At 44.0% G+C, this 236437-nt stretch overlaps 5 protein-coding genes and 2 long non-coding RNA genes across 22 annotated transcripts; 4 read left to right on the top strand and 3 right to left on the bottom strand.

The window, feature by feature from the left end:
• Window positions 1-10907: 10907 nt before the first annotated feature.
• Window positions 10908-73721, bottom strand: LOC140457204 (uncharacterized). 11 transcript variants are annotated; one of them, XM_072551272.1, is made up of 3 exons: window positions 73653-73721; window positions 39511-39745; window positions 10908-12199 (listed from the first exon to the last, which is right to left on the bottom strand). In XM_072551272.1, the coding sequence occupies exons 2-3, from the start codon at window positions 39708-39710 to the stop codon at window positions 11047-11049; spliced, it is 1353 nt and encodes a 450-aa protein (XP_072407373.1). In that variant the 5' UTR covers window positions 39711-39745; window positions 73653-73721; the 3' UTR covers window positions 10908-11046. The 11 variants fall into 11 exon arrangements, 9 of the variants coding, with proteins under 9 accessions (XP_072407373.1, XP_072407372.1, XP_072407374.1 ...); XM_072551271.1 differs by lacking the exon at window positions 73653-73721 and adding an exon at window positions 50508-50577; XM_072551273.1 differs by lacking the exon at window positions 73653-73721 and adding an exon at window positions 13296-13485 and having other exon boundaries at window positions 39511-39605.
• On the top strand, window positions 29782-162075 carry LOC140457217 (uncharacterized). 4 transcript variants are annotated; one of them, XM_072551319.1, is made up of 3 exons: window positions 146056-146149; window positions 159748-159933; window positions 160842-162075. In XM_072551319.1, exon 3 carries the CDS (start codon window positions 160961-160963, stop codon window positions 161924-161926), a length of 966 nt encoding a protein of 321 aa, XP_072407420.1. In that variant the 5' UTR covers window positions 146056-146149; window positions 159748-159933; window positions 160842-160960; the 3' UTR covers window positions 161927-162075. The 4 variants fall into 4 exon arrangements, with proteins under 4 accessions (XP_072407421.1, XP_072407420.1, XP_072407419.1 ...); XM_072551318.1 differs by having other exon boundaries at window positions 146065-146196; XM_072551317.1 differs by lacking the exon at window positions 146056-146149 and adding an exon at window positions 159417-159576.
• Window positions 63197-118373, bottom strand: LOC140457168 (uncharacterized). Its single transcript, XM_072551229.1, has 5 exons — window positions 118307-118373; window positions 111417-117291; window positions 108336-109390; window positions 73653-79592; window positions 63197-67547 (listed from the first exon to the last, which is right to left on the bottom strand). The coding sequence occupies exons 3-4, from the start codon at window positions 109376-109378 to the stop codon at window positions 78800-78802; spliced, it is 1836 nt and encodes a 611-aa protein (XP_072407330.1). The 5' UTR covers window positions 109379-109390; window positions 111417-117291; window positions 118307-118373; the 3' UTR covers window positions 63197-67547; window positions 73653-78799.
• On the bottom strand, window positions 126510-159316 carry LOC140457233 (uncharacterized). 3 transcript variants are annotated; one of them, XR_011953336.1, is made up of 5 exons: window positions 159221-159310; window positions 146512-146597; window positions 141659-141783; window positions 139948-140208; window positions 126510-126833 (listed from the first exon to the last, which is right to left on the bottom strand). It is a non-coding gene; the product is annotated as an uncharacterized lncRNA (long non-coding RNA). The 3 variants fall into 3 exon arrangements; XR_011953337.1 differs by lacking the exon at window positions 126510-126833 and adding an exon at window positions 126841-127617; XR_011953335.1 differs by lacking the exons at window positions 126510-126833; window positions 146512-146597 and having other exon boundaries at window positions 140052-140208; window positions 159221-159316.
• LOC140457210 (uncharacterized) lies at window positions 137365-140244 on the top strand. The gene is made up of 3 exons (XM_072551299.1): window positions 137365-137470; window positions 137570-137662; window positions 139112-140244. The coding sequence occupies exons 2-3, from the start codon at window positions 137600-137602 to the stop codon at window positions 140108-140110; spliced, it is 1062 nt and encodes a 353-aa protein (XP_072407400.1). The 5' UTR covers window positions 137365-137470; window positions 137570-137599; the 3' UTR covers window positions 140111-140244.
• A 22745-nt stretch (window positions 162076-184820) lies between the features above and the next one.
• Window positions 184821-195111, top strand: LOC140457234 (uncharacterized). The gene is made up of 2 exons (XR_011953338.1): window positions 184821-184883; window positions 190853-195111. It is a non-coding gene; the product is annotated as an uncharacterized lncRNA (long non-coding RNA).
• A 17955-nt stretch (window positions 195112-213066) lies between these two features.
• LOC140457167 (probable G-protein coupled receptor 139) lies at window positions 213067-227968 on the top strand. Its single transcript, XM_072551228.1, has 3 exons — window positions 213067-213105; window positions 219381-219456; window positions 227058-227968. The coding sequence occupies exons 1-3, from the start codon at window positions 213067-213069 to the stop codon at window positions 227966-227968; spliced, it is 1026 nt and encodes a 341-aa protein (XP_072407329.1).
• The last annotated feature ends 8469 nt before the right edge of the window (window positions 227969-236437 follow it).

The raw sequence follows: 236437 nt of genomic DNA, 5'->3' as shown, positions 1-236437 counted from the left end.
AGGTACAATGGAATTTTTACACAAGTTTGAAAAAATAGTTCAATCTGAAACTAGAGTATTAAATCTAAACAGACACTTATGAAAGTATGGCTAATGTGGATTGGAAAAAAAATTATTACACAGTTTCACAGCAGATAAACAATGAATATTTTTAAAAGAAAGTTCAACAAAAATCACCAATGTGATCTGATGGAAGTCCCAAAACCAATATTTACTATTAAGGTACATTAGCAAATGAGAAATCAATGATTTTGACCAAGTTAATTTTTAGAACTGATTTTGTCCAACATTGTTCAGTGCAAATTATATCTCTGAATAAGTTTTTCCTTTTTTCATGTTTCAGCTGTTTGCTAGCATTTTGTTTTTAAACTGCAGTAAATCCTAGCTGATTGAATGAATGTCTTTCAATGACATGAGATATTTTCGATTTTGAAAATGATTATAGGTCAAGTTAACACAGGGAGCAGAAAATACTCCAAATTTGCAAATCTTAAATAATAAAAATGGAGAATATTGAAATACTCAGCATATCAGGCAGTAGTTGAGTTATTTCCCCACAGAGACCTAAGAAAACTTGGAGAAGTAGTGATATGTTGGGAGGTATCCATATTACAGAGGAGGTGGTGCTGGATGTCTTAAAATGCATAAAGGTGGATAAATCCCTGGACCTGATCAGGTGTATCCTAGACCTTTGTGGGAAGCTGGGGAAGAGATTTCTGGATCCCTTGCTGAGATATTTTTATCATTGATAGCCACAGGTGAGGTACTGAAAGTTTGGGAGAAGATTTGTAGCTCGGGTGCTCGTTGTTGTGGTTCTGTTCGCCGAGCTGGGAATTTGTCTTGCAAACGTTTCGTCCCCTGTCTAGGTGACATCCTCAGTGTTTGGGAGCCTCCTGTGAAGCGCTTCTGTGATCTTTCCTCCGGCATTTATAGTGGTTTGAATCTTCCGGTTGTCAGTTCCAGCTGTCCGCTGCAGTGGTCAGTATATTGGGTCCAGGTCGATGTGCTGATTGATTGAATCTATGGATGAGTGCCATGCCTCTAGGAATTCCCTGGCTGTTCTCTGTTTGGCTTGTCCTATAATGGTAGTGTTGTCCCAGTCGAATTCATGTTGCTTGTCGTCCGTGTGTGTGGCTACTAAGGATAGCTGGTCGTGTCATTTCGTGGCTAGTTGGTGTTCATGTATACGGATCGTTAACTGTCTTCCTGTTTGTCCGATGTAGTGTTTTGTGCAGCAAAACTAATGTAATGTACAAAATCCCATGCAAGGACTGCACAAAACACTACATAGGACAAACGGGAAGACAGTTAACGATCCGTATACACGGACACCAACTAGCCACGAAACGACACGACCAGCTATCCTTAGTAGCCACACACACAGACGACAAGCAACATGAATTCGACTGGGACAACACTACCATTATAGGGCAAGCCAAACAGAGAACAGCCAGGGAATTCCTAGAATCTGTGGATGAGTGCCATGCCTCTATCAACAAACACATCGACCTGGACCCAATATACCGGCCACTACAGCGGACAGCTCGAACTGACAATCGGAAGCGGCAGAGACAGGCCACTATAAATGCCGGAAGAAACAGCACAGAAGCACTTCACAGGAGGCTCCCAAGCACTGAGGATGTCACCTAGACAGGGGACGAAACGTTTGCAAGACAAATTCCCAGCTCGGCGAACAGAACCACAACAATGAGGTACTGAAAGACTGCAGGGTGGCTAATGGGTGCCATTATTTAAGAAAGGTGGTAAGAAAAAGCCAAGGAACTAAAGACTGATGAGCCTGACATCAGTGATGGGTAAGTTGTTGGAAGGGAATCTGAGGGACAGGATTTACATGTATTTGGAAGGGCAAGAACTGATTAGGGATAGTCAACATGGCTTTGTGCACGGGAAATCATGTCTCATCAATTTGAGTATTTTTAAGAAGTGGCAAAGAAGATTTATGAAGGCAGAGTGGTGGACATTATCTATATGGACTTCAGCAAGGTGTTCAACAAGGTTCAACATGGTGTACTGGGGTGAGCAAGGTTGGATCATATGGAATCCAGGGAGAGCTAGCCATTTGGATATAAAATTGGCTTCAGTGTAGGATACAGAAGGTGGTAGTTGATGGTTGTCTTTTGAACAGGAGGCATGTGATCAATGGTGTGCTACAAGGACCCGTGCTTGGTCCACTGCTTTTTGTTAACTATATAAATAATTTAAATGTGAATACAGGAGGAATGGTTAGTAAGTTTGCAGATGATACTAAAATTGGTGATGTAGTGGACAGTGAAGAAGGTCTTCTCAGAGTACAATGGGACCTTGATCAGATGGGCCGATGAGTGGCAGATGGAGTTTAAGATTTGTGAGGTGCTGCATTTTGGTAAGTCCTACCAGGGCAGGACTTATACACACAATGATACAGTCTTGGGGAGTGTTGCACCCCAAAGTCTCTTTGTTCAGCATGTTCATAGTTTCTTGAAGGTGGAGTCACAGGTAGACAGGGTGGTGGAGAAGGTAAGCTTACCTTTTATTGGTCAGTGCATTGAGTATAAGAGTTGGGATGTCATATTGTGGCTGTAAGGACATTAGTTAGGCTGCTTTTGGAATACTGCATTCAATTCTGGTCTCCTGCTATAGGAAGGATGTGAAACTTGAAAGGGTGCAAAAAAGATTTACAAGGATGTCGCCAGGATTGGAGAGTTTGAGCTATAGGGAGAGGCTGAATTGGACCTATTTTCCCTGGAGCATTGGAGGCTGAGGGGGTGACCTAAAAGAGGTTTATAAAATCATATGGGGCATGATAGGTGAATAGTCAAGGTCTTTTTTTCCCAGGGGAGGGGAGTCCAAAACTAGAGAGTGGTTCCCGTGTGGAATGAACTGCCAGATGAAGTAGTGAATGCAGGTACAGTTATAACAGTTAAAAAGCATTTGGATAAGCACATGAATAGGAAACATTTGGTGAGATATGGACCAAACAGAAGCAAAAAAGTGGCACTGGAATCACAGTCGGATTGACTCATTAGACCGAAGGGTCTGTTTCCATGCTGTATAATAGGCATAATGCAGACAGAAGCAATAAATGGGTTCTTCTCAGGATGGCATGCTAATGAAGTACAACAAGGATTGGTACATGAGCCCCAGCTCTTCACTATCTATGTTAATTATTTGGATGTGCCTCTCCCACATCTTGGTAGTCAGCAATATTTTGCATGTAAACGAATCAACTGGAAAACATGGGTGATTTATTGGTATTGCTTAAGAGATGAAAATTACCACAGATGGTTTGGTGGTGGAAATATTGTTCGGTTGTAAGTGATTAGCATTTCTAGATATATAAGAACGAAAGATGAATGAAGGGAATGGAGGGCTGTTGTGGTGGAGTGGTAGTGTCCCTACTTCCGAGCCAAAAGACCAAGTCCTAGCAGCTCCAAAGGAATGTCATAATATCCCTTAACAGGGATATGAGGAAAATACCTGGATGTGAATTGTAATGCAAACTTAGTGGGAATGTGAGCATGAAAGGCTTCAAGGCAACTTAAGATAGGCTAATTGGACAACAGCGCAGCACGGCAATGTGGAGGTGTGTGAGATTGTCCACTTTGGTAGGAGGAACAAAAGAGCACAGTGGCTGGAATGATGGCACAGTGGTAAGCACTGTTGCCTCACAGCACCAGTGACCTGAGTTTGACTCTACACTCGTGCCGGTCTATGTGGAGTATGCACATTCTCCCCCTGTCTGTGTGGGAGTCCTCCCACAGTCTAAAGATATGTAGGTTAGGTGGATTAGCAATTGGAAATGCAGGGTTACAGGGCTGAAAGGGGGGGGGGGGGGGGTGGTGCGGCTGGGGATTAGTTGGTCTGGGTGGGATGCTCTTCGGAGGATTGGTGTGACTCGGATAGCCTGCTTCCACGCGGTAGGGAGATTAGAGATTTGGTAAGTGTTGAAGTCCAAAGCGACCACTGGAAGGTGCAGATGCAGCAGAGCAAGCAAGGAAATGGAATATTGGTCTTTAAGGCAAGAGGATGTGAGTACAGCAGCTAAGAATTAAGATTCCTACAGTGTGGAAACAGGTCCTTCGGCCCAACAAGTCCACACTGACCCTCCGAAGAGTAACCTACCCAGACCCATTCCCTTATCTGAAATTTACTCTTGAATAATGAACCTAACCTACACATCCCTGCACACTATGAGCAATTTAGCATGGCCAATTCACCCTAACCTACACATCCCTGCACACTATGAGCAATTTAGCATGGCCAATTCACCCTAACCTACACATCCCTTCACACTATGAGCAATTTAGCATGGCCAATTCACTCTAACCTACACATCTTTGGACTGTGGGAGGAAACCAGATCACCCAGAGGGAATCCATGCAGACATGGGGAGAATGTGCAAACTCCACATAAACAGTCACCCAAGGATGGAATCAAATTGGGAACACTGGCGCTGTGAGGCAGCAGTGCTAACCACTGAGCCACCGTGCTGCAGGAGTTTCAAATTGAGTAGAATACTCATGAGGGACTCTTGTGACACTGACACTATCCCTACCTTTTGAGCTAGAAGACCTGAGCCTAGACCCACCTGTTCCAGGGTAATAAAATCTCTAAACAGGTTGCTTAAAAAATATCTGGAACACTGGTGTGACTGTACCTGGATAATTGTTTGCAGATCTGGTCTCCTTGCCTTAGGAACGTTGTACTTGCCATTGAAGGAGTGCAGCGATGGTTCACCAATTCAGACAGCTTTCCCCACAATTCTACCTGGCCCCACCCTTCTCTCTTTCTCTCCAACACCCCAGGCCCCTACTCCCACTTGGGAGAACAGGCTTCAACTAGCCACACAATCACCAGAGATGATAGGCAGCCTGTCTCAAGGATGTTAGAGGAAATCCCAGCAACTTCAGGAACAGATTGGTAAGGGACAGCAAGGAGCAGAGGCAGCTGTTCAGATTGTCTCAATCTTAGCCAGAAAGAAACTCCATGAGCTATTTGCACTTGTTGTTGAAGGGGAGTCAGGGATAGTCTCGGGTCTGTGATCTGAATTAGTTTAGACAGATTTGAATAGATTTGGGGTTATGAAAAATCCCAGCAGATTTAAACACTTGCAGGTTTTTGTCCGAGATCTTTAAATAAAATGTAGGTGAGACAATTTGTTTAATTTCGGTGACTTGTGGTTGATTTAAATTAAAAGTGAGAGAAATGGTTCTTAAAATTGCTAAAGAGGTTCTGGGATTTGAAGATGATTCTCAAATTTGCCAAGAAAGTTTAGAAGGAAAGAAAAAGGTCATACTTTTAGAATTAGCAAATAAGTTAGATTTGGATTTAAACAAGAACAAAAGTAATTTGTAAGGAAATTACACAAACATTTAGGTGTGTCAGTGAAACAGACAAGTGCAGTAGAGGTAGAAAAAACTTAACTCCAATTTCCTCAATTGTAATTTAGAAGATTAAACGTAGGGAGAGAAAGGGAAAGAGAGAGAGAGATGGTTCTTAGCTGAGCAAAGAGAGAGAGAATTTGAACTTGAAGTTAACAGGATGGAGATTTAAAAACAGTAGTGATATATATAAATATGTCAAAACTCTGTCACATTTTAATGAGAAAGATGTTGAAGCCTTCTTTATTTCATATGAAAAATTGGCTAGGCAGATGGAGTGGTCCAAGGATTTATGGGTAATGCTAGTTCAAGTTAAATTGGTAGGCAGAGTTAGTGAGGTATTTGCTGTATTGTCAGATGAGGGGTCAAGAGATTATGAAGAGGTTAAACAGACTGTTTTAAGCGCTTATAAATTGGTACCAGAAGCATATAGGCAGTGGTTCAGAAACACAAAGAAGGAACCAGGCCAGAGTTATACTGAAAGAATTAAACATAGTCAATTTGATCGATGTTTGCGTGATTTGAAAATAGATAGGACATTTGAGGCTCTAAGAGAGATTATTCTGCTGGAGGAGTTTAAAAACTCACTTCCAGAGATGGTAAGAATTCATGTAGAGGAACAGAAAGTTCAGGAAGTGAGAAGGATAGCAGAATTCACAGATGAGTACATGCTGTGCATAAAACAAGCTTCCGGCCAGATTTCATCCTGTGAGGGATGAAAGTTGGAAGAAGGGGCGATCCTACACTACTAAACCAAGAGTAGAGAACACTGGTAAGGTTTTGCCACAGGATAGAAAAGAAGCCCAAGAGGGTGGAAAGGAGGTGAAAGGCCTCAAGTGTTTCCACTGTGGTAAAGTGGGACACGTAAGGACACAGTGCTGGTCATTAAAGAAAGGCACTGTGGGAAAAGATGTGGTAAAAGAAGCTAAGCTAGTGGCGTTAGTGAAGGTAGTAAAGGAGACCCCCAAGAAGAGCTGAGGAGCTGCAGGACAGTACACAGTCTAGGCAGGGGCTGGGTATGGAGTTAGTACCTGATCTCGACAAAGAATTCACCTCTGTGGGTAAAGTTTATTCAGAAAGAACAGGGATAGGACAAGAAGTTATTATTTTGAGAGATACAGGATCTAATCAGTCACTGATAGTATGGGATGAGTGAATATGCACGCTTTCTGATCTGTTACCCGACAGTGTGGCAGTTTGTGGGATACTTGGACAGAAATTTGGCGTTTCCTTCTGTAAGGTCAGGTTGGAGTGCCAACTTAAGACTGGGAAAGTTACATTGTCAATCACTCCCAAAGTGTCAGTTCCAGGAATTCAGTTTGTTCTTGGGAATAATTTGGCAGGATCCAAGGTGGGAGTGACACCCCTTGTTATGGAGAAGCCCAAGGAAGACCAGGGGGAGGAGTTAAAACAGAAATATCCTGATATTTTCCCAGACTGTGTGGTAACCAGATCCCAATATCATAAGTCACTGCATGAAGTGAAAAGTAAAGAGAGAAATGAAGGAGTTGAGGTTCAGTTAGCAGACACCCAGTTTGATGGAATGGTGCAGGGAAAACCTGAACAGGTAGAGGGTCAGACAGAAGTGTTTGGTCCTAGAAGGCCAACAAACTTGCAACAGCAAGATAAAATATATATATGTGGATGCGTGCTCTGAAAAGGAGGCAGAGAATATTTCGGAGGGTTATTATTTGAAAGACAGAATCCTAAAATGGAAATGGAGACCATGGCAGGTTAGTGCAGAGGAGAACTGGGTCGAAGTGCACCAGACTGTATTGCCGGTAGCAAACAGACAGGAGGTGTTATGGGTAGCACATGAGCTACCTGTAGGTCACCTAGGGGTACAAAAGGCTCTGGCTAAGGTACAAAAACATTTTTATTGTCTGGAATGCACAAGGATGTGTTTAACTTTTGTCATATGTGTCATACATGGCAAATGGTAGGTAAGCCACAGGCGGGAATAAAACCAGCCCCTTTGTTGCCAATTCCCACATTTGAAGAACTTTTCATGTGAGTTAAAATTGATTGTGTGGGTCCTGTCCCGAGAACTAAAAGCACAGTGGCTCAGTGGTCAGCGCTGCTGCCTCACAGCACCAGGCACCCAGGTTTGATTCCAGCCTTGGGCGACTGTGTGGAGTTTGCACATTTTCCCTGTGTCTGTGTGAGTTTCCTCCGGGTGCTCTGGTTTCCTCCCACGGTCCAAAGATGTGCAGGCCAGGTGAATTGGTCATGCTAAATTGCCCATAGTGTTAGGTGCATTAGTCAAGGGTGAATATGGGGAATGGGTCTGGGTGGGTTACTCTTTGGAGGGTCGGTGTGGACTAGTTGGGCCAAAGGGCCTGTTTCCACACTGTAGGGAATCTAATCTAATCTAAAAGTGGGAACCAGTGCTTGTTAACCTTAGTGGATGTGTCTACCAGATTTCCGGAGGCAATTTCATTACGGAGTATCAAGGCAAAAGGGTAGTAGAGGTGTTAGTAGCTTTCTTCACACAGTGTGGGCTACCCAGAGAGATTCAGTTGGACCAAGGGTCAAATTTTACTGCTAGGCTGATAAGGAGGTTATGGATAGCTTAGATATACAGTACTTTAAATCCAGTGCGTATCAACCCAGGGAGCTTTCGAAAGGTGGCATCAGACCTTGAAGACCGTGTTGAGAGTATACTATCGGGATTACCTGAATGATTGGGCTAAACATTTGTAGTATTTGCCATTAGAGATGCCACAAATGAATCTACTCAGTTTACTCCCTTTGAGTTAATATTCAGCCATGAAGTGAGGGGCCCTTTGAAATTATTTAAAGAAAAATTGACAGGACCAAAGTCAGAGATCTCACAATTAGATTATGTATCAGAGGTGAGGGAGAGATTAAATTGAGTAGGTGAGTTAGCTAAACAGCACTGAAAGAGGGCACAGTGTAGAATGAAGAAAGTGGCAGATAGAAATTCTGAGATTTGGATGTTTTCTCAAGGGGTTACCAATGATAGGAGACCCGTTCAAAGCCAGGTTTAGTGGTCCCTATCAAACTGAGAAAAAGTTGAGTCAGGTGAACTATTTAGTAAAGATGCCAGATAGAAAAGAAAGGTATTGGGTATGTCATGTGGACATGTTGAAACTGTATTATACAGGAGAGAAAGAACTGGAGAAACAGGTGTTAGTTACTGCCCCACAGAGTGAGGAATCAAATCCAGAGGATATGGATTTTGAGGTGTCTCACATAGATTAAAAAATGAAGAAGTCCTTGAGGAATGGGATAGATTAGTAAGCTACCTGTCTCAGGAGCATAGAACAGAGTTGAAAGATTTGTTTCTACAGTACAAGGACATATGTAAGAATCAGGTGGGGAGGACTAATGCTATTGTACATGAAGTAGACATAGGGAATACCGTTCTGATAAAACATTACCCCTATCAGCTTAATCCTGTCAAAGCCACACAGGTCCATATGGAGGTGGAGGCCATACGCATGGAGGACATCATCGAACAAGCTAGAGCACATGGAGTTCGCTGATCAGCTGAGTTCCCAAACCCGATGGGACTCAACGATTCTGCGTGGATTATCGGAAGATCAACGCCGTTGCAAAATCGGACTCATAACCAATTCCTGGATTGGAGGACTGCATTGAGGAAGTTGGACAAGCCAGTTACGTCACCAAATTGGATTTAATGCGTGGTTACTGTCAGGTAAATGACAGGTGAATGAAATTTCTGCGTTTAATCAAAATGGGCTCTATCAGATGCCCTTTGGAATGAAGAACACACCCGCCACATTCCAAAGACTCATGAACAGAGTTGTGGTTGGGTTAACAAACTGCGCAGTCTATTTGGACAATGTAGTGATCTTTAGTAAGTGCTGGAAAGATCACGTGGTACAGTTGGCAGAACTCTTTAAACAACTATGAGAAGCAAAACTGGTGATAAACTTAAATAAAACTGAATTTGTGAAAATAGAGGTGACGTTCTTGGGACATAACATCGGTCATGGAAGGTTGACCCCAAGGAATGCAAAGACTAAAGCCATCGAGGAATTTCCATGACGAACGTAGAATAAAGAGGTGCTTCGACTCTTAGGACTCAAAGGATTCTATCGGAAGTTTGTTCCAAACTTCAGCAGTGTCGTGGCACCGTTAACCTATTTGCTGAAGAAGAACACAAAGTTTCGGTGGACAGAACAATGCCAGGAGGCATTCGACCATTTGAAATCGATATTAACCACCAAACCAGTTTTAGCTAAACCAAACTTTTCAAAACCTTTTCAAGTTGTCATCGATGTTAGTGGCACAGGAATTTGAGCTGTACTCCTACAGGAAAATGAGGATGGGATTGAACTGCCCGCTGATTACTTTTCGAAGAAGATTAACATCCACCAGAGGAAATACTCCACAATCAAAAAGGAACTAATTGAGTTTGGTACTGGCCTTACAGAATTTTAATGTGTCTGTCAAGAACAACGTGTCGGACACAGCGTGTACACTGACCACAATCCGCTTACGTTCTTAGAACGTTTTAAAATAAGAATATGAGACTATTTCGTTGGAGTCTTATGTTACAGACTTTTAATTTTAAAATCATACATGTTGTGGGTCAGAAGAATGTAATTGCAGATGCATTATCGTGGATTTAACTGATAAAACATTAAATAAAAAAACTTATCTAAATTCTATGTTTATATAGGTATATGGGAAGAAGTTAAGGTGAAATTATATGAAAGTTTTCAGTATGTTAGGGTTTAAAAGGTTAAAAAAAAGCCATCATTCATTCTGATGGTTCATTTTTTCTTAAGGGGGGAGGTTTTATGAAGATGTGGGTATACCTTCAAGAGAGTTAAAAGTAACACAACTACCAGACCCAGCACCAAGTGTACTCAAAAATGGTAACAATGTAACACTGGGTCAAACAACTTGATGAGTTTGTTGCTTGGAGACAAAAACAAATTTGAATTTGGCCAATCAATTTAAATTAAACCCGAAACATAACAAACCCCAATCAAGTTTGAATTGAGTATATTGGCTTTTAAGATTGTCAATGATACAATTTGATGTTCTGGAGTATAACACTGGGGAAAATTGAGGACTAGGGAGGAGAACTGCCATGGCCCAGCATATAAACAGACTGCCTGAAAACAGGTTTCTCTTAAAAGTACCTTTTCGATCAGTAGCTTGTGACGCAGAAATTCAAAACAAGAAGAAAAGACACAGTCAGTTCTGAAGACAAGAGCTTACAGCTGCCTGGTTTTGAGATAAGAAGTGTTGTTTTGTAAATCTTAATTGGGAGTTTTATCAGACTAGTATAGAAGGGAGGGTAACAGGTTAGAGAAAAAAATTGTAAATAATGGTTAGTTAATTATTCTCTGTTATACTTTAAGAAATAAAGTTATTAATTTTTACTTTAAATAGTTTTTGGTCACTCGATTTTTACCGATTACTGCATGGGATAAATCTTTTCTGTGCTGCTAGTTTTAAATTAAGCAGAAGGGTTTACCGGTGTCGTAACAAAATTGCATTAGAGAAATTAAGAAAACTGTATACTTTTTATGTGTAAGACAAAGGTTATTTATTTAATTTACACAGTATTACCACCCAGATTGGGTTGAGTTTATTTGCCTCAGGAGAATTAGAGCCCACTAAACATAGTTCAGGCCTGGATGTGATTAAGAGCAAACTTCAATCACTGTGGTTCCTCGTGAATTCGCTGGTGTGTCAGCAAGTTGGATGAACGAGCAAATCTCTTCCCACACTTGATGCAGATGAATGGCCGTTCCCCAGTGTGAACTCGCTGGTGTGTCAGCAGGTTAGATGACTGACTGAATCCCTTCCCACAGTCAGGGCAGGTGAATGGCCTCTCCCCTGTGTGAACGCGCTGGTGATTTAGCAACGTGGAAGAGGTGGTGAATCCCTTGCCGCACTCCGAGCATGAGAATGGCCTCTCCCCCGTGTGAACCCGCTGGTGGGCCAGTAGATTGGATAACTGACTGAAGCCCTTCCCACACTGGGAGCAGGTGAACGGCCTCTCCCCCGTGTGAATGCGCTGGTGATTCAGGAGGGTGGAGGAGGTTGTGAATCCCTTCCCACACTTGGAGCAGGTGAATGGTCTCTCCCCATTGTGAACTCGCTGGTGTATCAGCAGGGTAGACGACCGAATGAAACCCTTACCACACTCGGTGCAGGTGAACGGTCTCTCCCCAGTGTGAACTCGCTGGTGTGTCAACAGATGAGATGACTCAGTGAATCCCTTCCCACACTTGGGGCAGGTGAACGGCCTCTCCCCAGTGTGAATTCGCTGGTGTCTCAGCAGGGTCGATAGCTGAGTAAATCCCTGCCCACACTCGGGGCAAGTGAATGGTCTCTCTCCGGTGTGAATTCGCTGATGCGTTAGAAGGTGAGACGACTGGGAGAATCCCTTCCCACACTCTGTGCAGGTGAACGGCCTCTTCCCAGTGTGAACTCGCTGGTGTCTCAGCAGATCAGACGATTGAGTGAACCCCTTCCCACAGTCGGGGCAGGTGAATGGTCTCTCCCCAGTGTGACTGCGCCAGTGAGTTTCCAGGTCAGATGGGCAATTGAATCCCTTCCCACAGTCCCCACATTTCCATGGTTTTTCCCTGTAGTGACCACACTGGTGTTTGGACAGGTCAGATGACTGACTGAAGCCTCGTCCACACACAGAGCATGCGTACAGTTTCTTTCCACTGTCAATGCTACTTTCTCCTTCCATGTTCAAAGGCCGACGATATTCATCTGATGAACTGAGCCCATCTGTCAGGTCTCGAGCGGATGTTTGGTTTGAGCTTTCCATTTGTAAGCCCTCCCTTTCAAATTCTCTGGAAAATGAATTTAGAGCAGGAAACAGTGAGCATAAAGGCTGCTGGATTATCAACAAAAATCAACTGGATCAGTAACATCCTTCAGCCAGGGAACATGCTGGTATCCATGGAGACAAATATGATGGATGAACAGAAACAGGAAATGGACTTCACCAGCTCAACTAGATCTTTGACAGAATCTCCCAAACCCACAACCCACATTGGCCATTTGGGCAAAAGCAGCGGGTGCGCAGGAAAAAATCATCACTTATACAAGAAATATAAGTGGGGTCACACCGGAGACAGTCTGTTCACATGCGCCACGCACCTAATGGTAGGGCCTTGGGTAGCATTGTAGAACAGAGGGACCTACGGGTTCAGGTACGTAATTCTTTGAAGTTTGCCTCACGTATAGACAAAGTGGTTAAAATGACATTTCACACACTTGCCTCCATTGTTCAGCTTCTCAAATATAGGAGTTGGGAAGTCATGTTGAGGTTGTACTGGACATTGGTGAAGCCTCTTCTGGAATACGGTGTTCAGTTCTAGTGCCCAATTAAAGGAAGGATATTAATAAGCTGGAGAGGGTTCAGAAGAGACTTATCAGATGTTGTTGTGTGTGGAAGGTTTGAGTTGTAAAGAAAGGCTGGATAGGCAGAGACATTTTTCACTGGAGCTTAGGAGGTTGAAAGGCGACCTTTATAGAGGTTTATAAAATCACGAGGGGTTATAGATAAGGTTAATGGTAGGTGTCCTTTCCCTAGGATGGGGGATATGAAGTGTAGAGGGCACATTTTTAAGTTGAAAGGAGGAAGATTTAAAAAAGGCATGAGCAATTTTTGTTTTTTTTCCACAGAGGATAGCTCGTGTGTGGGAGTGGTGGATGTGGACACAGTTACAATGTTAAAAGACACTTATCTAAGTTCATGAATTGGAAAGGTTTGGAGGTATATGGGCCAAACTCAGGAGTTGGTATAGTTTAGTTTGGAATCATGTTTGACATGAATTGGTTGGACCTAAGGGTCTGTTTCCATGCTGCATGGTTCTAATCTCCCAAACTCGCACCGGTCAGAAGGTCAAGAGCTACTGGTACACAGATAAAAACATCACTTACACGAGAAACATAAGTGGGTTCACACTGAAGAGAGACTGTTCACATGCACCATGCATCTGAGAAGGGATTTGATCCATCGTCTGATCTGCTGAAAAAGCAGAGAGCTCACCAGTGTCTGCTAGGCTTGGACTCTGCTGTTAAAGACATCCAGGACTGAGCCACTTCCAATCTTGACAGTTGGGGTTTATTTCTGCTGATATATAAAAAAAACCCTGTAACTGGAATAGAGTTTAATATCCTGGCAATCAGTTTGCTTGATTTTGTACCCCTTACATTCCAAAATAAAAAAAAACTTTCTGGGATGCTGTTTCTAAGATTTTCAGAGATTAACTCCGATATGTTTTGCTGTTTAGATGTGGTCTCCTCTATATTAAGAACAGCAAAAAAACTTATGGTACAATCTCCAATCAGACTGCAAGCTGACTCCTAAGCTTCTAGTCACTTGTGATATTTGTCCTCCACCTCACTCTCACTCTGACCTCTGTCTCTTGCACTGTTCCAGTGAAGCTCAATGGGAGCTTGGAGGACAGCAACCCATCTTCCAGTTCAGTGTTTTACAACTTTACAGGCTTAGCAGTTTCTGCACCAACTGAAAATTGATAGGATCTGGAATATGCAACTTAAAAAAGATGATGGAAGTTGACTCGAAAAGGAATTTTGGAAGAGAGTTGACAGATTTCTGAGCCTGCGGCACCTACTGTATTACAACCAGCAGCTGGGTGTGCGTGACTATACAAAGTTGATCTTTCAAAGAGACAGCAAAAGCCAAAAGGATCCCTCTGTGCTGCACATTTCTGCAAATTTAGCTCCTCAAGCTAGTTTCAACATGAAATGACATCAGGGATCTGTGACCAAACTCTATGATACTGCCTTTGCCCCATGTAGAATCATACAGAATGGAACCAGATCCTTCGGTCCAACCAGCCTATGCTGACCATAATCCCAAACTGAACTAATCTCACCTTCCAGCGCTTGGCCCCTATCCCCCCCAAATATCTGTTACTCAAGTGCTTATCCAGCAGATTGGGAACGCAATTTACAAAATATATTGCATTTGAAGCCTCCAGAGATACTGAAACAAAAGTAGGAAACATATGGTAGGTCAGAAGATTGCATAGGTTGTTGAAAACAGCAAAGCTACTCAAGGGAAAAAGGATAAATCAGAGTATGAAAGAAAGGCACTGATGTCATGGTATTGCCATTGGACTGGTCTTGGTCAACTTCCACTACAGCAAGTTATTTAAAAATATTTGGAACAGAGAGCTAGTCACATAGAAGACTAATTAACTGTCATAAACTAATCTTGTTTCCCCTGTTTCCTTTAGGGAAGGAAGTCTGACCCCTGCAGCCACACAAACTGATTCGGAATGTTGTTGTGTTTAACAGTTGGGATGTTTTGCTGCAGTTGTGGAGAGTCCTGGTAAGACCACAGCTGGAGTATAATACAGTACCAGACTTCTTATTTAAAAAAAGATATTATAATTTTAGAAGCAGTTCACAGAAGATTCACTCAGTTGATTTCAAAGTTGAGGGGGTACCTCCTGAGAAACATTTGTACTAGTTATACCAGTATACAGCAGAGTTTCAAGAATGAGGTGACTTTATCGTAAGATCCTGAGTAGATTTGACAGGGTGGATGAGGAGGAAACATTTCCAATTGTGTGTGTGTATATATATATATATATATGTCGGGGGGAGTCTTTAGAAACATTCATAATTTTAAAATAAGTGGTCTCCTTTTAGGACGCAGTTTCCTTTGCTCTCAGGCTGCCATGAGTCTCCTACGCTCCCAGTGAAAAAGGTCCCGCCTACCCAGCCTCTCCTTCTAATGCAAACCGTCCATTCCCAGCAACATTCTGGTCAATTTCTTCTGAACCTCTCCAGCTTCACAATATCCTTCCAAGAGCAAGGCAATCAGAACTGGACACAGTACTCCAAATGAGGCTTCACCAATGTCCCATACAACCTCAAGATATCGTCTCAACTCCTATACTTAAACAACTGAGCAACAAATGCAAGGTGGCTAAATACCCTCATAACCACCCTGTCTATATGTGAGTGCAAACTTCAAAGAATTCTGTACCTGGACCCAGAGTGCAGCAGGACCTTGATCAGATGGGCCGAAGAGTAGCAGATGGAGTTTAATTTACATAAATGTGAAGTACTACATTTTGGGAAGGCAAATCAGGGCACTTAATGGTGAGGTCCTGGGGTGTGTTGCTGATCATTGAGACCTTGAATTGCAGGTTCACAGTTCCCTTAAAGTGGAGTAGCAGGTAAACAAGATAGTGGAGAAGGCATTTAGTCTGCTTGCCTTTATTGGCCAGTGCATTGGGCTTAGGAGTTCAGAGGTCATGTAAATCATTAAACTCTCCACTTCTGGTACCCACAATATTCTGAGTGTTACTACACATGTGCTAAAACAAATGAGTTCTTGCTCAAACCTTAAATGTTTCTCCCCCAATCCTGTACAGGACATTGCTTAGGCCACTTTTGGAATACTGTATTCAATTCTGGTCTCCCTGCCACAGGAAGGATATTGTGAAACTGGAAAGGGTTCAGAAAAGACTTACAAGGATGTTGCCAGTGTTGGAGGGTTTAAACTATAGCAGGAGGCTGAATAGGCTGGGGCTATTTTCTCTGGAGTGTAGGAAGCTGAGGGATGACCTTATAGAAGTTTATGAAGTTATGGGCATGGATAGGGTGAATAGCCAAAGTCTTTTCTCTAGGGTAGGGGAGTCCAAACCTAGAGGGCATAGGTTAAGGGTGAGAGGGGAAAGATATAAAGAGGCAACCTAAGGGGCAACCTTTTCACGCAGAGGGTGATGAGTGTATGGAATGAGCTGTCAGAGGAAGTGGAGGAGACCGGTACACTTACAACATTTAACAGGCATCTTGGTGGGTATATGAATAGGAAAGGTTAAGAGGGATATGGACCAAATTCTGGCAGATGGTATTAGATTAATTCAAGATATTTGGGTGGCCTGGATAAGTTGAACGAAAGAGTCTGTGTCCATGCTGGACAGTCTATGACTACCCAAGAGCCTATTTTGAATTGTATAATTTCTGCCCTCGTTTGTTTTACCAAAATGCAATACCTCGTGTTTATTTATTCATTACTTTTGCTCCTAATTTTTACGTTTGAATGAAGGTCCTTGTGCAGAAGCTGAGAATTATCAGAATGGAACCAGGAAATGGAAGTGCAGGAACATGTTTAGTTTGTTCTCTCTGAAGCAAAGTGATTGAGGGGAGATTTAGTAAATCATCCCTGCTGATTACACTTGCAGGAAGTGCACCCATCTCCAGCTCCTCCAAGACCGTGTTAGGGAACTGGAGCTGGAGTTGGATGAACTTCGGATCATTCGGGAGGCAGAGGGGGTCATAGATCGGAGCTATAGGGAAGTAGTAACTCCAAAGATGGCAGATAGATGGGTGACAGTGAGGGGGACTGGGAGGAAGCAGCCAGTGCAGGGACCCCCTGTGGTCGTTCCCCTCAAGAACAAGTATACCGTTTTGGATACTTGTGGGGGGGACGACTTACCAGGGGTAAGTAACGGGGCTCAGGCCTCTGGCACGGAGCCTGTCCCCGCTACTCAGAAGGGAAGGGTGGAGAAGAGCAGAGCAATAATAATTGGGGACTCGATAGTTCGGGGCACAGATAGGCGGTTTTGTGGGAACGAGAGAGACTCACGTTTGGTATGTTGCCTCCCAGGTGCAAGGGTACGTGATGTCTCTGATCGTGTTTTCCGGGTCCTTAAGGGGGAGGGGGAGCAGCCTGAAGTCGTGGTCCATATTGGCACCAATGACATAGGTAGGAGTGCTGAGGATGTTAGACAGGCTTTTAGGGAGCTAGGTTGGAAGCTCAGAGTTAGAACGAACAGAGTTGTTGTCTCTGGTTTGTTACCCGTGCCACGTGATAGAGAGTCGAGGAATAGGGAGAGAGAAGAGTTAAATGCGTGGCTACAGGGATGGTGCAGGAGGGAGGGATTTCGGTATTTGGATAACTGGGGTTCTTTCTGGGGAAGGTGGGACCTCTATAGACAGGATGGTCTGCACCTGAACCTGAGGGGCACCAGTATCCTTGGGGGGAGGTTTGCTAGTGCTCTTGGGGGGGGTTTAAACTAACTCTGCAGGGGCATGGGAACCCAGACTGTAACTTTAGGGTGCAGGACCTGGAGTGTAGGGAGGGTAGGAATATGGTATCAATCTTAAAGGATCGTGCCTGTAAACAGAAGAGTGGCTTGAAGTGTGTATACTTTAATGCCAGAAGTATACGAAATAAGGTAGGTGAACTCGCAGCGTGGGTTGGTACCTGGGAACTTCGATGTTGTGGCTATTACGGAGACATGGCTAGATCAGGGACAGGATTGGCTGTTGCAGGTTCCAGGGTTTAAATGTTTTAGTAGGGTCAGAGGTGGGGGTAAAAGAGGGGGGGGTGTGGCTTTGCTTGTCAAAGATAGTATTACAGCGGTGGAAAGGAAGATGGATGAAGATTTGCCATCTGAGGTAGTTTGGGTTGAGGTTAGGAATAGGAGAGGTGAGGTCACCCTGTTAGGAGTCTTTTACAGGCCTCCTAATAGTCCTAGAATCGTTGAAGAAAGGATTGCGAAGATGATTCAGGAGAAGAGTGACAGTAATAGGGTGATTGTTATGGGAGACTTTAACTTTCCTGATATTGATTGGGAAAGCTATAGCTCAAGTTCGTTAGATGGGTCAGTGTTTGTGCAATGTGTGCAGGAGAGTTTCCTGACACAATATGTAGATAAGCCAACAAGAGGTGAGGCCATACTGGATTTGGTTCTGGGTAACGAACCAGGCCAGGTATTAGAACTAGAGGTAGGTGAGCACTTTGGGGACAGTGACCACAATTCGGTGATTTTTACTCTAGTGATGGAGAGGGATAAGTGTGTACTACAGGGCAAGAGTTATAGCTGGGGGCAGGGAAATTATGATGCGTTGAGGCATGACTTAGGATGTGTGGATTGGAAAAGTAGATTCCAAGGCAAGAGCGTAATTGATATGTGGAACTTGTTCAAGGAGCAACTATTGAGTGTCCTTGATAAGTACGTACCTATCAGGCAGGGAGGAAAGGGTCGTGTGAAGGAGCCGTGGTTTAATAAGGAGTTGGAATCCCTTGTTAAATGGAAGAGGGCGGCCTTTGTAAAGATGAGGCGTGAAGGTTCAATAGGGGCGATTGAGAGTTATAAGGTAGCCCGGAAGGACCTGAAGAGAGAGCTAAGAGCAGCAAGGAGGGGACATGAAAGGTCCTTAGTTGGTAGGATTAGGGAAAACCCTAAGGCTTTCTATAGGTATGTTAGGAATAAAAGAATGACTAGGGAAGGAATAGGTCCAATCAAGGATAGTAATGGGAAGTTGCGTGTGGAGGCTGAAGAGATTGGGGAGGTGCTGAATGAATACTTTTCGTCAGTATTCACTCAGGAACAGGACATTGTTGTCGATATGAATACTGAGGCACGAATAAGTAGAATGGATGGCTTTGAGATATGTAGAGAAGAGGTGTTGGAAATTCTGGCAAGGGTGAAAATAGATAAGTCCCCTGGGCCTGATTGCATTTATCCTAGGATTCTCTGGGAAGCAAGGGAGGAGATTGCAGAGCCATTGGCCTTGATTTTTGTGTCCTCTTTGTCTACAGGAGTAGTGCCAGAGGACTGGAGGCTAGCAAACGTGGTTCCCTTGTTCAAGAAGGGGAGTAGGGATAATCCTAGTAACTATAGGCCAGTGAGTCTCACTTCTGTTGTGGGCAAAGTCTTAGAGAGAATTATAAGGGATAGGATTTATGCACATCTGGATAAGAATGATGTGATCAAGGATAGTCAGCATGGTTTTGTGAAGGGCAGGTCGTGCCTCACAAACCTTATTGAATTCTTTGAGAAGGTGACGAAGGAGGTAGATGAGGGGAAAGCGGTAGATGTAGTATATATGGATTTTAGTAAGGCGTTTGATAAGGTCCCCCATGGTAGGCTACTGCAGAAAATACAGAGATATGGCATTGAGGGTGAGTTGGAGGTTTGGATTAGGAATTGGCTCTCTGGAAGAAGACAGAGGGTAGTAGTTGATGGCAAAGATTCATCTTGGAGTGCCGTCACTAGTGGTGTTCCGCAAGGATCTGTTTTGGGACCATTGCTGTTTGTCATTTTTATAAATGACCTGGAGGAAGGGTTAGAAGGTTGGGTGAGCAAGTTTGCGGATGATACGAAAGTCGGAGGAGTTGTAGACAGTGAGGAAGGATATGGCAGGTTACAGCGGGATATAGAGAAGCTGCAGAGCTGGGCAGAAAGGTGGCAAATGGAGTTCAATGTAGCTAAGTGTGAAGTGATTCACTTTGGTAAGAGTAATAAAAACATGGATTACTGGGCTAATGGTAGACTACTTGGTAGTGTGGAAGAGCAGAGGGATCTTGGTGTCCATGTACACAGATCTCTGAAAGTTGCCACCCAGGTAAATAGTGCAGTGAAGAAGGCATATGGCGTACTGGCTTTTATTGGTAGAGGAATTGAGTTCCGGAGTCCTGAGGTCATGCTGCAGTTGTATAAGACTCTGGTGCGGCCGCTTCTGGAATATTGTGTGCAGTTTTGGTCGCCATACTATAGGAAGGATGTGGAGGCACTGGAACGGGTGCAGAGGAGGTTTACCAGGATGTTGCCTGGTATGGTAGGAAGATCCTATGAGGAAAGGCTGAGGCACTTGGGGTTGTTTTCTTTGGAGAAAAGAAGGTTTAGGGGTGATTTGATAGAGGTGTACAAGATGATTAGGGGGTTAGATAGGGTTGACAGTGAGAACCTTTTTCCGCGTATGGAGTCAGCTATTACAAGGGGGCATAGCTTTAAATTAAGGGGGGGTAGATATAGGACTGATGTTAGGGGTAGGTTCTTCACTCAGCGAGTCGTAAGATCATGGAATGCCCTGCCAGTAGCAGTAGTGGACTCTCCCTCTTTATGGGTATTTAAGCGGGCATTGGATAGGTATATGGAGGATAGTGGGTTAGTGTAGGTTAGGTGGGCTTTGATCGGCGCAACATCGAGGGCCGAAGGGCCTGTACTGCGCTGTATTGTTCTATGTTCTATGTTCTATGTTCTAAAGATAAACGTGATTTTGAGAGGTTTAGACCAAATAGGACGAGAAAAGTAGTTACCATCAGGTGATGATTCAAGGATTGGGGGAGAAATATTTAAGGTTTGAGCAAGAACTCATTTTTTTTAGCACATGTGTAGTAACACTCAGAATATTGTGGGTACCAGAAGTGGAGAGTTTAATGATTTAGAAAGGAAATTTGGCAGGCACTTGAGGGAACTAAAATTGCAGAGCTTTGTGGAGAGAACAGGGAAATGAGACAGATAGTGTTGCTCTCTAGTGAGCTGGAATGAATGCAATAGGCTGAATGACCTGCCATAGTAAACCGAAGACTGAATTGTGCAGCCTCTGCTCATAACGTACCCCCAAGATCTAGGTATATGGTCTGTTCTACTACAACGCAGCAGATGCAATCTCGTGCGACATTGTGTTAGAGAATCACGCAATAGAAATAACGGGATATATGGTGAGATGTTAAAGGGTTAATATGTTTGGCTAACATGTAAGAAAGTGGATATCCGGTGGGGGGGAAGAAAAGGGTGTTTTTGTCTTGCAGGCAGGATGTGACAATCTAATCATACTCTCTAAATGTTGTAGTTTAAGGAATAACCTAATCTCACACTGTTTTAAAGAATAACTTAACCACACATTGTTTTTGGGTGACATTTGACAATGGGGGAGGGGCAGGGGGTTGCGTGCATAACTGACTGTGATGTAAAACCCTGTATAATGGGAGGACAGTTCCCTTGTTCAGAAAGCCTCGCTTGACACACTCCACAAACATCACGAAGAGTGTTAAGTCATCCTCCAAAAATTTGTAGGTGCTGAAATAAATGGTGGCTGTTCACAATAGTTGGCGTATTGCAGTTGCATCAAGCAGGGAACCTAACATTGGGAAAATCAGAGTTAGAGTGAACCACCGAAAGTGTAAGTAAAAATTGAAACAAAAGTAGTAGTTAGCCTAACACAAATGATAGCACAGCATAAGTAAATATTAAAATCGTATATTTTAATGAAATAATACAATAAATCCAGCACAAAGGGATTTCAGAGATTGCTGAGTTACAGTACTGTATTAAGAGAGGGGCAGAGAGTAATCAGCAGTATCATCATTACTTTCAGGTACAGGGTTACGACAAAAAAAAATTTAGTCCAGAAGTGGATGGTTGTGGTTCACTGTCCTCAGAGGTTGTCTTAAAAAAGGCATCTAGTTTTTGCTGTTTTGTCATGTGTCTTCTATTGTGAAGGAGCTGTTCATAGGGTGCCAGACAAGATTTTATGCCATGAACTGCTATCCTACTGCATTCTGCATTGTAGTCATTGCCTTCTAAGAAGAGCTGTAACAGCTTCTCAACTTCCCTCCGAAACAAAAGGGAAGTGGAAAGTTCTCGTGGTGCTGCATCCTGGACTTCACTGTCTCCATCTCAAGCTTCAATTTCTCCTGCAGCAACAAGTTGTTGGAGATCAGTCTCCGTTTCTTCAAATCCAACTTGCTTTGCAAGAGCGACACAATGTTCTTTGAACTGTCAGAGGAGCTTCCAGCAATTAACGCCTTTAAAATCATGAAGAAAATCTGGGAGAGGCCTGTGCCAGAATGCATGCAAGCAGTCCTTACTAACATCCCAGTGATGTCCATAAGACATAGGAGCAGAAATTAGGCCATTCAGCCAATCAAATCTGCTCCGGTATTCAATCATGGCTGATCGGTTCTTGATTGCTAAGGGATCAAAGGTTACAGGGAGAAAGCAGGAAGATGAAAAACCTCTGTCTCTGTTTTAAACATACTCAATGATCTGGCTTCCACAGCCTCCTGTGGCAATGAATTCCACAGATCCACCACTCTCTGCTGAAAAACGTTTCTCCTTCTCTCCATTCTGAAAGGTCTTCCCTTTACTCTTAAAGCTGTGCCCTCAAGCCCCCGTCTCTCCTACCAATGGAAACATCTTCCCAATGTCTACTCTGTCCAGGTCATTCAGTATTCTGTAAGTTTCAATCAGATCCCCCGCTTCAAATCTTCTAAACTCCATTGAGTATAATCCCAGAGTCCTCATATGTTAAGCCTTTCATTCCAGGGATCATTCTCGTGAATCTCCTCTGGACCCAATCCACGGCCAATTTATATTTCCTGAGCTATTGGGCCCAAACTTGCTCACAGTATTGTAAATACAGTCTGACCAGAGTTTTATAAAGCCTTAGAAGTACATCCTTGCTCTTATGTTCTAGTCCTCTTAAGATGAATGACAACATTGTATTTGCCTTCCAAACCACCAACTCAACCTGCAAGTTTACCATAACAGAAACCTGCACAAGGACTCCCAAGTCTGTTTGCACTTCAGATTTCTGAATTTTCTCCCCATTTCAAAAATAGTTCATGCCTCTATTCTTCCTACCAAAGTGTATGCCCTCACACTTTCCCACATTGTATTTCATCTGCCACTTCTTTGCCTACTCTCCTAACCTGTCGAAATCTTTCAGCAGCCTTCCTGCCTCCTCAATAGTGCCTGCCCCTCCACCTATCTTTGTATCATCCGCAAACCTAACCAGAATGCCCTCAGTTCCTTCATCCAGATCATTAAGTGTATAAAGTGAAAAGTTATGGTTCCAATACTGACCCTTGTGGAACATCACAAGTCACTGGCTTCCATTCTGAGAAGAACCCTTTTATCCCCTCTCTCTGCCTTCTGCCAGACAGCCAATCTTCTAACCATGCTAGTACCTTGTCTCTAACACTATGGGCCCTTATGTTACTCAGCAGCCACCTGTGCAGCACCTTATCAAAGGTCTTCTGTCAATAGCATTCTTAAACATTCCTAAAAACATCAACAATAAGGTCAAAAAAAATTGCCCCATCATCCAACCTCTTTTGCTTGACCTGAAGTAAACACAGAGTGGACTTAAGGTAATCAGGGGTGGAATTGCATAATAGCCAATGGGAATTAACGTTTTAAAAAGCCGTTCCCCAATCTACCGATCGCCTTACAGCCAAATCGCATTGATGAAATGTGCGGTATAGGAGAATGAGGCGTAATTAGGGCAAATCTGTGCTGCTGTCCCAGGGACGTTCACACAGTACTGGTCTGAGGTAACAGATGAGCCCCTCAGTGACTGCTTGGAGTCCATGGACTGGTCTATAATCAAGAACTCAGCCACCAATCTAAAGGAGTACACCACTACCGTCAGATACTTCATCAGTAAGGTCTGCGTTCCAAACAAATTCATCCCGGTGTTCCCAACTGGAAACCACGGATGAGCCAGGAGATCCACTCCCTGCTGAAATCTAGGGCTCAGGCATTCAAGTCGGGTGACCCTGTCCTTTACAGAAAATCTAGGTACGATCTTTGCAAAGCCACCAGGAATGCCAAGAAACAATACCAGATTAAACTGGAGTCGCAGACTAGCCACAGCACCACACGTCAACTGTGGCAAGGTTTAATGATATAATGGGCTACAAAGGGGGGGGGTTGAGTAGAATCGCTGACAATAGTGCTTCCCTCCCCAATGAGTTCAATGCATTCAATGCTCATTTGGAACAGAAGGTGATTGAAATGATGTCACCTGCCCTGACAGCCTCGAGTGCACTTGTACCCACAGTCACCACCGCAGACTTCAGATTGACCTTTTTGAGAGTGAACCCTCGGAAGCAATTGGCCTCGATGTCCCCAGTCATGCACTCAGATCCTGCGCGGACCAACTGGTGGGAGTATTCACAGACATCTTTAATCTCTCCCTACTCCGATAGGAGGTTCCCACCTGATTCAAGAAGACCATGATCATCCCCATGCCAAAGAGAAATCAGGCAATGTGCCTTAATGAGTACTGCCCGGTGGCTCTTTATGAAGTGCTTCGAGAGGTTAGTAATGGCATCAATTGCAGTCTCCCAGATTGCCTTGGTCCATTACAAATCGTCTACCACCACAATAGATCCATGGCAGACGCCATCACCCTGGCCCTATACTCATCTCTGGAACACCTGGATAACAAGGATACCTCGGAGGAGAAAGTGAGGACTGCGGATGCTGGAGATCAGAGCTGAAAAGGTGTTGCTGGAAAAGCGCAGCAGGTCAGGCAGCATCCAAGGAGCAGGAGAATTGATGTTTCAGGCATGAGCCCTTCTTCCTGAGGACACCTACATCAGATTCCTGTTTATTGACTTTAGCTCCACTTTTAAACACCATAATTCCAAACAAACTCATCTCCAAACTCCGAGACCTGGAACTCTGTTCCCCATGCTGTAGCTGGATCCTTGACTTGTTAACCCGCAGACCACAATCAGTTAGGATAAGGAACAAGACCTCCTCCACGATAATCCTCAACACCAGGTGCCCCTCAAGGCTGCATACTCAGCACCTTACTGTACATATTTATACACTTATGACTGTTTGGCCAAATTCAGCTCAAACTCCACTGACAAATTTGTTGATGACACCACTATAGTAGATTAGATTACTTACAGTGTAGAAACAGGCCCTTCAGCCTAACAAGTCCACACCGACCCTCCGAAGAGCAACCCACCCAGGCCCATTCCGCAGCAGAGTTTTACATGATCTTCAAAATGACAGGGTGGTTGATTGTGCAAAACCAACCATGAGGTGTGTTAGGATTGTTTATGTTGAGAGATGACAAGAGTTTCAGCAGAAGATGAACTGAGACTAGGGGACACTTTGCAATAGGACTGGAGGTGGAAAAGATGGTCTTGGAAAAGATGGTCTTGGCGATGACTGGAATATGTGGTTAAAGCTTACAGAGTCATACAGCACTGGTTCTGTCCAACCAGTCCATGCAGACCATAATCCCAAACTAAACTAGTTTCACCTGCCTGTGTTTGGCTCATGCCCCTCCAATTATTTCCTATTCATATACCTATTGCAGATGTTTTAAATGTTATAACTGTACCTGCATCCACTACTGCCTCTGGCAGTTCATTCCACACACTATCCACTCTGCAAAAAAGACATGGAGGCAATTATTTTAAAAAAAATCTTTCTCCCCTTACCTTAAAAGTATGGCCCCTATTGAAATCCCCCATCCTAGGGAAAAGACACCTGTCATTCACATTTTTAATACCCCTCATGATTTTATAAACCTCTATGGGGTCATCCCTCAGCCTCCCACACTCCACTGAAAAAAGTCCCAGCCAATCCAGCCTTCCTTATAACTGAAACCCTCTATTTCCAACAACAGACTGGCAAATCTCTTCTGAACTCTCTCCTGGTTAATAATATCCTTCCTATAACATGGAGACCAGAACTAGATACAGTATTCCAAAAGAGGCCTCACCAATGTCCTGTACAACCTCAATATAACATCCCAATACCTATATTCAAAGGTCTGAGCAATGAAGGTAAGCATGCTAAATGCCTTCTTAACTACCGTGTCTACCTGTGACACAAACTTCAAAAAACTAGGTACCTGAACTCGAGTTGAAATGCTGTGCACTCTGGTTCAATTTCAGACAAGGGTGGATGGAGCTGGTGGTGGGGAATCGGAGTCTGTAGTGGGGTGTAAAGTAGATTGCTTCAGTTTACCCAATATTTAAATGAAGTATATTTCTAGTATTGGAGATGAAGGAAATGTCCAATACTGGATGGGAGACAAGTCAGAACAGTCTATGACTTGTTGGGAGACTTAGAGGAATGGTCTTCATAGATGCGGTTATCTAATCTTTCTAATGTCATGGAGGTTGAGGATTTGGGAGAGGATGAAAAGTTTTTGGCAGAGTTGTACATCTAAAAAATCCCTCACCTTCATGTCTCTCCCACTTCTCTCTCTCTCTCTCTGTTTATGCCACCATACTCTTATGTAGATCCAAATTGGGTGGTAAGTTCACTTCACTGAAAGACCAGTTAGATTTTTTTTAAAATCGATTTAGCACTTTACGATCACTGTTTCCTTTGTGACGGCTCCACAAATTACCAGATTCATTCAGCTCCATTTCACAACCTGCCTTTGTGTTTCTGTGAGTTTGCTCATTCATTTTGTCTGTTTTAAATCAATTTTACAGAATATTTAGAAGAGAATTTGCAGTTGGGAATCAATTATCAGGGCCTGAATAAAACTGGATTTTAAGCGTGGAAGGAAACATCACAGTTTACAGGTGGAGTCACACAGGGAAGAAACTGGAAACGTGGACACTGTGAGGATGAATTCAGTTACCCATCTGAGCTGGAAAGCCATCGACACATTCACACTGGGGATAGGCCATCCATCTGCTCAGTGTGGAAAGGGATTCACTCAGTTATCCCATCTGTTGACCCATCACGGGTGAGAGACCATTCACCTACTGTCAGTGTGGAAAAGGATTTACTTGTTCATCTCAACTGCTGACTCTGGGAAGTATTATAAAAGCTCCTGTGAACTGATGTGGCATAGATGTGCTCACACTGACGAGAGACCTTTTTAAATGATCAGACTGTGGGAAGTGCTATAAAAGTTCCAGCAATCTGATGCACCATCAACTTGTTCACACTGACGAGAAACTGTTCAGGTGCTCTCAATGTGGGACAGGGTTCAAAAGATCATCTCAACTCACCATGCACCAGCCAACTCATATTGGGGAAAGGCCGTTCATCTGCTCAGTGTGGCAAGGGATTCATTCAGTTATCTGACCTCTCAATACACAGGCGAATTCACACTGGGGAGAGACCTTTTCAGTGCTTGGACTGTGGGAAGTGTTATTAAAGCTACGGAGAATTGATGCTCCAATGATGTGCTCACACCGGGGAGAGACTCTTTCAATGCCTAACCTGCGAGAAATGTTTTAAGAGTTCCAGCGACCTGATGTCCCATCAATGTGTTCACACTGATGAGAGACCTTTTAAATGCCAAGACTGTGGGAACAGCTATAAAAGTTCTGGCGAACTGATGTGACATCAACATGTTCACACTGCTGAAAGACCGTTCAGATGCTGTCACTGTGGGACTGGGTTTAGACTATCTTCGCAACTGATTGTACACCAGCAAATTCACACTGGGGAGAGGCCGTTCACTTGCTCAGTGTGTGGGAAGGGATTCACTCTATCGTCAAATTTGCTCATGCACCAACGAGTTCATACTAGAGAAAGACCTTTCAAATGCACAGATTGTGGGAAGTGCTATAAAAGTTCCAGCGAACTAATGCATCATCAACACACACTCACTCTCAAGAGACCTTTTAAATGCTCAGACTGTGGGAAATGCTTTAAAAAGTCTGGGGACCTGATGTAACATCAGCGTGTTCACACCACTGAGACACCGTTCAGGTGCTCTCACTGCAGTACTGGGTTCAGGCAATTATCTCATCTCACTACACACCAGAGAACTCTCACTGGGGAGAGGCCGTTCACCAACTTGCAATGTAGGAAGGGATTTAGTCAGAAATCCAACCTGCTGAGATACCAGCAAGTTCACAAGTTACAGCGATTGCATTCTGCTGCTCGTCACATCCAGGACTGAACCAAACACACAGTGGACTATTTATAATGACAGACTGGCAGTCCAATTCTCAAGATTAATGTTTTTGTGAGCAGTCTAATGAATCGGCTTTCAATTAGTCTTTTGCGTCCTTCAATGATAAATGCAGTGAGTGCAGGGAGCTGCTTCCTTAGACAATGTGATTAGCTGCCTCTGCAGTTTGCCTCCTTTCTGAGACCCCACCGGGCCAAACAGTTGCTGAAGATAGAATCTTGGCCGAGCCCTGAACCCGCACCTTTCTGCAGTGTTCTCCACTCTCCCGTCATGCTCAGTGACAGCTCATCTCATCCAAAAGTCCCACCTTCCAGTCCCTTGACCTTCTTCCCGCTAAACCTCCAACTTCAGCATGTTAATTGATATTATTAGCTTGTCTTTTTGAAATAAGTTTTATTTATAACTGGTGAACTCTGATTATTAGGAAGACTATCAGGAGAAGCAAGGTTTTATTGGTTGCAAGATTAATCATATTTGTAAAGCTTTGGTCAGTGGGCTAAAGAGTGGCAAATGGAGTTTAATTTGGATAAATGTGAGATATTACATTTTTGTAAAACAAGCAGGGGAAGGACTTGTACAATTAAAAGCAGTGTCTTGGGGTTCATGCACATAATTCTTTGAAGCTTTAAACCAAAAATTGGCCGTGTAGTGGAAAGTGTAGAGAATAGCTGTAAGTCCAAAATAATAAAGATGTGTTGGTGGAGTGGGCAGGAAAATGGCAGATGGAGTACAACTCTAAGTGTGAGGTAATGCATTTTGGGAGTCAAACAGTAAAAGAGAATTCAGGAGCAGGAATATACTGAGAGGGGTAGATGAAGTGAGAGATCCTGGTGTGCAAGTGCACAGATCCCTAAAGGTAGAGTTAAGTTAGATAACGTTGAAAGAAGGCACATGGTATGCTAGCATTCATTGGGAGCAAGTGAACGGCCTCTCCCCAGGTGCAGAATACAAAAGTGGGGATATAACAATGAAACTGTAGAAGACACTGGTGAGGCAACAACTGGAGTATTGTGTGCAGTTCTGATCACATTACAAGAAAGACTTAATTGCTCTGGAGAGAGTGCAGAGAAGATTTACTCGAATCTTGACACAGCTGGAAAACTGTAGCTATGAGGAGAGATTGGGGATGTTTTTTTCTTGGAACAGAGAAAGCTAGGATTGAGATATACAAAATTGTGTCAAAATAGAGTACACAGGAAGAACCTGTTTCCCATGGCAGATAGTTCAAAAACCAGTGATCACAGATTCAAGCTCAGTGACAGAACAATTAGAGGGGATGTGTTAAAAAGCTTTATTTTTTGAAACAAATCTGTCTGGAATTCACTGCCTGAGTTGGTGGAGGCAGATACTTTTTAAAAAAAAAGTTTTAACAGGGCTATGGGCTGTGTGCAGGAAGATAGGATTCAAAAGGGCATCTCAGTTGGCATGGACATAATGGGCCAAACAGACCCCCTTCTATGTTGTATTATTTCTATTGTTTCTATGGTACAGCAGTATGTTTCCAGTCCAATGATAGTTTTTGAAAATGAGATAGGCCAAATACATTAAAGGACTGATTCCTGATGAAGAGCTCTTGTCCAAAACATTGATTCTCCTGCTCCTCGGATGCTGCCTGGCCTGCTGTGCTTTTCCAGCACCCCACTCTCAAATCGATTAAGTGTCAATGGGGAACATTTAAGAGATTGTGATCATTGTACCATAGGTTTAGGATGACAGTTGAAAAGTATAATGAACAATCTAGTGTATGAATAACTAACAGGTGGAATGGGGAAGGAATAGTTTAAATTGGTGTCAGAGGTTCACAGGAAACCCAGCAGCTGAACAGTGAGCTACCTTTTTAAAGAAGAGTGTGTTTGTTTGGGCACAGTCAAGGTATGAAAAAATGCGTTGCTGGAAAAGCGCAGCAGGTCAGGCAGCATCAAAGGAGCAGGAGAATTGACGTTTCGGGCATAAGCCCTTCTTCAGGAATGAGGAGGGTGTGCCAAGCAGGCTAAGATAAAAGGTAGGGAGGAGGTACTTGGGGTACAGGCATTGGAAATATGATAGGTGGAAGGAGGTTACAGTGAGGGTGATAGGCCGGAGAGGGGGTGGGGGCGGAGAGGTCAGGAAGAAGATTGCAGGTCAAGGCAGTGCTGAGTCCGAGGGTTGGGACTGAGAAAAGGTGGGGGTGGGGGGGTGGTGGGGGGGGGGGGGGAAGGGAAATGAGGAAGCTGGAGAAATCTGCATTCCTCGCTTGTGGTTGGAGGGTTCCTTCATCATTTCCGCCACCTCCAAACAGACCCCACCACCAAGGATATATTTCCCTCCCCACCCCTATCAGCGTTCCGGTAAGACCACTCCCTCCGCAACTCCCCCGTTAGATCCACACCCCCCCACCAACCCAACCTCCACTCCCGGCACCTTCCCCTGCAACCGCAAGAAATGTAAAACTTGCGCCCACACCTCCCCCCTTACTTCCCTCCAAGGTCCCAAGGGATCCTTCCATATCCGTCAGAAATTCACCTGCATATGCTGCACCCGATGTGGCCTCCTATACATTGGGGAGACAGGCCACCTACTTGCGGAACGTTTCAGAGAACACCTCTGGGACACCCGGACCAACCAACCCAACCGCCCCGTGGCTCAACACTTTAACTCCCCCTCCCACTCCACCAAGGGCATGCAGGTCCTTGGCCTCCTCCATCGCCAGACCATGACAACACAACGCCTGGAGGAAGAGCGCCTCATCTTCCACCTAGGAACCTTCCAACCACAGGGGATGAATGCAGATTTCTCCAGCTTCCTCATTTCCCCTCCCCCCACCTTTTCTCAGTCCCAACCCTCGAACTCAGCACCACCTTCTTGACCTGCAATCTTCTTCCCGACCACTCCGCCCCCACCCCCTCTCCGGCCTATCACCCTCACCTTAACCTCCTTCCACCTATCGCATTCCCAACACCCCTCCCCCCAAGTCCCTCCTCCCTACCTTTTACTTTCGCCTGCTTGGCACACCCTCCTCATTCCTGAAGAAGGGCTTATGCCCGAAACGTCAATTCTCCTGCTCCTTTGATGCTGCCTGACCTGCTGCGCTTTTCCAGCAACACATTTTTCAGCTCTGATCTCCAGCATATACAGTCCTCACTTTCTCATAGTCAAGGTATATTTCCTTCAGAGGGAAAAGTATGGCAAACAACTCTAGCGTTCCCTGGATGAAATTTAAAAGGAAGAAATTATGACAACGAAAGGAAACCATGCTTACGATGGATATCAGGTCAAAAATATAATTGTATTTTCAGCCTGGTTTTCAATGTTCAGAGATGTGAAACCTGACATAAGAGGCACCAAGAAGGAGTATGAAGCGAGTCTGGTGAATAACATAAAAGAATTTCTATAGACACAGGACGTTTTAAGGAAATTCATTCCAGGATGAGGCCAGCATTTCGTGCCCATCCCTAATTGCCCAGTCAACTATATTGTTGTGGATTTGAAATCACATATAGGCCAGATCAAGTAAGGATGGCAGTTTCCTTCCCTGCATTTTTCTAACAATTGACAACAGTTTCCTGCTCATCAACAGACTCTTAATTCCAGATTTAATGGTGAAATGAGGAATGGGCTGGTTTGGAGCCAAAAAAGGAGGATTTATATATGGAGGTACTTGGCATAGCTGAATTAGAGTCATAGAGATGTACAGCATGGAAACAGACCCTTCGGTCCAACCGTCCATACCAATCAGATATCCCAACCCAATCTAGTCCCACCTGCCAGCACTCAAACCAATTCCCTCCAAACCCTTTCTATTCAGATACCCATCCAAATCCCCTTTAAATGTTGCAATTGTACCAGCCTCCACCACTTCCTCTGGCAGCTCATTCCACATAGGCACCACCCTCTGCGTGAAAAAGCTGTCCCTTAGGTCGCTTTTATATCTTTCTCTTCTCGTCCTAAACCTATACCCTCTAGTTCTGGACTCCCCCCACCCCAGGGAAAAGACTTTGTCTATTTATCCTATCCATGCCCCTCCATTTTGTAAACCTCTATAAGATCACCCCTCAGCCTCCAATGCTCCAGGGAAAACAGCCCCAGACTGTTCAGCCTCTCCCTATAGCTCAAATCCTCCAACCCTGGTAACATGCTTGTAAATCTTTTCTGAACCCTTTCAAGTTTCACAACATCTTTCCAATAGGAAGGAGACCAGAACTGCATGCAATATTCTAAAAGTGGCTGAACCAATATCCTGTACAGTCATAACATGACTTCCCAACTCCTATACTCTATACTCTGACTAATAAAGGAAGGCATACCAAACCCCTCCTTCACTATCCTAAACACATACTTTTATATCTATCTTTAATAAGGAGGAAGAAGCTACCCAGCTGAGAAATGATAGTTAGAATAGTTAAAATTGATAAGAGGGAGCTATTCGATGGGCTGTGTGTGCTGAAAGTGGCTAAGACACCAGGACCAGATGAGAATACTGAGGGAAGTGAGAACAGAAATTGCAGATGCAATGATCATACTTTTTCAGCCTTTCTTAGTCTTTCAGGTGGTGCTAGAAGATTGATTAGGAACAAAATAAACACCCACAAGGACACATGTAGATTAATTGAGTTCAGCCAACATGAATTTATTAAAGGACCATGTCTTTCACTATCTTACCAGATTGTTTTGGTGAGATCACAGTTATCATTATCAGGACAATGCTGATGGAAGGTAGTGTAGAACCAAACAAGGCATTGATGAATTGGCAGATGACATTCAATGCAACAAAGTATGAGGTGATATATTTTGGTAGGAAGAATATGGACAGAGGACAAAACAAAGGGTACTACTGTGAAGGAGCAGAAAGGCATGGATATACATGTACAAAAGTCATTAAAGGTGGGAGAACATATTGTGAGGGCAGTTAATAAAACATAGTTATCCTACACTTTAATAGGGGCGTAGAGTACAAGAGCAAGGAGGTTCTGTTGAAAAAGACACAAGCTTTTCCTCAGATGGAGTACTGCATCCAGTTCGGGACACATGAAGACATTGGAGAGATTGCAGAAGAGGTTTAGAAGAATGAATGGTTCCAGTGATGATAAATTTAAGTAATGAAGATAGATTGGAGGTGTTGGAGCTGCTTTCCTTGGAGAAGAGAAAGCTATGGCAACTACTCTGCCCAGGAGCATAAGAGACTACAGGGAGTTGTGAATACAGCCTAGTCCATCATGCAAGCTAACCTTCCATCCATTGACTCCGTCTATACTTCTTACTGCCTTGGGAAGGCAGCCATCATTAAAGACCCCTCTCACCCCGGTTATAACTCTTCAGTCAGGAAGAAGATACAAAAGCCTAAACACGTTCCAACAGACTTAGGAACATCATCTTCCTCGCTGTTATCAGGCTTCTGAAATGGATCCCTCAAACTCTAAATCTAATGTTGATCTTGCTGTTTGTGCACCTTCTCTGCAGCCATAACATTGTATTCCTCGCTCTGTTCTCTGACCCTAATACATTTTGTATGGTATGATCAGCCTGTAATGCACACAAAACAAACTTTTTCACTGTTCCCAAGTACAAGTGACATTAATAAATCGAATCAAAATAATGAAATGACTGAGCACATTAAAAGGGAGAAAACTGTCCCACTCATGAAATTTACAAAGACAGGACACAGATTTAAAGTAATTAGTAACATAAAAATAGGAGTGTCTGGCCTTTCAAGTGTGTTTGCATTCAATATGATCTAGTTGATCATCCAACTACCCTGTTCCTCCTTTTATCCCATACCCTTTCATCTCTTTAATCTAGGGATCAAGGTGAATGTAGTCCGAACCGATCCAGTCTCTCTTTGTACATCAGTTCCACAATCACAGGAATCAGACTAGTAACTCTCTGTGGGAGAAAGTGAGGACTGAAGATCAGAGTTGAAAAGTGTGGCGCTGGAAAAGTACAGTCATTCAGACAGCATCCAAGGAGGTGGGGAAGCTATGTTTCGGGCAAAGTCCTTCATCAGGAATGTGGGGGTGGAGGAAGGGAGCTGAGAGATAAGTAGGAGTGTGGTGGTGAGGCTGGTGGGGGAAGGTGATGGTGATAGGTCAGAGGGGAGGGTGGAGTGGATAGGTGATAAATCTGTACCACAGCCTCTAGCCAGGACATCCTTCCTCAGATAAGGCAATCAAAACTGCACATACTACTCCAGCTTTAATCTCATCAGCACCCGGTAAAATTCCAGTAAGACATCCCCGTTCCTGTACTCAAAACCTCTCACTAAAGGCCAACATACCATTTGTCTTCTTCACCACTTGCCTGCTTACTTTAAGCAATTGGTATGCAAGTACACCCAGGTTTCGTTGCACCTCCCTCTTGCCCAGTCTGTCATTCAGATAATTGTCTGCTTGCCTGGTTTTGCTATCAAAGTGGATAACCTCATTCATCCATATTATACCTCATTACTGTCCATCTGCCCACTCACATAATTGCCCACGTCATAGTTCACCTGCTCACCCAGCTTAGTGTCATGAATTGGTAAAAAGACAGTCAGGTGATAGAAGGAAAAGGTGTTTCACGGTGAGAATGGTTGAGATCAGCAATGTGCTACCTGATGGTATGGTGAAGTCAGGTTTAATCAGAAGGCAGGAGAATGGCATTAAGGGAAATAGTTGTTCACAAAACACAGCCTGAAGGGCCAACGGCTTCCTTCTGGACCATAAGACATAGGAGCAGAAATAGGCCATTCAGCCCACAGAGTCTGTTCAGCTGTTTATTGGCTGATTTGATAACCTCCAACTACATTTTCCTACTTTCTCCCCATAACCCTCAAAATTCCTTACTTATTAAAAATGTGTATCTTAAAATGTACTCCATGATCCAGCCTCAACAGATCTCTGTGGTAAAGAATTTTAAAACATTTGCTACTCCCTGGAGAGAAGTCAATTCTCCTCACATCTGTCTTAAATGCTGACCCTTTACTGAGATTTTGCTCACTGGTGTTGAAACCTTCCACAAGGAGTAACCATCACCTATCCATATCTGTCCTCTCAAGTCCCCTAAGAACCTTGTGTGTTTCAATAATGTCACCTCTCATTCTTCTAAACTCCAATCAGTACAGGCTCAAATGTACTCAACCTCTCTAACCTATACATCAAACAAATGAACATTCTCTGGACTACCTTTACAGCACTATATCATTTCTTAGATAGGGGACAATAACTGTATTCCAGGTGTGAATGAGTAGAAATATCCTCCAATACAAACTAGTATTCCAGTTTTCCACACTGTAAATTTCTGTGATTCAGTATTAACTGTTACCCCACTTTCAGCTTTTAATCTCACCTTTAGATCAATTGTCATCATGTGCTGGAAAAAAAAGCCCTTGACCCCACCATACTTTCAAACTGCAGACCCATCTCCAACCTTCCGTTCCTCTCCAAAGCTCATAGAATCCCTACAGTGTGGAAACAGGCCATTAGGCCCAACAAGTCCACACCAACTCTCCGAAGATCACCTCACCCAGACTCACTCCCCCAACCTTGTTCCTGTAACACTGCACCTCCCATGGCAAAGCCACCTCACCTGCACATTCCAAGACACTGTGGGCAAGTTAGCATGGCCAATCCACCTAACCTGCACACCTTTGGACCGTGGGAGGAAACCGGAGCACCCAGAGGAAACCTACGCAGACATGGGGAGAATGTGCACACTCCACACAGCCAAGATGTCCAAGGCTGGAACTGAACTCGCATCCCTGGCACTGTGCTGCCTTTGTTTACTCTTGCATACCCTAACCTGATCTATCCTCGGCCCTCCTATTCTCAACTACGTGCAGTTATTGCATGTACACTGACAAGACCCTGTTCTACCACACTACCATCTCTCTTCATTCTTCCACTATTGCTAAATTTTCAGTGAATATTCAGTACTGAATGCGTGGAAACATCTTTGAATCACAAATTTAGAAGACCATCGTTTTCTGTTGCTACAATAAATTCTGTTGTCCAGAGTCCATCCCTCTCCTGAACTGAAACTGAACACACTGTTCACAACCTTGGTGTCATACCCACACCATCACTAATACCACACATTTAGATTTCTGTAACATTGCCTGCCTTTCCGCCCCCATCGTCTGCTGCTAAAACCCGCATCATGTTACTACTACCTTCAGACTTGACGATTCCAATACATTGCTGAGCATAAAGTCATAAAGATGTACAGCACGGAAACAGATCCTTCGGTCCAACTAGTCCATGCCGACCTGCTATCCTAACCTAATCTAGTCCCATTTGCTAGCACTTGGCCCATATCCCTCTAAATCCTTCCTATTCCTATATCCATCCAGATTCCTTTTTAAATGCTGCAATTGTACTAGCCTCCACCACTTCCCCTGGTAGCTTATTCCATACACGCACCACCTTCTGTGAAAACTTTGCCCCTTCGGTCACTTCCATATTTATCCCTCTCACCCTAAACCTATGGCCTCTAGTTCTGGACTCCCCCACCCCAGGGAAAAGACTTGTCTGTTTATCCTATCCCTGCCCCTCATGATTTTATAAACCTCGATAAGTCACCCCTCAGCCTCTGACACTCCAGGGAAAACAGCCCCAGCCTATTCAGTCTCTCCCTTTGGCTCAAATCTTCCAATCCTGGCAACATCCTTGTAAATCTCTTCTGAACCCTTTCAGGTTTCACAACATTGTTCCAATAGGAAGGAGACCAGAATTGCACGCAATATTCCAAAAGTGGCCTAACCAATGTCCTGTACAGCCGCAACATGACCTCCCAAGCCCTATACTCAATACTCTGACCAATAAAGGAAAGCATACCAAACACCTTCTTCACTATCCTATCTACTTGCGACTCTACTTTCAAGGAGCTATGAACCTGCATTCCAAGGTCTCTGTTCAGCAAAACTCCCTTGGACTTTACCATTGAGTGTATAAGTCCTGCTAAGATTTGCTTTTCCAAAATGCACACCTCATATTTATCTAAATTAAACTCCATCTGCCACTCCTCAGCCCACTGGCCCATCTGATCAAGATCCCATTGTAACCTGAGGTAACCCTCTTCGCTGTCCACTACACCTCCAATTTTGGTGTCACCCGCAAACTTACTAACTATACCTCGTATGTTCGCATCCAAATCATTTATATAAGTGACAAAACGTAGTGGACCTAGCATCCTTGTGGCAATGGTCACAGGCCTCCAGTCTGAAAAAAACCCTCCACCACCACCCTGTGTCTTCTACCTTCAGACTAGTTCTGTATCCAAATGGCTAGTTCTCCCTGTATTTCGTGAGATCTAACCTTGCTAACCAGTCTCCCATTGGAAGCTTGTTGAATGCCTTGGTGAAGTCCCTATAGATTATGTCCACCGTTTTGCCCTCATCAATCCTCTTAGTTACTTCTTCAAAAACCTCAATCAAGTTCTTGCGACATGATTTCCCATGCACGAAGCAGTCCTTGCCTTTTCAAATACATGTGAATCCTGTCCCTCAGGATTCCCTCCAACAACTTGCCCACGACCGATATCAGGCTCACCAGTTTCTCGTTCCCTGGCTTTTCCTTACCATCTTTAATAGTGGCACTGCAGCCACCACTGTGACTACCGACGATACAAACATCTCAACCAGTTATCTTATCTTATCCAGTTTTATGCATTTTAAGACATTCAGCACCTCCTCCTCTGTAATATGGACATTTCTCAGGATGTCACCATTTATTTCCCCACATTCCATATCTCCCATGTCCTTCTCCACAGTAAACACTGATGCAAAATACTTGTTTAGTATCTCCCCCATCTCCTGTGGTTCCACACAAAGGCTGCCTTGCTGATCTTTGAGAGGCCTGATTCTCTCCCGAGTTACCCTTTTGTCCTTAATGTATTTATAAAAAGCCTTTGATTATCCTTAACCCTATTTGTCAAAGCTATCTCATGTCCCCTTTTTGCCCTCCTGATTTCTCTCTTAAGTATACTCCTACTGCCTTTATACACTTCTAAGGATTCACTCGATCGATCCTGTCTATACCTTACATATGCTTACAACTTTTTCTTAACCAAAATCTCAATTTCTCTAGTCATCCAGCATTCCCTACATCTACCAGCCCTTGCTTTCACCCTTACAGGAATATAATGTCTCTGGACGTTTGATTTCTAATTTCTGAAGGCTTCCCATTTTTCAGCCATCCCTTTACCAGCGAACATCTGCCGCCAATCAGCTTTTGAAAGTTCTTGCTTAATACTGTCAAAATGAGCCTTCCTCCAATTTAGAATTTCAACTTTTAGATCTGGTCTATCCTTTTCCATCACTATTTTAAAACTAATAGAATTATGGTCACTGGCCCCAAAGTGCTACCCCACTGATAACTCAGTCACCTGCCCTGCCTTATTTCCCAAGAGTAGGTCAAGTTTTGCACCTTCTCTAGTAGGTACATCAACATATTAAATCAGAAAATGTTCTTGTACACACTTAACAGATTCTTCTCCATCTAAGCATTTAACATTATGGCAATACCAGTCTATGTTTGGAAAGTTAAAATTTCCTACCATAACCACCCTATTATTCTTACAGATAACTGAAATCTCCTTACAAATTTGTTTCTCAATTTCCTGCTGATTATTAGGGGGTCTATAATAACAATCCCAATAAGGCAATCATCCCTTTCTTATTTCTCAGTTCAACCCAAATAATTTCCAGGAATATCCTCCCTAAGTACAGCAGTAATGCTATCCCTTATCAAAAATTCCACAGACCCCTTGCTTTTTTGCCCCCATTTCTATCCTTCTTGTAGCATTTGTATCCTGGAACATTAAGCTGCCAGTCTGGTCCATCCCTGAGCCACATTTCTGTAATTTCTATGAAATCCCAGCCCATGTTCCGAACCATGCCGAGTTCTTCGGCTTTCCCTGTTACGGCTCTTGCATTGAAGTAAATGCAGTTTAGTTGATCAGTCCTATCTTGTTCTCTGCTTTGTCCCTGTCAGCCCCAACTGTTTGCAGTCCCTTACATTCACCTCATCCCCACACAGAAATGTGAGATCACCCAAAACTATGCTGCCATCATAATTTCTCATGTTAAATTGTGTTCATCTGTCATCCCTGTGCTCACTGACTACATTAGCATATGGTTAAGATAATTTACAACAATCAAACTTGCTTTGTCAAACATAAGGTGGACGAGCTGGTGTTGGGCTGGGGTGGACAAATTTTTAAAATTACACAACACCAGGTTATAGTCGGCAACATTCCAACTGTTGGAATGTAACCTGGTGTGGTGTGATTTTTAACTTTATCAAACATCATCTTATGTCTCCCTATCTCCAGTGTATAACTCTTCCTCACCCAACCTGCTCTGAAAAGAGTTGGTAAAAGCCCGTCCAGAACAGAAATTTAAAAGTGACAAACATTTCTCTTGGTTTGATTTGGCTGTGTGTAAAATCATTCTTCCTCACTTTGTGGCAAAAGGGAGATTGCACATGCGCGGTGCTGCACCTAGCCCCATATAAAGATGGCCGTTGCACACACGTCTCACTAAATCCTGTCCCCCAACAAAGATGGCGACAGAGGCTTGTTTTCGCCCCCCCAAGAGACCCGCAGCCAACTCCCGATTTCTTTCGAATATGGAACCTGCAGTCTCTAATTCGGGTTTAGAGGACTTCCAGGCGCTCGTGAAACCTCCGGATTCACAATAGCTTCATTACTATACTCGTTAATCTCTCACCTCACCGCTTCGCCCTTCCAAAGCTTCGCGCTGTCAACCCTTCTCGATGACGGGAGCACTGCGCCTGCACGGCCCTCCTGGATCATGTGATTTTGTACGGGTTCCGATTGGTTGGAGGACCAACCGTGCGGACTTGGTCCTCCAAACCCGCCCCTTATTTCTATTGGTCTGGATTCACTGTCAATCACGAACGCTGCCATGTTGTCAAGAGTCGATGGGCAATTGGGACCTGGAACTAGGAAGAGAAACTGTCAATTTCAAGTTCGACCTGGACATAGGAATGTTTTGCGAGCTTCATTAAAGTAGGGTTCTCATTCGGAAAAGTAAATCATTTACTTTGAGAGATGTTTTACTGGGGTAATCGCAGCAGGTTGACATTAGGTAATGATGCTTATTTGAAGAGTCAGCTCCGCTGTGATAGGACAATAGCCTCTTGAGCACTTGTGTAATTCTGAGTTTGTACGAACCCTCTCTCATACTATCCCAGTAATGTAAGCATGGGAGAAATAATGAAGCATGTCTAACACAGAGATAATAGGATGCATATAACTGAATTGAATTAGCTTTCCTGTTAAATGAACTCAGGTGAGTACACAGGAAAGTTCATTGAGCCTCTAACAGGACTGTAGATGCTGGAAATCAGAGTCTAGGTTAGAGTGGGGTTGGAAAAGCACAGCAGGTCAGGCAGCATCCGAGGAGCAGGAAAATCAATGTTTCAGGCAAAAGCCTGCCACTAACAGTGCCATTTTAAGCTCAAAGGTATCCTGGGTAAAAGTTAAATTTGTGTTAAACACATTGATCATATTAAATTTCTGATACAGATTAGATCCTTTTGCCACGACCTCCCATTCACCTGTCTCCAGTCTAACCTCTAAGAGCAAGTACACGGAGCTGATAAAATTCTTTGTCAGTATGATTGGGACTATCCAATCAGTTGCCACTGCCACATTCCTTTCTTCCACTAGTCCACTGAGCCAAATTGCCTCCAAATTCTTTTGTGTCTGCTTTGAGTTTGTATCTTTCTCTTTCCCTAATTGCTGTCCTGCATTTCAGACCTCATCTTGTTCATGAGACCCATCTCCCTATCCATCAACCATATTCTTGTTAAACTACTGGGCATCCGACCTTCCCACGTTAGCTGATGTTGCTAACGGTGCTCCATCCTCTGGTTCTAGCATTCTTGTCTTTAAATCCATTGTCATCTCACATCCTGAAGAAAACCCACTTGTAATCATATCATCCTCAGATAGATGATTCATTAGCTGGCAAAAAAATCAGCACATGCATAAATTGGTCTTTGGCAGGAGTGGAGTCTCACAAATATCTGTGCTGCAATCTCAACTTTTTAAAAATTATATCAATTACTTAAATGAGGGAAGCAATAGCATGTTAGCTAAATTTGCCGATGACAGTTTCCTACCTGTGGTGCTATGTTGTGACGTAAGGGAGTTTTTTAATTCACAGGATATGGACATTGGCTGAGATTGTCCATCCCTGGCTGCCCTTGAAACGGTGGTTCTTGACAGTGGTCCTAGATTCTTGTTTGTGCAAGCAAGTCCAGGGTTATTGAGGGTGGATGGCAATGTGGAATGCAAAAAGCAATAGCTCAACAATGACCTTACTGAATGGCTTAAGTGACCAAATGGTCTATTTCAGTTACCATTTTCAGTGTTCATATGTAGGGTGGGATGCATTCCACAGAGTATGTTTCTGCGAAAATTATGTAGAAAAGCAAGGGTTTTAGAGGGAATTGTAACAACTGCTAGGGCATCTCTCTCCTTGCCGTCACAGGGAAGATCTTCACTAGGGTCATGTTTAAAAGACTCAATCCATTTGCAGCCTCAGTGTATTGAGAAGCACAGCATGGTTTCTGTGCTGGCAGATTGACAATGTCCAGGATTTTCCCTGTACACCATCTACATGGAAAGTTTACAGTTAGTATTCAATGTCAAATTCTGCTGGTTTCCAAAGAAATGTTCAAAATATACTAAAATACTGTATTTGATTCCCACAGATAAGATTTAGCTTGATGTTACCATGAAAAGATGAGAAACTCCATCCTCTTTAACTCTTTCCAATCTAGGGAGGTCTGTGCAGCTTTTGTTTCCCAGTCGAAGCAAACCTTCTTAATTTTAGAATCACCGATGACTATAACACCCTTTTTGGACATTTATGAATCCCAGACTTTACAATTTTCCAAGAGAGTAAGAAAACATGTGGGAACTGAAATAATCAAGAGTAATTATTTCATCTCTGAATCTGAAGGTTGAGCATTCAAATCCACAACCACGACCATGAACATAACATCTAGGGTGATATTGTGATGCAGTAGTTAGTGAGTACTGCACTATCGGAGGTCCTGTCTTTCAGAGGAGATGTTCAACTATAGCCCCATCAGCTATGTTGGCTGTTAAAGTTCTCGTGAGGTGAAGGGCGAGGGAGTTGCCACTGGTGAACTAGAAAGCTGATGAAGAGTCACCAAACTCAAAAGTTAACTGTTTTCTCCCCAGAGATGCTGAGTCTTGCCAGCAATTTCTGTTTTTCTTTCACCAAGATGTTGCACTTTAGCTATGGAAAGAGACTGGATGAGCTAGTTTATGAAGCTTGTGAAGGGTTTATGCCTGAAACGTCGATTCTTCTGCACTTATTACTGATGAAGGGTTTATGCCCAAAACATCGATTCTCCTGCTCCTCAGATGCTGCCTGACCTGCTGTTTTTTTTCCAGTGCCACACTTTTTCACTCTGGATGAGTTAGTCGTTTTCTTTGGAGCAGAGAAGGATGAAGAGGACCTGATAGAGATGTTTAACGTTATGAGGGCATAGACAGGGTGAATTGAAAGCAATTGTTCCCCTTAACTGAAGGGTCAATAACAAGGTGGCTTAATTTTAAAGTGGAAGGCAGAAGGTTTAGAGGGGACTTTTCACACAGATGATGGTGGAGGTTTGGAATGCACAACCTGGGAGGATAGCCTCACACTCTTTATAACATTCAAGGCTATGGGCCTAGTGCAGGAAAGTTGGACTACTACAGCCTTGGTGATACAGACTTGATGCGTCAAAGGGCCTCTTCTGTACTGTATGATTCTATGAACTGCTCAATATTTATCCCTCAACAAACATCATTGAGCAGATTGTCTGGTGAGAATCACATTTCAATTTGTGGGAACGACATTTCCAACACTGCAAATGTTTTCACTGTTATAAAGAATGTCATTTGATGTAAAACACTATGGGGCATCCTGAAGATGTAACAAGCACTATATAAATACAAGTCATAGTGATGTACAGCACGGAAAAAGTTCCTTTGGTCCAACTCAAACATGCCAACTAGATTTCCTAAATTCATCTAGTTCCATTTGCCAACATGTGGCCTGTATCCCTCTAAACTCTTCCTATTCTTGTACCCATCCAGGTGCCTTTTAAATATCGTAATTGTAACAGCCTCCACCACCTCCTCTAGCAGCTCATTCCATATGGGCACCACCCTCTGCATGAAGACGTTGCCCCTTAGGCCTTTTTAAATCTTTCCCCTCTTACCTTAAACCTATGCCCTCTAGTTTTGGATTCCCTCACCCTGGGGAAAAAAAACCTTGTCTATTTACCCTACCCATGGCCCTCATGATTTTATAAACTTTATAAATGACCCCTCAGTCTCTGACACTCCAGGTAAAATACTCCAGCCTATTCAGCCTCTTCCAATAGCTCAAACCCTCCATCCCTTCTAGAGTTTAACTTGATCGTTCAACAGAAGAAAAAAATTTAACCACTTTGAACTCAGCACTCCTGCTCCATCCCGACTACAAGAGAGATCTTTCAGTTGAGTTGTTCCTTTCCAGTTCCGAATGAGGACAAGATGAACTGAGAAAAGACCCAACAATACAACAACTTCATATTGAGTATAAAGGAAGATGGTTGTAGTTGTGGGAGCTCAGTCATCTCCGCTCCAAGTTATCACTGCATGGAGTACCTCAGAATAGTGTCCTAGGACGGATCATCTTGAGCTGCTTCATCAATGACCATACCTCCAGCATTCAGTCAAACGTGGAGACTTTTGCCAATGATTGCACAATATGCAGCGCTGTTCATGACTCCACAGATACTGCAGCAGTACATATTCATATGTGACAAAATCTGAACAATGGCCAGGCTTGGGGAGACAATTGGCAAGTATTGTTTGCAGGATAGGTGATGGTCTCGTGTATTATTGTTGGACTGTTAATCTAGTGACACGGGTAATGTTCTGGGGACCTGGGTTTGAATCGTTAATGGCAGATAGTGGAATTTGAATTCAATAAAAATTTGGGATTAAGAGGCTAATGATGACCATGAATCTGTTGTTGGTTTTTGGAAAAACCCAAGCGGTCTATTGTGTTTAGGGACTCTCTAGTCAGAGGCACAGACAGATATTTCTGTGGCCAGCAGCGAAATATCAGAATGATGTGTTGCTCAGAGAGGGTGCAGAGTGTTCTCAAAGGGGACAGGGACCAGCAGGAGATCATTGTACACATTGAACCAATGACATAGGAAGGGAAAAGGATAAGATTCTGAAGGGACAATATAGAAAGTTAGGCAGGAATTTAAAAAGGAGGGTAATAATACCTGGATTACTCCTAGTGCTACGAGCTAGTGAGGGTAGGAATACGAGGATAGAGCAGATGAATGCGTGGCTGAGAAGCTGGTGTATGGGAGAAACTTTTCTGGGTTAGAAGTGACCTGTACCAGAAGGGAATGCACCTGAATTGGAAGGGATTAATATACTGGCAGCAAGGTTTGCTTAAACTGCTTGGGAGGATTTAAACTAGTAAGGTGGGGGAGTGGGACCCAGGGAGATAGTGAGGAAAGAGATCAATCTGAGACTGGTACAGTTGAGAACAGAGGCAACTCAAACTGTCAGGGTAGGCAGGAACAAGGTAGGACTAATAAATTAAACTGCATTTATTTCAATGCAAGGGGCCTAACAGGGAAGGCAGATGAACTCAGGGCATGGTTAGGAACATGGGACTGGGATATCATAGCAATTACAGAAACATGGCTCAGGGATGGGCAGGACTGGCAGCTTAATGTTCCAGGATACAAATGCTACAGGAAGGATAGAAAGGAAGGCAAGGGAGGAGGAGGAGTGGCATTTTTGGTAAGGGATAGCATTACAGCTGTGCTGAGGGAGGATATTCCCGGAAATACATCCAGGGAAGTTATTTGGGTGGAACTGAGAAATAAGAAAGGGATGATAACCTTATTGGGATTGTATTATAGATGCCCTAATAGTCAGCAGGAAATTGAGAAACAAATTTGTAAAGAGATTTCAGTTATCTGTAAGAATAATAGGGTGATTATAGTAGGGGATTTTAACTTTCCAAACATAGACTGGGACTGCCATGGTGTTAAGGGTTTAGATGGAGAGGAATTTGTTAAGTCTGTACAAGAGCATTTTCTGATTTGGTATGTGGATGTACCTGCTAGAGAAGGCGCCAAACCTGACCTCTTAGGAAATAAGGCAGGGCAGGTGACTGAAATGTCCATGGGGGAGCAGTTTGGGGCCAGTGACCATAATTCTATTCGTTTTAAAATAGTGATGGAAAAGATCAGATCTAAAACTTTAAAAGTTCTAAATTGGAAGAAGTCTAATTTTGACAGTATTAGGCAAGAACTTTCAAATACTGATTGGGGGCAGATGTTCGAAGGTAAAGAGATGGCTGGAAAATGGGAAGCCTTCAGAAATGAGATAACGAGAGTCCAGAGTCAGTATATTCCTGTTCGGGTGAAGGGAATGCTGGATGTCTAGAGAAATTGAGGATTTAGTTAAGAATTCCTCATATTACAGATGAGGAAGTGCTGGATGTCTTAAAACACATAAACATGGATAAATCCCCAGGACCTGATCAATTGTAACCTCAAACTCTGTGGGAAGCTAGGGAAGTGATTGCTGGGCCCCTTGCTGAGATATTTGTACTATTAATAGTCACAGGTGAAGTCTCAGGGTTGGCTAACATGGTGCCACTGTTTAAGAAAGGTCGTAAGGACAAGCCAGGGAATTATCGACCAGTGAGTCTGATGTTGGTGGTGGGCAAGTTGTTGGAGGGAATCCTGAGGTACAGGATTTACATGTATTTGAAAAGGCAAGGACTGATTAGGGATGGTCAACATGGTTTTGTGTGTGGGAAATCATGACTCACGAACTTGATTGAGTTTTTTGAAGAAGTAACAGAGGATTGATGAGGGCAGAATGGTGGACATGGTCTATATGGACTTCAGTAAGGCATTTGCAAGGTTCCCCATGGGAGACTGATTAGCAAGGTTAGATCTCAGAATACAGGGAGAACTAGCCATTTGGATACAGAATTGGCTCAAAGGTAGAAGAGAGAGGATGGTGGTGGAGGGTTGTTTATCAGACTGGAGGCCTGTGACCAGTGGAGTGCCACAAGGATTGGTGCTGGATCCACTACTTTTTGTCATTTATATAAATGATTTGGATGTGAACAAAGAAGGTAAGTTTGCAGATGACACCAAAATTGGAGGTGTGGTGGACAAAGAAGAAGGTTATCTCAGATTATAATGGGATCTTAATCAGATGGGCCAGTGGGCTGAGGAGTGACAGATGGAGTTTAATTTTGATAAATGTGAGGTGTTGCGTTTTGGGAAAGCAAATCTTATTCATGTAATACTAAGATCCTAGGAGTGTTGCTGAACAAAGACACCTTAGAGTGCAGGTTCATAGCTCCTTGAAAGTAGAATTGCAAGTAGATAGGATAATGAAGAAGGCGTTTGGTATGCTTTCCTTTATTGGTCAGAGTATTGATTATAGGAGTTGGGAAGTCATGTTGCGGTTGTACAGGACATTGGTTAGATCACTTTTGGAATATTGTGTGCAATTCTGGTCTCCTTCCTATCGGAAGGATATTGTGTAACTTGAAAGGTTTCAGAAATGATTTACAAGGATTTTGCCAGGATCGGTGGATTTGAGCAATAGGGAGAGGTTGACTAAGCCTGTGGCTGTTTTCCCTGGAGTGTCGGAGGGTTGGTGGTGACCTTATAGAGGTTTATATAATCATGAAGGGCATGGATAGGGTAAAAAGACAAGGTATTTTCCTTAGGTGGGGGAGTCCAGAACTAGAGAGCATAGGTTTAGGGTGAGAGGGAAAAGATATAAAAGAGACCTAAGTGGCAACTTTTTCATACAGAGGGTGGTGCATGTATGGAATGAGCTGCCAGAGGAAATGGTGGAGACTAGTACAAGTGCAGCATTTAAAAGGCATCTGGGTGGGTATATGAATAGGAAGGGTTTGGAGGGATATGGGCCAGGTGCTGGCAGATGGGACTAGATTGGGTTAGGATATCTGATCGGCATGGACGGGTTGGACCGAAGAGTCTGTTTCCATGCTCTACATCTCTATGACTCTAAGTGGATTTTAAAAAACTTTGTGTCCTCTAATTTGGAGAAGGCAAGAAATTTAGCAGTGTGCTTGACAAAAAGCTCATTTATTTAACCTATAATCCAGCATATTAAACTCCAGCCCAGTTATGGAGATGATTAACATAAACTGAAACAGCTGCCAAGTGTCAAAATGAATATAGTTCAGTCTGGATGTGACTAATAGCAGCAAAAACAGCAGAATCCAATCCCTGGAATCACTTGTGGACTTGCTGCAATTTCTATAGAATGAAATAGTGAGTGAATCCCTCCCACACACACAGTTGACAAACGGATCACTCCACAATGTGAACTTGCTGTTCTCTCAGCCAGAGGGATGGGTGAATGAATCCCTTCCCACACTTACAGTAAGGGAATGCTTCCCTCCAGTGTGAACCCGCCGGTGAGTCAGCAGATTCTGTTTGCTTTTAAAACTCTTCTCACAGTCCAAACACTGAAAAGGTCTCATGTCAGAGTGAACGCGTTGATGTGAAGTGAGGTGGGTGAGCTGAGTGAATCCCTTCCCACAGTTCGAACAAGTAAACGGTTTGGCCCCAGTGTGAACTCGCTGGTGTGCCAGCAGGCTGGATGACTGAGTGAATCTCTTCCCACATTGTGAGCAGGTGAATGGCCTCTCCCCGCTGTGAACTCGCTGGTGAGTTAGCAGATCCATTTTAGTTTTAAAGCTTTTCTCACACTCAGAACATTGAAAAGATCTTGTCTCAGAGTGAACACGTTGGTGTGATGTGAGGTGGGTGAGTTGAGTGAATTGCTTCCCACATATGGAACAGATGAATGGCCGCTCACCAGAGTGAATTCTCCGATGTTTGCATAAGCTGGAAGACTGAGTGAATTCCTTGCCACACTCTGAACAGATGAATGGTCTCTCCCCAGTGTGAACCCGCTGGTGATCAAACAGATTGCATAACTGAGTGAACCCAATCCCACATTCGGAACAGATGAATGGTTTCTCCCCAGTGTGAACTCGCTGGTGTGTCAGCAGACTGGACAGCTGAGTGAATCTTTTCCCACATTCAGGGCAGATGAATGGCCTCTCTCCAGTGTGAACCCGCTGGTGTGTCAATAGATTCTTCTTGCTTTTAAAGCTCTTGTCACAGGCAGGACATTGAAAAGGTCTCATGTCAGAGTGCACAACTTTGTGTGAGGTGAGGTGGGTGAGTTGAGTGAATTCCTTTCCACACTCCGAGCAGGTGAACGGCCGCTCCCCAGTGTGAGTTTTCTGGTGCTTGTGTAAGCTGGATGACTGAGTGAATCCCTTCCCACAATCAGAGCAGGTGAACGGCCTCTCTCCGGTGTGACAGCGTCGATGAATTTCCAGCACAGATGGAGATCTGAATCCCTTCCCACAATCCCCACATTTCCACGGTTTCTCCATGGTGCTGAGTATCGTTGTGACTCTGTAGGTCAGATGATCAGTTAAAACCTTGAACACAGAACACATGTAAGGTTTCTCCCTGCCGTGAATGGTGCATTGCTTTTGCAGGCCGAGTAACTGGATAAAATTCTTTCCACACAGTCAGCGCACTGGAATATCTGCTTTCAGGTGTGTGTGTGTGTGTTTTGGTGCCTTTTCCAGTCACACTGATGTTTTTAGATTAGATTAGATTCCCTACAGTGTGGAAACAGGCCCTTCGGCCCAACAAGTCCACACCGACCCGCCGAAGCGCAACCCACCCATACCCCTACATTTAACCCTTACCTAACACTACGGGCAATTTAGCATGGCCAATTCACCTGACCTGCACATCTTTGGACTGTAGGAGGAAACCGGAGCACCCGGAGGAAACCCACGCAGACACGGGGAGAACGTGCAAACTCCACACAGTCAGTCGCCTGAGGCGGGAATTGAACGCGGGTGTCAGGCGCTGTGAGGCAGCAGTGCTAACCACTGTGCCACCATGCCGTGGGCAGCACGGTGTATTTACCCACAAACAGAACAGACAAGCATGTCTCCCTCCATATTCAAAAGCAAATGATAATCAGTGATTTGAATGGCACAGTCACATGTTGATCTGATGTCTGATTTGAGTGTCTGCCTGCAGAAGGAGTTGACAGTGTCAGTATCACTATCAGGCCTAGACAGAAATTCACAACTGACCACTCTAATTATCATGAACTGCCTTTCCCTTCTTGTTCCAATAAACGTGTGGTTCAATCAAACTAAAATAAGCCAATCTCAGCAACTAATCACGAAATAGGAAAATTAAACATTACCAGCTGAACTAGAATTTGTTCCCAATATCCATGAGACACTCTGACTCCCTCCACCCAAGGTGCCCTCCAGCTGTGGAAGGAGCATACCAGTGAACTCTATACACTTCTGACTCCAGGGGCACCTGGCCATGAGATGAATCATGGAAAACAGACCACCAGCCAGAGCAATCCCAAACTACACCCCACTCTCCCAGCACTCACCTACTTTGGCAAACACTGATCCTGGATTTACAAATGGCTGGGTGAACCATGACCAAGAGCGTGGTCTGGGAGAAGAAACTCTAATGTAACCCAGTCCTCTCCACATTTTACTGCTCCTCGAATGCTGCCTGAACTGCTGGGCTCTTCCAGCACCACTAATCCAGAATCTGGTGTCCAGCATCAGCTGTCATTGTTTTTACCCCCCTCCACATCAGCCGGGGACGAGGTGTCGCCAAGCGTTGAGCAGCAGCTCCTTTGAGCAACAGGACAGGGACTTCGGCTTCTCAAACTGAAAGAAAATATGGGCCCAGGGACAATCCATTTTTTGGGGGGAAATTTTTCAATTAAATTGAAAGAAAGATTGCTAAAACAAAATCTAACGACCGTCTACAAGTATTTTTTAAAAACTATCCATGAATGGAAAATAATCAATCAAGTAGGTTTATTCTTTGCTTGCGTATAACAGAGCGCTAGAATGTGCATTGTATTGCTTCATTTGTAGTCAAAAAGAACAGACAAGCATGTCTCCCTCCATATTCAAAAGCAAATGATAATCAGTGATTTGAATGGCACAGTCACATGTTGATCTGATGTCTGATTTGAGTGTCTGCCTGTAGAAGGAGTTGACAGTGTCAGTACCACTATCAGGCCTAGACAGAAATTCACAACTGACCACTCTGAACCTTGCAGATCCACAGCATTGAATTTCAAATATGTTATCGCAGGTGTTAAATACCTAACCAAAAGATGAAAATTACTAAAGGAAACATTGCTTATTAGAAAAAAAAATTGAATTTTTTTGCATATTTTAATACTTTTTTAAACATGCCTGCGCTGACTGGAAAAACCAAAGGCAGCACTGTGAAAAAAAAATCCCTCACCAAGATGGCAGGCGGCCGGTGACCAGGGTCGTTCCTTTACCAAGATGACGGCCGGTTGCCTGGGTAACCCGGCCTCATCCCGGGAGGAAGCCGCCCCCATTCCCTCTCATAAGATGGCGGTCAGTGAGACCGCTTCCCCTGGGGCCTGTGCCCGCTCGCAGGATAAACGCAGGGCCTATTGCGCTTACTTGGGCAGTCAGGTCCCCCGACCCCCCGCCATCCAGTAATTGATAAATCTGCCAGGCCGCAGCGCCGCGGTTTCCATTCCTACCATGTAACCTCCCGCCGCCCGAAATGTCCGCTCCACCTCGAGCTGGCCCCGTGGCGGATACTGAGCATGCTCCGAGCACATGCCATTCCTGCCCCTGCGCCTGCGCTCTGGGTACCAGAACAATAGCAAGGGAGGGAATAGATGAAAAAGCCAGCATTGACCTCATACGCTCAGTCACAGAGGGAGGTACAACGAGCGTAATCCTAAACTGGTCAATGTTTTACAAACCTTTCCTCTCTGGAATGAATCTAGTGAACTTCCTCTGATCTGCCTCCAATGCAATTATATCCTTGGGGATCAAAACTATACACAGTACTCCAGCTGCAGTATCAGAAATGCCCTATACAGCTGCAACAACAGGGGCGGTGCAGTGGCTCAGTGGTTAGCATTGCTGCCCTTACAGGAGTTTGCACATTCTCCCCATGCCTGTGTGGGTTTCTGCCGAGTGCTCCAGTTTCCTCCCACAATCCAAAGACGTGCAGCTTAGGTGAATTGGCCATGCTAAATTGCCTATAGTGTTCAGGGATGTGTAGGATAGGGGCATTAGTCAGGGGTAAATGTAGAGGAATAGGCGAATGGGTCTGGGTGGGTTACACTTCGGAGGGTCAGTGTGAACTTGTTGGGCTGAAGGGCATGTTACCACACTGTAGGGATTGTATAATTCTACTTTTGCACTGAAGCATTTTGAAGTTTCTCTCCAACAAATTAAATAAATGTGATTTCCTTCTGACAAAAACATGTTTCATGTGTCTGATTAGCTTGATTTATCCAAATGCCTTATCATTATGCCTTAGGGATAGCTTCTAACATATTTCCTGTGACAGATGTAATATTAGCTGGCCTGTAGTTTCCTACTTTCTGCCTCGCTTTTTGAATGAAGAAGGTACATTAGTTATATTCCATTTTAACGGTACCTTCCTCAAATATCATGAGTTTTAGAAAAGTATAACTCATGTATCAACTATCTCACCAGTTACTTCTTTTAAGACCCTAGGATGAAATCCGTCAGGATCTGCTGATTTATCGACTACTGTTCCAATGATTTACAGAGTATTGCTTCTACGGTAATTGTAATTTTCCTGAACTCTTTACCCCCCTCCTCCCCACCCCCTTTCAACTCCTGATTACTGGGACGTTACTTGAATCCTGTCTTGTGAAGACCAGTGCAAACTATCTAAATAAAAGCAAATTACTGCAGATGCTGGAATCTGAAACCAAAAGAGAAAATGCTGGAAAATCTCAGCAGGTCTGGCAGCATCTGCAAGGAGAGAAAAGAGCTGACGTTTCGAGTCTAACTGACCCTTTGTCAAAGCTTTGACAAAGGGTCAGTTAGACTCGAAATGTCAGCTTTTTTATCTCCTTACAGATGCTGCCAGACCTGCTGAGATTTTCCAGCATTTTCTCTTTGGAGTGCAAACTATCTGTTCAATTTCACTGCCATTTCTTTGTCCTCCATTACTAAGTTCAAGACTTATTTTCTACAGGACCAATACTTACTTTGTTAATTCTCCTTTCTGAAGAAACTTTTCCTCATTGTTTTTATAATTTTTTGCTAACTTTTGTAACCTGATTTCTTCCCTAGGTTTTAATAATGTTTTGCTTTCTTTCTTAAGATTTTTTATATTCTGTCCAATCTTCTGACCTTTCATCTATCTTTATACAATTGCATATTTTCTTCTACTTTGATTCTATCTTTAACTTTTTTATTTAACCACAGGTGATGGGTCTGTCCCTTAGAATTTTCTGTGCATATTCTGTGCTTTCTGGAACATACCTTTAAATACGTACCATTGCATCTTTATTGATCTAAGCCAAAACTTAAATTTCCAGTTCACTTTCACTAGCTCTGCTTTCAAAGACTCATAATTGCCCTTGCTTAAATTCAAAAATAATAGTCTTGTACCCACACTTTTTACCCTTAAACTGTAGGTAATATTCAACCATACTATGGTTACTGCTATCCAGAGGTGTTTTCACTATGAGGTCTGTTGCAAATCCTATCTCCTTGGTCGAAACCAGGTATAGTTTAACCTGATGTCTGGTTAGTGATATACAATGCTAATCTAAGAAATTGATCTGACAACATTTAATGAATTCCTCACCTGTTTTATATGTTTCCATCTGAATGTTCCAGTCTATATTTACATTAATGTACCCCATAATAATTGTTGCTCCCATTATTTCTTCTTTGAAACCTTGTCCTACCATGTAGTTATTGTGAGGGGACAGTACACAACTCCCATAAGTTACCTCTTGCCTTTATCATTCCTCACATCTATCCAGACTGCTTCTATAACCTGGTTTCCTGAATTTAGGTCATCCCTCTCTATTGTGCTCGTTTACCTTTTTCTTTAAAGAGACACTCCTTCAAGCATTCTCAGCTCCCTATCCTTCTGAAATATCATATATTCTTCAGAAGCTCTTGAGATCCCAATCCATGTCACCATGCAGCCACAACCCAGTAACAGCTGATTTTAATCTTTAATTTGTACTACTAATTCATCTGTTTGTTTCAAATGCTATACGCATTCAAGTACAATACCTTAAGTGTTGTCCTTTATTCATTTTATAACCTCTAGCCTTATCTGCTGATTTGCTCTTGTCATTATAGATAATTCTTGTCATTATCTATTTACGATTTCCCACATTAATTCCTTCCTCTATTACTTTCTTCCCTATTCTTTTGAACAGGGAAAGCTTCCCAAATATGGGTCTTTGACTCCACTAATTTATTTAAAATGCAATCAAGTTCCAAGATTCCAGACCCCAAGCCCCAGAGGGATAAAAGCCAGTCCAAATCAGACTTGCTAACACTTGATTCACAACCCTGTGAAATGGAATCACTTGATGACCCTAAAAATTGGCCAACTGTTTCTAGTCAGACTTTACAAATGACTAATCATGGACATCAAGTTTGTGACTTAAAACAAAAACTAACAATTTATTATCAATAATGTTTCTCTAAAGAACCCAAATGAACATCAAGGCAATCTAATTAATATCCATAATCTAAGTTTCTTTCATCACCAACTACTACTTTCACAAAGACAAACATTTAGGAATTTAGGAATATATTTTTAAAAAGAATCATAATTCGCCAGTTTGATAACCATATCAACAATGCCAAGCTTTCACAAAATCTATTAGGTTATAATACAGGCACATAAGATGTCTTGTTTGAATTCTGAAGTCACCAGTCAATACAAACAGCTTGTGCAAACTTCCAGAGGCTTTTCCTGATTTTTTACAGACTGGGATTCTTTTCTCAGGACTTTGAAAAAGTCAATAACTGGAGAATTAACTGAAGAGAGCAAAAAAGAAATTGCAGCTTCCAAAGCAAGACTGCCTCCTGCTGAAAAACAAATCAAAATCCAGACCCCCTTTGGCTTTTCTCAGTGGTTGGCTGGCCAGCACTGGTCCTCCCTTGATTGAATAATTCAACATCCCTGGGGCATATCAATATCTTGGTACTGGTCTATCTACAGTATTCTGAAAGCAGTGTGTTCATTATCTTTCCAGGCCAGTTCCCAACACAAACACCGGTCTTGCGTTCTCTCCTTTAAAATAAAACAATTTGCTGTTCAAAACCAATTCTTAACTATAGTTCCAAACCAAAAATGAGAAATAAAGAAAAGTAATTATGGTTTCAACATGTGCAACCTCATCTCAACTTCATGATGCACTTCTACCTCAGGAAAATATCCTGAGCAGAGTTATCAAACAGTATTGCAGAGTCACAAAAAGGAAAAATAGGGCATAAGCATGATTAAAAGATAAATTTTAAGGGACATCTTAAGAAGGACATAGAGAGGTAGACAAGTAAAGTTCTTTAAGAAGGGAATTACACTGCAACATGATTTCAGCAGCTGGAAGTACAGCTACGAATGGTGTAGTTAAAATATTGGTCGTGCAAGAGGTCAGTGTTAGGACAGATATCTTAGAGGGCTGGGAGCTGGAGGATTTCACAAACACTGGAAGTGAGAAGGACCATACAGAAATTGAAAACAGTGATGATAACATTAAATATGAGATGTTGTTAGGAGACTTGAAGAGCACTAGGGTGATATGCGAATAGGACAGAATATTGAAGGTCTGTCCCGTCAATTCCTTTTCTTGTCTCCCCTTTTTCTCTCTTCTGTCTTTTTTCCTCTTTGGCCAGTGGTCCATGGCATAGTGGGGACAGTGGCCAATGGGCCTGCAGCAGTGCGGGGACAGCAGTGGCACAGAGCGGGGATGGCAGCCTGAGGGGCAGCAGCAAATCAGGGGCAGTCAGTGGCCCAGAGCAGAGCACAGCGGGAATGGCAGCCTGCATCCTGAAGCGAAGGTAGCTTTTGGTTGGGCAATAGTGGGGCCCGGTCAGACCACATGAAAGTGTTTATAGAAAGAGTGTAATGTGTATCTCTCTAGCCTTATTTCTTATTTTCCTAATTTATCTTATACTATGCATATGTGTAATGTAGTATAACCTTTTTTCTTTATTTTCTCTATTTTTTTGTGCCGAGGTACTTTACAGCCAAGATGATGCTATGTGCCATGTTGTTTCACTATACTCATGTTGTTTTGTAACTTCAGTACACAATAAACCTAATTCTAATATTATCTGTGTTAGGATTTGGGCAACAGATCTTTCAATGAGCTCAAGAAACTGGTGGGTCAAATATGGGAGGTGGCCAGGAATGCATGGCGATGGCCCAGTCAACAGGGAACAAAGGGGTCCAGAGTCTCCATGTTTTAAATTCTTATCTGTGTTTTTCTCCAAGGATGTGGTCACCCCTCCGGTCCCACAGTACTTTGAGATCTCTGTGCTCATAGAATTCAAGCCTCTGGAGCTTTCCTGATTTTAATCCCTACACCATAGGTGGCTGTTCTTTCAGACTCGACAGTGTGGTGCTGGAAAAGCACAGCAGGTCAGGCAGCATCCGAGGAGCAGGAGAATCAATGTTTCGGACATCAGGAATCTATTTTGTTCCTGATGAAGGGCTTATGCCCGAAACATTGATTCTCCTGCTCCTCGGATGCTGCCTGACCTGCTGTGCTTTTCCAGCAATACACTCTTAACTCTGATCTCCAGTATCTGCAGTCCTCACTTTCTCCTGGCTGTTCTTTCAGCCCAAATTGTGGAATTTTTCTCCTTAACCTTCCCACCTCACTTTCCTTTAAGGTACTCATTAAAACTTCCCTGCATGACCAACCATTTAGTCTGCTTACGTATATTCTTACATGGCTCATTGTCCAACATTGCTTTGTAAAATTCCTGTGAAAGCCTTCAGGCTATTATGTTCCATTAAAATTGCGATAGAAATACAAATTAGTTCTGTTGAGTTTGATGTATACTTCTGTTCCATCATCATCATGCTGAAAATCACAGCGTCACACGCCAGAGGTGAGGTGAGAGTGACAGCCCTTGACATCAAGGCTGCATTCAACAGAGTGTGGCATCAAGGAGCCCTGGCAAAACTATAATCAATGGGTTTCAGAGAGCAAACTCTTTGATGGTTAGAGTCACATATAGGAAGATGGTCGTGGTTGTTGCAGGTCAATCATCTCAGTCCCAGGGCATCTCTGCAGGAGTTATTTAGGGTACTTTCTTAGGCCCAACCATCTTTAGCTGCTTCATCAATGACCTTCCCTCCATCATAAGACCAGAAGTGGGGATGTTTGCTGATGACTGCAAAAATATTTGTATTGTCTGTAAACATGGGTGAGGTGCTGAATGACTGGAGTGTGATTAATGTTGTGCCTTTGTTTAAGAAGAGATTCAAGGAAATCAATGAACTATAGGCCTGTGAGTCTGACTTTGGTGATGGTTCTTGAAAATCATAGAATCTCTACAATGTGGAAACAGGCCCTTCAGTCCAACAAGTCCACACCTACCCGCCAAAGAGTACCCACTCAGACCCATTCCCCATCCTATTATTCTATATTTACTCCTAATCAATGTACCTAACCTACACATTTTTGGATTGTGGGAGGAAACCCACAGGGACAATGTGAAAACTCCACACAGACAGTCATGCTAGGCTGGAATCAAATCCAGGTCTCTCGCGCTGTGAGACAGCAATGCTAACCACTGAACCACCGTGCTGCCCCAGATGTTGCTAGAAGTGATTCTGAAACATAAGATTTATATGCATGTGGAGATGTAAGGAATGATTAGGGATAGTATGCATTGGTCCATGTAAGGGAAATCATGTCTCACAAATTTGATTGAGGTTTTTGAGGAAGAAACTACAAAGATTGACGAGGGCAGAGTGGTGGACATTGTTTACTTGGATTTTAGTAAAGCCTTTGACAAGGTTCTGCTTGATAGATTAATTAGTAAAGTTAGATCATGTGGGATTGATGGTGAACTTGTTAATCGAATACAAAATTGGTTAAATGACAGGAGATGGAGAGTGACGGTGGAGGGTTGTTTTACTGATGGGAAACCAGCAACGAGCCATGTACTGCAGGGATCAGTGCTGGGTCCATTTTTATTTGTCATTTATATAAATGATTTAGATGAGAATATAGAAGACATGGTTAGTAAGTTTGCGGACGACACCAGGATTGGGGGTATAGTGGACAGTGAAGAAGATTAGTGAGTTTTGAGAAGAAGATTATTTAAGATTACAAAGAAATTGTGATCAGATGGGTCTATGGGCTGAAGAGTGGGAGGTGGAGTTTAATTTGGATGTATGTGAGATATTATGTTTTGGTAATACAAATAAAGACAAGGTGCTTCAGTGGTTAGCACTGCTGCCTCACATCACTAGGGTACCAGGTTCAATTCCAGCCTCGGGCGACTGTCTGTGTGGAGTTTGCACATTCTCCCCGTGTCTGCATAGGTTTCCTCCGGGTGCTCCAGTTTTCTCCCACAGTCCAAAAAAAGTGCAGGTCAGGTGAATTGGCCATACTAAATTGCCCATAGTGTTAGGTGCATTAGTCAGAGGGAACATGGTGGCACAGTGGTTAGCACTGCTGCCTCATGGTGCCAGAGATCCAGGTTCAATTCCCGCCTCAGTTGACTCTCTGTGTGGAGTTTGCACATTCTCCCTGTGTCTGTGTGGGTTTCCTCCAGGTGCTCCGGTTTCCTCCCACAGTCCAAAAATGTGCAGGTTAGGTGAATTAGCAATGCTAAATTGCCCGTAGTGTTAGGTGAAGGGGTAAATATAGGGGAATGGGTCTGGACGGATTGCGCTTTAGGGGTTGGTGTGGACTTGTTGGGCCGAAGGGCCTGCTTCCACACTGTAAGTAATCTAATCACGTCTGGGAATGGGTTACTCTTCGGAGGGTTGGTGTGGACTGGTTGGGTCGAAGGGCCTGTTTCACACTGTAGGGAATCTTAAAAGACTTATACAATTAAAAGTACGGCTTGGGAAATGCTGCAGAACAGAGACACCTAGTGGTTCAGGTACATAATTGTTTGTATGACAGATGGATAAAGTGGTCAAGAAGGCATTTAGCATACTTGCCTTCATTGCTCAGACCTATGAATATAGGAGTTGAGGTTGTAAAGGGTGTTGGTGAGGTCTCTTCTGGAGTACTGTTTCCAGTTCTGGTTGTCCTGTTATGGGAAGGATATTAATATGGAGAGGGTTTAGAAGAGATTTACCAGGATGTTGCCAGGAAAGGACGGTTTGAGTGAGGCTGGATCGACTGGGACTTTTTTCACCTGTGTGTAGGAGATTGAGGGGTGACCTTATTGAGGTTTATAAAATAATGAGGGGTATGGATAAGGTGAATGGCAGGGGACATATTTTTAAGGTGAGAGGAGAAAGATTTTAAGAAGATGGGTACGTGTATGGAATGAGCTGCCAGAGGAGGTGGTGGAGGCTGGTACAATTGCAACATTTAAAAGGCATTTTGGGGGGGGATCTAAGATGGCGGCGATCTGAGAAGATCACACTGCAGAGCTTCGCATCGCAGCAGGAGCAGGACGGTCCTTTACCCACCCAACCCAGGTCATCAGGATTTCTTGGGGCGTTGGAAAGATTGTGGAGCCCCAAGAAACATTTAAAAATTGACTTACCTGTATTTTCAACTGTCCAGAAATGCCTAAAAAGGGAGGAGGAGCATCTGAGGCCGGGCCTGCAGCTCAGCCTCAGAGCTGATTACTCTCCAGGACCTGGTGAACCAGCTCTCAAACTCTTGCAAGGATGTTGGGGAAACAGATTGAAGAGAAGCTGGCTCCAGTCACTCTCATGCTGCAGAAGCATGAGCAGCAGCTGGGAGGCCTGGAGAAGAGGACGGATGAGGTGGAGCACAGGGTCACTGTGGTGGAAGCTGATGCCAGTTCATTCAAGGAAGAGATCCAAGCCCTGAAGACGCAGGTTCGTAATTTGCATGACCAAGTGGATGATCTTGAAAACAGGGGCAGGAGAAAAAACATTCGGATCATCGGTCTGCCTGAGGGTAAGGAAGGTGAGCGGCCTGCGGAATTTGTTGAAGATTGGCTTCCGAAATTCCCTGACTTGGAGACTGGCATGAGAGGATTGAAGATAGAGAGGGCTCACCAGGTCGCAGCACAGAGGTCGGGTCTGGGTCAATGCACTCGTCCTTTCCTGGTGCAGTTCCATCATTACCGGGATAAGGAGAGAGTCATGGAGGCTTCCAGACTCCAGGGGAAGGATCCAAAGGCCCTAATTTACGAGGGCTCTAAGATCATGTTTTTCCAGGACTTTTCAGCAGCGGTGATCCAGAAACGAAAATCGTATGATGGTGTCAAGAGAAGATTGAAGGAGCCAGGGATTCAATACTCTCTGAGATATCCGGCAGTGCTTCAGGTCACCTTAGATGGATCCATGCATCCCTTTGACAGATCGGAGAAGGCAAGAGACTTTGTGGACAAACTAACCTAATTTAAACAATTGTAGTATGTATAAATATTGTTGCTTGGGTATGTGTTTATCATTCTGTAAAAGAAATGGAGGAAGTCTGGTTGGAGCTTTGTTTTTCCCCTTTTTTTTCCTTTATTGATAATAATTTGGTTCAAGCTATGTCTGGCGGTGGATAAGATGTACATTTTAAATTTCTAAGTTAGGACATACCAAAGGATGGGTGGGGTATTTATTCCCCTTTTTTTTATAAAAGAATGTTTTTTATTCATATTAATATTCTATAGGGTGTTTATTCTTTTTAGCTTGTGCTTGCTCTGGCTGGGAGAAGTGAAGGTGGTTGAGATGGTTAGATGCCTATTTATGGGCAGTTCAGGACAGGTAGTTGCCCCCTCCGGGCAGGGGGTGAGTTCCCCTACTCAGCGCTATTGGCGCTTTATATGTTGGTTTGTTTTCTGGTTTTTGTTGTTTTTTTATTTTTAATAATTTTGTATGTTTGTTAAATGTAGTGGTTTTAGTTTATGTTGTTTTTATATTTGGTGGACCAGGCAACACTAAGACTCAGCAATTTGTGGTTTGGGTTCCTCCTCTCTGGAATTTAAACGTAATTGCAGAAGATTATGGCTAATGATTTGATTAAATGGTGTACCTGGAATATCAAGGGAAGTCACTCACCAATTAAGAGGAAGAAGGTACTCTTGAGTCTTAGAAAAGAGAAGGTGGATATTGCTTTGTTACAGGAGACACATTTGGATGACAAGGAGCATCTGAAATTACAGCAGAATGGCCTTGACCGAGTTTAATTTTCATCATTTAATACCAGAGTGGCTATATTGGTAAGGAAAAATCTCTCATTTAAATTGGTGGAATGTGTTAAAGACACACACGGGAGGTTTGTAATACTCAAAGCCTTGATAAGTGGGGAAGAATATGGCATTTTAAATGTTTATTGTCCCCCAGCTCATCCTCTTAAATTCTTGGTAGATGCTTTTTCTAAACTGATAAGTCTCAAGTCTCAGCACATCATTATAGGGGGAGATTTTAACTGCCTCATGTACCCCACAGTAGACAGGTTGCCTAAAGGTCCCTCGATACCCTCTGCACAAACTAAACAGTTATTGGGTTTGTGTTGGGAATTAGGATTGGTGGACGTCTGGAGGTGTCTCCACCCTACAGGTAGGGATTTCACGTTTTTCTCCAATCTGCACAGATGTCACACGAGGATTGATTTTTTTCCTGACCCCTGCGGTAACCCTGGATCTGGTGGCATCCTGTACGTTTGGTAGTATTGCCATCTCTGATCATGGTCTAGTGTTCCTCATGGTTAAAATTAAGGATGTTACAGTGGATTCAAGGTACTAGCAAATGTACCCTTTATTCTCATGGACAGTACGTTTGTGGAGTATTTCTCTAGGGAATTTCGGGCATTCCTAGACATCAACATAGGCTCGGTTGATAGCTCATCTGTTCTCTGGGAAACTGCCAAAGCTTATGCCAGAGGGTTAGTTATTTCATATTCCACAAGTAGGAAGCGGCAGAAGGGTGAGCAGCAACGTATCCTTGAAGCACGGTTGAAGGCAGCCGAGAAGGCCTATTTTGACAGACCTTCGTTGGCCAAACGACAGAGGATTACGGCAATGCAATCTACACTAAATTCCGTGCTCACGCAGACGGCAAAGAAGGAGCTGGCTTTTGCAAAACAAAGGTTATACGAGCATGGTGACAAGCCAGGCAAATACTTAGCATACCTTGCCAGAAAGCAATTAGGGAAGGGTCTGGGAACCTAACATGTGATTCTAAAAAGATTAATGTGGCGTTCCAGAGATTCTACTCTAAGTTATATCAGTCTGAGAATTGTGAGGAGGGGCAGGCCAAAATGGAATCCTTTTTTAAGAGATCTGAAGCTCCCAGGTGTGACACCCGAACAACAGTCCTTTCTCAATGCCCCATTATCAGAGCAAGAAGTGCAGGAAGCTGTGAGGCAGCTTCAGGGTGGAAAGGCGTCCGGTCCTGATGGACTTCCCAGTGAATTCTATAAGGAATTTATAAGTATACTGTCAGGCCCTGTCAAGGTTATGGTGAAAGCTAAGGAAAGTAGACTTGAGGAGTGTCAGATCAGCCTGATCCCATTAAATGAAGGCTCAAGAGGTTGAATGGCCTTCTCCTATTCCTATTTCTTACAACGCATATCCCAGGAAGGGATAAGACAATGAAAAATATTCAGAGGGGGATGATCCTGACCGTTGGGGCAGCACGGAGCACCAGGGACCCGGGTTCGATTCCCACCTCGAGCGACTGTCTGTGTGGAGTTTGCACATTCTCCCTGTGTCTGCAAGGGTTTGCTCCAGTTTCCAAACATGTGCAGGTCAGGTGAATTGGCTATGCTAAATCAGGGGTAAATATAGGGTAGGGTCTGGGTGGGTTACTCCTTGCAGGGTCGGTGTGGACTTGGGCTGAAGGGCATGTTTCCATACAGTAGGGAATCCAGAAGAAAAAAATTATTCTATGATCTCCCCTGCCATGGAACTTCAACACTGACCCTGCTAAAGATTTTATACTCAGTGTGTGGTTTCCTGGATGGACTGTAAGAAAACAGGATTTCAGAATCCTGACTAATATTTGACAAGGAACCAGAGGACTCCTCACTTAAGAACCATCTACAGTTTTACCTGTCATGCAGATCTAGAAGTGAATGAAACCTGACTCCCCGAAATGTCGTGACACTGACCCGTCTGGATCAAACACAGAGAAAGCTGGAGAGACTCAGTCGGTCTGGCATCAGCTGTTGAGAGAGCAACAGAGTCAATGCTTTTCAAATCTGTATGACTCTTTGTCAGAACTCCTCCTGGACCCTAAGTGGAACTCTTCCTCTGTCTGCAGATGCTGTCAGATCTGCTAATTTATCTACTGTTCTGTGTTTGTTTCAGAATTCCAGCATCTGAGCTACTTGTTTGGAGGCAGACACCAGGACAATGTAATCCAACAATAAGTTATACTCACAAGGATGGTTGCATGGTTTGAGAAGTTGGGAGAGACTCTGTGGATTCGGCTGATATTACTGACGTCATGGGAAGGTCTGATGAGATATCCTTGTGTTGACTGAGGTCACATTCAGCATCACATATTAAAATATAGATACAGGTATTCAATATTTACTGGCTGGAAATGAGCTCTCCAGTCTAAGCTCACTGTCCTGCTTGGTCTGTAGCCCCAGGGTCATAGCACCTCAGTTGCAGAGCAGAGTATTTGTTAAATATGTTGAGGGTTTCTGCCTCTATGACCCTTTAAGACAACAAGTTCCAGACCACCCACCACGCTCCAGGTGAAAAACCTCCACCCTCATTCCTCTCTAATCCTGTCAACAATTACTTTAAACTCATAACTCTGGTTATTAATTTGTGAATGAAATAGGCCCTTCCTATCCACTCTGTCTGGATCCCAATCCCCTCAACTTCTTCAATCCCACAGAAAACAAATGCAGCCGATCCAATCTTTCCTCATCACTAAAGTTCACCAGTTCTGTTGATTATCCAGATAAATATCTGCTGTGCTCTCTGAAGTGTCATGACATACTGCCTGTAATGCAGTGACCAGAGCTGTGACCCAAACTGTTTTTTTTAGCTTGAGTGACTGCTCTGTCCAAATAACAGAAACTGACAGCTGGAACGCAGTCACATATGCAAGATATTTACCAATGATTCAAGGGTTTCTTAGAGGAGTGACTATCTTCTAGAGGATTTAGATAACAGACTGTCTCTTTTGAATATTGAGCTGGACGGCTGGGTCATGATGTGTTTCTTTGTTCACCTTATTCACTCAAAATACTGAATCTAATGATTTCAGACACGAGGTAATCAAACTTCCAATAACCAATTGTATTTTAGTGACTTTATTAACAGCACTTCAATAATAGAGGACCATTACTCGAATGGAGAACAGGGATAATACCAAGGATTCAGAGCTCTCAGCTCGAACAATACAGACAGAGGATAGTTAACACATCCTGAAAACAGGGATGGTAATGTGAATTTACAGCCCTCAGCTTACTATAATGGAAGGTACATAGCCCATGCAGAAAACGGAGATAACACTAGGGATTTAAAGTTCTCAGCACATCAATGATACAGACAGATAACAGGGATAATACAACAAATTCAAAGCTTTGGGTTCTGTACTAATATGGAAGGAAAACAGTTCACCTAACCTGAGAAGGGGGAATAACACCATGGATTCAAGAGTTCTCTTCTCCCAAGGTATGAGCTAACAAGCTGCAGCCACACTCAAAACATTTATCTTTAATTTGTTCACTACATCTGCACGGTGGCTCAGTGGTTAGCACTGCTGCCTCACAGCAATCCCAGGTTCAATTCCAGCCTCGGGCGACTGTCTGTATGGAGTTTGCGCATTCTCCCCGTGTCTGTGTGGGTTTCCTCTGGGTGCTCCGGTTTCCTCCCAAAGTCCAAAGGTAGGCAGGTCTGGTGAATTGGCCATGCTAAATTGCCCGTAGTGTTAGGTGTATTAGTCAGAGGGGAATGGGTCTGAGTAGGTTACTCTTTGGAGGGTCGGTGTGAACTCGTTGGGCTGTTTACACACTGTAGAGAGTCTAAAAAATCTAATCTAATCTAAATTTGATCCTGTGCGAACCAAAAGCACAAGAAGAGCTGTGCACTGTTGAGGGTAAGCACAAGGCTCTGTTCCTCCACAGGAAAGACCAGCTCTTTCCACATCTCCTTTCCACACAAGTGCAGCTGACAGTGAGCAAGGATGTCAGCCTCATTGATGCACACCCATGTGTCAGAACAGCAAAGGTCTTACTGTGCCAAGAGTGTTCAGGCAGTTTCCATTACAGGCAAAACACGGAGAAGCCATGTTCATTTATGCAGTGCCTATCAAACCTTTTAGGATGTCCCAAAGTGCTTCACAGCAAAGAAGTACTTTTGCAGTGAAATCACTGTTGGGAATCACAACAATTGGTCCATAGCAATTTTTAAAAGTTCATGCACAGGAACGAGAGCATCACTGGTTAGGCCAGAATTTACTGTCCACTCCGAACTGCCCAGGGCAGGTAAGAGTTAACCACAATGCTGTGCACTAGACCAGCTTAAGGATGGCAGTTTCCTTCCCTAAAATACATTAGTGAACCAGTTGTTTCTCCTTCCTGACAATTCAGAGAATTCCCACAGTGTGGAAGCAGACAATCCAGCCCATGGAATTCACACCAACCCTCCAAACAGCATCGCAGCCAGACTGGACCTATCACTGTAACCCTGCGTTTCCCATTAGCTAATCCACCTAGCCTGCACATCTGTGGACACTATGGGCGATTTAGCATGGCCAACCCTCCTAACCTGCACATCTTTCGACTGTGGAAGGAAACGTTATATGGGGAGAAAGTCTGTGTGGAGTTTGCACAGTTGCCAGAGGTTGGAATTGAACCTGGGTTCTGCAAGGCAGCAGTACTAACCACTGAGCATTGACAATGGTTTCACGGTCAACATCAGACTCTTAATTCCAAATTGTTTTTATTGAATTCAAAGTTCACCATCTGCCATTTTGGGTCCCCAGAACATTTCCGAGGTTTCTGGATTAATAGTCTGGGAATCAGGCCATCGCCAGATGACCAGAGCCATCAAATCCTTGTTGGGATAGCATATCAGGAAGAATCCGTTGATTTCCTTCAGAATCACGGCCATTGTATTTGTTACGTCCAACTGAACAACCAGACAGGGTTGAAACATAGTACCTCTGATAGGGAGACATGCCCTAGGGTCTGCACTGAAACATGAACCTGGATTGTTCTATGAAGTGGAAAATCAACCGCACCTTTTGGTTTCAAGGTGAAGTTGTTACCCAGTGACTGACAGCTACTGCAGCACTGCCTTGTCATCTACAGTGTTTCATTAAACAGAATCCTTACAGTATGGAAGCAGGCCATTCAGCCCAAGTCCTCACCGACCCTCTGAAGAATATGCCACCCAGACCCCCCTCCCCCAACCTGATTCCTGTAACCCAGCATATCCTACAGCTAATGCACGTAACTTGCATATCCTTGGACATTACGATTTAGTGTGGCCAGTCCACCTAACCTGCACAACTTTCAGCTGAGTGGCTTGAAATTTAAACCTGGTCTGTAGTATGCTGTTTTACTCAAATTCCGAAGGAGCGAGAGATACTGTGGGACACACATTAAGTCCTGTGGCTGATTGTGATGAAAAGCCTGGGTTTGGTCTTTAATAATCCCAGTGAGTTACTGATACCTTTCCTGAACCCCAAAGCTGGGGACATTTTCTGGAAAGTATGAGAAGCTGGGGCTTGTTCCTGAGAGCAAACGAGAACAGAGATAATGCAAATCTGGGAAGGAGAGAAGGTTTAGTCCTGGATGTGACCCTTAGCCAAACAAAGAAGAAAATCCAACGTTGCTGGTGACTTACGAACAACACTCGTGTCTCAGCAGGTGGTGCAAACAAGAAACCCCTTTGGCACAGACCGAGCAGCTGAACGGCTTCTCCCCGTATGAATTCGCTGGTGCCTCCGCAGGCTGCCTGAGTGAGTAAATGCCTTCCCACAAACATGAACGACTTCTCCCAAGTGTGAATTTGCACCTGTAGAGTCAGTTCAGATGATTTCTTGAATCCTGCCCTTCAGTACAAGCACCTGAACGGTCTCTTTTCAGTGTGAATGCCATGGTGAGAGATCAAATCCTCAAAAGGTTTTACAGCATTTCCCACAGTCCAGGCATTTGAAAGGTCTCTCCTCAGTGCGAATTTGCTAGTGTCTTACCAGTTGAGTCGACTGCATGAAACTCTTCCTGCACTCGGCACAGGTGAACAGCTTCTCCTAGCTGTGAGCTCGCCAGTGTGTCAGCAGGCTGGCTGACTGAGTAAACCTCTTCCTACACCCAGTGCAGATGAATGGCCTCTCCCCAGTACAGGTATGCCAGTGTTTCACCACATCAGTAAACAAATCGCTTCCCATACTCAGAGCAGAGGAGTAGTCTCTACTCAGTGTGAACACGCTGGTGTGTCAGCAGGTCACCGTTCCTTTTAAAGGTCTTATCACATTCAGAACATATCAAACTTTCCTTATTGGAGTGACTACATCGGTGTTCGATGCATTGAGAATCTCCCTTGTGACGCATACAGCAGGATAATGGTTTCTCCCCAGTGTGAATATACTTCTTTGCAGCTCCTGTTGAAGCAAGTCTCTTGCCACACACCAAGCAGGTGAATAGTTTCTCCCCAGTGTGAATCGCCGGTGTTGCAGTAGATGGGAAGATCGAGTGAATCCCTTCCCACACTTGGAGCAGGTGAATGGTTTCTCCCCAGTGTGAATCCACTGGTGTGTCACTAAATGATTTCTGACGCTTTGAGCAACTGAATGGCCTCCCCACAGTGAGAGTTTGTTGGTGTGTCACAAGGTGTAATGACCGAATGAATCCCATTCCACACATGGAGCAGAAAAATGGTCTCTCCCCAGTGTGAATGCCCTAGTGCTTCAGAGGGTGGATTGAATGGGTGAATGTCTTCCAGCACAAGGAGCAACTGAAAGGCCTCTCCCTGCTGTCTGAGCGCTCATGGCTCAGCACCTCACTACATCTTTTAAAGACCTTCTTGCACTCAGGTAAGTTATCTTACTGAAGTGAACCAGTTTGTGGTCAACTAAATGGTAGGACTGAAGGACTGAGTGAATGTCTTCCCACAGTGGAAGCAGCTGAATGGCCTGTCCTTGCTGCGAACTTACTGGTGCTCAGTGAGATGACCTGACTTGCTAAAACTCTCCCCACAGTGAAGACAGCTGAATGGTCTCTCGTGGGTGTGGGGGAGCTGGTGCTCCCTGAGGCAGAAGGACTTCTTGAATCTCTTCCCACAATGGGAACAACTAAATGGTCTCCCATTAGCACGAAATTGCAGCTCCGGGACCACTTCTTTGACTGTTTCACAGCTGTACTCTGAAGCAGAACGCTGAAGAAATCCCTCATCATCGTGATCGTGTTGGTGTGCCCGCAGATTGGACGAACAGGTAAATTGCTTCCCACACTCTGAGCAGGTGAACAGCCTTTCACTATTGCAAGTGTTTCCCAGCTGTGCAAATCCCTTCCAATAGTCAAAGCAGATGAATGCCCTCTCAACAGCTTCCAACAGAGATGATCAGAATCTGATGTACCGAGAGACCATCTCGGTGAGAGGTCTAGCTTGATTTTCCTGACTATGAATCTGCTAATGGCCTGTAAAAGGAATTAACAAAGAATAATATAAAATATAGAATTCGCAATGGTCCATTCTGTCTGTACTGGAGATTCTGCTGCACATGAGTCGTCTATTTGGCTGACATCATTTCAGCTTATATTTCTCACCCAGTTTTTTTCCCTGACATTCCCATCATTTTTCTTTTAAATACTAAGGATGAGCAATAAATGTTGGCCTATTCACAACATCCACATTCCATGAGTGAATTTAAAAAAAAATTAACATTATCACATCTTTTCATTGCAAAGTCCACATTCTACTAAATAGAATACTAGCTCTGAAGGAGAGTCATACTAGACTGTCTCTCTCTTGCCACAGATGCTACCAGCCCTGCTGGGTCTCTCAAGCAACTTTAGGTTTTTATTCCCCATTCTACCAAGAGAATGAGAAAAGAAATATTCTGAATTATTCTATGACTAATAGAATTCGCAGACCACAAAGTGGAAAACTTGCGTAACCGATGCAGAATTTTAAAGCTGTATTGCAGAGGGAACAATCGTTTCCCTTGGCTTGTGTACATTTCTTGCGTCTAAGTCACCTGTAAAATCCAAAGCCTATCCCGGTCAGTCCACAAGAAGCAATCTGATCCAGAAACAGAAATTGCTGGAAAAGCTCAAAAGGTCTGGCAGCACCTGTGGACTGAAATCAAGAGTTGACGTTTCGGGTCGAGTGATCCTTCCCCAGAATTGTGTCAGTTCTGAGGAAGGGTCACGAGACCTGATACATTAACTCCGATTTCTCTCCACAGATCTGCCCAACCTGCTGAGCTTTTCCAGCAGCTTTTCTGCTTTAGTTTCTCATTTACCACACCCACTGTTTTTTTTAAACAGTTTTTGAAAGAAAGCTCAGGATGGATTTGTATGTGCTCTTCAGCATATTTTCCCTCAACAAAAAAGATTACTTCAGCACAAGTGCCCTTCCATACACTACCGTCAATTAAGATGCCGGCTGTCCACATCGACCTAATAAAATGAGAACATGTTTTTCCTCCCTGTCATGCAGACAGCCCTTCACCACACCACCTCTACTCCCTGTTCCATTGCTCTCAACCACAACCCCCCAGTGCAATAAAGACTGAGTCCTCCTTGTCCTTGCCTACCAGTCTCTGCATCAAATGCATCATCCTTTAATACTTCCACCAACTCCAACTACATCCCACCACCAAGGACATCTTCCCCTCCCCACCCCACTCTACCTTCCGCAAAGGCTGCTCCCTTTGACAATACTTGGTTTTTGCCACTCTCCCAACTCAATCCCCCAGCTACCTTCCCACACCTTTCAGACACTCACCCCCCCCCCCCCCCCGCCTCTGCGCCTGCGTATCGTGAGCGCAGGGTCACTCACGTGCTCCCAGGGCCTGCGCACCTGGGTGATTGATGGCGGACCCGACCCAATAGGAAGAAAGAACGGTGCTGATGGAACAAAGCTTGGCAGTTCTTCCTTCAGCCAATCAGAGTGAATGAGAGGGCTGGACTGAATCCGGATGAGGGGCGTGAATCCTTCCAGTGCAGATTCAGAGTGTAAGAGAACAACTCACAGTAGACCATCCCTTGCACTATGTGTGTGAAAGGGATGTGCCTTAATTAGGTTCAAAGAGACTCGATTTAAAAATAAAACTGGTTTATCTTATTAAAATTTATCACGGATGGGAAAAATTTGGCTCAGTGCATTACTCCAAGAAGCCTTAACACAATCAGTGTGAGAGTATTTAAGAACTGATTCCCTTGCAGCAATTCCATTGGTGGAAGTTTTAAAGTGGAAGCTGTAGTGTTATTGAAGGATAATGTACACACAATGGATTTGTGACTGGAGGATAATGGTCAGAAGATGGGAAAGGGTCTGGAAAATATCAGATCCTTTGTATTGTTTTAGGAGAAATGTAGTCTGTTTGGGTAGATGTCAGATTTTATACAGCATTGATCAGACTCTGGCTTCATTCTTCAGTGAAAAATCTTGACATTGTAGCGAGAGCGCAAGCGAGGAAACTTTATTACACATTACTCTACAGTATAGAACTTACACCCATGACAATGAAGGATCTATAGCACACATATCAAGGTAGTTAGAATTACACATAGACATACATTATTAACTGAAAGGACTGACCATGTATATTTTTGTCTCTAAGCCAGGAGTTCAAGTGAAGGACTAAATATAAAGATGTCATTAAATCTCTCAGGGAGATGAGATAGCAATTTACAAACCATGAGAAAATGACCATTGTACAGACTCCCGAAAGAATCGCTACATAATTTGCAAGATTCTTTAATGGGTCAATGTGTTCCATTTTAATAAATAACAAGAGTGAGTGGATGTAATTAATTTTGTAAGCCCTAAAGTCAAAAAGGATGAATACACAAAAGCTCTGGGAGTTTGACCTGGTCCAACTTTGACCAGACCAACTGGATTAGAATGACGTGTTCATTACTTTTTCACACCAGTTCTTGAGTCTCAAGTAGTCTTTTGAACTTGTGTAATGGGTTACGTAAATTAAATTTAAAACATCTCACCAGTACCTTACTGTTGTTTAGTTTGAGCTTGTTTAAAGAGATCTTCCACATATTTCTGTAAAATTACAATGCACATTCAGCCTTTAAGAGGCAACAAAGATAAATGATCAAACCTGTACCTATTATCAGAAATGTTTCTGAAGCATGTGTGCAGCCTCTCTCCACTTTTCTTTCAGATTTTTTGAGTAATGGTGTTAATTGAATTCTTTTGAATATAGATAGACACACAATACATACTTTGGGGTTATTTATATATGGGTGCTTATTTATTGCCCATCCTTAACTGCCCAGAAGATATTTAAGAGTCACCCATATTTGCAGTGGGTCTATTCACTTGTAGGCCAGATCATACAAGAATGACAGATTTGCTTCCCTAAAGGCCACAAGTGAGCCAGATGGGTTTTTACAACTATTGGCAAAGATTACATGGTCATTATTAGGCTCGTTCTTTATTCTGAATGTTTCACGGAATTCAAATTTCACCATCTGCCACAATGGAATTCACCTACATCCCAAAAGCACTGGCCTGGGGTTCTGGATTGCTAATAGATTGAAATTATTACGATGCCATCACCTCCACAAATGTGGTTTAAACACAGTGATATGTTGAATGTTTAAAAAACTGAGTAAATTCCTTCCCAAACACTGAGCAGTGAACAGCCCCTTCCCAGTGAGAGCTCACTATGGACATTAGACAATCCATTCTGATGTTAAAGGTCTTCTCACAGTTCAAATATGTAAAAGGTCTCTCATCACTAAGACCAAGCTGATGTTGAGGAAAAAAATATTTGTATGTGAAGACAGGAGGAATAGTTAGTAAGTTTGCAGATAACACCAAAATTGGAGGTGAAGTGGACAGCGAAGGTAATTACCTCAAGAGTACAATGGGCTCTTGATCAGATGGACCAGTGGGCCTGGGAGCGGCAGATGGAGTTTAATATAGATAAATGTGAGGTGCTGCATTTTGGAAAGACAAATCAGGGCAAGACTTATACACTTAATGGTAAGGTCTTGGAGAGTGTTGCTGAACAAAGATCTTGGAGTGCACATTCTTAGTTCCTTGAAAGTAGAGTCGCAGTTAGAGAGAATAATGAAGAAAGCGTTTGGTATGCTTTCCTTCATTGGCATTGAGTATAAGAGTTGGGAGGTCATGTTGCAGCTGTAACATGAGGCCACTTTTGGAATATTGTGTGCAATTCTGGTTTCCTTCCTATCCAAAGGACATTGTGAAACTTGAAAGGGTTCAGCAAAGATTTATAAATATGTAGCCAGGGTTGGAGGGTTTGAGCTATAGGGAGAGGCTGAATCGGCTGGACTATTATCCCTGCAGTGGAGACTGAAGGGTGACCTTGTAGAGGTTTATAAAATCACGAGGGGCACGGATAAGGTAAATAGACAAGGTCTTTTTCCTGGGTTGGGGGAGTCCAGAACTGGAGGGCATAGGTTTAAGGTAAGAGGGGAAATATTGAAGAGAGACCTAAGGGGCAACCTTTTCACGCAGAGGGTGGTGAGTGTATGGAATGAGCTGCCAGAGGAAGTGATGGAGGCTGGTACAATTACAACCATTTAAAAGGCATCTGGAGGAGTATGTGAATAGGAAGTGCGGAGAGAGATATAGGCCAAGTGCTGGCAAATGGGACTAGATTAATTTAGGATATCTGGTTGGCATGGACGAGTTGGACCGAAGGGTCTGTTTCCGTGTTGTATTGGTGACGGAATTAATCCCTTTCTTCACATGGAGCAGGTGAATGGCTTCTCCTCAGTATGAACATTCGGTATGTTAACAAGTTAGATGTTGCTTGGAAGCCTCTATGAAACAACAAGATACAATGAGATGTCATCCCATATGGTGAACCCACTGGTGTGCCCGCCTGAGTTAAGTAACAGAATCCGTCCCCACACATACACAGATGGTAAACAGTCTCTCCCCTTCATGAATGCACTGAAGAAATTCCAGCTGGGACAGAAAAGCAAATCCCTTAGCAAAATCCTTATGTTCGTGGAAGCAGGCCATTTGGCCCATTGAGCCCACACTATCCCTCCAAATGCACCGAACACTTTGGGCAATTTAGCACAGCCAATTCACCTGACCTGCACATTTTTGGACTGTGGGAGGAAACTGGAGCACCCGGAGGAAACCCGCACAGAAAGAGGGAGAATGTGCAAACTCCACACAAACACCATGTAGAACACCACTACCTGCAAGCTCCCCTCCAAGCCACTCACCATCCTGAGTGGAAAATAAACTTGCCATTCCTTCAGAATTGCTGGATCAAAAACCTGGAAATTCTTCCCTAATAGCATTTTGGATGTGCCTGCATGCCAAGGTCTGCAGCAGTTCACCACCACCTACTGAAGAACAACCAGTGATGGGTAACAAATGCTGAGCCAGCTAGAGACACTGAAATTGTATTAAATAAGAAATAAATAGGGGCAGGACAGCAGTTAGTACTGCTGCCTCTCAGCGCCAGGGACCCAGGTTCAATTCCAGCCTCAGGCTGTGTGGAGTTTGCACATCCCCAGTGTGTCTGTGTGGGTTTCCTCCAGGTGCTCCGGTTCCCTCCCATTTTCCAAAGATGTGCAGCCATGCTAAATTGCCCATGTCCGGGATTTGAAACATGCTGCTTTCACTGCCTTTACTGACCATGTCCCCTCTGCAATTGCCACTGAGCACACCACCTCTGCCAACCACATCACTCCCTGCGACTGCTGACGTCACTTCGGCTGACACCGTTCACATGATTGCTGATGTCAGTGCCAATCACATGATCGTTTTCTCACACACACCCCCACCCAGAGACAATCTCCACCTCCGCTCCAACTCAACATGAGGCCCCAGTCCCAAGCCCTGCTGGGTATTTACCACACCTCCCAGACCTCCCCCTCACTGAGGGCAAATGGTCAGTCCTCAAAAGGACTAACCTCTATTCCACTGTGCCCACATATCAACACATTCTGCACACTTCCAGATGCTGAACACTTTTTCCGCTGACTCCAACTCTGTGCCTAGTTCTTTGAATGTGAATCCCACCCACTCTCCGAAGACCCCTTCTCCCGCCTCCAACACACTCCATCCTCCTGTACACCCAGTCCTGGCCTCCTACCCCCTCCCTTGACCTCTTCATCTCCAAATGCCATTGTGACATCAACTGCCTGAATCTCTCCACATGTCTCACCCACTCCAACCTCTCCCCCTTGCAACGGGCAGCCCTCTGCTCCAACCCCAACCTCACCATCAAACCAGCTGACAAGGGAGGCACGCTGCTCCTTGGATGCTGCCTGAACTACTGTGCTCTTCCAGCACCACATTGTTAGACTCTGACTCTCCAGCATCTACAATCCTCACTTTCTCCTTTGTAAAGTACACCTAGCAGTGGCAAACACGCATGCGCACTGTGGCATCTTGCCCAAAAGATGGCTGCCGCAGATGCGCATCGCTTCTGAGGGAACGCGTCCCTTCTCCCACGCGCTGTCCGCGGCCCCGCCCTGTGCAAAAAAACAGTAGCAGGAACGATTTATGATATAAAGTTAGAGGTCTCATATTATTTAGGAAGAGTTCCTACGTTAACTCACCCAATTAGATATATCTCACGCACACTTTCCGAGCAAAGTCCCTCCCACCGCTTCACGACCGGCGCTTCAGCCCAACACTGCGCATGCACCACCCTCTGGGTGATTGATGGTGACTTCCAACCAATAGGAAGAGGGGGCGGTCAGGCTCACCCTGGGAGAGGTTGGTCCTACAACCAATAGGAGCGAACGGAATCGGACTCCCCCCTCATTGGCTGAAAGTCTCCCTTATTTGGAAACCAGACATTCCAGCTGAAACCCGAATCGTTCTGTTTATGATTTGGAGATGCTGGTGTTTACAAAGTAAAAAAATCACACAACACCAGGTTATAGTCCAACAGGTTCAATTGGAAGCACTAGCTTTCGGAGCGACGCTTTTTCATCAGGTGATAGTGGAGGGCTCAATCCTAACACAGAATTTATAGCAAAAATTTGCAGTGTGATGTAACTGAAATTATACATTGAAGAATTGATTGTCTGTTAAGCCATTCATCTGTAAATCACAAGACCCTTTTGTTTTAAAAGTTGCATTCTCGGGTTAGCTGTTAACAATGGTGATAGCTAGACAATATGTTGAAGGTGTTAGCCCCCTGTGTTCTCTGTCTATGACCTGGTGTTTAGATTGATTCCAATCTAAAAAGTGAGATAACAGAGTTTTACATAAATTCATGCAGTTTTTGAGCTCAGAGTTCTACATGAATGTATGTAGTTTTTGAAAGCTAGTGCTTCCAATTAAACCTGTTGGACTATAACCTGGTGTTGTGTGATTTTTAACGTTCTGTTTATGGTTTTAAACAAATGGAATCCTGTGGAACTGGAGCAAACATTTCAACATTAATTATCAGAATGAGGGAAACGTAATTGATGTGTTTCAATCGTGTAACTCACTTAGGAATATAGGAAGAGGAGTAGGCTTTTCAGCCCATCAAGCCTGTTACACAATTCAATGTGGTCATAGCTGATCGTGGCCTAATTCCATAAACTTGCCTTTGGCTCATATCCTCAATACTTCTGCTTAACAAAAGAAAACCTCTCAGATTTAAAATTATCAGCCGATCCTGCTTTCATTGCCATATGTGGACTAGAATTCCAAACATCTACCACCCTTTCTCACTTGAGGGGTAACTGGTCAGAAATTCTTTTGTTGTTACATGTTATTTTACAAATTTACAATTTGCTTGATTATAAGTCTTGAAAAAAACATTCCATAAAATCAGAAGGACTATGACTCAGAAAGGTGACACAAAGGGGAATAAGTTCTACACATTTTCAGTCACTGTACTAACTTCTTTGCTCTCCACTCACCTACAACAGACAGTAATGGCCCCAAAGGTGCAGATTAACAGATACTCATTGCTTTAAACAGCCGTGAACTCCAGCAAGGCAAACGATTCTGTAACCAACTGAGGAAATGCAGGACAGGCTGCAAAATCATTTCTTGACAGAAGAAGAACAAAAACTGAGGCCCAGTGTGAATCTGGTGAAACCCCTCCTTTCTTATTCAGTTGGAAAAGCAGAGGTATGAAAAAGACCGAGGCAGCAAAATGACTTACAATTAGAATGCAGCCTACTCTCTGAAGCATAAGCAAGGGGTTGTTTTAATTGGGGTAAATTCAGAGACTAATTACATGGGTAAAATTGCTCCAAGACTTGTTTTCATTTCCTCCATGTAAGTTGCTGCGATCTATTTGCTGCAGTAACTCTTTAGGTCCTCTAATCCACTCCAGAATTCAGCAAATCCTGTAGTCTTGAGTGGAAGAATTTTGTTTTTAAAAAAGAACTGGTGTCTCCAACTGCAAGAAACAACACAGGAGGGCTCACCGTATACTGAAATTCACTAAGTAAAAGAAAAATCAGAGGCTGAACCCAAACAGCCACACACCAAATTTTAATTCACAATGCATATATCATTCAGCGACTGCTGAAAAACAGATCAGCATCAGATGCTACCTGATCTGCTGAGTTTCTCCAGCAATTTCTGTTTTTGTTTCAGATTTTCTATCATAGTCATTCTGTCAAAGCTGCCAATGCTGATCGCCCATCATTGTAGACAGCTGCAGTCAATTACACAAAATCACTGCTGCTGGAGACATCACCATTTAGATGCAAAGGCTTCATGACCTTTCATGAGAACTGGGAGACATTAGTAATACAATAAGTGATAATCTGAAAAAAGTTAGAAAATAAGCTTTAAAAATGCTGCAAGCACAATAGAGTTTATGGAGTATGGCTAGACAGAAAGAGACAGGTGAACTCACTGCCAAAAGATACGGAAAGAGAAATTGCTGGAAAATCCTTAGTAGGTCTGTGTGCGTGTGCAGGAAAGAAGGCAGGATTAACACTTTTGGTCCAGTGACTTCTCCAACTTCTTCAGAATTTACCTGTTTCTCACTCAATCTAGTCTACGGTATTCACTATTCACCATGTGGTCTCCTCTGCACTGGGGAGATCTAATACAGACTGAGCAACCACTTTGCAGAACACCTACATTCTGGTTTGTAAAAATGGCCCTGAGCTTCTAATTGCCTACCACCTCAACACGCCACCATGTGCCTGGGTCTGTGGAGTGCTTCAGCAAGGTTCAACGCAAGTTGGAGGAACAGCATCTCATCTTCCACTTGCAGACCTTGTAGCTGTCATGACTTAATTTCAAGTTTAATAGTTTTAGAGCTTGATCACCTTCTTCTATGTCTATGACCCACCTCCATACCTGAAGTCCTGTCATAAGATGGGTTGCTTTCAGAACAGCCAATGCATTTTCACTCACTCATAGTCCATATTATCATCTATTTAGCTTATCTCCTTCACTGGCTTACTAATAGCAATCACTTTATCTGCTTTACATTTCCCCTCTCTCTCTCTCTGGGCTCTGTCTCCACTATCTGTGCACACTTCCCAACACCACATCTTCCAACCCCCACCACTACCCAAGTCATCAGCATATATTCCAACTTTTCTCGCTGCTTCTAGTTGTGGTGGCGGGTCACTGGATTTGAAACATTAAGTTTGTTTTCCCAGTACATGCTGCCTGACCTGCTGAGCTTCTCCAGCAATTTCTGTGTTTGTTTGTTGTGTATGAAGGAAGATTGGGATATGGATAATGAGATGCTAAGCATATAAAAATAAATCAACTCTCTGAAAGCTTCACAGTTTAGCTTCAGTCTAGTAACTGAGATAGATCTCCCCTTGCATTGCTTGAACAAATCAACTGTAAAAACTTATAATCAGGCTCTAGCAGTGGAATATTTAAAATCAAGACAACACATCATCTCCAAACAGTTGAGTAACTGCTGCTATAACTGTTTGTACAGGGGATTTATCCCAAGTCCTGACTTTGTAGACGACTGTGCAATGTTGAATATAAAGTTTTTTTAATCCTAAGAAATCTCCATCATGTCACGTTTGAGACTGTTGGGAATGGATTTCAATTCTGGGTGGATTTGTAGTTCAACATCAGAGATTGGTGAGAACATAAGAATTGAAGAGCAAGGGGTGGGAACAAGCATCTCAGCCCCTCGAGCCTGAACCATTATTTAATACAATTGTGGCTGATCCCAGCTCAGCCCCACTTTCACTTCCTTGCCCACTCTCCGTTATTCTCCAACTCATTACTAATTAAAAATCTGTCTATCTCCTCCTTAATATTATCAAATGTCACAGCTTCCACCACACCTTGGGTGAACAAATTCTACAGATTCACAATGCTTTGAGAGAAGTGATTCCTCCTCATCTCTGTTTTAAATCTGCTAACCTTTTCTTTAAAATTGTGATAATTCTAGATTGCCCCACAAAAGGAAACACCTTCTCTGTGTCAATCCCCTTTAGCATCTTATATACCTCAATTAGATCTCCTCTCATTCTCTTGAGATTATAGGCCGAAACTGCTCAATCTCTCCTCATAAAAAGCGATTTTATTTCTGGAATGAATCATGTGAACAATCAATGAATCATCCAACAATCAACAATGGTTTTCAGTAGACTGTTAATTCCAGTTTCTTTTTTTACATCGAATTCAAATTCCACCATGTGTGGAATCTGGATCTAAGTCCCCGGAACATTAGCTGAATTTATGGATTAATCCAATGACAATGCCACTCAGCCAACACCACCCCCCCCTACTGGTGGCATGGAGACAATGTCAGTGGAGCCCTTGGTCAATATTTTGTGATCCGTGTGTTCAAATCCCACATCTGCAGATTGTGAAATTTGAATTCAATCAAACAATCTGGAATTAAAAGCGACCTAAATGGGAATCATTATTAATCATACTGTCAACTGCCGTGAAAAACTATCTTTTTCACTTATGTCCTTTAGGAAAGAAAATCTGCCATTCTTATCTGGTCTGGCCTGCATGTGACTCCAGACCTGCAGCAATGTGGTTGATTCTTAACTGCCCTGTGAAATGCAGAGGCAACGTCTTGATGGTATTATCATTAGACTGTTAATCCAAAGACACAGGTAATGTCCTGGGGACTAGGGTTCAAATCCCACCACAGATGGTGGAATTTGATTCAATAAAAATCTGGAATTAAGAGTAGAATGATGACCATGAAGCCATTGTTGATTGTCATTAAAAGCCCACTAATGCCCTATAGGGAGGGAAACTGCCAGCCTAACCTGGTCTCACCTACACGTGACTCCAGATCCACAGCAATATGGTTTACTCTTAACTGCTCTCTGGGCAATTAGGGATAGGCAATAAATGCAGGCCTAACAGAGACACCCTCAATCCAGGAAGGAACAAAAAAAAAGCTGAGAGTGTCAAGGCTATTCAGAATGAGTAACAAATGCTGGCCTAACCAGAAATGTCCACATCTCATACAAAAATAATCAAATAAATACATTGCTTCTGTCCCAGGATTTACAGAAATTTGGGAAATCACAAGCAGTGCATTCACCTCCATCTGTCCATGATCGTTGGAAGCTAGGTACAGGACATTTGCCAGCTTTCTATCCTAAAAGTGGAGTAGTCAATAAGAGGGCAATTGTTCTCTTTATTCTGGAGAGTTGGCATATGATATTAGAGACAAATATGATTTATTGGACAACAAGCCCCAAGTACAGGAAGTTAGAATACTGCGAAAACAAACATAGTCTCGTCTCAGACTGTACAAACAGCAGCAAAAGCAGGAGAATCCTAATTCCTGGAGTCACTTGTGGACTTGCTGGTGTCTCAGCAGGTGGGATGACTGAGTGAATTCCTTTCCACACTGGCAGCAGGGGAACGGTTTCTCTCCAGTGTGAATGCGCTGATGTCTTTGCAGTGTGGATAAACGACTGAATCCCTTCCCACACAAGCAGCAGGAGAATGGTCTCTCCCCACTGTGAACAGCCTGGTGTGTGAGATGCTGGGACGACGTGGTGAATCCCTTCCCGCACATGGAGCAGACAAATGGCTTCTCCCCAGTGTGAACCCGCTTGTGCTCCGTCAGGTGGGATGAACAAGTAAATCCCTTTCCACACTCAGAGCAGACGAACGGTCTCTCTCCAGTATGAACACGCAGATGTTCAGTCAGATTAGATGAACACCTGAACCTCTTCCCACACTGTGAGCAAGTGAATGGTCTTTCTCCTGTGTGCACACGTAGGTGCTTTGAGAGTTGAGATGAAGTCCTGAACCTCTTGCTGCATTTGCCACAGACGAACGGCCTCTCCTCCGTGTGAAGTCGCTGATGTTGAATTAAACACCCAGAGCTCTTAAAGCGTCTCCCACACTCAGAACATTTAAAGGGCTTCTCATCAGTGTGAATTCGCTGGTGTGACACTAGGCTAGATGGCTGAGTGAATCCCTTCCCACACAGAGAGCAGATGAACGGTCTCTCCCCAGTGTGAGTACGTCGATGAGTTTCCAGGTGAGATGGGCAGCTGAATCCCTTCCCACAGTTCCCACACTTCCACGGTTTCTCCATGGCATGGGTGCGCTTGTGACTTTTCAGATTGGATAGTCAGTTGGATCGTCCTCCACATACAGGCATCTCCTTGCATTGAATGATGCAATGTTTCTTACACACTGTGCAACTGGTTAAAGCTTTTACCACAGTCACTTCACCGGAGCATGCTCACTCAGTACGTTTTCAGTCACACTGATGTTTGAAACCTTTTCCCAAACAAAAATACCTTTTCTTCCACATTCAAAGGATAATGATATTCTGGTCCTGATGTTTCAAATAACTGTCAAATATGGATGTATAGTTTATCCTCCTCTTCTAACACCCTACAAAAGGAGATTAGAAAAGCCATTACTGTCAGTCCAAGATAGGAATTTGTAACAAGCAATTCTAGTTCGTGTGGATTAATTTTCCTTTCTTGTTTGCCTGAAGTTGTAAATCCCTGGCCTCCACATTCTTCCTCTTGCCTGGGCTGAAGTCATAATCCATCACGACTTCTTTCCTCCATAAGACGATAACAGGTAAGAGGAGAAATAGGCCATTCAACTCATCAAGTCTGCTTTGCCATTTAGATTAGATGGATTAGATTCCCTACAGTGTGAAAACAGGACCTTCAGCCCAACAAGTCCACACCGACCCTCCGAAGAGCAACCCACCCAGACCTATTCCCCTACATTCACCCCTGTCTAATGCACCCTAACACTACTGGCAATTTAGCACAGCCAATTCACCTAACCTGCATATCTTTGGACTGTGGGAGCACCCACAGGAATCTCACACAGACATGGGGAGAACGTGCAAACTTCACACACAGTTGCCCATGGCAGAAATTGAACCCAGTCCCCAGTGCTAATCACTGAACCACCGTGCCGCCCATTTAGTAACACCACATCTGATTTGATAATCCTAAACTCTCTTTTCCTGCCTTTGCCCCTTAATACTGGATTCCCTTAACAATTCAAAATTTGGGGATGGATAATGGATAAGAGATATCTTATGCAATGCTTTTTAAAAATATCATTATAATGTTCTGGAGGTGGGTGGTGGGAGGGTTTGGCAATCTGGCACATCAGAATAGCTAAACTCAAGGTGATGTTTCTCATCGCCATTGGCAGTAGTCTGGGATTCTTGACAGGCTGGGAGGACCTAAACTCTGATGAAAGGTTAACATCAATCTGAAATATTAACTCTGTCTCTCTTTCCATGAATCTGCTTCTAGTTTTATCCCTCATTCTACACAGGCTGGGTTCAGTTCTCTCGCATTAGTGCAGAGTGAGAATGAAATGAATGAGTAGCAAGATGGTGTGAAACTTGAAAGGGTTCAGAAAAGATTTACAAGGATGTTGCCAGGGTTGGAGGATTTGAGCTACAGGGAGAGGCTGAACAGGCTGGGGCTGTTTTCTCTGGAGCGTCGGAGGCTGAGGGGTGACCTTATAGAGGTTTACAAAATTATGAGGGGCATGGATAGGATAAATAGACAAAGTCTTTTCCCTGGGGTCGGGGAGTCCAGAACTAGAGGGCATAGGTTTAGGGTGAGATATAAAAGAGACCTAAGGGACAACATTTTCACGCAGTGGGTGGTACATGTATGGTATGAGCTGCCAGAGGAAGTGGTGGAGGCTGGTACAATTGCAAGTTTTAAGAGGCATTTGGATGGGGATATGAATAGGAAGGGTTTGGAGGGATATGGGCCGGGTGCTGGCAGGTGGGACTAGATTGGGTTGGGATATCTGGTTGGCATGGATGGGTTGGACCGAAGGGTCTGTTTCCATGCTGTACATCTCTATGACTCTATAACCCACTTTCTCTACTGGTCACAGGGACCCAGAGGTCTGTTTGCATTCTTTTGCATCCACAAGTTGGCCATATTGTTGACCTGTTCCCACCGAATGAAAATGAGTGCTGTTAATTTAGACCTGTTGTCATGAAGAAAGCAGCCCCAGAGCGTAAATGTGGTACCTGCAGGTTCTTAGTTGGAGTTTGCGGGCTACACTATTGTTTCTGAAGCCTGTCCACCCATCTCCTCGGACTTGCTGCCTGAGTAGAGATCAGAAGCCTCATCAGAGCTCCAAATGTAACCTTATTTATTGCCCCTTCACCTACACCCTCTTATGTAACTGGTAAAAGGTTAATCTAACGATTCTATCCATTTTACATTCTCTAGTGACACCATTAATAAAAGATAAAGTTAAGAGAGTCTCACAAACACTGGGGCAGATGGTTTATGGAATTATAAAGATGTTAATATCCTTTAACCTCCCTGGGATGTTAACATAGAACAATACAGCACAGGAACAGGTGTTTCAGCCCATGATGTTGTGCCAAACGTGATTAACCTAATCCCTTTTGTCAGCTCACAGTCCATATCATTCTATTCCTTGCTTATTCATCTTCTTATCTAAAATTCCTTAAACACCCCCAATGTATCTGCCTCTATGACAACCCCTGACAGTGCAATCCAGATTCCTACCACTCTCTGTACAAAAAAACCTGTGCCTCACAACCTCCTATGAACTTCCTCCCCTGACATGTCCTCTCATATTAGATTTATATATTTTTAGATTAGATTTAGATGTTATTATTACATGTACTCAAGTAAGAAGAACAGGAGTATAATCAAAAGTATATACTGTCACCACACAAGGTGCCATCTTAAGTAAGAGAAATAGAGTCAAAATGTTAAGCATTACTTCATAGAATAAGTAGAAAAATAAATAATAGTTAACATTGAAGTCTTTCTTAATTTAAACTAGGAAAATAAAGGGATCAGTGAAAAGTTCACAGTGATGTGAAGAAGCCCCACGTTCCTGTCGATAGAAGAGGCAGTGTCCAGCGAAAAAGAATGACTATTCATGCTGATGGATGGAGTGTCAAGTGAGTGAGCTGCTTTATCTTGGATGGTCTCAAATCACGAGTGTTGTTTGAGTTGCACCCACCCAGGCAACTTCTGACTTACATCTTGTAGATGGTGGGCAGTCTTTGAGAAGTCAAGAAGTGAATTATTTCCCACAGAATTCATAGTCTCTGACCTATTCGTGTAGCAATACTTGGCTGGTCCACTTCAGTATCTGGTCAATTGTAAGCCCTAGGATATTGAAAATGATGGTGAATGTGATTGAACTTCGATAGTTTGATCCTCCTTTGGTGAAGGTGGCTATTGGCTGGAAATTTATGGTGAAGATGGTACTTACCATTTGTCACACTCAGTCAAATATTCTCTTGATGCTAGGAGCAGTCAATCTCTCAGCTCTCCTCTTGATGTCAATGCTTTTATCCATCTTTGAACCATGTTCAGAATGAGATCAAAAGCTCTGTTTCGGTGGAACCCAAACTGCGTATCAGTGAGCTGGTTATTCATTTGCAAATGCCACTTTAAAGCACTGTCAGAGACCCCATGTGCAACTTTCTTGCCATACAGTAAGGGTGGTAACTGGTCAGTTGGATTTGTTCTGCTTTTTGTGGACATAACATACCTGGTCAATTTTCTAGAAGGTGGATACCCATGAGCAGTTAAACATAGCAATAAATGTTGGCATTGTGAGTGACATGCACATTCCGTAATGACTGCTAAAGAACAGTTCTGCAGCCTATTTCCAGGAATTCCCCATTGTTAATGAACATCAGCAGAATAAAACAAATTACACAAACCAAAGCAGACTCAAAAATGTTGTCTTAATCACAACTCACTGGAAAAATTAAGTCAGTCACTCATCTATGTTTGGATTCCGTTGTTGTTGCTGTCAATTTCCCACCAATTCCAAATACCATTCTGCCTAATGGATAATGAAGAGTCTGTACACTTGGTTTTCTGTATAACATGTGTGTTATTGATTGCCTGTCCCTTACGTTACTTCCCGCGGAGAGTTCTCCACTTAGTAGCAAAACAGGTGGCAGTGTGTAAAACGGATGCTCAATGGTGGCGTAAATACCCGGCATACAATGCGATAGAGCCGCTCATCTGTCTACATTATAGGAAAGCGGTGCACATGCGCACTACGGAACAGCGTTTGGAGCATGCGTAGGGCGATTGACGGTGACGTGTGAGCGATGTTTGTTGGGTCTGAGGCCGATAAAGATGCGGATTCGCGGAGGGAGCCACGGAGTCGGTGGCTGGGCGGGGAGGGTTCCTAAATACTTGGGGAACGCCTGACTCCTTGAATACGAACCTGCAGGTCTCGTGTTTTCCGATCCGAGTCTTTGACCAAGCAAACGCCCGATGAACGGCAGCCATCTTTGTTCAGCGAGAACAGAACGCATGCGCAAGTCTTCTGGGGACGTGAGGGGTGGGTGGGGCCTCGCAGCTTGTTTCTCAACCAGGTCCTAGTGCTTGGCATTGAACCTCACGCACCAAATCAGGATTGTGTTCGGCTTGGATGGGAACTGGCAGGTGGGCTGAATGTTCCCGAACATTTGCTACTCTTGTTAGGATAGTTGGTTTTTTGGTTCTTTTGGTTTCACTTGACCACGTGTGTTGGAAATGAGGGAAAAGAATGTTCCACAGAAGGTGGAAGGAACATTCTGTTCTTCTATCATGGATTAATATTGACACTAATACTCTTCCTTTTACAGGATATTAGAAAAGCATGATGTACAGACAGGAAACTCAAATTGAGCGTAGCTACAGGATCAGAGCTACAACTAGAGACAGAGCTACTCGATTCCTCAGGGCCTGAATATCACCTGTCCTTGAATGTGGAAAGAGAAATGTTTTTCTGGTCTTGTTGCGTGGGAAGTGGTTTCTCATATCACTGTGACTGGGAAAACGCAGAGATGCTCACAGCCGAGTGAGTGTGCCCCAGTGTGCTGATTGTGGAAATCCTGAAGCAACGTTATATTCACAGCAGGAAGACATTAGTACAGGTGTTCTGTGTGGTCCAGCCTTCAACAGATCATCCAACGTGAAGCAACACTGACGCTATGGAGAAACCATGGAAATGTGCAGACTGTGGGAAGGGATTCAGTTCTCCGTCCCAGCTGGAAGCTCATCGGCGCAGTCACACTGGAGAGAGGCCGTTTATATGTTCTGAGTGTGGAAGGGGATTCACACTGTCATCCAGCCTTCAGTTACACCGGCGGGTTCACACCGATGAGAGGCCTTTTAAATGCTTTGACTGTGGGAACTGCTTTAAAATCTCACCAGATTTAATTAAACATCAGCTTGTTCACAGTGATGAGAGACCGTTTGGTTGCTCTCGCTGTGAGAAGAGATTCAGACAATCATCTCACCTCATTCAACACCAAAGAGTTCACACTGGGGAGAGGCCGTACATCTGTTCCATGTGTGGGAAGGGCTTCACTTCGTCGTCCAACCTGGTAACACACCAACGGGTTCACACAGGGGAGAAGGTGTTCATTTGCTCCGAGTGTGGTAAGGGGTTTTCTCAGTCATCCAATCTGCGGTCCCACCAGCGGGTTCACACTGGGGAGAGGCCATTCATCTGCTCTGTGTGTGGGAGGAGATTTGCTCGTTCAGCTCACTTGCTGACACACCAGCGAGTTCACAATTGACTACTAGGATTGGTATCTGCTGTGAATCACAACCCTCGTTTGTTTCAGTTGTAGTGAATAATTTGCGTAACTGGGCTGGTGTTCAGTGTTCTCGACTTTGGGCAAGTCAGTCAGTTTTGCTGGAAACAAGACAGTGTGTTGTTGAAAATGAGAGAGGAACAGGAGTGGACCATACCATTCCGCCATTCAGTATAATCCTGGTTAATCATCAGACCTTTTCGCCTGTTCCTATATCCCTCAATTTCCTGGCAAACCAATACTCTGTTTACCTTAGTTATAAATGTATTCAGTGATGGAACCAGAAGGAGGAAATGAACACTTAACTGATGAGGAGGCCCTATGGCCCATCATGTGTGTGCCAGCCCAATCTCACTTTCCAGCTCCTGCCCTGTGACCTTATACAAGTCAAGTGTAAATCCAGCACTTTTCAAATATGAGGAAGCCTTCTGCTTCTCCTGCCCAATCAGGCAGTGATTGGGCATACAAGTCCCTATATAGTGAAAACATTTCTCAAATCTCTCTTATTCCAATTACATTAAATTCGCCATCTATTAGTTGTTCATCTCTCTGCTCAAGAAGGATGAATGGACAGGAAAAACTGATGTCAGATCCTATTGGTTGTATTCACCTCCGTCAAATCTCCCCAGAGTATTCTCAGTCCAAATTAAAGAGCTGAACCCATCATTCTCCTCAAACTCTGTAGTACTGGCGAACCTCTTAATAACACTCCGCTGACCACTTTCCTGTGATCACATTATAACTGGAACATGGTGATTGGAACTGGATGCTGTCATCTAATATGGTCTGAAGATGGCTATGACTGAATAGAATCATTAGGATCCCTACAGTGTGGAAGTAGGCCATTCAGTCCATCAAGGCCCACACTGATCCTCTGAAGAGCATCCCACCCAAACCCACCGCCCTACCCTATTCCTGTAACCCTGCTTTTCCCATGGCCAATCCATCTAACTTGCACATTTTTGTACTTTGTGGAGGGGAAGGAAGGACCCAAACACCTGGAGAAGACCCACGCAGACACTAGGAGAATGTGCAAACTTCACACAGAGTCACTAGAGTGTGGAATCAAATCCATGTCCCTAGGCTGTGAAGCAGCAGTGCGAACAATTGACTTAGAATGAGGAACCAATGATGTGTGTATATATATATATATATATATATATATGTGTGTTTAATAATTGTATAAATATAGGAAGCTAACAATCAAGAGGGTGTGAGTTTTATGGAGTGTGGCTAACTGAAATAAAGCTCTCAAAAGTATCAACTTGAAGTCTGTTTAAGGATAGTGTCTTTTTGATGTATAAAATCGATAACAGAAAATGGTTGAGTCAAAATGTAAACATTTAAAGATAAGATTACCTATACCTCCCTTCTGAAAATGAACCTTTTGACTAGTAGAAGCATATAGTTACAATTTGGAGTTGAGTTACTTTTAGAATCAGAGTCACACAGCACAGAAACAGAGCTTTCAGTCCAATTAGTCCACACTACCATGTTCCCAAACTAAAATCATCCCATTTGCCTGCATTTGGTCGATATCCCTCCAAACCTCTCCTATTCATGTACTTATTCCAAATGTCTTTTAAATGCTGTAACTGTAACCATGTCCACCACTCTTTAAAAAAGTTGCGCCCTTTTTAAAGCTTCTTCCTCTCACCTTAAAAATTCCCCTCCGGTTTTGAACTCAGCCACCCAAGGGAAAAGACCTTAGCTATTCTCCTTATCTATACCCCTCAATTTTATAAACCTCTAATGTCACCCTCAACATCCTATGCTCCAGTGAAAAATGACCCAGCCTATTTTTATAATTTAAACTTCCATCCCCAGTATTATGAAGCAGAGGTAGTCATCCCTCTGATAATTAAAACTGGAACACCCAGAAAAGATCACCTCACCTCAGAATAATATAAGTGTGAAAAGTTGGTATAACCTACCTCTTACCCTGAATCTGTTACAAAGGGGTGGTTAAATGAAATGGAATCCTTTCACCCACTCTAACTAACAATTTATTTATCTAACTCCAAAAGTGAACAAATTAAACAGAACTTATTAAAACAGAATAAATCTCTCTGACTATTATCTAATTCCTTACTGAACTAAATTCCAGCAAGTATGCTGTTTCAATGACACAATCCCACTTATACCAATTAACAAGAACAATAAGTTAAAACTTGGTCTCTACATGTAGAATGAATCCTCCAGACTGCTCCTCTTCCTCTCCACTGATTCTGCTGTTGCGGATGTTTTTGTTATAATTCTTCTCTTCTGAACACCTCTCTCTGTTGAATTCTTCATGTCTAAAATGCCTTCTCAGTCATTTTCTCGTGTCAAGAATATTCAGTAAAGGAGCCATGTACATTTATAGATAGATTGTGCTTTTTTTTAAAGAGAGGGCATGGAACTTTCTTGTAGGAGTCTGGAAGTTCTTTCTCCGATAGCAATTTGCTCTCTCTTCCCTTCAGAGAGTAGTTGGCTCTTCCTGTCTTTCCAATCCCTCTATTAGATACCCCTCATGCCACATCAAATTCTTATAATATGATTGGTTTCAGATTGTCAACCCATCAGATTTGAATTTAATTGGTCATTAGTCTCCAAGAGCGCCTCTAAATTAATTGGCTGAATTTAAACTGTTGTCTGGGTAAAAATGCTGCTTGGGCTTGCTAACTGAATGGCTTTTTGATATGTTAAATTGAACATCTACAGCTGCTTACCTATAGACGTTCATTTTTAAATCTTGAAGCACTTTATCTGAAAGGGATGACACCATGCATTCCCCCATTTTACAATTTGAGCATTTTTACACACCAACTTTGTGACACCAGTAACGTTCTTTAAATCTTTCCTGAACCCTCTCCAATTTAACAATATCCTTCCTATAGCAGGCTGACCAGAATTGCACACAGTCTTCAGGAAGACCTCACCAATGTCCTGTACAACTTCAACATGACGTCCCAACTATTGTACTCAAAGGTCTGAGCAGTGAAAACAAGTGTGCTAAATGCCTTCTTAACCACCCTGTCGATCTATGACGGAAATTTGTAAGAATTATGTATCTGTACCTCTAGGCCTCTGTTCTACAACACTAGCCAGCACTCTACCGTTAATTGTATCAGTCATGTACTTGTTTGTTTTACTAAGATGCATTTGGTTACTACTTCAATGTTGGAGGAGTCATGAATGGTGCTGAACATTGTGCGATCATGGGTGAACATCCCCACTTCTGACCTTACAATGGAGAGAAGGTCATTGATGAGGCAGCTGAAAATGGTTGGGCTGAGGACACTAACCTGAGGAGAGGACTCTTTGGGTGCAATGGTAGTCTCCCTACCTCTCAGCCAGGAGGAACAGCATCTAGTCCCATCTGCTCCAGGGCTGTGTCATAACATGTCATAGAGTCATTGAGATGTCTCCAAATAGGTTAATTTGAAAATATCTACCCTGAGGAATTTCTTTAGAAATGTCCTGAAAGTGTGTGAGCAAGTTGTTGGAGGGAATCCTGAGGGACAGGATTTACATGTATTTGGAAAGGCAAGGACTGATTAGTGAGAGTCAACATGGCTTTGTGTGTGGGAAATCATGTCTAATGAACTTGATTGAGTTTTTTGAAGAAGTAACAAAGAGGATTGATGAGGGCAGAGCAATGGACCTGATCTAAATGGACTTCGGTAAGGTGTTCAACCAGGTTCCCCATGAGGGACTGGTTAGCAAGGTTAGATCACATAGAATACAGGGCGAACTAGCCATTTGGATACAGAACTGGCTCGTAGGTAGAAGACAGAGGATGGTGTGGAGGGTTGTTTTTCAGACTGGAGGCAAGGATCGGTGCTGGATCCACTACGTTTCATCATTTGTATAAATGATTTGGATGCGAACACAGGAGGAATTGTTTGTAAGTTTCAGATGGAGGTGTGGACAGCGAAGAAGGTTACCTCAGATTACAATGGCATCTTGGGCCAATGGGCTGAGGAGTTGCAGATGGAGTTTAATTTAAATAAATACGAGGTGCTGCATTTTGGAAAAGTAAATCGGAGCAGGACTTATACACTTTATGGTAAGGTCCTGGGGAGCGTTGCTGAACAAAGAGACCTTGGAGTGCAGGTTCATAGTTCCTTGAAAGTTGAATCGCAGGTAGATAGGATAGTGAAGAAGGCATTTGGTATGCTTTACTTTATTGGTCAGAGTATTGAGTACAGGAGGTGGGAGGTCATGTTATAGCTGCACAGGACACTGGTTTGGCCACTTTTGGAATATTGTGTGCAATTCTGGTCTCCTTCCTATTGGAAAGATGTTGTGAAACTTGAAAGGGTTCAGAAAAGATTTACAAGTATGTTGTCAGGGTTGGAGAATTTGAGCGATAGGGAGAGACTGAATAGGCTGGGGCTGTTTTCCCTGGAGCGTCGGAAGCTGTTGGGTGACCTGATAGAGATTAATAAGATCCATGAAGGGCATGGATAGGATAAATAAACAAGGTGTTTTCCCTGGTGTGGGGGGAGTCCAGAACTAGTGGGGATAGGTTTAGGGTGAGAGGGGAAAGATATAAAAGAGACCTAAGGGGCAGCATTTTCACACAGAGGGTGGTGCGTGTATGGAATGAGCTGCCAGAAGAAGTGGTGGAGGCTGGTACAATTACAGCATTTAAAAGGCATCTGGAAGAGCATACGAATAGGAAGGGCTTGGAGGGATATGGGACAGGTGCTGGGAAATGGCTCGAGACTAGGTTGGGATATCTGGTCGGCATGGACGAGTTGGACTGAAGGGTCTGTTTCCATGCTGTATATCTCTGTGATTCGATGACTCCAATCTATAAAAACCTGAACTATGATCCTGTGTGCCAGATGTAGAGTCAGAGAGATGTACAGCATGGAAACAGACCCTTCAGTCTAACCCATCCATGCTGACCAGATATCCTAAATTAATCTAATACCATTTACCAGCATTTGGCCAGTCTCCATTTTAATCCTTCTGATTAATATACCCATACAGATGTCCTTGTTTTTTGTAACTGTATCAGCCTCCACCACTTCCTCTGGCAGCTCATTCCATACACGCCCCACCCTCTCTGTGAAAAGGTTGCTCCTTAGGTCCCTTTTATGTGTTTCCCATCTCAACCTAAACCTATGGCCTCTAGTTCTGGACTCCCCCCAATTCAGGGAAAATACCTTGTCTATTTATCCTATCCGTGCCCCTCATGATTTTATAAACCTTTATAAAGTTATCCCTCAGCCTCAGACGCTCCAGGGAAAACAGCCCTAGCCTATTCAGCCTCTCCCTATAGCTCAAACCCTCCAACCCTGGCAACAAGCTTGCAAATCTTTTCTGAACCCTTTCAAGTTTCACAACATCCTTCCTACAACATAGAGACCAAAATTGAATGCAGTATTCCAAAGTAGCCTAACCAATGTCCTGTATACGCACAACATGACCTCCCAATTCCTATATTCAATGGTTTGGCCAATAAAGGAACGCATACCAAACACCTTCTTCACTATCCTAATGACCTGTGACTCCACATTCAAGGAATGATGAACCTGCACTCCAAGGTCTCTTTGTTCAGCAACTCTCCCTAGGACCTTACTATTAAGTGTATAACTCCATACCTCACTTATGCTTCCAAAATGCAGCACCTTGCATAGACCTAAATTAAACTCTATCTGCCACTCATCAGCCCATTGGCCCACTTGATCACGATCCCATTGTAATCTGAGGTAACCTTCTTTGCTGTCCACTAGACCTTCAATTTTGGTGTCATCTGCAAACTTACTCACTGTACCTTGTGTGTTCAGATCCAAATCATTTAGGTAAATGACAAAAAGCAATGGACACAGCATCAATCCTTGTCGCGCTCCACTGGTCACAGGACTCCAGTCTGAAAAGCAACCTTCCACCACCACCCTCTGACTTCTACCTTCGAGCCAGTTCTGTTTCCAAATGGTTAGTTCTCCCTGCATTCCATGTGATGTAACCTTGCTAACCAGTCAACCATGAGGAACCTTATTGACTGCCTTACTGAAATTCATATAGTTCGTGTCAACCACTCTGTCCTCATCAATCCTCTTCATAACTTCTTCAAAAAACTCAATCAAGTAAGTGAGATATGCTTTCCTGTGCATGAAGCCATGTTGACTATCCCTGAGCAGTCCTTTCCTTTCCAAATACATGTAAATCCTATCCCTCAAGATCCCCTCCAACAGCTTGCCCACCACCAATGTCAGGCTCACTGGTGTATACTTCCCTGGCTTTTCCTTAACACCTTCCTTAAATAGAGGCACCACATTAGCCAGCCTTCAGTCTTCCAATACCCTATCTGTGACTATCGATGCTACAAACATCTCAGCAAGAGGCCCAGCAATCACTCCCCTAACTTCCCACAGAATTCTTGGGTATACCTGATCAGATTAGGGGGATTTATCCAACTTTATGCATCCAGACATCCAGCACTACCTCCTCTGTAATATGGACATTTTTCAAGATGTCACCATCTATTTCCCAACATTCTGTATCTTCCATGTCCTTCTCCACAGTAAATACTGATGCAAATATTTGTTTTGTATCTCCCCCATCCCCTGCAGCTCCATGCATAGGCTGCCTATTCCACACACTCACCACCCTCTGCATGAAAAAGTTGCCCCTCAGGTCTCTTTTCTATCTTTCCCCTCTCACCCTAAACCTATGCCCTCTAGTTCTGGACTCCCCCACCCCAGGGAAAACACCTTGTCTCTTTACTCTATCCATGCCCCTCATGATTTTAGAAACCTCTATAAGATCACCCCTCAGCCTCAGACAGTCTAGGAAAAACAGCCCTAGTCAACCTGTCCCTATCCTTACTCGGGTTATGAGGGTAACTTTTAAAGCAGGGTGGTGACTTTCTATGCAGGCTGCAGCTCTTGCATTCCAGTTCAAGTGCCACTCAACTCTCAGTTTCTCCAATGCCTTGAGAGCATTTCACTCCTGATTGGAAGCAGGATAACTTCAGACTTTCTCTCATGCACATTTATTCCCAAAAGCTGTTGCTGAACTCCAAGTCACAGCCTACAGCATGATCAATTACACCCTTATATTCGCATTGACCTAGATTAGGTGAGACGTATAGCTAATTGGATTAAGGAGCACATGATCAATCTCTAATTGGCTTTTTGAGGTGATGGACATCAACTGATGTCACCTCCCCCTACCTCCTTTTTGGTTTCTTATCCATAAGTCTTCTTTTCAATACACATTGACATTATTTCCTTATTCAGATAAAAGACTAGTGTGAAAGCTTTTGACCACTTTGTTAAAGAAAAAGGGAGGCAAAGGACCAGAGATTGGTATTATTGAGCCCATGTCTTAGTGTTCACTTGTGTTGAAGTTCCCATTAAATCAGATATTTAGTTACCATTGACCATTTTTGTTTCCTGAGAGCTACTTGTGCTAGTTGTTCTTGTTTTGCTGTGTTTGAATGCTCAGAAACAGTCCATGTTCCCCTTTACATAAGAGGTCATAGATGTGTAAGTATACAAATCTCTTCATATTGTTAGGAACATAAATAAGGAGCCAATGGCACGAGCATTGAGATCAAGATCATCCAAAACCTTCATTAGTAAGCCAGAGACTTGTTCAGCATGCCCGAGTTCCATCTGCTAAAGCAAATCTTCGCCCATCTTCAGAAAGGCACTGGAACAAGAGGTGGACAAAAGAAATGTTTTAAAGACTACTGAAGGCTTACCACAAGGAATGCAGCATAGATATTGACACCTGGGAGATCCTTGTTCAGAGGAAAATGACTTGGAGGAAACTCCCCGACACAGGGACAGGATTCTTTGAGAACATCTGTTAGTACAAGAAAGTAAGGAAAAAGAACCGGAGAAAGAAATGCCAGCAATCTCAAGGCCAAGGATCGATTTGACTCGGAGGCGCCTGCCAAATCTGTGGTCGGAGATGTCACCCGAGGATCAGGCTCTTCAGCCACACGAGGACCCATAGAACCCAGGGCTGGTGATAGGGAATTTCCCAAGGAGGGGGGGGGTGCTTTCAGACTCAATGGTGAGTGATTGCCGATGATGACAATGCAGGGTATGCTCAGTCTAATGAATTATAATCTGACCCTCGATACAAAGTTTACATTTAGTGAAATGCTGTACACTAACAGGTCAAGAAAAGGAAACAGCTGTGGTTGGGAATTCTTGTTAAGGGCTACCTCTTACTTGTTCAACATTGGAAGCCTGGACGCTTAGAGTCATAGAGATGTACAGCATGGAAACAGACCCTTCGGTCCAACTCGTCCATGCCGACCAGTTATCCCAACCCAATCTAGTCTCACCTATCAGCACTTGGCTCATATCCCTCCAACTCCTTCTTTTTCATATACCCATCCAGATGCCTTTTAATTGCTGTAATTGTACCTGCCACCACCACTTCTTCTGGCAGCTCAATCCATACACATATCACCCTCTGGCCCCTTAGGTCTCTTTTATATCTTTCCCCTCTCATCCTAAACCCATGCCCTCTAGTTCTGGACTCCCCCACCCCAAGGAAAATACTTTGTCTATTTATCCTATACATGCCCCTCATGATTTTATAAACCTCTATAAGGTCACTCCTCAGCCTCCAGCGCTCTGGGGAAAACAGCTTCAGCCTTTCCCTATAACTCAAACCCTCCAACCCTGGCAACATCCCTGTAAATCTTTCCTGAACCCTTTCAAGTTTCACAACATCTTTCTGATAGGAAGGAGACCAGAATTGCACACAACATTCCAACAGTGGCCTAACCAATGTCCTGTACTGCCACAACATGACCTCGCAACTCCTGTACTCAATACTCTGACCAATAAAGGAAAGCATACCAAATGCCTTCTTCACTATCCTATCTAACTGCAACTCTACTTTCAAGGAGCTATGGACCTGCACTCCAAGGTCTCTTTGTTCAACAACACTCTCTAGGACCTTACTATTAAGTGTATAAGTCCTGCTAAGATTTGCTTTCCCAAAATGCAGCACCTCACATTTATCTGAATTAAACTCCATCTGCCACTTCTCAGCCCATTGGCCCATCTGATCAAGAGCCCATTGTAATCTGAGCTAACCAGACCCCTCTCAGCTGTAAGTCTAAAGCAACAGGTTGTTGCCTTCACACAGTTCACAAGCCCATAATGCACTTCTTTGATGAATAAAGCTCAGTAGTGTCACATGATGTTACAGTGCCAAGATCTGTGTTATACCTATGTAGAATAACACAATACTAATGAAGACACTTCAGTTCTATGATCATAACTCAACTAAGTTAATCATAAAATATTAATTTCCCTACTAATCCTACAACTGTATGTGGAATAAACTGATACCTAGACTCTCTGAGTAAAAACTCGGGACAGAGTTAGGAAGTTGAGAGTTCCACCTGTTTCAGATTTGGAGATGGACTTACTGTACAAGAAAATCTTTGAAAAGGGTGATTATTCCTTGTAAAAGAACCTGAATCAATCATTTTATTAACACAGATGTAGTCTCCGGTGAAATATTTAAGAAAACCATTGATAAAGTAAGCGCAGATGAAATTGAAGATATTAAACAATAAAGCTTTGTATTTGGAAAATTTATGAATTTGCACATTACACAATTGTGTTCATTTTCTGAAACATAGGAGGGTATGTCTGACCACTTGATTGAAATTTTGAAGAGGTGACCAGATGTTTCTTGATCAATGCAGTCTATTTGTAGGGTTCTGCATTCGAGATGGATCACAATGGTAACAGCCTGTAGGATCCAAAGAAATTTGGCTAATAGATCCAGAATTGGCAGGAAGCAGGAGTGATGGGCAAGGAATGTTTTCGTGACTGGAAACTTTTATCAAATGGGGTTCTGCAGGGGTCAGTGTTGGTGCCCTTGTTGTTTGTGGTGTATATATATAAATGATTTAGACTTGAATGTAGGAGGGTTGGTCGTAAATGAATAGATGATACAAAAATTGGTGGGGTGGCAAAAAGTGAGGAAGATAGCTTTAGATGACAGGACAATATAGACAGGCTGATCAGTGGCAAACGGAATTCAATCCAGATAAGTGAAAGGTGATGCACTTAGGCAGGACAGAAAAGGCAAGGGAACAAATGATGAAAGGGTGGATTCTGGAAAGCACTGAGGTTCAGACAGACCTTGGTGTGTATGCCCACTGGTCCCTTAAGGTAGCAGGAAATGTTGGTAAAGTGGTTAAGGCAGCATATGGATACTTGTAATTATTAGACGAGACATTGAGTTTAAGAACAAGGATGTTATTCTGGATCCTGTGTTTAGCCACAACAAGAGTATTGTGTGCAGTTCTGGAATCTACATTATAGGAGGGATGTGATTGCATTGAGAAGGTGCAGGAAACATGTCACCAGGATGTTGACTGGGCTGGAAAGTTTCAGTTTTGAAGGAAGATTGGATAAACTGGGATTGTTTTCATCAGAGCAGGGAAGACAGAGGGTAACATTCCCTTTAAATTTCCCACCCCTTACCTGAAGTCTATTCATCTTGGTCACGGATCCCTCCCAAAAGGGAGAAATTCCTTCCTGTCTACTCTATCTATGTCCCTCATCATTTTATCCATCTCAATCATGTCCCCCTCCGTTTCCTTTGCTCCAAGGAAAACAATTCCAGTTTGTCCAATCCCTTTTCTTTGCACTCTTTTCAGAAAGGGGAATTATAACTGGTTGAATGCTACAGGGATCAGTGTGCTGGGGCCACAATTATTTCTAATATATAAGGTCATAAGGCTTTTACAGCATAGACAAAGGCCCTTTTGCCCATTCTTAGTTGTGCTTGAGAAGATGATAGTGAGCTGCCTTCTTGAATCACTGCAGACCATTTGGTGGAGACAGAGCTACAATGCCACTATGGAAGGAGTTCCAAAATTTTGAGCTAATAAAACTGAAGGAAAGGCAACATATTTCCAAGTCAGCACAGGAGAGGAACTTGCAGGTGATAGTGTTACCACATATCTAAATGCTGTTATCCTTCTAGAATGTTGAGGTTGTGAGTTTAGAAGGTGTTGTCAAAGGTGTCTTGGTTCCCTTATCTAAGGAAAGATATACTGGCACTGGATGCAGTCCAAAGAAGGTTCACTATATTGATCCTGAGTGTGGAAGGATTATCTTTTGAAGACAGTTTGAGTACATTGAGCCTTTTATCATTGGAGTTTAGAAGATTAAAAGGAATAAAGATTCTTAGGGCCTGGAGGATGAACACCTCATCTTCCGCCTTGGGACTGTCCAACCACATGGGATCAATGTGCATTTCACCAGTTTCCTCATTTCCCCTCCCCCCATCTTATCCCAGATATAACCTTACAATTCTGCACCACCCTCTTGACCTGTTGTACCTGTCCATCCTCCTTCCCACCTGTCCACTCCACCCTCCTCTCTGACCAGTCACCATCACCCCCACCCATTTATCTCTCTACCCTCTAAGCCCACAAGCCTCATTCCTGTTGAAGGGCTTATGCCTGAAACATCATCTCTCCAGCTCCTGGGATGCTGCCTGACCTGCTGTGCTTTTCTAGCACCGCACTCTCTTGACTCTGATCTCCAGCGGCTGCAGTCCTTCTTAGGGGGCGAGACAATGTAGATTCATAAAGCTTGTTTCACCTTTGTGGGTAGGTCTAGGACTAGAGGGCATAGTTTCAGAGTAAGGGGTGACCCAGTTAGGCCCAAGATGACGAATTTCTTCTCTCTGAGGGTTGGGAATCTGGGAAATCCTTCACCATGGAGGACTATAGTGATTGGGTTGTTAAGTAAATTCAAGGTTGAGACAGACATATTTGTAATAAGTTAGGGAATCCAGCATTATGGGTAAAAGGCAGGAAAGTAGATCTGTGGATTGTCAGATCAGCTATGATCTAATTGAATGGCAGAGCTGACTGACTGGTTTAAATGGCCAATGTCTGCTCCTATGTCTTCTGACCTAATAGAATAATGTCTGCACAGGGAATAAAAACTCTTGTGAACTTTCTCCAATTGACTTTTATCAGAGACTGAGTTAAAAGTACAGAGCTGGGTGGGAAAGAGAGCTATGGAAACTGGATACTTCAGATGGGATTTTTCTGTGCAGCCTGTTTCATGTCCTGGAGTCACCTTTACAAAGCAATCTTGCAGAAGTACTGGATTAATGCAGGGCTATTGTGTTTGTTGAGACTGTGGCAGGAGTTAATATCTGACACAGACTGTCCCAGATTAATAGAATCCAAGTGAAATGCTCACTCATTAAGGGTTATGAACAGTAATAAGCCAGTCTATGAATCTGGAGGGTTGTGGCAGGTTGCAATGGCTGTAAGAATAAAGAGAGCACTACTTGGCAGCAATATGGAGATGCTTCAGGCTCACATCAGGACCAGGAAAGAGGTGGAGAAAGGCTCCCTAGTGCAGAGAAAGGGACAAAACACCCCTGATATTTGCAAGATCACTAAGGAAATCCAGGAGAAAATGGGAAAGAATATGAAGAAACCAACAGATAACTGACAGCCGGCCCACGTAGATGTGATGCCAAGAAGGCACAACAACATCTTCTTCCTCAGGGGGCTCAGGAAATTTGGCATGTCCATAATGACCCTCAGCAACTTTTACAGATGCACCATTGAAAGCACACTAGCCGGGTGCATAACAGGCCTGGCATAGCAGTTGCTCTGCTCAGAACGTTAAAAATGACAGAAGGTCATGAGCACAGCCCAGATTATCATGGAAGCCAGCCTTTTATCCATGAACTCAATCTACATGACCCGTTGCCATGGAAAGGCTGCCAACATCATCCCACCCTGGTAATGATCGTTTACAATCTCTTCCATCAGGGAGAAGATTTGGAAGCTTGAACACATGAACCAACAGGTTTAGGAACAGCTTCTTCCCGGCTGTTATTAGACTGATGAATGGACTCTCTAACTTCAAATAATGCTGATCTTGCTAAAGTTGATCTTACTTAGCGCTCACCCTGTGCGATGTAATTTGTATGCCCTTGTTAGCTTTTTTATCACCCAATGATCTGTATGCCCTTGCTTAATATGATCTGTCTGTACTGTATGAAAACAAAGCTTTTAACTGTATTTGGGTACTCATGACAATAAATCAATTGATCAATCAATTAATCAGACTAGAAACAATTATTGAAGAAAACAGTAAAACAATCTCGTCGGGAAATCTCCAGTCAGAAAAGCAGCAACATTGAAGAAATGCGGCATAATTAGTAGGAAGAAGAAATTTACTTTCCCATGAGAAACTGGGAAAAGCACTGGCCAAGATAATGTCAAAACCAGCAAAGACCAAGAACACTTTCTTTTTGTTATCTTTAACTTTCTTGCTTAGCCATAGTTGTTTCCATGGAATATATCACAGTTGGGAAGAATTGAATATCTCTTTAAACATTTACCATTGGTCATCAACAGTCCCACCTTTTTCTTTTGCTGTTCAGTCCATTAGGACCAAATCTGTCCTTTTGCCTATGTATTTCCATTGTTTAACTCCAGAATGCTAGTGTGACACTCCAGTTTATCATCCTCAAACTGAATTTAAAATTCTAACATGCTATGGTCACTGTTCCCTCTTGGATCCTTTACTATGAGATCATTAATTAATCCAACCCCAAAATAGCCTGTACCCAAATACATTCAAAGAAGTCTCCCTTGAGACAACCCACATCAATTTGATTAATACAGTCTACATCCATACTAAAGTTAGGTTGAATATTACTGACAGGAATTTAATGGGACCATATTGAAAAGCTGTGGGTTTCAAAGACCAAGACCGCCCTGTGATGCAGAAAGACCCCATCTGTAAACAAGGGAAATCAATGGCAGGTTGTTTACCCAGACTGAGAGTGTGTTGCTGGAAAAGCACAGCAGGTCAGGCAGCATCCAAGGAGCAGGAAAATGAATGTTTCGAGCTGGAGTCATTCATCAGGAATCATCAGATTCCTGATGAAGAGCTCTGGCCTGAAACGTTGATTGTCCTGCTCCTTGGATGCTGCCTGACCCACAGTGCTTTTCCAGCAACACACTCTCAACTCTGATCTCCAGCATCTGCAGAACTCACTGTCTCCCTGTGTACCCAGACTGCCTTGCATTGCAGAAAGGGTCCCATCAGTGAGTGGAGCTCAGTAGGCAGAAGCAGGCTGTGCTCTGAGCATGCTCAATGTCACTTATGGGGAAATTCTGAGGAGGGGCAGATGGTTCAGTTAGTGGGAGGCAATTGTGAGGCAAGATAGAACTGGAAACCATGGCACTGGGGTCTAGCATCTTTATCAACTCTGTGGAGGCCTGGACCATGAATAAGAGCCTACAGTACCCATACTTACCCTGTGGGATCACTGAGGAATCAAAGTAAATTAAGGAGGTGGGGTTTCCTCCCCAGGGAAAGCCCACATTATCCAGGCAAACTTACCCCAACCATGTCACAAACCAGGCCTTGTTATCACATAGTCTGCTCTTACACCCACCCATTGTTCACCATTAACAGTCCCCACTAATAGCTATTCATCCTCCTAGCCAGATTGTTACCCACTCCTTTGTCTGTTCAACTGTTCTTCTCTTTCTTTTGCCTGTATTCCCATCTATAGTTGACCTTTATTCCCCTCCGATCACCCTATCTTCTCCATCTAACCCAACATTTTCCTAGCTACCATCAGTTCTGAGGAAGGGTCACTCGACCCAAAACGTTAACTCTGATTTCTGTCCACAGATGCTGCCAGACCTGCTGAGCTTTTCCAGCAGTTTCTGTTTTTACTCAGGCAACCGTTTGTACGCCATCATGGGAAAGGAAGTGGAGTGAAGATCAGGGCAAATAGGGAGCCATCTTGGTGAGGGAACTGGCTGTGGGTGAGGCATAAGAGACTCTGGGAAGATAATCATTGAGTAATGGGAAGTTAAACTATTTCCCACTTATTGGCAATAGGCATCACCTCTTGTGAGAGGAGAAAAAAATTTAAAAGAGTCCTGAGGGGTCTGTTTCACACAGAGATGGTTTGTATGTGGAATGAACTGCCAGAGGAAGTTGCAGATGCAGATAGTCACAACATTTAAAAAAGGTTTGGACAGCTACATGAATCGGAAAGGTTTCGAGGGATATGAGCCAAACACAGGCAAATGGAACCAATTTAGTTTGGGCAACTTGGTCGGCATGTAGAGTTGGACTGATGGGTCTGTTTCCATGCTTTATGACTCTGTGACCTAATGAATGATGACAGGATTAACCTTCTCTCGAACTGGTCCTAACGATTCTGCCTGTTCATTTGTGGAAACCTGGAACTTTTGTTCTAACCGTGGCATTCCGTTTGCCCAGTTATTCCTCTTTAATCAGCCCTTTGAATTGTTTGTGCAGTCTGTGATCATGATCCTCCATTTCCGTGACAAATGTTGAAATGTTTACTCCAAATCCACGAAATGTTATCTGCTTTTCTCCTGGGGTTGGTCAAAATCGAATTTCCAGATAAGAAAGAGTTTGAGCCAATGAGGGGAGACGCAGGTTCAACCCCGCCCCGATTGATTGGAGGACCAGCTGCAACAGGTCGGTCCTCCAGGCCTGCCCCATCTTCCTATTGGTCTAAACCAGCCATCAATCACTGGGGCGGCGTGAATGGAATATACGCAATGCGGAGGCTGAAGCAGGTCGAAGTTCGCAGGTTTTTCTAGACTTAGAGCTGTATTAAAATCCAATGCAAGCTTCGAACGCCGAGTAAGAAGTCACCCATTCCAGGTTGTGTTCGGCCAGTGGCAGGTTTTGACCCTTAGCGGCCGTCTTCCCGTGAACGGTACGTACGTGGTAGCCATCTTTATAAAGGACAGTTCCTGTCTGGTATGTGTGGTCGCCATCTTTATAAAGGACAATGTGCTGTCTGGGGGCGTGATCGCCATCTTTATAAAGGACAATGTGCTGGCTGGTGTGTGTTCGCCATCTTTATAAAGGAGCAACGTACTGGAAGAGTTCACCGTCATCACCTACCTTTGGAGCAGATAGGACTTGAGAACTGCCATTCTGAAGAAAGGTCACTGCACCCAAAGCGTTAACTCTTTCTCTCCACAGATGCTGACAGACCTATTGAGTCTTTTCCAGCAATTTCTGTTTGGATAGGATTCAGAGGAGATTTACGAGGATGTTTACTGGTATGGAGGGGAAGGTCGTATAAGGAAAGGCTGAGGACTTGAGGCTGTTTTCATTAGAGACAAGAAGGTTGAGAAGTAACTCAGTTGAGACATATAACATGATCAGAGGTTAGATCGGGTGGACAGTGAGAGCTTTTTTCCTCAGATACTGATGACTAGCATGAGGGGACAAAGCTTTAAATTGAAGGATGATAGTCATAGGACTGATGCCAGAGGTAGTTTCTTTACTCAGAAAGTAGTAGGGCCATGAAATGTCCTGCCTGCAGCAGTAGTAGAATTGCCAACTTTAAGAGCATTTAAATGGTCATTACCTAAACATATGGATAAAATGTAATAGTGTAGGATGAATGGACTTCAGACTGGTTTCACAGGTCAGTGCAACATCGAGGGCCAAAGGCCTGTACTATGCTGTAATGTTATATGTTTTATGTTCTATCCCACTCATCCTCCTTTGCTGTAAGGAAAACCCATCTAATCTCATCATAACTGAATTGTTCCAGTCCAGGCAACATCCAGGGAATCTGTTCTGCACTCTCTAATGCAATGAAATCTTGCCTCGAGTGGCAACCAAAACTGCAAACAACACTTCAACTGTGGGCTTACTAATGTAATACACAATTCTATTATAACTGGGTGGTACGGTGGCTCAATGGTTAGCACTGATGCCTTACAGCACTAGGGACCCAGGTTCAATCCCAGCCTCAGGTCACTGTCTGTGTGGAGTTTGCACAATCTCCCTGTGTCTGCATGGGTTTCCTCCCACAAATTCAAAGATGTGCAGGTTTGGTGAATTGGCCATGCTAAATTGCCCATAGTGTTCAAGGATGTGTAGATGAGGTGCATTAATCAGGGTAGTACGCATCAGGTAGGGGAATGGGTCTGGGCAGGTATCTCTTCAGATGGTCCATGTGGACTTGTTGGGCCAAAGGGCCTGTTTCCACACTGTAGGGATTCTAATTCTAAAAACCTCTTGCTCTTCAATTCATTGCCATGAGTAATGAAAGCAAGTATCCCATATGCCTTCTTTATTATCTTATCTACTTGTCATACTGCTATCAAGGTTCAATGGGCATGCCACCAGGGGTCCTCTGATCATCTGTACTTCCGAATATTCAACATGTTTCTTGCTTAATTAGTCCTCCCAAAATGTATCACCTCACATTTCTCTGGATTAAATTCCATTTGCCAATGTTAAGCCTGTCTGACTAGCCCAGCTATATGGCCCTGCTTTCCTTATTGCTACTCCACCAATTTTCATGCCATCTGTAAACTTACTGATCAGACCTCCTACAAGCATATGGAATAATTTTAATATAAGAAGTGGTCCCACTCTAAAAGAGGAGCAGGAGCAATGCGACATGGATATATGTTTGCATTAGTTACTTAGTCTGGCAGGATAAATAGACAGCGCTGTTGACAAGGAAAGAATTGATAAAGCGTGGCGCTGGAAATACCACAGCAGGCCAGGGAACATATGAGGAATAGGAAAGTTAACATTTTGGGCAGGACTCTTCATCAGGCTGGGGATGGGGAAGGGGGCTGAGAAATAAATGGAGGAGAAGAGGTGGGCTGGGGGAAATGTTTGTGGGATGCCGATAGGTGAATGCAGCTAGTAAGTGATTGCGATCGGTCAATGGGATGGGTGGAGTGAACAGGTGGGAAGCGAGATGAACAGGTTGGTCAGTTCAAGAGGGTGGAACTGAGTGAGAAGGTTGGACCTGAGATGGTGTAAGGGGGAGTGGGGAGATTTGGAGACTGGTGAGTTCAATGTGGTGACTGCATGGTTGTAGGCTCTCCAGGCAGAAGATGAGCTGTTCCTCCTACAGTTTGCGGGTGGCATTGTTTTGGTAGTGAAGGAGGCCCAGAATGGACAGATCATTGGGGGAGTGGGAGGGGAAGTTGAAATGGTTGGCCACTGGAAGGTGGTGTTGGTTGGTGTGTACGGACCAGAGATGTTGCCTGAACTGTTCCACGAGTTTGCGCTCGGTCTCTCTGATGTAGAGGAGACCACATCGAGAGCAACAGATGTAGTAAAAGGGGTTTGAGGATGTGCAGGGGGAGGTGTGGGCCCAGGTTTTGCACCTGTTACGACAGTAAGAGGAAAGTGCCAGGTGTAGAGAGGAGGTTGGTGGGGGCGTGGACCTAACGAGGGAGTCACAGGGAACGGTCCCTACAGAACACAGATAGGAATGGGAAGCAAAATATATTTTTGGTGGTGGAAGTGATGGAGGGTGATGTGCTGGATTTAGAGATTAGTGGGGTGGAATGTGAGGAACAGAGGGACTGTATCTTTGTGTTTGGGGGTGTGGGGTTCAAGGGCAGAGGTGCAGGAAATTAAAGTGATGCAGTTGAGGGCAATGTTGATCACAGCAGAGGGAAATCCTGGTGCTTGAAGGAGGAGAATATCTGGGATGACCTGGAGTGGAATTGCTCATGCTGGGAGCAGATACAGCGAAGGTGGAGGAATTGGGAGTAAAGGATCATGTTTTTATAGGAGTGGGAGAAGGTATAGTCAAGATAATGAAAAGCATCCTAAGTTTCATTAATAGAGACACACAGGATAGAAGCAAGGAGATAACATTGAATTTGTATAAGACACAAATTTGGCCTCCGCTAGAGTATTGTGATCAGTTCTGGGTTCCATACTTTAGGAAAGATATTTGGAGAGAGTGCAGCAAAGAGATGATGATTCTAGGGATACGATGTTAGGGTTATGAAGTTAGATTTAAAAAGCTGGAACTGCTTCCTTTGTGGAAGAAATATAATAGACCGTATTCACTTGTGAAAGGATCGAGACCGAGGTGGTACAGATTTAAATGAATTGGAAAATCAATAGCGTATGAGGAAAATCTTCACACAGTGAGTAGTGAGAGTTCAGAATGTGTGGTGGAGGCTGGTTCAATCAATAGATTTCAAAGGGATTCAGGATGTTAACAGAAGATTAAGAATTCTATACAGAGCAGACAGGAGCATAGTATGAGGTGCCATGCTTATTTGGAGAGCCAGTTTTGACAAAGTGGGATGAATGGCCTCCTTCCGCATTTTATTTATTCTGTGCTTCTTTCAACCCACTGTGCTCTCTTTCTGTAAGAGCAACTCACTGAATCCCACTGCCCTGGCTTTCCCCCTCCAATGTTAAGACCATAAACCCAGTCTTTTTGAAAGTTACAACTGAATCTGCCTCCACCACCCTATCAGACTGTATGTTCCACATTCTAACCACTCACTGCAAAAAGAAATAAAACATTTTACTTGTCACCATTGCTTCTTTTGATAACAGACTTAAATCTGTTCTCAGTTCTCCCACCAGTGGGATAATTTCCTTCCGCTCTACTCTGTGCAGGCCCCTTCTGATTTGCCATTTAACTCTGTTAGTGCTACACCATGTGACAGTAGTGAAGGCCGATCTGTTCAGTTGAAGCCGGGTCTTTGTCTCCACAAGGTCTGTACGTAGCTGCTCCTGTCAATATGGTCATAGGTTGGTGCATCTGCAATAGGTGGATTGGTGAGGACGAGGCATGTCTTTTGGTGCCTTTTGTTGCAGGGTCAGTCTGGTCAAAATGCCTTTCAGGATTCCACCATGTACTTCAATAATAGCTGTACTGCCCATCTGTTTGTGTTAAGTCATCAAGTCTTCTATTCAGAGTACTTTCAGTGCTGTTGCCACCCTTGGTGCTTCTTACAAATGGTTTTCAACAAGGAGGAGAACAGATTAATCAACCCAGGAAGAGCAGCAGTCAGCACTTCCCCAGCCATGTTTGACTGGGTGTTCTGAAATTTCCTATGGTTCACAGTCAATGTTCAATTTTCACAGGACCACTTCTTTGTGACTGTCTATCACTGTGTTACCACCACAGGGACATAACTTATTCCGGGTTGGTAATGGCGAAATCGGGGACAGTAAGGTATAATTCCGTAAGTCTGTGATCCTATAGGATGCAAATACCAATTTTGGCACAAGCCTCTCAGCATTCACAAGGGGCAGTGTGTATGTTTGTCATTTTTACTGCTACATGGTCTGTCCAGATATATGCTTTTTGATGTTTCTAAAGGATATGGAGAAAATTATTTAATATGTAGTTTGGATTTCAGTTCAGGGAGGAGGGAGAGCATGTGGGGCAGGGATCTGCAGCCTTGGGAGAACACATGAAGTAAAACTTCAATTCAGGTTGGCAGAAAGCATGAATATCGCTGTTTCCATACTTAATAAGAATTGCTATTTATTACAAATAAATAGATTCCAATGATAAACAATTATTCCATCAGGATAAAGGGTGTTGGCGTTGTGTGTATAGGTATGTGCATGAGATGTTTGTTATGACAGATTTGTCTTCCTAATTATTTGCTACTTGTAATGCCAGTTTTTACTACTGTAATGAGCACTTTTTGCACACATGCCATTTCTACCCTCCCATAATTTGAGAAATATTTTCCAAGACACCCAAAGTGAATTGTGAATCAACTTTAGCTAACAAAAGTTAAGGATTGCATTCGATCACCGGGAGTAGCTTACAACATGCCAGAAAAAGTAGTCAGCCTGATTATTTGGAAGTATTACAGTACATTCATTATCAAAGTTAAGGCACATGGGATTGGAGGGAATTTACAAAGATCAAGAACTGGGTAACCAATAGAGAGCAGAAAATAGGAGTAAATGGGTTGTTCTCAAGATGGCAGGCTTGGTTATGTTATGGAGTTGAAAGCATGTACTGTACCTTTTGAGAGAGAGAATGTTGTTATGAACTGAGAGCTTACAAGCACCTGTCATATGACTAGATGGCGGTCCCAGAGTGTATTGGGAAATTGAAAATATGTAGCATTTGGTCGTGAAATGGATATCTGAGTTTTGGTTGCTGTTTTGACAACAAGTCAAATCTAAACTCTCGATTTAAATTATGCCCCAGGATACTAAAACCCAATCGAGTTTGAATTTACTGTTTTGCCAACGAGACAATCCAATGTTGGGGGTATGAAAATGCAGACAGTTTGAAAATTGGTCAGGCAGCAACTGCCGTAGAGAAAGAAACTCCTGGAGAGCTCATTGCATGTTAAACATCTTGCTCTCAAAGAAATTAGTAAACACTCTCCATCAAAGATACCTGTTCACGTGAAAAAGAAAGATGATGACGCAGGGGAAGCAGCAACCAGAGGAGTGAAGATGACAACAACTGTGTGGTTTTGAAATTAAGTTGATGTGGTTTTAGTAAGTTTCTTATTGGTTATTTTTATAGAGTTGGAGGCAGATAGTAAGCAATTAAGAGAAATGGATGGGGGGCTTAGAGTTGTGAATAGTGGTTGTTTAATGTTCGCTTTTAGAGTTAAAAAATAAATTTATGTTATTTCCTTTAAATACTGGAATTTGGGCTTTTCTGGGTGTTTGGTTTAATTATCAGAGGGATTTACCTCTGTGTCGTTCCAATTACCATCTGGTTACCACATTTGGGGACTCGTTAGCTCAGTTGGCTGGACAGCTAGCTAGTGATGCCAATGATGAGCGTTGAATTCCTGCACCAACTCAAGTTACCTTGTAGATTGCACCTTCTCAACCTCACCCTTTGCCTGTGCTGTGGTGACCCTCAGCTTAAACTACCACAAGTCATTTTTTTCTAATAAGAGAGCAGCCCTATCGTCCCCGACAATGTTTTTAATACAAAGCCAGCTCCCAGCCATTCACAATCGATAAAAGTGGTGGGTCCGATTGTATTCGGAGATAATGAGGACTGCAGATGCTGGAGGTCAGAGTCGAGAGTGTGGTGCTAGAAAAGCACAGCAGGTCAGGCAGCATCCGAGGAGCAGGAGAATCGACGTTCCAGGCAAAAGCCCTTCATCAGGACCAATTGTATTCCCTAATTTGCTGATGACACCAAAATGGATGGCAATCTAAGTTATGGAGAGGGTGTAAGGAGGCTTCAAGAGGACTTGGAGAGACTAAGTGAGTGGCCTAGAACATCACAGACAGAACATGGACGGAGTGAGTGTGAAGCTATTCACTCTGGTTATATTAAAAAAAAACAAGGTGGTAGAATATTTCTCAGATTTGAGGTTGGAAACTGCAGGTGTCCAAAGTGTTCAAGACAGTCCTAAAAACTGACATAACGAGTAGCAAACAAATAGGAAGACAAGTGGTCATCATCAAGAAGGGCCAGTTTAACTTTGTCACAGTCACAGATGGTGTCATTGGTGTCTCTGATTCAGGATAACTGCAAGGGCAGAAACCTGCCTGGAGGGATTCAAACAAGGTAGGCATGGATACTGGAGTGTAAAAATGCTAAAGGAGTTCAAAATCAGACTGCCTATTTTTAAAGGTGAGAGGACAAAGTTTTTAAAAGGACATGAGGGGCAATCTTCTTTTGATACAGAGAGTGGTTTGTGTTTGGAATGAACTGTCAGAGGAAGAGGCGGATGCAGGTACAGTTACACCATTTAAAAGAGACTTGAATATGAACAGTTAAGGTTTGGAGGGATATGGGACTAGTTTAGTAGTTTGGGAGCATGGTTAGCATGGACTAGTTGAACCAAAAGGTGTATTTCCATGCTGCATGAATCTATGACTGTGGAAAGGAAAGGGAGGGTGGAGAGAGGGATATAGTTTCAAAGTACACTGGGGCCATCTTTATTTCTTCAGGACAGTGTGGATATTGGAGGTTTTGGAGAGTGCAGCAGTACCTGAAGAGATTGATACTGATAACTGATCAATGAACATGGGGAGGTTGGGTTAGTGTGAATAGGATCAAAGGAGGAGAAGGGGATCTGATGGACAAGGTGCATTCTGATGGGGCATGAGGAAAGATTGGAGGGCAACTGGAGAAAGATGTGAATTTAATGTTGGGACAAAGAAGAACTTTTGAAACTCTATGAACCAGTGAGTTTGTAGATAAGAGGAGGGAGGCAGCTGATCACATTATCTCAGTTTTAGTGACAAAACAAATCTGAATAGGCTCCTCACATGTTGTTGTTAGAAGTGAAGATGGGAGAGAGAGACCCCTTCAAAAAGTAGTAACTTGTGTTTGAGATATTAAAAAGACTCAACATGCCATATACTGAGCACAAAATTAATTTGACTGTATCCAAAATGTTAACGGCTCTAACTGGGCTGGAGTTTAGCATCATCAGTAGAAACAGACCCCAATGAACATGGTTCAGGCCTGGATTTGATTAACAGCAAAATCCAATCACTGTGGTTTCTTGTGAACTTGTTGATGTGTCAGCAGGTGCGATGACTGAGTGAATCCCTTCCCACACTGGGAGCAGGTGAATGGCCTCTCTCCGGTGTGAATGCGATGGTGCATCAGCAAGCTGGATGACTGAGTGAATCCTTTCCCGCACACGGAGCATGTGAACGGCTTCTCTCCAGTGTGCGTTCGCTGGTGTACGGTGAGTTGAGATGACTGCCTGAACCCAGTCCCACAGTGAGAGCACCTGAACGGTCTCTGGTCAGTGTGAACCCTTTGGTGGGATGTCAATTCCTTGGAGGTTCTGTAGCGCTTCCCGCAGTCTGGGCATTTAAAAACTCTCTCGTCGGTGTGAATGCGCTGGTGGGTCAGCAGCTGGGATGACTGAGTGAATCTCTTCCCACAGTCTGGACAGGCGAACGGTCTCTCCCCGGTGTGAACTCGTTGGTGTGTCAGCAAATTGGAAGAACAAGTGAAGCCCTTCCCACAGTCGGAGCAGGTGAACGGTCTCTCGCCTGTGTGGCTGCGCCGATGCTTTTCCACCTCAGATGGGGATTTGAATCCCTTTCCACAGTCACCACATTTCCACGGCCTCTCCCCACCGTGTCTGCATTTATGCTCTGAGAGGTCGGATGGTTGGCTGAAGCCCTGTCCACAGGTGGAACACGTGGACAGTTTCTCCCCTGTGTGAGTGCTTTGGTGCCTGTGCAAGTTGAACAACTGAATAAATCCCTTCCCACATTCGGAACAGGTGAACGGCCTCTCCCCAGTGTGACTGCGGCGATGAGCCTGCAGCCATGACGGGTGAATGAATCCCTTCCCACACTCGGGGCAGGTGAACGGCCTCTCCTCCGTGTGACTGCGCTGGTGGATCTCCAGTTGGGATGGGTGACTGAATCCTTTCCCACAGTCCCCACATTTCCACGGCCTCTCCCCCGTGTGACTACGCTTGTGTCGCGACAGACCTGATGACTGGCTGAAGCCTCGCCCACACAAAGAACATTTGTACGGTTTCCCACCAAGGTGAACGCTGTTTTTTCCTTCCATGTTCCATAGTACCTGAAATGACAGTTACTTTGAACCTCTCAGCTCTAATTTTGCCATCCTGTGACAATAATCTAAGGCAGAAGAAAGGGAGCGAGAGACAAGCCACGTAAATACAGAGGCAGGCTATGTAACAGAGCCTAACATTTGTGGGGTCTGCTCTGGGAAAAGTCGCCCAATTATCATTAACATTAATGTCCTTCAGGAAAAGAAACCTGCCACCCAGTCTGTGCCTACAGTGTTAGGGCTGTCCCATAACATTGCAGCATAAAAATGGCTGACAACAGCCCCAACAAATTTTGTGGTACATGTTTAACAGAAATTATAAAGTGGGAGAGGCATTTATTTAATGTGTTGTCAGAACAGAGGACAATAGCAGTCTGTTTACTACAGTCAGATTGAATGTGCAACATCCTTTCTTATCCTAAAGATAAGAACATTTCATACAAGATAGTTATTTTAAGTATTTTTCTAATCCATTAGTTATAATACTACAAGTAGGTTTTAATTAAGATTTGTCAACATGATTATAAATGTAAGATTATTTTTATAGGAAGATATATGAATAACTAAAATATTACAAAGTTAGTTTGCAACTAATAGGGTGGGGCCTCCCTATCTCTTATCAAGGACAGCAACTATGAGAATTGGAATGGTGAGAAATAAGGCCATAAGACATAGGAGCAGAAATTAGGCCATTCAGCCCATCAAGTCTGCTCTGCCATTCAATCGCGGCGGGAAGTTTCTCAACTCCATTCTCCTGCTTTCTCCCTGTAACCCTTGATCCCCTTGGCAATCCAGAACCTATCTATCTCTGTCTTTAACATATTAATGACCTGGCCCCCACAGCCTTCTGTAGCAGTGAATTCCATAGATTCCCCACACACTGGCTGAAGAAGTTTCTCCTTATCTCCGTTCGAAAAGGTCTTCCCTTTACTCAAAGGCTGTGCCCTCGGGTCCTGGTCTCTCCTACCAATGGAAGCATCTTCCCAACATCCACTCCGTCTAAATCATTCACTATTCTGTAAATGCCTATTAGATCCCCCCTAGTCCTTCTAAACCCCATCGACTATAGACACAGAGTCCTCAAACGTTCCTCATATGTGAAGCTTTTCATTCCTGGGACCATTCTCGTGAACCTCGTTTGAACATGCTCCAAGGCCAGTACATCCTTCCTGAGATATGCGGCCCAAAACTGTGCACAATACTCCGAATGTGGTCTGACCAGAGCCTTATAGAGCCTCAGACATACAAACTTACTTTTATATTCAAGTCCTCTCAAAATAAATGCCATCATTTTCATTTGCCTTCCTAACTACTGACTCAACCTGCAAGTTTACCTAGAGAGAATCCTGGACTAGAATTCCCAAGTCTCTTTGCACCTCAGATTTCTGAATTTTCTCCCCATTTCGAAAACAGTCCATACCTCTATTCTTCCAACCAAAGTGCATGACCTCACACTTTCCCACGTTGTACTCCATCTGCCATTTCTTTGCCCACTCTCCGAACCTGTCCAAATCCTTCTGCAGCCTCCTTGCCTCCTCAATGCTACCCGTCCCTCTATTCATCTTTGTACCATCTGCAAACTTAGCCAGAATGCCCTTAGTTCCTTCATCTCAACCTCATAGGAGACTGTTACAGTCCAGGACAAAATAGCAGGTGCAGACATCATAGTTGAGAGATATGAGGTCACAAGCAACCATGGAAAGTTCCATTCCTCACATACCAAAAGGGACCCATTCAGATCATAGCAACAAGATCACTATTGAATGATGTGCTGGGAATCCAATCACAGTTGAACAACCCAGCACTAATTAACAAATAGAATACATGGGGAGGGAATATGTGCTGCCATGTTAATATTACAAGAAAAATGTATAGAAGTTATTTTACTTGAAGTTGAAATTAGACTCATTGACTTCTGATCTGAGCTGCAGATTGAGGGTAATTGAACCCTCATGTCGAGGCCCGATTCAGGGGGTAGTCTTTGACCTCTCTTTGTATTGCACCAGTGGAATATATGAATAAAATTGCCACATACCTCAAGCTCTGCTGTCTCCTGATCTCATCTCTGGAAAGATTTGCACCAACACGTAGGGATTTGGAACTTAGGAACAGGAAGGCATTCAGTCTTTCGAGCTCTGCCATTCAATAAATGATGGCTGATCTGTTTGTGGTTTTAATTCCAGTCTCCCATCTGGCCTCATAGCCACTTGTCTATGAAAGATAAATTTAAAGACCCAAGATCCACTATCTTTTGAGGAAGAGGATTGCATACACAAGCCTCCGTGAGAGACAAAAAATTCTTGTGTCCAACTTAAAAAGGAGACCCATTATTCTTAAAGTAGTTCTAGGCTCCCCAAGACAGGAAACATCCTCATGGTATACACCCTACCTAGTCCCCTCACCTTTTTACATGTCTGTCATTCTTTTAAATTCTGTTGGATATAGGCCTAACTGCTGCTTAACCTTTCCTAAAAGCAACCTTCATCTTAGGAATGAGACAAGTGGACCTTCTCTGAATTACTTCAAAAGCAAATACATCTTGTTTCAAATAAGGAAACCAAAACTGTTTGTATCCACCAGATGTGGTCCCACCAATGCCCTGTACAGCTGCAGAAAAATCATTAGGGTGGCATGGTGGCTCAGTGGTTAACACTGCTGCCTCAGTGACGGGAACCTGGGTTCAATTCCAGCCTCAGGTGAGTGTGTGTGTGTGTGTGTGTGTGTGTGTGGAGTTTGCACATTCTCTCTGTGTCTGCATGGGTGTCCGCCAGGTGCTCAGATTTCCTCCCACAAGTCAAAGATGTGCAGGTTAGGGTGAATTGGACATGCTAAATTGCCCATAGTACTCAGAGGTTTGTAGGTTGGGTGCATTAGTTGGGGGTAAATTTGGATAATAGGATAGAGGAATGCATCTGTGTGGGTTACTCTTCGGAGGGTTGGTGTGACCTTGTTGGGCTGAAGGGCCTGTTTCCACACTGTAGAGATTCTATGATTCTAACTCTTCTTTTCTATTCCAGCCCTCATTCCAACAAACACCACACCACTTGCTTCCTGATGACTTGCCATACCTGCATACTAACTGTAGGAGATACGTGTACCAGGACACCAAGATCCCTCTATACTGAAGAATACTACAATCTCTCTGTTCTAATAGCATTCCAGTTTTCTATTCTTCAAAGTGGACAAGTTCACATTTAGCCTTGTCACAGTCTTGGTTCAAACATGGACAAAAGAGCTGAATTCCATAGGTGGACTAAGAGTCACTGCCCTTGCAATCCAGGCCACACTTGATCCAATAGCCCTAGCAAAACTGGAGTCAATGTGAATCAGAGGAAATCTCTCCACTGGTTGGAGTCATACCTGGCACACAGGAAGGTGGTTGTGGTTGTTGGAGATCAGTGTTCTCAGCTTCAGGACATGACTGCAAGAGTTCCTCAACGGGGTTGTCCTAGGCTCAACCATCATCATCAATGCTTCATTGATGACCTTTCCTCCATCATAAGATGAGAAGTGGGGATATTCGGCGATGATTGCATAATACCCAGCACCATTCGCAACTCCTCAGATACTGAAGCAATCACAAGATCTGGACAACGTCCAGGCTGGGTCTGAAAAGTGGCAAGTAACATTCAAGCCACACAAATGCCAGGCAATGACCATCTCCAATAAGAGACCGTCATCCCTTGACATTCATTAGTGTCACAATCACTGAATATCCCACTATTAACATCCTGGGGGGTTACCACTGAACAGAAACTGGACTGGTCATATAAATACAGTGGCTACAAGAACAAGTCAGAAGCTAGGTATACTTTAGTGAGTAACTCACCTCCTTATTCCCCAAAGCACGTCCACAAGGCACAAGCCTGGATGAGTGCAGTTCTAACAACACTCAGGAAGCTTGACACCATCCAAGACAATGCAACCTTCTTGACTGACACCACATTCAGTCAATAGCAGCAGAATGCATAGTTGACAAAATTCACTGCAGTAATTCACCTTTAATAAGGCTCCTTAGACAGCATCTTCCAAACCTACAACCACTGCTAGCTACAACAAGGGCAGCAGATATTTGGGAACTGGGAATGCCTGCAAGTACTCCTCCAAGTCACTCAGCATCCTTTTTTAGCAATATATCATCGCTCCTTCAGTGTTGCTTAGTCAAAATCTTGGAACTCCCTCTCGGAGTACAACAGATAGGTTTACCAACAGCACTTGGGTTGTTGTTCGTTCAAGAAGGCAGTTCACCACCGTTTTCTCAAGGAAACTAGAGATGAGCAGTAGATGCTGGCCAACTGAGTGAAGCCCAAATCTTTGTGAATGAATGAAAAATATATTCCATCTGACAAATTTCTGCCCACTCACTCAACTGCTCATGACCATTACAAGGGCATGGTTACAAGAAGATCACAGTTGGAGACTTGTATATTCAGGGTGTGGTGCTGAAAAGACACAGCACCACACTCTCGACTCTGATCTCCAGTCCTCACTTTCTCCTTATATATTCAGAGGTATGTGACTTTTCAAACGGACAGGCAGGAAGCAAAGGACGGTGTGGTAGCTTTGTTAGCAGTGGAATGGAATAAGTGCACTAGCAGGAAAGGATCTTGAATCGGCAGGTGTAGAATCCATATGTGTGGAGGTTAAAAACTAACAAAGGGAAGGCGGTACTGGTGGAACATAGGAATTAAGAGCAGGAGTAGGTAATTCAGCCCTTCAGCCCTGCCCCACCATTTAACATAATCATGGTTGATCTTACCCTGGTCTCCATTCTACTCTTCTACCTGCTCCCTGTATCCTTTTACCCTTCTTTTCAACAGAAACATACCTATTTCTTTCTTGATTAATCCTGCCTCCATTGCACTCAGGGGCAGTGAGTTCCACAGGTTCACAACCCTCAGAGAAGTAGTTGCTCCTCATTCAGTTTTGAACCTACCTCGTCTCACTCTGTGAGTATGACCTGTTGTTCGACACAAGAGGGAACATCTGATCAACATCCACCTGATCAATCCCCCTTTAGTATTCAAAGTTTGTGAGAAGATTTGTAGCTCGGGTGCTCGTTGTTGTGGTTGTGTTCGCCGAGCTGGGAATTTGTGTTGCAGACGTTTCGTCCCCTGTCTAGGTGACATCCTCAGTGCTTGGGAACCTCCTGTGAAGCGCTTCTGTGATCTTTCCTTCGGCATTTGTAGTGGTTTGAATCTGCCGCTTCCGGTTGTCAGTTCCAGCTTGGCGAACACAACCACAACAACCCCTTTAGCATTTTATGTACCTCAATTAGATCCCCCTCGTTCTTCTGAACTCCAGAGTGTACAAGCCCAAGCTATTTAACTACTCATTGTACAACAACCCTTTCATCCCTGGAATCGACCTGGTGAGCCTCCTCTGAACTGCCTTCAGTGCCACCACATCCTTCCTCAATGAAGCAGACTAAAACTGGATAAAATACTCCAGATGTGGTCTCACCAATGCCTTATGTAACTGTGAGAACACTACTTTAAGAGGATCAGTCAGTACGTCCCATTACAGTAGCTGCGCTGCAGGTCAGAGAATGCATCAGGGGATAACAACAGCAAATGTATTCATTGTGGGTGCCTTTAATCTTCTCACACATTTGGGAAATCAAATTGGAAAGGTAGCCACAAGGACATATTTATAGAGTATATTCAGAACTGTTTCTCAGGATGATGTGTTGTTTCTCCAAACAGGGATCAAGCTATTTTGAATCTGGTAACATGTAACAAGGCAAGTTTAATAAATGATCTCAGAATAAATGATTTCCTCAGGAAACAGTGATCACAATTTTCCATTTTCTCTCTCTTTCTTCTCGTGAATAATTTTATTTTGCTGTCTACCAATCTGGTGGGACTTCGACGACTCTGGCCTCTAGTGGAGGAGAGTGTGTGTGGGAGAATCCAAGTGATGGAGAGGTTGGAGTGCCATTAATCATTAACCTCCACCGCCGAGGGTGGCAGGGGGATGTGAATACCATCAGCTCCAAACTCTACCCCAAGTCACATGTCATCCTGACTTGTCTGACGTCCAGTACTAGCTGAGCAGAAAATTCCTCCAATTAAACATCAGGAAAACTGAATCTGTTGTTCGTAGCTCCTGGTGACAACGCCACTTCTGGCCATTGCCCTCACACCTCTCCCTGGGCAGTGACTCCCATCTCTCATCTTGGCAACTGTCCACAACTGTCAGACTGTTCACAACAGCTTCAAACCACAGATCATCATCTTCAGCAAGATCTCCCATTTCCATCTCAGCACCATCACCTGACTCCACCCTCATCCCAGCTCTGCTGCTGCTGTAGAAACTCTCCTCTCTCTCTCTCGGATGAAGGGATGTTTACTAAATTAATTTAAGATACAATGATAATTGGAAACGTAAATTGTGAAGAGGGCATAAGGAGACTGCAATGGCGATTATGTAGGTTAAGTGAGCGAACAAATATTTGGCAGAGTTAGATCATTCACTTTAGCAGAAAGAATAGGGAAGTGATATTTATTGAAATGCAGACAGATTGCAGCATCCTTAAGCAGAGAGGGGTCCAAGCATACCAAAACTTGAATCATGAAAAGGTTAGAATGCAGGTACAGCAAATAATTTGGAAGACAACTGGACTACAGGGGAATGGAATATAGAAGTGGGGATATTTTGTTACAGGAGTAACACGCAAAAGAAAAACAGTATTGTGTTCAGTTGGTCTTCCAATTTTTAAAACAGCATAAAGATTTATTTGACTGGAAGAAGAGGTCTTTTCATGAGGAAATGTCTGACAAGTTATTGTAATATATAAGATCCTGATGGGACTTCAGTAAGGATACCGACTCGTGAGAGAGACTAGAGCTAGGGCACAAATTCAAAAATAAGAGTTCTTGCATTTAAGACAGAGAGGAATTGATTTTTATACTCGAGGATTGGAGATCTAACATAGCCTCTTCCACAGAGAGCAGTTGAGGCAGGGTCATTGGATACTTTTGAGGCAGAGGTAGATTCTCTTATTTTGGGCCTCAAATACAAGTCCTGAATATAAATAAATATAATCTTAACACATGGCGGAAGTGGGTACTGCAGATGCTGGAGATTAGAGTCAAGATTAGAGTGGTGCTGGAAAAGCACACCATAATCTTAACACAGTTTAGACCATAAAACCATTAGACATAGGAGCAGAAATTAGGCCATTTGGCCCATTGAGTCTGCTCTACCATTTAATCATGGCTGATAAGATTTTTTCAACCCCATTTTCCTGCTTTCTCCCCATAACTTTTGATCCCCTTGGCAATCAAGAACCTACTTCTGTTTTAAATATACTTGATGACCTGGCCTCCGCAGCCTTCTGTGGAAAAGAATTCCAAAGATTCGCCACTCTCTGGCTAAAGACATTTCTCCTCGAGTCTGTTTTAAAGAGTCCTCCCCTTTCTCTAAGGCTGTGTCCTTGGATCCTTGTCTCTCCTGCTAATGGAGACATCTTTGCAACATCCACTCTGTCCAGGCCGTTCAGTATTCTGAAAGTTTCAATCAGATCACCCTCCCCCTCCCCCATCCTTCTAAAATCCATTGAGTATAGTCCCTGAGTCCTCAAACATTCCTCATATGATAAGCTTTTCATTCCTGGGATCATTCTCATAAACCTCTTCTGGATCCGCTCCAGGGTCAATACATCTTTCCTGAAGTATGGGGTCCAAAATTGCTCACAATACTCTAAAAACTTCTGGTTTCATCAAAGGGTATAATCTAGAAGGTGGCGTTGCAGCTACAATCAGATCAGCAATGGTCTTGTCAACTAGCCAGAGAGGCAAAAGGGCAGCCTTACGCTCCTAATTTGCAATAGTACCATTAATATCCAGTTCTGCTCTTCATATTTTTGGAAAGATGACGTCCATTGAGAGAGTGCAAAGATCGTCGGACTAAAGAAATTGAAAAGGACAGTTGGTAAAATATACATGACAAGTTTTGATAAGATAAATAAAAAGTTTTTTTTCCATTAGTTGATGGTACAAGGATTGGAGGGGTTGGATTTAACGGTTTTTAAAAGGAGAATTCCATCGACCTTTCCTAAGCTATGTTGCCCAGACCTTAACAAACTTAAGCGTGGCTAGTGTCCTAGTGGTAATATCACTCAACTCTTAATCCAGAAACTCAGCTAATATTCTGGGGACAAGATTTTGAAAATCACCACGGCAGATACTAGAATTGAATTCGACAAATAAAAATCTGGAATTAAGAATTTACTGACGACCATTCCTGGGTTTCTCTGACAATCAATCTGGCTCACTAATGTCCTTCAGAGAAGGATCATTCCCACCTGGTCTGGCCTATGCTCCAACTCTCAACTTGTCCTCTAGGCAATTAAGGATGGTCAATGAATGCTAGCCTAACCTGCGACGCCCACATCCTGCGAGTGAGTGAAAAAAAAGGAAGCTTATTCGGGTGTGATCTAAACAGGGTTGGAATAATGACACCTGAGATCCTTTCCCACAAACAGACACGTTACTTCCACTGTCCAAGGCCAGTAATTCAGGTCCTAGCGGACAAAGTGTCTCCGTCAGAGTGTTTTAAAACAAAAAAAAACATTCGTTCACAGGATGTGGGTGTCGTTGGCGAATTCAGCATTTATTGTTCAGCTCATTTATTGTGTGTAAATGCTCTTCCCCTAACCCCTTCCTGTAAAAAAGAGAACACACATGGGGTCCTGAACCTGAATGCCCCCAATAAAGATGGCAGCCACAAAGGGGCCTTGCTGAACACCGCCCCCGATAAAGATGGTGGCGGTCACACGGTCTAGGCCAGTTCCTGCTGCCCAGCTTGGGCGCAAATTTGAAACGAGTAGTTTATAATTCAGAATTACATGACTCAATCGATTGTTTACAAAAGGTCTCTTGGATACACTAATTTCTGCTTCACTCTTCGGCTAAACTTTACCCTTTACCCGCTTCCACCTCCTCCGGCAATTGCGCCTGCCCGTGATCGATGACAACTATATCGCACGTGATCGTGGCGATGGTCACGTGGGTTTCGGATCGTTTTACCCGCCCCCTCTCGTTCGTTCTGATTGGTTGGAGGACCAGCTGCCCCACGTTCGGTCGTCCAGTCTGCCCCTCATTCACTCCCATTGGTTGAAGTACCAGCTGCCCCCCCACCTCCGTCTTTCAGCCTCGCCCCTTGTTCACTCCCATTGGATGGAGGACCAGTTGTCACCGTTCGGTCCTCCAGTCCCGCCCCTCATTCAATCCCATTGGTTGGAGAGCCAAACGCTGTCGTTGCTGGTGAAAGGTCAGCAGGATCTGGCAGCATCTGTGAAGATGAATTAGAGTTAATGTTTCAGGTCTAGTGACCCCTTCCTCAGAACTGATGGTAGCTCGGAAAATGTCGGTTTATATGCAGAAGATGGGGTGGGGGGTAAGGGGTAAAGGGTAGTTGGGGATAAAACCCAAAGAGAGAGACAGTTCTGAGAAAAGGTCACTCGACTCGAAGCATTAACTCTGATTTCTCTCCACAGATACTGACAGACTGTTATCACAACAATAAAGGTGTTGGACTCTTAGAATCAGGGAAAGACCATTACTGGCGTCATGTTTAAAAATTTTCATCAAATTTAAGACCAAGTATATCAGGGAGAACAGTGCGGCTAATGTGCTGGTAGGTTGACAGAGGACAGGGTGTATTCCATACACTAGCGAATAAGAAGCTTAGAAGCAGACTGGGAACACCTTTATTGTTGTTGCAACCTCCTCTGTGTCTTTTATGTTATTCTATTGTGATGATCTTTGAATCACACCTGAAATGTGGAGCTCATACCATCCAGAAACATATGAGTTAGAAGCTTTGACAAAGGGTCAGTTAGATTCGAAACGTCAGCTCTTTTCTCTCCTTACAGATGCTGCCAGACCTGCTGAGATTTTCCAGCATTTTCTCTTTTGGAGTTAGAAGCATGATTACGCAATTGTCTTCTCAAGCCTGGTCTGTCAGTTAATACAACCATGGCTGATATGATTGTTACCTTACCTCCACATTTCCACTACCAAGAAAACATCTACCTCTGCCTTAAATATAGTCAATGACTCTCACTGCCTTTTAAAGAAAGGAGTTAAAAGGTAACTTTTGCAAAATGAGATCTTCTAAACTCTATTGTAAGTGAAAGACCCCTTAATTCTAAGCAGTGACCCCCTTATTCTAGGTTCTCTCACAAAATAATCTATCCTTTACACAACCACCCGCAGAATCTTATATGTTTTCATCAAGTCGCCTTTTTTAAACTCCATTAGGTAAAAGCTAGTTGTATAATGGTTCCCCATAAAACAACCATCCAGCCCAGGTATTGTTCTGGGAAACCTATGAAATGCATTTATACTATTTCTTAAATAAGGTGACCAATACTGTACAGTCTCTTCCAGAAATGGTCTCACCAATGCCCTCATACTAATTTTTATAGGTGCATCATAGAAAGTATTCTTTCTGAATGCATCACAGCTTGGTATGGCAACTACACTGCCCAGGTCTGTAAGAAACTACACAAAGTTGTAAACATGGCCCAATCCATCATTCAAGACAATGTTCTATCCATTGCCTCCATCAATACCTCTTGTTGCCTCAGAAAGGCAGCCAACATAATCAAAGATCCCTCCCATCCTGGTTATAATCTCTTCCAACCTCTTCTGTCAGGCAGAAGATACAAAAGCTTAAATACATGTACCAACAGATTTAAGAACAGCTTCCTCCATGCTGTTATTAGATATCTGAATAGACCTCTGAAATTTCAAATTTAATGTTGGCCTTGCTCTTTGTGCACCTTTTCTGCAGCTGTAACATTGTATTCCTCACTCTGTTCTATTACCCTTGTACACTTTGTATTGATATGATATGCTTGTATTGCATGCAAAACAAAACTTTTCGCTGTACCTAGGTACATGCAACGATAATAAATCAAATTATTAAAAATCTCTACAGTTGAAAGATAACCTTCCTACTTTTGAAATCAATTCCCCTCAGAAGCAATGATAATATTCTATTAACTTTCCTAATTACTTGGTCTACTTGTGTTCTAACCAGAAGGTCCATTTCCAGTGCAGCCTGCCCTAGAGGTGTCACATGACATGTTCAACAGATCGACTGAAGCTAATTTAAAAGGGGCCTATGATGCACTGGTTGTGTTCCTACCTGGCTGTTTAATAGAAGTACCAGGTTCATGTCCCACTGCAGGATGTGATGGGCAGTGAGTTGTATTATAATACATCCAAACAGATTTAAATAATATCATTCTTCAAGAAATGGGACACTCAGCTACCTCTTCATGACAGAGTTCTGCAATCTCTCAACACATAGATGATACACTTTTCTATTTTTCTTTCCAAAATAGACAACTTCACATTTTTCAACATTATTCTCTATTTGCCAGACCTTAGCCCACTCATTTAACCTATCCACATCCTTATGTAGCCTCCTTATGTCCTCTTTACTGTTTATCTTCCATAGAGAAGGTGGTTGTCATGAAAGTGCAGCAGTTGATGGGACATTTAGGGTTTGGGCAGTTTGGCTGTGAGTCCATCCTTCCTCAGCAATTGATGAGCTCAACAATTGCCCCGGGACACTTCACTTAAATCTAGAAATCACAGTGTCCCTCCTCCCCGGGCTGAAATACAAATAAATTGTGGGGATGTTTTTTATCCTTTTAAGAATTTTGATGACAAACAAATTATTTCTGAAACTGTTCTTCGGCTGCAGCTTCAAGCAAGATCTTGGGCACACATTCGCCCTGTGGACCAGCGCTTCGGATCTGCGCGACACATGGCATAGCTCCCGAGTGATTGACATCGCGCGAGGGCCAATAGGAAAGGGGCATTGGATCGCCCAGGAGCTAGTGGTCCTCGAACCAATCAGAGTGAAAGAGGGGCGAGGCCAAGTCAGTGACTGGAGCATGGGCAGTGGGGATGCTGGACCCGGAAGGAGGAAGTGGCTTGAACGTACGTAGAGTGAGGTGGTCTTTGAGGGGATGGGAATTGGGAGGTTTTAGGACTAGATCAGCAGGAGTTTGGAAGAACACAGCAGGCATTAGGAGGTAGAGAAATCCACGTACGTTTCGGGTATAACCCTTCTTCAGGACTGGGGGTGAGGAGAGCTGCAGGTAAAAGGGGAGAGGGACGGGGTGGTGAGGTAGTGATAGGTGAACACAGGTGATTTCCTGAACAAGGGCCTCTGCCTGAAACGTTGACTTTCCTGCTCCTGGTGTGCTTTTCCAGCACCACAATGTCGAACACAGGTGGAGGGTATGGCCTTGTTGGTCGCTGGGAGGAATGACATCCAGTTGGTGGCTGGAAAGAAGGGAAAAAGTGAGTACTGCAGATCAGAGTCGAGGAGTGTGGTGTTGGAAAAGCAGAGCTGGTCAGGCAGCATCCGAGGAGCAGGAGAATTGAAGTTTCAAGCATAAGCTCTTCATCTTCATTCCTGATGAAGAGCTTATGCTTGAATTGTCGACTCTTGTGCACCTCGGATGCTGCCTGACCAGCTGTGCTTTTCCAACACCACACTGTTGGCAGGAAAGAAGGGTCGTAAGTGGGATGGAAGGGAGGAGAAGGGGCTGGAACAGGAGTCGGGAGATGGGAAGTACCCTCCACGTGTGTTCAACCAGGCTGTACCTTCCACCTGTGTTCATCCATCACTACTTCACCACTCTGCCCCTCTCCACACCCAAAACTCTCTCCCACACTCCCTTTATCTGCAGCTCTCCTCACCCCCACACCAGTCCTGAAGAAGAATTTGACAAGGTTCCTCATGGGACACTGGTTAGCAAGGTTAGATATCATGGAATACACGGAGAACTAGCCATTTGGATACAGAACTGGCTAGAAGGTAGAACACATGGTGGTGGAGGCTTGCTTTTCAGACTGGAGGCCTGTGACCAGTGGTGTGCTGGGATTGGTGCTGGAACCACTGCTCTTTGTCATTTATATAAATGATTTAGATGTGAACATAGGACGTATAGCTAGTAAGTATGCAGATAACACCAAAATTGGAGATGTAGTTGTCAGTGAAGAAGGTTACCTCAGATTACAATGGGATCTTGATCAGTTGGGCCAATGAGCTGAGGAGTAGCAAACAGAGTTTAATTTAGATAAACGTGAGGTGCTGCATTGTGGAAAAGCAATTGGTAAGGTCTGAGGGCATGTTGCTGAACAGAGAAACCTTGGAGTGCAGTTTCATAATTCCTTGAAAGTAGAGTTGCAGGTATACAGGATAGTGAAGAAGGCTTTTGGTATGCTTTCTTTTATTGGTAAGAGCCTTGAGTGTAGGAGTTGGGAGATCATGTTGCGGCTGTACAGGACATTGGTTAGGCCACTTTTGGAATATTGCGTGCAATTCTGGTCGTCTTCTTATCGGAAGGATGTTATGAAACTTGGAGGGGTTCAGAAAATATTTACAAGGATGTTACCAGGATCGGAGGATTTGAGCTATAGGGAGAGGCTGAATAGGCTAGAGCTGTTTTCCCTGAGGTTTGTAACATCATGAGGGGCATGGATAGGATAAACAGAGGTCTTTTCCCTGGGGTGGGGGAATCCAGAATTAGAGGCTATAGTTCAGGATGAGAGTGGAAATATATAATAGGGACTTAAGGGGAAACGTTTTCACACAGAGGGTGATGTATGTACGGAATGAGCTGCTGGGGAAGTGGCGGAGGCTGGTATAATTGCAATATTTAAAAGGCAACTGAATGGGTATGTGAATAGGAAGGGTTTAGAGGGATATGGGCCAGGTGCTGGCAGGTGGGACTAGATTGGGTTGGGATATCTGGTCGGCATGGGTGGGTTGGTTCCGTGCTGTATATCTCTACGATTCTGAGTTATACCCGTAACATTGACTTCACCTCCTGATGCTACCTGGCTTGCTGTGTTCTTTCAACTCCTACCTGTCTGTTTTAGATTCCAGCAACTGCAGATTTTTTTTGGTCTCTAATTAGGTTTTGGGAATACCCAGTGTCAGCTGTCCACACAAGGATGAGAAATTCCTGGAGTTGCGTTTGTACCAAACTGCCAGAACGTCCTTTGACATGGGATTAGAAGTGGTTGATTTACCTACAACAATCTCAAACCAAAAGAAATATTTATTCATACTAAGACAACAAACTGCACATGCTGAAAATCTGAAATGAAAATAGAAATTGCTGGAGAGACTCAGCAGGTCTGGCAGCTGTCAGTTGTTCTGAAGAAGGGTCATGGACTTGAAACGTTAACTCTGCTTTCTCTCCAGCGATTGAATTAATAGAGTATGGAAAGAGCCATTCGACCCATTGTGTCCACACCGACCCTTCATAGAGTATCCCACGCAGACCCAGCTCCCCACCCTATCCCCATAACTCCACAGTACAGAAAGATCTGGATGCCCTAGTGCATACAGACTCCCACAGCTACCTGGACTACACCACATCACCCCCTCCTGTAAAAATGCTATTCCATACTCCCACTTCCTCTGCATCTGCTGTATCTGCTCCCAGGAGGAGCAATTCCACTCCAGAACATCCCAGATGGCCTCCTATTTCAAGGACTGCAATTTCCCCTTCCGCAAAGTCAACAATGCTCTCCAGCACATCTCCTCCACTTCCTGCATCTCTACCCTCAAACCCCACCCCTCCAGCAGCAACAAGGATAGAATCTACCTGGTCCTCACCTTCCACCCTATTAATCTCCAGATACAGTGCATTATTCTCTGCCATTTCCACTACCTACAGTCAGACCCCACCACCAGAGAAATCTTTCCCTCCCCACCCCTCTGCAGAGACCAGTCCCTCTGCGACTCCCTCGTTAGATCCACTCCCCCCACCAGCCCACCCTCCGCTCCCGGCATCTTAACTTGCCACCAGAAGAGGTGTAAAACCTATGCCCACACTTCTCTCTTCACTTCCATCCAAGGCCCCAAAGGATCTTTTCATATCTAGCAGAGATTTTCTTGCACATCCAAATACCTCATCTACTCTGTCCATTGCACTCGATGTGGTCTCCTCTGCAATGGGGATGGCAACTTGTGGAACGTTTCAGAGAACATCTCTGGAACATGCACCAAACAACCTCACTGCCCTGTGACCGACCACTTCAACTCCCTCTCCCACTCTGTCAAGTCTTGGGCCTCCTACACTGCCAAATCCTAGCCACCTGACGCTTGGAGGAAGAATGTTTAATCTTTCATCTTGGGACCCTCCAGCCACACGGCATCAATGTCAATTTCACCAGTTCCCTCATCTCCCCTCCCCCCACCTCATCCCAGATCCAATCCTCCAACTCAGCACCATCCTCAACACCTATCCTACCTGCCAATCTTCCTTCCCACCTATCTGCTCCGCCCTCCTCTCTGACCTTTTGAACTGTCCCACCTGCCCATCTTTCTTCCCACCTAACTGCTCCACTTTCTGCTCCAATCTATCACCATCACCCCCCCCCCCATCTGCACCTACCTATCGCCTGCCCAGTTACCTTCACCCCAGCCTTATTCTCCCCCTCTTATGTATCTATCAGCCCCCTTCCTCCCCACATTTTTGAAGAAGGGCTTATGCCTGAAATGTCGATTCTCTTGCTCCTCAGATGCTGCATGACCTGCTGTGCTTTTCCGGTGCCAGACGTTTCGATTCTGAGCATGAATATCATGGAAGGCAGTACTGAAGAGCAGAAGGAGCAGAGCGTATCTCCAGATCGCTGAAGTTAGCAGGGTAGATAGACAAGGGGCTTAAGACTTTAGGTGGTTATGGATGCTTGCTGGTATTAGCCGAGGCACAGAATACAAGAGCAAGAATATTAGGCTGGAACTGTATAAAACATTGGTTGGGTCACAACTGGAGTACTGTGTGTAGTTCTGACTACCACCTTTTCGGAAGAACGTAATTGCACTGTAGAGAAGGGTACACCAGGTTGTTACCTGGGCTGGAGGGGTTCCGCTATATGGAAAGATTGGATAGACTGGAGTTGTTTGCCTAGATGCAACAAAGCATGGTGGCTCAGTGGTTAGCACTGCTGCCTGACAGCGCCAGGGACCCAGGTTCGATTCCAGCCTCAGGGGACTGTCTGTGTTGAGTTTGCACGTTCTCCCTGTGCCTGTGTGGGATTTCTTCGGGTGCTCTGGTTTCCTCCCACAATCCAAAGATGTGCAGGTCAGGTGAATTGGCCATGCTAAATTGCACCATAGTATTAGTCTGGGGTAAATAGAGGGTATGGGAATGGGTCTGGGTGGGTTACTCTTCAGAGAGTCAGTTTGGACATGTTAGGCCGATGGGCCTGTTTCCAAACTGTCGGGATTCTAACCTAATCTAATGGTTGAGAAAGAACCTAATGGAGGTGTACAAGATTCTGAGCACCATAGATTAGATGGATAGGTAGATACAAGTTGAAGAGGTGGAAGGCTAAGACGAGAGTTGAGGAAAATTTGGTGGGAGTCTGGAACTCACTGCCTGAAAGCATGATTGAGTCAGAAATTCTTCTGAGCAGCATTTGGATATTCACTTGCATTTCCATGGCCTCCAGAGCTATGAGCCAAAAGCTGGAAAATGGGGTTATGTAGTCAGATCTTTGTCGACTTGCACAAACATAAATGGGCCAAATGGCCTACTTCTGTGAAGTACCGGTCTATGATTCAAACACAAAGACGGTGTTTTCTGCATACGGAGTGGATTGTACAAGATGTTTGCTGAAGTTGCAAATTGCATTGGTAAACTACATTGAGGGCACTATATACACTTCTGGTTCTTTCTGGTAAGAATGGATGTAATTAGATTAGAAGTAATTCAAAGGGATTAATAATAAGCATGAAGGCTAACGAGAAAGGGTTGGACAGGATGGGTCTGTATCATTATCATCTGGAAGAATAAGGGGGCAATTGAATTGAATCATATGCAATCCAGGTGGATACTGAAAGGATATTTCCCCTTGTTGGAGAGACTAGGTGACCCGACATTGATTAAAAATAAGGGGTATCTTTTAAGATGGAAATGAAGAAGACTTTTTTTTTCTCTCAGAATGTTGTTAGTCTGTGGGAAATCTTGTGCATGGGGAAAAGTGGTGCTAAGGTCATTGAATATATTTTAGGTTACATTAGATGGATTTTTGATTTTCTTTATTTCAAAACTATACTTCATTCAAAAGATCACCTATAAAGTACATACAAAGGTTCCAAATCGGTTCAATATAGTCTTTGCAGAGACAAAAAAACACAAATGTTGGGATTTTAACATTTCTCAGAGCTTCACAAATAAAGCATTTTATCCTTATGCAGGAAACTATGTTCATTTTGAGGCAATGAGAGGGTCTGACAACTGAATTGTTATATTTTGGCAGAAAGATCTTAGACAACAGTCTGTCCCCACTGCATGTTTGGTGACAGCTGTCCCAAGTGTTAGTGCTTTCACACAGACTGCAAAACCCGGCTGAGGTCAGCTCTTGATCAAGATAGTAAAAAGGTACGTGATACTCCCATCCTGTGAAAGAACAGAAGGTTAGGGGATGAGTAACAAAAAAGCTGAAGAACTGCGGATGTTGAAAATCAGAAACAAGAACAAATTGCTGGAAAATCTCAGCAGGTAAACAATTTCAGTGGAAGGGTTCTGAAGAAGGCTCATTGGATCAGAAATTTTAACTCCACTTTCTCTTCATAAGATGTTGTCAGAAAGCTGAGTTTTTCCAGCAAATTCAAAAACTCAGCAAGACTTCTTTGGAACTTTTCCTTCCCCCCACATTTGGGGACATCATAGGCATCAGCACACCTGAGTGCAATGGGCCACCCTTGTCCTGGGAGAATTCCCCCTTTTAATTTAAAACATATACTTTATTCATAAAAAATATAATTGTATACGTAAATAGACACAAATGCAATTGGGTTCTGTACAGTATATCAAGGAAACAAACAAACATTGGAGTTTAACTCTATGAAAAAGACTGTATTTACATGCACATGAGGCACCAGAAGGGTCTGATAACTGAATGGACCCCCATGTAGCTTCAGCAGAAAGACGTCAGAGAGTGGTCTTTTCCCCACTGCACAATGGTGGCAACCACAAGCTTCAGTGCATCCCTCAGCATGTAGTCCTGGACCTCGGAACATACCAGTCTGCAACACTCGGTCGAGGTCAAATTCTTGTTCTGGAAGACCAATAAATTTTGGGGAGACCAAAGTGTCTTTCACCGATTTGACGGTCCTGTAGGTGCCGTTTGCACATTCTCCCTGTGTCTGCGTGGGTTTCCTCTGGGTGCTCCGGCTTCCTCCTACAGTCCATAAATGTGCAGGTTAGGTGAATTGGCCATGCTGAATTGCCCGTAGTGTTAGGTGAAGGGGTAAATGTAAGGGAATGGGTCTGGATGGGTTGTGCTTCGGTGGGTCGGTGTGGACTTGTTGGGCCGAAGAGCCTGTTTCCACACTGTAAGTAATCTAATCTAAAATTTCGGGCAAAAGCCCTTAATCAGGAATTAAGGCAGGGAGCCTCCAGGATGGAGAGATAAATGGGAGGGGGTGGGCGTTGGGGTTGGGGTTGGGGCTGGGGGCTGGGGAGAAGGTAGCAAAGAGTATATTAAGTGGATGGGGGTGGGGATGAAGGTGATAGGTCAGAGAGGAGGGTGGAGCGGATAGGTGGAAAGGAAGATGGGCAGGCCATGAGGATGGTGCTGAGCTGGAAGGTTAGAACTGGGTAGGGTGGGGGATGGGAAATGAGGAAACTGGTGAAGTCTACATTGATGCCCTGGGGTTGAAGTGTTCTGAGGCGGAAGATGAGGCGTTCTTCCTCCAGGCGTCAAGTGGTGAGGGAGTGGTTTTTGGTGTACAACCCAGGCAACAAACATTACAGCAAAGTGTCCTGCATCATGGAGCTGTTCAGGATGAACATCTTTCTCCAAACTTCTCTTGCAAAGGCACGTTCCAGAAGAAGATGTATGACCGTCTCAACCCCTGCACAGCTGCTTAATGGGCAATGTGTGGTGGTGCATACAGACTGGGCATACAAGAAGGATCTCTTACCTTCTTACCACCAGCCAGGCAATGTCTTGGTGCTTGTTAGAAAGTTCTGGTGATTAGGCACTCTCTCCTTTTTCCACAGGGTTTCAAAAATGTTACATACAAAAAACAATGCAGCACAGGAAAAGGCCTTCTGCCCTCCAAGCCTTCGTCACCATACTTTGCCCTTCCAGACTAAAACTGTCTTTACTTAGAAGATCCATATCCCTCTATTCGCTATATATTCATGTACAGATGTTTCCTGAATGTTGCTATTGTATCTGTTTCTGTCGCCTCCTCTGGCAATGTGTTCCAAGCACTCACCACCCTTTTTGTGAAAAACGTATCTCGCACATCTCTTTTAAACTTCCCCCCTCGCACCTTGAACCTGTGTCCCTTCGTAATTGACCCATCCAACCTGTGGAAAAAACCTCATACTTTCTACTCTATCCATGCCATTCACAATCTTATAAACTTCTATTCGGTCGTCCCTGAACCTCCTGTGTTCCAGTGAAAACAAACCCAGTCTATCCAACCTTTCATCATAGCTAAAATCCCCCATACCAGACAACATTCTAATAAACCTTTTCAGTACCCTCTCCAAAGCATTCACATCTTCTGGTATTGTAGTGACCAGAACTATACGCAATATTCCAAGTCTGGCCAAACTAAAGTTCTATAAAGCTGCAGCATAACTTGTCTATCCTGATACTCAATGCCCCTTCCAGTGAAGGCAAGTATCCATAGACCTTTTTTGCTACCTTATCCACCTGCACTGCCACATTCAGTGATCTGTGGAACTGCACGCATATCAATACTCCAATGGATTTTGCCAGTTGCTGTATAATTTCCACCTGTACTTGAACTTCCAAAACACATTACCTCACATTTGTTTGAATTAAACTCCATCTGCCATTTTTCTGCCCATGCCTCCAATTGATCCATATCTTGCTGTATCCTCTGACAATCCTTCTCACTATCTGCAACTCTACCAATCTTTGTATCATCCGCAAACCTACTAATTAGTCCAGCTGCATTTTCCTCAAATTACTTATGTAGATCACAAACAGCAGAGGAACCAGCACTGATCCCTGTGGAAAACCACTAGTCACAGCATTTCATTCCACCGCTACACTCTGTCTCCTATCACTAAGCCAGTTCTGTATCCATCTTGCCAGATCATCCTTGATACCACATGACCACCTTTACTACCAGTCTGCCATGAGGGACCTTTACTGAAGACCATGTAGACAATATCAATTGTTTTTCACTCATCATCTTCGTCATCTCAAAAAACTTCATGTCTCGTCATCTCAAAAAACTTGATGTCATGCTGACAACTTCCTGATGGACTTGTGGTGAAAAGTGTTTTTCTTTGCAAATTTCTCCATGAAGGACAGGTGATACAGAATGGTTCGACTACCCAGAGCATTCCACAGCAACAAGGCCAGTCCCAACCTTTGCAACATCAGGGACAGTAAATTCAGGAAATGCGATGGCAGAGTGGTATTATCACTAGATCATTAATCCAGAGGCCTATCTTCAGAACCATTCTTCTGAAATTGTTTTCCTGCTGAGTTTTTCCAGCAATTTCTGGTTTTGGTAGTGAATGTGTTACCAAGTATCTCTTTAAATTAGCCCTTGATTTGTTTGTGCATTATCTCATCATGTTCCACTGTTTCGGTAACAAATATTGGAATGTTTGCTTCTGCCCCACAAACCGAAAAGTCCACTTTACCCCCAAGGTCTGACACAAGTCAGATTTCCAAACAAGTGAGGGTTTTAGCCAATGGGGAAATGAATCCAACTCAACCCCGCCCCTCATTCACTCCGATTGGTTGGAATACCTGTAACGCGTACCATGCTCCGGTTCCGCCCCCTACTGCTATTGGTCGGGAGGCGCCGACAATCACCTGAGCCCTATTGTCTACCGAAACATGCGCATTGACAACAGGTGGGTGTTTCGAGCATGCGCGTTGTGAGGCTTGCCGTGGAGAGACGTTAGTTTGTCAGATCGGCGGGCGGTAAGGCGGGGAGGGGCGGGAGAAGGGGAGGTCACCGTTCGGCTCTTTGGCTCAGCGGGAAACATTCATAAATGTCCAGTGCACGTCTCAAACCGCAGTAGAGGGCCTATCGGCCTAGGCCGAGCGGCAAACAGATGCACGCTGCCCGCGGGAAACAAGGGGCCCACCGAATGGCCAATATCTCTGGGGGTCGGAGAAGAGAGAGCGATGGGCGGGGAGTGTTGAGCTGTGCGCATGCGCGACACATCCAATGACATCAGATTGGGCGTGGCCTGCCCCGTGATCACGTGACCCCAGGGTATTCTGAGACTGAGTCACATTGAAATTGAAACACAAACTCGTTCCTCGGTCCACACAGGCTACCAGTACTCCTAAGCTTCTGTGCCAGTTATCCCTTTTTGACCTTTGTGGACGGTGACTCAGTGATTAGCACTCCTGCCTCACAGTGCCAGACACCCTGGTTCGTTTCCAGCCTTGGGCGACTGACTGTGTGGGTTTCCTCTGGGTGCTCTGGTTTCCCCCCACGGTCCAAAGATGTGCAGGTCAGGTGGATTGGCCATGCTAAATTGCCCATAGGTGAGTAGCTGAAGGTGGATTGGCCAGGAAAAATAGAGGGTTTTAGGCATAGGCAAAGCAGTGAGTCATTGGGTCGACTGGCTTGTTTCCATACTGTAGGAATTCTGTGAGGTGGGCCTTCATGGGGTATGTTCCAGGAGATGGTGGAGCAGAAGTAGACCATTTGGTCCATTGAGTCCACTCTTTCATTCAATGAAATTGTGCTTGATCTCATGATTTTCAAATCCAACTATTTCCCCATGACTCTTGTTTTTCCTTACCAATTAAAAAGTCTTTTTCTCTCTCTCTCTCAACCTTGAATTTTCTTAATGACCCAGCCATAGCAGCTTTCTATATAAATAGTTTCCCTAGCTCTCAATGCTGTGAGAGCAGAAGTTCCACCTCCACTGTCTTAAGTGGGTGACAAGATTGTCTTCTGGTTGCAGACTCTCGTGATCTCTTCCTATCACTTGTTACAGAGGTCAACAGCACAGAAAATGGCCCATCAAGTCAATGCTAGTTTTTTTAAAAAAAAACCTAATTCTTCTTAAACTCATTTTCCAGGTCTTGTCTAAGCATGTTGTAAATGTTATGAAGGTTTCTGCCTCGATGATCCTTGCAGGCATTAAGTATTAGATTCCCACCATCTCATGAAGTTAAAGTCAAGCTCTCTAAAAATCTACATGTTACGATAAGGTCTCCCCTCATTCTTCTAAACTGTAATGAGCATAAGTCCAATCTACTCAACCACTCTTAAAATTAAAATTCCTCCATACCTGGGTTCAACCTAGTTGAAGTTCTGTGGACTGCCTCCAATGCCAGTTTATTTTTCCTTGAATAAGGGGACCAAAACCATTCACAGTATTCAAATTGTGGGCCCAGGAACATCAGGAGAGAATGTTGGGAATACCTATTCTGGACTGATTGGGATCAATTTTATGAATTGCTTTTGCAGGGGTTAAAAGGGAAGAATTGACATGCAACAAACCTGACGTATGCATCATATTCAGTTGTGTCATAGTTACTCAAACATTCTGGAAGTAGACATTAAAGAGTTACGTGTGAGCATGAAAATTTATTTTACTCTTTCAGGGGATGTGGGGTTAGCTGCCAATCCTTTTACTGGCCCATCCCTGGTTTTTCCTGAGATAGTGGTAGTGAGTTGTCTTGCAGAACCACTGCTGTCCAGTAGTTATGGGGTGCACCAACAATGCTGCACAGGAGTTCCAGGATTTGGTCCCAGCGTTGGTGAAGGAAGTGCAACATAGTTCCAAGTCAGAATGGTGAGTGGCTTGGAAATGTAAAAGATTGGAGCAGGAACAGGCCATTCAATCCTGCTCTCTCAATCAAAATACCTGTTATTGATCATCCAACACAGTACCTGGTTTGTGCTTTATCCGCATACCCTTTGACCCCTTTAGCCCTAAAAGCTACAGCTAACTCCTTTTTGAAAGTGTTCTATGTTTTGACCTCAACTGCTTTCTGTGGCACAGAATTCTGCAAGCTCACCACTCTGAGTGAAAATATTTCTCTTCACCTCAGTCATCAGCCTTAGAGGGGAACTTGCAGGTAGAGATACACATTGATGGTACACATTGTTGTCATTAAGTTGTTGGTGGAGGGACTGAATGTTTGTGGATGTAATCTTAATCAAGCGAGCTGCTTTGTCCTGGGTGGTGTCAACCATTGGGAGTATTGTTGGAGAGACAAGCATTCAGGGCAAATGGGAGGGTGCCATCACACTCCTAACTTCTGCCTTGTAGATAAGGATTTGGGGAGACAAGAAGTGAGTTACTTGCTGCTGTCCTCCTCTTGTCGCCAGTGTTTGTGGCTAGTCCAGTTCAATGTCTGGTCAATGGTAACCCCAGGATGTTAATAGTTTGGGAGTTTAATGATGGAAAAGCCATTGATTGATTGTCATGGGGAATGGTTAGATTCTCTCTTGATGGATATGATCATTGTCTGACGGGTTGAGAAGCACAGTGTTACTTGCCATTTGTAAGCCCAAGCCAGAATATTGTCCAGGCCTGCTGCATTTGGACATGGAATGCTTCGGTATCTTAGGAGTTGTTTATTCTGCAAACATCTTGACATCTGATCTTTTGATGGAGGGAAAGTCATTAATGAAGTAGCTGAAGATAATTAGATTGAAAAGTGACCTTTCCTGGCCTAAGGACTTGTAGCACAGTGATAGTGTCTTTAATTCCAGGCCACCGGGCCTAGATTCAAGTCTCACCTACTCCGGAGGTGTGTCATAATGACTACACTAATGAACACCTACAGCCCTTGTAGTTCAGTGGTAGTATCCATACGTCTGAAGTAGGAGGCCTGCGTTCAAGTCGCAGCTGTGCTAGTGGTGAGTAATAACATCTTAGAACAGGTTAATTTGAAAATGTCTGCAGTTGAAACTACTGATCACCAACAGTGATTGTCTTCTCATTTGCTAGCTACTAGCAGCACAGAGTTTCACTTGATTCTCACTGAATCTTGTTTTTTGAGGGCTTCTTGATTTCATGCTTGATCAAATGATGCCTTGCTGTGAAGGGTAGTCACTGCCTCTACAGACCAAAGGTGTTGCCAGAGTCCTTGAAATGTCTCTGTAATCCTTTTATGAATAGCTACAGCGTTTTCTGTATCCATGTCATCCAAAAATTCAAACCTTTGCACACCTGTTAGTTTCCCCTCTTGAGATTCTTACATGCTTGTAGTAACTACAATACATCAACTTCTGTGAACAGCCACGATTTATTTCGGCAAGCACCAGCTTTTGGAGGATCACTTAACACTCTTCACGATGTTTGTGGCGTGTGTCAAGCGAGGCTTTCTGAACAAGGGAACCGTCCTCCCATTATACAGGGTTTTACATCACAGTCAGTGATGCACACAAGACACCACCCCACTGCCACTCTCCCATAGTCACATGCCACCCAAAGACAAAGTACCATAATTAGATTATTTCCAGAAACAGGTTATTCCTTAAAACAGGGTACCATTATCAGAAAATCACCCCTTCCTCAGGACATCCAATTTCTTACATGTCAGCAGAGCAAATTAACTCTTTAACATCTCACACCTCTACCAAATCTCCCCTGCACCTCCTTTCCTTAAAGAAGGACAGTCTCAGATTCAAAAAATGTGTTGCTGGAAAAGCGCAGCAGGTCAGGCAGCATCAAAGGAGCAGGGGAATCGATGTTTCGGGCATAAGCCCTTCTTCAGGAAGGGCTTATGCCCGAAACATCGATTCTCCTGCTCCTTTGATGCTGCCTGACCTGCTGCGCTTTTCCAGCAACACATTTTTCAGCTCTGATCTCCAGCATCTGCAGTCCTCACTTTCTCCCAGTCTCAGATTCCTCAATCTAATCTTGCAACTAAAATTGTTCAAGCCCTGCTGATATATCTCTACTACATCCTCTCAAGGACACTTCCCACCCTTCATGTTGTTTGCTGATCACTGGCTTGTGCAGGCCCAGATGGTCTGTGTTGATGTGTTGTGTGATGGCATTGCGTGATTCTTCAAGTGACTACTTCATGCACCAACAGCTGCATAGTGATATCACTGCGTTCTTTGAGCTGTTTCCTCAACTGAGTTCTGACTCCAGGGCTTCTGAATCCTTTCCTGCAGTAGACTTCAGCGGGAGATTTAAATATTCAAATTCTTTCAGATGCAAATCCTTTGTCCATTCATCTTCAGTTTAGAGCTTTTGTCAGAGTAGGCTCTGTTATCTGTGAGATGTTCCATATCTCCAGGGCTTGTGTAACCTCTTTGCTGTACTTCTGAATTTATGTCCATCTGTTGCTCTGTTTCAAGTTTTCCATTCCTGGTCATCTCTGCAATTGTCTAGCCTGATCTACGTCTAATAATGGATATATTTTAATTCTGTTTAGTATTTCACCATTAATTCTGCTGATGTTGTATAAATGAGGTTTCTCCTGCTATGCATCCCCTGACAACATGTTGCTGGTGTACCAGATTTGTATTCCCATTGTACGAGCGTAGAACAGTACGGTAAAGGAACAGGCCCTTTTGGCCACTAACCTGATGTCACTCTAAACTAATCTTGTCTACCTGCACATGGTCTGTATCACTCTATTTCCTGCCAGTTCACATGTCTAAATGCCTCTTAAATGTTCCTATCATATCTACTATCACCACTCTTAAGCATGTTCCAGGCACCTATCACCCTTTTGTGTGGGGACAAAAAAAAACTGTGCGTCACACATCTTGTGAAGGAGGTTGGCTAACGTGGTGCCACTGTTTAAGAAAGGTGGTAAGGACAAGCCAGGGAATTACAGACCAGTGAGCCTGACGTCGGTGGTGGGCAAGTTATTGGAGGGAATCCTGAGAGACAGGATTTGTGTATTTTGAAAGTGAAGGACTGATTTAGGGATAGTCAACATGGCTTTGGGCGTGGGAAATCATGTCTCACAAACTTGATTGAATGTTTTGAAGAAATAACAAAGGATTGGTGAGAGCAGAGCGGTGGAAGTGATCCAAATGGACTTCAGTAAGGCATTCGACAAGGTTCCCCATGGGAGATTGGTTGGCAAGGTGAGATCTCCTGGAATACAGGGAGAACTAGCCATTTGGATACAGAACTGGCTCAAAGGTAGACACAGGGTGGTGGTGGAGGGTTGTTTTTCAGATTGCAGCCTGTGACCAGTGGAGTGTCATAGGATTGGTGCTGGGTCCACTACTTTTTGTCATTTATATAAATGATTTGGATATGAACATAGGTATGTTTAGTAAGTTTGCAGGTGACATCAAAATTGGAGGTGTAGTGGACAGCGAAGAGGGCTACCTCAGATTACAACGGGATCTTGATCAGATGGGCCAGTGGGCTGAGGAGTGGCAGATGAAGTTTAATTTAGATAAATGCGAGGTGCTGCATTTTGGGGAAAGCAAAAATTAACAGAACTTATACACTTAGTGGTAAGGTCCTAGGGAGTGCTGCTGAACAAAGACCTTAGAGTGCAGGTTCATAATTCCTTAAAAGTAGAGTCTCAGGTAGAGAGAATAGTGAAGAAGGTATTTGGTATGCTTTCCCTTATTGGTCAGACTATTGAGTACAGGAGTTGAGAGGTCATGTTGCGGCTAATAAGGACATTGGTTAGGCCACTTTTGGAATATTGCGTGCAATTCTGGTCCTTACTATCGGAAGGATGTTGCGAAACTTCAAAGGATTCCAAAAAGATTTACAAGGTTGTTATATTGTTCGAGGATTTGAGCTATAGGGAGAGGCTGAATTGGCTGAGGCTATTTTCCCTGGCGTGTCGGAGGCTGAGGGGTGACCTTTATAGAGGTTTACAAAATCATGAGGGTCTTGGCTAGGTTAAATAGACAAAGTCTTTTCTCTGGGGTGGGCTGAGTCCAGAACTAGAGGGTGAGGGGGGAAAGATATAAAAGGGACGTAAGGGGCAGCTTTTTCACTGAGGGTGGTACGTGTATGGAATGAGCTGCCAGAGGATGTGGTGGAGGCTCGTACAAAAAGGCATCTGGATGGGTGTATGAATAGAGGAAGGGTTTGGAGGGTTATGGGCCAAGTGCTGGCAAGCGGGACTAGGTTAGGTTGGGATATCTGGTCGCCATGGACGAGTTGGACCAAAGGGTCTGATTCCGTGCTGTACATCTCTGACTCTATCTTTAAACTTTCCCTCTCTCACCTTAAACCTATGCCTCCTAATATTTGACATTTCTATCCTGGGAAAAAAGACTGATTTAATGCCCTATTCATGCCTCACATAATTTTATATATTTATATTAAATTGACCTTCAGTCTCTGACACTCTGGCAAAAACAATCCAAGTTTGTCCAACACAAACAAGAACCAGGTTGCTGGTAAAGCTCAGCAGGTCTGGCAGCATCTGTGAAGAGAAATCAGTTAACATTTTGGGTCCAGTGACTCTTCCTCAGAACTGTTCTGAGAAAGCATCACCGGACTCGAAACGTTAACTCCAAGTTTGTTCAACCTCTCCTTTGTCGCAAAGAAGTTCTAATCCAGACAAACCTCTAATCCAGGTAAACCTCTTTTGCAGTTGCTAAAGCCCCCACTTCCTCCCCATAGTGTGGCAACCAGAACTCTACACAATACTCCAAACGAGGCCTAACTAAAGTTTTGTATAGCTGCAACATGACTTGCCAACTTTTATCCTCCATGTTCCCCTGCCACACACCTCCTTTACTACTTTATCCACTTTTGTGTTGTAACTTTCAGGGGACTATGGACTTGCATCCCAAGATCCTCAAATCAAATCAAATTTACTGTATACCTGTACTTTCCTCTGCCATTTGACCTCACAAAATGCATCACCTCAGACTTGTATGTTTCATAGTCAGGCATTGCTTTGACTGTGCTATACTCCACTTGGCTGCAAAATTCTGCACCTTTTTTTTATTTCCTGCAATTCATTCTGCACTTGGAGTGTTAATCTTGTTTATCTCTCCACAGTTACCAGCAGATACTGCCCATCCACAGTTACTCGTGGAGATGATGATGTTTGATCATCTTAAGTCGCTGCAATCCATGTGGTGAGGGTGCTACCATAGTGCTGTAGGGTAAGGAATTACAGGACTTTCATTTAAGATGAAGGATCAGCAGATCAACAAACTAATTTGTATTTTTATCAGACTTTTAATGGAATAATATTTTCTAAGGCATTTCACATGGATTTTACAAAGCAGTGAATGACACCAAGCCACTCCAAGTTCCTGTGCAGCCCAGATGAGATATTCCGAACCCAAGCACAGGTAGGCAGCACAACCATTGGGACTCTTTATCCTGGTCAGAGAGAACAGTGTCTGTGCCTCTAATTGTAGTGTCACCAATTACAACAACATTTATCTTCTCCCCCCAACCAGTTGAATGGCTCCCTGCACCCAGGTCCTGCAGTCAATCGGCTCATCCTCCCTGCAGTCCCCATTCCCATCCACACAGGGAGCAAAACTCTTGAATCTGTTGGACAAGGATAGGGTCTGAGGCTCCGGCAACTCTACTTCTTGGATCCCTCCACGTGCCTCACTCAGCGCCACACCCTCCTGTCCCTGACCACTGGCAAAATTTGCGTTAGTTAGTCTGAGGGTGTGACTGTCTCCTGAAACACGGCATCCAGGTAACCCTGATGTGTCAAAATATTTGAAGGTCAGACTTCAGCTCATCGACTCTGAGCTGCAGTTCTTCCAGCAGCCAATATTTAGTACAGACAAGGCCATTGGGAGCCACCATGTGAACAGTCTAGTTCAGCCTCAGAGGAATGGAGTTGCTGGCTCAGAAATGGTCATAGAGTCATAAAGATGTACAGCATGGAAACAGACGCTTCGGTCCAACCCGTCCATGCCGACCAGATATCCCAACCCAATGTAGTCCCACCTCTCAGCACCTGGCCCATATCCCTCCAAACCCTTCCTATTCATATACCCATCCAAATGTCTCTTAAATGTTGCAATTGTACCAGCCTCCACCACATTCTCTGGCAGCTCATTCCATACACGTACCACCCTCTGGGTGAAAAAGTTGCCCCTTAGGTCTCTTTTATATCTTCCCCCTCTCACCCTAAACCTATGCTGTCTAGTTCTGGACTCCCCGACCCCAGGGAAAAGACTTTGCCTATTTATCCTATCCATGCCCCTCATAATTTTGTAAACATCTATAAGGTCACCCCACAGCCTCCGACGCTCCAGGGAAAACAGCCCCAGCCTGTTCAGCCTCTCCCTGTAGCTCAGATCCCCCAACCCTGGCAACATCCTTGTAAATCTTTTCCGAAGCCTTTCAAGTTTCACAACATTTTTCCGATAGGAAGGAGACCAGAATTGCACGCAATATTCCAACAGTAGCCTAACCAATGTCTTGTACAGCCACAACATGACCTCCCAACTGTTTGTTACTGAGACTTTGATCTTCCCATTATTTACAGGTAGAAAATGTCTGCTAATCCAGTAGTCGATGTCAGACATGTCAGGATGTTGTGTGATTTGGAGGGAACTTGGTGGTGGTGGTGTTCACATTCACTTTCAGGTGCTCTCACTCAACTGAATGAGAGTTGTGATTTTTTTTTCTTCTGAAAAGCAGCTTTCACAGTGATTTTGTTTTCTTTGTGCCAGCCTCAACCTACCAGATTCATTCAGCTCCATTTCACAACATGCCCTTGTGTTTTGGTGGGTTCTCTCTCACTCTCTCTTTCTGTTTTGTCAATTTCACAGGATTTTGAACAGGGAGAATTTGCAGTTGGGAGTCTTGAATCAAACATCCCATCAAGATATTTGAGTCATTCAGTTGAACGTAACCTTAAATGCCATAGAATTTTGAACATGGAAGAAAATAACACTGTTCACCAGTGCAGTCACACCGAGGAGCAACTGTTGAAGTGTGGTGTCAGAGAGGAGGGATTCAGTTACCAACCTGAGCTGGACACTCATCAATATACTCACACAGGGGAGAGGCCATTAACCTGCTCTATATGTGGGAAGGGATTTGCTCGATTATCTCAGCTGATGGCACACCAGCGAGTGCACAGTGGGGAAAGACCTTTTAAGTGCCCAGATTGTGACAAATGCTACAAAAGCTCTGGGGACCTGAAGTCGCATTATCGTGTTCATACCAATGAGAGACCTTTCAGGTGCTCTCAATGTGGGACTGGGTTCAGGGGATCATTCCAACTCACTGTGCACCAGCGAATTCATACAGGGGTGAGGCCATTCATCTGCTCCATGTGTGGGAAGGGGTTCACTCAGTTATCCCACGTATTAAGACATGAGAGAGTTCACACTGGGGAGAGACCTTATAAATGTCCAGATTGTGAGAAGTGTTATAAAAGCTCCGGGGAACTGATGTCCCATCAACGTGTTCACACTGATGAGAGACCCTTCAGGTGCTCTCAATGTGGGACTGGGTTCTGGCTGTCATCTGAACTCAATATACACCAGCGAGTTCACACTGGAGAGAGGCCGTTCATCTGTTCTGAGTGTGGAAAAGGATTCAGTCAGTCAACCCAGCTATTCACACACCAGCGAGTTCACACTAGGGAGAGACCATTTACCTGCTCTGAGTGTGGAAAGGGATTCACCCAATCATCTGACTTGCTGATTCATCAGCGAATTCACACTGGAGAGAAGCCGTTCAATTGCTCTGAATGTGGGAAGAGATTTACTACATCATCCCACCTGCTGAAACACCAGCGAGTCCACAAGAAGATGCAGTGATCGGATTTTTCTGATAGTTGTATCCTGATTGAACTGTTTGTTGGGATCTGTTTTTGCTGATGTTAACAAACTCCAGTCCAGTTATAGGTGTTAGTATTCTGCATAGAAGTCAAATAAAGTAATTTTGTGTTAAATGCTGTGTACTGAATCTTTTTAATATCTGTATCAAAAGTTAGTTCTTTTTAATGGGTTTGTTTTCTTGACTTTTCCCTCCATTCTTGCCTCCAACCAAGAGGTTTATGGAGCTTATGGAGTTTCTTTGTTATTAAGATTGAGCACGGAATGTAAGATGTACAGCATGGAAACAGATCCTTCAGTCCAACTTGTTCATGCTGAGCAGATATCCCAACCCAATCTAGTCCCACCTGCCAGCACCCGGCCCATATCCTTCCAAACCCTCCCTATTCATACACTCATCCAGATGCCCTTTAAATGTTGCAATTGTACCAGCCTCCTTCACTTCCTAAGTTTCTTTTCTAACCCTGACCTTTTTGCACAATTCAAATTTTGATTGCATCATTTGTGGATATACTTTGAGCTGTTGAAGTCTCTGCTGTGTAGTTCCCTGCCCAAAGCACTCCATCTCCCAACATCAGGGACCTGGGTTCGATTCCAGCCTTGGGGGACTGTGTGTGTGGAGTTTGCACATTCTCCCTGTGTCTGAGTGGGTTTCCTCCAGGTGCTCCGGTTTCCTCCCACAGATACAACGATGTGCAGGTTAGATGAATTGGCCATGCTAAATTGCCCTTAGTGTTCAGGGATGTGCAAGTTATATACATTAGTCAGGGGGAAATGTAGAGTCATAGGGTAGTGGAATGGGTCTAGGTGGGTTACTCTTCAGAGGGTTGGTGTGGACTTGTTGGGCAAATGGCTTCTTTCCACACTGTAGTGATTCTATGATTCTCTATCTCTCCATAAGATGTCCCTAAAATTTTTAATCGTGCCTTTTTTTCCATTGGTCCTAACATGTGGCTGTGGAGTTTAGATGACATGTCCTATTGGGATAGTTTACTGTGGTAAATGATTAGATTAGATTACTTACAGTGTGGAAACAGGCCCTTCGGCCCAACAAGTCCACACCAACCCACCGAAGCGCACCCACCCTACATCTAACGCTATGGGCAATTTAGCATAGCCATAGCCTAACCTGCAAATTTTTGGACTGTGGGAGGAAACCGGAGCACCCGGAGGAAACCCATTCAGACACGGGGAGAACGTGCAAATTCTACACAGTCAGTTGCCTAAGGCGGGAATTGAACCTGGGTCTCTGGCGCTGTGAGGCAGCAGTGCTAACCACTGTGCCACCATGTGTGATATAAAGGGAGAAATTAATTTGGAAGTGATGAATAGCAGCAAGAATGTTAGACTCTAACCATTGTAATCACTTGTGAATTATTTGGTGATCTAGCAGGCTCTACTGAAGTGACTTTGGTTTTTGACTCTTACTGAGAGCTAATTCGGACCAGGAGTATTTCCCTGAAAACTTATGTCTGCTGAACTCAAGCTTCACATCCCACATGGGAGAAGCTGCCAGAAAAATGGACTTACCTCCAAATTAATTTTGATGAGCTTTAGCTGTGCTATAAATATCATAGATATTTGAAGGGTCTGGGATTTCTCTGTCCAGAACACACAGGTGCCAACTTAAGTAGCTTGGTTCATTTCACTCGTAACTGAAACATAAATGAGACAGTTTACTAATTTTAACAATTATATTACGCAATATGTTTTGTAGCAGCTACCTGGCTGCTAAAACACATAGATTGCTAACTTGGCCAAACAGCAAGTGACGCTGGGTATATTGGCCAAGTAAATTGCTGAAATCTCAAAACGCACACTCCAGATATGGTGCAAACACAGCAGATAGCTGCTAATGCTAATTAGCATAATGGAAAAGGCAACAGTTATCCTGGACATACCCCCAATAAATTATCCACTAAACAAGTGAGGGCACAGACAGGAAGGCATCAGGTCTCGCTGCACAAAGAAACAAGCAGTAGCATAGCACCCAAATGATTGACATTGTCAAACTATTAACCGAGTAGCCCTGATTAGCCAGAACTACAGAAAATTCCAGAAAACCATCTAAAAGGGTATAAAACAGAGTCCACCTGCAGATGCTCTCCTGGACCTTCTCCTGAGGAGACTAGCCAAGGCAACAGGTAGCACAGCTGACCATCCAGAGACAGAGATAAAGAAAGCAGCTTCACAGAGCCAGAGAAAGAGAGATAGTGACTGCGAATTCATAACATTCTGGTTGGAGTTGTCTGACTTGTTTAAGGAGGAATTAGACAACGGTTTGGATAAGTATGCTAATATACCAAAAAAATTATCAAAAGATGTATCATCAAATCTAATAAAATCCAGTTAGATGTTATTTATCATAAAGAATATCCAAGAACATCTAGAAGTATCTATAACAGCTAAGAATGGAATAACCATCAACATTTAAAGTAAACTTTTACCTGAAAGCCCTAAATAAAAAAGATATCTTCTGGTGGATGAAAATATATTTTGAGAAGTATTATCTGAATACTTCTGAAATTCCAGTGAAAGGCTTTTATTTTTGTATTGTTTGGACCCTTCTGACTTTATACATGTAAATGTTTACCCTCTGTAGAGCTTCCTTCCACTTTTACGTGATGCTGTATCACTTTATGCTATTCTATAATTATTCAGTGATGATTCCTTGATGAAGTTGTGAACTTTTATCTCATCAACTTGTGATATTTTATACTCATATGGATATTCTATTCATCTCCCCTCATTCTTTCTGTTAGAATTAAAAGTCTTATCAGCAAAGTCTAAATGTCTGATCATGCTTTGCCATTTCTTAGTAGTTGGATGGTTTCGGTATTCCTACTGTAATTAACATCTTATTTGTATGTCTAGGTGTGATGTTGCCATGTCTGTTTTTAGATCTTTTTCTCAATGATTAACCATTCTTTATACCTTTTTGTTGTCTGTATCGAGTAAGAGTCTATTAATTAGTAACATATATGAGTCATATTTGTGTCCTCTTCTATATCCATTCTAACTTCAAAGTAAACCCTTCTTGTTTGCTGCAATTATATCTTTAATCATTAACTCCTACATGAATTTTTATTTTGCAATGTTTTTAACATCTATCCATGTCCTACTTAATTAGTTATACTTGTTTCTCAATTAAACTTGTATTTCTAAACCGGTGTCAATACAGTATGAAAGCAAAGTACAATCAAAATATTGCAGATGCTGCATATCTGAAATAAAAACAAATGCCAGAGAAACTCAGCAGTTTCAAGTTCAAATGACTTCTTAAGAACTGAATCTGTTCTGAAGAAGTCATCAGGCTCAAAACATTAACTCTGTTCCACTCCTGAGGGATGCTACCAGCATTGTCTGTTTTTATATAATGTTGAATCACTTCCTTTACACTGACCAAGTGAATGGTCTCTCCCAGTGTGACTGCACCATTGAGTTAGTGCCTTAGCAAGGTAAATGAATTCCAATCACAGTCCAAATATTTTCACAATATCTTCATAGTAGAGCAATGTAGAAAATAGAAGCAAATATTTGGCTTACTGAATCCTCTTTACCATTCAATAAGAACATGGCAGATCCTCTACCTCAACATTATATTCTTGTTCTCTGCAAGCCCATTTACACTTGTATCTTCTTGAAATTTATTGATTTTGTTTTAGAAGATATTCAATAACTTTGAATCCATAAGCTTTCATGGTAGAGATTCCATAGATTCTTTACTTTCTCAGTAAGGAAATGTCTGATTTCAGTTCAAAATGGCTTACCATTTATGCAGATATTCTTTTGTCTCTCCTACCTGGATGATCAGTTAAAGTCTCAGCTAAACATAAAACATGTATGTGGTTTCTCACCACTGTGGACCATGCATTTGAGATTATGCAACTTCATGTCAGTGTGTTGAAACATTCTCATTTAGGTGTGTGTCTCAGCGCTTTTCCAGTTACACTGATGAATTAAATATTTTTCTGTTTTGAGGTTCCTTGTGCAGATTCCAGTTTTCTCAATTATTTCAACCATCTCTTTCTTTACTTTTTGTCTTTTCTCCACTACACTAAAGCCCTAAAAGGAGCATTTTTACATTGGTAATCCAATTATATCCCCTTTGGCTGCCAGTGAGAACATTTTACTGTACAATGATACAACTCTTGTCTAATTACAGGTGTGATCATGTGAACAATAGAACTCTATCTAGGACAGCATGCATATTCCCCTGTGATTACATGGAACTTCTGCACATCCACCTACAGACTATATAAATACACTCAACGAAAGAAATAAATTCCTACAGATTGAGTTAAAACCCACGTGAAGAAGGCATATGGTGTGTTAGCTTTTATTGGTAGAGGGATTGAGTTTCAGAACCACAAAATCATGCTGCAGCTGTACAAAACTCTGGTGCGGCCACATTTGGAATTATTGCATACAGTTTTGGTCACCGCATTATAGGAAGGATGTGGAAGCTTTGAAAGGGTTCAGAGGAGATTTGCTAGGATTTTGCCTGATATGGAGGGAAGGTCTTACGAGGAAAGGCTGAGGGACTTGTGGCTGTTTTCGTTAGAGAAGAAGGTTGAGAGGGGGCTTAGAGTCATAGAGATGTACAGCATGGAAACAGACCTTTTGGTCCAACCCGTCCATGCTGACCAGATATCCCAACCCAATCTAGTCCCACCTGCCAGCACCCGGCCCATATCCCTCCAAACCCTTCCTATTCATATACCCATCCAAATGCCTTTAAAATGTTGCAATTGTACCAGCCTCCACCACTTCCTCTGGCAGCTCATTCCATACATGTACCACCCTCTGTGTGAAAAGGTTGCCCCTCAGGTCCCTTTTATATTTTTCTCCTCTCACCCTAAACCTGTGCCGTCTAGTTCTGGAGTCCCCCACCCCAGGGAAAAGACTTTGCCTATTTACCCTATCCATGCCCCTCATAATTTTGTAAACCTCTATAAGGTCACCCCTCAGCCTCTGACACTCCAGGGACAACAGCCCCAGCCTGTTCAGCCTCTCCCTATAGCTCAAATCCTCCAACCCTAGCAACATCCTTGTAAATGTTTTCTGAACTCTTTATTGAGACATATAAGATAACCAGAGGGTTAGATCGGTTAGACAATGAGAACCTTTTCCCTTGGATGGCAATTGCTAGCATGAGGGGACGTAGCTTTAAATTGAGGGGTGATAGATATAGGACGGATGTCAGAGGTTGTTTCTTTACTCAGAGACTAGTAGGGGCGTGTAATGCAATGCCTGCAACAGTCGTAGACTCACCAACTGTAAGGGCATTTAAATGGTCATTGGATTGGCATATGGACAAGAATGGAATGGTGTGGGTTAGATAGACTTCAGATTGGTTCCACAGATCGGTGCAACATCGAGGGTCGAAGGTCATTCTTCTGTGCTGTATCTGGAAACTGGATGACTAAGTCGATCTACCCAGGCATGTAGCAAGTGAATGGCCTCATCCCAGTGCAATTTCACTGAAAACTTTCTAGCTTCATGGGGATTTTAAACTAATTCTCAATGTCCCCACTTTTCCACGATTTCTCCCCATTGTGGGTGTCCTACTGCCTCTCCAGGTTGATCAATCATTTGAAACCTTTCAATGATTACACAGGATACGCAGAACAGAAACGGGCTATTGAATTCTAGAAGTCATTGAATTTGACATTTTCATTCTATTTCTCTCGCCACAAATGCTGCCAGACATGTTCTTCCAGCATTTTAAAAATTCAGATATTTAGCATGACAGTGTTAACAAAAACAGGGCATTCAGCCTGACCAGACCATGCCGGAGTTTATGCTCCAGGAATTTTCATTAATTCTCTTTCAACACATTTAAAAGTTTAATTTGGTCTATGTTACTCTGGTAGATTTATGCAAAATTAGATTTCCAGGGAACAGGAATCCAGTGCGCAGCCGCGGATCGGCCAGTGCTCTGAGCATGCTCAATGTCAGTCATAGCGACAAGCTGAGGAGCGGACATTTCAGGCGGCGGTGGCAGGAGATTGAGACAGGGTAGGAATGGAAACCACGACATTTGGTAACTTCATCAATTCCTAAGGGTAAGCCCGGGACCTTGAATGAGAGTCCTTCGGTGCCGCATTTATCGTGCGGGCGGGATCAGGCCTCGGGGGAGCGGTCTCGCTGATCGCCATTTTGTGAGGCGGATCAGGGAGGCGGGCCGTCCCGAGGTTACCCAGGCAACCGTTCACCCTCCCTCCATCTTTGGAAAGGTAGGTGCGGAGAGCACAGCGAATGGACAGCCATCTTGGTGAGGGAACTGGATGTGAGCTGGGCGTCAACACCCCTGCCACCAGGAGAGATGATGATTGATTTGATTATCGCACTGCAGGACTACATTTCCCCCCCTCCTTTACCTTTGCCATTGGTACCAACGTGGGCTTTGGCTGCTCACCCATCCATCCTTATCAATGTTCTGCAACTGCCTGTGATAGCCTTGATCCTGGCAGGAGAGGGGCAACATTAGCATTCTTGGAGTCATGTCTATAGCCATAGATATGTCTGTTTGTTCCCTCACCACGATTGCTCTCCCACTCATCTTCCTGTAGATCTGGACCGTCAGTGGTGCTCTATGTTTACTTGCTGTACTACATGAGGAATCAGTGTCTTCAGTGTTAAGTTTTGAGAGATAGCCTCAGGGAGTGCTGCACTAGCTGTCTGGCTCTCTTCAACTGGTCACCTATTGCTTCTCTCCTGCATGTGCCTAGCCAGTGTGTGACCACCTATCTGATTACGCTACCAACAAAGTTCCCAGCCTCATGGATATACCACAGTTAGTCCAGTTGCTTCTTGAGCTCTGAAACCCATAACTCAAACTTGTTCAGCTGGTAGTACTTCCTGCTCATGTGCTTATCCAAATTGTAAAGTGTCTATGACTCTCCATGTGCCACAGATGGCACACCTTCATCAGGCTTTTGTGTTACTTAGACTCAGAGTCATAGAGATGTACAGAATGGAAATAGACTTTTCAATTCCAAGTTGTCCATGCTGACTAGATATCCTAAATTAATATAGCCCCATTTGCCAGCACTTGGCCCATATCCATCTAAGTCCGTCCTATTCATAAACCCACCCAAATGCCTTTTAAATGTTGTATTGTACCAGCCTTCACCACTTCCGCTTGCAGCTCATTCCATTCATGCACCATCCTCTGCATGAAAAAGTTGCTCCTTAGGTCCCTTTTAAATCTTCCCGCTCTCACCCTAAACCTATGCCCTCTTGTTCTGGACTCCCCCACTCCAGGGAAAAGTCCTTGTCTATTTACCGTATCCACGCCCTTCATAATTTTATAAACCTCTATAACATCACCTCTCAGCCTCCGACGCTTCAGGGAAAACAGCCTCAGCCTCTCACTGTAGCTCAAACTCTCAACCCTGGAAACATTCTTGTAAATCTTTTCTGAACCCTTCCAAGCTTCACAACATCCTTCCGAAAGGAGGTAGACCAGTATCGATTTTTTTGTTTTGAGTTTTTTTTTCTAAATGTATTTTTTCCAAAATTTATGAACTTTGAGACACAGGTCCTAACAGCAGTTTAGAAAGGAACAACTCCTTAGCCCCCTCTCCCCACTTAGCCAACTTAACTTCTTACATTAAACCTAACTTAAAACATGCTTTTCCACAATGCATTGAATGCCCATTTTGAATTAAATTTCAAGTATTCAGTATCTTGTCTCACTATGGCTCAGTCTGACTGTACATCCCTTACTAACCAAGTGATTTTAAAGAAAAAACAGGTTTTTTTAAGAGACACTCTGACGAGTAGGAGAAAGTGAGGACTGCAGATGCTGTCTGACAAGTAACCAGCTAACTTAGCTTCCTGTTACAATGATCAACATTAGTTGAGCAATGAAGATGATGGCATGTGAGTCTGGATTTCAGCCCAGGGAGAAGGGATAGAGTGTGGCATGGAAATTTACATTTGGGAAGAGGTGGGGGGGTGTTGGGTCTAAAATGAGCATAACTAGTGATCTGCACAAGGGCAAGTCCTCTGCTCTTTTCTTGATTTTTGTTTTGGGCCCTCTTCTTCAATCACACGTCAGTCCCACATCAATATCAATGAACCACGAGTAGTTAATAAAATATATGTATTGGTTTCCCAGTGCCTTCCTTGCAAGTGTTTAAAGGAAAAGACTTCATTAAAAATCCTCACTCTTTGTCCTTTTGAGGTTCCAAAACCTCAGTCACCAAATATTTGCTCTTTGTCATATTAGTGTGACTCGATGCATTTCTGTGTCCGTGTTTGCATGTCAGTGAATGTGTTTGTGTGTCTGTATGTATGCCTCCAAATGTGTTTTTGTGGCTCCCTGCTATTTCTCATCTATCTGCTCTTCCTTGGTGACATAAAGAAAACACAGTATATAATCGTGCATGTACATCAACAACCCCTAGTTCAACCTCCCAACCACCCCTCTCCTCTCCACCTTTTCCTTGCATCTGAAAAAAAAATCACCCTGCTTATTCCACATCTAAAATGCATTTTCAGAGAGTTAGCTCCAGCTGGATGTGGTGAATGGCCTGCTCCTGGGCTGTAATCCTTATGAATCACACACAGGTTGCTATTTTAGTTTCTCTCAGGTCATGTTCTTTGTTATTTTAGGTTACAGCATTTCAAATTTGTATCCAGCTGTTTCAAAGCGTGTGTTTTTTAAAATTATTCATTCATCAGCATTTATTGCCCATCTCTAGTTGCCCTTAAGATGATGTGGTGAGCTGCAGATTAGGGTTTCAACCTTGACTAGCTTTTCAGGCAGTGAGTTTCAGATCTTCACCACCAGCGTTTGGATGAAAAGATGTCAAAGTATCCATTCCTCAATCTTGTTTCTCTTACTTGTGATTGAAATATTGTGATTGGAGGGTAGTTTGAAGAAGTTGGGACCGTCCTCCTTGGAGAGGCAAAGAGTAAATCAGAGAGAGGTTTTCAAAATCATGAGCGGGCTAGCTACAGTAGATCGGGAGAAAATGAGTAGAGTAGGTTCTTTCTTGATTGTGTTTTTGGAGATGTCTCTTGATTAAACTTAAAATATAAGCCATAACTATTTATTTAACGTGGGGCAGTGTTTGTAGAGGAATATGACAATGTTATTTTCTGGGTTTGTAGATTGTGAAGGAGCAAAAATGGCCTTTAATAGAGTAATATGTACTTCTTGTCAGATGTAAGAGTTTAAAGAGAGTTTAAGGGTTACTGTGGATTATATCTGCCATAAATACTGTTGGATGCAAATCTTATCAGATCGAATGGATCGGTTGGAGAGACAGTTAGAAGCAATGAGGAATTTGCAACAGCAATAGTATGGATGGCAGTTATAGGAAGGGGGGAAAGTCTCAGATACAGTCACGTAGATGGGTTAACTCCAGGAAAAATAAGAGAGGTAGGCAGCTAGTGCAGGAGTCTCTTGTGGATATACCCATTTCAAACAGGTATGCTGTTTTGGAAAATGTAGGATTGATGGATTCTCAAGGGAGCGTAGTACGAACAGCCAAGTTTCTGGTATGGAGACTGTAATGCAACGAGGGGTACGTTGGGTTCCAAGAGATCAATTGTGTTAGGGGATTCTCTAGTTCGAGGTACAGACAGATGTTTCTGTGGCCAGCAGTGAAAAAGCAGAATGGTGTGTTGCTTCCCTGGTGCCAGGACCAAGGATATCTCAGAGATGGTGCAGAATGTTCTCACGGGGGAGAGGGGCCAGCAAGAGGTCATTGTCCACATTGGAACCAACGACATAGGAATGGAAAAGGTTGAGATTCTGAAGAGTGACTACAGAGAGTTAGGCAGAAATTTAACAAAGAGGTCCTCGAGAGGAGTAATATCTGGATTACTCCTGGTGCTACAAGCTAATGAGAGCAGGAGTAGGAGAATAGAGCAGATGAACGCATGACTGAGGTGCTGGTTATGGGAGAAAGATTCACATTTTTGGATCATTGGAATCTCTTTTGGGGTAGAAGTGACCTGTACAAGAAGGACGGATTGCACTTAAATTGGAAGGGACTAATATACTGGCAGGGAGATTTGCTAGAACTGCTCGGGAGGATTTAGATTAGATTACTTACAGTGTGGAAACAGGCCCTTCGGCCCAACAAGTCCACACCGACCCACCGAAGCACACCCACCCAGACCCATTCCCCTACATTTACCCCTGCACCTAACACTACGGGCAATTTAGCATGGACAATTCACCTAACCTGCACAATTTTGGACTGTGGGAGGAAACCGGAGCACCCGGAGGAAACCCACGCAGACACGGAGAGAATGTGTGCAAACTCCATACAGTCAGTTGCCTGAGGTGGGAATTGAACCCGGGTCTCTGGTGCTGTGAGGCAGCAGTGCTAACCACTGTGCCACCCATAAACTAGTAAGATGGGGGGGTGGGACCCAGGGAATTAGTGAGGAACGAGAGCAATCTGAGACTGGTACAGTTGAGAACAGAAGTGAGTCAAACAATCGGGGCAGGCAGGGACAAGGTAGGACTAATAAATTAAACTGCATTTATTTCAATGCAAGGGGCCTAACAGGGAAGGCAGATGAACTCAGGACATGGTTAGGAACATGGGACTGGGATATCATAGCAATTACAGAAACATGGCTCAGGGATGGGCAGGACTGGCAGCTTAATGTTCCAGGATACAAATGCTACAGAAAGGATAGAAAGGGAGGCAAGAGAGGAGGGGGAATGGCATTTTTCATAAGGGATAGGATTACAACTGTGCTGAGGGAAGATATTCCTGGAAATACATCCAGGGAAGTTATTTGGGTGGAACTGAGAAATAAGAAAGGGATGATCACCTTATTGGGATTGTATCATAGATGCCCTAATAGTCAGAGGGAAATTGAGAAACAAACTTGTAAGGAGATCTCAGCTATCTGTAAGAATAATAGGGTGGTAATGGTAAGGGATTTTAACTTTACACACATCGACTGGGACTGCCATAGTGTTTAGGTGGAGAGGAATTTGTTACATGTACAAGACAATTTTCTGATTCAGTATGTGGATGTATCTACAAGAGAAGGTGCAAAACTTGACCTATTCTTGGGAAATAAGGCAGGGCAGGTGACTGAGGTGTCAGTGGGGGGGCACTTTGGGGCCAGCGACCATAATTCTATTAGATTTAAAATAATGATGGAAAAGGATAGACCAGATCTAAAAGTTGAAGTTCTAAATTGGGGAAAGGCCAATTTTGATGGTATTAGGTAAGAACTTTCAAAAGCTGATTGGGGGCAGATGTTCGCAGGGAAAGGGATGGCTAGAAAATGGGAAGCCTTCAGAAATGAGATAACAAGAATCCAGAGAAAGTATATTCCTGTCAGGGTGAAAGGAAAGGCTGGTAGGTATAGGGAATGCTGGATGACTAAAGAAATTGAGGGTTTGGTTAAGAAAAAGAAGGAAGCATATGTCAGGTATAGACAGGATAGATTGAGTGAATCCTTAGAGTATAAAGAAAGTAGGAATATACTTAAGAGGGAAATCAGGAGGGCAAAAAGGGGACATGAGATAGCTTTGGCAAGTAGAATTAAGGAGAATCCAAAGAGGTTTTACAAATATGTTAAGGACAAAAGGGTAACTAGGGAGAGAATAGGTCCCCTCAAAGATAGGCAAGGCAGCCTTTGTGTGGAGCCGCAGAATATGGGGGAGATACTAAATGAGTATTTTGCATCAGTATTTACTGTGGAAAAGGATATGGAAGATATAAACTGTAGGGAAATAGATGGTAACATCTTGCAAAATGTCCATATTACAAAGGAGGAAGTGCTGGATGTCTTGAAACGCATAAAAGTGGATAAATCCCTAGGACCTGATCATGTGTACCCTAGAACTCTGTGGGAAGCTAGAGAAGTGATTGCTAGGTCTCTTGCTGAGATATTTGTATCATCAATAGTCACAGGTGAGGTCCCGGAAGACTGGAGGTTGGCAAACGTGGTGCCTCTGTTTAAGAAGGGTGGTAAGGACAAGCCAGGAAACTACAGAACAGTGAGCCTGACGTCGATGGTGGGCACGTTGTTGGAGGGAATCCTGTGGGACAGGATGTACCTGTATTTGGAAAGGCAAGGACTGAATATTATGGATAGGCAACATGGTTCTGTGCGTGGGAAATCATGTCTCACAAACTTGATTGAATTTTTTGAGGAAGTAACAAAGAGCATTGATGAGGGCAGAGCGGTTAGATGTGATCAATATGGATTTCAGTAAGGCGCTTGACAAGGTTCCCCATGGGAGACTGATTGGCAAGGTTAGATCTCACGGAATACAGGGAGAACTAGCCATTTGGATACAGAACTGGCTCAAAGGTAGAAGACAGAGGGTGGTGGTGGAGGGTTGTTTTTCAGACTGGAGGCCTGTGACCAGTGGAGTGCCACAAGAATCGGTGCTGGGTCCTCTACTTTTTGTCATTTATGTAAATGATTTGGATGCGAGCATAAGAGGTACAGTTACTAAGTTTGCAGATGATACCAAAATTGGAGGTGTAGTGGACAGCGAAGAGGGTTACCTCAGATTATAACAGAATCTTGACCAGATGGGTCAATGGGCTGAGAAGTGGCAGATGGAGTTTAATTCAGACAAATGCAAGGTGCTGCATTTTGGAAAAGCAAATCTTAGCGGGACTTATACACTTAATAGTAAGGTCCTAAGGAGTGTTACTGAACAAAGAGACCTTGGAGTGCAGGTTCATAGCTCCTTGAAAGTGGAGTCACAGATAGATAGGATAGTGAAGGCGGCGTTTGGTATGCTTTCCTTTATTGGTCAGAGTATTGAGTACAGGAAATTGGTTAGGCCATGTTTGGAATATTGCGTGCAATTCTGGTCTACTTCTTATCGGAAAGATGTTGTGAAACTTGAATGGATTCATAAAAGATTTACAAGGATGTTGCAAGTATTGGAGGATTTGAGCTATAGGGAGAGGCTGAACAGACTGGGGCTGTTTTCCCTGGAGCGTCGGAGTCTGGGGCATGACCTTTATAGAGGTTTACAAAATTATGAGGGGCATGGATAGGGTAAATAGGTAAAGTCCTTTCCCTGGGGTCGGGGAGTCTAGAACTAGAGGGCATAGGTTTAGGGTGAGAGGGGAAAGATATAAAAGAGACCTAAGGAGCAACGTTTTCACACGGGGTGGTACGGGTATGGAATGAGCTTCCAGAGGAAGTGGTGGAAGCTGGTACAATTGCAACATTTAACAGGCATTTGGATGGGTATATAAATAGGAAGGGTTTGGAGGGATATGGGCCGGGTGCTGGCAGGTGGGACTAGATTGGGTTGGGATATCTGGTCGGCATGGACGGGTTGGACCGAAGGGTCTGTTTCCGTGCTGTACATCTCTATGACTCTAAAAGGATATAGGTTTAATATGATCTGCAAAAGAAGCAAGGCTGAAGGGGAGGAAAACCTTTTTCCACTCAGTGAATAGTTAGGGTATGAAATGCACTACCTAGAAATGTGCTAGAGGCAGGTTCAAATGAGGCATTAGAGAAGTCATTGGATGATTATTTGGATAACAGGAAACAGAAAGGGTAGAGGGAAAAACTGTAGTTTGCAGTAGGTAATTATGTTCATTTGAAGAGCCAGTGCAGGCACAACAGGTGAATGGCCACTTCTGTGCAGCAAGTGTCTTTTTGCTATAGGTGGAGCGAAGTCAAGGTTCTGGGCAGACTGGACTGACGTATGAGGAGAGGTTGAACTGGTTAGGATTTATTCACCGGCACTCAGAACAAAGGGTGGGGTGGTGGGGGTGGTGGGGGTGGTGTCCTCATATAAACCTATAAAATTCTAAGAGCACTGGACAGGGTATATGTAGGAAGGATGTTTTTGACTGCAGGGGATTTTAGAAGCAGGGTCACAGTCGAAGGATACAGGGGAAACCATTTACGGATGAGGTGAACCGAAACGTTACCACCCTAGAGAGTGGTGAGCCTGTGGAATTAATTACCACAGAAAGCAATCAAGGCCGAAACACAGTATGGTTTCAAGAAGTTTGATACAGCATTTGGGGCTAAAGGGATCAAAGGAGATGGGTGGAAAGTGGGACCAGTCTATCACGTTGGAAGATCAGCCATGATCACATTGAATGGTAGAGCAGACTTGAAAGGCCAAATGGCCTCTGGCTGCTCCTAAAATCTATGTTTCCATGTAACACTCCTGTGATTCTGTGAAGTGATGCAATGGCACTACCTGCTGGTGGATGGGGCACCGCACAGGTTGGAAAATTTGCTTCCTTTTCTGGGCTGCTGCTAATTGGCAAATAAATGGCTAGGGTGATTTCCCCCAAGCTCGGGCATTCTTTCTAGTTGTTGGTTCCCTGTCTCACCAATTAGCCTCTGCCATCCACGGCTATTGACATCAACTGGCCCTGCATCCAATGGAGCTGCACAGGGGCCTGACATAGGAGGGAGGATTCAGTTCCACTTCCTCACTGAAGTTAAATGGAAAGTGAGGCTGAGGGTAATTTTTGCTTTTCAGAAACCATGATCTTGGCTTGAATTAAATAGTGAATCTGCTTTAAAATAAAGAACTGGTCCTTTGTACTCTCATTCTGCATTATCTGAGTTAAATGTTCCTGATAAACATTTGTGAACAACCAGTTAATGGAATAGTCATTTCCTTATCTCGTTAGGGCTCACATCTGTCTCTAATTAATGGGGCAGCCTGTCTCACTGCATCAGCGTTTCATTGTCCCTCTGTCTGCAAGAGGTGATGACTTGTCTGACATCCAGTTGTGGATGAACAGATGTTCCCTCCAACGCACCCGATATTTAATTGAAGTCCTGGATCCAAAATGCTGACTTTGTCCCTCTGCATGGCAACTTCTTGAGGCTGAGGTGTCACATTTGATCTCTGGCATTAAGACCACCCTATAGCTTCACCTCTGTTTCAAGTCTTCTGCTGAAACTTTCATTTGTATCTTTGTTAAAAAGCAATTCAGAGAAAATACATCTTTACTCGTTCCTGAGATGAAGGGATTTTCTTTTGAAGATAGGTTGAACGGTTTAGGCCTACACCCACAGGAGATTGGAAGAATCAGAGGTGATCTTATTGAAATATATGACTTCCTGAAGAGTCTTTGTGTGGATTTTAAGAGGATGTTTGAACTTCGGGAGAGCACAGAATCGGGGGGCAAGGTTGAAGAATTCTTAAGAGGTTGTAGGACAGAGACGAGGAAAGGTTTTTCTCTTTCAGAGGATCATACGTCTTTGGAAACCTCTTCCATAGGGAACAGTGTAGGGTGGGCTTGTTGAAGACTGAGATGGTTAGGTTTTTTTTGACAGACAAGGGAGTCAAACATGAGGGATAGAGCAGACAGAAATACAATTTACACCACAACCAGATTATCTATGATCCTCCTGAATGCAGGCTTCAAATTAAAAAGGCTATTTGCATGTACAAATGTTCATTTTGTGCCTCTGTTATTTACTTTTTATTTATTATTTATTATTTTGACACTATTATTCCAAGGCCCTCCTGACTGGTACCCACATTCTACTCTCTGAATCTTGATGTCATTCAAAACTCTGCTGCACAGTGTCCTAGCTCACACCTAGTCACAATTCACCCATGAGCACACTCCAGGCTTGCTAACCTGCATTGACTCTTGGTTGAGCAATGTCCTGATTTAAAATATTTGATCGTATTTACAAATGTTTCCATGGTCCTCTTTCCTTCCTATCTCTGTGAGGTCTTCCAGCAATACATCCCTCAGACATCTTCGCCTTCCTCTGATTCTGGCCTCTTAGCACCCCTGGTTATAATCATTCCACCGCTGGTGGTTGCAACTTCAGCTACTTGGACCCTAAGCTTGGAATTCCCTCTCTCAATCTCTCTACTGCGTGCTATCTCTCTATCCTTTACGATGGTTCTTAAAAACTGGCTCTTTGAACAAGCTTTTGGCGATCAACTCTAATATACTTGATACAACATACCCAGGTACTGTTTTATTGAAGCTATATGCAAGCCTAAGCAGTTGTTCTTTAATTGAAAGGACAATGTCACTGACCATACATGCTAAGTGCAATTTGGAAGGAGATAAAGCAAAGGCTGAAAATAGTCTCTTCTGAATTTCTATCCTGTGCTTACAGGAAATATTCATGCTAGCTGCCTGTAATGAATGAATGATTTGCAGGCAGGAAACTCAAACCAAAGTTGACACCAATATCCCAATCGTTCAGTCGATTTAGAGCGAGTCTTTGTCAATGGAGCGGGAAAGTAGCAACTACAGTTAGGGGACACCATATGCCTGCTGCATTTGTCATTGCTCGTTCAGCCGATCATCCAATCTGCTGAGGCATCTGCGCAGTCATGTGAGGGAGCAGCCACATCAGTGTGGGCGCTGTGGGAAGAGCTTCAGTTACCCTGACCAGCTGGAAATGCACCAGTATGTACACACTGGGAAGAGACCAATCACCTGCACAGTGTGTGGCATGGGATTCACTCAGTCTTCCAGCCTGTTGTCCCACCAGCAAGTCCACACTGACGAGAGGCCCCTCCCGTGCACTGACTCTTCAAGAAACTCTTCAAGAGCACCTGCCAGCTATTGCAGCATTAGCGGCTCCACACCGGGGAGAGGCCGTTCATATGCCCTGAGTGTGGCAAGGGATTTGGTCAGTCTTCCAGCCTGATTAAACACCGGCGGCTGCATACTGAGAGCGGCCTTACAGCTGCTCCGAGTGCGGCAAGGGATTCACTTTATCATTCAACCTGCTCATTCATCAGCGGATCCACTCCGATGAGATACCCTTTCAGTGCTCAGACTGTCAAAAGAGCTTCAAGAGTTCATGGGCACTGACCCAGCATCGGCGCAGTCACAGCCTTTGATAACAAGGGTAGTCATTCTGCACACTTTGGGTGGCTCAGTGATGCTAGCACTGCTGCCTCACAGCGCCAGGGACCCAGGTTTGATTCTAGCCACAGGTGATTGCCTGTGTGGAGTATTTTCCTCTCTCAGTCCAAAGATATGTAGGTTAGGTGGACTGACTATGCTGAATTGCCCACAGTGTTTAGGGATGTGTAGGTTAGGTGTGAGGAGTAGGTTAAGACATGAATTCGACTGGGACAACACTACCATTATAGGGCAAGCCAAACAGAGAAGAGCCAGGGAATTCCTAGAGGCATGGCACTCATCCACAAACCCATCGACCTGGACCCAATATACCGGCCACTACAGCGGACAGCTCGAACTGACAACTGGAAGCGGCAGAGACAGGCCACTATAAATGCCGGAGGAAACAGCACAGAAGCGCTTAACAGGAGGCTCCCAAGCACTGAGGATGTCACCTAGACAGGGGACGAAACGTTTGCAAGACAAATTCCAAGCTCGGCGAACAGAACCACAACAGTAGGTTAAGAGTCCAGGATAAGCAGGGTAGGTGGATTAGCCACGGTAAATGCAGGGTTTAGATCAGAGTGATGCTAGAAAAGCACAGCAGGTCAGGCAGCATCCGAGGAGCAGGAAAATCGACATTTCAGGCAACTTTTGCCCAAAACGTCTATTTTTCTGCTCCTTGGATGCTGCCTGACCTGCTGTGCTTTTCCAGCACCACTCTGGTCTAAACTCTGGTTTCCAGCATCTGCAGTCCTCACTTTTGCCATGGTATATGCAGGATAACAGGGATAGAGTAGGGGTCAGGACAGGATGTTGTGTGCAATCTCGATGGGCTGAATAACCTCTCGTTGCTTAGTAGTGATTCTATAATTCACTCCTGCCTCACAGTTTACTATCCTGCTCGGTATATATCTTGAACATTTTCTATTTTGATTCAAGTTATGTTGCAGTTGTACAGGACATTGGTGAGGTTGCACTTGGAATAGTGTGTTCAGTTTTGGTCACCTTGCAATAGGAAGGATGTTATTAAACTGGAACGAGTGCAGAAGAAATTTACAAGGATGTTGCCAAAACTCAGTGGTCTGAGTTATAGGGAGAGGTTGGAGAGGGCAGCACAGTGGTTGAGTAGTTGCACTTCTGCCTCACAGCACCAGGGACATGGGTTAGATTCCTATCTTGGGTGACTGTGTGGAGTTTGCACATTCTACCCGTGTGCCTGCGTGACTTTCCTCTGGGTGCTCCAGTTTCCTCCCACAATCCCCTAAGATGGGCAGTTTCGGTGTATTGGCCATGCTAAATTGCCCACAGTGTTTAGGGATGTGTTGGTTAGGTGCATTAATCAGTGGAGATGTCAAGTAACAGGGTAGGGGAATGGGTCTGGGTGAGTTACTCTTTGGAGGGCCAGGTGTGGACTTGTTGGGACGAATGGCCTGTTTCCACAAACAATTGGGATTGCATGATCTATGCTAGGACTTTTTTTCTTTACAGCTTAGGAGACTGAGGGGGATCTTATAGAAGATCATGAGAAGCATGGATAGGGTGAATGCACTCAGTCTTTTTCCCAGAGTTAGGGAATTAAGGACGAGGAGTGATCAGTTTAAGATGAGAGGGGAAAGAATAAAAAGAACCCGAGGGGCAATTTTTTACATAGAGGGTGGTATGCATATGGAAGGATTTGCCCATGGTCATGGTTGAGGCTGGTACATGAACAACATTTAAAAGTAATTTGGACGAATACATGCACAGGCAAGGTTTAGAAGAATGGACCAAGTGCAGGGAAATGGGGTTAGTGTGGATGGACATTTTGGTCGGCATAGACCCGTGTGGGCTGTAAGGCCTGTGTCCGTGCTGTACGGCTCTATGAGAATTCCAGCGTGCTGCAGTAATTTAGTTTTCATGCTAGAGGCAGCAAAACCCCGCGCCTGTTGTTTGAATGCAGTGCGGGCGTTAAGTAAATGCAAGTGTTTGTTGAATGAACGTGGGCGGGGTCGGAAAAGGATGTCACTGAAGCAGGCGGGGCCAGAATTAGGACCGCCCACTTACCGTCATAATAGGTTGGAAAGGGCTCGTCCTCTCCGTCCCTATTGGTCACTGTTAGTGTCAATCAAAGCTCGCATTGTTGCGGTCATGCGGTCTGCCCGGCGCCGCTACGAAAATGCGGCTGTCGCGCGCGACCTTCAACGTTTTCCGTCCGTTAAAACTCACGGGTTTGAAACGTTCGTCTTTTCGCCGATACGATTGAATTTCGAAACAAGAAACTTACCTCCAAAGATTCCTGCCCACTTCTAATCGCTGGCGGGCGGTCCGCCCTGTTTTCCTCACCACGTACGCGAACGTGTGTGAGCTGCGGTTGGTGACGCCCCCGTAGGATAATGGACGTGCGCTCGGGTCAATCACAGGCCTGGGATCCACTGGGAGGCCTTCTGGTCCTCCAACCAATCAGAGCACACGGTGCCCTTTGTCCGATTGTTACATCCCTCTGCCTGTAAATTAAATGCCTCTTGTGTTTCTCTGCATTCCATCTGATGAAGGAGCAGGGCTATGAAAGCTTCTGGTTTCAAATAACCCTGTTAGACTCCAACCTGGTGCCGTGGGACTTCTGAACTTGTGTCTGCGAAGGTGGGGTCCTGAAAATTTTGTTGCCTTGTACCTTTTTGTTGTCTGCACCCAGCACCAACATTCTCCTTTTTTAAATAAATGAAAGGGGCAGGCAAGGTGCAAATCACGTGAAAGGGACAGGCGCACTTGTGAGTTTAAAAAGCCTTTTCTTGTCTCTTTTGGTACGAACAGAGAGAGACGAGAGTGTGGTGCTGGAAAAGCACAGCAAGTCAGGCAGCAAACGAGGAGCTGAAAATGTGTTGCTGGAAAAGCGCAGCAGGTCAGGCAGCATCAAAGGAGGAGGAGGAGAATGACGTTTCGGGGAGAAAGCCCTTCTTCAAGAATGAGGAGGGTGTGCCAAGCAGGCTAAGATAAAAGGTAGGGAGGAGGGACTTGGGGGAGGGGCGTTGGGAATGCGACAGGTGGAAGGAGGTTACCCTCACCTTAACCAAAAAAAAAGCACCTCATCTACCACCTAGGAACCCTCCAACCACGAGGGATGAATGCTGATTTCTCCAGCTTCCTCATTTCCCCTCCTTTTCTCAGTCCCAAACCTTGGACTCAGCACTGCCTTCTTGAACTGCAATCTTCTTCCTGATCTCTCCGCCCCCCCACCCCCTCTCCAGCCTATCACCCTCACCTTAATCCTCCTCCTTACCTTTTGATGCTGCCTGACCTGCTGCGCTTTTCCAGCAACACATTTTTCAGCTCTGATCTCCAGCATCTGCAGTCCTCACTTTCTCCTAGCAAACGAGGAGCAGAAGAATCGACGTTTCAGGCAAGAGTCAAACCTTTTAAATAGCCCCTACAACTGTTCATATCACTGTCACCTCCTCCAGCCTCAATAACCTTCTCAATATCTCCCACCTTCTCCATTCCTGACAGCTTCTATATCTCTTGCTTCCCACTTCCAAAGCCCTCACTGTCTCTCTCACCTCTTCCAGCCCCTACAGTGCTCCCTGTCCCTGTAACCTCCCCCAGTCTAATACCGCTTTCTATCTCTGTAACCTCCTCCAGCCCCGACACCACTTCCTATCTCTGTAACCTCCTCCAGCCCCGACACCACTTCCTATCTCTGTAACCTCCTCCAGCCCCCTCCAGCCCTTCCTGTTTCTGTAGCCTCCTCCAACCCTTACACCCCTACACATTATTGAATCAGTTTTTTTAAAACAAGTTGGTTACTTCATCGCCATGTTTTTGCACAAATTATCAAATTCACTCAATTCCAGTTCAGACTACATTTGTGTTTTCGTGGTTCTCTCTCGCTTTTTTTTTCTTGTTTCCAGTTCGTTTCACACAGTATGTATGAGAAGGTGAAGTTTGATATTTGGAACTCAAACTGAAATGTCACAGCAGGATCTGCCATCCATCTTCTTGTGCCCTGAATAGCTTAGAATATTTAAGCATGGAAGAGAAAAATTTCACATACAAGCAGAGTCACACTGGGGAAAAACCATGGAAGTGTGGGCATTGTGAGGAGAGTTTCCATTATCCATCTGAGTTGGAAATTCATCGACGCAGTCACACTGGGGAGAGGCCATTCTCCTGCTCCATATGTGCAAAGGGATTCACTCAGTCATCCCACCTGCTGACCCACCAACAAGTTCACACTAAGGACAGACCTTTTAAATGCTCAGACTGTGGGAAGTGCTATAAAAGTTCCAGCGAACTGATGCGCCATCAACGCATTCACACCGACAAGAGACCCTTTCAATGCCCAGACTGTGAGAAGTGCTTTAAAAGTTCGAGAGAACTGATGTCCCATCAACTTGTCCACACTGACAACAGACCTTTTAAATGCCTGGACTGTGGGAGAAGCTATAAAAGTTCCAGGGAACTGATGCGCCATCAACGTGTTCACACTGACGAGAGACCTTTCAAGTGCTCTCACTGTGGGACTGGGTTCAGGCACTCATCTCACCTCGCTGTACACCAACGTACTCATACCGGGGAGAGACCGTTCACTTGCTCTGAATGTGGAAAGGGGTTCACTCGGTCATCCAACCTGCTTACACATCAGCGTGTTCACACTGGGAAGAGACCTTTCAAATGCCCAGACTGTGAGAAATGCTATACAAGTTCCAGTGGTCTGATGTCCCATCAACGTGTGCACACTAACAAGAGACCTTTTAAATGCCCAAACTGTGGGAAGTGTTTTAAAAGTTCTGGGGACCTTCTGTATCATCAACGTGTTCACACTGACGAGAGACCATTCAGGTGCTCTCACTGTGGGACTGGGTTCAGGCAATCATCTCAACTCACTGCACACCAGCGAATCCACACTGGGGAGAGGCCGTTCATCTGCATTGTGTGTGGGAGGAGATTTACTCAGTCATCCAACCTGCTGAGACACCAGCGACGCCACAAGTGACTAAAGTGAATGAACCTTGCTGTTCATCGCATTCAGGACTGAACAGTATTCATTTGGGTCTGTTGTTGCTGATGATGGTAAATGCCAGGCCAGTAATATTGATATATTCTGCGTAAAAGTCAAATAAATCAGCTTTGTGTTAAATATAATGTGTTGAATTTTCAATATCTCAAACACAAATCCGTTCCTTTTGAAAGGCTTCCTTGTCTTCACCATCCTTACCTCTAACAAGTGCAAAGGGCTCATTAACATCTTTGACACTAAGATTGAGACAACCCGACTAACTGCCTCTGCAATATGTTTCCTTCCACTCGCTCACTCTGGTGAAAATGTTGATAGATTTATAGTTATACAGCACAGAAACAGACCCTTCGGTCCAACCAATCTATGCCAACCATAATTCAAAACTAAACCAGTTCCACCTGTATGCGCTTGGCCCATATCCCTCCACACATTTCTTATTCATATACTTATCTAAATGTTATAACTGTACCCACATCCACAACTTCCTCTGGAAGTTCATTCCACACATGAACTACTCTGTTTGAAAAAAAATTGCCATGCATGTCTTTTTAAAATCTTTCTCCTGTCACTGAAAAATATCTCTCCTTGTCTTGAAATCCCCCAACCTAGGGAAAAGGCACCTGCCATTCACTCTATCTATACCTCCCATGATTTTATAAACCTCCGCGAGGTCACCTATCAACCTCCTATACTCAAACGGATAAAATCCCAGCATGTCCAGGCTCTCCTTATACCTCAAACCTTCCATTCCAGCAACATCCTGGTAAGTCTGTACTGAACTCTCTTCGGCTTAATAATATCTTTCCTATAAAAGGGAGACCAGAATTGGACACAGTACTCCAGAAGAGGCTTCACCAATGTCCTGTCCAACCTTAACATAACGTCCCAACTTCTATACCCAGAAGTCCGAGCAATGAAGGCAAGTATGCTAATTGCCTTTTCAATCACCAATGTCCTGTCCAACCTTAACATAATGTCCCAACTTCTATACCCAGAAGTCTGAGCAATGAAGGTAAGTATGCTAATTGCCTTTTCAATCACCGTATGTATATGTGATACAAACTTCAAACAATTATTTACCTGAACCCCTAGATCCCTCTTCTAGATCACTACCCAAGGCCCAGCTTTTAATTGTATAAGTCTTGCCTCTGATTGTTTTACCAAAATGCAATATCTTGCATTAATCTTTCTTGTCTGAGCCTTGAATCTGCATCTTTCTCCAGTTCCTCTCCTGTATCCTGTCCTAGCCTATCAGATCTTATCTTGTGTATGAGATCCACCCCATGCGATGCTGTTCCCAGTGAACTGTTGACCACAAACTTATCTGTGTTCACCGATATTCACATTCTCTTTTCTTGTCTCTCTCGCCTTTTACATCTGCCATCGAAACCCAGCCTCTACGTGGTAACATCTTCCGATTAGTTTTCACGTACACTGACAATGAAAACTGGTCCTCACCATCATCCCTCTCCTTTTGTCCACTGTTGTTACACTATCACACTGCTTATCCAACATCCGTCATAATGAATGTGGCTCTGTAGTAATGTTCTTTCCTATGAACCAGGAGACCAGATTTAGGTTCCACCTGCTCCATAGGTGTGTAATAACATCTCTGAACAGGTTGTTTCCAAAATATGTGATTAATTGTAATATTCTGGGGGGTAGGGATACATGCCTCTTGGGAGCAGGGAGACAGAATAGGAAGGAACTGCTATTAAAAATCATTTCTGCTTTCTCTCTCCAAAGCTGCAGTGAATATTCCTGGTTTAGTTCTGTTCTGCTGGTTTTGTTGTTATTGGACACTGAAGATTGCTGGTCCATTGCTCTAAGGGAATGGTTTTAGCTTGGGGATTTGGAATATGTGAGAGATCCTGGGTTCAAATCACAAATGAGCCCTGAGGTGTTGTCTCTCCAGGGCTCGTTAGGGACCTAATAAGCAAACTGCAGGTGCAATTGAAAGACATAGACGAGGTTTTAAATGAGTACTTTATATCTGTATTTGTGATAGAGAAATACAATAATGGTATCGAAATCATGGAAGAGGACTGTTACATCCTTGAATGAATTACGATTGAGAAAGAGGTACTGGTGGTTTTAGCACTTAAAATTGGATAAGTTCCCCAGGCCCTGATGAGATGATTCCCAAGTTTCTGTGAGAGGTAAGAGAGGAGATCACATGTGTCCTGACATTAATGTTCAATTCTCTCTGGATACAGCAGTATTGGGGAGACCTAATGGTATTATCACGAGCCTACTGATCCAGAAACTCCTCTAATGTTCTGGGGACTGGAACTCAAATCCCGCCACGGCAGATGGTGGAATTTACATTCAATAAAGAATCTGGAATGTAGAGTCTAAAGATTATCATGAAATTGTTATCATAAGTGTTAGAAAAGCTGATCTGATGCCGTTGAGGGAAAGAAATCTGTCATCCTTACTTGTTCTGGCCTACATGTGACTCCAGACCCTCAGCAAAATGGTTGACTCTTAACTGCCTTCTGGGCAATTAGGGATGGGCAATAAATGCTGGCCCAGCCAGTGACACTCATACCCCATGGGTGAATTAAAGAAAAGGAGAGGAGCTAAAAGAGTGGAAGATAGATAATGTGGTACCATTATTCAGAAAGGAAATATAGGGTACTGAGAGTGATATTAGTAGGAGGGAAACTCAGTCATAGACTTGGAGACAGGAAGGACTGCAGGTGCTGGAAGTCAGAGTCCACAGATATGAAGCTGGAAAAGCACAGCAGGTCAGACAACATCTGAGGAGCAGAAAAGTCAATTTGTCTGTACCTGCTAAATATTCTAAATACATCTAGTCCTATTTGCCAGCACTTGGCCCATATTCCTCCAAACCCTTTCTATTTGTATACCCATCCAGATGCCTTTTAAATGTTGATGGGAGTGCAACAAAGGTTTCCCAGGCTGATTCCGGGACTGATGTATGAGGAGAGATTGGGTTAGGATGTGTTTTCGCTGGAGTTCAGATGAATGAGGGGGGATTTCATAGAGACTTGTAATTTTCCAACAGAACCAGACAGGGTAGATGCAGCGAGGATGTTCCCAATGGTGGGTGTGTCCAGAACCAGGGGTCACAGTCTGAGGATTCGAGGTGGGCCATTTAGGATGGAGATGAGGAGACATTTCTTCACCCAAAGAATGGTGAGCCTGTGGAATTCTTTGCCACAGGAAGTAGTTGTTGCCAAAGCATTTGATGTATTCAAGACGTGGCTAAATATAGCTCTTGGAGTGAGTGAAGTCAAAGGTTAGGGGGAGAAAGCAGGATTAGACTATTGAGTTGGACGATCAGCCATGATTGTGACGAAGGGTGAAGCAGGCTGGAAGGGCTGAATGGCCTCCTCCTCCTCCTCCTCCTGTCTTCTATGTTTCCCTGCAACAGCAAGAGGTGAAATGCCCTACACCTCCCCTCTCACCTCTGCCCAAGGCCACAAACAATCCTTCCAGATCCGGCAGAGTTTCGCCTGCACTTCATCCAACCTGATCTGTTGTATTGAGAATGTGTATAAGGTATGAGCAGGTAGGGAAAGAGTTATGCTTTGGGCTGTATGAGACAAAAGGCTCAGCTTTTATGACTCAGATCAGATAAGAATGTGCAGTGATCAATGAGGTGTTGGAAGCAAGGGTAGTGGTTTATCAAGGTGAAAGCACATTCATTATGTAAAGCTATTAAAAAGATGAAGCAACAGTCAGTTAACAAGGTGAAAAGTATCCATTATGTGAAGCCAGTTAACAAGGTTAAGAACGTTCATTGTGTAACAGCAGATGGCTTAATCTTTGCTATTGACACTCGCTGATTGTAACGTTCATCCAAACAATATGTGTGTTGCCTTATCTGGATGCTCCTCCCTGTAAAATGACTATATAATTCATTAAGAAACTGCTGTTCGTGAGAAGACCGTGAACTCACGTCCCTGTGTATATGGGTGATCATTCTCTCTCCCTTCAGGGCCCAGAATAAAGATGAAGGAGGTAAGACGATATTTCACCTGCTTTGACTGAGAGGGGAAACAGGACGACAATATCCATTGCTCCTGATGTGGTCTCTATATCGGGGAGACCAAACGCCGACTTTGGCGACCACTTTGTGGAGAATCTGTGTTCTATAGGCATCGATCAAATTGACCTTCCGGTTGCCATCCATTTTAATTCCCCCTCTTGCTCACCTGGCGACATGTCCACCCTTGGCCTCCTCCACTGTCTGAGTGAGGCCAAATGTAAACTGGAGGACAAACACCTGATATTTCACCCGGGGAGCTTACAGCCCAGTGGCCTCAATATTGACTTCACCAGCTTCAATAACCCTCCATCCCCAGCCTTATCCCATGTCCAGCCCTCTCTCTCCTCTTCACCCTTCTGACCTGACATACTCGTCCATCTTCCTACTCATCTATCTGCTTCACCCTTCCCACTGACCAATCACAATAACCCCCCTACCTGCATCACCATCCCACCTACCTTCTCCCAGTCCCACTCCCTCCCTCTATTTATTTGCAGCATCTGCAGTCCTTACTGTCTCCAGATAGTTATTCACTCCTTTATCTGTCCATCTGTTCTTCTCTCTCTTTGGCTCTATCATTTACTCCCTAACCCCTCACGTGCCCCCCTCCACTCCTAACCCTATCTTCTGCAAATACACCGACGTTTGCCCAGCTACCATCAGTTCTGAGGAAGGGCCTCTGGACCCGAAACGTTAACTCTGATTTCTCTGCAGATGCTGCCACACCTGCTGAGCTTTTGCAGCAATTTCTGTTTTTGTTTCTGATTTACAGCACCTGCAGTCCTTTTGGTTTATATATATATATAAATTCAGGGTTCGAGCTGGGATCGGATTTGGCCAGTATTACCATCAGTTGGGATCAAAACACAGCAGATAGATCACTGAAGGCATTGTGACGCATCAGTTTGCATATTTATACAGCAGGGAACACATGGAACAGAGAACATACCCTCACAGAAATGATCATTCCTTCCAACTCTGTGTGTTGTAGGTTGGCTGGGCACTTTTATCATATTGTGTGTCCCGATGGTGACCTCCTGGTTTTTTCTGTGTATCTCAGTTACACACTGGACAGGACTGAAAGTTACAAATGCTGGATGAATCTAGAGTTGAAATGTTAGCTTGCTCTCTCTATGAATGCTGTCTGTTCCTAGTTTGTAGTAATTTGCTCCTGCACTCTGGATGTTGGTCACGCAGTTGAAAACCAGTGGAGACCTCATAATACATGTAGTCTTTTTGAAAGCGACGAGAAAGTTGATATTAGTTAAGGTACTGTACATTGTATAGCAGAGCAGTGCAGCAGGAGTGTGCTGGGCCCATAACCCAGAAGTCGATGGACTGAAACCATCCTCTGCTCTTTGTGCTTATAAATATTTGAGTAGGTTTGCTGTTGCTTCTGACAATTGTTTTGTTTTTTAAAAGAAACAGAGGTAGACTGTCTCAATGTTGTACACATTTCAATCTGTAATGAGTCCCTTAAATGCATTTTGTGGGAAGAGATCTTTTTATGTTTGAAAATGTTTTGATCGTTCTTTATTGTTGGTTTATTAATTGAATTGTTTCTGATTTGCCACTCACTTTCACGTTGACACTATCTTTCACTTGCCCCAGTAATCATGCATAGTGTGTCTTTTGCTTCTTTCTCACTGGGGTGCATCTTTTGTGAATACACTGAATTTGTAAATGTCTGCCACTGCAGCTCTTTTCACTGTTACTGAAAGGGCCAAGCTCCCTTCCCTCTCCAGAGAACATATAGAGCATAGAAGGTTATGGCACAGAACAGGCCCTTCGGCCCACAACGTTGTGCCGAGGATTATTCCTAATCTAAAATAAAATAATCTAGCCTATGCACCTCTCAATTCACAGGTGTCCATGTGCATGTACAGCAGTTACTTAAATGTCCCTAATGACTCTACTTTCACTACCACCGCTGGCAACGCGTTCCATGCATTCACAGCTCTCTGCGTAAAGAACCTACCTCTGACATCTCCTCTATACCTTCCTCCTAATATCTTAAAACTATGACCCCTCATGCCAGTCAATCCTGCCCTGGGGAAAAGTCTCTGGCTATTGACTCTATCCATGCCTCTCGTTATCTTGTATACCTCGATCAGGTCACCTCTCTTCCTCTTTCTCTTCAAAGGGAAAAGTCCAAGCTTAGTCAACATCTCTTCGTACAACAAGCCCTCCCATCCAGGTAGCATACTGGTAAACCTTCTTTGCACCCTTTCCAAAGCCTCCATATTTTCCCTATAATAGGTTGATCAACTGGACACAATATTCCCAGTGTGGTCTCACCAGGGTCTTACAGAGCTGCAGCAAAACCTCGCGGCTCTTAAACTCAACCCCCCGTTAATGAAAGCCAAAATACCATATGCTTTCTTAACAACCGTATCCACCTGGGTGGCAACTTTGAGGGATCTATGTACTTGAACAACAAGATCCCTCTGTTCCTCCACACTGCCAAGAATCTTGTCTTTAATCCTATATTCAGCATTCAAGTTCGACCTTCCAAAATGCATCACTTCGCATTTATCCAGGTTGAACTCCATCTGCCATTTCTCAGCCCAGCTCTGCATCCTGTCTGTGTCATGCTGCAGCCTACAATAGCCCTCAATACTATCATCGACAAATTTACTAACCCACCCTCAACCTCCTCATGCAAGTCACTTATAAAAACTACGAAGAGCAGAGGCCCAAGAGCAGAGCCCTACGGGACCCCACTCAACACTAACCTCCAGGCAGACAACTTTCCGTCTACAACCATTCTCTGCCAGCTGACCAATTCTGAATCCAGACAGCCAAATCTCCCTGTATCCCATACCTCCTGACTAATGAATGAGCCTACCAAGGGGAACCTTATCAAATGCCTTGCTGAAGTCCATATACACCACATCCACTGCTCGATCTTTGTTGACCTGTCTTGTCACCTCCTCAAAGAACTCAGTAAGATTTGTGAGGCATGACCTGCCCCTCACCTAGCCATGCTGACTGCCTTTAATCACGCTATGCTTTTCCAAATACTCATAAATCCTATCCCTCAGAATTATTTCCAAAACCTTGTGACCACAGACATAAGACTGACTAGTTTGTAGTTGCCAGGGATTTCCCTATGCCCCTTCTTGAAAAAAGGAACAACATTCATCCCTCCAATCCTCTGGTATGACTCTTGGGAGAGTGAGGAAGCAAACATTTTCGCCAGCGGCTTAGCAACCTCCTTTCTCACTTCCCGGAGCAAACTAGGATAAATCTGGTCTGGCCTGGGGGCTTATCAATCTTAATCTTTGCCAAAATTTCTAGCACATCAACTTCATCAATCTTGATCTGTTCAAGCTTGTTTCCCAGCTCCTCAAAGTTCTCATTCACAACAGGTCCCTTTCCTTCGTGAAAACTGAAGCAAAAAACTCATTTAGGGCTTCCCCTATCTGCTTTGACTCCACACACAAGCTCCCTTTGATATCCCTGACCGGCCCTACCTCCTCCCTGATCATTCTCTTATTCCTCACATATGAGTAAAATGCCTTTGTCTTTAGGTTCTCCCTAATCCTTCCTGCGAAGCCTTTCTTGTGCCCCCTTCTGGGTCTCCTCAGTCGATTTCTGAGCTCCTTTCTAGAAAGTCTGTAATCCTCCTAAAGCTGTGCTAGATCCTTGCTAATCAGAGCTAAAGAAACAAAGGTTGTCGAGGAAGGTTTGTCTACTGAGTCAGTATGGGTGGAAGTTAGGAACAGCAAGGGAACAGCCACCGCATTGGGGATTTTCTACGGACCCCCTAGTAGCAGTAGAGAAATTGAAGCTGCCTTCTTCCTTTTGATGAGGAGCTCCTCTGTTCTCATCATCCAAGTCTCCTTAATCTTACCCTTTCTTGCCCATTTCAGAGGAACAAATTTGTGCATCACTCGTAACAACTGCTTCTTTAATAGTCTTCACATGTCTGCTGTGCCCTTTCTGTGGGACAATTGCTCCCAATCTGTACTTCCCAACTCCTGTCTGAAAGCGTCATAATTTCCTTTTCCCCAATTAAATATCTTCCCTTGGTAACAGCTCCTTTCCCTCTCTAAGGGTATGGTAAATGTGAGGCAGTTGTGGTCACTGTCACTAAAGTGTTCTCCCTGTCCTGGCTCATTGCCAAGCACCAAATCCAAAATGGCCTCTCCCCTTGTCGGCCTGTGTACATACTGAGTAAGGAAACCCTCCTGAACACACCTGACAAAAACGGCTCCATCCAAACCATCTGCACTAAGGAGGTTCCAGTCAATATTGGGAAAATTGAAGTTACCCATAATAACAGCCCTGCTACATCTGCATTTTTCCAAAATCTGCCAGCCTATGAGTTCTTCAATTTCTCTACTGCTACTAGGGGGTCCGTAGAAAATCCCCAATGCGGTGGCTGTTCCCTTGCTGTTCCTAACTTCCACCCATACTGACTCAGTAGACAAACCTTCCTCGACAATCTTTGTTTCTGTAGCTGTGATGCACTCTCTGATTAGCAGTGCTACACCCCCTCCTCTTTCTCCACTCTCTCTGTTCTTCTTAGACGTTCTAAACCCTGGAACATTCTGCCCCTGTGAAACCCACATCTCCATTATGTCCACAACATAATAGTCCCAAGTACTGATCCATGCTCTAAGTTCATCACTATTATTTCTGACACTCCTTGCATTGAAGCAGACACACTTTAACAGATCCCTTTGTTTCATCACATGAAAAACCTTCCCGATACATTCACTACATCCTGCCACTGCCCCATCTCCAATTACCCTCCTCTCAGATAATAAGCTATGGTTCCCATCCCCTTGCCAAACTAGTTTAAACCCTCTCCTCTCTATGTCCTTGTAATTCTTCATAAGTTTGAATTGAAAATATCTTCACTCTGGTACTTCCTGGACCCAGATAATTTCTGGGCCGGATTCTTGTGTTTTGTTTGCCAGTCTGTCATTACACAGATAGAATTATGTGGCTCCAGATTCTGGATAATCCAAGATAGAGGGTGGGGAAAAAGTAGTGATTGTAAGAGCTGCTCCTTTTTTTTGGGTATTTTAGGTGTTGGAGGTGATACCCTCGAATTTGAGGAGCGATAATTACTGTTTTATAAGCGGTTGCATTGTTTTGGAACTTTGGGGCAAAAAAAATCAAAACAACAGCACTTTAAGAAGGAGAAGGGGAGACAAAGGTAGAGACCACACGATTAGTGAATCAAACAAGAAAGAAACCTGCACCACTATCTGACACAGCAGTGAATCTGCACAGCTACTGCCTTTGCTCTTTGAGTTCAAGTACCTCTGGACATCGGAGTGCATCTAAGAAAAATTAACAAGCAGCAAAATTCACAATTGCTCTTGGAGGAACCTGTGTGGGAGAGCTCACAGCACAAGAGCAGTTAAATGTACAGTTAATAAGTGTAACCTTGCTATTCTTTTTATTTGTAAATCTGCAAAATTGAGTAGAGTGTGTCATTTTTTGATTATATGTTTTATTGAGATCTGTCTCTTAATTATGTTTTAAAAATATAAAACATAGGTTCTAAGTTATTGAATTTTAGAGCAGTAGGACTGTACTATTTTATGGGTCTGTAGTTTGTTACGGTGCAAAGATAGCCATTAGTAGAATGATGTGCTCTTCCAATTGGATGTAGGGGATTAGGGAGAATTTCCATGTTATTGATGATTATGTCTGCAGTAAATGTGTTTGGTTGTGAATCTTATCAGATCGCATGGGTCGGTTGGAGTGACAGTTAGAGGCAATAAGGAATTTACAGAAACTAGATGGCAGTTATAGGATGGGAGAAAAAAAACACAGATACAGTCAGGTAAAATAGTTTTAAAATAGTGATAGAAAAGGATAGATAGATTACCTACAGTGTGGAAACAGGCCCTTCAGCCCAACAAGTCCACACCAACCCTCCAAAGAGTAATCCACCCAGACCCATTTCCCTCTGACTAATGCACCTAACGCTATGGGCAATTTAACAAAGTCAATTCACTGACCTGCACATTTTTGGACTATGGGAGGAAACCCACAGAAATATGGGGAGAATATACAAACTCCACACAGATAGTCACCCAAGGCTGGAATTGAACCTGGGACCCTGGTGCTGTGAGGCAGCAATGCTAACCACTGAGCCACCGTGCCAACCTCTAGATAGGGTCTGCAAGTTCACGTTCTACATTGGAGGAAGGTATGTTTGACATTATTAGTCTGGAACCTTCAAAAGTTGATTGGATGTGGATGTCTGTAGGTAAAGGGACGGCTGGAAAATGGGATGCCTTCAGAAATGAGATAACGTGAGTCCAGAGACAGTATGCCCCTGTTAGGGCGAAAGGCAAGGCTGGTAGATGTTGGGAACGCTGGATGACAAGAGAAACTGAGGTATTAGTGAAGAAAAAGAAAGAAGCATATTTCAGGTGGAAACAGCAGATATTGAGTGAATCTTAGAAGAATATAAAGGCAGTATGACTATACTTGAGAGAAATCAGGAGGGCAAAAAGGGGACATGAGATAGCTTTGGCAAATAGAGTTAAGGAGAATCCAAGGGTTTTTATAAATATATTGATGACAAAGGGGTAACTCGAGAGAGAATAGCGTGCCTCAATGATTAGAGTGGTGATGGAAAAGCACAGCAGGTCAGGCAGGCCATCATTCCTGACGAAGGGCTTTTGCCTGAAACGCTGATTTTCCTGCTCCTTGGATGCTGCCTGACATGCTGTGCTTTTCCAGCACCACTCTAATCTAAACTCTGGTTTTCAGCATCTGCAGTCCTCACTTCTGCCTCAAAGATCAGCAAGGCAGCCTTTGTGTGGAGCCGCAGGAGATGGGGGAGATACTAAATGAGTATTTTGTAACAGTATCTACTACATGGAAGATATAGAATATGGGGAAATAGATGGTGACAGCTTGAAAAATGTCCATATTACAGAGGAGGAGGTGCTAGATGTCTTAAAAATGCATAAAGTTGGATAAATCCCCAGGACCTGATCAGGTGTACCCTAGAACTCTGTGGGAAGCTAGTGAAGTGATTGCTGGGCCCCTTGCTGAGATATTTGTATCATCGATAGTCACAGGTGAGGTGCCGGAAGACTGGAGGTTGGCTAATGTGGTACCACTATTTAAGCAAGGTGGTTAGGAAAAGCCAGGGAACTACACACCGGTGAGCCTGACATCAGTGGTGGGCAAGTTGGATGGAATCCTGAGCGACAGGATGTACATTTATTTGCGAAGACAAGGACTGACTAGGGATAGTCAACGTGGCTCTGCGTGTGAGAAATCATGTCTCGCTAACCTGATTGACTTTTTTGAAGAAGTAACCAAGAGCTTTGATGAAGGCAGAGCTGTAGACTTGATCTATATTAATTTCAGTCAGGCATTCGACAAAGGTTCCTCATGGTCGACTGGTTAGCAAGGTTAGATCTCATGGAATATAGGGAGAACTAGCCATTTGGATACAGAACTGGCTCGAAGGGAGAAGACAGGGTGATGGTGGAGGGCTGCTTTTCAGACTGGAGGTCAGTTACCTGATGAAGGAGCAGTGCTCTGAAAGCTAGTGCTTCCAAATAAACCTGTTGAACTATAACCTGGTGTTGTGAGAGTTTTAACTTTGTCCACCCCAGTCCAACACTGGCACCTCCACATCATGAGTTTAAAATAGAATAGCCTTTAGTGTCACTTGCATTTGAATGAGTGCGGTGAAAAATTTGTAATGTTGCTGTTTAGGTGCCATCTTAGGTACAGGGTACCTAGGTACAGGTACTTTGTTGCAGAATTGAAAGAGTGAAAAAAGTCGAACATAGGAATACAAAGTATAAAAAGTACTATGAATTACTCCTCAAGTCCAGAATAAGAATAAAAGTATTTTTAAAAAGTACTCAAATTGCAGTCCTTTCCACTGAGTCCTCGCCTGTTGGGCTTCAGAACTTGATGACTCGCTGCCTCCTCACGCTGGCCTCCAGCTTGGGACCCACCACCAGGCATCGTCTCCCAGTCCAGCCTGGCCTGCCTCCCGTGCTGGGTTCCAGCTTACAGCTTCTCCACCAGGATTTGGCTCCAAAACCCATTTCCCGTGCAGCTTTGGCTTGGCACTGCCTCCCGGCCTGGCTCCAGAACGTGACTCGCTTCCAGGACTCGTCCTCCTGTCCAGCCGGGGCTTTGACCGCCTCCTGGCCTGGGCTCTGGCCCATGACTCACCTCCAGAACTCGTCTTCCAGGTCAGCCAGGGCTTTGACCGCCTCCCGGCCGGGGCTTTGACCGCCTCCTGGCCTGGGCTCCGGCCTGCGACTTGCCCCCCAGGCCGGCATGACCTTCGATTCATCTCTTGCGTCAGCCTGGATTTGGGCTCACCTCCTCCATTCTCCATTCTCTCCTGGAAAGTGTAAGAAATTAAAAGTTGTGGGGGCTGGGGCATCAGGATAAGAGAACCTGCAGAAACGAGGTGGAAAAAAGAAAGTTCAAGAAAAGGAACCAGCAAAGCAGAAGAACTCCGGCTTCAGCTTATAACTCTGCTGGGGTGGCACGGTGGCTCAGTGGTCAGCACTAGTACCTCACAGTACCAGGGACCCAGGTTCGATTCCACTTCAGGCGACTCTCTGTGTGGAGTTTGCACATTGTCTGCGTGGGTTTCCTTCAGGTGCTTTGGCTTTCTCCCAGAATCCAAAGGTGTACAGGATAGGTGAATTGGCCATGCTAAATGTATAGTTCAGGGATGTATTGGTTGTGGGGAATTATTGGATAGTAGGGGATTGGTCTGGATGGGTTACTCTTTGGGGGGTTGGTGTGGATTTGTTGGGCTGAAGCACCTGTTTCCACACTGTGGTGAGTCCATCTTGCCACCAAAAATTTTTTGGAGGAGTGAGGAAGGCAGAGCGGTGGACATTGTCTGTATGGACTTCAGCAAGAAGTTTGACAAGGTTCCGCATGGTAGACTGGTTAGCAAGGTTAGATGACATCGAGTCTAGGGAGAGCAAGCCTTTGGATACAAAATTAGCTTGAAGGCAGGAGAGAGAGGGTGATGGTGGAGGTTTGTTTTTCAGACTGGAGGTCAGTAATCAGAGGTGTTGGCGTAGGGATCAGTGCTGAAACCACTGCTTTTTGTCATTTATCTCCACGGTTTGGATGTGAATGTAGGAGGAATAGGTACTAAGTTTGCAGATGACAACTAGGCTGGGGAAGAAGGTTATCTCAATGGGACCTTGATCAGATAGGCCGATGGGGTGAGGAGTAGCAGATAGAGTTTAATTTAGATAAATGTGAGGTGTTGCAATCTGGTAAGTCAACTCAGGACAGGACTTATACATTTAATAGTAGGCTCCTGGGAAGTGTTTCTGAACAAAGTGACCTTGGGGTACAAGTTCACAGGTAGACAGGGTAGCGAAGAAGGCATTCGGTACGCTTGTCTTTATTGGTTAATGCATTGAGTGTCGGAGTTGCATTGTCATGTTGCAGTTGTACAGGACATTGGTTAGGCTACTTTTGGAATACCACGTTCAATTCTGGTCTCTCTGCTAGAGGAAAGCTATTGCTAAATGTGAAAGGGTGAAGAAAAGAGTTACAAGGATGTTGCCAAGGTTGGAGGGTTTGAGCTGTGGGGGAGGCTGAATAGGCTGGGGCTATGTTCCCTTGAGCATTGAAGGTTGAAAGGTGATCTTCTAGAGATTTATATAATCCTGAGGGGTATATATTGGGTGAACAGCCAATGTCTTTTTCCCAGGATAGGGAGTGCAAAACCAGATGGCATCAGTGTTAGGTGCAAGAGGAAAGCTTTAAAAAGGACCTGAGGGGTAACATTTTAACACAGAAGGTGATAGGTGTATGGAACCAAGTGCCAGTGGAAGTGATAGAGGCTGGTACAATTACAACATTTAAAAGGCATCTGGATGGGTACACATGGATAGGGTTTAGAGGGATATGGGCCACATGCTGGCAAATGGGACAAGATTAATTTAGGATATCTGGTCAGCATGGACGAGTTTCCATGCTGTACAACTCTATGACTCTACCACTTCCCCTGGCAGCTCATTCCACACACACACACCACCCTCTGTATGAAAAAAATTGCTCTTTGACTCCCTTTTAAGTCTTTCCCCTGTCATCTTAAACCAACGACCTTTCATTTTGGATTCTCCTAGCCTTGGAAAAAGACCTTGGCTATTCACCATATTTATGCCCCTTATGATTTTACAAATCTTTACAAGCTCACCCCTGATAGCCCAAGGAAAAATGTCCCAGCCTATCCAGCCTCTTCTTACAACTCAAACCGTCCAGTCCCAGCAACATCCTTGTAAATTTTCTTCCATACCTGTTCTAGTTTAGCAACATCCATCCGACAGTAGGGATACCAGAATTGTATGCAATATTCTAAAAGTGGCCTCACCAATGTCTTGTACATCTACAACATGATATCTCAACTCCCATACTCAATGCTCTGATCAATGAAGGCAAGCATGGTAAATGTCGTCATCACCACCCAGCCTACATGCGATGTCACTTTCAAGGAACTATGTGCCTGCACCCCTAGGTCCCTGTGTTCCACAACACTTCCCAGAGCCCTTCAATCAACTGTGTAAGTACTGCCATGATTTGCTTTATCAAACTGCAATACCTCACATTTATCTAAAGTAAACTCTATCTGCCACTTCTCAGCCCATGGGCCCACCTGGTCAAGATCACATTGTACTCTCAGATAACCTTCTTCACAGTCCACTATAATACCCATTTTGGTGTCATCCTGAAACTTGTTAACCATACCTCCCACATTCTCACTTAAATCATTGATGTAAACGATGAACAACAATGGAACCAGAACTGATCCTTTCAACACGCTCCTCGACCAATACCCTTTGTCTTCTACCCTCAAGCCAATTTTCTATCCAATTGGCTATCTCTCCCTGGATCCCAAGTGATCTAACCTTGGATCCCCTGTGGTTGTACTGGAGGGAGTGCAGAGGAGATTCACCAGGAGTTTGGTGATGAAGAGAGGCTGTGTAAGCATGGGTTTTATTCTTTAGAGCAGAGAAGGCTAAGAGTTGACCTGTATGAGGGGCAAGGACAGGATGCAGCTGTTTACCTCCATTGAAGATTTTTTTAAACTTCACTGGTGGGATGTGGGCGTGACTGGCCGGCCAGCATTTATTGCCCATCCCTAGAAGATGGTGGTGAGTTGCCTTCTTGAGCCATTGCAGTCCATATGCTGTGAGTTGACCCACAATGCCATTAGTGAAGGAATTCCAGGAGTTTGGCCCAGTGACAGTGAGGGAACAGTGATTTATTTCCAAGTCAGGATGGTCAGTTGGTTGGAGAGGAAGGTGGTGGTGTTCCCATGTATCTGCTGCCCTTGTCCTTCTAGGTGGAAGTGATGATGGGTTTGGAGGATCTTTGGTGAATTTCTGCAGTGCATCTTGTAGATACTACACACTGCTGCTACTGAGTGTCTATGGTGGAGGGAATGGATGTTTGTGGATGTGGTGTCAAGCAAGCGGGCTGCTTTGTCCAGGATGGTGTCAAGCTCCTTGAGTGTTGGAGCTGCACCCATCCAAGCAAGTGGTGTGTATTCCATCACAGTCTTGACTTGTGCCTTGTAGGTGATGGATGGGTTTTGGGGAGACACAAGGTGAATTAGTTGCTGCAGTATTCCTAGTCTCTGATCTACTCTTACAGCCACAGTGTTATTGTGGCGAGTCCAGTTAACTTTCTGATCAATGGCAACCCCAAGGATGTTGATAGTGGGGAGTTCAGTAATGGTAACACCATTGAATGTCAAAGGGAAGTGGACAGTTTGACTCTTACTGGCGACGGTCATTGCCTGGCATTTGTCTGACACAAATATGAAATGTCAAAATATGTCAGCGTAGGCTTGGAGGGCTGAAGGGCCTGTTCCTGTTCTTTCTGGATTAGTGGTGCTGGAAGAGCACAGCAGTTCAGGCAGCATCCAAGTAGCTTCGAAATCAACGTATTGGGCAAAAGCCCTTCATCAGGAATAAAGGCAGTGAGCCTGAAGCATGGAGAGATAAGCTAGAGGAGGGTGGGGGTGGGGAGAAAGTAGCATAGAGTACAATGGGTGAGTGGGGGAGGAGATGAAGGTGATAGGTCAGGGAGGAGAGGGTGGAGTGGATAGATGGAAAAGGAGATCGGCAGGTAGGACAAGTCCGGACAAATCATGGGCTGGAAGTTTAGAACTAGGGTGAGGTGGGGGAAGGGGAAATGAGGAAACTGTTGAAGTCCACATTGATGCCCTGGGGTTGAAGTGTTCCGAGGTGGAAGATGAGGCATTCTTTCTCCCAGGTAAATTTAAGGTCAGGATGGAATGTGTTGGTGAAGTTGATGAATTGCTCAACCTCCTCGCGGGAGCACGAGGTGGTGCCAATGCAGTCATCAATGTAGCGGAGGAAGAGGTGGGGAGTGGTGCCGGTGTAATTACGGAAGATCAACTGCTCTACGTAGCCAACAAAGAGAAGCGAATGTGGCTGTGGTAGCGAGTTTGTTTCACAACATGGTTGAAGAGCTTCAGGGCAGAGGAAATGACCTGGGAGTTGCAGTGGGAGAGGGACTCCCTGAGATTCTTGTAGAGAGAGGAGGAAAACTTCTTCAAGGCACGCATCCTTGCAAGAGGATTCGCAGCAGGGTTAAAATCAACGAGGTAAAAGCAATGACTGCAGATGCTGGAAACCAGATTCTGGATTAGTGGTGCTGGAGGAGCACAGTTGTTCAGGCAGCATCCAAGTAGCTTCGAAATCGATGTTTCGGGCAAAAGCCCTTCATCAGGAATAAAGGCAGTGAGCCTGAAGCGTGGAGAGATAAGCTAGGGGAGGGTGGGGGTGGGGAGAAAGTAGCATAGAGTACAATGGGTGAGTGGGGGAAGGGATGAGGTGATAGGTCAAGGAGGAGAGGGTGGAGTGGATAGGTGGAAAAGGAGATAGGCAGGTAGGACATGTCCGGACAAGTCATGGGGACAGTTACTGAGCTGGAAATTTAGAACTAGGGTGAGGTGGGGGAAGGGGAAATGAGGAAACTGTTGAAGTCCACATTGATGCCCTGGGGTTGAAGTGTTCCGAGGCGGAAGATGAGGCGTTCTTCCTCCCAGGTAAATTTAAGATCAGGATGGAATGTGTTGGTGAAGTTGATGAATTGCTCAACCTCCTCGCGGGAGCACGAGGTGGCGCCAATGCAGTCATCAATGTAGCGGAGGAAGAGGTGGGGAGTGGTGCCGGTGTAATTACGGAAGATCAACTGCTCTACATAGCCAACAAAGAGAAGCGAATGTGGCTGTGGTAGCGAGTTTGTTTCACGACATGGTTGTAGAGCTTCAGGGCAGAAGAAATGACCTGGGAGTTGCAGTGGGAGAGGGACTCCCTGAGATTCTTGTAGAGAGAGGAGAAAAATTGTTCTTTTTTTCATGTTACTTGCCACTTGTCAGTAGAAGCCCAGATATTGCCCACATCGTTTGCACTTGAACATGACTGCTTCAGTATCTGAGGAGTCGTGAATGGTGCTGAATATTGTGCAATCATCAGCGAACATCCCCACTTCTGACCTTATGATGGAGGGAAGGCCAGTGATAAGACCACATGAAGATGGGCTCGGACATTATCCTGAGGAACTCCTGCAGAGATGCCTTGGAGCTGAGATGACTGATCTCCAACAATCATGACCATCTTACATGCTGGGTATGACTCCAACCAGTGGAGAGTTTGCCCCGATACCTATTGATTCCAGTTTTGCTCAGGCTCCTTGCTGCCACACTTGGGTGAAAGTGTCCCTGATGCCAAAGGCTGACACTCTCACTTCACCTCTGGAATTCAGCTCTTTTGTCCATACTCAAACCAAGGCTGCAATGAGGTCAGCTGAGTGGTCCTGGTGGAAGCAAACTGGGTATTAGTGAACAGTTTACTGCTGACAAAGTGTGGCTTGTTAGCACTGTTGATGACACCTTCCCTCACTTAATTGATTATCAGGCAGAGACTGAAGGGGTGGTAGTTGATTGGGTTGGATTTGTCCTGTCTTTTTTGTCTATGGGACTTACCTGGTCAGTTTTCCGCATTGTTGGGTAGATACCAATGTTGTAATTGCACTAGAAGAACTTGACCAGTAGTGTATCAAGTTCTGGGGCACAAGTCTTCAGTCCTATTGCCAGAAGGTTGTCAGGGCTCATAGCCTTCGCAATGCCTCCAACCATTTCTTGATATCACATGGAGTGAATCAATGTGGCTGAAGACTGGTAGGTGCTCCATCTTTTGCATTAATGTGTTGGGCTTTTCCATTATTGAGAATGGGGATATTTGGGGAGCCTCCTCCCCCAACGAGTTTTTAAATTGTCCACCCACTATTCATGTCTGGACGTGGCAGGACTGCAGAGCTTGGAGCTGATTGGTTGGCTGTGAGATCATTTCGCTTGATGGATATAGCTTGCTGCTTATATTTGGTAGCTTCATAAGGTTAACACCTCATTTTTAGGTTCGCCTGGTGCTGCTCCTGGCATGCCCTCTTGCACTCTCCATTGAACTAATAATTAGGGGCATAATTTTAAGGTAAAAGGCAGAAAGTTTAGAGGAATTTTGTTTGACAGAGGGTGGTGTGAATCTGGCATGCACTACTTGGGAACTGGAAACCCCACAACCTTTAAAAAGTACGTGGATGATACTTGAAATGTCCTAACATTCACTGCTATGGACCAAGGACTGGAAAGTGGAACTAGTGTAGATAGTTCAGTGCAGACTTAGTGGGCTGATGGGCCTAAACCGTACTGTATGACTCTATGGCCATCACTTTCCAGCTTCCCAAAAACCAGAGATAGTTTCCATCCCTATCAAATCTGTAGGTTTCTTATGGGCTGCAAAGCCTCGTCCTTGGACATTCACACAACGGATGTCTTCAACTTTCTGAGCTTTGAATAACCAATGTGGATTTCTAAACATATACTCATAGACTTATACAGTCATAAGGCATTGAAATAGACCCTTTGGTCCAACTAGTCCATGCTGGCTATATTTCCTAAACTAAACTAGTCCCACATTCCTGCATTTGGCCAGATCCCTCTAAACCTTTCCTATTCATGTACTTATTCAAATGTATTTTCAATGTTGTAACTGTACCTGCATCTACCACTTGCTCTGGCAGTTCATTTCATATATGAACCACATTCTTTGTGAAGAAGTTGCCCTTTAGTCCCTTATAAATCTTTCTCCTATCATCTTAAAATATGCCTTCTAACTTTGAACTCATCCATCCTAGAGAAAAGACCTTTGCTATTCACCTTATCTATGGCCTTTATGATTTTATAAACCTCTTTAAGGTTTAAACCTCAACCTCCTAAATTCCAGTGAAAAATGTCTCAGCCTATCCAGCCTCCCTGCATAACCTGAACTCTCCAGTCCTAGCAATGTTCTGGTAAATCTTTTATGAACCCTCGCCATTTTAATAATATACTTCCAACATCCTGTACAACCTCAACATGATGCTCCAACTCCTATACTCAATGGTCTGAGCAATTACAGGCAAATGTGAATTGGTTCTAGGTAGTCAAAATGATCAGATTTAAATTTAATTGGTTCTTAGTCAACAAATGCCTGGTTTAAATAACTTGGCTAAATTTTAAAAGACATGTCTTGCTAAAAATGCTGCTTGTCCATTTGATACAAAATGTTTCAGTTCAGGCACTCTGTGTGCATTTAAAATGCTGTTCAGATATCCATTTTAACTCTAAGCACTGAGAAAAAAAACATCTTTTAAAGGGACCACATAATGTTTTCTCCATATCATTTTACAAACATCAAATTCTAATATCCTGCCTTCCAATGCACAAATACTCTACCCAACTTCGCAACACCCTCCAAGCCACTGTCACTTGGTCAAAATCCTGGAATTCTCTCCCTAATGGCATTGTGGGTCAACCTACAGTAGGTGGACTGTAGCAATTCAAGAGACAGCTCTCTACCACCTTCTCAAGGGCAACTTGGGATGGGCAATAATGCCCACATTCCAGAAATGAGCATTTTTAAAAACATTACCCACTTGTATTTCCCAATGGTGGAGTATAATCATTCCCAGAAGAATGTACCAGTCAGTTATCATGTTAGTCTCTTCCCTGACTGATTTCAGTCTGATGTATCACCTTAATTTTATTATTTGATTTCCTTGGCCCTGGCCTTCCTGAAGAAGGGCTTATGCCTGAAATGTTGAGTTCCCTGCTCCTTGGATGCTGCCTGACCTGCTGCGCTTTTCCAGCAACACATTTTTCAGCCCTGGCCTTCATCCAATATGTGCAACATAAGTCAGGATGAAGAAAAAAATGAAACAAAAACTCAAATTGCTGGAGAAACTTAGTGTTATAGAACAAAAGGTGACACCTCCCTGAGAACTAAAACCAAACATCCAAAGAGGAGCACCTCACCCTGTAATCCGTGAAAAGTGGTGTAACCTGCTGTTCAGCAGCCACTAGTGGTTGAATAAGATAAATTTCTGACACTCACAATAATTAACAATATATCCAACTAACAAATTAACTGAACTATTAACAAACCAAAAAAAAATCCTTCTAACTACCCCTCAGCCTCTGACACTCCAAGGAAAACAGCCCCAGCCTATGCAGCCTCTCCCTATAGCTCAAATCCTCCAACCCTGGCAACTTCCTTGTAAATCTTTTCTGAACCCTTTCAGTTTCACAACATCTTTCCGATAGGAAGGAGACCAGAATTGCACGCAGTATATGTGCAGTAGCTATCATGTACTGTGGTTTGTGCTGTATGTTATTATAGTGGTACAGTTAACCCTTCGCTTCCAGCGCACCACAGCACAATACAATGAGCCACTGTAAAGTTTTGGGCACAGCATTGACCTTTAGTTTGGCTCCATATGTTCTATGTTTTGTGTGGTTTACTGGAGAATTGTGCTACAATATGCAGGCTCAAGAATGACATGCTTCTGATTTTTTTAAAAAATTCAATTTGGTCTCTGAGTGTTAAAATTGACCCCTAAGACATGCCCCTGGCATATATGGTCCCTCTGTCAGAATGATATCCATTATGGTCATTTCCACTGCAGCCAGCTGAGATGTCCAAGGTAGATTCACTTCCACTAGTCTGTCTAATTGACATAAGTCGAATTTACTGATACCAATCAGCGAAGGAAGTGTTCAGTAGAAGATAGGCTCAAGCTTAAGAAAAGGGTGTTGGAGGATAACAACATCAGATCCGACACCAACATCATAGTATACAGAACTGTGGTGGTTCAGACCCTCCTATAGGGCTCTGAGACGTGGACACCTTAAGGGGCTGGAGTAGTCCCACCAACACTGCCTGTGCAAAATCCCGCCAACCCGCTGGGAGGACAGACGCACCAACAGCAGTGTCTGGGATGAGCTGCCAGAGGAAGTGGTGGAGGCTGGTACAATTGCAACATTTAAGAGGCATTTGGATGGGTATATGAATAGGAAGGGTTTGGAGGGATATGGGCCGGGTGCTGGCAGGTGAGACTAGATTGGGTTGGGATATCTGGTCGGCATGGACGGGTTGAACTGAAGGGTCTGTTTCCATTCTGTACATCTCTATGACTCTATGACTATCTATTCATGAATAAAGCAAGATTCTAACAGTATGCTGTTCCAATGAATACATTTCCTACTCATACAAAAAAATAGAATTTAGTCTCCTGAAATTACAGCTAGGTTACATGTCTTCCAGAATGTTTTGTGCGCCTTCCATTGTTCTTCTGTCAGGAATGCTTCCTCCAATTCTTCTGCCATTTCATCATTGGTAACATTTTTTTAAGATGATGCTTTCTCTAATACATGGATGACTGTGAGAACCAAGTTCTCTTTCTCTTGAGCTGAGGGCTTTTGGCTCTGGCAGTTGGCAGTTGGGTCTAGGGTTTTTGTCCAACTGCACCCTTGTTTTATACCCTTGATGACATAACAGTATTTCTTACATAGGATCGGTCCAATGTTGTCAAAACATCAGATTTAAATTTAATTGATTTTTGGTATCTAAGTGCTTAGTTTAAATTGATTGGCTAAATTTAAAAAAGACTTTTCTTGATACAAACTGCTGCTTGGCCTGCTAACTGTACAGCCTTTGGATACAAAGGAGTTTGCACATTCTTCCGTGTTCTCCAGGTGCTCCGGGTTCCTCCCACTATCTGAAGGTGTGCAGGTTAGGTGAATTGGCCATGCTGAATTGCCTATAGTGTTCATGAATTAGGTTAGGTGCATTAGTCAAGGGAAATATTGCATAATAGGGTAGGTGAATGGGTCTGGGTGGGTTACTCTTTGAAGGGTCAGGTTGGACTTGTTGGGCCAAATGGCCTAATTTACACATTGTAGGGATTTTATGATTCTATGAAATGTTTCAGTTTGTGTGCTCTCGGTTCCTGCAAACTTTAAAGATGCTCAAAAACATCCATTTTAACTATGAGCACTGAAAAAACACCATCTTTTAAAGGGACCAAGGAATACCTCCCCACCCCCACCAAATTCTAAATTCCTGTCTCCCAATCTACAATTATTCTCCCCAACTTTACAATACTCAGTATCTGAAGAAGAGTCACTGGACTGGAAACTCTGTTTTCTAGTGGTGAAGGGTGTAGGTTTGCTCGCTGAGCTGTAGGTTTGATATCCGGACATTTCGTTACCTGGCTAGGTAACATCATCAGTGGCGACCTCCAAGTGAAGCCACTGTTTTCTCTTCTCTGATGCTACCAGACATACTGGCTTTCTCCAGCAATTTCTGGTTTTGTTTCAGAGATCCAGCATCCGCACTTCCCTTATTTAAGAAAACATAAATATTTCATGGAGGGATATTACCCAGCATTCGCCGCGGCGGAGAATAGGCCCTATTCATAACTGGGAAAGGATGCGCAGGCGTATTGTGCCAGTGTCTGGGGAGCATGCGCGGACAAGGTGCGGCGAGGGGAGGAGGTTCTTTTCTCTGATCAGCAACGGTAAGAATAGGGCGTAGCGGAGCGAGCGATGGATCTCGCGATCGAACGGGAAAGATTCATAAACATCTTGTATTAATCGCAAACCTTCAATAAAGTGGGTTATCTCTCGCAATTTGCAGTGTGTGGGGCGGTAACTCTCAGTGTTCGGCCCCGGGTGACAACCGCCATCTTTATTGGGGTGGTCGGGGGGTATTTAATATGTGGTCTGCTGCAGCTCTGCCGCCATCTTTGTAGAGGGCAAAGATCTTCATCAGGGAGGTTTGGGCAGGAATCGAGCTTGCTTCCAGCAGAACAGAATAGTGACAACCTGTCTATCCAGCTACAGTATTTGGATCCCAAGGTCTTAATGATGAACGATTTGCAATATCGATATACACATGTATGAATGTATATATAAATGAACTTGTCCCATTTCATCATCTGACAGCAAATTCAAACCTGCTGTAACAGTGTGCCAGGCAGATAGTTGTGTTGCCTGTAGAACTTAAGTTCACTGAGGAATCATGAGCTGGACTTCTCTGTCTTCTCATATTTCATTTGTTCACAATTTGATTTCTGACATCTGAGTGTTCTTGAATCAGAATGGAAAAACATTTCCACCACCCCTACATTGTCACAGATTCCCTATCAATTGATTTATGGAGTGTTACTCATTAAGGTAATCTCAATATATTCTTTCTTCATTTTGTGTTCTGTCAAGAAATTATTATCTCCAGGACGCTTGCTGAAAGCAACAGTGTTTTCCTTGATCAGTTATTCTCTGACTGGCTTCTTTTTGAATAGACTTTGCATAACTTGGTTTCTTTTGACCTGTTCACCATCTTACAGAACTACTTGAATATCATCCTTCTGATGCCTCAAGGATGTGCTTGCAGCCTTAAGAGTGAGAAGTGTTGATTGTAAATGATATGTAATTTCACATCTGTTATGTTGTTTGTGTTGTATGAGAGTTTTGCCAGATAGACCATTTAGTTGCATCCGTGGGCTGCTGCTTCTGTTCTTCAGCCTTGGTATTCAATTTTGTATCATGACACTTGACCCTGCATTAATGTTAAAATGGACGAGAAAAATTAATTAAAAATGAATGATACAAATATAAGATTTGAAGCAGGAATAGGCATTTGGTCCCTGCCCACCATCCAAAAACTCATGGCTGCTTTGCCCCAGGTCTCAACTTCGTGCCAGCTTATCATAGCCCTCAGCTTCTCAAATCTATTTATTGTCTCTTTTAATATGTCATAGAATCCCTACATGGAAACAGGCCATTCCGTCAACAAGTCCACACCGACCCTCTGAGGAGTAACCCACCCAGACTCATTCCCCCTACCCTATATTTGCCCCTGACTCAGGCACCTAACCTACACATCCCTGAACGCTATGTGCAATTCATCTAACCTGCACATCTTTGGACTGTGGGAGGAAACCGGAGCACCTGGAGGAAACCCATGCCGACATGGGGGTAACGTGCAAACTCTACACAGACAGTCACCCGAGGCGAGAATCAAACCCGGGACCCTGTGAGGTAGCAGTGCTAACCACTGAGCCACTGTGCCGCCCTTTGTGATCTAGCCTCGACAACTCTCTACAGTAAGAATTCCAGCCATGTGGTCCTCCGGACCAAAAGAATTCTTTCGCATCTCAGTTTTAAATGAGTGTCCCTTTATTCTGTAATAATGCCACTTGTTTGAGATTCTCCCACTGCTGGAAACATTTTCAACATATATCCAGTCAATTCTCTCAGAATTTTGTATGTTTAAAGTAAGATTACCCCACTGCATTCTTCTACATTCTAATGAATAAAAGCCGATTTTAAAACTCCACCAGCTTTTGCCAAACTTAAGATGTTTGGATCAACAATTTCCCCTTGGAATGCACTGCATCTTTTATAATGCAGGTGTTTCTATTGCATTAACAGCTTTGTATGAGTAGGCATTTGAGTTTTTGCTGCTTTGAAACTACATCTTTCTTCTGTATATCTTCTGAAAGTGGCTTATAGTTTTCCAGATGTGGCATCCTTTTGTCATAACAGGACGCTGCTTGTTCTTAGACACTTTTGTTCAATAGTGCTGACACTAACTCTGATGTTTGACGTACTCTTTGGATTGGCTTCTCAAACATGCTTATAGAACATTTCATACCTTATCAAGTGGATGGATTCTGTTTGCTCTCTTCTCTTGATTTGTCTGTGATTCTTCCTTGGTTCTCCTCCCCGCACAGTCTGATTGCTTTCTCCAAAGTCAGATCGTCTTTGGACAGTAATAACTCTGATAAAGACTCATTAATAACTCCTACAGCAAATCTGACTTTGATCAATTCTGACTTCAATGTTCCATAGCCACAGTTTCCGACTACTATACAAAGAGTATTAATGGATTCCTTTGAATGTTATCATCCTCTGTTAAATCTTGCTCTTTCAAGAACCTTATTTTATCTTGGATTAAAATATTTGTCAAAAGCTTGTAGAGCTTCATAACAAATAACACCTTTCTTTATCATGGAATTCCTGTAGTGCAGAAGCAGGCCATCCAGCCCATCGAGTCTATACCAACCAATCAGAAGAGCATCCCACCCATACCAACCCCTCTACCCTATCCCTGTAACTCTGCATTTGCCATGCCTTATCCACCTAACTACACATCCCTGGACACTGTAGGCAATTTAGCATTGTCAATGTATCTAACTGGCACATATTTAGACTGTGGAAGGAAACCAGAGCACCCAGAGGAAAGCCACCTGCAAATTCCACACAAACAGTCACCTGAGGGTGGAATTGAACCCAGTTCCCTAGCACTGTGTGCCCCATTTTGACTAAGTATATAACAATGTCAGCTGTAGCTCCTATATAAATATATAAAGATAGGAGCAGGAGGAGGCCATTGGGCCCTTCAAGCCTGCTCCATTCACCACGATCATGGCTGATTGTCCAATTCAGTAGTCTAATCCTGCTTTCTCTCCATAACCTTTGACCCCATTTGCCCCAAGTGCTACTTCTAGCTGCCTCTTGAATACGTTCAATGTTTTGGCATCAACTACTTCCTGTGGCAATGAATCCTACAGGCTCACCACTTCTTGGGTGTTGACTAAAGAAGGAAGCATTTGTAAGGTATTGACAGGATAGATAGAGTGAATCCTTAGGAGAGTATAAAGGCAGTAGGAGTATACTTAAGAGGGAAGTCAGGAGGGCAAAATGGGGACATGAGATAGCTTTGGCAAATAGAGTTAAGGAGAATCCAAAGGGTTTTTACAAATACATTAAGGACAAAAGGATGACTAGGGAGAGAATAGGACCCCTCAAAGATCAGCAAGGCAGCCTTTGTGTGTGTGGAGCTGCAGAAATTGGGGGAGATACTAAACAAGTATTTTGCATCAGTATTTACTGTGGAAGATATAGAAAGTAGTGAAATAGATGGTGACACCTTGCAAAATGTCCATATTACAGAGGAGGAAGTGCTGGATGTCTTGAAACTCATAAAGGTGGATAAATCCCCAGGACCTGATCAGGTGTACCCTAGAACTCTGTGGGAAGCTAGGGAAGTGATTACTGGGCCTCTTGCTGAGATAGTTGTATTATCGATAGTCACAGGTAAGGTGCTGGAAGACTGGAGGTTGGCTAATGTGGTACCACTGTTTAAGAAGGGTAGTAAGGACAAGCCAGAGAACTATAGACCAGTGAGCCCGACGTCGGTGTTGGGTAAGTTGTTGGAGGGAAACCTGAGGGGCAGGATGTACATGTATTTGGAAAGGCAAGGATTGATTAGGAATAGTCAACATGGCTTTGTGCATGGGAAATCATGTCTCACAAATTTGATTGAGTTTTTTGAAGTAGATGGGCGGCGCGGTGGCACAATGGTTAACACTGCTGCCTCACAGCGCCGGAGACCCGGGTTCAATTCCAGCCTTGGGCGACTGTCTGTGTGGAGTTTGCACATTCTCCCCGTGTCTGCCAGGGTTTCCTCCGGGTGCTCCGGTTTCCTCCCACAGTCCAAAAATGTGCAGGTTAGGTGAATTGGCCATGCTAAATTGCCCGTAGTGTAAGGTAAAGGGGTAAATGTAGGGGAATGGGTCTGGGTGGGTTGTGCTTTGGCAGGTCGATGTGAAGTTGTAGGGTCGAAGGGCCTGTTCCACACTGTAAGTAATCTAAAAAAAAGTAACAAAGAGGATTGATGAGGGCAGAGCAGTAGATGTGATCTATAAGGACTTCAGTAAGCCATTTGACAAGGTTCCCCATGGGAGACTGGTTAGCAAGGTTAGATCTCGTACATGTCTATGACTCTAACTAGCCATTTGGAGGGTTGTTTTTCAGACTGGAGGCCTTGACCAGTGGAGTGCCACAAGGATCGGTGCTGGGCCCTCTACTTTTTGTCATTTACATAAATGATTTGTGTGTGAGCATAAGAAGTACAGTTAGTAAGTTTGCAGATGACTCCAAAATTGGAGGTGTAGTGGACAGTGAAGAGGGCTACCTCAGATTACAACAGGATCTTGATCAGATGGGCCAATGGGCTGAGAAGTGGCAGATGGAGTTTAATTCAGATAAATGTGAGGTGCTGCATTTTGGGAAAGCAAATCTTAGCAGGACTTATACACTTAATGGTAAGCTCCTAGGGAGTGTTGCCAAACAAAGAGATCTTGGAGTGCAGGTTCATAGCTCCTTGAAAGTGGTGTTGCAGGTAGATAGGATAGTGAAGAAGGTGTTTGGTATGCTTTCCTTTATTGGTCAGAGTATTGAGTACAGGTGTTGGAAGGTCATGTTGCAGCTGTACAGGACATTGGTTAGGCTACTGTTGGAATATTGCATGCAATTCTGGTCTCCTTCCTATTGGAAAGATGTTGTGAAACTGAAAGGGTTCAGAAAGGATTTACAAAGATGGTGCCAGGGTTGGAGGATTTGAGCTACAGGGAGAGGTTGAACACGCTGGGGCTGTTTTCCCTGGACCGTGAGAGGTGACCTTATAGTGGCTTACAAAATTATGTGGAGCATGAATAGGATAAATAGACAAAGTCTTTTCCCTTGGGTGGGGGAATCCAGAACTAGAGGGCATAGGTTTAGGGTGAGAGGGGAAAGATATAAAAGAGATCTAAGGGGCAGCTTTTTCACACAGAGGATGATACGTGTATGGAATGAGCTGCCAGAGGAAGTGGAGGAGGCTGGTACAATTGCAACATTTAAGAGGCATTTGGATGGGTTTATGAATAGGAAGGGTCTGGAGGGATATGGGGCTGGGTGCTGGCAGGTGGGTTGAGATATCTGGTTGGCATGGACGGGTTGGACCGAAGGGTCTGTTTCCATGCTGTACATTTCTATGACTCTATGACTATACCATCTGGTTCACTAACGTCCCTTAAGGACTGAAACAGCCATCCTTACCTCTTTACTATGTGGTTCCTGACCCACAACAATATGGTTGACCCTTAACTGCCCTCTGGGCAATTAGGGATGGGCGATGAATGAGGGCCAAGCCAGTGACACCCTTGTCCTGTGAATGAATGTTTAAAAGCAGTCAGAGAATAGTTAACTAATCACACTGCAAAAAGATGCTATTTCGCTCGTTATGCCTGTGCTGACTCTCTGCATTTCAGATCGTCCAACTCTCCTGCTCTTTCACTAACAAGACCAGCTAATATCGTATTGTCCATTCACAGTTGTACGTGGAGAAGATGATGTTTGATCTTTTCGAACTGGTGCAGTCTATGTGATGAAGGTGCTCTTACAATTCTGTTGGGTGACGAGTCACAGGTTATTCACCCAGCAATGAAGAAAGAGCAATATATGTCCAAATTAACAATAATTTGCATTCATATAGTGCCTTTTGTGTAATAGATCATTCCAAGGTGTTTCACAGGTATGTTATAAGGAAACATTTGCCACTGAACCACATTGAGACGTTAGGGTTGATGTCCAAATGTGTCTTTAAACTTTTGTGAGTCCCTCATTCTTGATTTTTTTCTGTTTCATAACAATTTCGTAGGGAGTAGAAGGGGAGGATTCACATTTTTGGAAACTTCAGGATCTGACAGCATTATCCAATATATCATAACAACATGGAGGGGAAATGTGCTGTTCACAGTGAAGAGAAACCATACATATGTCCTGTGTGTGGACGGGGTTTCAGCCAAGCCTCTGGGCTGTCGAAGCACAAATGGAGCCATAAAAGGGAGAAACCATGGAAGTGCGGGGACTGTGGCAAGGGGTTCCGATTCCCGTCTGAGCTGGAAACACACCGGCGCAGTTACACTGGGGAGACCCCATTCGTCTGCTCCGTGTGCGGAAAGGGATTCACTCAGTCATCCCACCTCCGGAGACACCAGCGAGTCCACACCGGGGAGAGGCCGTTCATCTGCCCTGACTGTGGAAACGGATTCACTAATTCCTCCAACTTGCTGGTACACCGGCGAGTCCACACCGGGGAGAGGCCATTCATCTGCTCCGAGTGTGGGAAGGGGTTCACTCTGTCATCCAGCCTGTCGACACACCAGCGGATCCACACTCGGCAGAAACTGGAGAGTGATCATTCACATGCTTCAAGTGTGGGAAGAGATTCAGTTAATCATCCCAACTGCTGAAACACCACCAAGTTCATTACTGACTGCAATGATGGGATATTGCTGTCAGTCACTTCCATGCTCATTGGGATCTGTTTCTACTTATGCTAATAAACTCCAGGCTAGGGCAATGTTCTAGGGGGGCGAAGGGTAGGGATAGTGTCACTGAACTAGTAACCAGAGCACCAGGTTAATGTTCTGGGGACATAGATTTGAATCCCATCATAGCAAGTGGTGAAATTTGAATTCACTACATATTTGATTAAAAGCTAGACTAGCAATTAGCATGTAACCATCAATCATTGTAAAAACCCATTTAATTAGTGACAAAAATCTGCCCTATTTATTTGGTCTGATATACATGATTAGATTAGATTCCCTACAGTGTGGAAACAGGCCCTTTGGCCCAACCAGTCCACACAGACCCATTTCCCTCTGACTAATGCACCTAACGTTATGGGCAATTTAGCATGGCCAATTCACCTGACCTGCACATCCTTGGACTCTGGGAGGAAACCGGAGCACCCGGAGGACACCCACACAGATGGGGGAGGTGGGTGGGGTGGGGGCGGAGGCAGAGAATGTGCAAACTCCACACAGACATTCGCCCGAGGCTGGAATCAAACCTGGGACCCTGGTGCTGTGAGGCAGCAGTGCTAACCACTGAGCTACTGTGCCACCCCAACACACACACAAATATAATTCACTCTGAGTCTTAACTGCTTACTGCAATGGCTCAATAAGCCACTCGGTTGTATCAAACTGCGATGAAGGATAAAAAAAAAATCGCACTGAACCGATCCACCCTGTCTTGACTTAGGCACTGGAAAAGACTAGGGCAAAACCAGCCCTGCAAAGTTCATTAGATATAGGAGCAGAATTAGGCCATTCAGCCCATCGAGTCTGTTCCGCCATTCGATCAAAGCTGGTCTGGTCCTCACACCCATTTTCTTGCCTTCTCCCCATAACCCTTCAACCCATTACCTATTAAAAATTGGTCTAACTCCCCCTTAATTTTACTCACTGTCCCAGCATCCACCGCACTTTGGGATAGCGAATTCCACAAATTCACAACCCTGTGGGAGAAGTAGTTACTCCTCAGCTCGGTTTTAAAATCGCTACCCCTTTGAATATGACATCTCGTGGAATGCCCCACTAGAGGAAGCATCTGCTCCATGTCTGTTTTATCCATTCCTTTTTATCTTTGAATACCTCAATTTGATCTCCCTTCATTCTTCAAATCCAGAGAGTATATGCCTAAACTGTTCGATCTCTCTTCATAGGACAACCCCCTCATCTCTCGGATCAATCTATTGAATCTCCTCTGAACTGCCTCCAATACCACTAAATCATTCCGCAAATAAGGGGGCCAAAACTCTGAACAATACTCCAGGTGCGGTCTCACCAATACCTTGTATTGTTGCAACAATCCTTCCTTACCTTTTCTATTCTATTCTTTTAGCTATAAAAGTCAACATTCCATTCACTTTGTTATTTGCTGTACCTGCATGCTCATTTTCTGTGACTCATGAACAAGGACATCTAAATCCCTCTGCACCAGAGAACCCTGAAGACTCTCCCCATTAAGATGATAGGTCGCCTTTTTCAATCAAAATGCATGACCTCACATTTATCCACATTATACGCCATCGGCCACATTTTGGCCCACCCTCCTAATCCATTTGTAAGGTTCCTGTTTCCTCAATGCAATTTATTGTCCTGCTTATTTTTGTGTCGTCGGCAAATTTGACCAAAGAGCCTTCCATCCCTGTATCCAAGTCATTAATGTAGATTGTAAATAGTGGGGTCCAAGGACCAAACCCTGTGGCACCCCACGACTTACATCTTGTCATTCAGAAGAAAACCATTTATCCTGACTCTTTGTCTTCTGTCCAGCAGCCAGTCATCTATCCAGGCTAATAATATTACCCCTAATCCCATATGATTCAACCTTGTAAATTAATCTTTTGTGTGGCATCTTATCAGATGCTTTCAGAAGACCAGATATATTGCATCCACAGGATCCCCATTATCCACTTTGCTTGTTACGTCTTCGAAGAACTCTAGCAAATTAGTCAAACATAATTTGCTCTTCACAAAACTGGGCTGACTCTGAAGAACAGCATTTTGACTTTCCAAATGTCCTGGTATTGCTTCTTTGATAACTGATTCTAATTCTTTCCCAATAACAGATATTAAGCTAACTGGTCTTTAATTTCCCACATTTTCCCTCCCTTTCTGAATAAGGGCATGACATTACCAACATCCAGGGGCTTGTGGTAAAATTGGGAGAGTTGTCCCACAGATTAGGTGAGCAACAGTTTGATGTAGTCATTTTCACAGATTTGTACCTTATGGCCAACAGCCTGACACCACCATTGCTGTCCGTGCTCATGGGACAGAGCTGATGCATGTCAGTATACACCCTGGAAGGAGTTGCACTGTGAATCTTCAACACTGATTCTGGACTCTGTGAAGTTTCAGTGGGTCAAAGCTTCCCAACGTTGGTCTTCAGCCAATTCAACTCGTTCCCAGTGATATCGAGAAATGGGGGCTGACCAAATTGGAGTCAGTGGGCATTAGGGAAACCTCTGCACTGGTTAGTCAGACCTAACACAAAGCAAGACAATTGTGGTTGTTGGAGGTCAGTCACTTCAATTTCAGGACCTCTCTGTAGGTGTTCCTTCGGGTACTGCTCTAGGCCTAACCATCTTCAGCAGCCTCATCAAAGACTTTCCCTCTGTCATAAGGTCAGAAATGGAGATGTTCGCCAATGATTGCACAATTTTCACTGCTATCCTCAACTCTTCAGGTACTGAAGTACTGTGTGCCTATAGGCAGCAAGATCTGGACAAAATCCAGAATTGGGCTGATAAGTGGCAAATGACATTTGTGCCACACAAGTGCCAGGTAATGACCACCTTCAACTTAAGAGCATCTAACTATCTCCCCTTGACATTCAATTGCATTGCGAATACTGAATTCCCCCATTATCAATGGCCTGAGTGTTACCCAAAAGAACTAGATGAGTTTTTTACATATGTTGTCGCAAGAGCAAGTCAGAGGCTAGGAATTCTGCAGCAAGTAGTTTGCCTCCTGTTTCCCCAAAGCCTGTACGCCATCCAAAAGGCACAAGCGAGGAATGTGATGGAATAGCCTTCACTTGTTTTGATGGGTGCAGCTCCAATGACACTCAAAAAGCTTGATACCATCCAGAACAAAGCAGCTACTTCAGCAGCACCTTATCCACCACCTCCAAAATACAGTCCCTTCAGTAACAATGGGCCATGGCAGCAGTGTGCATCATCGACGGAATGAACTGCAGTAATTCACCACTTTAACAAGACCTTCCAAATATGAAACCTGTGCTACCTAGCAGGACAAGGGCAGCAGATACATGGGAACACCACCGGCTGGAATTTCCCCGAAATGTCTGTCACCATCCTGGTTTGGAACCATATCTCCATTCCATCACTGTTATGGGTCAAAATCCTGGAACCCTCTGCCTAACAGGAAACTGGATGCCCCTACACCCCAGGAACAGCAACGTTTCAAGAAGACAAGCTCGCCAACACTGACTCCAGGGCAATTACGGATGAGCAATTCATGCTAGCCTCACCACTGATGTTCATGTAATATGAATGACCTAAAATGTATTAAAAATAAATCAACCTTGTTGAACATACACGCTGTCAATTCTTTTTAATATCGCACACACAAAATAGTTCCATTTGAAGGGCTTTCCCTGTATCCACCATCCTTCCCACCAAGCAAAAGTGTGAGAAGCTCAGGGACTTCTTTCTAATATCAAGACAATTCAATCATTAGCCTTTACTTTTCCCCACCTTCATAATGCTCTTCTAGCCACATGTCCATGCCATTAGTAATACGACCTATCACAAACAATGCAACCTGCCTCCACTTCACCCAAGCTGTTAAAAACTCTTCCAATGCCTATTGTACCTTTTAGTCTTGCTGATTCCAATGCAAACATGGCCACCCTTTCACATTCACCCATCCTCATCCAGAAACATGTGATCATATGGGCAGCTGCTTCCTGTGTGCTTTCTCAAGCCCATCATCCCCATGCTCATTGACAGAAATTGGCTCACGATGCAATGCCTCTATTTAAAGGAATTCTTATTTTTGAATCCCTCTGGGGCCTCCTCCCTCCTTATCTTGGTAATCTGCAGTTGTATTACCTGCTGGAATATCTGTATGGTTCTCATTTTGACAAATTCAATATCCCTGATTTTAATTACCCCTCCTTGTTTCTTTACCTCATTGTGACATTGTGAAATTCCCTCCCACAACCTGTTTGTTCTCTCCTGATTAAAGGTTTGTGTTAAAATCTGCCTCTCCAATCTGTCTGACATATTGCATGCAATTCTGGTCTCCTTCCTATCGGAAAGATGTTGTGAAACTTGAAAGGGTTCAGAAAAGATTGACAAGGATGTTGCCAAGGTTGGAGGGTTTGAGCTATAGGGAGAGGCTGAACAGGCTGAGGCTGTTTTCCCTGGAGCATCGGAGGCTGAGGGGTGACCTTACAGAGTTTTATAAAATCATGAGGTGCATGGATAGGATAAATAGAGAAGGTCTTTGCCCTAGGGTGGGGGAGACCAGAACTAGAGGGCATAGATTTAGGGTCAGAGGGGAAAGATATAAAAGGGACCTAAGGAGCAACTTTTTCACACAGAGGGTGGTGTATGTATGGAATGAGCTGCCAGAGGAAGTGGTGGAGGCTGATATAGTTACAGCATTTAAAAGGTATCTGGATGGGTATGTGAATAGGAAGGGTTTAGAGGGATATGGGCTGGGTGCTGGCAGGTGGGACTAGATTGGGTTGGGATATCTGGTCAGCATGGATGAGTTGGACCGAAGGGTCTGTTTCTGGGCTGTACAACTCTATGGCTCTATGACCTCACTGGAGCAGCGAGCTACAAATTAATCTCCACTACTCCCTGAAGTTGTCACAAAAGTTAAAGATTTTGTTCAAATAACCCCAATTTATCTGTCTTTTCATGTTTTCAGAAAACATGGACCAGGTTTCTGTGCTTAAGAATTACTATTTATGACAAATACATTGATAGTTCAATGTATAACTGTATTGGTTGAAACTGTAAGCCCTTTATAATACTCCACATACATGAACAAAAAACATTGGTGCTATGGGTGGAGGGGAAAAAAGGGAAGGCAGTTCAATGATCCTTATTCACAGAGGTTGCTGAGGTGATCCTTTTGGATAGTTAGATCTTGCTGTTGGTTGATTTCTCTGTTCTCCAGGTGTGTTGTTTTTCTCTTTCCTTGAAGGAGGCAGGTTCACAAATTTAAGAACTCTGAGTCCTTAGTTAATAGCCACAGCTTGTAACAGCTGGTGAGGGAAAGTAAACTGGCTTCCTTCAAGCTTTAAGTACTTCATACGATTGAGAAAAATACACCACCTCCCGTTCGGGATCTCTCTCGCACCTGTCTACATCATTCACAGCAGTTCCTCTATCTCGGAGCCAATCATCTTGTTGGTAGGCACATGGCTTCGACAACTGGTTACCACTTCGCAGACTTCACAGCAGCTTGATGCCACCTAGTCTCACCTTGTACATGCTGGTGCCAGTTTGTCTGCAACAAGCTTTTTAGCCATTGGTGAAATGGATGACAGTGTAAGTGGTACTTCCACTAAGTTTGGTAGCTGGCTTTCAGAAAGTGCAGCAACCCCTTCTACAATCATAGAGCACTGACACTGGCCCTTTGGCCCAATTTGTCCATACCAACCAGGTTTCCTAAACTGAACTAGTCCCATTTGCCTGTGTTTGGCCCATATCCCTCTAAACCTTTCCTATTCATGTATAAATGTAACTTACCATGGCATTCCATTCCAAATGTGCACCATCCTCTGTGTGAAAAGGTTACCTTCAGGGCCCTTTCAAATCTTTCCCCTCTTAACCTATGCCCTACACGGTGGCACAGTGGTTAGCACTGTTGCCTCACAGCGCCAGAGATCCGGGTTCAATTCCCGCCTCAGGCGACTGACTGTGTGGAGTTTGCACGTTCTCCCCGTGTCTGCGTGGGTGTGCTCCGGTTTCCTCCCACAGTCCAAAGATGTGCAGGTCAGGTGAATTGGCCATGCTAAGTTGCCCGTAGTGTTAGGTAAGGGGTAAATGTAGGGGTATGGGTGGGTTGCGCTTCGGCGGGGCGGTGTGGACTTGTTGGGCCGAAGGGCCTGTTTCCACACTGTAAGTAATCTAATCTAATCTACAATCCTTTTCCCATTTCAGTCTAGAGCCAAAAATACAGAAAAATATAAGGATACTATCTTTTAAAATAAAGATTTTTGACCATTTACCACAATCGTTCCCTCTGTGGCTCAATATCAAACTTTATTAAATGCACCTGAAGCACTTTGCAGCATCGATTTATGTTAAACTTTTTATATAAATAAAGATTGTTACTTTTTCATGATGTCAGTTGACGTCAGTTGACAACAGTTAAGAAACTCCAAACAGCATCAGTTGGCTAATTAATCTAGTTTTTTTTTAATGGTGGTTTCCACCACACCAGAAGTCACCTCTTTGTGAAGTTGTTCAGGTCCTGAGCTGAAATTGGAATTGTCACTGCAATTGAAGAACCGCTATTGGGCAACTTTCCTCTCAATCCGGAGAGGCTGGATTAACTCAGGTAGGTTTCTTTGAGGCAAAGCAGGTTAACTGGGGGAACCTGATAAAGGTATGTAAGGTTATGAGGGGCATGGACAGGGTGAATAGAAAGCAGCTGTTTCCCCAAGTTGAATGGTCAATGACAAAGGAGGGGGAGGAAGGGAGACAAAGGCAGACACCACACGGGCAGTGATTCAAACGGAGAAAGAAACCTACACTGCTGTCTGGCGCAGCAGTGAATCTGCGCAGCTACTGCCTTTGCTGTTTGAGTTCAAGTATCTCTGGACATTGGAGTTCGCCGAAGAAAAATTAACAAACAGTGAAATTCACAGCTGACCTTGGAGGAACCTGTGTGGGAGGGCTCACAGCACAGGAGAAGCTAAGTGCATAGTTTTTAAAGTGTAACCTTGCTTTTTTTTATATAAATCTACAACAGTGAGTAGCGTGTGTTCTTTTTTGATATATGTTTCACTGAGATCGGTCTCTTGATTAAGTTTTAAAAATATAAAACATATATGTACTAAGTTAGGCTGGAGCAGTGTTTTTTGAGCAGTAAGACTGTGCTACTTTCTGGGTCTATAGATTGTTAAGGTGCAAAGATGGCCTTTAGGAGAATGATGTAGAGGATTAGGCAGAGTTTCCATGTTATTGATTATTATGTCTGCAATAAGTGTGTTTGGTTATGAATCCTATCAGATTGCATGGATTGGTTGGAGGGGCAGTTATGGGCAATAATGAATTTACAGGAGATAGGGGGTGCAATGGATGGCAGTTATAAGATGGAAGAAAACTACAAATGCAGTCAGAGGGATGGGTTACCTCAAGGAAAACATAGGAGAGGAAGGCAGGTAGTGCAGGGGTCTCTTGTAGTTATCCCCATCTCAAACAAGTTTTGAAAAATGTAGGTTTGATATCCAGATGTTTCATTACCTGGCTAGGTAACATCATCAGTGGCGACCTCCAAGTGAAGCGAAGCTGTTTTCTCCTGCATTCTATTTATATCTTTCTCTTGGATGGGGTTCCTGGGGTTTGTGGTGATGTCATTTCCTGTTCGTTTTCTGAGGGGTTGATAGATGGCATCTAGATCTATGCATTTGTTTATGGCGTTGTGGTTGGAGTACCAGGCCTCTAGGAATTCTCTGGCATGTCTTTGCTTAGCCTGTCCCAGGATAGATATGTTGTCCCAGTCAAAATGGTTTTTTTTTCATCCGTGTGTAGGGCTATGAGGAATCCTAGTAGCACACAAACCCACCAACACTCAAACAAAAACTAACAAACTTAAAAGACCCAGTACAACCCATGGACAAAACCAACGTCATTTACAAAATTCCATGCAAGGACTGCCACAAACGCTACGTAGGACAACAGGAAGAAAGTTAGCCATCAGGATACATGAACACCAGCTAGCCACAAAAAGACACGACCCTCTCTCCCTCGTAGCCCTACACACGGACGATAAAAGACACCATTTCGACTGGGACAAAGTATCTATCCTGGGATATGCTAAGCAAAGACATGCCAGAGAATTCCTAGAGGCCTGGCACTCCAACCACAACGCCATAAACAAACGCATAGATCTAGATACCATCTATCAACCCCTCAGAAAACGAACAGGAAATGACATCACCACAAACCCTAGGAACCCCATCCAGGAGAAAGATATAAATAGAATGCAGGAGAAAACAGCTTCGCTTCACTTGGAGGTCGACACTGATGATGTTGCCCAGCCAGGTAATGAAACGTCTGGATATCAAACCTACAGCTCAGCGAGCAAACCTACACCCTCGAGAGTTTCATCTGGACAAACATGAGGTGATACATTTTGGGAGGTCAAGTGTCAGAGGAAAGTATGCAGTTAATGGCAGGACCTTGAGGAGCACAGAGAGACCTTGTGAAACAAGTTCATAATTCCCAGAAAATGGCAACATAAATGAATAATTAGAAAAAAAGGCAATCTTGCCGTCATCAGTTGGGGCACTGAGCATGAAAGTTGGCGAGTCATGTTGCAGCTGTACAAGACTTCGGAGTATATCGTGCTGTTCTGGTTCCTACATTATTGGAAGGTTCTGGAGGCTTTGGTGAGGATGCAAAAGAGGTTTACCAGAATGTCATTTGGTTTGGAGTGTATTAGTTATAGGGAGAAGTTGGACTAACTTGGATTGTTTTCACTGGAGTATCAGAGGGGCAAATTGATAGAAATATATAAAACGATGAGAGGCATGACTAGGGTGGATTGTTGGAATCTTTTTTCCCAAGGTGGAAATGTCAAAACCAAGGACATAGGTTTTAGGCGAGAGGGAAGGAGTTTGAGGGAGATGTGCAAGGCAAGTTTATTTTTTACATGGAGGGTTGCAGGTGACTGGACCACACTGCTGCAAGAGGTGGTAGAAACAGATATGTTAGCAAAGTTGAAGAGGCATTCAGACAGACATATGAATAGGGAGGAAATAGAGGAGACAGACCATGTGCAAGTGAATGGGATTAGTTTAGAATGGCATCATGGTCAGCACAGCCATGCAGGCTTAGGGGCCGGTTCCTGTGCTGTACTTTTCTCTGTTCCATAAGACAACTGTTCTGGGAGTAAATGTTAGCAGATTGGGGAACACAGAACATAGAACAATGCAGCACAGTACAGGCCCTATGGCCCTTGATGTTGTCCAGACCCTTTATCCTACTCTAAGATCAAACTAACCAACATACCCTTCATTTTACTATCATCCACGTGCCTATCCAAGAGTCCCTAATGTCTCTGACTCTACTACCACTGCTGGCAGTGCATTCCACACACCCACCACTCTCTGTGTATAGAACCTACCCCTGACATCTCCCCTAAACCTTCCTCCAATCACTGTAAATTTATGTCCCCTTCTGATAGCCATTTCCGTCCTGGGAAAAAGTCTCTGACTATTCACTCTCATCAACTTGTACACCTCTATCAAGTCACCTCTCATCCTTCTTCACTCCAGTGAGAAAAGCTTCAGCTCCCTCAACCTTTCTTCATAAGACATGCCCTCCAGTCCAGGCAGTATCCTGGTAAATCTCCTCTGCATCCTCTCTAAAGCTTCCACATCCTTCCTATAATGAGGCAACCAGAACTGAACACAATGTTCCAAGTGTGGTCTAACTAGGGCTTTATAGAGCTGCAGCATAACCTCGCGGCTCTTAAAACACAATTTCTGTGCTAATGAAGGCCAATGCACCATACACCTTCTTAACAATCCTATCAACTTGGGTGGCAACTTTGAGGGATCTATGGACATGGACCCCAAGGTCCCTCTGTTCCTCCACATTACACAGAATCCTGCCTTTAGCCCTGTTTTACTGCATTCAAATTTGACCTTCCAATATGAATCACATCACACTTTTCCTGTTAGAACTCCATCAGCCAGTTCTCAGCCCGGTTCTGCATCCTGTCAATGTCCCATTGCAACCTACAACAGCCCTCCACACCATCCACAATTCCACCAACCTTCGTGTCACCAGCAATCTTACTAACCCACCCATCCACGTCCTCACCCAAGTCATTTATAAAAATCAGAAATAGCAGAGTTCCCAGAACAGATCCCTGTGGAGCACCACTGGTCACCGAGCTCCAGGCCAAATACTAATTCATTTACTAATACCCTCAGTCTTCTATGGGCCAGTCAATTCTGTATCCAGACAGCCAAATTTCCCTGTATCCCATGCCTCGTTACTTTCTGACTGAGCCGACAATGATGAACCTTATGAAACACCTTGTTAAAATCCACGTACACCACATCCACTACTCCACCTTCACCAATGTGTTTTGTCACCTCCTCAAAGAATTCAATTAGGCTTATGAGGATAAACTGCTACTCACAAAACCTTGCTGACAATCTCTAATTAAACAATGGCTTTCCAAGTAATCATAAATCCTGTCTCTCAGAAGCCTCTCCAATAATTTGCCCACCACAGACGTAAAACGACTGGTCTGTAATTCCCAGGATTATGCCTACTGCCTTTCTTGAACAACAGAATAACATTTGCCACCCACCAATCATTTGGCACTACTCTAGTGGACAGTGGGGGTGGGGAGGATTTTGTATAAATAGAATGGAAATAATGGCAGGAATTTGTCAGGTAAAATGGTCCACTCTTCACTGACTTGAAAAAGATTACTGAGTGGAAGTAGACTTCTGGCTAGATGGAGGTAGTCAGTTTAATTCAGATAAATGCGAGGTGCTGCATTTTGGGAAAGCAAATCTTACAGGACTTATACACTTAATGGTAAGGGATTAGTGGTGCTGGAAGAGCACAGCAGTTCAGGCAGCATCCAACGAGCAGCGAAATCAACGTTTCGGGCAAAAGCCCTTCATCAGGATGAAGGGCTTTTGCCCGAAACGTTGATTTCGCTGCTCGTTGGATGCTGCCTGAACTGCTGTGCTCTTCCAGCACCACTAATCCAGTATTTGATTTTCAGCATCTGCAGTCATTGTTTTTACCAACTTAATGGTAAGGTCCTAGGGAGTGTTGCTGAACAAAGAGACCTTGGAGTGCAGGTTCATAGCTCCTTGAAAGTGGAGTCTCATGTAGGTAGGATAGTGAAGAAGGCGTTTGGTATGCTTTCTTTAATTGGTCAGAGTATTGAGTACAGGTCACGTTGCAGCTGTACAGGACATTGGTTAGGTCACTGTTGGAATATTGCATGTAATTCTGGTCTCCTTCCGATCGGAAAGATGTTGTGAAACTTGAAAGGGTTCAGAAAAGATTTACAAGGATGTTGCCAGGATTGGAGGATTTGAGCTATAGGGAGAGGCTGGACAGGCTGGGGCTGTTTTCCCTGGAGCATCGGAGGCTGAGGGGTGACCTTATAGAGGTTTTACAAAATTATGAGGGGCATGGATAGAGTAAATAGACAAAGTCTTTTCCCTTGGGTTGGGGAGTCCAGAACTATAGGAACTAGAGGGTGAGAGGGGAAAGATAAAAAAGAGACCTAAGGGGCAACCTTTTCACACAGGGGGTGGTACGTGTATGGAATGAGCTGCCAGAGGATGTGGTGGAGGCTGGTACAACTGCAACATTTAAGAGGCATTTGGATGGGTATATGAATAGGAAAGGTTTGGAGGGATATGGGCTGGGTGCTGGCAGGTGGGACTAGATTTGGTTGGGATATCTGGTCGGCATGGACGGGTTGGGCCAAAGGGTTTTCCAGGCTGTACATTTCTATGACTCTTTGACTCTATGTTAAAGAAAAATTCACAGAAAGCAACTGTCCTAATCCCAATTTAAACCACGCCACTGCTGCTGGGGATCAATGCAAAGTGGGTCTCACCACTTGATTTAATGAAGTTAGGATGCATCAGTTTCAGCAATCAACCTTTTTTTCTGGTGGATATCTGGGTTTCTACATAAAAAGCAAACTGCCGGGGTTCCTGGAAGTCAGAAATAAAAACAAAGTGCAGGAGAAACTCAGCAGATCTGGCAGCATTTGTGGTGAGAGAAACAGAATTAACATTTCATAGAAACATGGAAAATAGGAACAGTAGACCAACTTTTCAAATCCACTCTGCCATTCAATATGATCATGGATAATCATCCAAATTGGTACCTGCTTCAGCCCCATACCCTTCAATCGTTCAGTGTGAAGAACAATATCCATCATCTTCTCAAAAACATTCAATGTTTTGGCATCTAATGTTTTTTTTGTGGCAGAGACTTCCACAGGTTCACCTGTCTCTGGGTGACAAAATTTCTTCTCATCTCAATCCTAAATGGCATACCCTTAACCTGAGACTGTGACCCTTTGTGCTGGACTCACTAGTCATTGGGAACATCCTTCCTGTCTAGTTCTGTTAGAATTTTCTAGCTTTCGATGAGACAGCCCCCATTATCCTAAACTCCAGTGAACACAGTCCTGACCAGTCCAATCTCTCTCCTGATGTCAATCCTGCCATTTCCAGGTCAATCAGTTTGGTGACTTTTTAAAAATTCACTTGTTGCCCAGCATTTAATGGCCATCCTTAACTGACCTTGAGAACTGTGGCAGTCCATGTGTTGTTGTTAGGCCTGCAATGCCGTTTGAGAGGGAATTCCTGGATTTTGACGCAGCCACAGTATGGGAGTAGGAGGCATATTACCAAGTCAGGATGGTGAATGGCTTAGAGGGAAACTTGCAAGATGTTCCCATGTACCTACTGCCGTTGTCCTTCTAGATCAAACCTGGACATTTTACGGCCCGTAGGCCATATCCCGCCCTTTGGTCGCTCCTGTCCAGCCCGCATGAGGTCAATCTTAGAACAGAAATGAAAAAGTATTTACGCCATGCATGCAATACAACTATGTTGCTTTTGTTTTGGAAAGGATGCTTTTTTTATTTACGTATGAACGCACGCACGTATGTGCATGCGTGAACAGCTAAAAGTGATGCTTGCTGGCTAGCCCTCAAAATGTCAGCTCATGCCAAGACAAATTATGTCATATCCCACAAAATCGCCAGAAACAATAAACTGTTTTCTGATGGAGAGTTTATTAAGGAGTGCTTGTTGGACTCTGCAGAACTCATATGCCTGGAGAAAAAGGATGCTTTTGAGAATGTGCCCCTCTGACCTGCACATTTTTTTGGACTGTGGGAGGAAACCCACGCAGACACGGGAAGAATGTGCAGTCTGAGATGGGAATTGAACCCGGATCTCTGGCGTTGTGAGGCAGCAGTGCTAATCACTGTGCCACCGTGCCGTCCAACAGTTTTACAACAGCCACTTTGTCCAAGCCGAGATTAGAGGACCGCATTGAATTCGCTCGCTCTGATTTATTATTGACCTCTGATGTGAACCATCCCCCACTCGCTGCTCCAAGATTGCAGCCTTTTCCTTTCATCCTCTCTCCGGGAGGCTGAAGGCTCTTTGAAGCTGCTGAATTTCTCCAGAATTTTCTAGTTTTTTTTTGGGCTTCTAATATATACTTCCAGATTTTATTGGAAATGCAAAGAGCGCCCAACTCTATGACGAAAAGAATTGCTGCAAACTTAGTGAACACTCCCAATTGCAGCGCCTGTAACCAACACGCCCCAAGGCTCAATGGACCCCTCTCAACAAAGAGAGGGGTGCGCAGGCGCGGTGTTGCCCGGTCTGGGAGGAGAGCATGCGCGCTGCGGCCCCTGGGCTAAGTGCAGGCTGGCTCCTGGGAGGGGCTGGTAATATGTTGCGGGGGGTCGCAGGTTCGGATCCAGAATGGGCAGATGGCGGGTTTACAGCCGCGGGGGTCTTCACCCTTCCGGGAAGAGGAGGAAACGAAAAGGCTACTATCCCTAGGGCAGCGAGTGGGGGGATGGTTCACATCAGAGGACAATAATAATTAAGAGGAAGTGAATTGCTCGGATTTCTGGTTGGAAACAGGGTCAACAAATTGTAAAGGAAGGGCTTCAGGTTACATGAGAGTGGGAAGAAACCACAGGGAGCCTGAGGCACTGAAGATTGTGGTGGCCTGCTTGAATTACGCTGGACCAGTAATCCAGCGGTCCCAAGGTATTAATGTGGGGCCAGAGGTTCAGATCCCAACTTTTGGAGACTGCAAATTTTTGCTATAAATTCTGTGTTACGATCGAGCCCTCCACAATGAAGGAGCATCGCTCCGAAAGCTAGCGTGTTTCCAATTAAACCTGTTGGGACTATAACCTGGTGTTGTGCGATTTTTAACTTTGTGGATCCCAAATTGGCAGCTTTATTTTCTCCTGAATCTGGAAATAGATAATCTCAGTAATGGGAGCTATGACAGCAAAGCACTCGGTTCTTTTAGACAGGGCGAGCAAAAGCTGCAGAAATGGAACAAAACTCGTGAGGCAATTAAGAAAAAAAAGTTGCAAATAAATACTTTTTTTAAAAATCAGTCATACTGGACTCGAATGCTAACTCTTGCTTTTCTCTGCGCACAGAAGCTGCCAGACGTGCTGAGTTTCTTCAGGATTTTCTGTGTTTGTTCACTATTTTGTCTGGTTGGTTCAGTTTCTGAAAAAGTCTTATGGAATGCTCAGTTTCGCTTCTTTCCACTCATGTAACCTGAAGCTCCGGCTTTACAACAGCCACTTTGTCCAAGCCGAGATTAGAGGACCTCATTGAATTCGCTCGCTCTGATTTATTATTGACCTCTGAGGTGAACCATCCCCCACTCGCTGCTCCAAGATAGCAGCCTTTTCCTTTCATCCTCTCTCCGGGAGGCTGAAGGCCCCGGGGAGCTGTTTCCACGGATGTTGCCGGAACGACTGAATTTCTCCCAACAGTTTTTGTTTCAAGTTACATGACTGAAGTGAACTATAATATCTCCCAGATGGATGAAATTGCTAAAAATCCTATAGAAGGAATTATCCAAGACTTTCTTTGGATTTTAGCCCACAGAAGGAAAAGCATATAGAATCCCTACAGTGTGGAAACAGGCCATTTAGCCCAACAAGGCCACACTGACCCTCCGAAGAGTAATCTACCCAGACTAGCAAATGTGGCAATGGGATTTACAGCTTTGCAAAGGAAAACCAAGAGGTAAAAATATACAAAAATTAATAAATTTCTATCCTACTTTGATTAAAAACTCATTTCACAGGGTGTTGGAAGGAAGGTTTTACAAACTGAACTTGGAGTGCAGGTTCGTAGCTCCTTGAAAGTGGTGTCGCTGGTAGATAGGATAGTGAAGAAGGTGTTTGGTATGCTTTCCTATATTGGTCAGAGTATTAAGTACAGGAGTTGGGAGGTCATGTTGCAGCTGGACAGGACATTGGTTAGGCCACTGTTGGAATATTGCGTGCAATTCTGGTCTCCTTCCAATTGGAAAGATGTTGTGAAACTTGAAAGGGTTCAGAAAAGATTTACAAGGATGTTGCCAGGGTTGGAGGATCTGAGCTACAGGGAGAGGCTGAACAGGCTGGGGCTGTTTTCCCTGGAGCGTCGGAGGCTGAGGGGTGACCTTATAGAGGTTTATAAAATTATGAGGGGCATGGATAGGATAAATAGACAAGGTTTTTTTTCCCTGGGATGGGGGAGTCCAGAACGAGAGGGCATAGGTTTAGGGTGAGAGGGGAAAGATATAAAAGAGACCTAAGGGGCAGCTTTTTCACGCAGAGGGTGGTAGGTGTATGGAATGAGCTGCCAGAGGATGTGGTGGAGGCTGGTACAATTGCAACATTTAAGAGGCATTTGGATGGGTATATGAATAGGAAGGGTTTGCAGGAATATGGGCCGGGTACTGGCAGGTGGAATATCTGGTTGACATGGATGGGTTGGACCGAAGGGTCAGTTTCCATGCTGTACATCTCTATGACTCTATAACTGGTAGATCCAATCAAACACCTAATCAAGGTTTGATACAGTCACATGAATGAACAGGTCCTGAACATCATCAACCATTGAATGTGAGGGCAGAAATGTTTAATTAGAGTCACAGAGTCATAGAGATATACAGCACGGGAACAAACACTTTAGTCCAACCTGTCCATGCCAACCAGATATCCCAACCCAATCGAGTCTCACCTGCCAGCACTCCATTGGTCATAGGCCTCCAGTCTGAAAAACAACCCTCTACCACCATCTTCTGTCTTTGAGCCAGTTCTGTATCCAGATGGCTAGTTCTCCCTGTATTCCAAGAGATCTAACCTTGCTAACCAGTCTCCCATGGGGAACCTTGTTGAACACCTTACTGAAGTCCCTATAGATCACGTCCACCACTTTGCCCTCATCAATCTTCTTTGTTACTTGTTCAAAAAACTCAATCAAGTTCGTGAGACATGGTTTCCCACGCACAAAGCCATGTTGACTATCCCTATCCAAATACATGTACATGCTGTCCCTCAGGATTCCCTCCAACAACTTGCCCACCACCGAGGTCAGGCTCTCTGGTCTGTGGTTCTCTGGCTTGTCCTTTCCAACCGTCTTAAACAGTGACACCACGTTAGCCCACCATCAGTCTTCCGGCACCTCACCTGTGACTATCAATGATACAAATATCTCAGTAAGGGGCCCAGCAATCACTTCTCTAGCTTCCCACAGAGTCTGGGGATTTATCCACTTATATGCTTTTCAAGACATCCAACACTTCCTCCCCTGTAATATGGACATTTTTCAAGATGTCACTATCTATTTCCCCACATTCTATATCTTCCATGCCCTTTTCCACAGTAAATACTGATGCAAAATACTCTTTTAGTATCTCCCCCATCTCCTGCAGTAGAGTCATGGAGATATATAGCACAGAAACAGACCCTTCGATCCAACTCGTCCATGCTATGGATATCCTAATCTAGTCCCATTTGCCAGCACTTGGCCTACATCTCTCTAACACCTTCCTATCCATGTACCCATCCAGATGCCTTTTAAATGCTGTAATTTTACCAGCCTCCACCACTTCTTCTGGCGGCTCATTCCATACTCACACACCACCCTTTGTGTGAAAAAGTTGTCCCTTAGGTCCCTTTTATTTTCCCCTCTCACCTTAAACCTATGCCCTCTAGTTCTGAACTCCCCCCACCCCAGGAAAAAGACCTTGTCTATTTACCGCATCCATGCGCCTCAAGATTTTATAAAACTCTATAAGGTCACACCTAAGCCTCCGATGCTCCAGGACAGACAGCTCCAGTCTATTCAACCTCTCCCTGTAGCTCAAACCCTCCATCCTTGTAAATCTTTTCTGAACCCTTTCAAGTTTCACAACATCCTTCCTATATCAGGGAGACCAGAATTACATGCAATATGCCAAAAGTGGCCTAACCAATGTCCTGCACAGCTACAACGTGACCTCCCAACCCCTACCCTCGATGCTATGACCAATAAAGGAAAGCATACCAAATGCTTTATTCATTACTCTATCTACCTGCACTCCACTTTCAAGGAGCTATGAACCTGCACTCCAAGATGTCTTTGTTCAGCAACATTCCCCAGGGCCTTACCGTGAAGTGGATAAGTCCCGCCCTGATTTACCTTTCCAAGATGCATTAGCTCGCATTTATCTAAATTAAAGCCCATCTGCCACTCCTCGGCCCATTGTTCTGTCTGGGAAAGTCATCAATGTGATTAACAAAGCACCACGACACGCTGTTAAAATGAAAGTGTTTCAGTGCATTACTTGGTCGAGCTCTCACCAGTGTCTTAGCCTGAAGCAGCAACATGCCATCGTAGCAGGGACAAATCATGCGTGTTCAGTCTGAGGACAAAGGTTCAACTGCTTAACCAACCTGGAGAAATGCAAGGAAATTGGCACCGTGGACATGTGAGGACCATGGTGAAGAATTCAATTATCCCTCCCTGCTGGAAAACCACTGGCTGTCACACTTGGGGTGAAAGTGTTCATTTGTTCTGTGTGTGGGAAGAGGGTCACTAAGTCAACCTGGCTTCTGTCACACGAGTGAATTCACACTAAGGAGGGATGTTTGGCTGCAATTTCTGTGGAAAGAGGTTCAGATATTCATCCAATCTCGTTGTGCACCAGCCGGTTCACACGAGGGAGAGGCCATTTGGTGTCGTGGACATGTACAGTCCAGAAACAGACCCTTTGGTCCAGCTCACCCGTGCCGACCAGCTATCCTAAATTAATCGAGTCCCATTTGCCAGCATTTGGAGGTTGAGGGGTGATCTTATGCAGGTTTATAAAGTCATGAGGTGCACGGATAGGGTGAATCGCCAAGGTCTTTTCCCCGGGATGGGAATTAGATCAATATCATCCCAACAGCTAGAATGTTGTCTGTGACGCTGGAAATGTAGGTGCTATGTATGTTGAGGTAAAGGGGCCTTTGGTCCAACCGACATCAAAGTTCTCCCCTTCAAGCCAGCAAACCATATCCCTCTAAACCCTTCCTATTCACCTACCCATCCAGATGCCATTTAAATATTGTAATTGTACCAGCCTCCACCACTTCCTCTGGCAGCTCATTCCATACATGCACCACCTACTGCGTGAAAATGTTGCCCCCTAGGTCCCTTTTAAATCTTTTCCCTCTCACTCTAAACCTATGCCCTCTAGTTCCCACCCTGGGGAAAAGTCCTTAGCTATTCACCCTATCCATGCCCCTCATGATTTTATAAACCCATATAAGGTAACCCCTCAACCTCCAATGATACAGGGAAAACAGCCCCAGACTATTCAGCCTCTTCCTATAGCTCAAACCCTCCAACATGCTTGTCAATCTGACCTGCTCCATATATGGGAAGGGATTTCCTAAGTACTTGTGGGTAATCCAAGATGGAGGACAGGAAAATCTTCTGGCTGTAACAGGCTTGCTCCTTTTTTTGAGGTGTTTTAGGTGTTGGAGATGATTTCCTTGAATTCCAGGAGCAGCAATTACTGATTTTTATGCTGTTGCAATTATTTTGGAATTTTGATAAAAAAGTCAAAACAACAGTACTTTTAAAAGGGAGAAAGACGGAAAACACATGGGAGAGAGAGAAATAAACCCATGCTGCTAACTGACACAGCAGTGAATCTGTGCAGTCACTGCCTTTGCTGTTTGAATTCATGTATCACTGGACATCGGAGTGTGTCTAGGAAAATGTAAACAGCAAAATTCACAACAGATCTTGGAGGAACCTGTTTGGGAGAGGTCACAGCACAGAAACAGATAAGTAAATAGTTTTAAGTATAGCCTTGCTGTAAATCTACATTAGTGAGTAGAGTGGGTTTTGTTGGGATCTGTCTCTTGATTACATTTTAAGAATATAAGTCATAAGCAATAAATTAGCCTGGAGCAGTGTTTTGTAGAACAATAAGATGGTGCTATTTTCTGGGTCTGTAGATTGGAAGGAGCAAAATGGTCTTTAGTAGAGTGATATGCTCCTCTTGTCAGATGTGGGAGTTTAAGGGTCACTGAGGATTATACCTGCAATGTCGTTGGTTGCGAATCCTGTCAAATTGAATGGATCGGTTAGAGGCAATGAAGAATTTATAAGAGGAAGGGGGTGTGATGGATGGCAGTTATAGGAAGGGAGAAAAGTCACAGATACAGTCAGGTAGATGGGTTAACTCCAGGAAAGGTAAGAGAGGTAGGCAGGTGGTACATGAGTCTTTTGTGGCTATCCCATTTCAAACAAGTATGCTGTTTTGGAAAATGTCAGGGGTGACGGACTTTCAGAGGAATGTAGCATGAACGGCCACATTTCTGGTATCAAGACTGGCTCTAATGTAATGAGGGGTACATTGGGTTCCAAGCAAGCAATTGTGATAGGGGACTCTCTAGTCAGGGTCACAGACAGACGTTTCTGCGGCCAGCAGCGAAAAATCAGAATGGTGTGTTGCCTCCCTGGTGCCAGGATCAAGGATGTCTCAGAGAGGGTGCAGAATGTTCTCAAAGGGGAGAGGGACCAGCAGGAGGTCATTGTAAACATTGGTACTAATGACATAGGAAGGGAAAAGGATGAGATTCTTAAGGGAGAATATAGAAAGTTAGGCAGTATTAGTATCTGGATTACTTGTGGTGCTATGAGCTAGTGAAGGTAGGAGTAGGAGGATCGAGCATGACTGAAGAGCTGGTGTATGGGCGAAACAGTCACACTTTTGGATCATTGGAATCTTTTCTGGGGTAGAAGTGACGTGTATAAGAAGCATGGATTACATCCGAATTGGGAGGGAACTAATATACTGGCAGGGACATTTGCTCAAGCTGCTGGGGAGGATTTAAACTAATATGGTGGGGTGGAGGGGGGGGGGGGGGGGGGTGGGACCCAGGGAGATAGTGAGGAAAGAGGTCAATCTGAGACTGGTAGTTGAGAAAAGAAGCGAGTCGAAACAATCAGGCAGGCAGGAGCAAAGCAGAAAATGGGGTAGGACTGATAAATTAAACTGGATTTATTTCAACTCGGAGAAAGTGAGGGCTTATGCCCGAAATGTCGATTCTCCTGCTCCTTTGATGCTGCCTGACCTGCTGCGCTTTTCCAGCAACACATTTTTAAGATCTGCATTTATTTCAACGTAAAAGGCCTAACAGGGAAGGCAGATGAACTCAGGGCATGGTTAGGAACATGGGACTGGGACATCATAGCAATTACAGAAACATGGCTCAGGGATGGGCAGGACTGGCAGCTTAATGTTCCAGGATACAAATGCTACAGGCAGGATAGAAAGGGAGGCAAGAGAGGAGGGGGAGTGGCATTTTTGATAAGGGATAGCATTCCAGCTGTGCTGAGGGAAGATATTCCCGGAAATACAACCAAGGAAGTTATTTGGGTGGAACTGAGAAATAAGAAAGGGATGATCATCTTATTGGGATTGTATTATAGACCCCTAATAGTCAGCAGGAAATTGAGAAACAACTTTATGAAATCTCAGTTATCTGTAAGAGTAATAGTGTGGTTATGGTAGGGGATTTGAACTTTCCAAACTAGACTGGGATTGCCATAGCATTAAGGGTTTCGATGGAGAGGGATTTGTTACGAGTGTGCAAGAAAATTTTCTGATTCAGTATGTAGATGTACCTACTAGAGAAGGCGCAAAACTTGACCTACTCTTGGGGAAATAAGGCAGGGCAGGTGACTGAGGTGTCAATAGGGGAGCACTTTGGGGCCAGTGACCATAATCCTATTAGTTTTAAAACAGTGACGAAAAAGGATAGACCAGATCTAACAATTGAAGTTCTAAATTGGAGGAAGGATCATTTTGAGGATATTAGGCAAGAACTTTCAAAAGCTGGTTGGGTGCAGATTAGATTAGATTAGATTAGATTAGATTACTTACAGTGTGGAAACAGGCCCTTCGGCCCAACAAGTCCACACCGCCCCGCCGAAGCGTAACCCACCCATACCCCTACATCTACCCCTTACCTAACACTATGGGCAATTTTTTTAGCAATGGCCAATTCACCTGACCTGCACATCTTTTGGACTGTGGGAGGAAACCGGAGCACCCGGAGTAAACCCACGCAGACACGGGGAGAACGTGCAAACTCCACACAGTCACTCGCCTGAGGCGGGAATTGAACCCGGGTCTCTGGCGCTGTGAGGCAGCAGTGCTAACCACTGTGCCACCGTGCCGCCCATGTTCACAGGTAAAGGGACGGCTGGAAAATGGGAAGCCTTCAGAAACGAGATGAGAGCCCAGAAAAAGTATGTTACTTTTAGGATGAAAGGAAAGGCTGGCAGGTGTAGGGAATGCTGGATGACTAGAGAAATTGAGGGTTTCCTGATGAAAGGCTTTTGCCCGAAACGTCGATTTCGAAGCTACTTGGATGCTGCCTGAACTGCTGTGCTCTTCCAGCACTACTAATCCAGAAATTGAGGGTTTGGTTAAGAAAAAGAAGGAAGTATATGTCAGTATAGACAAGAGAGATTGAGTGAATCCTGAGAAGTGAATAAAGGCAGTAGGAGTATACTTAAGAGGGAAATCAGGAGGGCAAAAACAGGACATGAGATAGATTTGACAAATAGGGTTAAGAAGAATCCAAAGGGCTTTTACAAATATATTAAGGACAAAAGGGTAACTAGGGAGCGAATAGGGCCCCTCAAAGATCAGCAAGGCAGCCTTTATGTGGAGCTGCATGAGATGGGGACGTACCAAAAAATGAGTAATTTACATCAGTGTCTACTGTGGAGAAGGACATGGAAGATATAGAATGTGGGGAAAGAAATGGTGATATGTTGAAAAAAAATGTCCATATTACAGAGGAGGAAGTGCTAGATATCTTGAGATGCATAAAGGTGAATAAATTCCCAGGATCTGATCAGATGTAAAATGAACTCTGTGGGAAGCTAGGGAAGTGATTGCTGGGCCCCTTGCTGATATATTTGTATCATTGATAGTCACAGGTGAGGTGCCAGAAGACTGGAGGTGGCTAACATGATACCATTTTTTAAAGAACGGTGATAAGGACAAGCCAGGGAACTATAGACCAGTGAGCCTGACCTCGGTGGTGGGCAAGTTGTTGGAGGGAATCGTGTGGGACAGGATGTACATGTATTTGGAAAGGCGAGGACTGATTAGGGATGGTCAACATGGCTTTGTGCGTGGGAAATCATGTCTCATGAACTTGATTGAGTTTTTTGAAAAAGTAACAAAGAGGATGGATGAGGGCAGAGCAGTGGACGTGACCTATATAGACTTCAGTAAGGTGTTCAACAAGGTTCCTCATGGGAGACTGGTTAGCAAGGTTAGATCTCATGGAATACAGGGAGAACTAGCCATTTGGATACAGAACTGGCTCAAGGGTAAAAGACAGAGGGTGGTGGTGGAGGGTTGTTTTTCAGACTGGAGGCCTGTGACCTGTGGAGTGCCACAAGGATCAGTGTTGGGTCCACTATTTTTCGTCATTTATATAGATGTTTTGGATGGGAACATAAGAGGTATAGTTAGTAAATTTGCAGGTGACATCAAAACTGGAGGTGTAGTGGACAGCAAAGAAAGTTACCTCAAATTACAACAGGAACGTGATCAGGTGGGCCAATGGGCTGAGAAGTGGCACATGGTGTTTAATTTAGATAAATGCGAGGTGCTGCATTTTGGGAAAGCAAATCATAGCAGGACATATACAGTTAATGGTAAGGTCCTAGGGAGTGTTGCTGAGCAAAGAGACCTTGGAGTGCAGGTTCATAGCTCCTTGAAAGTGGAGTCGCAGGTAGATAGGTTAGTGAAGGAGGCATTTGGTATGCTTTCCTTTATTGGTCAGAGTATTGAGGTAATGTTGTGGCTGTGCAGGACGTTGGCTAGGCCATTGTTAGAACATTGTGTGCAATTCTGGTCTCCTTCCTATCGGAAGGTTGTTGTGAAAGTTGAAAAGATTATGAAAATATTTACAAGCATGTTGCCAGGGTTGGAGTGCTTGAGTTATAGGGAGAGGCTGAATAGATTGGAGCTGTTTTCACTGGAGCTTTGAAGAATGAGGGCTTTCCTTATAGAGTTTTATAAAATCATGAGGGGCAAAGGTAGGTTAAATAGAGAAGGTCTTTGCCCTAGGGTGAGGCAGTCCAGAACTAGAGGACACAGGTTTAGAGTGAGAGAGAAAAGATATAACAGGGATCTAAGGGGTAACTTTTTCACGCAGAGGGTGGTACAAGTAAGGAATGAGCTGCCAGAGGAAGTGGTGAAGACTGGTACAATTGCAACATTTAATAAGCATCTGGATGGGAATGAGATTATATTAGATTCTTTACAGTGTGGAAACAGGCCCTTGTTGGGAGGTCATGTTGCAGCTGTCCAGGATATTGGTTAGGCTACTGTTGGAATATTGCGTGCAATTCTGGTCTCCTTCCTAACGGAAAGATGTTGAGAAACTTGAAAGGGTTCAGAAAAGATTTACAAGGATGTTGCCAGGGTTGCAGGATTTGAGCTACAGGGAGAGGCTGAACAGGCTGGGGCTGTTTTCCCTGCAGTGTCGGAGGCTGAGGGGTAACCTTATAGAGGTTTATAAAATTATGAGGGGCATGCATAGGATAAATAGACAAGGTTTTTTTCCTGGGTGGGAGAGTCCAGAACTAGAGGGCATAGGTTTAGGGTGACAGGGGAAAGATATAAAAGAGACCTAAGGGGCAGCTTTTTCACGCAGAAGGTGGTAGGTGTATGGAATGAGCTGCCAGAGGAAGTGGTGGAGGCTGGTACAATTGCAACATTTAAGAGGCATTTGGATGTGTATATGAATAGGAAGGGTTTGGAGGGATATGGGCCGGGTACTGGCAGGTGGGACTAGATTGGGTTGGGATATCTGGTCGGCATGGACGGGTTGGGCCAAAGGGTCTGTTTCTGTGCTGAACGTTTCTATGACTCTATATCAACATCTTTTAAATATTAAAATGGAGCACTCTTACCCATGAGGTAATCTTGTAAATAATGTAGTTGTTTAGTGAGTCTGTGATACCGCATTGGTTTTCTCTTGGCTTATACCAGAATATCTCATTTCTCTCTGAAAGCCTACGTCTTTGTCATAGAGTCACACAGCACAGAAAGAGATTCTTCGGTCCAACCAGTCCACAATCCCAAACTAAACTAGTCCCACCTTACTGTGCTTGCCCATATCTCTCCAAACATTTCTTATTCATGTACTTACCTAAATGTCTTTTAAACATAGTGTGTTTTGGTTTTGTGTCAGTGACCACACGCACGTGCTGCTCCTGTCCTTCCTGAGTCGACAGTGTTGAATCATCAGGAAGTGATGTCTTTAACATTCTGTTGTGGATGTGGACACTGCTGGCTGGCCAGCATTTATTCAACCAAACCACCCTGTGGCCCAACATTTCAACACCCCCTCCCACTCTGCCGAGGACATGGAGGTCCTGGGCCTCCTTCACCGCCGCTCCCTCACCACCAGACGCCTGGAGGAAGAACACCTCATCTTCCGCCTCGGAACACTTCAACCCCAGGGCATCAATGTGGACTTCAACAGTTTCCTCATTTCCCCTCCCCCCACCTTACCCCAGTTCCAAACTTCCAGCTCAGCACTGTCCCCATGACCTGTCCTACCTGCCTATCTTCTTTTCTACCTATCCACTCCACCCTCCCCCCGCCCCTGACCTATCACCTTCATCCCCTCCCCCACTCACCCATTGTACTCTATGCTACTTTCTCCCCACCCCCACCCTCCTCAAGCTTATCTCTCCACGCTTCAGGCTCTCTGCCTTTATTCCTGATGAAGGGCCTTTGCCCGAAACATCGATTTTACTGCTCCTCGGATGCTGCCTGAACTGCCGTGCTCTTCCAGCACCACTAATCCAGAATCTGGTTTCCAGCGTCTGCAGTTATTGTTTTTACCTGACCAGCATTTATTGCCCATTCCACGTTGCCCTAATAAAGGTGGCGGTGAGCTGCCTTCTTGAACCACTGCAGGCCATGTGCTGAAGACCCATAATGCACTTAGGGAGAGAATTCTAGGATTTCGACCTAATGACAGTGAAGGAACAGCAATAAGTTTCTGAGTCGGCATGATGAGAGGCTTGGAGGAGAAATTGCAGGTGGTGTCACAGACATAAACATTCACTCCTCCCCCCCACTCTTCCCCCCCCCCCCTCCCCCACCTCCCACTGATGCTCAGTAACAGCAGTGAGTACTGTCTACAAGATGCAATACAGAAAGTGCCCAAATCTCCTTACACAGCACTTCAATAACCATGACCTCTGCCACCTCGAAGAACAAAGACAGTGGAAGCGCCATCACCTCCAAGTTCCCAACAAAACCATGTACCATCCTGACCTGGAATTATATTGCTGAGCTTTCACTGACACTGGGTCAAAACTGTGGAACTTCATTCCCTATCGGGACTGTCGGCACATCAACATCACAAGGCTTGCAACGGTTCAGGAAGGCAACTCATCACCTTCTTTCAGGGGCAATTGGGGACGAGCAACAAGTGCTGTACTAGCCAATATCCATATCCTCTGAATCAACAATAAAAACAATCTGCATTAAGCAAGATATTAAAAAGTCTCATCACACCAATGTTTAACCAAGAGTAGATATGTTCAACTTCTATCCAAGATGTTAATTTCTATAACTGGGTTAGAGCTTATTAACATCAGCAGAAAGAGACCCCAAAGAACATGGTTTAATACTGGATATGATTAATAGCAAAGTCAATGACTGTAGTTACTTGTGGGGAGGCAATGCCTGCTGGTATTATTGCTGGATTGGGTTAATCCAGAGACCCAGGTAATGTTCTGGGTACCTGGGTTTGAATCCTGCAGATGACGGAATTTGAATTCAATAAAAATCTGTGCTTAAGAGTGTAATGATGAAAATGAACCAGTTGTCGATAGTTGAAAACAAAAACGCATCTGATTCACTGATAAGGAAACTGCCATCCTTCCCTGGTCTGGCTGTCATGTGATGTTGGGCAATAAATGCTGGCCCAGTCGGCAACACCTTCAGTCCTGTATTTACTGTCCCTCTTCTCACTGTCATCCCTTTGTGCGATGTGCTTGACGTTAGATTCCTAACCTTTTCCAAACACACTGTCCTATTGCATGTTCTGGAGATTTTCATAACCTGTCGAGTACTGTCAGAACCATAGACATGTACAACACGGAAACAGATCCTTCAGTCCAACTCGCCCATGCCAGCACTTGGCCCATCTCCCTCTAAACTCTTCCTGTTCGTATATTCCTGATGAAGGGCTTTCGCCTAAAACGTTCGCTTTTCCTGCTCCTCGGATGCTGCCTGACCTGCCAGCACCACTCTAATTTTGACTCTGATCTCCAGCATCTGCAGTGCCCACTCTCGCCTATTCATATACCTGTCCAGATGCACTCCTTTCTTTTCATTTTTTCCCATATTTTTCCACACAGTTAAATCCACTTCCATCCGTTAATCTGTTTTGTTTCTCCTTAGCCATTATGACTTCTTGGAGTTGTAGCCTCCCCCTTCCCCCACTTTCTAGTTTAAAGTCCCTGTTGAATACCCTATTCACTAGAACATTGGTCCCCAGTTCAGTTCAGGTGGAGACCATCTCAACAGTACAGATCCCTCCTGTTCCAATACAGAAGCCAGTGCCCAGTGAAATGGAACCCTCTCTTTCCCTCACCATTCCTTTAGTCAGATGTTTACTTCCTTTATTTTCCCACCCCATGTCAATTTGCTTGGGTAGTAATCCAGAGATTGAGGATCTGCTGTTTAATTTAGTTCCTAGTTCCTGGAATCATAAACAGGCCCTCTTTCCTAATCTTGTCTATGTTGTTTGTGTGCTGATATGGATCGCAACAACTGAATCCTCCCTGTCCCTCTCCAATATCCTTTCACCCTGGTCAGAGATGTCCCCCACTGAACAGGCAACATACCATGTGGGACTCTCAATCCTGCTTACAAAGGATGCTATCTATTCCCCAGGTATAGAATACCTTACGACTACCACTTGTCTTTTTGCTCCTCCTTCTTGGATGGTTTCCTGTCCGACAGTACAGTGGTCAGTCGGCTTATTAGATTTTAGATTAAATTCTCTACAGTATGGAAACAGGCCCTTCGGCCCAACAAGTCCACACCGACCCTCCAAAGAGTCACCCACCCAGACCCATTCCTCTTACCCTACATTTAACCCTGACTAATGCACCTAACACTATGGGCAATTTAGCATGACCAATTCACTCTAACCTGCACATCTTTGGATTGTGGGAGGAAACCGGAGCACCCGGAGGAAACCCACACAGAGACAGGGAGAATGTGTGAACTCCACACAGACAGTCGCCCAAGGCGAGAATCGAACCCGGGTCGCTGACGCTATGAGGCATCTATGCTAACTATTGAGTCAACGTACCACATGTGCCTCCCTACAGCTCCATTCCTCATCCACACAGGGAGCAAATACCTTGTACCTATTGGAGGTTGAAACCGTTTCCTCACACGTGTAGTCCCTTTCAACTATGAATGATGCTTATTCCTTCCATGTTCAAAATCTGGTACTATTCAGGTCACAATAATTGGGCAACTCCAGAGAATCCGTGAGAACACAGATGCAGGCTGTGAGACTGAGTTGAATGGATCAGGTAATTTGCAGAGGTGGCAGCTGATAAGCTTATGGATGAGTTGTAAAAACTTGACTGGTTCGCTAATGCCCTTCAGGGAAAGGATTCTCCCGCATGGTCTGGGTGACATCAGACGCCCCTTGATGGGAGGAGAGACCGAGAGAGATTGGAGAGGCAGGTGTCAAAGGAGAGGATTTTATATATCTACAATTTACCTTTGACCTAAACTCCCAATCTCTAATGCCTAGAAGGACAAAGGCAACCGCCAAAGTGAACATCAGCATCTCCAACTCCATGTCGATATGACTAATCTGACATCCAATACCAAATGAAGAGAATTTTTTTGCCATTTCAGCATTAAATAGACTGAAGCTACAAGCCTTCAGACATTGCGTCATTGAGATGTACAGGACGGAAGCAGATCCTTTGGTCCAACCCTTCCATGCCGACCAAATATCCTAACCTAATCCAGTCCCATTTGCCAGCATCTGGCCTATATCCCTCTAAACCCTTCCTATTCACATACCCATCCAGATGCCTTTTAAATGTTGTAATTGTACCAGCCTCCACCACATCCTCTGGCAGCTCATTCCACACACGCACCACCATCTGTGTGAAAAAGTTGTCCCTTAGATCCCTTTTATATCTTTCCCCTCTCACCATAAACCTCCAGTTCTGGACTCCCCCACCCCATGGAAAATACTTTATTTATTTACCCTATCCATGCCCCTCATGATTTTATAAACCTCTAAAACGTCACCCCTCAGCCTCCGACACTCCAAGGAAAACAACCCCAGCCTATTCATCCTCTCCCTATAGCTCAAATCCTTCAACTGTGACAACATCCTTTAAAATCTTTTCTGAACCCTTTCAAGTTTCACAACATCCTTTCAATAGCAGGCAGACCAGAATTGCAGGCAGCATTCCAAAAGTGGCCTAACCAATGTCCTGTCCAGCTGCAACATCACAGATCCATCCCTCTTACTATCACCCATCAGAGGTTCATTGGATGCTGCCTGAACTGCTGTGCTCTTCCAGCACCACTAATCCAGCATCAGAGGTTCATTCTGACTGTTCACCTTTGAAGTAATATTTGACCAAGAGGTCAGCTTCCAACTACAACATTGTACCGTCACCGAGACTGTCTTTTTACACTACAGTAACAGGGACCAACTCCATTAGAGCGTAAGCATACCTGTAGCTGATGCACCCATTTGTTTCTAGACTTAACTATCCTAATGCATTCCCGGGCAGCCTCCTACGTCAACCTCTCCCTAATCTTGCGGTTGTCCTAACGTTTGCTGCCTATGTGCGTAATTACAAACTCTTATTCACCCAGCAACCTTGTGGAGTGCTCATTGACTTAAAATGGCGCTTGTTTCAGAAGCAGCAAACTTGAAAATTCACCATGGCCAAGTCCTTCCCTATCTCTGCAATCTCCTCCAGACTGAACAACCCTTGATGAGAAACCTGAAGTCATCTCATTCCAGTCTTCTGAGCATTTAATCCCACCACCACTGGAGGCTTTTCTTGCAATTCCTTATGCCTCCAGCAGGAATTTCATCCTGATGTCTCAACTTGCTTTAGTCCTTTAAGATAATCCTTGAAACCAACCACTTTACCCATCTGAATATCTGCTTATCACTGTATGGACTGCAGCTTTTGAAAATGTTGAACATTCTCTCCTCCATTTTGAACTGGAGTTTGGAAATATTCACTGGCCTTGTCAGTAACTCCAAAATCCCAATTCTTTGTTTTGAAAACATCAGAGTCCGCGAGATGTTAACCACTGAAACAGTCCAACTCATCCGTGCCCAACAGATATCATAAATTAATCCAGTCCCATTTACGAGCATTTGGCCTGTAACCCTCTATTCCTATTCAAGTACCTTTTCAGATGCCTTTTGAGTGTTGTAGATTGTCCCAGCCTCCACCACCACTTCGGGCATCTCATTCCATACACGCACCAGGCTCTGCGTGAAAAAGTTTCCCCTCACGTCCCATGTAAATCTTTTCCCTTTCAACTTAAACTGATCTCCAATTACCCTAGGAAAAAGACCTTGGCTATTCACCCTATTCAAGCCCCTCAAGATTTTAAAAAATCTCTAAAAGGTCACCTCTCAGCCTCCGACGCTCCAGGGAAAATAGTCCCAGCCTGTTCAGCTTCCCCCCTACAGCTCAAACCCTCCAACCCTGGCACCATCTTTGTACATCTTTTCTGAACCCTTTCAAGTTTCACAACCTCTTTCCCACAGCAGATAGATCAGAACTGAAAGCAGTTCTAAAAGTGGCCTAACCAACGTCCTGTACAATCTCAACATGACCTCCAATCTCTGATACTCAATGCACTGACCAATAAAGGATATACAAACAAAATGAATAAAACCATCTACAGAATTACTTATTCCTAAAACAACTTGCTTCGAGGAATTTAGCCACCACTGAAATTAAACTGATTGATCTCCAGGTGCTCACCTAACCTTTTTTTTTGAACATGGGTGTGACATTTGCAATTCTCTAGTACTACCCTCGTGTCTCAGCAAAACTGAAAAGTTATGGATAGTGCCACTGTAATATCCATGTTCACTTCCATCAGTATTCTTGGATAACTCATCTGGTCCCAATACCTCATCAAATCGAAGTAGAGGTGGTCTATGCAAAAACTCAACCTTTTAAAGCATAATCTCTTCTAGAACATAGAACATAACAGCGCAGTACAGGCCCTTCGGCCCTCGATGTTGCGCCGATCAAAGCACACCTAACCTACACTAACCCAATATCCTCCATATACCTATCCAATGCCCGCTTAAATACCCATAAAGAGGGAGAGTCCACTACTGCTACTGGCAGGGCATTCCATGAACTTACGACTCGCTGAGTGAAGAACCTACCCCTAACATCAGTCCTATATCTACCCCCCCTTAATTTAAAGCTATGCCCCCTTGTAATAGCTGACTCCATACGTGGAAAAAGGTTCTCACTGTCAACCCTATCTAACCCCCTAATCATCTTGTACACCTCTATCAAGTCACCCCTAAACCTTCTTTTCTCCAATGAAAACAACCCCAAGTGCCTCAGCCTTTCCTCATAGGATCTTCCTACCATACCAGGCAACATCCTGGTAAACTTCCTCTGCACCCATTCCAGTGCCTCCACATCCTTCCTATAGTATGGCGACCAAAACTGCACACAATATTCCAGATGCGGCCGCACCAGAGTCTTATACAACTGCAGCATGACCTCAGGACTCCGGAACTCAATTCCTCTACCAATAAAAGCCAGTACGCCATATGCTTTCTTCACTGCATTATTTACCTGGGTGGCAACTTTCAGAGATCTGTGTACATGGACACCAAGATCCCTCTGCTCTTCCACACTACCAAGTATCCGACCATTAGCCCAGTACCCCATCTTTTTATTACTCTTACCAAAGTGAATCACCTCACACTTAGCTACATTGAACTCCATTTGCCACCTTTCTGCCCAGCTCTGCAGCTTCTCTATATCCCGCTGTAACCTGCCACATCCTTCCTCACTGTCTACAACTCCTCCGACCTTCGTATCATCTGCAAACTTGCTCACCCAACCTTCTAACCCTTCCTCCAGGTCATTTATAAAAATGACAAACAGCAATGGTCCCAAAACAGATCCTTGCGGAACACCGCTAGTGACGGCACTCCAAGATGAACCTTTGCCATCAACTACTACCCCCTGTCTTCTTCCAGCCAGCCAATTCCTAATCCAAACCTCCAACTCACCCTCAATGCCATATCTCTATTTTCTGCAGTAGCCTACCATGGGGGACCTTATCAAACGCCTTACTAAAATCCATATATACCACATCTACCGCTTTCCCCTCATCTACCTCCTTAGTCACCTTCTCAAAGAATTCAATAAGGTTTGTGAGGCACGACCTGCCCTTCACAAAACCATGCTGACTATCCTTGATCACATTATTCTTATCCAGATGTGCATAAATCCTATCCCTTACAATTCTCTCTAAGACTTTGCCCACAACAGAAGTGAGACTCACTGGCCTATAGTTACTAGGATTATCCCTACTCCCCTTCTTGAACAAGGGAACCACGTTTGCTAGCCTCCAGTCCTCTGGCACTACTCCTGTAGACAAAGAGGACACAAAAATCAAGGCCAAAGGCTCTGCAATCTCCTCCCTTGCTTCCCAGAGAATCCTAGGATAAATGCCATCAGGCCCAGGGGACTTATCTATTTTCACCCTTGTCAGAATTTCCAACACCTCTTCTCTACATATCTCAAAGCCATCCATTCTACTTATTCGTGCCTCAGTATTCATATCGACAACAATGTCCTGTTCCTGAGTGAATACTGACGAAAAGTATTCATTCAGTGCCTCCTCAATCTCTTCAGCCTCCACACGCAACTTCCCATTACTATCCTTGATTGGACCTATTCCTACCCTAGTCATTCTTTTATTCCTAACATACCTATAGAAAGCCTTAGGGTTTTCCCTAATCCTACCAACTAAGGACCTTTCATGTCCCCTCCTTGCTGCTCTTAGCTCTCTCTTCAGGTCCTTCCGGGCTACCTTATAACTCTCAATCGCCCCTATTGAACCTTCACGCCTCATCTTTACAAAGGCCGCCCTCTTCCATTTAACAAGGGATTCCAATTCCTTATTAAACCACGGCTCCCTCACACGACCCTTTCCTCCCTGCCTGATAGGTACGTACTTATCAAGGACACTCAATAGTTGCTCCTTGAACAAGTTCCACATATCAATTACGCTCTTGCCTTGGAATCTACTTTTCCAATCCACACATCCTAAGTCATGCCTCAACGCATCATACTTTCCCTGCCCCCAGCTATAACTCTTGCCCTGTAGTACACACTTATCCCTCTCCATCACGAGAGTAAAAATCACCGAATTGTGGTCACTGTCCCCAAAGTGCTCACCTACCTCTAGTTCTAATACCTGGCCTGGTTCGTTACCCAGAACCAAATCCAGTATGGCCTCACCTCTTGTTGCCTTATCTACATATTGTGTCAGGAAACTCTCCTGCACACATTGGACAAACACTGACCCATCTAACGAACTTGAGCTATAGCTTTCCCAATCAATATCAGGAAAGTTAAAGTCTCCCATAACAATCACCCTATTACTGTCACTCTTCTCCTGAATCATCTTCACAATCCTTTCTTCAACGATTCTAGGACTATTAGGAGGCCTGTAAAAGACTCCTAACAGGGTGACCTCACCTCTCCTATTCCTAACCTCAACCCAAACTACCTCAGATGGTAAATCTTCGTCCATCTTCCTTTCCACCGCTGTAATACTATCTTTGACAAGCAAAGCCACACCCCCCCCTCTTTTACCCCCACCTCTGACCCTACTAAAACATTTAAACCCTGGAACCTGCAACAGCCAATCCTGTCCCTGATCTAGCCATGTCTCCGTAATAGCCACAACATCGAAGTCCCAGGTACCAACCCACGCTGCAAGTTCACCTACCTTATTTCGTATACTTCTGGCATTAAAGTATACACACTTCAAGCCACTCTTCTGTTTACAGGCACCCTCCTTTAAGATTGATGCCATATTCCTAACCTCCCTACACTCCAGGTCCTGCACCCTAAAGCTACAGTCTGGGTTCCCATGCCCCTGCAGAGTTAGTTTAAATCCCCCCCAAGAGCACTAGCAAACCTCCCCCCAAGGATACTGGTGCCCCTCAGGTTCAGGTGCAGACCATCCTGTTTATAGAGGTCCCACCTTCCCCAGAAAGAACCCCAGTTATCCAAGTACCGAAATCCCTCCCTCCTGCACCATCCCTGTAGCCACGCATTTAACTGTTCTCTCTCCCTATTCCTCGACTCTCTATCACGTGGCACGGGTAACAAACCAGAGACAACAACTCTGTTCGTTCTAACTCTGAGCTTCCAACCTAGCTCCCTGAAAGCCTGTCTAACATCCTCAGCACTCCTCCTACCTATGTCATTGGTGCCAATATGGACCACGACTTCAGGCTGCTCCCCCTCCCCCTTAAGGACCCGGAAAACACGATCAGAGACATCACGTACCCTTGCACCTGGGAGGCAACATACCAAACGTGAGTCTCTCTCGTTCCCACAAAACCGCCTATCTGTGCCCCGAACTATCGAGTCCCCAATTATTATTGCTCTGCTCTTCTCCACCCTTCCCTTCTGAGTAACGGGGACAGGCTCCGTGCCAGAGGCCTGAGCCCCGTCACTTACCCCTGGTAAGTCGTCCCCCCCACAAGTATCCAAAACGGTATACTTGTTCTTGAGGGGAACGACCGCAGGGGGTCCCTGCACTGGCTGCTTCCTCCCAGTCCCCCTCACTGTCACCCATCTATCTGCCATCTTTGGAGTTACTACTTCCCTATAGCTCCGATCTATGACCCCCTCTGCCTCCCGAATGATCCGAAGTTCATCCAACTCCAGCTCCAGTTCCCTAACACGGTCTTGGAGGAGCTGGAGATGGGTGCACTTCCTGCAAGTGTAATCAGCAGGGATGTCCATGGCATCCCTCACCTCATACATGTTGCAGGAGGAACATTGCACTGCCTTCACTGCCATCCCTCTAAAGCTAACCTTTATTTTAAAACAAAACTGGGTCTAAAGAATACAACAAGCAAAATTCAGCACTTACCTACTTACCACAACGGATCTTATTATTAGGTTAGAGGAGGAGGGCGGGTGGGAGGCACTACCTCCGTAGTGCCTCGGGTTCTTCAGCTGCGCGCTTTTAAAGGGGAAACAAACCTACCCAGGTAAGCTTACGCTCTACCTGCTTCTGGGTCTCGGCTGCCTCTCTGGTCGTCGTCACTTCCCCTGCTGCTCCCGCTCTTTCTGTGAAGAGAGAGTGAAAAAAACACCGCTGCCCGCTACCGGTAAGTACTTTTAAAACAAACAGTCTTACCTTAGCTGCTGCTCGCACTCAAAATGACCGTTAGCGTCGAAGGGTGAGTATACTCACTGCTTTCCTTCCCGGCTGCCTCTCTGGTCGTCGTCACTTCCCCCTGCTCTGTGCTCCTCAGTTATTCATTGATTGATGTATCATTACAAAGTATTGTTCTTGAGTTTCAGTCTCCTTTCACCTCTAGGGAATGAACACACCCTGCACGTTAAGGCTTTTTCAGCACCACACAATCTCAACTCTGATCTCCAGCATCTGCAGACCTCACCCGTCTGCATGGTCTGTTAACGCAAGCCCTCACGAATTCTTTATCCTCACTCTATGTATGTTCAAATGTTAATTTCTGCAGAGCTGAGGTTTCAATCTTGGGATATTCCAGAATCAGGTTTTGTCACCAGGCAACATATTTCCAAAATGTTTGCAATATCAGTTCAAGTCACTTATCAATTATTTTGATTTCCTCTGATTTACCACTGCACTTTATGTTCCTCATCATCCCCAAGACATGCTCAAATTCCACGTGTACCTTCCCAAGAATTGTCTTTGAGAGGGAATAACTACATTGTCCTCATTCCTTCCTCCTGTCCAGATGCAAAAATCATAGGTCTGAGAACATTAGTCTCAGAAAGTCCTGCAGTGATGTCCTGGAGTGCAGATGATGCTGGGAAATGTTGATCAATAATATCCAATCTCTCTTTGTTCTTTGCAGTGAATTTAGTGGCCAATGGGATCCTGTCTCAGGCAAATTGTGGCCTCTCCTCATGCACTACTCACTACCTGGTGGCCATGGCAACAGCAGATCTACTGGTTATTGTTGCTGAGGTCATACTGGGGTGGATTCGTTATTATTATTTCTTTGGATCCTTCCTGGACATCACCCCAGTGTGTAGTGCCATCTACGTCATGATTTGTGCAGCCACCGACTCTTCTGTCTGGTTCACCATCTCTTTCTCCTTCGATCGATTTGTGCTTATTTGTTGCCAGAAGCTAAAAACAAAATATTGCACAGAGAAAACTGCAGCTGTGGTGCTTGCCACAACCTGCAGTGTACTCTGTTTAAAAAACATCCCCTTCTATTTTACATATGAACCTGAAGTGATCATTGACAATATACCATGGTTTTGTTCTGTAAAGTCAAGTTACCTCACTCAGCCTGGGTGGCTGGGTTTTGACTGGTTTGACACAGTTCTAACCCCATTGCTCCCATTTGCTTTAATACTGTTGCTCAATGCTCTGACAGTCCGACACATTTTAAGAGCCAGTCGAGTCCGCAAAACACTGAGAGGTCAGAGCAAGGGAGAGCATCAAAGAGACCCAAAGATCGAGAGCAGAAGGAAGTCTGTGATTTTACTCTTCACCTTCTCTGGCAGCTTCATACTTCTTTGGATGATTCATGTTATGGAATTCTTATATTATAACATTACAGGCATAGATCCCAGGGATTATAATTATTCTGAATACATTCTGCGACATGTTGGATTTATGCTTCGGAATTTAAGTTGCTGCACGAACACATTTATTTATGGAGTGACTCAGTCGAAGTTCAGAGAGCACTTCAAGAGTGCGGTAAAATATCCGTTTACATTAGTTACTCGATCAATTCATAAACGTAGCAGCTGAAAGCATCCCTGTCTCTCCTGCCCTCAGTGCAATACATATGTTCATATTCTGAATAGAGGTGTGTGATAATGCTGTCACTTTTACAAGGTTATTTTGTCCTTGGGTTTTTAACTTTTTAACTTTTTTTAACTTAAAAGCAGATGCCGAGGGGTCTGGGAAGAGCCTTGTTTAACAATGGCAGAGGAGTAGTCAGTTCTCCCAGTTCAGTTTTTTTTTCCAGTTTGATTTAGCTGTAGCAGTTCGAAGATGCTGGAGTCCAGGAAAGATTCCAAGCTTCAGCAGATGATTCCTGACTGACGTTTCTCTTTGAAAGTTGTTCCCTCCTGCCTGTAAGAATCTGTGTTTCCATTTACCTTTTTTTACCAAGAGGTATGTTTGTGGGATGTCACTGGATTGGAACGGCTCCTTAGTCAAGTTGCTGTATCAGGTCGATTCAGTTTTCCAATCATTAAGTTGCTCTAAATTTGCTTTCTTTTGTTCGAGTTTCAACTGTGGTGTTAATATCAATTCTGTTTTGCTTAAAGCTGAGTGGTTTGACCAGCTGCATCCCACCTGGAACACCCACTACACATCTGCATTTAAAATAAGAAAACGTTAGAGTGTGGGCTACCTTCTTAAAATGTTTTGAGGGGAGCTGGCCTGGTCCATAACATTTGTTACAACGAACAGTACCCATCGCACAAGTGAAGACAATGGGAGGACTGGAAGAAACAGAGACAGCAGAAGTCTCAAAATCCTGCCTGCCGGATAGGAGTGAAATATACTTCCTTTAGTCTTTCATCCACTCCTATGGTTAGTTTCTCAATTATTTTATATTTGCTGAAAGAAAAGTCTTAACGATGCAAAATGTGAAACGTTCTGGTGTGAATCGATTGTTTGGGGTGCCTGTTTTTCCCAAACCTTCTGCTGCATACAACAGCCTCCCATTCATTCTCCCCACTGCAGGTGTTTCTTACAACCTCGCCATGAGTCCGTTTGTAGCCTTTATAAGGTTCCACATTTTTGTCTGTGATAAAGCCCCACTGATAGAATTGAACAGAGAAACGAAACCTTGGCTAAAGGGAACAAGACAAATGAAGATTTAATGCCATGGGAAGCACTGAGCCCTTTTCCAGGTCCAGTGTTCCCTGATAACCTTCAGCGTTCTCTCCTATCAGTTTCATTCTCTTTCCTATGAAAATCTTCCACCAGGATTTTTGGTATGCTTTCCTTTATTGGTCAGAGTATTGAGTACAGGAGTTGGGAGGTCATGTTGCACCTGTACAGGACATTGGTTAGGCCACTGTTGGAATATTGCGTGCAATTTTGGTCTCCTTCCTATCAGAAAGATGTGTGAAACTTGAAAGGGTTCAGAAAAGATTTACAAGGATGTTACCAGGGTTGGAGGATTTGAGCTATCGGGAGAGGCTGAACAGGCTGGGGCTGTTTTCCCTGGAGCGTCAGTGACCTTATAGAGGTTTACAAAATTATGAGGGTCATGGATAGGGTAAACAGGCAAAGTCATTTCCCTGGGGTTGGGGAGTCCAGAACTAGAGGGCATAGGCTTAAGGTGAGAGGGGAAAGATATAAAAGAGACCTACGGGGGAACTTTTTGGCACAGAGTGTGGCATGTGTATGGAATGAGCTGCCGGAGGAAGTGGTGGAGGTTGGTACAATTACAACATTTAAGAGGCATTTGCATAGGTATACGAATAGGAAGGGTTTGGAGGGATATGGGCCGTATGCTGGCAGGTGGGACTAGATTGTGTTGGGATATCTGGTTGCCATGGACGGGTTGGACAGAAGAGTCTGTTTCCATGCTGTACATCTCTATGAGTCTATGACTCTATGAACAGAACCAGAAAAGCTTCACATTTGCAAATTACTGTCCAATTTCCACATTCTTGTTTCTCTTCAAATGCATCCAGTGTGTCTCTGCTGAATGTGATCAATATATTCTTAAATATTATGCTTGATTCTCCTCAAAGGTGTGACAACATGTCAGTAAGTATGTTCTCTCGTCCTGCCACGTGTATAATTTTCAAATTGAATAGCTGCAGTAATAAATTCCATTGAAACTATCTGGAATTTTTATCCTTAAATTTCTCCAAAAGTGTTGTGATCAGTAGAAACAATTATCTCAGTCACATTGCTGGTGATATAAATGTTCACATGGTGTATTGACAATACCAAGCTCAAGGTTTCCTTTCCAAATATACAATATTTCTGTTGCTGAGTATTCAATTTTCTGGAAGAAGATCCAATAGGTCTCTCGATCTTCTTGTAAAAGGAAAGCACTGACATCACAGCATTTGCGTTGCTAGTCAACGTGAATGACTTTGGGTCATTAGGTGTGGCTAATTCTGGGGCAGTGGTTAATGCAGCTTGCAGACTGTCAAATGCCTCTGACAATCCGCCATCCACTGACACTTCCCGCATGTCTTCAGTAAGTGGGTCAGTAGAGGAACCACATTGCTAAGATGCGGTATGAACTTCCACTCAATCTCAGGAATCCTACTACTGCTCTATTCATCGATGAGATCAGAAACTCCCCAATAAGCTTTGTTTCACATCCCGTGGGGTCACCTGTCCATGTCCAACAAACATGGTCTAGCAAAGTGACTTGGATTTTGCAAACTCACTCTTAACCACCTTGATCACCAAGTCTGCCTCATGAAGTCCAATAGATGCTGAAACTGTTCCTCCCAGGTGTGACTAAAGATCTTCAGGTCATCATAGTACGCCACAAAATTAATTAAACCAGAAATGACTTTATTGGTTAGTCTTTGAAATATGGTTGGTTATTTTTTTCATAGCAAATGGCATGACTTTAAATTGGGACAGGCGAAAGTGAGTACTGCAGATGCTGGAGAGCAGAGTCGAGAGTGTTGAGCCCTTCCTAATGAAGTGCTTTTGCCCAAATTTTCCTAATCCTTGGATGCTGCCTGACCTGCTGTGCTTTTCCAGCACCACACTCTCGACTTTAAATTGATAGGCCCATTCAGTGTCATGAAAGTCAAAATAGTCTCCGCTCTTTTGAACATCGATAACTGCCAGTGTCCTTTGAGTAAGTTAAACTTAGAAATATAAGTTGTTTGCCCCACCTTCTAAACATTGAATGGGGTATGATTCAGACTTGGTAACTGCATTGATTTTGCTGTAGTCCACACATAATCTTTGGGTACCATTTGGTTTTGGTACCGTTACCATCAGTTTGCTCCAGTCACTGCAACTTACTTAAATTATGCGTTCAATCTCTTTTTGAACTTTGTCAACTTGACAGTGATAAGTCTATAAGGGTGCTGCTTAATTGGAACAGCATTTTCTATATCTACATCATGCATAATTAGATGAGTGCTTCCCATCTTATTCCCATATATAAGCAATTTGATACCTCTTTCATGATCATTTCAATTTTCCTCTGGAAGTCAACTCAATAATTTGAACAAATCTTTGAGAACTTCTGCATGGTCCAACCTAATTTGAGGAATGTCCGAATCAAAATCCTCCTAACCTGTTCTCCACTCTGCGTTGTACCAGAAACACATTCTCCTTTTGCTTTCCTTCCCTATCAAAATACCTTTGGAGCATGGTTTGCTTTGAAAGGTTCACACACTGGAAGCAACATTAATATTTTATCTCCATGAGCAAAGTTGCAAATTTTTAATTGTTTTGTCTGTTTCCTCATTCATCACATGCTGTGCTTCTTTTAAGTGTTGTCTAGCCAACTCGCCCACTCTATTTAATCTTTCCTTAAAATTTGACACATACTCCAAATATGTGATCTCTGAACTCTGACTCACCAATTTCTCCTGAAGTAATTTCAGTGGTACTCTCACCTCATGTCGGAAAATTAATTAAAATGGACTGAATTTGGTAGATTCATTTGATGCATCCCTAATTGCAAAAAGTACAAAATGGAATTCCTTTATCCTGATGCTCTGGATATACAACACCCGAATATGCTTTTAAAAGTTTGATACTACTGTTCTAATAGAGCCATAGAGATGTACAACATGGAAACAGACCCTTCAGTCCAACTCATCCATGCTGACCAGATATTCCAACCCAATCTAGTCCCACCTGCCAACACCCAGTCCATATCCCTCCAAACCCTTCCTGTTCATATACCCATCCAAATGCCTCTTAAATGTTGCAATCGTACTAGCCTCTGCCACTTCCTCTGGCAGCTCATTCCATATATGTACTACCCTCTGTGTGAAAAAGTTGCCCTTTAAGTCTTTTTTATATCTTTCCCCTCACATCCTAAACCTATGCCCTCTCGTTCTGGACTCTCCCACCCCAGGGAAAAGACTTTGTCTATTTATTCTATCCATGCCCCTCATCATTTTATAAATCTCTATAAGGTCACCCCTCAGCCTCCAACCCTCCAGGGAAAACAGCCCCAGCCTATTCAGTCTCTCACCACAGCTCAAATCCTCCAACCCTGGCAACATCCTTGTAAATCTTTTCTGAACCCTTTCAAGTTTCACAACACCCTTCCGATAGGAAGGAGACCAGAATTGCACACAAGATTCCAACAGTGGCCTAACCAATGTCCTGTACACCTGCAACATGACCTCCCAACTCCTGCACTCAATACTCTGACCAATAAACGAAAGCATACCAAACACTTTCTTCACTATCCTATCTGCCTACGACTCCACCTTCAAGGAGCTATGAACCCGCACTCCAAGATCTCTTTGTTCAGCAACACTCCCTAGGACCTTACCATTAAGTGTATAAGTCCTGCTAAGATTTGCTTTCCCAAAATGCAGCACCTCGCATTTATCTGAATTAAACTCGATCTGCCACTTCTCAGCCTACGCTCCCTGAGATTCTGGATGGTACACAATGGATTTGAATTGTTTTATTCCATAACTTCTTTGAATACTTTTGATGTAAAACTTGACCCTTGAGCTGATGGAATCACTGGGGGGTAGTCTCCATCTAGTGAAAAATTTGAGTACCTCTTCGACAATCTTTTTGTGATGTGCATAATGGAATGACCTTTGGAAATATAGTGGACACATCCATTATGATCAATTAATACTGATTCCCATTGTATGCTTTAAGCGGTGGTCCTATGCAATTAAGACCTTTAAAAAGTTCCTCAAATATGGGAATGGGCATCAAAGGTGTTGGTTTTATCTCTGTCTGAGGTTTTCCAAATATCTGATCTCCTTTTCCCTTACCATCTGAGATTTCTGCAATTGATGTCAGAACCCAACATTTGACTTATGAACCAATTCATAACTGTCGGCCATTTTAGCTGCTAAACTTGCAACTTTCACACTCTGCTCTACCACTTCAGGTAGTGAATATTTGACCTCCTCTAAAATAATCTTCTCTCTAAGCGCATCATATGTTTGGTCTATTTTCAATGTCCTTATCCACCTATTAAAGTGACCTTGTTAGATCTTTTCAAACTCAGGTGGCTCAGTGGTTAGCACTGCTGCCTCACAGCACTGGGGACCTGGGTTCGATTCCAACCTCGGGTGACTGCCTGTGTAGAGTTTGCACATTCTCTCCGTGTCTGCGTGGGTTTCCTCCGGTTTCCTCCCACAATCTAAAGCTGTGCAGGTTAGGTGATTTGGTGATGCTAAATTGCCCATAGTGTTCAGGGACGTGTAGGTGAGGTGCATTAGTAAGGATTAAATGTCAAGCAATAGGGTAGGGGAATGGGTCTGAATGGGACACTCTTCAGAGGGTCGGTGTAGACTTGTTGGGCCAAAAGGCCTGTTTCCACACTGTAAGATTCTATGATTCAGTGTACATTTGGCCAGGGTCTCTCTTAGATTCCTGAAACTTTCTCTGTGCTCATGTGTCATTTTTCACTTCCTTATACTTCCCCCATACCTCTTCTGATAGTGATGCAAATACCTCATTTGGTTTACCAACCAACTTTCGTTAGATCAACAATACCCACAACGGTCATTTCATTTGTTTAGCCACTTTCTCAAATGAACAGAAAATGACTTCCACACCCTTCTCGTCGAATTTAGGCAATACTTGGACATATTTAAACAGATTTCCAACAGGCCTTTGGCTACAGTGGGTTTGTTCACCATCAATATCGCTCTCCTTAAACCTTCATTCTATCTTCACCTCCGCCCTTTTAAGTTGACTTTGCTCTCTAATTGCAAACTTCCAAATGTCATTCTCTCCCACTTTTTGCTTTACTTCTGTCTCGTTCTGTTTTTCTTCCTCCCTCTTTCTGTCTTTCTTCTGCTAAGGCCTTCCTCCCATTTTTCATTTTCCTGTGCTTTTAAGCGTAATTCTAACTGTTTCATTTCCTTTTCTCTTCCCATTTGTTCTGCCAGGGTGAGTCTATCTTCTTCTTCCCCTCCCATTGCCTCTAATTCAAGCTGTTTCATTTGCATTTGAAGTTTAGACATTTCTAATGACTCCAATGGAATTCTGGACAGCCATAAATGCTGTATGATTGCTGCAAATATATTCCATTTTCTCTCAGACACAGACAAACCCAACTCCAATTTGTTTACAGTTATGAAGGTCTAAGAGTTACTGAACCTTTAAGAGAGTTAAAAGCTAGCAGAACTTCCTAACAGCACCAATAGTTCTGAACAAGATACAATGTAACCTTTTGGTCAAACAGCTAGGGTAGCTGGTTGCCAGGAGACAAGAACAAATTTGAATTGGGCCAAAGAGTTTAAATTATATCCCCAAAGAAACCAGACTCCAATCCAGTTTGAATTTAGTATGTTGACAATCATGAAAGCCAATGACACAATCCGATGCTTTGGGGGTATAAGACTGGAGAAAATTGAACAATTGAGAGAGAACTGCCAAGCCTTCAGCATGTACAGACTGTCTGAAACAAAGCTCTCTTAAAGGTACCTTTATCTATCAATGACTAATGAAAGAGAAATCCTCAGAAGAGAATCTCCAGAGGAAGATACAAAGAGAAGATTCGACAGCTGCCTGATTTTGACATTTAAATTTCGTGGTAAATCTTACTTGGGGGTTTTATCTGACTCGTATTGTAGAAGGGAAAGTAAAAGATATGTTAGAGCCATGATTTGTAAATAGTTGTTAGTTAATTATTCTCTGTTATACTTTAAGAAATAAAGTTGTCATTTTTACTTTAAATACTTCTTGGCCTCTCGAATGTTCACAGATTACCGTACGGAATAATTCTTATCTGTGTCAATATTAGCAGGGGAGGTTTACCCCCGTGTTGTAACATTACAATTCAGAAAGCTTTGCTTTGCTGATTTGCTGTAAAACTCCCACACAAAACTCTTATTGGCTGAAAGAACTATGACTACCCAAGGCACACCCTGTTTAAACCAACTGAATTCAACCCCTGAAATAACCAACACTAACAATAGCCCCTCACAGCCTTTGGGTACAACAATCCTAAACTCAACAGGAAATTAAGGATTTTGATCCCAAAAAAAGTCCCCACTCTTGACCAAACCAGACCCACTCAAAGTATTTTAAGAATGTAGCCTAGACCATATTTATTTCTTATTTTAAAGAAAACTTTTAAAATATCCATTCCAGATGCAGTGCCACTGGTCAAACTAATTGACATTAAGCAAAATGGAATTTATTTAAAGATTGCAGTTAAAATACAATCAAAGAAAGAGTAATTTAGAATAACCTAATTCTTTGGAAAACTGAATAGAATAATGGATACAGTAACCATTACCAATGAACTGTTCCAGTATAGTCACATCCCATAAAAACACACCATGGAAGAGCAGGAAAATTCCGACACAGATTCTCACATACAGCTCTCCAATCCAGGAGGAGACACTATCAAGAACAAACTCAGGGAAAGTAGCAACGAGGAGGCATTCACTGAAGCTTCCAACTCTGTTGACACCCCCAATAGCTTCTGATGCTACTGAAAAACCAAAACCCAGAAATCCTAATCAATGTGAGCTGGCCACACCCATTCAAGCTGTGAAAAAAAAACTCCGAGGCCTCCGAAGTCGTTTATTCAAATGTTCTTAACCAGCCAGCTCATAACTTCTCGTTCAATGTCTCTCTTAAAGGAAACCAGGACAAAACAACAAAGTTACAGCACTATCACACTTTCTAATTAAAATATTAACATTCAGTCATGTACATGACAAGCACCAAGGATCACACCGTAGATTGCTGTGTACTCCTCTGGTCACAGGCCAGAGCAGCGTTCTACCATCACCCTTTACCTCCCATTTGTAAGCCAATTTTTTTATCCAAGTTGCCAACTTGCCTTGGATCCCCTGGGCTATTATCCTTTGGGCCAGTCTTCCATGTGGAACCCTGTCAAAGGCCTTCTTGAAGTCCATATTACCCTCATCCATTGCATTACTCTAATCAATATGCTTCATCACCTGTCAAAACCCTCAATTAAATTAGTCAGACAGGATCTCACACTCAGTTCAGGCCTAGTAAGACACTTTCACCGTTTGATTATAGGATGGCCAACTACAAGGACAACTCCATCAGAGTTGCTAATGGGGAGAAGGCACT

Source organism: Chiloscyllium punctatum, chromosome 31, assembly GCF_047496795.1.
Source record: "Chiloscyllium punctatum isolate Juve2018m chromosome 31, sChiPun1.3, whole genome shotgun sequence".
In the NCBI taxonomy this organism is placed as follows: Eukaryota; Metazoa; Chordata; class Chondrichthyes; order Orectolobiformes; family Hemiscylliidae; genus Chiloscyllium; species Chiloscyllium punctatum.
Note: the sequence above shows the minus strand (reverse complement) of the source record. Positions and strands in the feature narration are given on the sequence as shown.

Coding starts and splice junctions, on each gene's coding strand:
- LOC140457168 (XM_072551229.1), bottom strand. CDS start 109,378: ATGGAAGGAAAAAACAGCGTTCACCTTGGTGGGAAACCGTACAAATGT. Junction 79,593..108,335: donor CAAGTTCACAAGAAACCACA/GTGATTGGATTT, acceptor ATCCAACTGACT/ATCCAATCTGAAAAGTCACA.
- LOC140457167 (XM_072551228.1), top strand. CDS start 213,067: ATGGGAAGCCTTCAGAAACGAGATGAGAGCCCAGAAAAA. Junction 213,106..219,380: donor GAGATGAGAGCCCAGAAAAA/GTATGTTACTTT, acceptor GGTACTATTCAG/GTCACAATAATTGGGCAACT. Junction 219,457..227,057: donor GACTGAGTTGAATGGATCAG/GTAATTTGCAGA, acceptor TGTTCTTTGCAG/TGAATTTAGTGGCCAATGGG.
- LOC140457217 (XM_072551320.1), top strand. CDS start 160,961: ATGGAAGAGAAAAATTTCACATACAAGCAGAGTCACACTGGGGAAAAA.
- LOC140457210 (XM_072551299.1), top strand. CDS start 137,600: ATGACACCAAGCCACTCCAAGTTCCTGTGCAGCCCAGATGAGATATTC. Junction 137,663..139,111: donor TATTCCGAACCCAAGCACAG/GTAGGCAGCACA, acceptor TCAATTTCACAG/GATTTTGAACAGGGAGAATT.
- LOC140457204 (XM_072551279.1), bottom strand. CDS start 48,381: ATGTGTTCTGTGTTCAAGGTTTTAACTGATCATCTGACCTACAGAGTC. Junction 12,057..47,297: donor GGTTCACACTGGAGGGAAGC/ATTCCCTTACTG, acceptor GTGGAAAGAAAC/TGTACGCATGCTCTGTGTGT.